This window comes from Urocampus carinirostris, chromosome 3, assembly GCF_059441175.1.
Source record: "Urocampus carinirostris isolate Australia breed hairy pipefish chromosome 3, RoL_Ucar_1.0, whole genome shotgun sequence".
Lineage (NCBI taxonomy): Eukaryota > Metazoa > Chordata > Actinopteri > Syngnathiformes > Syngnathidae > Urocampus > Urocampus carinirostris.
This window is the reverse complement of record NC_142351.1, coordinates 60817237-61065630: the sequence shown is the minus strand read 5'-3', so window position 1 is coordinate 61065630 and position 248394 is coordinate 60817237. Positions and strand designations below refer to the sequence as shown.

The 248394-nt window shown below is 39.8% G+C and overlaps 8 protein-coding genes and 3 pseudogenes across 23 annotated transcripts; 4 read left to right on the top strand and 7 right to left on the bottom strand.

Moving 5' to 3' along the window:
* Positions 1-5794: 5794 nt before the first annotated feature.
* fitm2 (fat storage inducing transmembrane protein 2) lies at positions 5795-13093 on the bottom strand. Its single transcript, XM_088332818.1, has 2 exons — positions 12914-13093; positions 5795-12209 (listed from the first exon to the last, which is right to left on the bottom strand). The coding sequence occupies exons 1-2, from the start codon at positions 13084-13086 to the stop codon at positions 11600-11602; spliced, it is 783 nt and encodes a 260-aa protein (XP_088188944.1). The 5' UTR covers positions 13087-13093; the 3' UTR covers positions 5795-11599.
* A 322-nt stretch (positions 13094-13415) lies between these two features.
* LOC148370318 (rap1 GTPase-activating protein 1-like) lies at positions 13416-130950 on the bottom strand. Of its 9 annotated transcripts, none has more exons than XM_088332808.1 (27): positions 130802-130950; positions 113653-113688; positions 113545-113586; positions 76887-76980; positions 62461-62496; positions 60091-60138; positions 59818-59856; positions 55994-56188; positions 54670-54773; positions 52083-52161; positions 51963-52016; positions 48810-48893; positions 46182-46282; positions 44654-44783; positions 42806-42961; positions 39644-39715; positions 39484-39570; positions 39254-39397; positions 34333-34467; positions 28680-28757; positions 26584-26693; positions 26393-26512; positions 20929-21043; positions 18689-18785; positions 16589-16668; positions 16165-16212; positions 13416-16094 (listed from the first exon to the last, which is right to left on the bottom strand). In XM_088332808.1, the coding sequence occupies exons 1-25, from the start codon at positions 130843-130845 to the stop codon at positions 16589-16591; spliced, it is 2280 nt and encodes a 759-aa protein (XP_088188934.1). In that variant the 5' UTR covers positions 130846-130950; the 3' UTR covers positions 13416-16094; positions 16165-16212. The 9 variants fall into 9 exon arrangements, with proteins under 9 accessions (XP_088188934.1, XP_088188942.1, XP_088188935.1 ...); XM_088332816.1 differs by having other exon boundaries at positions 113545-113569; positions 130802-130917; XM_088332809.1 differs by lacking the exon at positions 62461-62496.
* Positions 130951-132261: 1311 nt separating this feature from the next.
* LOC148370317 (uncharacterized) lies at positions 132262-133740 on the bottom strand. The gene has a single exon (XM_088330097.1). The coding sequence runs from the start codon at positions 133609-133611 to the stop codon at positions 132373-132375; it is 1239 nt and encodes a 412-aa protein (XP_088186223.1). The 5' UTR covers positions 133612-133740; the 3' UTR covers positions 132262-132372.
* A 5998-nt stretch (positions 133741-139738) lies between these two features.
* On the bottom strand, positions 139739-157943 carry nt5dc2 (5'-nucleotidase domain containing 2). Its single transcript, XM_088332807.1, has 14 exons — positions 157537-157943; positions 154073-154257; positions 153932-154006; positions 153808-153863; positions 153273-153366; positions 152860-152988; positions 149179-149239; positions 149009-149111; positions 148836-148937; positions 148690-148771; positions 148523-148609; positions 143679-143819; positions 143528-143592; positions 139739-142655 (listed from the first exon to the last, which is right to left on the bottom strand). Exons 1-14 carry the CDS (start codon positions 157853-157855, stop codon positions 142394-142396), a joined length of 1761 nt encoding a protein of 586 aa, XP_088188933.1. The 5' UTR covers positions 157856-157943; the 3' UTR covers positions 139739-142393.
* Positions 157944-163155: 5212 nt separating this feature from the next.
* LOC148370315 (protein bicaudal D homolog 2) lies at positions 163156-186236 on the bottom strand. 2 transcript variants are annotated; one of them, XM_088332806.1, is made up of 11 exons: positions 186088-186236; positions 184309-184641; positions 182120-182332; positions 181881-182033; positions 179797-180133; positions 179657-179733; positions 176383-177228; positions 174398-174577; positions 173103-173254; positions 171408-171768; positions 163156-167454 (listed from the first exon to the last, which is right to left on the bottom strand). In XM_088332806.1, exons 2-11 carry the CDS (start codon positions 184564-184566, stop codon positions 167449-167451), a joined length of 2583 nt encoding a protein of 860 aa, XP_088188932.1. In that variant the 5' UTR covers positions 184567-184641; positions 186088-186236; the 3' UTR covers positions 163156-167448. The 2 variants fall into 2 exon arrangements, with proteins under 2 accessions (XP_088188932.1, XP_088188931.1); XM_088332805.1 differs by having other exon boundaries at positions 179657-180133.
* Positions 186237-190028: 3792 nt separating this feature from the next.
* Positions 190029-198797, top strand: apex2 (apurinic/apyrimidinic endodeoxyribonuclease 2). 3 transcript variants are annotated; one of them, XM_088330093.1, is made up of 6 exons: positions 190461-190693; positions 190769-190852; positions 192983-193163; positions 193229-193372; positions 193442-193511; positions 197704-198797. In XM_088330093.1, exons 1-6 carry the CDS (start codon positions 190579-190581, stop codon positions 198679-198681), a joined length of 1572 nt encoding a protein of 523 aa, XP_088186219.1. In that variant the 5' UTR covers positions 190461-190578; the 3' UTR covers positions 198682-198797. The 3 variants fall into 3 exon arrangements, with proteins under 3 accessions (XP_088186222.1, XP_088186219.1, XP_088186221.1); XM_088330095.1 differs by having other exon boundaries at positions 190497-190686; XM_088330096.1 differs by lacking the exons at positions 190461-190693; positions 190769-190852 and adding an exon at positions 190029-190322.
* A 3644-nt stretch (positions 198798-202441) lies between these two features.
* Positions 202442-202559, bottom strand: LOC148370313 (U2 spliceosomal RNA; annotated as a pseudogene).
* Positions 202560-207749: 5190 nt separating this feature from the next.
* On the top strand, positions 207750-226097 carry LOC148370312 (sodium-coupled neutral amino acid transporter 3-like). Its single transcript, XM_088332804.1, has 16 exons — positions 207750-207906; positions 210985-211077; positions 212349-212433; positions 212514-212629; positions 216235-216308; positions 218603-218695; positions 218770-218851; positions 218936-219018; positions 219932-219990; positions 220079-220216; positions 220289-220368; positions 222210-222310; positions 222648-222772; positions 223477-223621; positions 223696-223799; positions 223877-226097. The coding sequence occupies exons 2-16, from the start codon at positions 211037-211039 to the stop codon at positions 223979-223981; spliced, it is 1431 nt and encodes a 476-aa protein (XP_088188930.1). The 5' UTR covers positions 207750-207906; positions 210985-211036; the 3' UTR covers positions 223982-226097.
* Positions 226098-226249: 152 nt separating this feature from the next.
* wasb (WASP actin nucleation promoting factor b) lies at positions 226250-238532 on the top strand. Of its 5 annotated transcripts, none has more exons than XM_088332802.1 (10): positions 226250-226403; positions 227305-227445; positions 229049-229138; positions 229219-229315; positions 230562-230597; positions 230677-230851; positions 234494-234672; positions 236217-236719; positions 237762-237873; positions 237936-238532. In XM_088332802.1, the coding sequence occupies exons 1-10, from the start codon at positions 226302-226304 to the stop codon at positions 237992-237994; spliced, it is 1494 nt and encodes a 497-aa protein (XP_088188928.1). In that variant the 5' UTR covers positions 226250-226301; the 3' UTR covers positions 237995-238532. The 5 variants fall into 5 exon arrangements, with proteins under 5 accessions (XP_088188928.1, XP_088188927.1, XP_088188925.1 ...); XM_088332801.1 differs by having other exon boundaries at positions 230668-230851; XM_088332799.1 differs by having other exon boundaries at positions 237762-238532.
* A 343-nt stretch (positions 238533-238875) lies between these two features.
* LOC148370310 (U2 spliceosomal RNA) lies at positions 238876-239002 on the bottom strand (annotated as a pseudogene).
* Positions 239003-241097: 2095 nt separating this feature from the next.
* Positions 241098-241257, top strand: LOC148370309 (U2 spliceosomal RNA; annotated as a pseudogene).
* The last annotated feature ends 7137 nt before the right edge of the window (positions 241258-248394 follow it).

The window sequence follows — 248394 nt, the reverse complement described above, 5'->3', positions numbered from 1 at the left end:
GAGAGCACCGGCATCATTTTTAAGCAGACTTGTTGAGAAACATGGCAACAATTTAAAATATTTACAAGCACTTCATCAACAAACAAGCACTTTTCAATCCTTGAAAACACATCATTAAAGCGCTTGTATGTAATATTTGACCACTAGATGGCACTGTGTTGTCTGGTATGAGCGAGGGCCAGTGATGGCGCTGACCTAAGAGGGGTTTCCAAGGTGTAAAAGACATACAAATGTCTTAACCCATATTTTTAAATAACATTCACATTAGTATGATAGTTTATGTATTTTGCCTAGAATTCAAATCAGTTTTTTAACAGAATGAAAGTTTTTGTACCACTAGTAGGCACTAATTATTACACACTGTTCCTTTAGAATTTAAAAAGGATTCCAAGCACTTGGTCAGACCCTGCAAACAAAATATCTGTGGTTATAGCCAACCGTGTGTAAATGATGGAAATGGTCTGCATTCATATAGCGCTTTTCAAGTCAATAAAGACCTCCCAAAGCACTTTACAATGTACTTCACACTTCACCATTCCACACCGATAGCAACGTCAGCTATGCAAGGCAACTACCTGCTTATAGGGGGCATTAGGGATTCAGTGTCTTGCCCAAGGACACTTCAACATATTACACTGCGACCTCTTGATCCTAAGACGAGCGCTTTACCACCTGAGCTACTGTAATCAAGGTGGAAAATGGTCAAGTATGTCATGGTACATAGATAGTGAACTAAGTAGAAGATTGGTAAATGGAAGGGAAATCCATCATTGCAGTTTGTATAAGTCCTACGCCGAGATCGAATTTTAATTTGAATTACATGGCACGCACATACGGTGACATTTGGCATTAAACAGTATAATGCGTTGTAGTCAGATGGCGCAGAGTTCCCTATGTCATGTGACTTTGGTGCGATGTTACCAGGACACCCATATGTTGCATATACACGCAGTGGATTTAGACTCATTAACTTTATTATTCGAGAGTAAGAGGATTAACTGTGTCATTTTTTTAGAAGAAGTTACTTACTGTGTGGAGTTTGCATGTTCATCCCGTGCTTGTGTGGGTTTCTTCCGGGCACTCCGGTTTTCTCCCACATTCTAAAAACATGCATGTAAGGTTAATTGGCCGGACCAAATTATCCTTAAGTGTAAATGAGCGAGTGAGTGGTCTGTCTCCGTGTACCCTGCGACTGGCTGGCAACCAGTTCACGGTGTCCCCTGCCCACTGCCCAAAGATAGCTGGGATGGGCTCCAACATCCCCGCGACCCTACTGAGGATAAGCGGTGCAGATAATGGATGGATGAATAGGTTCACAGTTCTTGTCAGACGCTGCTCTCGACAATCCCTTGTTAGGGCTCACCTCTAAAAAGCGGGATGATGAGTGGCGCCGGTGTTATGCCAAGAAATGCACCCTTGCCGAAATTTGCATCCCGTAGCGGGAGTTCGCACACGTCACTCTCGCTACTATGACCACTTTTCCTCGTTTTATCTCACTTTTAGATCAATTTTCGGGAATGTAATGGCAAACATATAACCAAAACCTTCATAGCCAGAGATAGATGGGGGGGTGCATTTTCAGGCAACCATGCTGTTGCAACCAGGCTGGTCCCTCCCATCAGCATCATTTACATTTATTAGGTTGACGTTGGATCATTTGTACTAGAAAAAAAATGACACCGTCGCTGTGGCAATGTTAGGCACAGGATGATCTGTTTTTTCAAGTAAAATACAATTATTGACGTGTTACGTCTCGTTTGGCGATGAGAAGAAAACACGTTCGTCTCCCGTTTATCTGTTGATGATTTGACAGTTCATTTTAGCATAATAAGCTTTATCGTAGAGTGCATAACAGTTTCAATACGAGCGATTTGAGTAAAAAAAGGCAAAATAAACATGTTACATGCTCAAAAGTGATTTATATATGGTGTGCATTACCGTTCCATTACATTCACAACAAATGCAAGACAAAGTGGTTTTGGTTATATGTTCGCCATTACATTCCCTAAAAGTGATATAAAAGTGAGATAAAACGAGGTAAAAGTGGTTATAGTAGCTACCAGGTGCAAATCTCGGCAGGGGTGCATTTCTCGGCATAACACCGGTTCCAACAACATGCCGAGTTGATGTTTTCCGGACCCCTGTGGGAGAAGCGCGAGCTGGATAAGTGCAGTTAACTGTTGTTATGGGACTGGGAAAAAGGAAGAGAGATATTTAACACATAAACATTGTCAGAGGACGACACCAAAAAGTTAAAGACATACTACGATATGTACATAGCGTACCTCACTCCCTAGTCAAACCCAATTTACACAAGATATCGTTTTCAAGAGAAGTCACGGGGGCACAGGGAGACTATTGAACATTTTGTGATCGATCTCAAACAACTAGTGAGAGACTGCAGCTACCCAAACCGTGATGAAATGGTCAGAGACCGCATTGTTTTTGCCACAAATTCACCTCGTGTGAAGGAGAAGCTGCTCATCCATAGCACGTTCCTATGAGTTAGCCCAGGCTCAGATGAGAGCGAGGGCTGGACACGGAGCGCCTGGTGTGGAAGCAGTACATGCTGTCACTAAGAGACCTGACAAGAGACAAACTTACCGAATGAATCAAAAAAGAAAGACAAATTCGCTTCACAAGAAAACACTGCCAACAAAGTCTATAGCAGGTGTGGGGGCAACACAGTGCCAATGACTTATGCCACATGACTTACAACCAGCAAAAGGGAAGCAATGGCTAAATTGCAGAAAAATGAAGCATTTTGCTAAAGCATGCAGATCAAAGGCAGTGCCGGTGCCTCACCCAAAAGCCATGCACACTGAAGGCAAGTGGTAATGAACATGAACTCGATATAGATGGTCTCACAGCAAAGACACCGAACAAGCATACGCAGAAATACAGAAAGCCACAATGCCATTCCATCGCCTTTTTAAAGGCACAGCACTGCAGCAAGCTACACAGAGACTCAAAGCCTATGGTGGAGAGCGGTTAAAGGTGAGGGGCACCTGTCGGCTAAAGTTTAGCCACAAAGACCGCTCAGCCTTACTGGAGTTCCACGTCGTCGACACCAAAGCACCACCCATATCAGGCATGAGAGCCAGCATGGACTTGAATTTGATCAAGCTGGTGCAAGCAGTGAACAATGAGGATGATGAAATAATATGCAGACGTCCTTGAAAGAATTGGAGAATTCCTGGGCGAATGTCACCTTCAATTCAAACCCAATGCAACAGCGGAGGCATATCCGCCGCGCCGTGTTCCCATAGCATTGCGGGACAAATTTAAGGAAAGAGACAAAATGGAAAAGATCAGCATAATATGCAAAGTCAACGAGCCCACCGAATGGGAAAATGCGTTGGTAGTAGTAGAGAAGCCACATACTGGCAAGCTGAGTGTGCCTGGAACCTAGAGACCTCAACAAAGCGATCCAGAGGTCACACAAGTTGATGCTTCTAAATGCAGACTGGGAGCAGCCATGTTGCAAGATAAAAAGCCTGTGGTGTACGCATCCAAATCGCTTAAAAGCAACAAAGAAAACCACTTGCAAATAGAAAAAGAGCTATATGCAGTGTTATTCGGATGCAAGCGTTTTCACAAGTACATATACGGCCGCAAAGTAAATGTGGAGTCGAATCACAAGCCGCTGGAAGCCTTATTGCAAAAACCCTTGGCTGCAGCACGTCCTAGGCTTCAAAGAATGATATTACAACTACGATACGACATAAGCATCATTCACCGCCCAGGTAAAGACATATCTGTGGCCGACACGCAGTCACGAAAGTGCATCGAGCACCACGACAAAAGCATCACCAAGGAAGCACAAGTGCACACAATCATAATCAGCGTCCTGGCGAGTGAGCAAAAACTTCAGCTGATCAAAGAGGCAACTGCCCAAGACACACAATTGTGTGTGCTCAGAAACATTACCAAGTCCGGTTGGCCGGACGAGAGGAAGAAGTGCCCACTCAACGTCCAGGAGTACTGGAATCACAGAGATGAGATAGTGGAGATTAATGAAATATTATTTAAAGGTGAAAAAAATAATCATTCCCCAATCATTAAGAGCTGAGCTGATTGCACGCATTCACACTGGACATATTGGAATTGAGGGAAGCAAGAGCGTGCTCGCGACATTCCATTTTGGCCTGGAATGGACAAATGGAAGCCACCTTTAAAATTGCAACATATGGGAAGGAATGTCTCAACTCCAACAAAGAGACACTCCATTCACATAACATACCCAGAAGACGTTGTGGGAACTGTTTGAATGGAATTCAAGATTTCATTATTATTATTGACTATTGCAGCAGATACTTTGAAATGGAGAAACTCACCAGTTGCACGTCGTCATTGCAAAGTGCAAAGAAACATTCGCACGGCATCCCAGACTGAATAGTTCGCAACAATGGCCCGTGCTACAGCTCTACAGAATTTCGCAATTTTGCAGAAGATTGTGACTTTAAGCACATCACCTCAAGTCCACACTACCCACAAAGCAAAGGGCTTGTCGAAAGAACTGTCCAAATAGCAAAAGACATTCTGGACAAATCCAAGGCCGCAGGCAAAGATCATTACCTGTGCCAGCTAGAGCATTAAAACTACCCCAGTAGACAATCTGAGGTCTGTTGCCCAACTCCTATAGAGCCGCCGGCTCCGCTCAGTACCTCCAACGACAGAGAAGCAGCTAAAACCAAGAGCACACCCCAGAAGATCGTCCGCGAGAGGAGAAAGACGTGCCAGCGCAGACAACTACAACAGATCTGCAAGGCCACTCCCCTATCTACCTGTCAGCGTACTTGTCCGTTTCCAGCAAGACGACGGGTCCTGGAGGTCGGCGACGGTGACACATCGAGCAGATGCGCAGAGAAGATACCGCATCCAGACAAGACACAACACACAACATCTATGCGAGGACCAGGGTAGTACACACACGCGCACAAATTACACACAGCAGCAACACTTACCTGACAGTGACACTATGAACGCAAGTCCTAAACTTGTGGACAACTCACTGAGAGACAGCCAGTTAACTGGTTACACGACAAGGTACAGCCGTGTTCATTAAGCCGAGACAGGTCGAAGACCTGTGATGGTGTAAAGTGTGTATGCGGATTGCTGCCCTATAATCTATATATCCATCCATTATCTGCACCGCTTATCCTCAGTAGGGTCGTGGGGGTGCTGGAGCCCATCCCAGCTATCTTCGGGCAGTGTGCAGGGGACACCCTGAACTGGTTGCCAGCCAGTTGTAGGGCACACAGGGACAGACAATTCGCTCGCTCATTCACACCTAGGGACAATTCAGACAAGCCAATTAACCTAACATGCATGTTTTTGGAATGTGGGAGGAAACCGGAGTGCCCGGAGGAAACCCACGCAAGCACGGGGAGAACATACAAACTCCTCACAGGTTTCATCTCATACCCACAGAACTGCGCCGCCATGCTGCCCCATATATATATATATATATATATATATATACATACACATAAATGTGCGTGAAATATTTTGGTAACCAGAAGTTGGTATGTTTACAAAATGCAGTACTTGAAATGCAAACCTGTGATTGAGTGCAATTGTTGCAAAATGAAGATTTTCATGTTTACATGTTGGTCATTGAATGCACATGTTTTCATTTTTTGTTGAGAAAGGGGATGTAGTATTTACGCTCGCCTTAAGTTGCACGGCTTATGGAATGAGAGAGACGCCGTAGTTCTGACGTCACACACTCTCACAAGACCTGGAAGTTACGGGCATAGTGGATGGTGAATAAACACAGGAGTGCGGAAAGTCATGTCAGCTTATTGGTTTTATTAATATACTTCAAGCCAGAGAGCAAAAGTATAACAACTGATCATTGGGGGGAAAAAAAAACAACAAAAAAACAATCATCAGAATAAATGACTATTAGAATATTCTTTTGTCCAGACAGGAGGTCGTATGGTTTTGGTTACGAACATTTTGAGTTTTGGCACATTCTTGTGGCAACTTGGTGCCACGGAAACAATAGGAACATTTTGAGCTGAGTTTGGTAGTGTTACTATCTATTAAAATTGTGAGGTAATGCTGGATCAACAGAAATTTATACATACTAGGCGTGGGCAATAAAAAGATAACAGTAATTATCGTTGTAGAATTTTTGCCACAATAATAAAAACGTTTGATAAAAGTCAATAGTTCAAACTTTAATTGCACAACCCGAAAATTGGAGGAAATGGCAAGTGCAATGAAAACGAACGTTCCAGACAAACATTACGGAGACCAAGTAGCTGACAAGGACCAGCCAATAATGGTGTTGTGCCTAAATCCGACTCCCCTGCAAAAACTCTCACAACTAATATATATATTTTTTTTTAATTTAAAATCTGACTTACCTGCCTATACTGTTTGCAAAGTAAGACACACTTTAAACTCATGTTTTTTGGCTTTGGAATCAAACTACAGAGAATCCACTTTGTGATGTGTTACTGAATAGGTGTTTGACAAATCTAGTGTTTTTATTATTACTATTATTAATATTACTATTATTAATAGTAATATTATGAGTAACGTCTGAAACGCTTCAAAATCACTGTGATGACATATAGGTGTCACAGAAGGTTACCCTAAACGTCACAAGTCTGTATTTCAAACAGGGTCCATTTTAGCAGGGGAGTCAGATTTGGGCAGGTAAATTTTATATCAAGATGTCTTTAAAATTCACTGTTTAGACTTCCAAACGCAATTAAAAAAATTGTGATTTTGTATTCTATGTCATACAAAAGAATTTTAGAGTACACCTGTTTCACATAATACTTTGAATGGTAAGGGGGCGATGCGTGACATATATTCGTCCGCGATGAGTAGTCGAGGCCTAGTTAAGTGATGTACCAGTGATATTATTATCATCACCACCCGTGCTCTACCTAATTAATCATGGACCCCCAACACTTTACCAGCAGATTTTGGATTTTAAACTCGATGGAGTTTATCCAGATCATTCAAACTGGGTGATAAATAATTGTTTCCGCAAGAAGGCGAATAGATTCTGCATTGAAAGTGAGTTTAACATTTTCGTGGCCAAACATTTACCATCCCCCACAATTAACACTATGATTTCAAGTCATACTATAGCGTATAAAATGGATGCATTTTACATTCGTTAGTTAGATATGGAAGACCGTTTGAAATATGTATTGTGACATTGGGCTTTATAAATAAATAGGAATGGTTTCTTCTATGCTATGCAAAAGACATAACAATGCACACACAATTTTTTTGCATGGTTGGATTGGTGATAGTCCGATATATAAACTACCATTTTTTTCCGCAGATGAGGAACTGTACTACGAATGAAATAAAAACCAGTCTACTGCCTGTAAAACTAAAGTGGTCCGTGGTGCCGAACAGGCAAATCATCTTTTCATCGAGTTCCACAGCAGCAACATTGGTGCTCACTTTGGACAGCGCAAAACCAAAAATGCAATTTCGAAATGTTTGTATTGGCCTGGCATGTGTGATGACATCAACACTTGGGTGACTATTATATTATCTCAAATTAAGTCGTACTATAACAGATCATGAGCGAATGTTGTCCACTACAATTTTTGTACATATTTTATATTTACAGTATCAGTGTAGCAACTGAAGAAAATTGTAGCCTACCTTACATGTGTTCTAAATGTACTTTTTTAAACCATTTTTCAAGTAAGAATTAATTAAACTTTTAACATTTTAAATGTTGGTGTTTTATTAAAGGTGACAGTGTGTCACGTGCCAATCAAACAGAAGCTCGATAAAGGCAGACACTGAAATCATTCCAATAATAGTAGGTTTATTTTCTACTATCCTCTTTTTCAACCTTTTGTTTAGTTAAATATGTGTGCATATACATACTGTATGTATATAATGCATCATAAAACCTAGCAATAAAACATTTGTCAATACATTCTAAAAGGTAAAGGAGACTTTTCAACTGGTGGGGATGGACTTAATTGGTAAGCTGTCCCTCACTGACAATGGAAACCAATACATTTGTGTCATGGTTGACTACCTAACCAAGTGCTCTGAAGCCTATGCCATCCCTGCCAAAAGTGCAAAAGACGTCACTGGCTGTCAAAATTTCTGTTAAAATTTGTTGACCAGTTTGAGGCACCAAAGAAAATCCTCACAGACCAGGGGGCGGAGTTTTTGAATGCAGTAAGTTTGATTAAATTTTTGGCATTAACTGTTCCCATGTGTAAAAATGTACATACAAATTACAGCTCAACAAAGAGGTCTCTGAGGTTCTAAACATCAAAAGAAGTCTTTTTGCGCCCTATCACCCCCAAACTAATGGGCTAGTGGAGAAGATGAATGGGACAATCTAAAGGTAGGATCTGCAGGTTTAAATTAGAATGAGTGTTATGAAATCGTGTTTTTTAGTGGAGCTGGGGCGGTGAAGGGTGGCTGGAGTGCCAATTTGTCATTTTGAATGTTATTTTGCTGGAACCTCAGGGCATAATAAAAGACAGTAATCAACGTGATAGACACATATTGAATTAAAGTTGACATGACTTAAAACAAGTACGACAGCATCATGACTGTCTGATAAACAATCATTCTGATTCAGTGTTACCCCCAAATATTGGAAAAAACTAATCTTCAAAATAAAATGAGTGATAGGAGGGTAAAACGTTCAAATATATTGATAATCTGTAATCCATGTCATGTCCTCAGATCACTGTGCAAGCGGGTGGAGCGACAGCCAAAAGAATGGTACAAACACCTGGATGCCGCCATGTTTGGTCTGAGAACAAAAAACAAATGACAACCAAGTTCTCACTACTTCTTCCTGTTTGGAAGAGAGGCACAGTATCCATCACAAATTCCAGAGCATTACAGGGTTAGTCCTGGGTTTGGGGAACTATAATAGTTCAATATTACTCAAAACACAGACACAAACACAATGCAAAGAAAGTATTAATAGTAATAATGATAGTAATTAAATACAGTTAGAGTTTAGAGAAAAACATGTCAAACGTGGATTTAAACTCTGTGACAGAGGGAAGTAGCTCAATATTGAGGGTGTGTTGTAATGTATTGTATGCAAATTGTTTGGAATATCATGGTATCAGGCAAGAACCAACCTGATCTATGTGATTACCTTGTTTCTTTTCAGGAGGGAAAAGTACAATTAAGCCGTTAGTAAGCTTCAAATACTGATGAATTGTCTGAACTTGACACTTAATATCTTTCCAAAAAATGTACTTCAATTTCTAGATTGATGGCAGTGTCGAGGAGAAGATGGAGGGGGAAGAGGTGACTGATGCTCTGAATATCCGTGAGGTGCTTTCAAGAGCAAAGGAAAACATCCAGAGAAAAAAATGACCAAATAACAAATAATTCTTCGCCTATAGAATATCATCTTGGGGACAAGGTGTGGAGGATGAACATCTGGAGCCAGCAAAGAAGGGGGGGAAACTGGATCCAAATTACATAGGGCCCTACACAATTACAGCAATTGACAGGAAAAGTGCAGAGTTGGTGGATGCCAAATGGATTGTTTTGAAAAATACTAACATAGACCACTTAAAGATTTACATTCCAAACTCCCCAACATTACCAAAAAACTTTAAAAAAAAAAAAAGTGAGACACCACCCCACAACCAGAACCTGCACCACCATTGTCTCAGTCCACCGCAACACCGGCACCTGCACAATCCTCCCCAAAGACCAACCGAACACCGGCACCTGCACAATCGTCCTCCACGACGACCCCATCATCGGCAATTACACCATCATCCTTTCCGTCCACCCCAACAGCAGCGCCGCAGGACAAGGAACGCAACCTCCACGTGGTGTCCTGTGGACGGCCACATGGCCGACGAATGCGTCTCCCACCCGCTACACGAACGCTTCGGTACAACTACCCAAAGCTGAACGCACAGACCTCATCCGCTTTCGGAGCGGCCACCATCAGCTGCTTCGACGCTGGCAATTCCTCCTCCGCAAGTCGGCCACCGACATCTGTCGACTTTGTGGGGAGAGCGAGGAATCGGCCGAACACCTATGGGTCGATTGCCCCGCCTTCATCGCGGACCGTCAACGATGGGCAGTTGGATCCGAATTCGCGGAACTCGTAACACAACCGAAGCGTTCCATGTCGTTCCTAAAGATCATCTTTAGACGACTTGAAGCGATCTAACAACAACAGCAGCGCCTGCATCTCCTTCCTCAAAGACAACCCATCACTGAAACATTGTAACAGTCCCATTTTTTTTGTCGTGTTTCAGAGCGTTCATAAGAGCTCAAGGGGTTATCATTTCTCGATGGACATGTAACGCAGTCCCACACCCATGCCAGCCAAATGCCACTTCTTGTGGTCCCTTTGTATTAAAGGTAAGTGCTAGTGAGTATTATAGTGTACATTGATTTATCTACGGTGTTGGTGACATTTGCAACCGCTTTAATGAACGCATTTTGTAGAATACGATCTCGCTTTATTGTTTGAATAAACTCGCTTTGTTTTAATAAACTCATTATATAGAATATGATCGCTTTTGTCGGAAGCGCAGTAGAATGCGCGTTCACGTGAGGGGGCGAAGATTTTGTAGGGGAGTCGGATTTAGGCACAACACCGACTTAGAGTAAAAGCTAAAGCACTTACACCCGGGTCAAAATGAGTGATAAAGAGACCAAACATAACACCCAGCAGCTCAAGGCATGCTGAAAGAGTCATAGATAGGAAAGGCCCCTCCTCTTAAGTTGTTTGGAGGTATTTTAATTACTTACAGACTGAAAAAAAAGAGCAGCGAACTGCACTGTGAGTGCCAACTACGCCGACATGTGCCAACCAAGACGGGCAACACGACAAACTTACTCAACCATTTGTAACAGTATCGCCGGTTTGAATACACTAAAGGATAAATGATTCAGTCCCAACCGAGTGCTAGTGGACGTTCAACGAGCACCGGGCCGGTGAGTGTTGAGCCTAAACAGCTAGCTAGTAAGGCGCCATCTGTGTATCCCTGCAAGCAGGTGGGAACATTGTGACTTGTCACATAGCAGCATTAAAACAGACAGATTAAATTATCTGGCCTGTAACTTTTAAAGCAATGGTTATTTTGTCTGTTTATTCGTGATATTTTCAAAACTGAACATTTTCTTCTGTCCATTTTTTGTTAACACTTTCAGATGCCTTGAGACTCCATGCACAAAAGGATTTAACATGTTGTTTGTGTATTTATGCTTATATACATTTGGGGGATTTCAGGTCAATCTCAGATTATTTGCAATGTTGTTTTGTTTTGATGACCTTATTTTGCTTACTTTTAATTTTGTTTAATGTTTCTCATATTTTTGAAATGAGTCATCATGTGTCTTTGTTCTGACATTAAAGATTGGTTAAAGCAGTATCTGGTTTTGTAAACTTTCAAAATCAAACTTAAAATGGTAAAGAAAAAAAGAGCTTATCGTTAACGATTGATAATACTTGTGATAACAATTTGTCATATCGCCCAGGCCTAGTACATACCATGAATAAAAGCAGAGAAGTTTTAAAAGCATACGTTAAATCCACTTGTCTTCCACCCAAAATAACTTAAACTTGGACATGAGAGGTGGCCACACTAAGCTATTAGGCGTGTTGCTTCTGTTCTTTGTGCTCCCGCTGTGGTGGGAGTCCTGGTGACCACGGTTTTACGTACCAAAGGTGATAAGTCAAGTACCATGCCAGGAGCCCACTGACGGTGCCCAACAACTTATGAGACACGTCATGGAAGTAAACCGAGGTGCAGATGAACATCCAAACCCAGATGATGACTATTAGGTTAAGCGCCACGTATAGAAGATTGAGGACCACCCTCGGGAGTGCTGACATACTCGCCATCTTCAGGGAGGCCATGGGCGCCGTTTCCTCCACGATGAAAAGCGCAGAGTAGGTCAAGATGAAAGAATGGCCCGAGACGTCATAGCCGTGCCAGTGGAAGCCGGCACGGCGACACTCGACTTTGGATGTGAATAAGTCATTCCTGGCGTCCATGGAGTCGTTCTGAAAACATGCGCCTGTAACGTCCTCGATGTAGAAGAAGGTCTCAGTGACAGCGTACCACACGGCTGTGGCCACTGCCAGGGAGAGGAGCCGCCGAGCAAGAAAGACGACGTTCCTGCTGAAGGCCGTGCTGGAGAGAAGGACGAACGGGGTCAACAACAGGAGCGTCCAACCCCATGACACTTTGACAAAATACCTGCAAAGAGGAGGTGAGTATAATCAAAGTATTCCTTGGTAATCATTTAGTCTACCGTGAATATACAAGTATATGTTCAAATTCCAAGTATTGTGATTAGTTTTGGGAATAACACTTTACCAGGGAATGTGTTCCTGGAACACGATTACTTTTCTCAGTAACGAGTACTTTTGACAAAATTAGTAAGTCTTCTGTCCTTACTAAATGGAACACTACTGTGTTAATGATTAAATGCGGATAATGAATAGAAATGTTCTCAGACTGCTGAATCATACTGAATCAAACATATTGCAATATACAACCTGCGATCCACCAGCAACATCCTCAGAAGGGAGAGGCTGTTTATATCAACCTACAATGTACAACAGAATACAGTTCCGGTGGTGCTGTCTTAAACAGAGGTTTTGGACGCTGAATTTCTCCTGTTAGATATTCTCCCTACTGTTTAAAGTTAATAGAGTCCAATAAGCTACTCGTGAATGTTTTGGGTAGCCCTTTGTGATTCTCTATGATTAAGGGCAATGCAAATGCTTGAATTGAGATCAACAAGTGACAACACACAAATTACCATTCAAGAAAAAAAGACAAATATACGACACAAGAAGTAAGCGCGTTGAAATGTTAAAACGAAAATAACGAGCAAATGTGTCCTGACCTCGCCGGGCTAACAACAAGCTAGTCCGCTTAGGCTCTACAGTACTCACACGTTAAGAACATTTCTTCTGCTGCTGAAATAAGTCTGCGGCACGAGCTGAAGCTCTTTGAGAATAGAGCCCACGACGGAAATAACCAAAAACAACCACGGGAATTTGTGTCTGACTGCTGGGATTCTCCACAGAGTCACCAAGTTGCACACGACGACGTCCACCGCCGCCATGTTGACACTTCCGATCGGGAGATACTTCTTCTGCGCTTGAATGGGCAAAAACGATTATTATCAGGCTCATTACTGTAACTTCCTGGTGACAAATGGAATTGCAATAGTTTTCAAATATTGTACAGAGGACCCTCCACATAGCACCTTTCTTCACTTTCTTCATTTCATTTTTTTCCCTTTTCCCTCTCTGCTTTATTATTTCTCTTTCTTCTTTCTCTGCTTTCTTTTTTACTCACAAAATGGGATTTTCAATATTCTGACGATTCTGACTATGGGAAATTTTTGGTCATTGATCCAATATTAAACGTGTCCAAAGAATAGACTCCAAATAAACTCACTTCAGGATTTATTTACAGTAAAAATGACAAACATTTGCTCTATGAACATTATTTGCTTGCGGTAAGGCAACTGAAATAATTCTGACAAAGTACAAATGTTCCCTTTTAAATAACATACATCAATTTTTGAATCAATGATCAATCCAAAAGCACTCAAAAATACCATTACAAAAGGTACAGAACAGCCCAAAAAAACATTGATTTGCTCAAACTTTTTTAATGTTGCACTCCAACTTTAACAATAACAATTACATACAAACCCCACCAAAAAAAAAAAAAAAATTACAAAATCAGTCGCTAAACTTGGCATATTTTCTTACGACCTTCAAAAAAACTGTTTTAAAGTGCTGATTCCATCTTTGAGAATATTTGTAAGACCTAATCAGCAGAACAAATGTCCCTAACTATGTTGGGAGCTGACCGGGGATATTAGAGGTAATGGCCATTCCCAAAGACGTTATGTTTTGAGATGTCGATGAGCTTAGATCAGCCATGTCCAAAGCTCTGCCCCGGGGCCAGTTTCTGTCTTAAAATTAATAATATGTGGCAGACCAGCAATTTTGACCTTTTACCAGATGGCAGTAGCACTTTGGCCACCTTGCTTTTGGCTTTCTGTGAGAATTCTAGCCAACCCGATTTCCAGCGTAGCGACTGTAAATAAAAAAAGGAAATATGACTGTAATGGAGTATTTTATTCACCAAAATCTGAACAACTGTGTCTGCCTAATTTGTCAAGAGACGGTGGCTTTTTTCAAATAATATAATATCAAGAGGCACTGCCAGACTAAACATGCTTACAAAAAGTTAACTGGAACATAACATTTACCCTTGCATTTAAATTTACACTGTAAAAACAACAAAAAATGACTCAGTCAATAAATTAAACAGACAAAGCAGAGAGGACAAATGATGAAGTAGAAAGTGGTGAAAAAGGACAAAGTGCGCAAAACACAATCTTGTGTCGGGATGCTTCCACAAGTTCCCTGTACATCGCGGCCGCACTGGAGTGACTCGAGAGATTTTGTCAGAATCTTTTATCGTTGGACCAATTACTTCATGAATCTATTTCATGCGCGATACATGTCTTATGCAGTCTCTGAAAAGTTAAAGATGCAAAAAGTACACAGTGTCTGATGAGGAAAAAATACTATGGTGCATTTACAAATACCTTTAATTTCATCCGCAGTGATTTCAATCTAAAATCAGCTATTTGCTCCACTAATAATAAATAAGTGTCAGAAAAATAGATATTTATATTAGACTTCATAAAAATAGATAGTAACATAATTAAACCACATATAAATAGGTGAAAATTTTGCAGTGATGTTGTGGGACTAAAGCTTTTTCTTGTGACATACTCCCTGTGAAATATTTCTAGTGAGCCAATTATCCTCCTCAGAGGTTATTGTGAATACCTGTTCTAAAAACTAAATTATGATTGTTCTAAAATGAAATAACCTTTTGAATACAACATGTATTTAATGAATTCCTCCCAAAATTGCATAATTTATTTTAATTACTTTACTAGAAAATGTCATTGGCTCCCTGGAGTGGGTGAATGTGCCCCAATAGGGGACCCTGCTTACATTTGCTCTACTTTTATGGAACAAACATGGCCATGAGGGGACCTTTTAAATTTCACAAAGGTCTTTCCATGCTGATATATTTGCACAAACTAGCAGTTCATGCATTTTTGGCCTGCGTGATTTTTTTTTTTAATGGCCCAGTTGCTTCCTCATTTGAGACACAGGACTTGGGGCAGGTTAGTTGATAGTAAGCAAGGTTTGTAGAACCGTTGCTCTTTGAGAAGTGAGTTTTTGTCCACAAATGGTGCTATTATCAAACATTTGGCCTTGCAGTTAAAACACACCCACCCACACAAAACAAATAGGAGATTGACACCGAAAATATTTATGGTCACCGGTTTGGATGGAAGATAAGCCAATTTGATGTAGTGTAGGTCCATATTTGACCACAAAGGGAGTATGTCACCCCTGCGTAGTGATGTCATAAAGCCACAGTACCGAGAGGTACAAATGTAATGGAAAAGGAGCCTCGAAAAAGTACTTAGTACCCGGGCTAGACAGGGCCAAGAAGGCCATAACCACGTAATGGGAAAAGGGGCTTTAGATCTTAAAATAAATTGGAACCTTTGTGTCTTAAGGCACCACTTTGTCACTTTGGCTTCTGTGATGGAATACCAGTTTTGTTAGTGGGTATTGTATCATATCTTAATCCGATTTTTTTCTCATTTTTTTATTGTAGGACTCCCTGAACTTCAGGCAAAGGGCCTGAGATGAAAAGCGGTTATCTAACCCGATTTCACATTTATAAATATGTCCGTCAACATACAGTGTATCGTTTCAAAAATCCATAATTCACATCAAACGAGTTGGAACGCTAAAGAAGAATAACTCGTTGTGTGTCAAAACATTTCCGGTGGCAGCAATGGTGAGCATGCGTTTGCGACTCGGCGACATGGAAAAGATCGGCAGGAAAGGACATTAGGCCAAAGTTTGCCTCCCATGGCGCTAGTCTTAACCACAACCTCGCAGGGCAGACATTGTTCGGGAAATCGCCGTCTACACTCATCCCACGTTGAGTTTCTCAGTCACGCCTGAAGTCGGCGTTCGGCTAATGTCACGGAGGGAGTGTGACATGTGGGAAGGCCTTCAAATAAAAACAGTCATTAAAAGTTGCATAGACCGTTAGTGAAAGTCTATATGGATGAACAGCATACCTGAAGGTGGAAATCCACGATGCAATCTGGTGGGTCTTATTAACAGTTCTGCAATAGAATCACAAGCCAATGAGAGCAGCTTGACACAACATCGTACTATAAATCCATTTATGCATTACAGTTAGAAATCAATCACATTCGCCAGGCAAACGTTTGAGAAATTGTCATGTAAACAATGTAGCACCATGGCAAAAGTTAATAATATCCTCTTTACTCACACGTTTTGCTGGATGATTTATAGGTAGCTTGCTTTTAAATAAATAAGGGAAACAATATCAATCAATTTTTGCCTGTACCCCCCAACACATTTCAGTATTTTCATGTTCTGTCAACAAGAGGTTTTCTGGCGTCCAATTTTCCCAAACATGATTGCAAGGGTCTCCTGCAAAGCAAAGCAGAAATTAAAAAAAACTGCCAAACTCACTTATGACGACTGATGATTGTGAGGTCGATCAAGTTTGATGCGGATGTCGGCTCCTTTTCTGCTCTCACTCTTATTCGGACCTGAACACAACAAGGATCCTTTCATCTGGATTTTTGAGCTGTACTTTGGATGATTTTCCAAATTTTATATGGCATAAAGCATGGGTCAGTAACCTTTTGGACAGTAAGAGCCACAAAAGTAAAAACATTTTTATTTTTATTTTGAGAGAGCCACACCATATATTTTAAGACAAATTTAAACAAAACCGCAAAACCTGCTCTGCAGACAAAAGCTAATTCGGCAGCAGTTTTTTTCAAGAGTGTGATGTTTCATGATTTTAAAAAACCATGAAATAATAATGCCAAGGCCCGTGTCCCATATAAATATACCACTTAAAATTTGTCTTCCTCCCACAGTTACTTTAGAGTGTTGAAGCCCATTTTGACAGTGATATTTGTCCTAAATAATGGTTTCAAAATAATGTGCGAGCAAAGTTTTTTTTTTGCAAAAATATCACAAAATACTGCAAACGAAGATACACAGTATTTCCCTCTAGTGCAGACCGCCCTGGGCGAGAAGGAGTACGTGCGCCCAGTGTATGGCTCCGCCCATACCGACCACTCACCTAATCAAATTGCCGTAGGTGCTTTGCTAGAGCTTCTGGGTGTTTGAAGTTTGTTATGTGGCTTTTCAGATTCAGATCTACTTTATTGTCATTCTAGTACACGTGTATACAGAACGAAATGTCGATGCATCTGACCCCCACAGTTTCCTTGAATGTACAGATATAAATAATGTTGTATTGTATTTTGGCTACGTGTGTTTCATCATACAATGTCTCAAAAATGAATTTAGATCGTTTAATGACCTTCTATTTGAACAATTACTTTGGTAGCATAATTACTAGCGATCTTGTCCAGCCAGATGGCCACTGTCCTGGTGTCCATATCTTTCTGAGATCTTTGTCAATGTCTATAGTTTGCTCACCACCATTTTGTATGAGTTCTGTTGGGATGTTGTTGATTTCTGGAGACTTTCTGTTCTTCAGTGAGTTAGTTGCTGCCTTGACCTCTTCTCCAAGTCGTCACTTTCCCCTGGGCCGGGATTCTTAAGGACCTCAGGGTCTCCCTAGATTGGGTGGTTGTAGAGTTTGGAGCAGTGTTCTGTCCATCTATTCATATTCTCTTTTCCTTAGCTGCTGACTTGCCCGTTATGTTTGGGTGAGGTCTTTTACAATCTGGAAGGCTCTCTTTGAATTGTTCTTGTTAAGGCAATGCTTTAAATAACTAAAAATGTCAATACAACCAACATGACTTAACTTAAAAAAAAGTGCACATTTCAACTAAGTTGGCTAATGGAAAATGTGGGCACTCCTGTTTTAGAGCCAGATTGACAAAATAATGTTATTGTAAGAGCTCTCTCAATCACAAACACGCACACTTCATTGACAAACAAATGTTATGATAAGAGCTATTATATCAGTCTCCAACTGTTGTGTCTCTCTAAAACAAGTTAACAATACTTTTTACGCAAACTCTTAATCATAAACACGCTTTTCTATTGCAGACAGAGGCATGTCGGGATGAGTTAGCCAAGCTGGCGCGCTAATGTTATTGCTTCTGATTCAGTGGCTCCGCCCCCAGTCACTTATCCAATAAGAAGGTGCTGGGTGGGAAGAGAAGAGGAGGGAAGTAGAGGAGTAGGAGGAAGGATGGAAATCTAGGCTGCTTCCAAGACTTAATAATTGGCCTGTTGAAAAAATAACAATGCCGATACCAATATCCATCAAATTCCAATATATCGGTCCAGATAATCATCCTGCCTGATAATCAGTCGACCTCTACTTTATACAGATTTGATATTGTTATCGGAAGGCTTCTTTACCTGTCCTTGCAAGTTCAAAATCAGTTGACGCCTTCTTGCTTTATTTTGAATGTCTACTAAACTTCATTCTTATTATGTAGGAAGGGGAAAAGGAATAACTGACCAATGTAAAAAAAGGGTATTTTTGTTTTGTCACTCACAATTGTTTTTTATTTTTAATACTTTATTGTAAGCGTAGCATATACAAATTAAAGTTGTGTGTGCATGACAGCTGACCTGGTGAGCCGACGTGGCTGTTGGTGCTGCTGTCATCCAGCCAAGTACTGTACGTGAGCGAGTCCCGTTTTTGCGGCGTCCCGGCTGACAAGCTCTCCTAAACATACAGAAGATTACAAAACTTCACGCTTGTTGGACTGGCAGGTTAAATGGACAAAAATTAAATTTTAAGACTAAATTTGCTCTCGCTTAGCAATGAGTGCATGCCATTTGACCTACACAGGGGTCAGGAACCTTTTCACCCGAACAGCCATAAAAACATTTTTATAAAGCCACACCCGATATTTTAAAACAAAATTCCCGCTCTCCAGACAAAAGATAATTCTTCTGTACGTTTTATTTCACTGTGCAAGCAATGATAAGGCTCATTTTAGTCCAAAATAATGGTTTCAAAACAAGGTGCAAGCAAAGTTATTTTGTAAAAATGTCAAAATACTGCAAACGAGGATACCAATGTAATGCAAAAGGGAGGTGTAGGCAGGCTGTGTATATAGCTCCGCTCATTCCTAATGCTCACCCAATAAACCTCCTGGACTTTTGGGGTGGTTATAGTTTGTTGTGTGGGTTTTCATCATTACATGTCTCAAAAGCGAACATAGATTGTTTAATGAGTTTCCATACAAAGGATTATTTAGAGATGTACAACCAAAACAGAGTATGTTGGTAAGACACCTTGTCTGTAAACTTTCATGAGAACTATGCCCTATTCATACTGGACCAAGCCCACCATGTACTTAGCGATTTCCTGGCTTTGCATAGGCTGGAATCGGCATTAAACGTAACGCATTTTATTTTACCGCGCAAATTCCATAGGTTCCCGACCCCTGCACTAACATTCGTTCTTCAAAGCAAAAATTTAATGTACCACAGTGAGTAAGAAACAAGTCCCCGTACTTGGGATGTTTTCTTTGTTAGCGTATGCTGCTATATCAGATCGTACTTTATCCACAAAGTTTATGTTCTGTTGCTGAACTATGGGGAAAAAAAAAAAAAAAAAAAAAAAGAGTACATTTTCAAGGAATTCATTGTCAGACTAAACATTAAGCAAGGAGAATTATACTTTGTGCAATTTTAACCACCAAATGTATCCTGGTTGTCCTCAGAAAGACTGCATAGCATAGTTCTAACCAATTGTGCAAATTGTCATTCACGGGCTAACTTAAGCTAATAAGGGTTGGGCAGTTGATGACGCGTGTGTCGGAACAGCTATTTGAACACAAATGGTGTATAAACAGGCAGCACGGCGGCGCAGTGGTTAGCGCTTGTGCGGCACAGTTCATGTCATGGGAACCTGTCGTGGGTTCAAATCCAGCTCCAGACTTCCTGTGCGGAGTTTGTATGTTCTCCCCGTGCTTGCGTGGGTTTCCTCCGGGCACTCCGGTTTCCTCCCACGTTCCAAAAACATGCATTTCAGGTGAATTGGCCGGTCCAAATTGTCCCTAGGTGTGAATGAGCGAATGAGTTGTCTGTCCCTGTGTGCCCTGCGATTGGCTGGCAACCAATTCAGGGTGTCCCCTGCCCACTGCCCGGAGATGGCTGGGATGGGCTCCAGCCCCCCCGCGACCCTAATGAGGTCATAAGCGGTACGGCTGATGAGATGAGATGAGGTGTATAAACACACGCACACAATACAACAATAATTAGAGGTATATAGGACTGTAAATCAGTGTGAATATTGTGATACTTTTCTGAAATGCAACTTAAAGAAAAATATGTCATACATTTCAGATGTATTACAAATCAATGTGAGTATAAAGTCTCTTGCTGTAAAAGCTTAAAATTTGGCGTAAAATGTTTTATATTGCTGATAACGGACAAAAATCGAACATACTATTTCAAAATACTGTATTATAAAAATATAAAGTATACTAAGCTGCAAGCCATAAAACACAATTTTAGAATAGTAAAAGACTTTAAATAGTTTAGTTAATATGTAATAAATCCACATTGTATGTCATTTTTTGAATTGCATTATAGACAATAACGAGCTTTCTCACTACTTTCTAATTTTCTGAAAATTCCTGTATAATGTATTCCTCTCGATTTTATGTAGACTGCCCCTAGATGGCCAAAGGACATAAACGAACAGGAAGAAAATCTCACAAGGATGAAGCCAATGATTGAAAAAAAAACCTTACACCCAATTGGAATATACATTTGCTATTTAAAAAAAAAAAAACTTAATATATAATATATAAGAATTCACTTCTCGTGCAACTTTTCCCGACTTTGCATCTCACCGTGCCCATGTCGTAATCCTCTGCCGCTTCGTTTTCCTCCACCACACTGGCGAAACTGCTGCCTGTAGATGAGGAGCGTGAAAGAGCACTGGCCTCTGGGATTGGCGGGGTCCTGCTGAGGAAAATGAATAAATATATACGTAAACTTGCCAATTTAAATATGCCAGTCACTTATTCAGTCCATGTTCAGTTTATCAAAAAAAAACTATTTATTCATGTATAACGCATACTTTTGTAAAACGTCCACTCCTAATCTTTAATTAAAATCTGTATAAGATATTGTTTCACTTTTTTACAGCTCAAACTTTTCTGTTGGATGCAAAGGTAATTGGACCCGGGTTGCGGCAGTGAGAGCAACACATCCTAACTGCTTGACCACCAGTTGTCTAGAGCAGTAGTTCTTAACTGGTGTCACTTCAGGACCCACTATTCTACCCTAATGACAGGGAACCCAAATCATGAAGAAAATACCACTTGTCAAATTAAAATATTGTGCAGTTTAAAGCAGAGATACGATTAAAATGAATGTAAAATGTATAATGTATGAATGTATATGTGTATGTAGATATGTATTTAACTTTTTGTCAAAAAAATTTTTTTTACAGCAAAACGGCCTCAAGTACCGTATATGCTCGTATATAAGCGATCCCCTAAAACTGCTTTTAAATGGCCACATACTAAAAGAAAATTATACCCAAAACATTGATAAAACGTGTACCTAAACGTTAATTATTTTTGAATTATATAGATGAGGATGAATATACTGGGAAAAAGCTGAAAATATAACATTTAAAAACCATTCACTGTACCTGTACAATATTTCTGTATTTTGCAATTGTTTCTTCTTTGACTCAGTTGTTGTTGTCACCGTTTTTCACTTTTCCTTACCCCTATCACTACCCTTCTTCTGACCTATTTTTATGATAAGTAAAGGAACTTAAAACAAATTAAAAAAAAAATCACAATTAAATGAGATGTGTTCCATCTCAAAAACTATCGGGACGGAGCTGAGTGAACAGGAAGAAGAGATCGAGCAGGTCATTATCGCCATCTTCTGTTACAAAATGTAATTGACCATGCCATTATTTCGGCAAGGCGTCGCGACCCTCCAGTTGATAAACACTCATCTAGAGTTGAGAAACACTCATCTAGAAGACATAAAAAAAGGCATTCGATATTATCTTATCATTACACGATTTGTATTTACAGTACCAGACACAAATTAATTTTGTTGTGCATTTCCCATGTTACAACTATAATAAATTCTATTCTATTCTTCGACTGCATTCTATGCAATGTACGTGACAAATGTTGTTGAATGCGGACATGGTTGAAATCATTTATTGAGAACCTAAACAATGAATACAATACCAACATAAAATCTAGAATGTATTTTATTAATGTTCTTCAAAGTCCGATTCAACAGATACACCAAAGAATTGTTTTCCTCGTCATAATCTTTTTGCGTTTATTTATATCTTTCAGGACAACTTTGTCTTCCCCATTCTCTAACATTTGTCTCTGGTACAGTGAATAAAAATAATGTGATAAAATCTAATGCCTTTTATTGTCATCTATATTACTGGTGGTACAGTGGTTAGGATTTAGCGCTCTCGCTGCCGCGACCCAGTTTATATTTATGTTGCAAGATATTTTGAGATTGACTCATCTCATCTCATCAGCCGTACCGCTTATCCTTATTAGGGTCGCGGGGGGGCTGGAGCCCATCCCAGCCATCTCCGGGCAGTGGGCAGGGGACACCCTGAACTGGTTGCCAGCCAATCGCAGGGCATTTTGAGATTGTGGTCAGCGATATTTGTTCACTGATTAATCATTGCACCAATATGGTAAAATCTTGTGTATAACGCTCACCCAAACGGAGTTCTGTTTTAGGTGAGAATAAAAAGAAGCATGTAAATACACGAAAAAGGACTGTATTGCATATATGTTCAAAAAAATATATACACAGTTTATTTTAATGACTGCATTAGGACGATATTAAAATAAAATAAGTTAGAATTTTATGTAAGCCGAGACCTCAAAAGGTTTCATTCATGGGGCGGCAGTAGCTCAGGAGGTAGAGCGCTCGTCTTGGGATCAAGGGATCCCAGTTTGAATCCCGGCTTGTCCGTGTTACATGTCGAAGTGTCCTTGGGTAAGACACTTAACTAATACCCCCAATACAGGGAGTGCGGAATTATTAGGCAAGTTGTATTTTTGAGGATTAATTTTATTATTGAACAACAACCATGTTCTTAATGAACCCAAAAGTCTCATTAATATCAAAGCTGAATATTTTGGAAGTTGGAGTGGGGCTTTTTTAGTTTTAGCTATTTTAGGAGGATATCTGTGTGTGCAGGTGACTATTACTGTGCATAATTATTAGGCAACTTAACAAAAAACAAATGTATACCCATTTCAATTATTTATTTTCATCAGGGAAACCAATATAACAGCTCAACATTCACAAATATACATTTCTGACATTCAAAAACAAAACAAAAACAAATCAGTGACCAATATAGCCACCTTTCTTTGCAAGGACACTCAAAAGCCTGCCATCCATGGATTCTGTCAGTGCTTTGATCTGTTCACGATCAACATTGCGTGCAGCAGCAACCACAGCCTCCCAGACACTGTTCAGAGAGGTGTACTGTTTTCCCTCCTTGTAAATCTCACATTTGATGAGGGACCACAGGTTCTCTATGGGGTTCAGATCAGGTGAACAAGGAGGCCATGTCATTAGTTTTTCTTCTTTTAGACCCTTTCTTGCCAGCCACGCTGTGGAGTACTTGGATGCGTGTGATGGAGCGTTGTCCTGCATGAAAATCAACTTTTTCTTGAAGGATGCGGACTTCTTCCTGTACCACTGCTTGAAGAAGGTGTCTTCCAGAAACTGGCAGTAGGACTGGGAGTTGAGCTTGAGTCCATCCTCAACCCGAAAAGGCCCCACAAGCTCATCTTTGATGATACCAGCCCATACCAGTACCCCACCACCACCTTGCTGGCGTCTGAGGCGGACTGGAGCTCTCTGCCCTTTACCGATCCAGCCACGGGCCCATCCATCCGGCCCATCAAGACTCACTCTCATTTCATCAGTCCATAAAACCTTAGAAAAATCCGTCTTGAGATTTTTCTTGGCCCAGTCTTGACGTTTCAGCTTGTGTGTCTTGTTCAGTGGTGGTCGTTTTTCAGCCTTTTTTACCTTGGCCATGTCTCTGAGTATTGCACACCTTGTGCTTTTGGGCACTCCAGTGATGTTGCAGCTCTGAAATATGGCAAAACTGGTGGCAAGTGGCATCTTGGCAGCTGTACGCTTGACTTTTCTCAGTTCACGGGCAGTTATTTTGCGCCTTGGTTTTTCTACACGCTTCTTGCGACCCTGTTGACTATTTTGAATGAATGCTTGATTGTTCGATGATCACGCTTCAGAAGCTTGGCAATTTTAAGATATCTCACTATTTTTGACTTTTCAGAGCCTGTCAAGTCCCTCTTCTGACCCATTTTGCCAAAGGAAAGGAAGTTGCCTAATAATTATGCACACCTGATATAGGGTGTTGATGTCATTAGACCAGACCCCTTCTCATTACAGAGATTCACATCACCTGATATGCTTAATTGGTAGTAGGCTTTCGAGCCTATACAGCTTGGAGTAAGACAACATGCATAAAGAGGATGATGTGGTCAAAATACTCATTTGCCTAATAATTCTGCACTCCCTGTAAGCAGGTTAGCGTCTTACATGGCTGCAATACAAGGCCGCTTTTGGGAAATGTGAAGCACACTGTAAAGCGCTTTGGGAAGTCATTGACTTGAAAAGCGCTATATAAATGCAGATCATTTCATTTCATCAGTTCATTTCATTTCATTCATTCCCAAACTGCTCATCCTTAACAGGGTCCTAAGCACAGTTGCGACTAAAATGTCACAAAGGAACAAAAATGTCTTTTTTTCAGTAGCGAGTACTGCAAATAGTTATTAACAAAAGTTTAACGCTCCTGTCATTACTACGTGGTGCATTACTGTTTTATTCTTCTACTTAATAAATGCAGATCTTGATTTACAGTGTTCTTTTAATGATATATGCTCCAGCATTACAGACATTGCCACATACAACACCGCGATCCGCCAACAACATTTTTTGAAGGGTAGGCATGTTCATATTTACCTACAAAGCAAAGCTGAGTATAGTTAAGTTGGTGCAGTCTCAAGCCCAATGTAAGAGGGCGCTAAAATGGATATATTCTCCGTATCGTATATACTTGCATCAGAGCCGAAATAAAATCAGGGGGTCGGCTTGGATGCACATAGTTGGTTGTGTGTCACCAATAACGAATGGTAGGCAGCATGTGGGGAAGGGGGCATGCCTTATACAGATTCAACAAACCAACAGGAAATCAATGTGGCAAACGTGAGCACAGATTTTACTGTAAACCTTCACGGAATTTGGTATTTTAATTTTTAAAATTACTTAATTTTGCAGTACACTGTGCCAGGAGAAAAAAATAGAAAACGTATTTGGAAATGGAGATCGCAAAAGACAAAACAGATATGATGTGTCTCGGCTGAGTGTTCATTTGCAAACTCAAGCACAAGCAAAGAAATATGAATGGTTTCTCTGTTTCTACAGGTTTGTGAAAATGTTTTTCTATTTCTCGGCTTTTATGCGAGTAGTGATTTGTAGTAACGTGCTACTCTTCGGTTTTGGTAATCTGGAGACTAACTGAGTTACTTTTTAAATGAAGTAACTTTAAATAATTACCATTTTTCAGTAACATGCGCATTAGTGGTAGTGGCGTGCTGAAGTCCATTCCAGCTGACATTGAGCAGGAGACACCCAGGACCAATCACAGGGCACACATAGACATACGACAAATGGCACATGCACTCAAACCTAGGGATATCTTGGATTCGCCTATCTTTTTGGAAAGTGGGAGGAAACCCAAGTGCCTGGAGAACACCCAAAGGAAGAACATATAATTTTCACAAGGGGAGGCCGGTAGCTGAAAACCGAGAACCTCAGAACTGTGAGGTGGAACTGCTCATCTGTCTTCCACAATTCCTTTGTTCAAGTCTAGGCTTAAAACACACTTATATTCTATATCTTATGAATTACCTATATTTCACGTTGACAATAACTGTGTATATTTTGTTATTGCAACATTCGTTGCAGCCTGGTCGTCCTGGAAGGGGGATTTACCTCATGTGCGGTCCCTTCTCAAGGTTTCTCCATTTTCCTCATGCTGAGGTTTTCAGTTTTTCCTTGCCCTCCTGGAGGTTTTTAGATCAGGAGGGTGGTGTAATAGTCTCTAAGTCTTTGGTCTTTACAGCCCTTTGAAACTTCTTGTGATTAAGGGCTATACAAATAAAGATGACTTGACTTTAATTGTTGTAAAGTTGAAAGTGGTGATAAAAAAAAATCACGAATGAGACAATGCTTTTGCACGCGCTGGTGAAGTCCCACCTGTTCTTGGCAGCGGTGAGCACCTCAGGTGAGCTTTGGTTGGACGAGTTGTCCGATTTCTGGTCCTGAGAGACATGGCCGCTGTCCGGGGTCTTCTGGGTGTTGGGGGAGTTCTCTCTGCTGTCTCGCCAAACACAAGTTAGAAATACTTCTGCCATTTTACTCCAGCCAAGACTTAAATCCAACCTCACCTTTTCTCCTGCACTTCCTGTATGTTTTCTATCCCAATGGCACTACTTCGCCTGGAGCTGAAAGGACCCGACTTTTTCCTAGTGGGGCTTTTCCCCGGGATGATCAAAGACTGCCAGTGAAAGAAAGATAAAAAAAAAAAAAGTCAAATCAACAAATATCACATTGAACCTTTGTTCGCATTAAGGTAATAATATAAAGCCGCTACTCTCATGCAGCTAAATACCCCCCAAAATAAAATCAATAAATAGCATTAGTCGGTGTTAATCACAAAATTGTGTGTCTGTAACTGATGTAGGTGCTGAGCGTTTTACATGAAAATGCGGTGCTGTAGTGTTCCCTTTGCAATTGCTAATATGGTTCACTCAAAAAGTGGCACAGAAGCTGAAATACTTTGGAGGCAAGATTAAGAAAATGTGCCCAATCAGCAACTTCAGCTTATGGCTTGATAAGGCTTTTTATTATAAGTTGCTTCAAAGAGCAAGAGAAGGACTTTTATCGGAGGATATTAAGTCAGGGGATATAATATCATAGCGTTAGAAAAAAAATAATAATAGTCAAAGCCTTCTTTAGTGAAGACGGTGAAAGAAGAAAAATTGATTTAATGTGAAATTTAGTTGAGCAATTGCATTTGAAATACAAAGATTATTAGAGTCCATATGTTAGGTTATGTGTTTTACTGTAGAGTAAATGTGGTTACGTGACAATGCGGCTGTGCCTTGACATACCATTTATCGGACTAATGACGCACTTGGAAGTTAGTATAGAGGTAGCCAATACAACCAACTTCACAAACTTTCAAAAACATTTGGAAAAATCTTCAAGATGATATAGTTATCCAATTGAACACTGGCTGGATATTAAAATTGTTGAGCAGCTGAAAAACTAGAATAAATGGAAAACACAATTTACAGAATAGGATTAACAGTTAATCTTTTAAGAACAAGAAGTAATATTACTGCACCAAAAGCAAGAGCCTTATGTTGATTGAGTTAGAAGTAAAAGGTGACAAAAACTAGATCTTTATTTGAATTCTTGCACAGGGGCATCAAACATATGGCCCTCGAGCCATATCAGGAAAAATGAGACGTCACTATAGGCAGGCACCACTCCCAAAGCAAACCATCCATTGTAGCTCTATTTGATGATTACCGTTTATCAACTACACGAAATTGAGGAGACATTTATCGCGATGTTATTTGACTAAAAAATAAGTGTCATATTCCCTGTTTAAGGCAATGCAATTGCACTCATGTGGGGTTAACCTTAAATGTTACCTGAAATGTAAGAGAATTTGCCAAATTTGGATAAACATTTTCACAAAAACATAAAATATAAAGCTTAGAATTACTTTTAAATCATTAAATCAATCATTGAAATTATTAGCACTTAAATTAGTGTTTGTGTGCTATTTCTTTCACTTTCCAGTATGCACGAGTTTCCCTGGGTTAATTAAACCGTAGTGGAAATGAGTTCAATTGCTCAGTTGATAAACACAAAAGAGGGAGAAAAAACTAATTGTTTTGTAATCGAATCTTAAACCCTTAAATCTTAATTTAAAGTTAATCGTGAGCCTCTGAAAGATCCAACAGTTAGGACACACTTTTTATGCCTTTGATTTACTGGTTCAGCCCCCATGATTGTATTTCTGTGATGTGGCCCCTTAACTAAAATGAGTTTCACATGCCTGTTCTAGCATGTTTAACAATTGTCATATTTTTAGATTTAAAAAAATGTAATAAACAAACATGTTGCATTTGTAATAAGTTTTTTAGGAAACTGGAAGAGAAAATAATGAAATTTCTCCCAAAAAAATCAGCAGAGACAAATGTTTGGCGTTCAGTCACATGAACTAATAAATAGTATCTTGAGGCACTGCTGTGTTTGTGACTTGTTAGAATGAATCATACATTTGACTTAAAGAAACAGCTTCAAATCAACATAAGTGCTCATTCAATCCATCCTTGGTCTTAATTTGAGGCTTGTTCAATTCAATAAAAGGTAGCATGTGAAGGAATTTGCCATGGTGCAGCGGAGACAGACAGACAACAAAACATAACAAATGCTGCTTGAAAAATAGTGAGAAGTAAACATGAACCTCTTCTACTGATCCTATTCCTATGGCACTGCCTCGACGTCCGTATTTACTGGGACTTTTGCCTGGGACAAGCAATGACTGAGTCGGAAGGGAGGAGAGAAAGAAATGGAGTGGGACAAAGAAAGGGTAAGGGGGAGAGTCGGAGACAGTCGACAGGGAGGGTAAGAAAGAGAGACAAAAATGAGATTCCATGCGAGTGGCATGTTCCAAACAAAATAGAAAGTGTGCGTTGTTTTGCTCTCCGCGTGGGCCACAGAGGCGGCTGGATGGGACAAAGAAAAACGTGAGCCTGTGAGGAAGAGAAGATGCAGGAAAAATGAAATGGTGCCGCACAGCACTCAAACTGGCACTAATACACAAAGTAACACGTCCTCGGCTTGTTACTAGGCAAGAGCGTTGTGGTTAGTTTGGCAGCTTGGAACACACACACAAATGAATCTTTTTTTGCAATGCTGAATTCTTTTTTTAATGCCTCAAAACATTTTGTCATCCTATTTCATTAAACTGGGAAGACAAACGTTTTCCTTATTCTATATTATTTCTATTGTAAATCATGCTGTGAATAATATTGAGTGCTTTTGCGGTAAAACAGAAAAAAATAGTAATAATGAAATAAAAATCGATTTCCTTTTCATATTGGATCTTAACTAGTAGGGGCACACTTGTCTAGTGTGCCGCAGGAAGTTTCCCAATATTGTCTTTGCAAAAAAGCATTCCCCTGTTCAATATCTTTCCTTTACCTACAGTGGTCAGCTGAATGAGTAACATTCATGGCAGCAGATTCCTATTAGTGTGTGTTTTTATTAACTAATTACCTGCTCAGTTAAATAACGTGTTTTGTTTGATGTAGCTGTTAAAATGGCACTGCAAAAGAAATAAAAAAAATTAATACTAGTAAAAGTTTTGCTTATAATTTTACTCATTTTGATTAATATTTTATATTTCTTTTAAAGCTGAAAAAAGTTTGTCGTAAAATAATACGTTCTACTGACAGTTCTTTTTGGTCATCTTAAGTATTATTATTTTTTATTTTTCTAGAAAAAGATAAAAATGTACTAAAATTTGAAAGAACAGGTTGAAAACCGTCATGGTTTGTCCATAACGAACACCATGTTCAGACATAAGGGTGTCCATATGTGCACTTGGCACCAGGATACCCTAGGCCGTAGTCCGATGATCAACGTTGTCGTTGTTTCGTCGGACCTGCGGCCGCATGTTCTGGACACTCGGGTGAAGAGAGGGGCGGAGCTGTCAACTGATCACCACCTGGTGGTGAGTTGGCTTCGATGGTGGGGGAAGATGCCGGTCCGACCCGGCAGACCCAAGCGTGTTGTGAGGGTCTGTTGGGAACGGCTGGCAGAATCTCCTGTCAGAAGAAGTTTCAATTCGCACCTCCGGCAGAACTTTTCCCATGTCCCAAGGGAGGCGGGGGACATTGAGTCCGAGTGGACCATGTTCCGCGCCTCCATTGTCGAGGCGGCTGATTGGAGCTGTGGCCTTAAGGTAGTCGGTGCCTTGGGAAGGGGGGGGGGTCTGTGCCATCGACACTGTGTATAGTGCCGATGGGGCGCTGCTGACCTCGACCCGGGACGTTGTGAATCGGTGGGCAGAGTACTTCGAAGACCTCCTCAATCCCACCGACACGTCTTCCTCTGCGGAAGCAGAGCCTGGGCTCTCGCATCTCTGGGGGTGAAGTCACCGAGGTGGTCAAAAAGCTCCTCAGTGGCAGGGCCCAAGGGGTCGATGAGATCCGCCCGGAGTTCATTAAGGCTCTGGATCTTGTGGGCGTGTCATGGTTGACACGCCTCTGCAACATCGCGTGGACATCGGGGACAGTGCCTCTGGAATGGCAGACTGGGGTGGTGGTTTCCCCTCTTTAAGAAGGGGGACCAGAGAGTGTGTTCCAACTACAGCTGAATCACACTTGTCAGCCTCCCTGGTAAGGTCTATTCAGGGGTACTGGAGAGGAGGGTCCGCCAGGAGGTCGAATCTCGGATTCGGGAGGAACAGTGTGGTTTTCAGCTCTACACACTCTGCAGGGTCTTTGAGGGTGCATGGGAGTTTGCCTGTTCGGTCTACATGTGTTTTGTGGACTTGGAGAAGGCATCGACCGTGTTCCTCAGGAGGCCCTGTGGGGGGTGCTTCGGGAGTATGGGGTACCGCACAGTCTTATCCGGTCTGCGCGGTCCCTGTATGCCCGGTGCCAGAGTCTGGTCCGCATTGCCGGCAGTAAGTCGGATTCGTTCCCGGTGAGGGTTGGACCCCGCCAGGGCTGCCCTTTGTCACCGATTCTGTTCATAACTTTTATGGACGGAATTTCTAGGCGCAGTCTGGGTGGGGATGGAGTCTGGTTTGGGGGCCTCAGCATTGCGTCACTGCTTTTTGCAGATGACGTGGTGCTGTTGGCTTCCTCAGGCCGTGATCTTCAGCTGTCGCTGTAGCGATTCGCAGCCGAGTGTGAAGCGGCCGGGATGAGGATCAGCACCTCCAAGTCCGAGACCATGGTACTCAGTCGGAAAAGGGTGGCATGCTCCCTCCGGGTTTGGGAAAAGATCTTGCTCCAAGTGGAGGAGTTCAAGTATCTTGGGGTCTTGTTCACGAGTGAGGGTAGGATGGAACGGGAGATCGACAGACGGGTCGGTGCAGCGTCTGCCGTCATTCACCCTGTACCGGTCCGTCGTGGTGAAGAGGGAGCTGAGCCGAAAAACTAAGCTCTCGATCTACCGGTCGGTTCCTACCCTCACCTATGGTCATGAACTTTGGGTCATGACCGAAAGAACACGATCCCAGATACAAGTGACCCAAATGAGTTTCCTCCGCAGGGTGTCTGGGTTCTCCCTTAGAGATAAGGTGAGAAGCTCAGTCATCCGGGAGGGACTCTGTGTGGAGCCACTGCTCCTCCGCATTGAGAGGAGCCAGTTGAGGTGGCTCGGGCATCTCATAAGGATGTCTCCTGAACGCCTCCCTCGGGAGGTGTTCCGGGCATGTCCCACCGGCAGGAGGTCTCTGGGCGACCCAGGACACGCTGGAGAGACTATGTCTCTCGGCTGGCTTGGGAACGCCTCGGGATCCTGTCGGATGAGCTGGAGGAGGTGGCTGGGGATAGGGACGTCTGGGCTTCCCTTTTAAGGCTGCTGCCCCCGCGACCCGACCTCGGATAAGCGGAAGATAATGGATGGATGGATTGAGGTTGAAAATATAGTTAAATCCAAAATTACAGTTTAAGTATTAACCAAAATAAATAAGCCGTCTTACCTCCAAATCCATGGTGACCACAAAACATTCTGTCAATTTAAGCATCATGACGATTTAGCTTTTAAAATAAAAACATGAAACAGGCGCTTGGAATTTATTTCCAAACCTTTTCAACAGAGAGCGTACCTCTGCAAAAATCACTCCTCCACTTCCCAAATCCCCACAAACAATGTGAAAATTCGTGTTTACTTCGGGCTCGGTCCGTCAAATCAAGTTAATTGGTCAGAATCAGGCTGGGTCAGCCTCCGGCTGGAATTTTTTTGGGCCAGATTTTACTTCTACTCACCAGTGATGGGTCATTGCAATTTTCTATTACATTTAATTTCTAATTGACATAATTTAGTGGTTGAATTAACTTCCAAGAATTACAACCTGGTAATAACATGTTAAAACAAGTTGTAACTTAAGTTATTGTTTGAGAAAAGTTTATCAAAATGTTAGCCCTTCTTGCCAATCAGAAAGAAAGAGTAGCTCTCAGCTTCAAAAAGGTTGGTGACCCCCTGGTTTATATCGTTTTAAGACCATTTAACCTCTTTAAAAATGAGCATTGAAAATGCTTAAAAATAGGCAATCAAAATTTCTCTCAATACGATACTCTGGAGCCTTTTTAAACCTAAGAGCCATAACAGCAAAAACATTTTGATTTTTTGACAGAGCCACAGCATATATTTTAAGACAAAATTCAACGAAACCGCCATACGTAAAATCTATTAAACAATAATAATGCTAGAGCCCCATTTCAATATAAACATACTACTTTGCCTCCCTCCGACAGTTTTTAAGAGGCTCATTTTGACTAATTTTTGTCCTGAAAAATGGTTTTCAAACAAAGTACGAGCAAAGTTATTTGTAAACAAAATATCAAATTACTGCAAAAGATAATACCAACATATTTACCTTCAGTACAGACGGCGCTGGGCGAGGATAAGGAATGGACGCTGTATGTCTAGCTTTGCCCATTCCTACCCCCTACCCCCTATCGAACAGCTCTGTGTGCTTTGCTAGAATCGTTTGGTGTTTTTGGCTATTTCTTTGCTGACTATTATCAAGTCACAGATGCAGCCGCTGGGGGCAGAGCCACTTAAGCAGGAACATTAGAGCAATAGCTCTGCTAACTCCTACTTACATTCTTGTGTTGATGATATAAAAACATGTTTGCGATTAAGAGAGAGAAAATGGGGGGTGTTATCTTGTTTCAGAGAGAATTATTAAGGTATGGACTGATACATTAGCTCTTATTATAACGTTAGTTTGTCAAATCAGGCATGTGTGTGCTTATGCTTGAGAGCAGAAAAAGCACGCCAAAGTGAGAGAGATTAGCTCTCCTACCCTAATATAACTTCGTCAATCCGGTTCTCAAACAAGAGTACTGACACTTTTCCATTTGCCAGCTTTGTTGAAATATCATGCACTTTTTGTTTTAAGTAATGTTGGATGAATTGAAATTTATATTTTATTTGTGAAAAAAAAAAAATCAGGAGGCTGTTTAAGTTTTTTATTTACCATTTTAATTCCCACACGATTCGTATTTGGTTCAAGTAAAAGGTTAGTCATGTTATAGTTGTGTTGACATTCAAATATATGTACTGCAAAGGTTTCAGAGCTATTAAAGTTTTATTAAAATACGTACCATATATTCTTTGTTTCATTTTCATCTTTAGAAAATTGTTACGCCAATTTTTAAGCACTTAGAGCAAACGAATATTGGCTCTAAATATCGGTTACTGGCCTCCTCCTAATACTTAATAATCGGCATGTGTATCGGCTCTAAAAAAAACGGCCGATCCCTAATTTATTATGTGGCTTTTCATCACAAAAGGTCTTAAACATGAACACAGATTGTTTAAAAAAGGATCATTTAGCGATTTACATCCATAACAGGGTCTGTTGGTGTGACACCTTGACTGTAAACTGTAGTCAAGACTGTGCCCTATATATATACTGGAGCAAATCCTATGTACAGTCAATCCTGTCTCGGCTTTTCACGTGCCACGATCAGCTCCATATGTATCAATACAGTAAATAATTGTGCATGTTCCATTTCATCTCCAAGACAGATGTGCTTAGGAAAAGAGCCATATGTGGCTCGCAATCCCTGCCCTACTATAATCCTCTGCGATGAAGGGCAGATTGCTCCATTGTTCAAAGTGCACCAGGAGAATTAGCACGACATCACCTCATGCTGCTGTGACGCTCGTGGCACTGGCAAGTCGGCAATAAAAGCGTAAAGTGTGAGCCAAGCCCCTCGTGGCGTCACAGCAGAGAGGGCACGGCAAGCTTCTGGGTGAGATTTCAGTGCAACAGGCAAGTGAGGAGGGGAAGACGCAAGCCAGCTCCAGGCAAGGAGAGAAGAAAGCTTCCCAAAGATTGGGAAGACGAGGAGGGGGTCTTTACTTACTATCCCAGGGAATTTGGGGCCGTCTGCGGCTGGGCTGGGGCTAAAGCCTCCGCTCAGGCTAGCGGGCAACCCGTGCGGCTTCTTGAAAGTAAGACCCACGGCGTCCATAGACTGGCTCCTGCTGCGGATCACCCGCTACAAAGAGAGATCAGGAGGAGGGAGGACATGCGTTGAGAAGGCCAAAACTCCTCAGCTACGGGCGGGACCCACGGGGCCGGACAGCCCGGTGGAGGGCTAAGATTGCGCGGCCCGATTATGAGCCGTGAGCTGATAATCAGATTAGTGAGAAATATTAGCAGTGATGTTAAAAAAACTGACTGAGTACTTTAGGTTTTGTTGAACATTAAAGGAGAAAATCAGACTGAATCAACATTTTGGAGCATTTAGCCATCTTAAAATAAGAATGTCTCACTAATAACTAAATAAACGTGTTTTGCTCCAATCATTCATTTGTGAGAATTCCAGCACAGTCTTTCACAACAACATGACATACCATTTATCCAACAGCGCAACAAATACCACTTGCTTCACATTAAAAAAAAAAAGGTCAAGATCTCTTATGCTTATCTTTTTAGGTTGACAATATCTGTTTATTATTTGCCCTCATGTAGGTTTTAGATCAGGGGATGGTGTCCTAATAGTCTGTGGTTTGCAATAATCTGTGGTCTGTACAGACTCTTTGTGATTAGGGGCTATACAAATAAACATGACATGACTTATGCTGTTACTTCTGATGAATGATACAAACTCTTAACTGCTGGCTGATAAATACGATTGTACATTAACACCTACATAAAGACTATAACCCTGTAGATAATTAAATAAATCGAAAATAAAACAAAATTTATTGACTAAGATCTTTACTGAACAAGTAATAATATTAGTGCACCAGAAGGGGGAGACCAATGTTCATTGAATTACAAATAGATGACGAAAAAAGACTAGAACTCTCATTATATTCTAGCATCTTTTACAGGTATCCAGAGACGTGCAGTCAAGGGGGCAGGTGAGGCTGTGCCTCCTATGTCATAATAGATATATAACATTTGAAATATATTAAATAGTATCGTACTTTATTCAGTATTAAGGTTCTTTCTCATTTAACTTTACCATTTTTTTGATTTTCTTTCAAAAAATTGTGAATGTTTGCATTATATGAGGAATATTAATAATATAACGAGTATGTAACCTATTACTTTGCCGAGGGTCTTGCCTCATGGCAGAGGGTTTTAGTGAGACCAAGGATTCAAACAAGAGAATTGTTGATAGTATTAGCAAGCTAAGAGCAAGTTAAGCCATCAAGTAATTTTCTTCTAGTTGCTTGGATTTTTTTTCTTGTAAGCTTCGTCGCCTCTTTTTAACTTTAAATAAAGATGCATCACATGAAATTTGGGCAAATTTTACGAATATTTTTATTATAAAAGGCCTGTCAGATAAAGATTAAGTAATCAATGATACACATTTGTGGAAATGTTTCCATATCAACAAACCCCGTTCACTTTTTTTTATTTGTCTGCCAGTTTGTAATTACTGGTAAGGAAGTTTTCAGTATCCATAAATGTGTTCGCCCTCTGGTGGCTTGCTGACTACAAGTTGGAGAAATGGTTGATTCTGACTCAGAGCCCTTATTTTAAATACAATTCTTGCTGACAATCAGGTTCATTCATTGATCCCGATTCCAATTTGATTTTTGTCATAAAAGACAAGGAAGAAAATGTAAGCCCTTGAAGTGGCTCGCTTGATGTATCCTGAGCCTATAGGAAGAACGTGCAAGTTTAGCAAAGCCCCAAAAACCAAATGTTTTCGAGCGCAGATGAGGGTGGAAAAGCAGACACATTTGGAGTTTGAAAAGCACATAGACAGCAAGATAGCATGAAGTTGAAAAAGTGAAAGCATTATGAGCGGGGCCAAGAATCATCCTGAGAATCATTCGAGAATATCTCAGTAGCCAGAGAGGGGGAAAATAAAAAGGACAAAAAGGGGTTTATAGTGTCAACCCGAGTCACAGTGGTCCCAAACATTCAACTGGGCTTTATTGAATGGAAACTAGAAAGTTTATTGTCTAGAAAAATGATTAAAGCAGGGGTCAGCAAACAAGAGGTTCCCTGCCGCGTTTCCCAAAAATGTTTACAGATTGAAAAAGATCTTTTATGTTATGCTCTCTCACTGGTATCGGCTTGTAAAAAAACGCTATACTGGTGGTCGCCTTGAACACAGCAAAGTCATATTGTGACGTGAGGTCGTGGGTTTCTGGATTAAACTCCTCCTCAGCTTGTTTTTCTCTCTTCACTGTCCCGTGTTAGTATAGCTGTATGGTCCAAGCCAAGCTGCTGTTTTTTTAAGTTTGATTTTTATATATGCATGCTGCGTTTTATTGCACTCTCATCATTACCTGGATAGGGGGCACGTTATGCATGTTTCATTTTGTTGTTGTCTACCGAATCCTCAAAATAAAATTTACCTAAAAAAATTTGATTCTTTGTTGCATTTCTTTCATTTTATCAAATGAATTAAACTGTAATTCACAAATATTGGAATGAAGTTAAAATTGATGTGGTATTCTGAAACAGTAGTCACGCGGGGCATCATTCTTCAATGGATGCGCTGCATCAACGTAGTCATTTTGATATTTGGCTAATAATGCTAACATAGATAAAATACAGCATGTGTTACATTCAGTACAAGGGGTATGCAAGTCTCTAAAATTTTTGGTCCAATATGGCTCTTTGAGCATTTTGGGTTGCCGACCCCTGGACGAGACTATTGTTCCGAAATAATTTGACTTTTTCCTTTATGTATATCCTGTATGGTCACCTCTTAATTAGACTGCCCATAAGTGGCCAAAGAATTTACACCAGAAGGAATACCACAATTTCTACTAAATTGAAGTGAAAAAAGCTGCTTTGAGTTTGTTTAAAATGGGAGGAAATTTGCCATTTGTTCTCAGAATGTCTAACTATTGCTGACCGTGCGCCTTATAATACAGTGCGCCTTATATATGGATCATTATTAAGTCGCAAAGTCTTGCAACTAATGAAAGCAGCCGCCGACTAGATTTCCCCCCCGAACGCGAAATAGTCCGCGGTGTATGCTGGGATTTATATACCAGCGTTTCATTGGCTAACCAATGTGTCAATCATCATTTGAATCGATCACTATTGGCTAAAGTTATTCGGAGGTAAAGGGGGCGGATCCTTTTTATCATTTACAGGCTGGCATAGGCTAAAGGGGCAAAATAAAGCCTGCAATTGGCCGAAAAAGATGTGTCAATCATCAGTTGAATCGATCACTATTGGCGAAAGTTATTTGCAGGTAAAGAGGGTGGATCCTTTTTTATCATTTACAGGCTGGCATAGGCTAAAGGGGCAAAACAAAGCCTGCAATTGGCCGAAAAAGATGAATGTGAATAGCATGTTGGGTTGACGGCATAGAGAAAACAGTATTTTACTATTCTGTACTGTCTTTGTAAATATTTTACTCTCCTGGATTTACTACACTCAAGGTAATAAGAGGACCATGGTTGCACATTATTATTGAACGCAACGACTTCGGTGAGCTACTCCGGCTATATATTTTCCCAGTATCTTGTTTCAGAGTGATATCGATGTTTCTGTGATGGGTCTTTTTTAAATTAAACTCAATTCCAAGTGATTATTGTCATATGCACAGTAAAGTTGCTAGCGAAAAAGAAAATAGAAACTAAGGAATGGTTGGCATTTCTTGAATCCCAAGACTTTAACCTTCCGAATGATATTTGGAACGATGCATTTGAGTGACATCGTACGGACAACGCATCCGCACATGTCTACGACACGTATTTGCTTCTTTGGAAGCTTTTGGAACGTTAAGGGGGAAATAAGTTTGACTGAACTATCTGACTGTTTTGTCGACGTTCCCATTGTAGCGCCTTATAATCCGGTACGCCTTATGTATGGAAGATATAGGACCAAAAACTATTTTTTGGGGGTGCGCCCTATAACCCGGTGCGCCCTATAGTGCGGAAAATACGGTACATTGTTGTTACAATGTTATGAAATATTTTTTATATTCCAAAACCACGTTTTTTTTCATTTGGTGGTTAGTCACAGACGGGATATTTTCCATTTTATGGGGTAAATATCAGAAGAAAACAGCTTTAACAGAAAGTTAAAGTTATTGCTGTATGCTAATTATTTGCAGCAAGGTTCCTGCCATGTGAATTATGAGTTTAACTACTGCTTACAGTTAAACTTAACATCTTGCAATTACATGCGACCATGAACTTGTATCTTATGTACTTTATATCCCGAAAACAAATTGGGCCAATGGAAAAGAGTGTGTTCAAGTCTTGGCTAGCATTTCTTGCTGTTTTTTTCTCAACAACATTAGAAATTGGATAATGCCAGAAAAAAATAGTGATTTCAGTGTTCAAGTGTAGCAATTAAAGTCAAAAATGCGCTCATTTTCAATAAACACCACAGCCAGAGAAACAGCCAAGTTACTTTAATTGACTAAACATTTTAGGTGTGGTGCATTAACTTGTATTTGAAGCAAGGGTGTCATTTTGGCACCAATATAGAGCAATCATTGTTTTGTAAGGTAATCACTTAGTGATTCCTTTAAAAAATTTCCAATCCTCCCACCAATGCAAAGATCAAACCTACGCTCTTGAATTAAAGGCAAAATTATGTTTAATTTCATGAGAGCTTTTATGGCGCAAAAATGTTGGGGACCGCTGTTGACCCTGTAAAAAATAGTTAGACATTCTGAGAACAAATGGCAAATTTGCTCCCATTTTAAACAAACTCAAAGCAGATTTCTGAGAATGCTCAACTATTCCTTGCCTCGTGTGTGTGTGTGTGTTTTTGCCAAGAGTGGAAGCACCACTGGGAAGGAAAGCGAGGTTGACGTGGAAAGCCTTTGCTGCTGTCTGGCCTTTTACCTTAAAAGATTCAAAGAAGCCAGTTCCTCCTCCTCCTCCGCCGTTCTCCAGCTTGTCATCATCCACCCCGACGCCCATCATGGCCTGGCTATTGACGTGCAGCTCCTCGTATAGCGTCTCTAACAAGGCTGACCGCGTCCTCTCCTAACAAACATTCAAAAAAACTCAACACTGGTCTGCACAAGTGTCGAAAAGCGAAGGAAAACAAAGACAGTGGAACGAAAGGCCACCTCCAACTTTGCAAACTTCTCAGCTTTGTAGCAAGCGTATTCAGCATTGATGAGTTTGGTGAAAAGGAAATCATGGAACTCCAGGCCCTGCAGGAAGACGTTTCATCCAGAAAAATCTGTAAAAGTGAAATGGTTCCTTCACGGGTCGTCGCTTTCTTACTTTTTTGAAGATGGCAGGATTCGGGAGAGCAGGGCCGAAAAACGGGACATCGTCTCGTGCTGTCACAGACACCTGCAAAAAAAAACAAGTATGGAGATATATTGGCAAACATTTAAAAGTCCACGAAATTTAAGAACTTGAGTTAGGTGTACTCACGGGGAAAAATTGTCTTACATCATTGATAAGAAAATAGTTTGTTTATTCGGACATTTGTTTTTATTCTGTTGCTTACATTGAAGAATGTGGTTCCATTTTGACTGTTAAACACCCAGAAAGAATATTGCTTAGTTTACCAGGACTGGGTTATTTTAACTATGATTGCACATTATTGCTCATTATTTTTGACTAGTATTAAGAGTTTTCGCACTGTTTGCATTATCGTCACTATTTGCCAATCTTGTTACTGTTTTTTTATATCTACACCATTTAGGGTTGATCATTTTGTAACTTGAGACTTTAATGAAAAGGAGAGGTTTTGAGGAAGTTGGTTGGATTTTTACAATCTTGCGGGTTTTGTACCGTCTTCCCTCGTTCTGCTTCTAAGATCAAAATGAATTGATGTATTCCCTCTTTATTTTGAGTATCTGTTAAACTATAAAGTTATCAATCATGCAAATATGTTACTGCTTGTTCCTATGCCTACTGATGTACATGAAATAAATCAGTTTAACAGTGAAAAAAACACATTTCAAAATACAATTTTGCAATTTTATTAGTGTCTTTAAGGTAAAAAGATTGTGTTCAATCACTTGTGATCTGACATAAATACGCTTTATTGTTCATATTTTGTAATTAACTGTAAACAATTTGGCACTATGATAAAGGAAGAAATCAAATGTCCATCACTAAGCTGGCTGCATCATATGAAAAATTAAAATAAGGTCAGAAAAAAAAACAAGTTGTGCTAGAGCAGTGCTTCTCACTTTTCTGTCACCCCCCCCTTGGAACTAGAAAAGCTATCCCCCCTTCAAAAAGCATGCACTACATTATCAAAGAATGACAATACAGTAGAAGCTTTGCACACAGAAGATAATGCTCGTTGTTGGGTCCCCCTTCAAAAAGCATGCACTACATTATCAAAGAATGACAATACAGTAGAAGCTTTACACACAGAAGATAATGCTCGTTGTTGGGTTTGCCAAGGAAGATTTGCTTTCTCGTGCAGAGAAATTTCCCCACCCCCCTCACCCCACTCAAAATCACTGCAGCCCAGGTGTGTGGAGAGGTGAAGAGGCTGTGACCCAGCAAGGCAGCTAGTCCAGATGGAGTATCCTCCCCCGACTGCTGAAGACCTGTGCATTGGAGCCGGGAGACCCTATACAGTGCATCTTCAACCTGAGCCTGGAACAGGGTCCCTCAGCTGTGGAAAACATCCTGCATCAACCCATTCCCAGAGAAACCACGACCTGAGGATCTCAACGACCTCAGGCCAGTCACCGTGACATCACATGTGAAGAAGGCCATGGAGCAGTTGCTGCTACACCACCTGAGGCCACAGGTCCGCCGCGTCGTCGACCCTCTGCAGTTATCCTACCAGGAGAAGGTGGGAGTAGAGGACGCTATAGTCTACATGCTACACCGATCCCTCTCCCACCTGGACAGGGGCGCTGTAAGGATTACTTTTTTGGACTCCTCCAGTGCCTTCAACACCATACAGCCTCTGATACTTAGTTGTAAACTGACAGAGATGGGAGTAGGCTCACACTTTGTAGCATGGATTACCCCAGTAAGTGAGACAGGGGGGTTGTACATCTGACACTGTGGTGAGCAGCACGGGAGCAATGCAGGGGACGTGCTCTCTCCGGTCCTGTTCACCCTGTATACGTTGGACTTTCAGTACAACTTTAAGTCCTGCCATGTGCAGACGTTTGCTGACAACACTGCTATCGTTGAATGTATCAGAAGTGGGCAGAAGGAGTAGTGCAGGAAATTGAGCCAGGGCTTTCTCCAATGGAGTGAGGCTAACCACCTGCACCTGAACACCACCAAGACCAGGGAGATGGTGGTGCACCTTAGGAGGCCTAGACCTCAGCCGGAGCCTGTAACCATCAAAGGAGAATATGTATAGTTTGTCCAGACCTACAAATACCTGGGTGTGCAGCTGGACAATAGACTGGACTGCCAACACAGAAGCTCTGTGTAGGAAAGGACAAAGACGACTGTTCTTCCTCGGAAGGTTGGCGTCCTTAAACAACTGCAAAAAGCTCCTACAGATGTTCTATCAAACTGTTGTGGCAAGCGCCCTCTTCTAAGGCAGCGTGTTAGGGAGGCAGCACTAAGAAGGATGCCTCTCGTCTTAAAAAACTGGTGAGGAAGACAGGCTCTGTTGTGGGCACAGGGCTGGACAGCCTGACAACTGTAGCTGGCACTGAACATGCTGCTGTCAATCATGGACAATTCACTAGATCCACTACACAGCATCATCTCCAGATAGAGGAGCAGCTTCAGCGACAGACTGCTGTCACTGACTTGTTCCACGGACAGACTGAGATCATTTCTCCCTCATGCCATGTGGCTCTTTAACTCCACCCGGAGGAGTATAAGCCCACGTTAGACCCCAACCCCACATTTTATCCTATTTTTATTACAGCGTCTAATTTTTGAACATTATTTAAATGCTCCTTATTTCACACGTTTTATTGGGTATTTTTGTATTCTATATCTTATTGTTTAACACAAAGATACTGCTGGAAATGTAAATTTCCCTGCGTCATGGATAAAGTATCCATCTATCCAAAGGAAAAGTGAATGTTTGAGAGGCAACTGGCATCTTATATACTGACAGCACTTGAGCATATTGGCAACAGAGACTACGAGCAACAATTTTAAGCCACTTTTGAAACTATGGATAAACTGTGTTAATAATAACTCAAAGTAAACAACAATTTAAGTCAAGTCAAGTGTATTTGCTTAGCCCTTAATCACAAGAAGTCACGAATGGCTACACAGACCATAGACTATTGCAAGCTACAGACTATTATTACACCATAAGCAGCTCTTGCCGCTGCTAAAACAGCCTATTTCTCTAGAGTAATTGATGCACATAAAAATAACCCCAAGATCCTGTTTGACACTATAGCATGCCTCACGAGGCAACAGATTATTCAGCTCATGACTTAATGGTCTTTTTTAATAAGAAGATTTAACTCCTTAATTTTTTACCTTGTAGAGTACATTCTCCGAACACGGATTGACCACTTGAACCACAATGTAGGCATGGAGGAAGTTGGAGGCGATCATATCCGGCACAAAGGGAGTGTTTTCCTCTTGGAATATGATAGCCACAATGTCGTTGCCGATGTGCCTTTTTCTCTGCAACTGGAATGAAAAACAATTTTGTAATACAAATATGCAAATTTAATTATTATTTTTTTTAATTTGATACCCGATCTTTAAGCTGGTATCAATATGCATCATAAATTGCATGCTGAAATCTTGGATCCTGAGCATTTTTGTACAGTCTTCTCCTTTTCTCCTCGCAAGTTTAACAATCATTGAGGTCTTCCCTTCTTATTTTGAGTGTCTACAAAACCAGTGTTTCCTAACCTTTTTTGAGCCATGGCACACATTTTCTTCAATAGTAATTGCAGGCCACAACGTCTGTCGAGAATATTTGGAAAATATTTTCTAGTTCCAGTTTCAATGTTTTTTTTAGCTAAAATTATTATAATAATGATGATGATAATGATAATAATGTGACTGTGCATCAGCAAACGATAAGACTGAATAGGTGGTGGGACCAAATAAGCATGTTATCTCCCCTACCTTTTGTTACTTTCTTTGATGTGATTTGTTTTGTAAAGCTCAAAATACAAAAGAAAACTGATTCATATTTTTTATTAATTCTTATTATTATTTCCCTATTGTCTTGTAATATGAACCTATGTAAATATGTATATTCGTGAGGTGTTTATTATCTGGAAATACACAGGCGATCTTGCTGTGAGACACATTTATTAAGAAAGTCAAAGGGGTAGGATTAAATAAGCATATGATTCTTCCTATTCCTTTTCAGACTTGCTACGTTAACATTGTTTTTGACTTGTGGTTTTGTTTTTCTCATGTTTGAAATAAAGTTTCACTCATTCATTCATTTATTCATTCATTCAAATTACAGTATATTTCTTGTCATTTGTGGTCATCGAGGCTCACAAGTTCGTACAGTAATCCCTCGGTTATCGCGGTTAATGGGGACCAAAACCCACCCGCGAAAAGTGAAAGTCCGCGAAGTAGCGACGCCCCTTCAAAAATGCTTAAAAAAAATAAAGCTCTGAACCCGCGAACATGGAAGCGCAAAGTAGCGAGGTCCCACTGTATATCCATTCGAATTAATACTTCGGCAGTAATTTTGGATTTCACTACATTTTAAACCGTTTTTTTTTTTCAGGTCAGGGTTATAAAGTTGTTTTTCTAGAACAACAATAATACTCAATATGAGGAAAAAGTATCTGCTATTTTAACAAAAATAGTTTTTTTCTGATTCTTAATGTTTTCCACTTTTATTTTATTTTAGTAAAATGAGACAATATTAATACAATCAGAAAAAATAGGTTCAACATTTTGACTTTATTTGATATATTTTATTACTTTTCCAGTGAAATCTTAAACAGTATCCTTAAACAGTAATCTGCTGTACCTTCTGATAAGGATGAATGTCAGTTACTCGGTTGATCAGTGGGAGAAAACACTGGCACACTGAGTGACAAACATTGCACTAAAGTATAAACTTATCTTCTTTATTAATTAGTTTACCAAAAAAAGTGTACCAACAAAGTAAGTGTGTTCAAATAGTGACTTGCTTGTAAATCCTTTGCATTGCAATCAAAAAACAGCATCAGTTTGTGCTAGAAAAAAAAACAAGTAAAAAAATTAAAATCTGCAAATGATAGCATTGTATTTCATTTTTCTCACGTACGATTATTTTGTAATATATTTCTCTAGCTGACGCCATCAACTAAAAGCAGAAATATGTGTGCCAGGCAAAGGTGTGTCGGTGTTGTCTTACGATACCTGCTGCGCATCCCCCTCTGTGTAGGGCAGCTTCGTAGACACGTGAAACATGACCTCTTTATTGCCATAGTTACAGTAGATGGATTCAGTGCCGGTCTGTCCGTGAGTCACGTCCAAACCTCCCCGGAATCTAACACACATACGCACGCAATTTGACAATCAGTAGACTATCTATAAAATGTACACTGCAAAAATGTAGTAAATAATCAAGTAAATCTTTTTGCAAGTAGCATTTTTCTTTACTGCTGGCATATCAATTTGATCCTTCTACTTATAAGTTTATTCTGTTTTAACATCGGACACCTGCAAAGAAGGTTGCATAGGATACTAGTTCAATGTTTTTGACTATTACACCTCACTGTTGTTCGTTATTTTGACTATTATGATAGTGACAATGACACTAAACACCAATGGGCCAATCGTGCTGCTGTTCTTTGACCCCACACCCTTTATGCTGGCTCTGCTTTTTGTAACCTAGAAGATTTAATAAAAATGAAAACTTGTGGAGGGGCTTTTCAGAGCAGATTTGAAATTTGGGACTGTGATGGTTTCTTGCACAGTCCTCTCCTGTTTTTGCAAGATCGTAATTCATTACTAATTAGCGCAAAGGTCACCCAGTTTGAGATGAGTTTATAAAATAGCAACTTAGCTTGATTGTATGCTTAATAGCTTAAAGGGTAGCTTAATAGTTGTCAATACATGTAAACAGGTAAAGAACTAAAAAGGGAGCTAGATGGCTAGGTAAAAGAGTAAAAAGCCAACTAAATAGCCAGATAAGAAAAATAAAGGCTAGATAGAAGGATAGAAAAGAGGGCAACATTTAGCTTGATAACTAGCAAAAAAAGGGCAAATGTTAGCTAGAAAGTATGCAAAACATGTAGAAAGCTACCTAGATAGCTTGCTAAATAGCTAAAAAAGCTTGATGGTCAGCTAGAAAGGTCTGATCTCATCTCATCTCATTAGCTACACTACGCTTATCCTCAGTAGGGTCGCGGGGGTGCTGGAGCCCATCACAACAATCATCGGGCAGTGGGCAGGGGACACCCTGAATTGGTTGCCAGCCAATCGCAGGGCACACAGGGACAGACAACTCACTCGCTCATTCACACCTAGGGACAATTCGGACCGGCCAATTCACCTGAAATGCATGATTTTCGAATGTGGGAGGAAACCGGAGTGCCCGGAGGAAACACGGGGAGAACATACAAACTCTGCACAGGAAGTCAGGTAAAAAGCTAAAAGGGAGCTGGATAACTACCTAAAAGAGTCAAACGCCAAATAAATAGCCACCACTTTGGAGACCCCTGTACTAGACTATAAAATGATCACTTATTTTATCAAGAAAAATAATAACTAAAAGGAACAAAATTATTAGTTCTCTTTCATAAGAGATAATTCTGCTCATTTTAAGCATGGTTCATATTTAAAATAAAAACAATACCTTATAAGGAAAATAATAATAAACCTGAGACAAAAAACTTGAAGAATATAGATACAACCAGTTATCATTTGTGTTTCTGAAGTTTACCCTTTAAAGTTGTGGAGCTCAATTTTGTCTCCGAGGAACTCCAGAAATTCCATAAAGGCAGGACTTTCTTGGCTGTTGCCAAATAACTCCTCCTCTGAAGTCTGCGCCCCAAAAAAACATGTTTAGTGGACATAAATCAGTGATGACTGAAAATTGTGTTGCTCTGTGTTCAGAAAATAAAGTAAAAAAAAAAATTGAGACCAACAGCAGAAACCTTTGCTTATTTAAAGCGTATTTTTTCTTACTTTATTGTCATTAACTCCCATTTTTTTTCACATTTTCTACCGTACTTCCTTCTGTAAAACAATAAGAAAAACCTTTAGATGAAATATTTTTTTCATGTTGAAGATAAAACATGTTTTCATTCATTTTTTAAAACTTAATGGGAAACAACAATAAAAAAATTGAAAATAATGCCCGTAGCCATATGAGACAAGAATGGTTATTTATTATCTTATTAAACATGAAAAACAAGTTAAAAACACATTGGGAAAAAAAGTATTTAAAGAGAAAAACATTCTCTGCAAAAGGAGGAAATCTTTTTTTGTGTCTCTGTTTGAAGTGTGAAACAGCAAAACATACAAGTCAATTCCTTGCCAGTTAAAACAAGGACATTGTTTTATTTTGAAAGGCATTTGTGTGTGATTTGTACTAAAGTTTGATGAAAATTCAAATACGTACAGTGATTTGACCACAGATATATCAAATAAAAGACAAAAAAACAGGATTAGTCAGAATCAAGTGCGATCTTGAAGGCAAGTTTGTAACAGGGAACTGAAATCCAATAGGGGAAAAAATAACATAGCGTTCATGAAATAAAACAAAATTAAAAATACATAAAACAAAGCAAAGTATAGAAAACCTAAGACTGCAGATATCACTTCAGGTATCATCTTCCAACAATACAACATGGAACGCTTTATAATACAATTTGATTTTTTAAAAAGATTGCCAGTTCGCAAATAATTTCATCTTTTGTTGTGGAAATCTGCATCTGCAGTGCACTGACTTAATGTCATCATTAAGAAACAAGCGCTGAACATGTCTTGGAGGAAATGGGAAATTTGAATTTGCAAGATGAGCTATGAAATTACGGCATTCGTATAAACGACATGCTTTGCCAACATTGAAATGATAAAGACCTCCTTAAAGGGGCAGTATTGTGAATACTTTGACAGGATTGGGAGGGTGATTTAAAAACGTAATCTGGTACAGTTACAAGTTACCTGTTGTAAAAACTCATCAGTAATGTAATCCAAATACAATGATACTAAAGTAATCTCATGTGATTATTTTAGATTACTTGTAGATTATTCCAATACCAAATATGCTAAAAAAACACAAAATAAGATAGTTTTAAGTTAAATGAACAATAGAAGAAACCACGTTCTGACAATGTTGGAACACACAGAAATAGGTTTTTACTCTCGTCTAAATTTCTTTTTGCAATTGCATGCCTGCAGGTGAGTGTAGCCTGGGCATCTTAGCTGGAAAAAGGTGGGACAATAGCTTTAAGCCATTGGCTTTTGCACATTTTTTCTAAGTGTAGAACTAGGCTTTCCAAAAGTGGACATTTTGAGATGACCAGTTTACGCTCTGCAACTGTGTATTTTACTATAGTCAATTTCTTAGACAATTTGAAAAAGTTGTAAATGTTTAACTTCTTATTCCAGAAGTCAATCAATGGTGCGTAAAAGTGATTCACAAGTGGATACTAGGCAAAAATACATGAACTATCATACCATTGTTAATTTTCATTTTAAAATAGGGTGAGAAATGTGCATTTCTTTTACGTTCTCTGTGTAAAGTTGGCTTAAACGCATTTGCTCAAAAGGTGTGTATTTCTATCAGTTTTATAGCCCTTTTGGCGTCTTAGTCTTCCTGTCTTTATAAATATATATATTTTTTTTTTTTTCAAAAGTGCTGGTACTTTTCCAGGGGGGCGGTCTTTTCTCTTTGTCACAGTACTGTTACACCCTTGTGACTTCAATAAAAACACAGAGGCAGAAGTGGGGAGGGTCAGAGGGAGTTTCGACTATCAAGCAAAGAAAGCGGGTAAATTCCTCGCTCCTCTGAGCTCCCCCTCCAACTGCAGTTGTAAAGAAAACTCAACAAGTCTCATGCCTGGGGTATTTTCTAGCGTTAGCCAACTTTTATAGCTCTCCCACACGTAAGTGGTCGTATTTAGACTCCACACTCTTACCCAATGGAATCTTCACGTAGGTGGCGCCATGTTTGTCTGCGTTAGGGTTAGCCACCAGTTAACACAGTACCATCTAGTGGTCAAATATTACACATTGGGGCTTTAAATGTTCAATTCAAATATTTAGTTTATAAAATGCAAGGTTTTTAACATGATGTGACTGAACTGAACATTTTGTGCATATTGCTAGCTTTTCCAAACATACCTTTGACAGGTTTTTTTTCCCCACACTGACAGCCATCACTCGTTTGCACACTCAAATTTCACTAGACAAGCTTTGCAAGATTTTATTTCACAAAGAACCAATTAAAAAAAGTCAACTTGACTAATGTCAGGTGACAGAAAAGGCTTTGATTTCTGTAAATAAATTCAAACAACCACAGCAACCACAATGTATGTATGTAAATTGAGTCTAAATATCTAACCTGGCCGAATCTCTGATAGACGACCCCAAACTTGAAGTTGTTGCTTATGACGTGCTCATCAAAGGTCACAATAAGTCGCGAGGCCTGCAGAAGAAAACAGGAAAAGATGCAGATGATAATTGATGTAATTGAGGACTGACTAAGTCAGATCTTGTTGCAGGGGAGTTGCTGAATTTGAAGAATGGGAGAGAAGTGAGAGTCAAGGTGATCAGAGGTATGGGGAGAATACCCGTGTTGGGTGATTTAAATATAAAGCCTGTGGAAACATGGGAAGCGCAAGAGGCAGTGAAAAAATTGAAAGGGGGGAAGGCGCCTGGGTGGGATGGTTGTACTGCTGAATTCTTAAAGAAAGGTGGTACGGCTATGATTGACTGGTTAGTATGCTTGTTGAATGTATGCTCTTTAAGTGGTGTGGTTCCTGTCGATTGGTGTAGTGCATGTGTGGTGCCATTGTATAAGGGTAAAGGTGATACGTATGAATGTAGCAATTCGAGAGTTATCAGTTTGTTGTCATCGCCGGGTAAGCATAATGGAAAAGTCTTGATTAAGAGAGGGAGAGGAAGAACAGATGAGGTGGTGATGGAGGAGAGAGTGGTTTCAGGAAAGAAAAGAGGATGTGTGGATCAGGTGTTTGCAGTACAACAGGTGTGTGAGAAATATTTTGCAAAAGGTAAGGATGTTTATTTGGCTTTCATGGACAAGAGGCGTATGACAGAGTTGATACAGAGGCATTGTGGCAAGTGATGGTAATGTATGGAGTGGGTGGAAAGTTGTTGGAAGCATTGAAGAGTTTTTATGTGAACAGCAGAGTATGTGTAAGAGTAGGGAGTGAGACAAATGAGTAGTTCCTGGTGCTGACTGGTGTGAAACAAGGGTGTGTGATGTCGCCATGGCTGTTTGATGTGTACGTGGATGGTGTTGTGAGAGAGGTGAATGCAAGAGTATCTGGCAGAGGTGTAGAGGTGTTGGATAACAGTGGAACTGTGTGGCAGGTAAGTCAGTTGTTCTTTGCAGATGACGCAGCGCTTGTGGCTGATTCTGAGGAAAAAGTGCGAAGGTTGGTAATGGAGTTTGGAAGCGTGTGTGATAGACGTATGTGTGAATGTTGGGAAGAGTAAGGTGATGAAGTGCTCACGTGATGGATTGGGCATGGCGTTGGAAATAAGGTTGAATGGACATGTGCTGAAAGAAGTTGAAAGCTTTAGGTACTTGGGTTGTGATATGGCTGCAGTTGGTGGAATGGAGTGCGAGGTATTGCACAGAGTGATCAAAGAAGCAAGGTTTTGGGTGCTCTGAGGAGAGTGATAACAAGAGTATGGATATTTAGAGAGGACCGAATGATTGTGCCGACTGTGCTGTATGGTGCAGAGAATGGGGCCCTGAATGCAGATTTGAGAAGGAAATTAAATGTTTTTGAGATGAAGTGTTTGAGGAGTATGTTAGGAGTGATAACTTTGGATAGATTGAGAAATGAAATCGTGAGAGACAGAAATGATGTAGTAATGGAACTAAGCAAGCGTGTGGACAAGAAAGTACTTGGTTGGTTTGGACACATGGAGAGGATGGATGAGGAGCAAACCTTGAGGATCTACATAGCATAAGTAAATGGAAGGAGACCAAGAAGAAGGCCGCGATTGACGTGGATGGATGGTGTTAAGAGTGCACTGCAGGGAAGAGGTCTAAATATAGTGGAAGCTAGAGCTCTTGTTGGTGATAGGAATGAGTAGAGAGGTGTTTTGAAAAAATAGTGGGATGTTTGGACGCGATCTCAGGGATGGGCAGGGCACATGTATGATGCAGCAGGGGTAAACCAGTGAAAGCTGTCGTTCCCTGCTGTTGAACAGAAGAGTGTGTTGTGTCACCCTGACCCATGTGACATGGCTGCTTTCTTGTGTCCCATTTCATCTGGAGGGACAAAAGCATGACGAACTTGGGTTCTGAGGTGCTTAACTTGTTTGGGTGTTTAGGCATTTTGGTTGGCCATTGTCAAATGTGTTGTTCTTCGCTACTTTTTCCTTTTTTTTCCCTTTCTTTTTTTGTGTATGCGTTTGTCTTGCTGTCAGTCACCTCTCTCAGGGTATATGACCAGGGTAGATAGGTGGAATAGAAAACTGTCGGAAGTGAATGTGTTCTGTGCATTTTAAGATCTGGAAAAGTATCTATTAAAATGAAACGTGTAATATTTGGCCAGTTGATGTTGACATATTGATTGCAACCCAAAAAATGAATGCTACAAAGCTCAAGGAAGAATACAAACTACTGAGTGGAAAAACCGAACCATTTTCTTTAAATTTTTGGTCCCTCTGGAAAAAAATTGTTTCAGCTCCCTGTGGGTGAGCCTCAATTAATGTTAAAAAAAATAGAAAATTATGAGTATTTTTAAACATGCATATAAGATAGTTCATGTATTTTTGCTTATTATTCATTCATTAAAAAATAGTATTGATTTGATTTTTTACCACTAGGAGGCACTAAATACACAATATCCATAAAAAAAATCAAGTGCTTTAGTTGACTGAAACCGCATGATTGTCATTCGGAGAAAGAAAGAAGAGGATAAGATAATTTAATCCAGCGTGTGAGTTGCGTTTGGTGGTCTGTTAGAGTCCGTCATTTTAGATTTAATTACCCGCATATTCAGTGGTAATATGCATGACTTCTAGTGCCTCGTCGTTGTGCCATGCCACTTTGGCTACTTGGAAGTGATTTTGCAGCCACATTTGAAATCCATATTTAATCTTACTTTACAGTGATTTGAATTATTCACGTACTGATGACCATTGTTGGGTACGTTACTTTAAAAAAGTAATTAGTTGAAGTTACTCAGTACTTTTTTTTTTAAAGTAACTGAATTACACTATAATAAAAGTAACCCGGGAAAGTAAATATTTCGATTAATTCGAAAATAAGTTAAACACACACAAAAATGTACGGAAACACACACAAAAATGTACGGAAACACAAAATGTATGTAAATACACACAAAAGTGTAAGTATACACGCACGAAAGCGTACACAGTGCACCGCTTTTGACCAGCAGTTACGGTAATGGCATTGTAACTGCGGCTAACAATTAGTTGGGTTACCCCGTTACTGAAAAAAAAAATGCTATTATTTATAACGGAATTATTCCCAATAGTGCTGATGACTTACTTTGGGATAAAGCACAGGGAAGAAGCGGTCCACATTGACATCTTCACAGACGAGCTAATGGTAAAAAAGCACGTTGTGTAAAACATTCTGGTATGACCAGCATCTGTAAATCAGTCTCACCTTGGCCATCTGGACCACATTTGGAAACTCTGTCAAGCAGGAGATAGGGATGACATCGTGGTAAGTTTTCTGCTTGGTCCTGGGCAAGTCATAAAATACATCTCATATACCAATTGAAAAGTAACGTGAGGTTTCTCGGAATCAATCAGATGGGCTGGATCCGGTACAGGCCATTATCCAACTTCCTCTCACTTGATCCACACCCACTCCCTGGCCTAAATAGTCCATCTGTTGCCCTACTGTGGAAAGGACACCCGTGTTGACGCCGTCTCGTGTTTTATGACTTATGTGATAACACTGCCTGGGTGCACTTTTGAAGCTCAGTCGAACATTTTAGATCTGTATTTTTCAACCTTTCTTGAGCCAAAGCACCCTTTTTATTAATGAGGTACCTAATCAGTCTTAAATGTTTAAACTTCAATTCTCATCATCAGCTCGAGTTTTGTTTTTTTAAGGCTTTAATTCTTATGTTTTCTCAATTGACCATATAAGGTTTTTTATCACTTGTGGTAAACATGGCATGGGGGTAATACAGGTTATTCATTTGAATTCTACATTTGTAACCTTTTACCATGTACTTTTCATCTTAATTTTCTGGGGGAAAAAAAGAAGCAAATAATGAGCAATAATTATCAGCCGGTGAAAAATAAATAAGTTTTAACTTTTTTGTTTCCTTTTTATAAATCTAAGAAAATAATCGTAACGAGTAAAATTATGTGCAATGTTTTACTATATTTCAAATGTGTAAAACTCGCTGTCCTGATTTATCTTATATACATGTGACTAAATGTAATTGGGGGCAGGACAGATCTGAGGTCATGAGATTGAACCTCCTTTTTGGAGTTTGCTTGTTCTCCCCCGTGCTTGCGTGGGTTTCCTCCAGGCACTTCGGTTTCCTCCCACATTCCATGTCAGGTTAATTGGCCGGTCCAAATTGTCCCAAGGAGTGAATGAGCGAGTCAGTTGTCTGTCTCTGTATGCCCTGCGACTGTCTGGCAACCAGTTCAGGGTGTACCCTGTCCACTGCCTGAAGATAGGTGGGATGGGCTCCAGCATCCCCGCGACCCCAATGAGGATAAGCAGTGCAGATAATGGATGGGTGGATAAATGTAATTAGTATAAAAAATAAATAAACCAACTCTGAATTGATCAAATATTTAAGTCAAAAACATAGTTGCATTGAAAAATGTCACTACACATTTATATGTTATAAAATAAATACAGCGGTACCTCTACATTCGAGCGGCTCAAACTATGAGAAATTCAAAATATGAGATGTCTTTCGAGCAAATACTTGCAAGAGAAAATACAAGTAACAAGTATTTCCAGAGGAAAAGGAACACGACTTAAATTGTATAATTTTTCTATTCATCTTATTAATGTATCGTGATATTAATTTATTATTTGAATGTGTTTTAACGATCAGAGATATGTTTTACAACTATTTAAGGTTAACTTCGATGCTTTTAAGAAGCGGTACAAATGTATTTGTTTTTAGTTATTTTGAATCGGCAACATTTGCTCAAGACACAAGCACAATCAAGGAATGAATTAATGTCATATCTACTGTAGCGGTATCATGTATAACAAAATCTTGAACATTTTTACATTCTTTAGCTTATGACTGACCTATATTTCATGTTGAAAATATCTGTTAATGATACATCCATTGCAAGCTAGTCTTTACATTGTACTTTAATTATTTTATTCTTATTTTCCATCGTTTTTTTTAATGCAACATCTATTGCAGCCTTGTCAGCTTGGAAGGTGGATTACCTCATGTGCGGTCCCCTTCTCAAGGTTTCTTCATTTTCCTCATATTGAGCTTTTTGAGTTTTTCCTTGCCCTCATGTAGGTTTTATATCAAGGGATGGAGTAATAATAGTCTGTAGTTTGCAACAGTCTGTGCAGCCCTTTGAGACTCCTTGTGATTAAGGGCTATATAAATAAACATGACTTGACCTGACTTGACTTGACCTTAGATCACTAATTCTCGATTGCACTGGGACACAACCTATGAAAAATGCCCTCACAACTGAAATTGACACAGGTGAGGAATATTATCATAAAGCCAATACAGAAATTATTTAAAAAAAAAACATGATTTTATTTTTCACACTTATATTTGTAAAAGAGGTCAATCAAACATGACTGGGGATATAGCATTTTACTGTACTTGTACTACAATCAGAGTAATTGATTTAAATTTAATTTAGCCCCCATACAGATCACTGTGTCCTATGGTGACCGTCAGTTAAAGAAACAAGAAAATATTTTGAAAAATAGTATAAGCCCATTTTTACACAAAATACACCATTCCATATCACTAGGACTCTTGGCACCGAGTATCAGGAATGACCCTGATGCCATCTACTGATATGGATGATCGGTACAGTTCCTGTACTTAGCTGGTCACTGGAAGAAAGATACTGAACAACGGCATGCTTTTTGCTAAGATAACATTGGGCAATTTCTATTGGCACACTAGACAAGGTAGCACGGCACACTAGTGTGCCCCGACACACTGGTTCAAAAACACTGTTTAAGATGATTGGCTTTATTTGATGCTAAGATTGCCTAAACTTACCTAAGCATGAGTCGTAGATGCTCCTGATCACCGATTACTTCGTACTTTAGGGAGAACACCAGATGTCCAAGGGCGCAGTCCACTGAATAGTAATTAAAGTGTTCCTGAGGGCAGAGTGTAAAGGTGCAGCCATTTTGAGACTTGAATACACACATCGTGTGAAAGTTGTGTCAAAAGTATCGATAGTAGTCGATTATTACACATAAAATATTGTACTGTGAAAGGCCTTACACCAGATCATGGATGCTATTTGTGTTAGCCTGCCTATGGTGTTTCCAATTATTTTTTTAGCATTATGCTACCATATTTTCAAAAGTATACAGGGTTGGGGGATTACTTTAAAAAATGTAATCCGATACAGTTACAAGTTACATGTTGAAAAATGTAATCGGTAACATAATCAGAATACTATCATTTTGAAATACGCTAACAAAAGAAAAAAACTATATAAATAAAATCAATTAATTGTGCTTAACATAAATGAAATATGTAACATTGAAAAAGAATTAGAGGAAAACAAGTTTAGGTAATTGCTTGTAGTACCACAAAAAAGTGCTCAAATTTTAAGCACGTAGTATAGTTTATTAAGCAAAAATACAACTTTCTCTTTCACATTGCAGACAATATATGCTCTGTTTGAGTTTACATTAGAAGGATATTAAGAACCCAGTATTGTTTTAAATACTTTAATTGTTCACTTTTTATATTTTTAACAAAATAGTTTACTTGTTTGAAGTCGGGATGCCAAACCTCTTGAAAGTACAGTACTCAGATTTACTATGCTAAATTAATTATTCTGACAACGTAATACAGCAAAATACAAAAAGAATATAATCAAATTTACTAAATGTCCCTGAATGAATCATTACCGAGGAACTTTGCTGCCTAGTGCCCACTACGCACACACATTAGCAGCCTCAGAAAACTGCAGGGTCACGCCAATTTAACAAAATGAAAGCTACATTAAAGGAGAAAATACAAAAAGTTCTTTCACCTGCAACACACCGTCAATCTTGCAGTGGTCTGTACAATCAGCGCAACAGATATGGCTCGTGAACGTCGTGTGTAAACCTAATCTCTCCCCGTCTATCCCGTGTCACTGATTTAAATAATGACACAATTCGTCTATCGACACATTACGCATACAAAATATAGTTTTAAATGAAATTGTAATCCTGCAAAGTAATCCTTATTACTACTAAATGTACTTATAATTTGTATATTTATTGTAATTAGAAACAAATGCAATTACTTTTTTTGGAACTCTCATTACATAATGCCGTTACATGCATGCCATTACTCCCCAACCCTACTATCTGAATACCTTTGTTAGAAAATGTTTGCGGTAGACAGTAGCTGTCGTGTTCCGTTCAAGCTTGGTGCGAGTGTCTGGAGACAATGTTTGCAGCGGCTCAGACGAGTCCGGATGGTGACTCAGCTCGTGATTTGTTCCCTCGATCCAGAAACCGCCAAACTGTGGCAGAAGAATGAGAGGAAAGGGGCTTTTCCTTCCCAAAACCTGTCAGGACAGACGTTAAAAAGCCTGTTAATGGACAAAAAATAAATATCTGACACATAACACAAAAGATTAAAAGGTTTACAAAATAATGCTACAAATGCATGAAAGAAAGTGTGCTTTGCAGTTATTATACTTGGACAACGTAACCTTCACTTTTCAATCAAATAGGGTTCTGTACAAAGCATCGTCAGCTTCAGGCTGAAAAATATGCTGCTTTTTTTATAACATTATTCTTAAAGAGACAGTGTTTTATTTGACCGCTAGGTGTCACAGTATGGTGTAGTGCAGGGGTCTCACGGCCCGGGCGCCAATTGCAGGCCATGGTATGACAGTTTGAGGCCCCGCCTTAATAAGTTTAAATGAAATGAAATGATCTGCATTTATATAGCGCTTTTCAAGTCAATGACTTCCCAAAGCGCTTTACAATGTGCTCCACATTTCCCAATAGCAGCCTTGCAGCCATGTAAGGCGCTAACCTGCTTATTGGGGGTATTAGAGGTTCAGTGTCTTACCCAAAGACCCTTCGACATGTAACACAGACGAGCCGGGATTCGAACTGGGATCCCTTGATCCCAAGACGAGCGCTCTACCTCCTGAGCTACTGATTTTGTACAACTTACAACCCTATTTTGAGGAACCCTTCCTCTGTTCCTAAAGCTTAACTCTTGGGATTCCAGACATGATGACCATTTATATACTCATCCAAGAAATATCAGTCTGAAACAAGATCCCCTTAAACTATAAAAAGGCCTAAAAGCATTCCTGCATTGTTTGACAATCTTTGTTGTAATCCATCTGTTCCATCCATCACTCCTCTTTAAAAATAAACAGATTTGTCAGACTACACACAACACTTTTGTTTGTCTCCAACTTTTTGATTGACACCACTTTGGCCAATTGCAAGCTTCCTTTCATGTTCCTTAGGGGCCAGTCACTCAGCCGTTTGCGGCTGAATCACGGCTAAAATTTTGCGTTTTTTTTTTGCCCGTGGTTGCCCGCGATGGAAAATGTGCAAAATTGGCCAACCCGCTGTTCATCGGTGGTATGCCCGCAAAAAAGACGCCGGCGACTGTTCCGCTTCCTCATCGCGTCATTTCCGCGTCATTTTCTCGTGTGGACCACGGTTATAAAAGCTCCCGAGCCGGTGTTGTGCCCAAATTCGACTCCTACGCAACCCCCCCCTCGCGTGAACGCGCATTCTGCTGCGATCGCTTTTGTTGGAAGCGTGCATTGACGTTGGTGACTTTTTCATCCGCGTTAACAAACGCATTTTGTAGAATACGATCGCACTTTATTGTTTAAATAAACGCGTTATATAGACTAGGATCTCCCAATTGTTATAATTGGCTCGCTTTATTGTTTTAATAAGCGTTTTATATAGAATACGATCGCTTTTGTTGGAAGCGCAGCAGAATGCCCGTTCACGCGAGGGGGGGAGGATTTTATATACGGTGTGCATTACCGTTCGATTACGTTCACAACAAAAACAAAGACGGAATGGTTTAAGTTGTATTACATTCCCAACAAATGCAAGACGAATTGGTTTTGGTTATATGTTCGCCATTACATTCCCTAAAAGTGATATAAAAGTGAGATAAAACGAGGTAAAAGTGGTTGTAGTAGCGAGGGGATGCAAATCTCGGCAGGGATGTATTTCTCGGCATAACACCGGGCTGTAGAAATCATAACCGCTCAAGACACAGTCACGTGAAGATCATGATTTCAAGCTATGGCACCGAAGAAGCCAATATGTTATTATTCTAATAGTTTTTCATTTTGATTTTATTATCTTGTTATGAAATGAAAAGAAATGTCAAGAAATAAAAATGGATTAAGACGAGGTCACTATGCTGACGGGGATCCATGTTCACCCCCTTGACGTCTCGAGCACAACTGACGTGTGCTCGGCAAATCGCGCTGTATATACGCGGAGAAAGGCGTTTGACCGTCACACGCGTAACACGCTCATTTCACGTAATAACACCGCGATACAGGCGCAGAACATGCTATTACCATGCTCCACCCACGATTACCTGCTGAAATTTCCCGTCCTACCCATGTGTAACCACGCCCTGGCCGCGGCCAGAGCACGTCGTTCCGCGTCATTTCCGCGTCATTACCTCGTGTGCCGCCCGCGGTTAACAGGTGCTCAAAGTTTTGAGCAGCTCAAAACTTTTTCGCGCGGCCAACCGCGTGTGAATTTCCGACCGCGAGTAAAGCACTGCTGTATCTCGTCTATATGGCGGTCTCAAAGCGTCCAACAGCGCCCAACAGCGTCTGCTTCACGGCCAGAAATTTCTGGTCGTAGATTAGCCTCGATACACCCGTGAAAGGCTGTGTACCTGCGCTCTAAAGAATTGAGCAGCGCAAAACATTTACGCGCTGCCACCCGCGCGCGAATTTCCAACCGCGTGTTAAGCACTGCTGCATCTCGTCTGTATGGCGATCTCAAAGCGTCCAATAGCGTCCGCCTCACAGGCAGAAATTTCTGGCCGTGATTCAGCCGCAAACGGCTGTGTGACCGGCCCCTTAGCCTTTGACAACCCGTGAGGGCCTGTATTGGGGAAAAAAAAAAAACCTTCATGACCAATTCGGCTTCTAAAATATTTAGCCAAGAGTGACTGATTCAAATGTGGTACGCAAAGTCAATCGTGATTCATTTTTAGGCAAACATTATTATGCGCAAGTGTGCACATTGATTGACTTATGAAAAGAGGAATTAAACATCTACAACAATTTCACTATGTCTAAAAATTGGCCCAGGCAAAATACCGTACACAAATGCAAAGTTTTTAGGGCAGTGAAAGAACACTTGGAGACAATTTTTCAGATTGTGATCAAATCTGATAAGATTCCAGGTAAGGCTTCAAGCTGTTGTCCCTCCTGTTTTCCAGCTAAGATGCCCAAGATACACTCTTTTGCAGGCATTTGATTGCAGAAAAAAAATCAGGCGAGAATAAGAACCTCTTTCTGTGTGTTTCAACTCTGATTACTGTACACATTTTTAGTAGCACTTGAGAGTGATTATTTTAGTTTTTGACAAAACTTCGAGACCAATTTACTTTGGGTATGTTTTGGAGTAAGATATTTGGCAAATTTCACAGCGGTTAATCACATATAAATATTGGAACAACACTTGACGATGCAATAAATGTGTTATTTGCTGGATTTTAGAAAAAAAATGAAAAATGATGTCTTACGGTGCCACTGAGGGATTTAAAAGCTGTGTTGTGAGGGTATTTGTCATTTGTTTTAATTTAACTGAACAGACAAGACAAAGTATATATGCTTTATATTAAAAAAAAGGGATTCTATTCCTTGTTTTTAACGTGTTCATGTTTTTTCCTATTGCACGTTTCAATTACACTTACAACATGGGCAAGTCCCGAAGGACTACCTCGTAAGTATTTTGGCCCTAATTTCTGACCATTCTTTTTATCTTTTTTCATTTAAATCTTTATTGGGTGTTTATTCTGGTTTACTGTGTCTAATGTTGTTGGAAACAGTTTTCATTACCTTGTTATCCATTGATGACAAGAAAGACAATTCTAATTCTAAAAGCAAAAACAATTGTTTCCAGCAATCCCACAAATGACTTTGCATTGTCTTAAACAATTTGTCTGCAGTACCTCATGGACACTTGGATAGGGAATATAATCCTCCTCCGTCTGGAAGAAGAAGACAGAAAATACATGTTTTCTCCCTTATTCTGGGAAGTGGTCATAAAAAGCTTGTGAAAAACTGCAGGTTTATTACAGTAACACTGGGGTTTCAATAGACCAGAAACTGATCAATACAGGCAACATCCTGATTTACGAGACTACAAACGTCTTACACAACTCAAAGGATGAGCTTTTTCTAAGGTGTGACGGATATGCCGCCGTTTCCAGGACAGTCCGTACCTTGAGCGGGGGTGGAAAGGTGCATCTCTGCTCATCCATCCTGTTCCCCTAACAGATGGATTAAAAAAACAGGTAGGTAATACATTCATCAATCTCAACTCAAACATTAAAGTCACCCAAGGAATTTGTCTTTGAAAATGCATAGCAGGAAGCAAAGGGAAAACAAGATAGGAAGGGACCGAAGGAGGCATACAGACAGGAGGAGAGTGGTCAGGAATGGTAAAGAGTCTGCATTTAGCACGTAGCACAAGTGAAGCGAGAGGTAAAGAAGTGCCACCTCTGCATCGGAGCATTCGTTAGACGCGGAAAAAGAAAAGGCGGAAATGCTGCGTACAAGTGAAAATAATCAAACAAAACATTGACTGAAACATTTAAGGTAGTTTAATGCATCTTTGCTTTCTTCAAATAAACAGCAAAGTAATTATAACATTCATCTATATTAGTAGGTGGCAGCAGATTACAATACTTACTATCAGGGTTGGGTAGGGTTACTTTAACTTGATTACTTTCAATAACTTTTGGATTACTCCAATACCAAATATGCTAATAAAAGACAAAAGAAACTAAATATGAATAAAATTATGACTCACAACACGTGGTAAGCTTTCTCTCCTGGCTTTGATCTCTTTGATTTCCGGCAAAACTAACATCAAATGCGACAGAAACAAAATAAAAATAAATCCAAACAGCTTGCCAACATCATTTTTGCCGTTCCATATATTCCGTTACTCCCCAAGCCTACACAAAATTTAGTAATTTTATTGATATATAGTTTATTTTGTCTTTTATTAGCATATTTGGTATTGGAGTAATCCAAAAGTAATTGAAAGTAATCAAGTTAAAGTAACCCTACCGAACCCTGCTTACTATATACTAATTATCTGCTCATGAGTAAGTATAGGGAATGCATATTTAATCATTTGCTTTGTTTGATACGCTGTATAATATTGCATGGCAAACAAAATAATACCTCAAATAGTTTTTCACATCATTTAACTGAATTTAACAATCATTGTTTTGTTTTACATGAAAAAAGAACAAAGTTAGAATGTAGTAAAAAAGACAACTTTTGCTTATTTTTAACTTTTTTTTTTTCAGAAAAAAAAGAAACAAAAGATAAACATGGTCAAGCTTAAAATACAAGTTAAAATCACCGGAAAAGTACTAACCAAAATGAATAACATAACCTGTTCTGGTACGTCTCCTTTCACCAGGATGTGCCAACCAGGTTTGGAACTATGCACAGGTGTTTCCAATCACCACACTCCTGTCACTAATTATCCTGGCCTTTTAAAACGACATTTTGGTCAGCAATTAGAGGTCATTTCCATTGCCGCTCCTACCTCTGATTTGGTTTGTTTTCTGCTCCTCTTTCTGGTTTGAACTTTTTTGTAGTGATTTAGCACCCCCCCCCCCTTTTTTTTTTTTTTTTTTTTTTTAAAATAAAACTTTGGTCATTGTATTTCCACTGCCAAGTCAGGTTTGTTTTCTTTTGCTTCTGGTTTCTTGTTTTGCTATTTTCTTAGTAGTTGTGTTTCTTTCTTCTGTGCATTTTCCATTTCCAGTTTTGGTCTTTGTTTCTGGTTTGGACTTTGGCAGGTTTGATTTTGTTTGGACACGTCATTTGTTATTTGCCCTCTTGTTTGTTCATTTCTTTGTTAGAAAAAAAACTCTACTGTACTGTTAAGTTAGGCTAATTGATTAACAAGTTTTAGGGAAATGAAACCGCTGTAATTTTTAAACATTTGATGGATGGCATGGCATAACTTTTCTTAAGTGTTCCTTGGCTTAAGACGTGTTGAGAATCACAGCTGTAATCTAAATCGGGGCAAATTAATATATGATTTAATGTGGTATTAATCATTTTACACTGCTCTGAAGGTTGGGTAAGCAAATTAAAGTAGGAGAGAACTGCATTGGGGGAAAAAAATGCTAAAACAGTCCATTAAAGTAAAAACAATTGTTCTTTCAAAATGTCATTACACTTATTAATATAGAAGTCCAATTATGAATGCATTCAGTCGTGCTGGAAATGAAGATAGCCTCACAAAGACTTTATTTCCAATCTATTAACAAAGTGATACCTTTTAGAAAGGGATCAAGGACGGATGCACAGGACTAAAGTTTTGTTCCTTTTTCAAAAGGTTTATTTGCCATCAGCCCTATTGTCTACTGAACCAGGTGCGGCATAAAAGCCTTCAGAGACCAGGGTGGGTTCAAATGCTCAATGTGCAACAAACAATGTTAAGAAAGCAACGTCATCCTGCTCAGCATTAAGCGAAATTCAAGCCGCATGAGCGAAAAGGAGCGCAAAGCGTTGTTAGTTGTCGAATCTGTCAACAAAGTGCAGTGGCATGCGTGCTGCCTTACCTGCATCTTTTCAATCATTGCAAAAAACTCTGTTGTCTGGAGAGATGAGAGAAAATGTTTTGAGATTTCTTATTGCTGCTCTTAATGACGCGCTACCAACCAGTGAAATTTGTTCTGAAAAACACAATTGACCCTTACTGCACATACGTTATTTTTTTCTTTTAGTATGAAAAAGTTGCACAATGCTAACTCAATCATATTTGAAGAACTGCAACTAATTGGATCAAATCAAATTGATTTTATCTAATTAGTCTCAGAGGTGCCACAAAGACATCACTCAAACGGGGGTTTCAAGGACCTTTGTCTCGCATGTCATATATTGCTCTTTTTATGAGTGCATGTGACCCAGAGATAAAATACCTGTATAAATGCCTAATGTATTATTACATGCAGAGCTAATTGTCACATGTACAAAGTAGAGACACTACTGACTGCCAAAGGGTATGGTCCAGTGTATACATAGAACATTATTTCAACTACAGTTTAGAGTAAAGGTGTCACACCAATAGACAGTTTTGGCCTTAAATCGTTAAATAATCCTTTGTATGGAAGCTCATTAAGCAATCTACATTGTTGAGTCACTTTATTTAAAAAAAAGCCACAGAACAAACTTAATACCTAAAAGCTCGAGCAAAAAACCTTTGATTGGGTGAGCAGTAGGAATTGGCTGAGCTTTAGACAGGGCACACCCACTCCTTTTTCTCCTCGCCCAGCACCGCAGGTAAATACATTGGTTTGTTTGTTTACAGTATTTTGTGGCCTTCTTACAAAAGAACTTTGCTCCAACCTTCTTTTGAAACCATTTTTCAGGACAAAGATAAGAGTCAAAATTAATCTCAACATTCTTAAGTAACTGCGGAAGGGGGGAACAGTTACGATGGTCAAACAAACCATTGACTGAAACAACATTAAAGGAAGTGTAATGCAGTGTTTTTTAAGCAGTGTGCCGTGGCACACTAGAATATCATAAATATAGCAATATATTTATATTGATATGGGACACATGCTGTGACATTATTTTTTTCATGGATATGATCTAATCAAAAATCACACAGCGAAATAAAATGTGCCAAATAATTAGCTTTTGTCCGTAGAGTGGGTTTGGCGATTTTCTTAAATTTTGTGTGAGAATATATGCTGTGACTCAAAGAGGTTCCCAACTCATGCACTAGTATTCTCTCAATTTAATCAAAACATGAAAGAAAATTTTAAATGTTGTTTTCCAAAATCAATCAGTCTCAGTCGCTGCGGCATTTTGTACCAGCTGCAGGCTCTTGATTTTAGACTTCGGGAGTCCAGAGAGTAGTGCATTACAGTAATCGAGTCGGGAAGTAACAAACGCATGATCTTTAATCTTCGCATCTGACTGAGACAGCATAGGACGAATTTGAGCAATGTTGCGAAGATGGAAGAAAGCGGTTCTAGAAATATTCGTCACATGTGTTTGAAGGAACAGATCAGGGTCAAACATGACACCTACATTTTTGACTGAGTCACTCTGGGTGATATTACATTTGTCAATGTTCAGAGCAGTTTTTGAGAACAAGTCACTGCATTTAGATGGACCAATAACTAACATTTCGGTCTTTTCAGAGTTAAGGCGCCAGTAGTTGAGTGACATCCATTCTTTTATCTCAGTGAGGCAGGCCTCCAAATTCCCACAGTTGAATGTGGCAGATTCCTCCATCGGAAGATATAGTTGAGTGTCATCTGAGTAGCAATGGAAACAGATATCATACTTGCGAATAATATCACCGAATGGAAGTATGTAAATGCTGAAAAGAAGGGGGCCAAGTACTGAACCCTGCGGAACACCACAGGTAACACTAAAGGGCTCAGATGTCATTTCACCATATTCAACACAGTGCGTCCTATCTGAGAGGTAGGATCCGAACCATAAGAGGATGGTTCCTGAGAGACCAATCAATTTTTCCAACCGTTCTTGTAAGATATCGTCCACAGTGTCACAGGCAGCACTAAGGTCCAGCAGCAGCAAGAGTGATGAAGCGCCGGAGTCCATTGCCAGTAGAAGATCATTGTTACCTTATTCGGGGCTGTCTCATTAGAGTGGTTAGCCCTGAATCATGATTGCATTGATTCAAAAAGATTGTTCTCGGATATAAAATCATTCAGCTGGTGTGCCACAACATTTTCAAGTACTTTAGAAGGAAACGGTAGGTTTGACACAGGTCTATAACTACATAAGCTTTCTGGATCAAGGTTGGGTCGTTTCAGGCTAGGTTTAATAACAGCGGACTTAAAAGCCGCTGGAACTACCCCTGAGGAGAGTGATATGTTTGTAATATTTAGAACTGAAGGTCCAAGGACCCTAAAACATAGATAACAAAGATAACAAAGCATCAACGATATGGGTGAATTTCCAGGAAAAGCTCAGGTTTTTGTGGGGGTGTCCATGATTCGCCAGGCGCTATTGACCCTTTGCACGTGACTTCATGTTACCTTTCTTGGCAGAAGTAGAGCCATGACAGAGGCAAGAAGCATTTGAACCGGCATTTGAGTTGAAAAAAATACCAATAACCACCACAGAAGAATAGAACTACCACTTTTACGACGGTGATTTAGTGCTGTGCCAGCAGGCAAGTTTCTTAGCCCGATTCGGAATTTGATCATATCCGTTTTGATGAACACAGAAGACTGCGGTGGTCAACTGCAAATCACACGGAGGGACTCGCAGCCCACAAATTATTCCAGAATTTTTAGCAATGATTTTTTACCAGGTATTTTTGATGCATTTCCGATCAATTTTATGTTAAGCAGGCACAAGTGTTATGGCTAACTTTCACTCCCCAGGAGAAGTAACCCACACAGGACAAATGTCACGATCTTATTCTGTATAATGAAAATATCCTGAAAATATTCTACGAGACAGTAGTGGCAAGCGCCCTCTTCTATGCGGCAGCGTGTTGGGGAGGCAGCGTCAAGAAGAAGGATGCCTCTCGTCTCAATAAACTGGCTAGGAAAGCGAGCTCTGTTGTAGGCAAAGAGCTGGACAGCCTAACAACAGTAGCTGAGAGACAAGCACCGAAAAAGCTGAGGTCAATCATGGACAATAATTCGCATCCACTACACAGCATTATCTCCAGACAGAAGAGCAGTTTCAGCGACAGACTGCTGTCACTGTCTTGTACTACGGACAGACTAAAGAGATCTTTTCTTCCTCATGCCATGAGGCTCTTTAACTCCACCTACATTGGATATTACCGAATCTTACTGCAATATGTATTCTGTGTAGCACTATTTAGTTACTCTATATAACACGCTACAGTGGGCATTTGCACGTCACACTGGGTATTTGTATATTGTATTCTTTTGGCTTTATTATTGTACTGTTCTCAGCTCAGGGATGCTGCTGGAAATGTGAATTTCCCTTCGGGGATGAATAAAGTATCTATCTATCTATCTATCTATCTATCTAATGTGTTTATTAAACCATATTGAGCGGGGTGATTAAAACAACACAAAAAAAATCAAGTGTACGTTTGCATGAAGGGGGGTGAGATTTTGCAGGGAATCGGAAAAGAGCCACAACACCTCACGCCAATCACACCAATTTCCAGCAACCAACACTTCATTGCTTTATTAGTATATTGATTTGGAGAATTGTATTAGAAGGCTAATGGCTGATTAAAAAACCTTGTGCAATGATGTTAGCACATCTAAAAACAGTAAAGCTGGTTAGAGAAGCTCTAAAACTGACCTTCCTCTTAGCTAGTAATGCATGTGGAGCATCACATTTGTGGGTGCGATTAAACTTTCAGAATGGCCAGAAAAAGATGCAAAACTTGAAAGTCTATTCTTGTTCTCAGAAATTCAAGCTATTTCCTGAAAGAAAATGTCTATAAAATGGAGATATCCCAAAGAACAGCACAAACAGGCTCTACTCAGAGTAGTAGTGTCGGCATCTACAGTGAAGAGGCGACTCCCAAGATGCTGGCCTTCAAGGCAGAGTGGCAAAGAAAAAGCCATATCTTTGACTGCCCAACAAAAGGAACTGATTCAGATTAGTGGTGGAGCTTAATGCTTATCAACAATGCTGTGTCTGAATGTATTTGACTTTTTCACTGCAACCAACATTACAAAGCACACAACAATACCCACATTCTTCAACCATAGGTGAAAGATGCCGTACTTAGCTGTGTAACAACATTTTCACAGACAAAATCTCCAAATTGAGTTTTTTAGTTGAAAAAGTCAGGCTGACACGCTTGCAGGCCGGATGAACAGCAGCAGTGCGATCCATGTGGTGTAAAGGCAGGTCAATTCAGTCATTAAAACTGTTTGTGTACAGAGCAATTGTTTGCTCGCTTTCAGTTTGCGTACTCCCAAAGTCCTCCACCAGTTCAAATAATCGTCAGCTCAAACCCTCAAAGTCAACAAAAACTGACTTCCACAATGTTAACTAGAAATTAAATTTACAGCAAATATAACTCATTTGTGTGTAGGGCAAAAAGATCACTATCCACGCAGCAGATTTTGAACCTAACACATCACATCAGCTTCCTGTCAAATGATTTTCTATTGCAAAATCCCTCCTGTGGATCTCTGTAATTGAGTTTGGCCATTCAAACACTTACATGTTTGGGTTTGTTCCAGTGAGCCCGAGTCACCGAAGAGGACATGATCCTCGGATCGTTTGCCATCGTTCCTCAAGCAATAGAAGATGCGTACAAGATGTCACAGATTTTTCCACGAGACCAAGACGCTTCCTGGCTCACTGTATGCGTGACCACGTGCATCCCAACACTCAGAACCGCCCTCGGCATGACGGCGTCTCATTGTCCCAACGGCTTCGAGACACACCCCTCTCAACTGGCGTCGCACACTCGCACCCTCTTCCCTAAAGATTGAGATATTGTCATCGTACAACTTTGGAAATAAACACCTGCTCCGCTCAAAAATCAACAGCATTTGTTTGCATATCACTGCGTTTATCTAAAGTAAATACCACAGGTCAGAGCTAATGCGTCAGTTTCAACTATTTACTGAACAGATAAGGCATTAATTGCACCGTTCAGTTTTTTGCAATCTAGAAATTGGAGTGCTGCAAAAAGTGATGTTTTAGTACTTAAGAGCAGGTCACCTGAACCATTTTTCTTATTTAGCGGTTGAACCTTCGGCCATGGTCACCGTGCAAACTGATTACGCTTCACTACCACTATGGCGATTGTATCATCTGAAATTCTTTTTCAGAAAAGAATCATGTGCGTCTGCATGGTCCTGTTTGTCTGGTTGCGGATTTGCCGTACAAGCACCCTTTGTTAAATCTCAAGACATTTCTGATCAATTTCTCTGGGTTTCCATTGTTTTTATCTATCACATTTGTTTTGCTAGGCAGCAACCAAATGACAGCTCGCTACTGCTGTCTACAGGGAAAAAGTGGAACAGCTACAACATTTTTGTTTCAGTTCTTATGCTTGACCAAAAAGTGTTTAACTCATTCAATGCCAGATGTTTTTTTGCAAATTGGAATAGCTGGTGCCAGCAGATTTTTGCTATTTTGAAGGCCTACAGAAAGTACAGTTCTGTAAGCTATATAGGCATAGGACAAATAAAAAGAAGAAGTTTACCATTGTTTAGTAAACAACAGTTGAAAATTGGTAAGTTCCTTTAAATGACTCGTTTCCAAGAAAACAGGATGTTTTTTAAGCAGAACTTTCACTTTGGTGCTTTTTTTGTTGTTGTTGCATTTGTCATACCTCCAATTTCTAAACAATGCTATCCATCAACACATGGGAACTATGCTTGCAAAATAACACTGAACGAATGCATGAACTATGCATGATCGATGTGTGACCTTTGCAAAAACTTTTTCAGTGCCTGGTGTTTGATCACACGTTCTCTCTCACCATGCATATCGTATTCACTCGAGCGACTGCGTTCCTGCGGACATGCACAAAAGGTCATCCATCATTCTCTGACCAGATAATGAAGATGGCACTTCACTCTCTTTTTTTTAAAAAAAAAAAGAATAAGCCCTGATGAAGAGTTAACTGCTTATTACTGTTTGTCCATATATTGTGATTCTCATCACACTGCTTCACTATGCCTACGTACCATATTGTGCCACCTACACACACTCATTCGCCGGATACAGGAAGCAACACCAGGAACGTTTATGAAGTACATTGATTTTATTTATCGTTTGGAAGGTTCTTTGTACTGTAATACAAATTTTCCTACCTCATTTTTGTTTTCCTACAATGTCCACATAATCTCAACAAAATATTGAAGTAAAGTAGATTATGTCCTGAAGTAATGTCCATTGCTTTTCTGAATCAGGACTGCCATACAGCAGCAAGATTATTTCTAAAATTCTAATTTGATAGTACAGAGGTTATTTGTAAAAAGAAAAAAAAAGAAAAATAATAATCCAAACTACTTAATAAATCCTGGTTTGAATACATTTTCCGGACATTTTCAACATCTTACCTAGTGCTTACTATTCTGTGTACAATAATGCTACTTGTGATTCACTCTGGTCAATCCTGGAAGGGGGATTACCAAAAGTGAGGTCCTTCCTCAAGGTTTCTCTTTTTTCCTCACACTGAGGTTTTTGAGTTGTTCCTTGCCCGCATGCTGGTTTAAGATCAGGTAATTGTGCAATTGTGTAATTGTAATCCTGTGCAGTCCTTTGAGACATTTTTGTGATTAAGGGCTATATAAATAAATGGGACTTGACTTGTTTGTGTGTAAGTGTGTGTGTGCGTGCGTGTGTGTGTTTGTGTGTAGCTAGGTTTCATGTCAAGGAATCATCAACGGATACCAACAAGATCGATAAACATCTGAGTTGGTGTTGTCTTCTTTTGTGAGGTCTCTAAATGCCTTCTGGCAGCCAAATGGGGTACTCCAGCTACTGACCACCAACCACTCCAAGCAGCCAAATCCAAACCTTTAGTGACCCAGCAAATAAATAAATAAATACATAAAGGTTTACACTATCATTTTTGGAACACATCCCTCGCGAAAAAATAGGAATTGCATTCAAGTGGCTTTTTGGTGTCGGAGTGTGAAGCGCAGCCTACTGTCGAACGTCATATAAATTGTGAGAAGCTCTTTTAGTTGGCGCTCATGTCGCACGCGACTTCAACAAGCTCCTTTTCCATCGTTGTTTCCAAGAGCAACTGCAGATACAATTCTTTTTTGTCATCACACTAATTGCAGCTTTTGGATCCATTTACATCTGCATGGCTTCGATGGTAATTAGAGCACGTCCTTTTTAACAAGTTTATCACCAGGAAATGTGTACAACGAGGACCTCGAGGCAATAATATCCGTTAACCAAGCCGCAACCATAAGACACATTGGGGTTAATTGCAGATTGACCCGCTTTGCTGAAGGCCGTGATTAAAGCGGTTACAATCGTAACTGTTTGCATGCTATCCTTGTGGATCTTCATCGCTTTAGTATCGGGTAATTGTACAATTATGTATGAGGCAGTTCAAATGGTTACTGTAACAATCTCTTAACAGCAGGGGTTAAGTTCACCTATAGCTACTTTTGGTGAAACTTTATTAGGACAGGGGGCAGTGGCATTCTCAGAGGCAGAGTGTTTTGTTTAGGTGAGTATAAACATTGACTGTGAAGTATAGACACAATGTAGCAGACCTCAAGACTCCATGAAAAAAAACATTTGACACAGATGCGAAGACAGGCAAAGAGAGACGGGGTAATCCGTCAAACAGAAGCCTCCTCTCGTAGCACTTCACTGTGACCTTGGAAGGAGGCGAACAAAAACCGGTGTGCGTGCTGTGTTAAAAATGTCGGCAGCAGACAGCATGAAGCCAAATAATTTGATCTGTTACTTAAAGACATTGTTACCATCAATATCAATCGATCTTTGTTTTGTCCATAACAATATTATGAGATCACTTTAAACAAAAGATCAATCTTGAAAGGAGGGCGCGAAAGGGTTTCTTGTTCTGAGGGGGTCATGACAGATAAGAATTGAGAAGCACTCTGCTACAGTAAGAAGCAGTAGTGCCTTTATTGAGTTTGGACAATGTTGTTCCGAAAATAAAATTCTCTTTAGAGTGTATAATTTGACCGTTAGATGTTGCTTTGTAGTGAAGAGCTATGGCTGAAAAGCACAAGGAGGAATGCAAAATACCCAGCCTTTCATGAGGTTTTCTGTACCCACAGCAGCAAGATGGCGGACAATTATGTCAGCTCCCTCTTGGTGAGGCGCACGTTATGATAAATAAATACAATTTCTCAACCTACTTAAAATTTTTAAAAATGCACCTTTTTCAGATTCAGATTCAGATATACTTTATTGTCATTTTAATACAAGTGTATACAGAACGAAATGTCGATACATCTGACCCGCACAGTTTCCTTGAATGTACTGATATAAATAAAATGTTGTATTGATTTGGAGTATTGAAGTACTAATAATATACTAAATAATTATGGCTATGTATAGTATTTTACAGTAGTGCAAAGAGTGCCAGAGAAGCAGCTAACCAGATGTGCAAAATGGGCAGTCAGGTAAACAAGTCACTATACAGTAGTTTATGATTGCGCATGTATTTCTACAAAGTATTTAAATCGATAGATTATTTTTAATGAATGAAGTTTATTTTACCACTCAAAGACACTAAATAATACACTCTCCCTTTTCTAATACCTGGAATTTTTCATATTTAAAATAATACTTATTTTACCATTTATTTTCAACTATTTGAATATACTCACGTGGTTAGTGGTGGTTTTTTTTCCAAGATGCGGTGCATGTTGTTACTGACATAGTAACCCATTTATAATGTGTCTATTTTCTTTATGAAAATGGGGCAGATGCCAGGAGCTCCAGAAGTGTCTATATGTCTAGATCAGGGGTCGGGAACCTATGGCTCGCGAGCCATATATGGCTCTTTCTATGAGTATCTGTGGCTCAGAGACCAATTTGATTGCATGCAAAATTTCTCCATCTTGTTCAAAACCGGAGTTGTCTATCCTATCCAAGTACACGTAAAGCCAAACCAAAGCTATACACGAGGGTAACACTTCGCAGTATATATAGGGCACGTTTTTCACTACAATTTACAGTCAAGGTGTCACACAAAAAAAGGGGGAAAAAAACTCGTTTTGGCTGTACAACGCTAAAGAATCCTTTATTCAAAAGTTCACTATATAATCTGTGTTCAGTGTTCAGATACTTTATGATGAATCCACAGAACTGTAAATACGCCAAAACACCGGAAGAGAACTTAGTCATTTGATTGGGTGAGTGGGAGGGATGGGTGGAGCTATGCAAAAAGTACAAGCATTCCCTCCCATCTCTCGCCAAAGGTAAGCACATAAGTCTCCCAATTCTCAGAATGTTGTGACGTTTTAACAAAATAAATGCTTGCATCTGGTTTTGAAACCAATATGTATGAAAAAAGGGTCAAAAGGAGTTTAACCGATCTTGAGTAATTGCAAGAAAGAGACAAGTTTAAAGTGGTATGTTTGTTGAATTTGGGACAGGGGCTCTGGCATTATTCTCTTTTCATAATTTTTATCAAATCATCAAAAATAAATGTGCTGAAGACTAAGCTTTTGTCTGGGGCGCCGGTTTAGCAATTTAGTAAATTTGTCTCATAATATATGGTGTGGCTCTTTCCCAAAATAAAATTAATATTTTTTGCTAATATGGCTCTTTGAGTCAAAAAGGTTCCCTACCCTTGGTCTAGATGTTTGTAGGATTTAAAAAATATTTATATTTTGTTTGGTCAAAAATACTAAATTTATAAATTTATAATAAAAATTAAAATTATAAACATTTTATGGCGAAAAAATAAATACAGTATATCTTGTTCATGTATAGGAAAAGAGCATTAATATCTTATTTCCTGGGTTCATACACCTTTTGTTATGGCCAAATTCATGCACTTTTTAAGGACTTTCAAATCCAACTTTTCAATTTCTCCATTGTCATTTAAAAAGAAAATCGATGAGAATCATGTATTTTGTAGATCCACAATATACCCGCAATTTGCTTATGCGATTTTTAATGTTGCGTGTGCATTTAACGAGACATATAAGATTTTAAAATCTTGAGTAAATTGCAAATACAATGTATTTTTGGATCTGAACAATATATGTGTAAATATTTTCGGGACACATCTCGCCCCATAAAGGTGCTGGGTAAAATGAAAGTAATATGTTGCTTACTTTTTCAGTTGCAGGAAGTTCTACCCATTACAATTTAATACTGGGAAACGCTGCCCTAATTTTTTTGCATAGCCCATAATAAATGTCCATAAGTGAGAATTAATCCTTGTAGACCTGGCCTCTTGGGTGCGATCTGTAGGGGGGATGGTGCCTTATAGGAAAATGCCGTACAAACTAATATTAGGTGCCGTTAGACACAAAGCAAGAAGCAATGCGATGGCAAAGTGATGCCACCAAAGAGCAGTGTCAGCATCATTTTTAAGCAGACGTAATAGAAAACATGGCAACAATTTTAAGCATGTACAAGCACTTCACCCAAAACATAACCACTTTTCAGTTTAAAAAAACAAAAAACATTAAAATGCGAGCATTTTCAAGGATTTCAAGCACCTGTACAAACCCTGTGTATTTCAACTTATTTTGAAAGAGGTGAAAAATATATATGCGACTTATCTAGGCAATTTTTGTTGCTGCTAAATCTTATTGCACTACTTTTTTTTTTTGCACGATTGTCACGATGCACTATTTTTTCTGTCACTTTCCAACTTGGGCCAGTCTCCAAGAACTACCTTGTAAATAATTTGCTTTTTCATCCTAACATTGTTATTTTCTTTTGTAATTTTGTTACATATTTTATCCTGGAGTCCACGAGCTAATCTCAATGTTAAATACGTTACCTATGATGTTACCAATAATAATAAGGACTATTTTACTTTGAGTTCTAATAATCTTCCAATTTGGGGTTTCTAGCTTCATTTGAGGGCAACTTGAGGTACCTGAAATGAGTTATGTTCATAGAAAAGACAGATCCACATGCCTCTAGTTTCAAATAGAATAGAAACTTAAGTCTATTATTTGGAAATAAAGGCCAGATAACAGATAACTGCAAGCAGCCTATGGAGAAACTAAAATTTCCCAAATATCTCCCTTTCGTCAGATTAAGTGACAGTGGAGTTTTCAGATGGCAGCAAGTCCGTCACCATTAACCGGACTGTGGAACAAGCGGATTTAAACTCTTATTTAATCTTTCACTATCCTCCCAACACTCTTCACGGATCATGTCAGTCGCGTGAGCCACTTTCTCAAAGTTACAGGGACCTTACGAAAGCAATCCAAAGCCAGCGAGATTGTATCCTCTTTTAATCACCGCTGAGCTCGGCTCTTTTCTCTCCCGACCTTCCTAAAATATCCTCGGCCGTTTTCCCATGCCAGTCACTGCTTATTAATGAGAAGATTTACGAGCTGGCAGCATGAAAAGGATCTGATATGGAGTATGACGCTCGAGATAATAAATGCAAGGACCAGCCAACGTTATATTTGAACTGTTTCATTATCACTTCATTTATTCCCAATTAAAAATGTGAAACGTGATTAACATCCTCCTGCTGATGCTAAAATGAATTAGCTTGTTGATCGGAAGAGTGTTCTAATAAAAATAGACATTGCCGACTAACGCTATCGCTTTACGCTTCCAATGTTACATTTTTTTCTAACAGCATTTTGAAATTTAAATAACCCTAAAAAAATCTTCACTTGAGACCATGGGGGTAACCAGCTGTTTTTGGGTGCTCAAACACCCCCAAATTCAAAACAAGCACGCCCGTAAATTGTAGCATTTTTAAAACTCTCTTTTCCGAAATAAGACAGGATAGGCTTAAATATAATGAAAAATGTTAGCTTAAATATTGAAAAAGTATAACAAAATAAAAATGTGGACAAAGCTGAGAGAGAAATACTCCACTTCCTTGAAATGGTTCAGTCCATTTGATTCCTAGCACCGCTCTCGCCCCCTCATCCTCCTTTCCCTTTTGCTCGGTTCGTGTCACTGGCAGTCTGTGGAGGCTCCTGTGTATTGATTATATTTATTATACAGGAGACGGATTGTGTTTTGCACGTAAAAATAGAGTGCATGATAAAATCAACCGCTTAAATTTAAAAGTTTGGAATGTATGATGGACCAAAAAACTGATTTGTAATACACGTATGTCATTTTGACACCGTTGATATCAATTTTAACTCGAGTTAAAGCAGTGCTTCTCAATTATTTACTGTAATGCCCCCCCAAGGAAGAAGAAAACCTCAAGCAAACCAACCCTCCCAAGACCCCCCATTGATGATATATATATATATATATATATATATATATATATATATATATATATAGATAGATATGTAGATAGGATATCTTATTTATCACCGTAGGGAAATTCATATCCTTGTGTTGAAAATAAAATAATAATAAAATAAAATAAATAGAATACAGAAATACCCAATATAACGTGTTGATATAGAGTATTTAAATTGTGCTACATGAAATACACACTGTAATAAAAATAGGGTAATAGTATAATGGTATAGTTTCTAAAATTGTTTCATGTACCTCTCTGCATAACACAATCCCTATTACTCTACAAGGTGAATAAAAAAAGAGAAATATGGATTCAGCAACTTACAACAAACACTAGCGTTATTAACAGTGGCACAAAAATTAAACTGCATCTGAAATTCAAAAAAACAAAATCCTTGTAAAAGGCTTGGCACAACAAGGAGAAGAAAATTTGTTACTTTGAGTCTCTGTAGTTTGTATTCTTCCTTGTGCTTTGTCGCACCCGTTTTCGGTTGAACTACACAGTACAGCAACATCGAATAGTCAACCATTACAAAGAGTCCCTTAAAAGGTTTACATTTGGTTGCTTTACTTGAGATACAAGTTTAATTAATATGAAAATACTCTTGTCAAATTATCTTTATTTTGAAATGAATTTAATAGAAATTGCAAAAATGTAGTTCAGTGGATTTTACAAATTTGTGACTATTTGCAAATATATCAATGAAATTTAAAAAAATATCTTGTTATCAGTGTGTGTCCAATGGGATCAACGCATTGCAATGGAACACTTTACTAGAACGCAATTACTTTTCTCAGTAACAAGGTTTGTAAAGTGTAATCAATAATAATTCGTAACTCATGGATCGTTACCCTAGACCTGTAAATGACAATGAGTGGGCATATTTCCTACAAAGAAGAACTCAAAACAGTTATTGTGGATCTGTCCCAAGTACAGAGTCAAAGACGCTGGATTTCTCCTCATGCAGATATTCTCCCTGCAACATATTCTTACAAAATTTACAACTACAAAATAAAATAACCAAATCAGGGGGTAAGAATTTATATGCATCTATGGTTGTGTGCCACTAGTAGTAAATGGTAGGCAGTGCGTGGGAAGGGGGGCATTGCTTATACTGAAACAAAAAAACTGTCACAGACCAGAAACGGAAGCAGGACCCAATAGCGCTCGTTTTCTCAGTTTTTATTTGAAAAGAGAGGGAAAGTAATGCTTGCTTGCTTGATCCCAGGGCTGACGAACAACAGGAGCGAGCGAGGCGGGAGTGACACTTCCGTGTCGGACGGAGACAGGCGGGAATAGTAAGTCGTTGGCCGGGACTGGAGATTAAAGGCGATTTAGAGTTCGTAATCTAGGTCGGTAACAGGGGCAGGCAGAACGGGGCGTAAACAGGTCCAGAAACAGGTCAGTAACGAAGATCAGACAGGAAAAGGCTCAGCAAAAACGAAGTCGGACGAGAAGGCTAACTGGGCAGAAGGCAACAGTTCGCAACCATCTGACAGCCACCAAGAGGAAGCCGGGGGTTTAAAAAGGGAGTGTCCGCCAATCAGCTGTCCGGGCTGTTGGCGCTAAACAAGCCGCCGCAGGTGCTCCAAATTGGCAATCACGACAAAAACAACTCAATCAATGGGACAAATATGAACACAGAATTTATGGTAATGTATGCCTAGTTTTGGTCTTTATATTTGTGAATTCATTTTTGCAATAAACCATGCCGAGAGAAATAAATGTCTTAGACAGTACCCAGAAATGGAGAAGGAGTTTTTCGAGTGGTTTGAAACCCAGAGACAAAATTGATACAGAGTGCCCGGCAAAGCGTTTGTTTGCAAACTCTCAAAATTGCACAAGACAAGAAATATGAAGGCTTTACTTCTTCCACAGGTTAGTGTTTATGTTTTCTTCCATTTATTTTATTACGTAGGTATTTTAAAGCATTCTTACGGGGTTGAATTCCGTACGAGTAATCAGTATACTGTCATTTGTAAATAGAAAATACTTTCAGAGTAACACGCAACTTTTTGGTGTCAGTAATCTTGGGGATAACTGAGGGCCATTTAAAATAAAGTTACCAGTACTAATTATAGTTTTTCAGGAACACGCCAAACACGACGTACAACATGGGCCTACCTTTTGGCTTGTAATGTCACTCTGCGTTATCGTTGGTGGCAACAGTTGAGCTTTTAGTCTGCCACAAACTCTGGACTCAGTTTCATCGTGTCTCCTGAAAGGACAATTTAAAATCAGCAAACAGCAAAAACAATTGCGTCAGGGATCCTCAGCGCTCGCCTAAAGAGCAACAGTTTGTCATGATCAATGAGCAAACTTATGTTTTTGTTTGGTTGTCGCAAAAGCCAAAAATGAATAATTCAAAATAGTTGAAACCGATGCGTTTTTTTTTAAAATGTATTTTACTTATATCCACATATAAACCTTGCTTACAGTCTAGAAATCAGTGAATAGACTTGGAGACACTGTATTACTTTTACGGAAAATAGCAATGAAAATCTTCAAGACATTACATTTTCACAATATAATTCATCCCAAAAATATCACAAGAAATGTACTAAGCAAAAAAAGAACATAATTCACGACAAATAACTACAGAAACTAGACTTTAAAATGTACGCTCCAGCCTGTCGCTGATTGTGGCGCTCAGGATGATAGTTTGAGGTCCCCACCTTATTTTGAAAGTGAGAGGGACAGTGTATGTGATTTGACCACTGCATTCTGTCGTGCAACCGAAAAATCACAAGGAAGAATGCAAACTCAAAATGACTTAACCACACTATTGTTCCTTTGAATTTTTTTATCCCAGCCTTTTGCCAGGTTTTTGTTTACGGGCTACCCGTAGCAGTAAGATGGCAGACCATTGTGTCATCTCCCTCTATGTGAGATTCATTCAATTTAAAATAGAAATGTCTTGACCTACGAGTATTCAAAAACAGATGCACATTTATAATGAGATTATTTCAATCAATATTCTTTTTTTCTAAAGATGAACATTTTTTTTACCACTGGGAGGCACTGAAGACCACAAAGTAAGTGCAGCCCTATTCCTGATTGATTTGTTTCCATATGAATTCTTAAAGTTTAGGGAATTAGATAAACAATATTAGAGAACATTGGAATGTTTTTAGCTGAATCTTTTGGGGGGTTTGTCATTTAGGCCAAATCTCACCCAGACCCTGGCTCTGTTGGCCCACACATAAATTGAGCTTAAGGTCTTGCTTAAAAAGGGTTTTATGTATTAAACATAGAAGGTAAAACATTTAAGACTTATTTTCTTTGCTCCTCATTAAATTACCCCCAAGAAATCTTTTTTATGTTAAGGAAATACAACCATATTGCTCATCCATGTATGCATGTAATTTATGGACATCCATGCACCTTCTTTACATTCAATCATGCAAAGCAAAAAAAATATTAATGACAAAATCAAATGAGAAGTGAACCAAAAACATCCCTTCATGAATAAAATCCATATTGCATGTCTTCACTTGAGCGTGTTGAATTGCTTCATGTATGACTCATCCTTTGCTTCCTCAGTCCAAATAAACACAATCTCCAATTGACAAGGACACAAATGCCTCGTGAAATCTTACAATGCTCCTTTCCAAGCCTTGTAGAGATGACATTTTTCTCCACATTTTACATTCTCTCCATCTCATACCAGACAGGAACCCACATTCGCACCAACCACAAGAGTTTGCTTGGCGGCTGTCGATCAGTTTGATTGATTTGGTCCTTTCCAACACGCCCAGTCAGCACGAACTTGGAATATCTCATAGTTAATCTAGGACACTGTAGATATTGTAATTACTGCAGATGTGGATCAGAGTAGCCAATAATAAAGCCCACCAGCAACTCCACTCCCTTAGAGTGCCCAGGAAAAACAGCCTGGAACAGAAGCTGCTTGTGTATTTCTTTACAGCCACAGTGGAGAGCATACTGGCATACGGTGTGATGGTGTGCTATCCTGGGAGCATGGCAGCAAACAGAAAAAAAAACATATAGTCATAAACACAACCGAGGAAAATCATTGGCTGCTCTTTGCCATGTTTGCAGGACATTGATGGCTTGTAATACCAGAGTAGAACCAACAACATAATAAAGCACTGGCCACCACCTCTTTTGAACTGCTAAAACAACGATTAACAGGATTAAGGCACAGTTTTATCCCCACACTCATCACCACCAAGAGCAAGCACAAAAGACTGAAAAAATATATATTTCGCCTAACTATAGAAAGCTGGGTATTCATATCTTGTTTCTAGACTTATTTTGGAATTATGTCGCTGGTAAATGTCATTGCACTATTTATTCATTTTTTCTATAGTTCTGATGCACTTACAACTTAGGCCCCTTTCCTCTTCACTACCATTTAAATATTTTTGCATATTTATCCTAACCTTCTTTTTATTTTACTCTTCTCTTTTAAGTGTTTATTATGTGTTTATCCTGGAGTGCCACGTCTTATCTTATCGTAAATAATGTTCTCTACATTGTGATCACTAACAATAAAGAATATTCTAATTCCAATTCTAATTCCGAATACAGCCCTGAAAAGCACTCTTGGCCACCTTCAAACAGTCAATAATTCATGATGGACATACCTGCTAACAAATCATGTGCCGTCCAGAGGATAACGAACTTCTGCTTATTTCAAAGTCAACGAGGATCTGCTAAAGATGTGCGTTGAAAAACGACTGGGAACAGGAAGTTTGGCCAATTTTATAAGAACTCAGACCTGATCCAAGTAATAATAATAACAATAAATTTTTTTCAAAGCGCTTTTTTGCCCCTTAAAGAGACTCCCAGTTGGAGCAATCTCCGAAAGAAATGTCATAATTAAGTAATTGCCACAACATTGCAACTATTAAGCCCGAACCAAACGCAGTTTAACAACACTTCACTTTGTTTTGGCGGGGCAGGAACAGTCCAAAAAAAGATTAGGCTTACCCAAAGTAACCAAACTGGAAGGGTAAAAAAGGCGGTAAAAAACAAAAAACAATTGCAATGAGCTCCAAAAACGGATCAGGTCTTAAAAACATGAGGCCGAGTTCAAGAGGGGGAAAGAAGTGAAGGTGTGCCCAAAGACTGGTGAGATGCAGGAAAGTTTCCATTACATCATAATCCCCTGCACCCCCACAATTGATTATAAAAAAAATGTTTCTTTCTGGAACACCCTGTGGGCTCAAAATGACTGAGTTATCCCTTTTCAGACCTATACAAATTTATTGTATCTTTAAAATGCATTTTTCCACACAAAAAAATATTTAGACACAATTGTATCCAGAAGTTAATGCAAATGTAATCTAACATACAATTATTTGTCTAACTTAAATGATAATTATTGTATTTCATCAAACGTACTTATATTGGCCAATGGCCAATGGCCATTGTCTGTTTGGCCAACTAAATTGTGTGAGATTTTACATGTGTATGCATTAGTTAGTTTCCATGATTACTAGGGCTGAACTTGGACATAGTAAATAATCAGTAACCAAAAGGAGAAACAATTGTAAATCTTCGTTTCACCAAACTGGAAAGTGTGTTGAGCAATGGAGCGATAAGTACAAAATCGTAATCAATTCATAAAAATGAGAGGAATTATAAAAACGCCTTGCAGTCCGTAGTAAGAATATGGCAATTGTACAGCATATTGTGCTCATGGACGGAAGGACATTCTATTTTATTCTACTCTGTTCTATGCTATTCTAATGGAACCAAAGAAAGGTCTTCAACATGCCGTTCGCAACGATAGGACATGCGGAGTTTCAACATCCTCAATGTTGTTGTAAATATGTTTATGTTTATCTATTACAATCCCGACAGAAAATGAAGTCTAATTTTGGGGGATGAAATCTGACTCTTAAGCTCGCGCTGTGCGCAGTTTACTCACTCAAGGTTGACAGACATTCATTTTTGACTCTGGTAAATGGGCAAAACAATAAAAGAGGACCCAACTCATATTAGAAACAGCAGTAATTGCCACGAACAAAAGAAAAAGAAAGACATCTCAACATACTTTTTCCATCAGACTTTGGACACAGAAATCACATCCAAAATACTGGACCTAAAGTCCACTTTTGCACACACAAACACATCACCCGCACACTACTGGGTACGTACTGTGCAACCTCGCTCAGCATGCAGCACTAAGCCACAGCCCGTTTCCGTACTCACAACAAATTACATAACGCAATCAAGCTAGTTCAGCAGAGAGCTGGCGTCCTCAGTGTGCACTTGTGCATGCGCCGCAGAGCAGGCAAACGAACTTATTGAGGCATTGAAGAAACCCAGGAAGTGTAGATGATGGGCTGATGACTCACTGTCAGTCGCTTGGTATAACGCCGCCACGGCACTCTGGTCCGTCACACCGGCACTTGTTTTTCCTTCCTGCGGTTGTCGCGTGCCTCGTACCTTGGGATGACTTCCTTCGCCACCTGCCGGGCTTGCACGGCTCTGGAGTTCTCCCGTCACGCAAATGTTAGTTGCAGCTTTCTGGTGCTTCTCCTCCTCTTTCTCATCCATCCCCATCTCTCTCTCTCTCTCCCTCTCTCCGCCCTCCCACTCAATCTCCTGCAAGCACATATGCGCTCTGGGCATGCCACCGCCTCCCACTTTGTACAAGCCAGAAGACATCCCTTGAGAAGCAGGCGAACTTCCCCGGGAAGGGAACCGCCCCATAGTCTGAAAAGTGTGCAGGATTCTGACAAGGCTAGCCGCTGATCATTGGGCTGTGGCCATGGCAACCACAAAAGCATCAGCTGGATAAAAGGGGGCGTGGGCGGAATTATAAAACATCCTGTATGTGTTGTTTTACATGGGTCTAGAACAAGCAAAAATACAGCCCACATATGTATTAATTGTTTATTGATTTCAAACCAGTATGACACTTAAGGCAGGAATTTTTTTCATAGCTCCTTTTTGAATTTGAATAGCGTGGTGAGTTAGTTCAGGCTTTAAACAAATCCTCCTGTTTTGTCCCTGTTATGAATTATATTAAATCAAATCAAATGGAATTTGTAAAAAAAAATTCAGGCAAAATAAAAATCCACTCAGGGTGTTGTACAAAAAGATTCAGAGTACAATAAGACAATAAAATCCCATCCTTTATCCCTACCAAACAACCCGAAACATGTACTGTAATACACATCCATACACCATGTTAAAATACAATTAAAACAAAATAGTAATAAATTTTTTTAAAAAGAACTTGATTACGGCAAGGCACAGACTAACCATTGACAGCCACTGAACAACAGAGTGCTCCGAATGAGCAAAAACTGAAATAATAAAAATCCAAATAAAAAATAAGTCGCGAAAAAATATATAAACAGTGCTTTCAAACACACGTTAAGAATATTACTAGAACAGCTTTTTTCCATCTTCGCAACATTTCTAAAATTCGCCCAATGCTGTCTGGGTCGTATGTGGAGATTATAATTTATGCATTTGTTACCTCCAGTCTCGATTACTGTAATAAACTCTCCGGTCTCCCGATGTCCAAAATCAAGAGCCTTTAGCTGGTACAAAATGCTGAAGCGAAGCTTTTAACTAAGACAAGAAAGTTTGATCACATTACCCCAATTTTAGCTAACCTGCATTGGCTCCTTGTTAGCTTAAGGTGCGAGTTTAAGATTTTGTTGGTATTATACAAAATCAACTTGCTCCCTCATATATTTCAGAATTAATTTCCCTCTATGTTCCTGTCTAGAGCCTTAGCTCTGAAAATGCTGCACTACTAGTGATCCCAAGAGCCAAGAAGAGATCCGCAGGTTTGAAAGTGTTCTCCATTCGGGCCCTGGTGCTGTGGGATTTGATCTGCAAACTCAGTGAAAATGTTTAAATCTAAGCTTAAAACACACTTCTATTCTATAGCATATAAATAACCTATCTTTTATGACAATATCTTTGTATTATTTGTTATTGCAACATCCATTGCAGCCTGGTCATCCTGGAAGGGGGATAACCTCATGTGCGGTCCCTTTCAAGGTTTCTTCATTTTCCTCATGTTCAGGGTTTTTTTTTTTTTTTTTTAACTTTTTATTTCTTACATACAATTTGACAGAGGGTTGGGTCACCCATCATACAGCAACACGAACCACAAAATATATACAATTGACAATCCCATTAAAAAAAAAAATGTTAATGAAAAATAAAATAAAAGGTGAGGTGTTTAAACGGCGAGTAAAAATTGTGTGATAAGCTTCCATCTTTTCTAGAATTTATTTAGTTTCAGTTGAAGACTTGGACTGATTTTTTCCATAATGTAAATTTACTTTAATTTTTCTCTCCATTTTTTTGTCAGGAGGTTGTGGTTTCAGCCAGGAAGCTGTGATCATTTTCTTTGCTACCAGAAGCATAACCTTTAGTACATATTTATGTTGACCAGTCAATAATTCTCCTGGCAAAATTCCTAATACATAGGTCACTGGGTCCAACCAATAATTAACTTTATTTCTGTCTGAATACTTCTTCAGAACCTCCTGTGTGGGTTCAAATCCAGCTACCGGACTTCCTGTGCGGAGTTTGTACGTTCTCCTCGTAGTCGCGCGAGTTTCCTCCGGGCACTCCGGTTTCCTCCCACATTCCAAAGACATGCATTTCAGGTGGATTGGCCGGTCCAAATTGTCCCTAGGTGTGAATGAGCGAGCGAGTTGTGTGCCCTGCAATCGTCTGGCAACCAGTTCAGGGTGTCCCCTGCCCACTGCCCGATGATTGCTGGGATGGACACCAGCACCCCCGCGATCCTACTGAGGATAAGCCGTGCAGCTAATGAGATGAGGGGGCAATTCCAGAAAATATGCGTGAAATCTCCAACCCTCGCACAGTTACGCCAACATAGATTGGATGTATTTTTATATTTTGAAGTGATAGAGGGTGTATAGAAGTATCGATTTTTTTACTTTCCATTCAAACTCCCTCCATGGTTATTTTGTGTCCCTCTTTCAAAGTTTTCTCCCAGTGGTCGTCTTTTATCGCTACATTAGCTTCTCTTTCCCATTTTTCCTTAACCACCATGTCATCATTACTGAGATCCATTCTCAGAGGTTTATATAGTTTTGATATAGCCCCCTTTATTAATTGTCCCTTTGAATATGATATCAATATTTCCTCAACTTTAGTTGGCACCTTACATACTTTTCCCCGTTCATCATGTTTCTGGAGGTAATGCCTGAGTTGCAGATATTTGTAAAAATCATTTCTAGGTAGGTCAAATTCTTGTTGGAGTTGTTCGAATGATGTCATTGCCTGTCCTTCGAATACTTGGGTAATCAACATCAATCCTTTTTGAGCCCATTTTTCAAATCTTACATCCATAACTCCAAGTTTAAAATCTGGGTTTTTCACTATTTTTGTAGCCCTATTCACAGACCTTGATATTTTTTAATTCTTTTGTATTGTTGACCATGTTTTAATAGTTCTCTTAATCTATTAATTCTGGAGTTTTAACCTCCTTCACATGACTACTGATATGAATGGTAATGATTCCACAGGCACATTTGGACAAGACCGCTGCTCCATGTCCACCCATATTGTATCTTTGTCTCTAGTACTCCAATGAATAAGAGGTTTACTTTGAGCTGCCCAATAATATCTAATATTGGGTAGGTCCAGTCCCCCTTTTTCTTTGGAAGCTAAACGGGTTTTGTATTTAATTCTAGGTTTCTTATTTTCCCAAAGGAATTTTGATATCAATTTATTTATCACTTTAAATGTGGATGCCGGGATCAGAATAGGAAGAGACTGAAACAGAAATAATAGAATGAACATGTTACCAAGACTAATTGTTTCTACCCTTCCGATAAGGCTTAAGGGCAAAACTTCCCATCTTTCCAAATCCTCCTTTATTTCTTTCATCAACTTTCCATAATTTGCATCAACCAGCTGTGTGGGATGTGGTGTAATAGTCACCCCAAAATATTTAAACCCTTTATTTGTCCATTTAAAATCAAATCTATCGATCACCTCTGTTGGACATTTTCCTGATATCATCATTGCTACTGATTTGCTCTCATTATTTAAATACCCAGCTACTTTTCCATACATTTTAAGGTTCTCCAGCAGTGGTGGTATTGATAAAGCGGGCTCTTTCAGCATTACCAACAAGTCATCTGCAAACGGTGATATTTTATGCTCTTCTCCTCCGACATCTAATATTCCCCTTATTTGCTCATTTTGTCTTATCGCTTCCGCGAGTGGTTCTATGCATACTGCAAACAAGAGTGAACTTAAACAGTCCCCTTGCCGGACTCCTCTTTTAAGATCAAGGAAGTCTGAACAGTGACCTTTGACTCTAAGCCTAGATTTAGGATTTTTATAGATTATTTTCACCTACTCAACAATTTTTTGCAGGAAGCCAAAAGCTATAAGTGTTTGATGTAAAAAGAGTGAGTTTTTCCTTGCCCTTATGTAGGTTTTACATCATGGGATGGTGTCATAATAGTCTGTGGTTTGCAATAATATGTGGTCTGTGCAGCCCTTTGAGACTCTTTGTGATTAAGGGCTTTACAAATAAACATGACTTGACATGAATATATATATATATATATATATATATATATGTTGATAAAAACATGGACAAATTACTCTCAAAAGGCATCATAAATGTTTCCCGACGTCACCACGGTGTTTTGTATTTAGCGCACATGCATTGTGTAAAAGAGCACCTCGCTGTTTTCCTTGGTGCTGCAATGAAAAATGAAAATAGAACCCACTGTATTTAAAGGCACAGTGTTTAACCTTTCAACATTCCGACTGCAGGCCGTTGGACTGTTGATTAACGAATACATGTCTGTACAATGTCACAATCACTGAAATACGCGTCATTAGAAAGCTTAAACCTTTTGGAATTCAAGATATGATATTATATAACGATATGACCATTTCAAAATGTACTCATGACAGAAAAATCATCATCAGTCTGAAACAAGATATCCGCAAACTTTGAAGCCATTAAAGCTCACCGATAACGTTCTCTGATAGCCAGCTGATGAAACGATTCTTCGTAAATATGGTCTCGCTCCATTCACGAGTCGAGTGAAGCCAATGGAGTAAAATATTAACTCCAAAACACACGACAATGCAGAAAGATAAAAGAAATCCGTCTAAAAGCTTTTCTGCATTGTTAGACAGTCTTTGTTGTAATCCGTTTGTTTTGCCAAATAATTTTCGTTTACAATTATACAGACTCATAGAATTATACCCAATATGGCCGTCAGCCTCTGACTTTTTGATTGACACCACCCTCAGCCAATAGCAGACTTATTTTTTACAGCCCGTGTTAGCCTATATTAGCCTGTTTGCAAAAAAAGGATATTGCCTCTTTTGGCTCCGAATATCTTTAGCCAGTAGTAAACGATTCATGATTCATGATTGACATGTTGGTTAGCCAATTCAATTCTCAGAAGAATGATACGCAAATGTTTGGAGGGTATTTAAATTAGACCCCAAAATAAACGTGCGTAACGCCACTTGTTATTGGCTATTACACACCATTATTACACACAAGTGTGCACAATCATTGATTGACTTCTGGAAAGGGAAGTTAAACATTTACAACTCTTTCAAAATGTCCAAAAAAATTGGCCAAAGTAAAATACACAAATACTGAGGTTTTATAACTGGAAACTTGTCGTCTCTAAATGGCTACTTTTGGAAATGCCTTGACCAACCCTTAGAAAAATGCAAAATACAATGTTGAATATTTCAGATTGTCATCAAATTTGACAAAGTGCCAGGTAAGACTTCAAGCTATTGTCTCAGCTTAGCTGCCCATGGTACACTCATCTGCTGGCATTTGATTGAAAATTAAAAAAAAATCAGGTGAGAATAAAAACCTTTTAATTCGGTGATTTCAAACTCAGATTACTCAAAGTTAGTTGTCCTTGCTGGAAATATTTTAGTTTTGGACCAAGTGTTACCTTTCAAAAGAGACCAAAACAGTCCATATTCTCCCAATGGTTCAAGAACAGCATTCAATTTACTTTGGGTAGGTCTTGGATTGGGATTTTAGGCCAATTTTACAGGAACGGTAAGGGGTTAAAATGCAGCAAAAAAGAGTAGCTGTTTGTCCGGCATTTACAATACTGTATATAGATTCAGATTCCGAATATTTGTTGTCATTGTCAAAAAGCAACGAAACTTCAGTCATTCATTCCTAGTTAATAGAAAATGCAATGATCCACGAAAAAAATAAATATCAATATAACCCAATACCCATAAATAACCCAATACAACATTAAAGGGCAGACATGGTTCTATGAAAACTCAAAAGCACCACATGTAAATAAGTCAATGTTAAAGATCAATCGTGCCTGTCTTTCATCATCCGCCACTCGGAAAGTATGATGGCAAAAGTGGCAAGTAATGATTGTATACTGCAGTAGTACAAGCAGTTCAGTTATTGTTGTGGTGGGTGTGATTGATTTGTATGTTGGGGGGCAAAATAATGTACAAACAAAAAACACGTTTTTTTTCTCATGACAGTTACAACATTTTACCTCTATTCCAGCAAAGCACACGCATAAAATGTGCAACATAAACAAAGATGGGCTTGTCAATTAATTATGAGCATCCAAATCTATCAGTCATCATAGACCGGAGGCCTGGTCACACTTCCAATCTCACCATCTGTCAATATTTCATACCAAAACATCCTTGTCAATTCGTCACTCATTCCCCAGAGTAATAGACGGCTGCCAATATGTTCTTCTTTCTTGTTTCAAGATGTCCAAATGAGAGTACTTGAAGAGTCTGAACTAGAGTGGAGATTACAAAATCAAATGAAAACAACACAATAATCTACTCTGGGGCAAACACTTTTACAGCAGGAATCAAAGTTCAACAGCAACATTAGCCACAATCTGTTTTGCTGTTTAGATTTTGGATTAGGCTGAGTGAGGCAAAGTCACGTTTTGCAAAATAATCCCGTGTCCATAAACATTCGTAGTGAGATTTTAAATTTGACAAAAAGCTCCCAGGCCAAAAGCTGACGAATGCCCACACGTTTCTGTATACAATTGAGTGCTTGCACGTTTTTCTATTGTTGCTATATTGAAATGTGTCACTCCGTAGACGATTTCTTTATTATAGCCTCTTTAGCATTTAAATGTTTTTTAACGTCTTTATCATACTTAATGAACTTCATTGTTTCAGTCTTACTTGTTGGGCTTCACTATTGTTTGAGTTGTGATTTATTTTGTAGACGGACGTGACTTGGATCGCCATTTTAGGTTCTGTTAGAAGCGGTTCGGGAAAAAAAAAAAAAACTCTTCCCAGGCTCTTAGTTTTGCTTTCCATTGGTTTTGGACTTTGAGACTGACCACCCAGGAAAAAAAGTCATCTTCAGGCAATTTGACTCCTCAGCTTTAAATCCTAGATGGTCCTTTGTGCACAAAATATTCTGTGATAATAAAACTTTGAAGAAACTGCTCATCTCAGCTCTAGTGCTTGTTTTACCCGTCTCACGGCACTGATGTAAATGAACAAGCTCAGGGAGAAAAAGGCCTTCCTTCTACACCATCTAATCAGAACTCGGGCCTGATGGAAAAAGGATCAAGAGAAAGCTGTTGCATAAATTTGTCCCGGTCAGAACTCGGCAGAGATATGAGGGCAGGAATTAAGAGCATTCTCACTCGGTAAATCCCCTCCAGCTGGCCCCCGTGGCGCAAATTCCACAGTGCCTCTGACATCCTCGTCACAGGCTGGGTAAGGGTGGGGGTGCCCGCGTGCATGCCCACCCCAGGGCTGTTATATTCTCCTCCCACAAGACAAATGGCAGTCTATTATTTGGAGTAACTCTGAAGCAGGGGTCAAGGAACTATGGCTCTTTTTAGTACATCTGGCTCAGAGATCAAATCTGGCTCATGTGTTCTTGTCTAATTTAAATACAAAAATAGGCAAAGTCAAAGCACCACTAGAATAACCACTACAAATAAATATTTAGTCAAGCACAAATTGTACTACGTGAAAATATTATAGAGGCCTGTAATCATCAACATCGGTAAAACCATTAGAAACAGAATGTGAAAAAAAAAAAAACGGAAAATCACATTGTTTGATTTTTAGAGAATTTATGGTATTTGGTCAATACCAAAAGTTAATTTCAATACTTTGTTATGTACTTTTTGTTGGCAATAACAGAGGCCAAACAGTTTCTGTAACTCTTCACAAACGTTTAACACACTGTTGCTGGTATATTGGCCCAATTCTACATGCAGATCTTTTCTGAAGCATTGATGTTTTGAGGCAACACAGACTTTAAGCGGGTTAGGCCACTCCGGGCTTTGATATGTTTCTAACGAAGCCACTTCTTTGTTTTCCTGGCTGTGGGTTTGGCATCATTGTCAAGCTGAAAAGAACCAGCCATGTCTAATCTTCAATGCCCTTGCTGATGGATGAAGATTTTCACTCAAAATCTCTCAATGCATGGCCTCATTCATTATTTTCCTTTACGCAGATAAATGCCCCAAATTATGATGTTTTCACCCCCTTGCTTTAGAGTGGGTATGGGGTTATTCGGAAGCAATTCAGTATTGTTTCTCCTCCAAACACTAGAACCTAAATTTATGCCAAATTTTGTTTAGGTTTCATCTTATCCCAGTCCTCCTCTTGATCATCCTAATTCTCTGAAGCAAACCGCAGAAGGGCCAGGATGTGTACAGGCTTCGGGAAGGACAGTGCTGGATTTGAGTATATATGCATGCATACATGCATATCATATATATATATACATATGTATATATATATATTATATATATATTAGGGCTGGGAAAAATGTCGCGTTAACGATTTGCATTATAATTTTAAATTTAATGCGTGAAAAAATATTAACGTAACGATTAAAATTCCTCCTGCGCACGCCCCCGAGTGTAAAGCCGCGCAGCTCCAACAAACGAAGAAGAGTCACAAGAGATGCGGTGGTACAGAGACAGCGGACCTTGTCAAACAACTTTGGATCAGTTTGGTGCAAGAGATGGGTGTTCTACAATGTACATCAGGAACTTGAATATTTTGTTTATGGAAGATTTGTCTTTGACACCACAAACTTTATGCACTTTTCCTTTTTGGTGAGCATTTTTTGTTAAGATATATACGACAGCTTTACAGAAAATTTACAGTTCAACAGTGTTGACATAAAGTACTTGAATATCTTTGTATGAGAGCTATCTTTGGCATTACAGTCTGTATGAAGGTAGGCCTTTACCATTTGGCATAATACATGTAATCTTATTTTTGTATGAATATTTTTTTCATATTTACTGCCATTTGTAACATCTGGATTCTATAAATAAATCGTGATCAATTTATTTCAAAACTGAGATTAATTAGTTAATTTATTTTAATCAACTCCCAGCCCTGATATATACATACACAGATACATATACACATACACATACATACACACACACATATACACGTACACACACACACACATATATACAGTCGTATGCAAAAGTTTGAGCACCCCTGATCATTTTCAAGATTTTCCTTTATAAATCATTGGTTGTTCAGATCAGCAATTTCAGTTAAATATATCAAATAGAAGACAAACACAGTGATATCTGAGAAGTGAAATGGAGTTCATAGGAGCTACAGAAAGTTTGCAATAATTGCTTGAACAAAAGTAGACAGGGGCATAAATTTGGGCACCCCAACAAAAAAATACCATCAATATTTAGTAGATTTTCCTTTTGCAGAAATAAATACCCTCTAAACGCTTCCAATGACGGTCCGAATTCTGGTTGAAGGTTTTTTTGACCATTTTTCTTGACAAAACATCTCGGCTTCACTCAGGTTTGATGGTTTCCGAACATGGACACCCGGCTTTAAATCACACCATAGATTTTCAATAATATTCAGGTCTGGGGACTGAGCTGACCATTCCAGAACATCATAGTTGTTCCTCTGCGTTAATGCCTTAGTAGAATTTGAGCAGTGTTTGGGATTGTTGTCTTGTTGAAGTATCCAGCTCTGCGCAACTTCAGCTTTGTCACTGGTTCTAAAACATTGTTTGCAAGAATCTGCTGATACTGACTGGAATCCATGCGACCTTCAACTGTAACAAGCTTGCCAGAACCTGCACTGGCCACACAGCCCCACAGCATGATGGAACCACTACCAAATTTCACTGTGGGTAGCAAGTGTTTGTCTTGGAATGCTGTGTTCTTCTTCCACCATGCATACCGCCCCTTGTTATGTCCAAATAACTCAATTTTAGTTTCATCAGTCCACAGCACCTTATTCCAAAATGAAACTGGCTTGTCCAAATGTGCTTTAGCATACCTCAAACTACTATGTCTTTGGCATGTGCGCTGAAAAGGCTTTCCCTGTGCATAGTGGGCTGAATAGTTGAACGATGCGCAGTGACAACATCTGCAGCAAGATCATGTTGTAGGTCTTTGGAGCTGGTCTGTGGGTTGAGTTTGACTGTTCTCACCATCCTTCGCCTCTGCTTATCTGAGATTTTTCTTGGCCTGCCACACCTTAACTAGAACCGTGCCTGTGTGCTTCCATTTACCTACTATGTTCCTCATAGTGGAATCTGACAGCTGAAATCCATGAGCTAGCTTTTTGTATCCTTCCCCTAAACCATGATGTTGAGCAATCTTTGTTTTCAGGTCATTTGACAGTTGTTCCTAGGCTCCCATGTTACAACTTGAAACTGGCCGCCTTAAATACCCTTCCTCATGATTGGCTTCACCTGTGTATGTAGGTCAAGGGTCAATGAGCTTACCAAACAAATTTTGTGTTCCAAAAATTAGTGCTACAGTTATTCAAATCAATAAAACAACAAGGGTGCCCAAATGTATGCACCTGCCTACTTTTGTTTAAGTAATTATTGGACACTTTCTGTAAATCCTATGAACTTCATTTCACTTCTCTGTCTGCTATAGGATTTATTTAACTGAAATTGCTGATCGGAACAACCAATGATTTATAAAGGAAAATCTTGTAAATGATCATTGGTGCCTAAACTTTTGAATATGACTGTATATAAACATTATATATATTGCTTTTATGGTTCTTTGGGTGAAAATGGTTCCCGACCCCTGCTCAAGTGACAATATACTGTAAAGTATGTTGTTGTGAATTTCCCTGCGGGGATGAATAAAGTATCTATTTATCTATCTTTCTTGTTTAACAACTGCCAAATTTGAATAAGATTAAAACACCACGATCACAAACTGATCAATGATCAATGTTACAAAAACAACATTCTTGCTCCCGAAGAATGACGAAGACTTCTCCCAAAGTCTAGAATCAAGTCTCTTCAGCTGGTACAAAATGCCGCAGCGAGGCTTTTAACTAGGACAAAAAAGTACGATCACATAACACCGATTTTGGCTAACCTGCATTGGCTCCCAGTTAGCCATAGATGTGATTTCAAGGTTCTCTTAGTATTGTACAAAATCATACATGGACTTGCTCCCTCTTATCTTTCAGATCTGATTTGCCCCTATGTCCCGGTCCGAAGCCTACGATCTGAGAGTGCCGGTCTTCTGGTGATCCCAAGAGCAAAGAAGTGTTCTGCTGGTTCGAGAGCGTTCTCCATCCGGGCACCAGTGCTGTGGAATGCTCTTCCCCCTGAGATCCGATCTGCAACCTCAGTGGAAATGTTTAAATCTAAACTTAAAACTCACTTCTACTCCATAGCATATGAATAACCTACTCTTCTCGTCGGCTGAAAAATAGTCTGTGTAATATAGTGTAATAATCTGTGAAGCCTTTTGAGACTCTTCGTGATTTAGGGCTATACAAATAAAAAAGACTTGACTTGACTTGACTTGCTGCTCAACGAAGGAGGATGATAAGCTTTTCTTCCTCCGCATGGGTCACACAAACACTGGAATAGAGCAGTTTTGTTGAAGTATTAATAACAATTAAATATATTTTTTTTAAATACAACTATTTAAGCTAGTGAGTTCAGAGAAAAGTCGTGATAGTTTCACAAGTGCACTTTCAAAATGGCTTATTATTATTTATACAGTATATAAGAAGGTGGATCACAGTGGCCAATGACAAAAACAAACATAAGTCAGTGGAAAATTCCCCAAAATCCCATTTTGACACAGGTCCTTTGTCCAGACATAATAGGTGGTTTGACTTAGAGCAAGATTCAAGGGCTCCCTCCCAACAGTAAATCAGAACACCACTACGATCAATGTAGTGTAGTGACTAAATGAGATGTCATGTGAATAAAACAAGAAGTAAATACCTCCATTCCACTATATGGACAATCATAAGGTGCGTTAATTACCATTAAATGAAATAAACTCATACAACTAATATATATTACTACAAATTAAATGCCATATGTATGACACTGGTAAAATATTATTGTGCGCTCACTTGTGGCTGACAAGAGGCATTTTAAATTTAAAAAGTTTTTGTCAACTTAGAATTCTTTTTCTTATTCGCTTTTAATGAGTTACCTGAATAATAACGTTTTTTTTTTTTGCAAAACTGTTTTTATTATTTTTAAAAACTTTTTTAAAATATATAGATTTTCACATTCAACAGGGAAAAAACCCTTGCAAAATGTCAAATTATACTTTCTTCTTTTACAAAATAGTTCGAATTCAACTTATAAAAGGGATTGCTTATTTGCTGACTTCCTATTTAGCAGACATTTTTATTTTGATGGGATGTGAAAAAAGATTTCAAGCCTTTCCCAAAGAACAAAATAAAAGTGGCATCAAATAAAAATAATTTCTGTGAATAAGATTCTCAATTGTATGTTGGATTCATGAAAACCAAAACTCTCAGGCAAAGCAATCATTCATGTTCTGCTCTGGACGAGGAAAGCAGGGGAAAGTGGTCTCGCAGCAATAGGGAGCAGAAAGATCAAGATAAAAGGGACAAAAGACACTAAAATGGGTCCCCTTTCAGTTCCTTCCCTGAAACTTGTGAACCTGGGGAATGGGACAGGGGATCAGCAACTTTGAATCTCACTGTAACCACGCAACCAATTTGTTCAAAAACCAAACGCATATTCGGAACTTTTAACTACTTTAGGTAAAATCTCTGGCGTCTAAATGTTCGTTCACAATTTTTTATCTCGATTCTTGAATCCTGATTCCAAATTTGACATCTTTCAGTCATCTTTTATATTGTAAAAGTGTCACAGAAATGTCTCACAGGAGCTGGGCCGTGCTGAAGTCACTGGCATCAGCTGCCGTGTGTGCTAAGGGACTCAAAGAGCTCACAAATGTCCACGCAGGATTTGACCTTTTACTCAGCCTTTTGAACGCATCAGCTCAAAGCCCTCAAGCACAAAGGAGACAACCATAATTGCCTTTGGTATCACACTGCTAGTGATCATCTTGTCCCAGACAAAGGGGTCAGAAATAATCTATTTTTGGGTGGCAGATATAATTTTTTATTGCTGCCATTATTTTATTAAAAAAAAGTCCCATAAAGTAAAAAAAAATGTCTTGCTGGTAAAGGTGGTTCCAACAACCGTGACAGAGGAAGGCGACATAACAACTGCTACGTCAGGGGTCAGAAACCTATGGCGAGCAAGCCAGATATGGCTCTTTTAGTGAATGCATCTGGCTCAGAAATAAAATTAACTTGTCGCCATTCTACTGTATCATCCTTAGTGTAAACTGTATAATGACAACTGTAGACCATCAAAGCCAAAGCGACATTGTTATTGCTGAGGGTTTGGTCCAGTATATATAGGGCACAATTTTAACAACAATTAACAATCACTGTGTCATAGCTAACATACTCCATTATGGCTGTTGATTGCTTAAGAATCCTATATATGGAAGCTTATTAACCCCTTAACGTTCCTGTAAAGTTTGTCTAAAATCCCAATCCAAGACATACCCAAAATAAATTGAATGCTGTTCTTGAACCATTTAAAGAATATGGACCGTCTTTTTTATCTTTATTTGAAAGGATGAAACTCAAACTGAATAATCACTGCAAGTGGTACTCACGTTGAATAATCTGAGTTGGGACACACAGAAATAGAATGTTTTATTCTCACCTGGATTGTTTTATAATCAAATACCTGCTGATGAGTGTAGCATGGTTATCTTAGCTGGAAAACAGGTGAGACAAAAGCTTGAAGCCTTACCTGGTACCTTGACGATTTGATCACAATCTAATAACGAAACATTTTATTTTACACGTTTTTCTAATGGTAGGTTTAGGCATTTCCAAAAGTTGGCCATTTTCTTTGGCCCCTTTTTAGACACTCTGAAAGAGTTGTAAATGTTTGACTTCTCTATCCAGAAGCCAATCAAAGATTGTGCACACCAGCGCGTAATAGTGGTGCGTAAAAATGAATCACAATTGGCCTTATCATGTTTTGTTCTGGCTCTGATTTGAATACACACCGTAAATGTGTACATGTTAATGTTGGGAATTTCATTGGGTAACCAATGTGTCAATCATCACTTCATTTGGGTACTACTGGCTAGATATATTTGAAGCTAAAAAAGACAATCCTGTTTTTATCAATACAGGCTAATGTGAAAGACTGCCCGCTATTGGCCATGAATGGTGTCAATCAAAAGGACAGAGGCAAACAGCCATTTTGGAAATATTTTTACAAGTCTGTTTATTTGTGAACAAAAGTTAGGTGGCGAGACGAACGGATTACAACAAGAAATGTCTTACGATGAGAATGCTTTTAGGCAGATTTTTTTTTTAATTTGACGGCATTATTGTGTGTATCTACAGGAAAAAAATTGCACAAAAAAAAAACGCGGCCAAAAAATCCATCAGGCCAGAATTAAATGTTTGGAGTGGGAGAGCAAGGCACAACCCACAGGTCCTGGACCTGGTAAGACACAGGAGGAGCCCGGACAGGAGGCAACCCACAGATCCAAGTCCCTCCACGTGCTAAAGTCCCCCAACCCCAGCAGAGTAGTTCCACGGAAGCGGATTAAATAGCCTCCAGCGAACAAGGAGAGCAAGTGGCGGCAGTTTGATGAGGACATGTCCAAAATTATCCAAGCCACAGCCAAAGGAGACGCTGACAGCAGACTCCAAGCAATGTCCACCATAATCGCCAGCTATGGCTCAGAGAGATTCGGGTGGACTGAAGAGGGCAACACCAAGACCACCCCTTACACCATGAACCGCAGAGCCACAAAGATGCATCAACTGCGCCAGGAGCTCCGAACCCTCAGTTCAAGAGAGGGGGACGGAAATGGATAAGCTCAGGTTTTCGATCTCTGGAACTGAGATCCCAACCATTTCGCAACAACCAGTTAAAAGCCTGGGGAAACTCTTTGACTCAACTCTAAAGGCTCTGCTGCCATCCATGAGTCGGTTAAACCACTGGCAATGTGGCTCTCCAAGGTGGACAAGTCTGGCCTGCCTGGTAGATTTACAGCCTGGATCTACCAGCACTCTATTCTTTCCAGAGTCTTGTGGCCTCTCTTGGTCTATGCGATTCCGGAATAAACTGTGGAGATCCTCAAAAGGAAGATCAGTGGCTTTCTCCGGAAGTGGCTGGGACTTCCCCGCAGCCTTACCAGCACTGCTTTATATGGGACAAGCAATACCGTCTAGCTCTTCTCCAGTGGGCTCATTGAGGAGTTCATGGTGGCACGTACTAGAGAGGCTCTTCAATATAGGGAATCCAAGGATAGCAAGGTGTCATCAGCTGGGGTTAAAGTGAAAACCGGGAGGAAGTGGAGAGCTCAGAAGGAAGTGGAGGTGGCAGAGTCATGACTGAGGCAGAAGACACTGGTTGGGGTCCTGGCATTGGCGAGAGCAGGTCTGGGCTTCTTTCCAAAGACCAAAGTGAGTCAAGCCCAAGGGAAGGAGAGACACCATCTTCTCCAGGAGGAGGTCCGAGCAGGTGTGGAGGAAGAGCGGGTGAGCAGGGCAGTCGGACTCCAGAAGCAGGGAGCATGGACAAGCTGGGAAAATACATTACAGCGCAAAGTGACCTGGTCAAGCATCATGCAAGCAGACTTCCACCGTGTCTGGTTCCTTGTACAGGCAGTTTACGATGTCCTACCAAGCCCAGTAAACCTTCATGTGTGGGGAAAGAGCGAGACACCCTCCTGCCCCCTTTGCTCTGGAAGAGGCTCCTTGGAGATCCTCCTCAGCAGCCCAAAGGCCCTGGCTGATGGTCGCTATCGCTGGCGCCATGAGCAGGTTTTGAAAGCAGTTGCTGAGTGCATTGCCCTAGCAATCAACAGTGGCAAACACCATCAAGCCCCAAGCAAGGCACTAAATTTCATCAAGGCAGGAGAGAAACCCAAACAACTAAGGTTCCCCCAGCACATATCAGCAACATCGCTCCGACCAGACATGATAATCACCCCTGAGACTTCAAAACACCTGATCATGCTGGAACTCACATTCGCTTGGGAAGAGCGCATTGAGGAAGCCAATGAAAGGAAACGCGCAAAGTACCAGGAGCTGGTGGAGGAGTGCAGGGACAGGGGCTGGAAAGTTTTCTTTGAGCCAATAGAGGTCGGCTGCAGGGGGTTTTCTGGACGATCCTACTGCAAAGTCCTAGGACGGTTGGGTGTGAGAGGGGTAGCCAAGAAGAAAGCCATTAAATACGCTAGTGAAGCTCCAGAAAAAGCCACCAGGTGGCTTTGGCTCAACAAGGGCAGATCCGTGGACTGCTACTGGGACGCAAGTTGAGGCCTGATCAACCTCGGCTGGGTCACCTGGGCGAGAGTGTCTGATGTTGCGAGACCCGAAACACTCAATGAACTCAGGATACATCACTGATGATGCGTCCCAGTTGCATCCAGGAGAAGTTTCTTTCAAGTGTGTTGGAGTAAATATTCTAGACTGTTGGATTCCCTGGACGATCCGGGAAGGAGACGTGATTTGTGACCTACACCAGCTTAATGTATTTTAATGACTGGGGACATCGTACAGACACGTATTTGTTTATCAATAATCTGAAAGCCCGGCAAGATATGTTCACTCTTTGGACACCCGACCACCACCTCCTTGACCTGCTGCCTTCCAGCAAGCGCTACAGGTCAAACAAAGCAAAAACAAACAAACTCAGAGACAGTTTCTTCCCCACAGCCATTACCACCCTAGACAGACACCGCACAAAAAACTGAAAAACTCTTGCAAAAACACTACCTCAAACGAATGTAAAACGGTACTCACGTCTATGTTCTTGCACATGTTGACTGCACTATGTCTGTTTACTGCTCAAAACAGACACCGCACAAAAAAAACTGAAAAACACTACCTCACACAAATGTAAAATGGTACTCATGTCTATGTTCTTGCACATGTTGACTGTACTATGTTTACTGCTCACCTTGCACAATGTGGACCATTTTCTTCTGCACTATGATGACTACGATGACTTTTGCACCAAATGCAAAATTGCACAACCCTACGATACCAACGAGTTTTGTAGCATTTTTACAAAAGAACTTTGCTTGCACCTTGTTTTGAAACCATTATTTAAGACAAAAGTCACAACGAGCCTCAACACTCTTAAGTAACTGCAGGAGGGAGACGAATTTTAGGTGGTGTATTTTTATTGATATGGGACACACATCATTTCATGAATTTGATAAAATCATCAAACGTCACACAGTCAAATGAGATGCACTGAAGAATCAACTTTTGTCTGGAAACCGAGATTGGCAGTTTTATTGAATTTTGTCTTAAAATATATGGTGTGACTCTCTCCAAAAAAAAAAATATATATATATATATATATATATATACGTACTAGAGAGGCTCTTCGATATAGGGAATCCAAGGACAGCAAGGTGTCATCAGTTGGGGTTAAAGCTGGGTATATATGGGACACTGTGGTTAGCAGCACAGGATCTCCGCAGGGGACCGTGCTCTCTCCGTTCCTATTCACTCTGTATACATCGAACTTTCAGTACAACTCTGAGTCCTGCCATGTGCAAAAGTTTGCTGATGACACTGCGATCGTGGGGTGTATCAGATGTGGGCAGGAGGAAGAGTACAGGAAATTGATTCAGGACTTTGTCCAATGGAGCGACGCAAACCACCTGCACCTGAACACCACCAAGACCAGGGAGATGGTGGTGGACTTCAGGAGAACTAAAACTCACCCGCTTCCTGTAACCATCAAAGGAGAATGTGTAGAATTTGTCCAGACCTACAAATACCTGGGTGTGCAGCTGGACAACAAACTGGACTGGACTGCCAACACAGAAGCTCTATGTAGGAAAGGTCAAAGCCGAGTTTACTTCCTCAGAAGGCTGGCCTCCTTCAACATCTGCAAAAAGCTCCTGAAAATATTCTATGAGACAGTTGTGGCAAGCGCCCTCTTCTAAGCGGCAGCGTGTTGGGGAGGCAGCGTCATGAAGAAGGATGCCTCTCATCCTAAGACTTAAAAAGTGGTCGGCGGCGCCCTCTGTTGGCTGCGGCTGCATCGGCTCGCTACAACGGGTCAGGTGCAATCGACATTTCGTTCTGTGTACATTGTTACACAGAATGACAATACAAGGAAATTATTATTATTATTATTATTATCTCAATAAACTGGCGAGGAAAGCGAGCTCGGTTGTGGGCACAGAGCTCGACAGCCTGACAACAGTAGCAGAGAGACGGGCACTGAAAAAGCTGCTGTCAATCATGGACAATTCATCACATCCACTACACAGCATTATATCCAGACAGAAGAGCAGCTTCAGCGACAGACTGCTGTCACTGTCTTGTACCACGGACAGACTGAAGAGATCTTTTCTTCCTCATGCCATGAGGCTCTTTAACTCCACCCGGTGGAGTAAAGGCCCACATTAAACCACACCCCCTACATTGCATATTACCGTACTTTTATTGCAGTGTGTATTTTATGTAGCACTATTTAAATACTCTATACAACACGCTACAGTGGGTATTAGCACGTCACATTGGGTATTTGTATATTGTATTCCTTTTGCTTTATTATTGTATTGTTCTCAGTGAAGGGATGCTGCTGGAAATGTGAATTTCCCTGCGGGGATGAATAAAGTATCTATCTATCTATATATTTTACTTTTATGGTCTTTTGGGTCAAAACGGTTCCTGACCCCTGTGCTACAAGTATAAGGAAGGTCAAGCAGAAAATGATGTCAAAATCTGGCACACCAACATCACCTACAGGGCAGCAACAGGCAAATGGACCAGCCCACACACCAATTGCATATTACCCGCACCTGTTAATCGGTGTGTAAGGACTGTGCTGACATCGGAGGCTGTAAGGTCATTTAAATATTTCTTGACCATTTGCATATTCATGTCAGGTTCCTTTTAGCTTTTTTTTTTTTTTTTTTTTTTTACTTTGTTCCTAATTTCTTTACCATCCTAGTGTACATCCACAAATCATGACAGTGCAATAATAGATCACCGCTGTGAAGTTGAATAATGGAAAAACATTTGACTTCACCATCCCACCAAAAACGATGATGATGAAAATAGTAAGCCCAATTACATTTCTCCGGGTTGATGAATGAAATGTTATGACATGAATCAAACATAACAGCTGCACAAAGATCAAAAACTCCAAAAATCTCATCATGCCACTGGCCACAACTTAGACCTGTTTTCTCCTGTTCTAAAGCCCTTCCAGAAATGCTGAAATAAACTTGCCCTTGATTGACCTTTTTCTTAAGTGTGTTGCCTAGACAGGGTTCCTTCAGCTTAAGGTAAGTTAAATTCAATACTTTTAAATACTTTTTAGTGCCTTTTGAATTCAAATTTTAGACAGAGTCGACAAAAAAAGTCAATTCAAACAACAAAAACATCTATCCATCAATTTTAATCAGCTTAGCCGAGTTAGAGTCGCGGGGCACCCGTCTCAGCAGGGAAGCCCAGACCACCATATCCACTGTCACTTCGTATAGTTATCCGGAGAGATCCAGAGGCGTTCCCAGGCCAGCCTGGGGGTAAAGTCTCGCCAGCGTCTCCTGGGTCGTCCTGGGACCTCCTGCCAGTGGGACATGCCCGGAACACCATCCTTATCAGATGCCGAGCCAACCTCAACTGGCTTGTCTCATTTCAGAGAAGCAGCAGCTCTATATAAAAATTAACTGTGTTGAATAATTACCCCAAGCACAACTTTTGAAAGATCTTATGTCAACAGGATTAGTCAGAAAATGCCAGTGTGCATTTCAAGAGGACTAAATGATTAAAATGATCTATTTATATTGCAACGCATCAATGAAATCTCTGTTTTCCATCAAAAGTTTGTTCAAAGAGGGTTCAGTAAATATTTTTTATTGACGTGTTTATGGGCATGTTTATTCTCGTATGTGGCCCACAGGATTAGCCCACTCATCCATGGCTAACAAAGAATATATCCTCATTTCCTTGGAAACAAATCCTCCAGTGATCTCCTCGGCACTCTGGGGAAATCAAACACGTCTCGCGAACAGCAGACGCAAGGTCGCTGAGGGATCACTCGATGCTCTTTTGTCTTTTGTTTTCAAATATGGCAAAAAGAGCATGTGGATAATGGCAGACAGCCAGCAGCAAAGACACATGTTACACCCGTACCCGTTGACTTTCAAGCAAATAGGAACACATAAGATAGAGCATTATGCGATAATTGGAAAAAAAAAAAAACGGATGAATAAAAATAAACTAGACCCACTGTTTTATTCAGCTGCATAGTTTCGTTTGTTTCAAAAGACACATCGTTTATCATCAAATTTAGCAATTGATAAGACTATGTCACCTTTGAAGCAAATGTTGTTGAATTTCTTTTTGAATAATAGTTAGATTCAGATTATTCTCATCCAGAGGTAAGTGACACAGTTGTAAAAAGGCATTTTGCGCAAAACGCACAGTGCGTTCAAAGACCAGGCAGGCAGTCAGAACTTTCAAATATTCACATAAAATTCTGAATGTTCAGTTTTCCAATTATGTTCTAGATATTTGATGTACGTCTTTAAAATTCTGTTTTTCAAATGAGCATCAATTGATAAATGCTAATTGTATCGCTGCAAGTATGATTTAGAAAACGAACCTGCAGTCATGGGAATCCACGACTGTACATAACCTGTCGTTTTCACAAAATAGAGTGAAAAGTCTTGTGAAATTCCCCCAGATGGGTGATCGGAGCAAAATACCAAATTGACTGGGTTTTAAATAAATTCTTATTTTTAAATAGCAATAAGCTCCATTTAGTTGATTAAGTCAGATATGTACGACTTAAGAATTACATTCTTATTTTACTTGATTTTTTTATAAGGAAACTGGATAATACAGCGGCGCAGTGGTTAGCGCGTGTGCGGCACAGTTCTGTGGTCATGGGAACCTCCTGCGTGGGTTCAAATCCAGCTACCGGCCTTCCTGTGCGGAGTTTGTCTGTTCTCCCCGTGCTTGCGCGGGTTTCCTCCGGGCACTCCGGTTTCCTCCCACATTCCAAAGACATGCATTTCAGGTAAATTGGCCAGTCCAAATTGTCCCTAGGTGTGGATGAGCGAGAGAGTTGTCTGTCCCCGTGTGCCCTGCGAATGGCTGGCAACCAGTTCAGCGTGTCCCCTGCCCACTCCCCGATGATTGCTGGGATGGGCTCCAGCACCCCCGCGACCCTACTGAGGATAAACGGTGCAGCTAATGAGATGAGATGACAACTGGATAATATTTCAGCACTTGATGCCGCGATTTTGTGTCATGCAACCAAAAATGAGTGTTTATTTGCAGAATACAATTTACGAGGTCTTAAACCAACAAAATCACACAATATTTCTTCTCAACTTTTGCCCATCCTTACCATTTTGATTATTTTGTAATAAAAATGCACCATTACATAATAGTTTATATATTTCTGCCTATAATTCAAACTAATATTTTTTTTTAATTTTTCAATTAATTTAGTGTAACACGTGTACTCTTGTTTATCGCGCGCACCCCTAATGGATCGCGGCAGGGAATGCACCAAGTCCTACCAAATGGACTGCCGGTGATGGGAATGACACATGAAAGGCATCTCATCATCACACCATTCTTATTCACAGTACCAGAGACAAATGGCACCGTGAAAAAAATCGTGTAATAATGGGATGAAGTCTGATGCCTTGTTATTGTTAATCTGTATTACTGGTGGACCACTGGTTGGAATTCCGCACTTTCATTGCTGTGACCTAGGTCGAATTCTCGTTGCAACCAGCAATTTTTTGGACTGATTAATCATTGCACAAATAAAGTACAACCTTGTGTGTAATGCGCAACTAAACTTTTTGGGTAAAAAAAAAAAGCACTTTATACACAAATATAGAAAATAATCATGTCTTTTTCACACAAGAAGGCGCTAAATAATACACAATGTCACTTTAACATTTTTGTCTATCAAAAGTGTCCAGTTAAATATTGAGAAAAGGTGAAACACAAAAAAAAAAAAAAAAATGCACGGCAACTCAAATAAAATTGCATTTATAACTCATTCAATGCCAGGTGTTTCTCCCAAATGGGAAGAGCGTTTGCATTTATTATTCATTTTTGAAATTGTCGTTTACCTAGATACAGATTAACGTTTCACTTGACAGTTGACAAGCAACGGCAGGAGGGGGAAACAGCCTAGTGGTCTGCTAAAAATAACCAAGACATATTTCCTGACTGCGTCATCCTTCCAACAGGGTGCTGTCATGAGGACTTTGAGATGCTTTAAATGTCTCACCTTGTGCAGTCAGATCTTACGTGGATTTGGGTTCAATGAGTCACGTCAGAATTGAAAGCAGGCAGGAGATTCTGCCAACACATTGGGTGCAGCATCCTTGACATTTTGCGCACTTTTTGACAGGCAAAAATGAGCGTGCGCACCCTAGCTAGCCCCAAAGACGACTTGTCGACACACGAGTGCATGAGAGGACAGAGAAGGAAAGATAGTCGTTAGCGAGTGATGCCGAGTGACGTCTATGGCGGTTTTGAGGTCATCGGATATGTTCGAAGACAACCGGGCGATGCTGCTGAGGGGGCAGCGGGTGGCAGACGGGCACCTGCTGAGCTTCAACACTTGCAAGAGGAAATGTGACGAGATGCCTGATGGTTCAAGTTTTAATTAAAGGTTGAAAACTGTAGATGGAGATTAAAGCAATGTCAAACTTATTACAGTTTTTTTAAGACAATGATTTTATATACCAGTCGTTCTTCATCAGTTTTAAAGGAGACATATCCAAATGAATTAACTTTTCATCATTTTAAAATGCGGACAACAGAGCGCACTTGATTGAAAGCCGCAAGCTCAAATTGAAAAACAATCTTTATTTGGTCTTTGACCAAGCCGCACCAGATTTTAAGCGACAGGTTAACCAGCCATATAAATGAACGGATTTACGTCCATCTCTTACATTTGAAGCCCAGCCCACACATAGCACCCGCTGTGTGGGGAATTTGGCTGCAGAAAGGCGACAGCACCATGCTCCCGCACACTTGACGCAGTTTTCAGGTGTGTCATTTTCAGTTAGTCCCTTTTCTGTTTACGTCGCGTGCTCTCAAATTGTGTGACAATTTAAGAAGGGGATGACAAAGACAAGCACATATTGGTGCGTGAGTGTGTGTGTGAATGGGTAAGTGTGAAACACATTGTAAACCGCTTTGGGAGGTTTTCATTGACTTGAAAAGCGCTTTATAAATGCAGACAATTTACCATTTGCCATTTATATAACTACTACTGCGCCAAAAGAAAAAGTAAATGAGGGCTAAGTCGTGTAAAATGTGAACCGTATAATTCTAGATTAAAATTCCAGGGTAATAATACTGTTGAAGAGGGGTTTCAGAACCTTTTTTAAGATGCAGGGAACTTTTTGTTACTAATTCACACAGTGGGCACCCAGTTTGATATGCAGATCTAAAATACCAACTTATTGTTATTATGTTGTTACTATGTTATTCCATGTTAATCCTTGAAGTAGGATTAACTGAATTCAGTCAAACACCCCAAAAAAATGTTTACAAGAAAATCACAATGACCCAGGCCGCAGGCACCCCAGCTGACCTAGCACCCAAGTGGCCGCAGGCACCATGTTCAATAATCCTGCTGTGGAGAATAATGCCAGGTTGCAATACAGACATGTCCTTTTGTGTTGTTGTCATTTGTGATCGCTGAGGTTATGGACCCAATTACGTTTGTTTATGATCATTCCTCAAAGAATTAAGGAAATTTCAGAAACCATTGACACCTCGTATACGAAAAGAGAAGTGTAGCGTTTAAGATGGATCAATTCCTTTGCTGTTCATCTTGTTTTTTTTGTGAGATTCTCCACCAAAATAACTTTACACCAAAATTCCAGTTTTTAAGGAGCATCACTATTGTGTCAGAGGTAACAATATACATATATATATATATATATATATACATACACATAAACACACACACACACCAGAGCCATATCCCCCTAGTGGGAAGTGGCTAGAGTCAAGAACACATTCACATTTCTGACTCTTTCTGGGAGATTGATACAGAGGAGGGGGATTCCCTGCGTCCTCGCTCAACCAAACTGATGTGTTGGGAGTCAATTCCAACCCCTAATGCCGAGCGCCAAGCAGGGAGGCAATGAGTACCAATGTTGTAAGTCTTAGGTATGACGCGGCCGAGGCTTGAACCAGCAACCTCCCAGTCTCGGGGCGGGCGCCCAACCCCCAAGGCCACAGAGCTGGTGAAAGGTAAGAAATATTTGTATAAATACCTACAATTTAGTAGAAAAGAGCTAAAAAAAAAGAGAATATTTCCCCTTTAAGGAATCGATGTAATGCACTACAGTATGTTTGCTGTCATGTGAAGTCAAGTCAAGTCATTTTTATTTGTATAGCCCTTAATCACAAATAGTCTCAAAGGGCTTCACAAGTTATTGCATATAAGAAGTTTAGGTTATTCGTATGCTATAGAGTAGAAGTGAGAGAGTGAAATTGAAATTGAGTGAAAGTCATCAAGAGTGAAAAACTAAAGAAAAGCTGATTCATCAACACCACATCTGCGAGGGATTTGTTATTTGTGAAAGACTGCTGAAGCACATTGAAATTAATTTTTTTAATCGATTAGATCCAGACATCCTTCAATTTTCACGTTTAATGGGGACCAGAACCACCCACGAAAAGTGAAAATCCGCCAAGTAATGTCCCACCTTTTTTTTGGGTGGCCTTCATTAGAGCGGACTTGGCAGGGTAGGGGGAGAGGGAGAGAGAGGGAGAAAGATAAAGAGATAGAGAGAGAGAAGGACAGAGAGAAAGAGAGAGAGAGACAGACAGAAAAATGCACGGATTAGGATGGAGATTAGAAAACAAATTGAAACCCAGTACGAACTTTAAATGATTTGACTTTTTTTGGGGGTGGGGGTGAGATTTTATTAACAGTCTTCAGAAAAGAGAGATGAAGAGGGAGAGAGAGAGAGAGAGAGACCAAGAAAAAGAGAAAGAGAGAGACAGAAAAATGCACCCATTAGGATAGAGACTAGAAAACAAATTGAAATCCAGTACGAACTTTAAATTATTTGATTTTTTTATCCAAGTCAGCTGAATAGAGAACCACAGACAAGTAGTTGTATTATAAAACCTTGTAATATTTATTGCACTTCGCCAGCAACAGATTTATCCTACACTTGAAGTGCAACAAAAATGAACAGTAAAAAGTGTATTAAAATAACAATGAGCAGTAAACAACATAAAGTGAGTTCAAGAAATTAAATGTAACTCTAACAACCTGTGCCAACTGGTCAAACTGACTTCCTGTACTTTAAGTACTTTGTCAATTTTAAAACATTGTCGTAAAACAATTGACCTGTATCCGATCTGTTAAAGTGAGTCTGCACAGCACATATCCGCTTTTTTCACACCAGGCCCAGGCCAATTTCACATGATCTGATCTTTCGGAATGCGACGAATTTATGCGCCCTACACCTCATCGACCGGCAGGATGAAGCAGTAACCATGTAGGACTAAAACAACTGTTCAGCCTCCGGTAGCACAATAACTGCTGGATATACTCCGCAGTTAGCATCCATTGATTAATTCCACGAACACTGAAAACATTGCGTGCAACGTCACATGCCCTCTCGTGCGCATGCGGGACACATGTGGTGTTCACACAGGAGACGCATCGAAGTCATGGGAGAAAGCATACAAGTCGCATTTAGTTGGAAATGTGAACGATCACTTATTCATAGTAACCCACTGCTTCTGAACATCAGTAATAGTAACTGTGTTATATAAGCAGAAAAAATAATCAGTTAGTTTACCCCATTACTGAAATAATAACCCTGTTACGTAACTCTGTATAAGTAACTGTTTAAAGAATTTGCTGCTCTTTCAATGGTCAAGTTGTCATTTTCTGAACTTGCATTGTTATCGATTTCACAGCTGAAAATATCAATCAGGTCTGATATTTTTTGTCCCTAGGAAGGAAATCTAGTGACTTCTTAAGATCTTTACAGATTAGAAGTGTGACTATAAATAAAACTGTCATTCATGGTTGTGATCCCTTTTGGTTAATCCTTCTTCTACAGGCAAATCTCCACAATAATTTATTTTATCAGAAAATTCTGAAGCTTTTGTCCTTCGGACAGAACTATGACACTAAAACCACCTTTTTTGTACCATAGACTGGCTAAGCGTCTGACTATATTCTCGCGGCATGGCTCAATAATAACATCCATCCATCCGTTCTTTATCTGCACCACTTTTCCTCAGTAGGGTTGCGGGGGTGCTGGAGCCCACCCCAGCTATCTACGGGCAGTGGGCAGGGGACACCCTGAACTGGTTAACAGCCAGTCGCAGGGCACGCAGAAACCGACAACTCACTCGCACAATCACATCTAGGGACAATTTAGACCGGCCAATAAACCTGACCTCAGAACTGTGCTATGGACATGCTAACCACTCAGCTGCTGTGCCGCCCCAATAATAACATTGTCAATCTATAATCTGCACCGCTTATCCTCAGTAGGGTCGCAGCGGTGCTGGAGCCCATCCCAACTATCTTTGGGCAGTGGGCAGGAGACACCCTGAATAGGTTGATAATAACATTAGTACCGTATTTTCCGCACTATAAGGCGCACCTAAAAGTCTTAATTTTTTTTAAAAGCTGACCATGCGCCTTATAACACAGTGCGCCTTATATATGGCTCAATATTAAATTCGCAAGGTCTCGCAACTTACTCAACAGCCGCCGACTCGATTTTACCCCGAACGTGGAGTAGTCTGCGGTGTATGCTGGGATTTATATACCGGCGTTTCATTGGCTAACCAATGTGTCAATCATCATTTGAATCGATCACTATTGGCTGAAGTTATTCGGAGCCTCGGATTGGCTAGATGGCCAAAACAAACCCTGCAATCGGCCGAGTTTAGCAATGGCGTAGCAAGTCCGCGGTGTATGCTGGGATTTATATACCGGCGTTTCATTGGCTAACCAATGTGTCAATCATCCGTTAAATCAATCGCTATTGGCTGAAGTTATTCGGAGCCTCGGATTGGCTAGAGGGCCAAAACAAACCCTGCAATCGGCCGAAAAAGATGTGTCAATCATCCGTTAAATCGATCGCTATTGGCTGAAGTTATTCGGAGCCTCGGATTGGCTAAATGGCCAAAACAAACCCTGCAATCGGCCGAGTTTAGCAATGGCGTAGCAAGCTTGCTAAAGTACGCCATAAAGAAACATGTTTCATTAGTCTGTATTTGTAAATATTCTACTCTCCTGGATTTACTTCACTCACGGTAGTAAGAAGACCATGATTGCGTATCATTATTGAACGTGAGAACTTAGGTGAGTTATGCGGCTTTATATTTTCCCGGTATCCTGTTTTAAAACGATCTTGATGTTGCTGTGATGAGTTGAGTGAATTAAACTCAATTCCAAGTGTTTATTGTCATATGCACAGTAAAGTTGTGAGCGAAAAAGAAAATAGAAACATAGAAATGTTTTCTTGAATCCCAAGACTTCAACCTTCCGAATGATGTTTGAAATGACGCATTTAAGTGACATCGTACGGACACCGCATCCGCACGTGTCTACGACACGTATTTGCTTCTTTGCAAGCTTTGGCAATTTTAAGGGGGTAATCAGTTGGACTGAATCATCTGACTGTTTTGTCGACGTTCCCATTGTAGCGCCTTATAATCCGGTGCACCTTATCTATGGAAGATATAGGACCAAAAACTATTTTTTCAGGGTGCGCCCTATAACCCGGTGCGCCCTATAGTGCGGAAAATACGGTAATAATAAAAATAATAATAACAATGAGAATAGGAAGAAAAAGAAGCCCAAATGCACTCTGTACTCACTAGACCACTAGGGATCTAGCGGACACTGAAAAAAGGCATTAGATTGTAACTCATTATCACGCTATGTAAAATCACAGTGCCACGCTGAACATTGGTTTGTCTGAACTCTGAGTAAAATAGTGTGATGATGAGATAAAATGAAGTGCCTTTTCCTTAGTCATCTACAATCATGTGGCCTGTAGGTTAGGATTAGGTGATCTGACAGCAACTATCTTGGATTGATTCTAGTAGCATCAAATGCTGAGCAAATGTGGTCAGCGTTATTTGTTGACTTATCAATTGTTGCTCAATTATAGTGTTATGCTACCGATAAACTTCCTGATAACGCACTCCTAAACTTAGAGTATTTTTGGAGGGTAAAAAAACACCAATAAATACAGTATACACAGTTGTGTAGTTCATTACAAATCAAGCTACGCCTCTGTACTGGTCCGAGACCCGGTGGATGGCAACAATTGGTTGAAACAGCTGGTTCATATTGGGAAATTCATTAATTGAAACTTCAAATTGTGGCCTTGCAAATCCCATGATGCGAGCTGCCTGCACAATAAACAGCTGTCGATACAATTGTTCATTTTTCTTTCCTGATGAACTCTATGAGCGCATGATCCTTGAAGGCCCCACTGATAAGAGCGCCTGCCCAACATGAATGTCACCAGTGGTCTCCTTTGAAAGAACCAGCAAAGACTTACACAATGAACAGCCAGACACAATGATGTGCCGTTCAAAGGGTATGCAATTTGTGTATTTGTTAAGAACAGCATAAATGGGGGTCTTATAAAACATCTCATCCATGTGAAGCATTTTCTTTTCCGACATCTCATGCGGAGAGTTGTGTTCGGCGGGATTACGAGCAATTAGGACCATCTATCGAGCGCTACGGATCATTTGTTTGTGTACAACCACTATCTAATATTTTAATTAAGCACATATGTCGAAAGCAGAGCTCTTCATGACATTAAACACCGATTAGGTCAGATCAGAGCCTCTGAGCTCATATAAACTGATTATGAGGAGGGGAAACCATCAAGAGTATATCAAGGCTCAGCAATGAATGCTCAAAAGACAAAGTTAATTATGATCAGATTCTACTAACCTTCTAAAAATGATGACTGGCAACAAACAAGAAGTGCACTATCCATTGTCTATTGTATCACTCGAGAGACCATCTTAGAAATTTCCCATTTCACTTAACTGACTTCAGCACATATTTAAGCAGTAAACAAACTAAAGGCTAAATCTCAATATATCATGCAAACAATATCACTGCTCCATTGAATCAGTCACTTCTCAAAGTGAAGCAAGGTACACCAGAGTCAATTGAACATGCGAGGCCAAAAGATTTTTATTCGCTAAAAAGCAGATAATAAGGGACTGAAAAGCCATAAACATGCGTGGGTTGATTCACTTTAGCAAAATTAATGATATCCAAATGTTCTCCATGTTATACAAGCTACAGCCTAAGCATTAATTGTTCTCCATTGTGCATTGTTTTGATTTTTTCAACTGTTCTTTCAAATGGGTCACACTGTGGCACTTGTATCCAGATGATGTCATAATCATTTTCTCAGTCATCAGGCTGCCAAGCACTTTGGTCGATTGGCTGCATATCCGGGCAAGTCTGACGACTGGCAGTGCTGATATAGCCGTTGTTTGAAATGGTACTTTGTCTCCATCTTGCGGTGGGAGGTTTTTAGGATTTAATTTTCTTAATTTTTTTTCTTAAGGGGAAAACCGTAGTTTCTGTGATGGCACCGTATCACCGTAGTGGGTTAAAGAAAACCGTACTCATTACGGCAAAACCATAGTACTTGGCAGGTATGCTAATGGCTAGATTGATGGCCAAATTGATCGCTAGATTGCTAGGCAAGCACGCTGGATCAAATGCTAGCTAGATCGTTAGCCAGGTCGCTATTGAGAATGCTAGCTAGATTGCTATTTAGATTGATCTGCCAATCAATCGATAGAATGCAAGATTTGTTCAATTATGTTTTCCGTAAAAACAAATACAACTTAATTCAATCAAGCAACATTTCCTGATATGACAGACATAATCATCGAATATACTTCTTTGAAAAAAAAGAAAATCTCAACATAAATCTTAACGAACTGGAAAAAATATATATATAATGAGGAAAAGTACATTCCAAAATAATTTTACAGTTAATCCTAGAAGAGAAAAATAGGAGTATTTGCAAACAACAAGCAGGTCAATCACTTTTAAAATGTTGGCACAAAACAAATTGACAGGATGGAGCCATGCGAGACTTTTAATCGTGTGGTCATCGTTGTTCATAGGATGAATCCATTGCTGCAATAGCCTAACCTTTGCCCACAAAAGAGAAAGCCTCATTTGAACTGGGCGACAAAACCAAATTAAAACCTCGCCCTAGAACCCAAACTCTTACCATGGGCATAACCAACCCCTTGTTTGAAGGTGCTTAAGCAAATCCAAATTCAACCGAAGCGCCTCCAAAAAGGATACAATTTCTCGCTTGAATAAACTCCTCAATTTTTATCATTAGGGGTTAAAAGTAAGATAAAGGCAGATGGGCGCAATGAAAAATAAAGCATAAGGGCTCTTTGAACTCAGTTGGGCATTGTTAGCATAACGGACAAGGCAGCCGACGATTACATAGAGAAAATATTCAACTTTCATTTTTTTAAGGACACCTCAACTACGCACTCCACCTTAAATTGTTGCATGTGTAATGAATGAGTAAAAACTGGGCATGGCAAAGTACTAGTGTTTCTGCTAACCACAAAGTGTAAGGTGATGTTCACAAATAGAAAGTGACACTCTTGAACAGTGTTACATTATTCTAAATCACTATGAGTGAAATGAAAAATAAAAAAAGTAACCAGCCGGACACTCTGGGTGCTTAGCAACCCCAAAGTTTTAACCCTCAAAACGCCCCCGAATCTTACTTTAGAAACCTTAATTCGAAAATCCTTCCAATCGATGCAATTTCAGAGGTTTTATTGTGAAAGTCTTCGGTTTCTTTATACTGTACCTTGAAACCCTCATATTAATTTCAAGCCATCGATTGGAATTGTTATCCTCTAGCTTAAAACGCTAACACATGTTTAAAATCATGAAACTGCCACAAAACCATCATTTAAACCCTAATCCATACTTAATTATTTACCTTGGCCTCAAACCACTTAAATTTAACATTCTTGTTTTGAACCCTAAGCCAGACTAATAAACGCTAGCATTACCGTAAATTCCGGACTATAAGCCGCTACTTTTTTCCCCAAACGTTCAACCCTGCGGCTTATTCAGTGATGCGGCCAATTTATGTAATTTTTCTAACGGCCGCCAGCGGCGCTCAAGTACAAAAGGTAAGATTTAGACCGGTGGAATATATGCGCCGAGGAAGACTGCAACTTCTTAGCCTGTGCACAAATTAAATTAGCGTAGACATATCGTCATCATGCAAATTGCAAAAAGAAAGGCACATGACGCAGCTTTCAAGCTAAACGCAATCGAGCAGTCCGATAAAGAAGGAAACAAAACTACTGCACGTAAACTTTACTTTGCAAGCGTGTTGCTAGCGTGTTTTTGAATAAGGGAGCGTGGGACGACGTCTATATGACAAAGTCTCTTTCCCATACTGAAGGAAGACTACTTTGATGACGTCAGTTATAAGGAGTAAGATGTGGACGGTTTACCGTGATTTCTACATGTATGGTATGTTTTTTTTTGATAGACCCGTTTACTATGTTGCGAGCGTGTTGCTAGTAGCGTTTTGCTACCCTTCACAGGCACGGTTTGGGATGAAAGTTATAATATTATTATTAAAGCTTTGAAAACTCTCTCGGTGTACCGTCTTTCTTTGTAAATATGTGTAACCATGTATAATATGTATTTGCAACTGTATATTTTTTTAATGTATTTATTTTAGAGACTTATTCTGCTATGTTTTCCACAGGCGAATCAAAAAGAAGGGGCGAAAACAACGGGGGCTCACGGGAAGTGGAGTAAAGGTGAGACGTGTTTGTGGACGCAGCGGACAATAGTGGATATATATTTTTCCCACCCTTACCTTTGGAAGTATACATTTTTTTTCCTTGGATTATTTTCAACAGGACCCGGACTCTGCAGGTCTGCATCAAACCTTAAGTACCGGTATCGTTTTCCGTTCATTTTGCCGGCTGTGGTTTTTGGACTGTGTACTTTATATTCAGTTACAATCGCGGGACTCAAAGTCGGTTTTGAGTTAATTTTGTGATTGTGTTACATGTTTTAATGTGGGCGTATGCGGCTTATATACAGGTGCGGCTTGTGTAAGTACAAAGCGGTTATCCTCTTAAAATGTGGTGGGTGCGGTTTATAATCAGGTGCGCTCTATAGTCCGGAATTTACAGTAGTTTGTAACTCTGACCCAACATTAGAATAAAACTTGAAACCACATTCAAGCCTACTCTATACACCGCTTTCATTCATTTTCCTCACAATCATCTTAACAACCGCATTCAAACGTTACAACGTCTGACAACTTCATAAATAAAACCTGGAAATAATAACAGACAGGATCCAGTGAGATCACAGTTTCAAGTATTATTGATTACTTACAGAAGCGTCTGGGCCCGACTCAAATCTGAGAAGCAACCAAAACTAAGAAATCAATCAACATTTGATGAACAAAAGGGAATTCAAATAAATAATTAAATTAAAACGTACCATGTGCTCCTTGTCTTGGAGATGGTCTTGTCCACTCTGAAAAAAAACACACACCAGATCTGTAAGGTTAAGAGTTGTACACGCAAAAACAGCTATATTTTTCTTTCAGGGTGCTCAGGCCACTTTCACATTTTTAAATGCATTTTCCTTTTAACACAATAAAACTAACCCAATTGTCTAGTTTTATTATTCATGCATTAATTTTCTAACTGCCTGTCATAACTTGGGCTGTGGTAGTCTGGAGCCCATCCCAGTTGTCTTCAGGCAGTGGTCAGGGGACACACCTTGGACTGTTTGCCAGCCAATCATAGGGCACACATTGACATTAGAGGTAAACTTGGGCCCAAAAAAAAAAATAATTAAAAAAAAAAAAAAATCAGCCCGACCAGACCCACCCAATAAACTTTGTTCGAAGGAACGAGCCCCAAGTAAACCCGAAGCTTTTTTTTTTTAATGCTGTATTGAACAAACGCATACACATTACCATAAAAAAATCTCAAATTGTTGCGTAAACAGTTCACTCAAACTGTTCAACCAACCAAAAGAGCCCAAAGCCTTACTTAAACACCATGCGTACTTCGGCATCGGAGTGTGAGTATCAGCTGACGTATGCAGCCTGGAATTGAACCCAGGACTTCTTTATTGTGAGGTGGACAGGCTTACCAGTTATTCACTGTGCTGCTGTTAGTATACAATAAAGATTGAAAAAAATGAAGCAACGCCACAATTGCATGTGGAATTGTAAATCAGTTCCCAGAAAAATATAAGAATAAATAAATAAACAAGAATATAAATCAATTTCAGAGTTATTGGTGAACTACTGTGGGACTTAAAATAATATGTTGATCAACGTTATCATTTACAGTAATCCCTCAAATATCGGGGTTAATAGAGACCAGAAACCCACACGAAAAGTGAAGATACGCAGAGTCGTTTCGCCTCGATATAAAAGGCTCCAAGGGTCAAACTTATCTCAAGATTCTGTCCTTACTGACAGAGTATATGACTAAGAAAATAAAAACTATAGCTCTACAAATGGAAACACAGAACACAGAATAGCAGTTGAATAAATTATCTTAATAGTCATTAGGCAAAGGTACAATGAAATTGGAGGGCTTCTCAAAGCGATGTTGAGAGTGACTGTTAGGCTGGACCTGCATCCTCAATATTGCCTTCTCTCCGGTAATCACCTCAGTCTTCGTAACCTAGCCTCAGTAGGACCGAGCCTCAGCCCTGATATTGATATCTCTCCCGCTGTTGCCTCAGTCACTGCCAGGTCCCGATAACAATCCACGGAGCACCTGCTTGTGACCACCATCTTTTTGTGGTCGTCTGACTTTCCTCAGAGTCTGATTTCAATGTTGAATTTCTTTATTAGGTAATGAGCCGCTAAAAGGTAGCTGTTGCCAATCTCTGCGGTTTGTTTGGGTGGTCACATTGACTTGTGCGTCTGCCCAGCTGTTTGGCTGACAGCATGCACCAACCTGTCACAGTCGTGCACACAAAGAGTCAGACACACACACACACAGTATGTCCTGTCATAACATTTGCTCTATGCTGTCTGCTGAACACAATGCATAATATGTTGATAAAAATGACAATAAAAACAAATTAATTCAATTCAAAATTCACGAAGCAGTGAAATAGAGAGGAATTACTGTATTCCTACTTTTTAAGTTGATAATGTAAAGGCTTGAGCCTTTCAGCTGTTTACCAGATGAAAATCAATAACGTCGTAACGTTTTTCAAAACCTTGCCTGTTTATTGATCGACACCTTAGCTGTCTCGGGCTGCAAAGCCATGGAACACAGAGTGTCAAGAATGTCAGGAATCGCATCACATCGCGTAAAATATTCCCAATGGCATTGGGGTTGTTTTGCCGGCCAGCATGATGACGCTGACTCATGACTGCATTCCCTTGTGTAAGTCAGCCACATCTCAAAATCGCGTGTTTACTTTTTTATCCCATGTCAGATTAATACCAATATGAGCACACAACACTTGATATCAAGTTCAGATACTGAGGGGTTTCAGATAAGCACAGCAGCAAAATGTCCCACGACAAGAACTCTGAGAATGTGTGAAAACCAAACCGACGCATCATGTAGACGGAAACAGCTCCACACTTGGCAGATAATGAAATCTAAGATGATGATTTAAATTCCAGAAGGAAGAGCATGGAGATACTTTAAATTCCACACAAAATGTCTTCCAATCCATACAAAATAAGTTTCTGCTTTGTTTTGTTGGCACTGATACTGAATAAAAAAAATAATTTCAGGCAAAACGCAAACACAGTTTTGTATTTAAATATGAAACATGCTTACTTCCTGAAAAGCATTTTTAAAGCTACAGTCAGTCACTATAGCACTAAGGATACCTTGGATGCAGTGATGTGCGGTCAGAGGAGACAAGTGGCTGTGCCTCACCTGTCCACATGGAAATAAAGTTAAACATATAATAAATGGTTGTATTTATTCAGTGTCAAAGTTCTCATTTTACTTGACTGTTTGGGATTTTCTTTTTCAAAATAGCTGAATTTTCACATTATTAATTTTATTAATACTATTAGTATGTAACGTATCTTCAGGTGCAGAGTGAGGCAGGCAATTATCATGCCTCATGGCAGACGGCAATACTAAGAGCAAGGACTCTGATTTGGTGCACACTTCAACCCCAAACAATAGAATTAGTGATCGCATTAGCAGGCTAACCGTAAGTCAAGCCCTTGAGGTTTTTTCTTTTACATCGTTGAATCCCCACTTAGGTCTCTGCCATGTTTGTCTGGCAGAATGCGGCCACACTTTGCTCTGAGGCACTGGCCCTCTCTCGCACCAGACAACACAGTGTCATCGAGTAATCAAAAGTTACACATTTGGGCTTTAAGGGTAAACCAATAAAATTTAAAAAAATCTAATTCTACATTTTTTTATATATTGCTTTCTACCTATACCAATCAAATGATGAACAATATGTTGGTTCATTTATTTATTAATCAGACTGTGCCTCAACAAACACAAATTTCACTGCATGTCACTGCTTGGATTTAATTAAAAGAAAATAATCACCAGGGGTTGTTTTTGTTCAAAATCTAATAAGATGGCCGTTTGTTGCAACATTCGCAATGTGGAAACATCTTTAAAACGAGGTCCAATATCCAATTTCAAATACAACTGAACTGTGCCTGATAAATTTGAAGTGCTGGATTAAAAAGTAAGTACCAACACCAATTAAACTTTATATTTTTGTATTTATTACACCACTAGAGGGAGACAGACTTAATAAATCACTGCTCTTTGTAACACTAGAAGCCTCAGAGCGCTTCCAAAACACACACACATACACTAGCGACTGTTTCTCTGGTTGCCAGGACACTCTCAGTGTAAAGAAGGGAGGCTTGTCCTCAACTTTTTCTGGAGGTAAAGATCAAGATCTCATCTGGCGTTCATCAGCATTTCTAACAACTCACTCAGTCAGGGCGCGTCAACTTCAGGTCATTTTTATTTGAACGAGGCCTTTGGTCAAACACTCCATGCACACAAGACTTCCTGTCCCAACAGGGAGAAGGACGAGGCTAACCAGTCACAAGGTCAGAAAGAATCGGATTGTTTCTCGCACTGAAACCATAGGGTTTGTTACATGAGCTAAACAAGATCATTCCTCACACTGTTTGTACTAAAAAGACAACTATTTGTATTATTTTTAGTAACCACAAGACACTCAAGAGTCAATCACTGCATAGCTTCTCAGTACAGAAACAAATAATTTACAGGTTATACAACAATCACTTTTTAAAGTTGAAATTTGTATCAACCAAGTTGGAGGACCACTTCCCACGCAAAAAAAGCAATATCCTAATTCAATTAAACTGGCAACATCATCACAAAACATATTGATTGTGTCGCTGTTTTTGTCATTTCATAGTTTAGAATGCCAAAGGCTAAAAAGTATTTGGGAAGAACAGATTACATCTAACAGCGTTACATAATTAGGATACAAAAAAAAAAAAAAAAACTTTTTTGTCCGTATTTTATTTCTCCTTAAATGAAGCACTCATTTTGTTAAATTGCCGTGAGCCTGCAGTTTCGTGAGGCGCCTTGAGCACTAGGCAGCGAAGTTGCTGGCTAGTGATGCTTCAAGGACATCGAATACATTTGATTATCTTATTTTTGTATTTTTCAGTTAATGGTTGTTCAAAATTCACTATTTGATCCCTGTATTGTTAGGTTGTGAGAATAATAAACTTAGGCTAGTAAATATGAATACTTTACTTTCAAGAGGTTTGGCATCCTTGTTTGGCATGTTGTTGAAAATTTAGAAAGTAACAGTTAGTCTGTTCAAAACAAAATTGGGTTTTGAATGTCTTCATAATGAAAACCAAAACAGAGCAAATAATATTTTTGCTCAATAAAATTAACATTTGGGCAGCACGGTGGAGCAGTGGTTAGCGCTTTCGCGACACAGTTCTGAGGTCATGAGATCGAACCTTCCTGTGTGAAGTTTGCATTTTTTCCCCGTGCTTGCGTGGGTTTCCTTTCGGGCACTCTGGTTTCCTCCCACATTCCAAAAACATGCATGTCAGGTTAATTAGCCGGTCCAAATTGTCCATAGGTGTGAATGAGCGAGTGAGTTGTCAGTCTCTGTGTGCCCTGCAACTGACTGGCAACCAGTTCAGTTCAGTTCCCCTGCCCACAGCCCGAAGATAGCTGGGATGGGCTCCAGCACCCCCGCGACCCTGCTGAGGATAAGCGGTGAAAGTAATGGATGGTTGAAAAACGTGATAAAATTATGGTGGTTGGTTGGATCTCTTAAAGAATAAGGTCGTGGGGGCACCGTTTCCTGTGGTGCGTCTTGGGCAGGTACAGCCTGGTGGCGCCCATCCCTATCCAGGCATGTTTCCACCTGGTCTCGAACTACAGAGCTTTACAAAAATATAAAAATCGGTTCATTCTTTTAGCAAATATATATTTTTTATTTTTAAAAATACTTTTCCTATTTAAAACAAATCATTTTGAAATGGGGCAGCACGGCGGCTGGGTGGTTAGCGGTTTAAGTCCATCTATCGCAGCCTCCCTGTGTGGAGTTTGCCTGTTCTCCCGGTGCCTGCATGGGTTTCCTTCGGAAAATGCCCACTGCCCGAAGACGACTGGGATGGGCTCCAGCACCCCCGCGATCCTTATGAGAATAAATTGTGCATATAACGGATGGATGGATGATTTTGTGGCTTATACACTACTGAGAGCGTTTTTGTAGTGCAGTGGTCCGAGAGCGGGTGGAAACATTTGTTGGCCTGGAGAGGGTTGGGCGCCACCGGGCTGTACTTGCCCTAGACACACCACAGGAAATGGTGCCCCTACGACCCTACTTGTTAAGGGATCCACACCCACAGCCACAACCCACACTACTGACAATGTTTATTTAAGCCTGGTGAATTATACTTTACTCTTGTGAAAAAAGACAAATGTATCTACAGAGAAGCATAAAATTGATATCATATGATCACTGCCTACTTCAACTATATCAAATACCTTAGCAAAACTGTTGGCCTTTAAAAAAAAATGTCTGTTTTACAAGACCTTTGTAGTAGTTTGCCGTTTTTTCAGTGACTTTTGATCCTTAATTGTGCAACAACAAAATGCAATCACAACTTTTAGAAGTAAGCAACCAAAAAAAAGGTCCCAACTATTTGTTTTGAATCGTTTCCATTATTTGCGCTTATTTCTGCACACTGTCAGTCACACCCCAACAAAGATAAGTCTGTCCGATACGTTGCAAAGGACAAAAGTAAGTTCCAACAAATGCGCACGTGGTTGATTCGTTGTATTTGCAGAGCACAAACAGTACATGTGTGTTGCCCGTTTTTGGCCTTAGAGAAAAAAGAAGATCAACTTGATGAACTGGTTTATTTGTACAAAAGGGGGAACAAATACAGTACTGCTTACCACTCTCTCTGCTTTGATTTCCATAGAAACATAAAAATGGTCCAGAGTATGTCCTTTTAGCTTACTACTAGCAAATAATGTTTTGCAAATACAAAAATGTCTGATCGCGTAATAATGTAATATCACACACTTTAATACATTCATGTTATAGCAGTGCTTCTAAATTATTTTCTGTCATGTCCCCCCAGGAAGAAGACCACAAGTGTTTCCCCCTACACTTTCACTTTGTTCCAGGACAGTTTAAAAAAAAACACTTACAGAGGTCAAACACACCTCCCTTGACCGAGCCTCTGCCTCCCCAGGGGAGAACAAGTAACCAGTGTTACAGTAAGCTTGGCATGAAGGTTCTGTTTCATGCCCTAAATTTGCATTATGGCGAGCTGCTTACATGATCAAGTTGGCTTCAATCACAACTAGGTCATTGGACCCACAGATGAATCCAGCATTAAGCTAACAAGTTTGTTGTTGGGTTCAATATCGGCTGAGCCTATTTGGGCAGGGGCGTAACAATCGACACTCTGCTCGAAAAACTCAAGAAGATGTACAAACGCAAATCAAAACGCATTTGCACATTCCTTGCAATTTTGACAGTTTGCAGAAACGTCAAGCACTCAGACCAACAAACATTTTTTTCTTCAATTGGTGGCTTTATTCAAATACATGCTTTCAAATAGTCTATCTGGACAATCAGCGTAGTGCAACATTAGAGTGCCCCATCGTTCAACACAGTAAGAATCTTTCCGGTCCTTACATAATTTAGGTTGAGCCATTTCCACCACCAGCTATCGTAATTTCCAGACTACGAGTAGCTACATTAGCTACTTTTTAAATACGGTGCTGCTTATTCTGTGTTTTTGTGGCGGCACAAAAGGAAAACAGCAAGTGGCTCTTTTCTACTACACATTCGCTCCAAATACAAATCACCACAGTAACGTCTGGAAAAATTCAAGACACCCTTTTAGAGTAGAAGTAAGGGTGAGGGTCAAACAGAGTTGCTGGATACAACCGGAATGTTTGATGTTTGATCTTACATTACACATAGTCCAGTGTTTTTCCGAATTGCTCAGTCCTCATTTGAATGGATTTGGGAGTACAGTCCATAAACATGCCCGATTAAAGTCGACGATAAAGCTCCGTTGGGGTGTGCAAGCTGCTGTTTATTGATAGCAGCGGGCAGGAGATTTAGCGCTATGCTAACGTTAGCATCCGGTGAAACGGTTAGCGGTGGAAAGTAAACAGCAAACACAAAGACCACAGTTAACTCTTCCGGTACATAGAAGGGTCTGCACGATACTGATAGAAACTCCATATTGAGTGAGCAGTGTGTGTCAATGGTTCGGCTGTTATTGTAGCGCGTAGTCTCCAACCCCTGTTTTTACCGGAGTCTTCGTCTCGTTCGAGCCGGTGATGTAATGCGGCGTCGGGAAAGCCAAGACTCCGTGATGACAAAAAAAAAATACTCCAATTCCGGACATTGTTGGTGGCGATCCGCTGCTCAAATTCACTCATTGTGGACGATGGATCTGGCGTTGGTTGAACATGCTTGAGAGCGCTGGTCTGTGTGGTCGCCTTCTTAGCTCAGACCGACTGTCAGCCTTTTCCTTTGGCTCCGTCGTTGTCGGCAGGCAGGCAGATCTTCTACGGAGATCCGGTGGTCTCTGTATATCCCTCGGGATGTAGTGGATATTATTGTATATGCGAAGGGAGTCGAAGGGAAATATGAGGGATCGGGGGACACTGAAAAACAAAAGACGAACTGGAGCCCGAGCCGCAGCGTCTGCACAACGCGCCGCCATCTTGACTTTTTAATCATCAATGAATGATTAAAAAGCTAATGCAGTTTGGTCCGGTACAGTGACAGCCACATATGACACCACAATGACAACTTTCACATCCGTGTTACTATCTAGCACTATTCTCCACTTTATGGTTCCCCTGGCACTGTTGTCAAGAAACATAGGGCTTACAGAACACGTATTTAGGGTCAGGTACGCCTCCCACCACCAGAGGGCCCCAACCAGGTTTGAATTGGGCACAGGTGTGTCCAATCACCACACACCTCTGCCCTATTATCCCGAAACCCTTGGGAGGAAATTTTAAATGTCACACGGGGTCGGTTCATTCTCCATTTTTCATCAATTTCACTCCATACAGCCATCAAAAAAAAAAAATTGAGAAGGGCTTGACCAATGTCAAGGTCTAAAAGGTTAGGTTGCCTGTGACACATTAGAAAAGAAAGAACTAAAGCCAACCAAAAATAGTTTACTATTTGTGACTGACATGAAAATAGACAAGAGTGCAGGCACGCACACTAAAACGCTCAAGTGTCAAAGCAGCATCCACCAGCAGAACCACCGACAACAATGTAATTATGGAGCCATTCTAGGGGCAAGTATGAGATGTGAAGGTCAAAATCAATACGCTGTGTTAACCCTTCAATAAGTATTTTAACTGCTGGCATCACAGTCAAAAACAACCCACGTGTATTTAAATCGATAAAGTGGTTTTTTTTTTGTGAAAATGTTCTGATTCAATTAGAGGGAAGTAGTTGTTGCAAATTGTCAAGACTTTAATATTGTTCTTTTGTACATCTAGATGGATTTATCAACCTATACTATTTTAAGAGTTTTATCCCAACAAACATTAAAAAAAGGTTGATTTAAAAAAAAAAAGCATCTTAGTGGAATAAAGTTCAGACAACAAAACTGAGCTATTCATAGTTTCTGCCTGACCATGATTAAGTAATTAGTATGCATTGTAAATTAATCTTTAATATACCTCCATCTGGCATTTTGCCACTTTTCGGAAAAAAATGATCTGCAACAGCTGAGAGTACATAAAATTAAAACCCTTCGATTCCCTTTCTCAATTTAAATGACAAGCGAATGCAATTCACCTCTGAAACCACCAATAAAAACAGCCCAAAAACAACATCTGGGTTGCAATCTTCCACTATTCTCCTCTGTATGGTTGACCGGGCGCTGTCGTCTAAAAACATAGGCATAGTATTTTACCCAACACAGCCCTTGTTCGTTTTTTTTTCTGAGCAGTAGTAGGTATGTGTTCGGCTTCGTGATCGCCATCTTGAATGGTCACATAATCGGAACACATGTGATCTAGTCAAATCAGGGGTAAGACAGGAAAACGTTGCAGCCGCAAACAGCATCAGAAATATAAGGGGACCGCGCTGTTGTCATTCTGCAGACGTTAATGCCTAGTTCCCCACGAGTTGGCGCCAGGTGTGCGTCAGGCTTAAAATGCAAGAAATGGGTGTGAATTACATGATTTTTATGGCCCCTTGAGCCGGCTTAAAATTCCGTGCGGCTTGTAAGAGGACAAAATTGAGTTTTGTTCTTAAATTTGAGCATGTGTCTTTTAATCAGGTGCACTCGTCTGTCACGGTTGTGAAGGTGGATCCAAACGCTGGAAAGACGGAATGGAGGCAGGTATTCTCAACAAAGATTCGTATTTATTGACAAAACCTAGGAACAACAAAAAAATCAGACCTGACATGGTGACAGAAGACAAGATGGGAGTGGCATAAAAACAGCAAAGACCCGACCCCCAAAGGACCCAACGGGAAGTGTCCATCTCCTCTGTCACATTTTTGGCATCAAAGAATCTTCTTCTGTCTTCTGCACCTGTTCCCTGTCCCAGCGGTGAGGAGACGTTACCCTTGCCGCTTCCGTTTCCTGTCCTGGCGTATGGGAGGTCCCTCGGCCGAGTCTGTTTCCTGTCCCGGCAGTGAGGAGAAGTTACCTGGGTTGTCTTCTGTTTCCTGTCGTAGCAGAAAGGAGGTCCCTCTGCCGCTACTGGTCCCTGTCCTAGTGAATAGAAGGTCACTCGGCCACTTCTGACCCTGTTTTGGTGGGGACGGACAGGGACCTTGAGCCGTCCCAATTCCGGCTTCACTGCATTTGTGCCCACCTCCACAATTGTGAAACACTCTGTAGTCCAAAATTTACATTATATATAATATTCTAATGAAGCCATTTGAAGCCATTTTGAGTTTACCGACAATCTTTCAGCAAACGTGACGCTAAAGCCATCGTGGCAAAAGCAAATCATCTCATCCTTTCTCATGGCCTGCACATAACACAAAGGATGAGCGTTTAATCCCAAGCCAGCTAATTAGCGTCGTCAAAAGAAAACTGTGAATCTACCCCGCCGACAGATGGCCACGTATGGCCATGAGTGGCCAAATGCATGAAGGCTCAAGGGCTTTCGGCTCGACCTCTGTCTCCTGTTTGTTTTACCTGGAAATGCACTCGAAAAGCCACCCGGCCTCAAATGCAGCACTTCGCTGTCCAATCAGGTTTTGATGTGAGAAGAAAAAGCCCCTCCCACACTTGTTTTCACGCATCCATTCTCGGTACAACAAATTGTCAGGCATAAGGACATGAAGTCTCTCCTGGCAACCATGATAAGACACCTCCACCAACCAATACCACACTATCCTGTTATTTACAAGGCTACACAAAAACAGTGAAGTCAAAAACTAAGCAAAGTGGGTCAAATAATAACACAATTACATTCCTAAACATTCCAGGAATTATTTGATCCAAATTAATTTAAAAGCACACACATGCATGCAGATACACACAAACACTCACCATGTGTTATGTATTAATTAAAAATTATATCTTCTATTTAACCCAAAATAATGGGGATCAGTTTAAAATAACAATAAAATATGGCTATTTTGTTTAAAAACCACTACATCTGGTTATGTATTTATAAGGACCCAAAAAATTTAAGTTGTGGCAGAGTAACACACCAATCTTCACTCAATTTGTTTGAAACACCTCAACGAATTGGGTTATTTAATACAAATCTAACCACAATCTTCACCGCTTATCCTCGGTAGGGTCGCGAGGGTGCTGGAGCCCATCCCAGCTGTCTTTGGTCTGTGGGCAAGGGACACCATGAACTGGTTGCCAGCCAGAGAACTCACTCACTCATTCACACGTAGGGACAATTTGGACCGGCCAATTAACCTGAAACGCATGTTTTTGGAATGTGGGGGGAAACCGGCGTGCCCGGAGGAAACCCACGCGAGCGGTTCGATCTTATGACCTCAGAACTGTGTCGCACACGCGCTAACCACTGCGCCGCCGTGCTGCCCTTCATACAAATCAAATAATAATAAAAAAATCCAACTGTTCTATCCTATGGGTTGGTCCATTTATTTATTCATTCAATCCTTAAGGTGGAAAAGAACAGTGCAATGCACCTCAAATTCAGTCTTTTATCTCTTTTGTATTTTGAAAATGACCATGAAGAAATGCAGATGAGTGTTACTTGTTTTTCATCAAATATAAAAATCGGAAAAGGAATTATCGTAGACTTCAGGGAATACGACACGAATCCATTCTGAGATGGGTATCAAAGGTGAATTTTTCGTATGTTGGGGGTTTAAAAAACTAAATTAAAACTGATTTTTTTAAAATCCCCTTGTAAGGATAGTCATGCCCTTAGAAGACTTGGTTGCTCTAATTGCCTCCTTATCCCTAATAATTGTCCCGATTGTCAAGTGAAAAGGAATATGGCCGTGACGAAAGGTACGTGTGCCTTCCTCAGACTTATTTAAAATTTCAAGCTTTCTTTCCATTGTTATCATCTTCTTGCCTCTCCCTTTACTATCCCTGCAAGTCTTGGGACCCATAGCTAAGCAGATTAAAGTGTGTTACACAAGATTCTGAACTGATGAAAGAGAGAAAGGGAGCATTGTGGGTGTGGGTTCAGTCAATAGCATATGCCATGACACAAACCAACATCAGACAAGCATTTTATCTGATGTTGAACATTAGCAGATGAGCATCTTAGAGACGTTTAAGGCACTTGAATTTCAGTCATACACACATTCACTGCAAAGTTCAGATTTCTCACATTTTGGGGACACTAAAAAATTATTTTTTTTATGTCGTATGGCGTGGAAAATGCCATAATCAGGAGCAGAAAAAACATTTCACGCTAATCCCTCGGTTATCACAGAAAATGGGGGGGAACCCTCCGTGAAACACGAAAAACTGCTAAGTAGAAACCTTTATTTATTTATTTATTCATTACCCAAGAACAAACCAAATTTACTTGGTCAAGTATTTGTGAAAGAAACAAAAGTACTGTACTTTATGAACTTCTTTATTTTTTACATAACTTCTTTTTTGTGAAATTATTATTCATAAAGCTGTGTGTTTTACTGCACAGTCTTATGAATTAAAGACCCGATCTTCTTCACTTTACATGACACTTTGTCACCATCATGTGGCCACATTGGAACACTGCATTTACCATCCAGTTCTGTCCAAGAAATGTTAGCTTCCAGTTTTTTCCTAGGGAAATCCAACATTCTTTAACAGGCGCCAAGGAGCCACTACGAAGTGACAAAGAGCCACATGTCGCTCTTGAGCAGGTTTGGCGGGTGGAGCAGTCCAACTTTGTTGGCGATAGAAAGCAATTTCCTGGCTTTAGGCAATCAGAATGCAGAATACAATGTACGGTAAAAATCTGCAAAGTAGTGAACCAGCAATAACCGAAGCGCAAAGTGTCTCTGTATTCATATCGAAATGTCATAATAAGTAAACTAGGGACAACTTAACCCAGAAGTCCACTGTACAGTTCAACTTTGGGCTCATCATTGAAAAATTTAGCATGAGGATGAGGTTCGATTTAATTTATTGTTACGTGTTTATCATTAAGTTTTATTTCTAATATATTTGTAAACAATGTTCACTGCGTTGTTATCAATGACAAAGAGACAATTGTAATTCTAATATAATGGTTCCCAGCCATATAAAAAGCTAATACAATTGAGGTATAAACTGTTACATCTGAAATGTTTTGTGCTAGAATAAAGCAAACCAAATTCATTCAAACCTTTTTTTTGTGATGGCATCCACTGCTAAAGTTTCCCCCAAGGAATCTCAGCACATTAAGAACACGAGCAGCAGCAAACCTCAGAAGAAAGAAGCCAAAAATCATGAGATGACTATAAAATCGGATTAGAACTCACCGAATAAAAACAGTTTCACTCTAATTGGACGAGAGCTGCAAATTCAAATCAACCGCATGAGGACAAAAATACAATGGTAAGTGGTAAATGAACTGGATTTATGTAGTTTATTTCCAGTCCCTGAGGACCACGCCACGCACACGCGCGTGCGAGGCATCAGGGGTTCCGTGTATTGCCCGAGGACAATATTTAAAAAGAAAAAAAAGGAATGAAAAATTGAATGCCATCCTCAGGTCATCGAAGCAATTCGGTTTGCAAAATGAGGGCTGAGCCATGAAAATCCTGGGATGCAAATCAGCCCCAGTTTGGAACCCAAATTCACCTGTTCACTCTTTACAGAGAAAAATGACCTCCAGTAGAGAACTGTCAGATTAACAAATAAATGAAGCTAAATATGATTCGTAATTTGATCAGGAGAGCAAACACGCAATCGCTATAAACTTTAACATAGAAAAAACATTTTATTGTCTAACCTTAACTCATAAATTACATCTTCGCGCTGCTTGTTTAGAAAAAAAACATCGATAGGTAATCATCTATTGTAAGGAAAAGTCCATGCAAGGAGAAAAAAAATGACTGGATAGCTTGACTTGCTGATAGCTTGCTAATACTATGAGTAATTATAATTGTTTGGGGCTGTGATGTGTGCCAAATCAAGTTCTTGATCTCACTATCACCCTCTGCAATGAGGAAAGAGTATTGCGTGCCTGAACCTGCATCTGCTCAGCACAATAATACTGTACAAATCAATCGTATCAATAATATTATTTATATCAGTGGTGGGATGGCATGGCAAAATATCTGAATTATGCGGGATAGTTATATTTTGTCCATGAAAACATAATAAATAATTACAAATTGTCAGTCAATTTCATTTGATTGCTTTTGAATCTAAATGGTCGTGCTTCTTTCAGATGTGTGCTTTCATGTTTCAAACATTACTTGTTGCCAGGGTCAGAAATCTACCCCAAGGCTTTAAGATTGACATTTGCAGGCTTTGAAGCATAACATCAGTTTTCGATAAAGCTATTTATTTAGCCAATCAGATTTTGAATTGTCAAAGTGAGGGCCTTCTGGAAGGCCACGGGAAATGCCAGCAATGGGGTGGTGATGCATCAAAGTCTGAAATTTCTTTTTTTACTCAATTTTTGTACCATTTCTTTTTTCACGTGAACTCTTAACTCAATTAAACTTCGAACTTTACTTTTCAGTGCAACAACAAATAAACTATAACATTCAAGAAGCGTTTTTACATTTACTATGCAAAACAGATTACCCATGAAAAACACAGAAAACATTTATTATCTGCACCGCTTATCCTCAGTAGGAACATGGAGGTGCTGGAGCCCATCCCAGCTATCTTCGGGCAGTTAGCAGGGAACACTCTGAACTGGTTGCCAGCCAGTCGCAGGACACACAGAGACAGACAACTCACTCTCTCATTCACACCGAGGGTCAATTTGGACGGGGTAATTAACCTGACATGCATGTTTTTGGAATGTTGGAGGAAACCAGAGTGCCCGGAGGAAACCCACGCAAGAACGGGGAGAACATGCTAACTCCACACAGGAAGGTTTGATCCTGAGACCTCAGAACTGTGGCACACACGCGCTAACCAATGTGCTGCTCAAAGAAAACTATTGTACACAAATTATAAAATACAAAACAATACAGACATTTATATACTCAAAAAAATGAAAGTCAACAGCACAGAATCCCCAAAATCAAATATGCATATTTACGAAACACAAAAGAAAATTACAAACGACCTGAAGGGAACTGGCTATTGATTGGTGGTGAACCGGCTCCTATCTTTCACTTCCAAGAGCCAGTTCATTCGCAAACGACACATCAACAAAGGCCAAGGTATGAAATGCACAGCCCGCCATTGCAATGAAAATATTAAGTGATTTTGAAAAAGGAAATCCCCAAATGGTGAAGTTCAATGAAAAAGGACTCAAAGACCGGATCAATACAACAATTTAATATACATGTAATTTTATATTTCCATGATAACAGGTGAGGCCTTGCCTCACCTGACTGCACATCACAGGTGCGTCCATCAGAAGAGGAAACGATTTCATCACGAAACTGGTAAACATTACACACATAAAATAGTCACCAGAGGATATCAACTTCACACATGAAGGCACGATGATGCTGATACTTCCAAAGCTGGGGTGATTTTAAGTTCAGAGTTTTGGCCTGGGCCCGCCAGACAAAAATGGTCAAAACATAAAGAAGATATACATTTTATAAATAATAGTAAATCTAGTACGAGTAACAAAACCCTTTTTGTGTGTGCCAACTTTGTCCCATTGTGTGCCTGCAACAAAAATACTAGAAATTACTACCGAACTAGATATGAAATTAAGTGCTTAAAACAGGGACTAACGTATTATTGCATACCTGTCAACGTGTATGTTTTTGCCGTACAAAGTATGTTTATTATGCATTTTAAGACGTGTACGACGTACAAGAAAATCCGTACGGAAAAACGCAAATTTGTCAATTATGGGTACCATCCGGTATACACCGACTATCACGAAACGGCAAATCAATCAAGTCAAACGAGTTCGCCGCGGTAGCCTCCATCTCTGTATCGTTTTTTTTTGTTGCAAACGAAGCGAGCGGTTTGATGCTACTGTGCGTATGCGTCTGCCGCCTGGGGATTTCCCATCATGCATCATTCCGTGGTAGTTGTGTAGTGGAAGGAAGTCCGTCTCTTTTTAGAGAACCGACTTTTTCGGCTCAACTCGTTAAAGAGAGCCGGCTACCAAACGGCTCACTTGCTTTGATGCATTATATTACGAATTATTATGTTGTATACAGAAGTTGAGAAAAAAAATGAAGTATAAAAGGAGAAAATAAAAAAGACAGGTTTGTAGTTATCCCTTTAAGCAGTATATTACCTCATCTCATCTCTCATTAGCCGTACCGCTTATCCTCACTAGGGTCGCGGGGGGCTGGAGCCCATCCCAGCAATCATCGGGCAGTGGGCAGGGGACACCCTGAACTGGTTGCCAGCCAATCGCAGGGCACACAGGGACAGACAACTCATTCGCTCATTCACACCTAGGGACAATTTGGACCGGCCAATTCACCTGAGATGCATGTCTTTGGAATGTGGGAGGAAACCGGAGTGCCCGGAGGAAACCCACGCAAGCACGGGGAGAACATACAAACTCCGCACAGAAAGTCTGGAGCTGGATTTGAACCCACGACAGGTTCCCATGACATGAACTGTGCCGCACAAGCGCTAACCACTGCGCCGCCGTGCTGCCCCAGTATATTACCTACAATAGTTTAATGCAGAAAATGAATTAATAATTTGAATAAGAAAATTCTACTTAATTATATTTGCATATATTTTTTCCTTCTACGGTGAACATCCAAGCTACATAATTTTTGAACTTTTTTTATAATAAATCTCATTCATGTCGAGCAACTCAGTATCTCACAACAAAATGTTAATTAACAATATATGTGATATAACAAAACACATGTATACATGTATAACATGTTAAACTACATAAACACGTTTGAAAAAAATATGGTGTAAGATTATTTTGTATTTTGTAAGGGAAAATACGACAGTTTGTAAGGGCATGGACCCGTGGAGGTTGACAGGTATGGAAAACGAATACTATAAAAATACTACAAAAACACAACTCCAGTAATAATACAGATATAGTACAAAAAAAATCTACTATAGAAAATACTACTGCAGAAATACTACGATGCGGCGCTAGGAATCAAATGGACTCAAACACTTGAAGGCAATGGAGTATGACCAAGGCATTTTTGTTTATTTTTACTTTTCTAAAGATTCTTACCTGGCGTTTTTAATCCTATTTTAGCCTATCATGTCCTTTATTGAGGAAAATAGAATTTAAAAAAATGCTATAATTTTTAGGGGTGCCCTGCTTGAATTTGAGGGGGTGCTTGAGCACCCTCTAAAACGGGCTGGTTACGCCCATAATTCTGATGCTTCCAACCATCGCTTCATTTGAAAGTTAGCATCACCAAAAGTCAGTGAGCAACACGCCAATTGGTAAGCGCACGCGCACACCAGCACGAGAATGTGCAGAGTCATCAAACACGCACACCGCCAACCCAAACACTTGCTATCCTCGGCCACGGTCACGCGTATGCGAGGAACAGGGCCAACTGGGAAAAGATGGTCTCGTCTTACCCTCCGTAGGCTCCAAATGTGAAACTCCTTTTCCTCTGCGGCATCCCTGCAGCTGCTGCGGGCGGCTGCTGCTACTGCTGCTCTTGGCACAGTGACAGTGTGTCAAGCGAATGGGCTGAACGCGTGCTCAGCCGCGTGCTCGCGTATGTTTATGTCCCTCCTCCACAGACAACACTGGATGGCCATTGGCTCTTCTTTGTGGACTGACGTGCCTTTTTCGCAAACAGCAGGGAGGAAAAGAGATGAAGGGGCGGAGCTGTAGGGAAGGGGGGGGGGGGGTAATGGGAGCTGACTGCCAGTCTTCAGGCTACCCACTCTAATATTCTTCCGGATATTTTGAATAATAACACTTTTTGTATGTGAATGGGAAAGTGGTTAGGGTTAGGGTTAGGGTTAGGGTTAGGTTTTTGAAACAATATTGCTTTCCCAAGGTCCCCCAAAAAAAATTCTTCTGGGGGTCCTTGGGAAACCAATTTTTTAGCACTCGCCATACAGGAAAATATAGCGTTTTTTTGTGTGTCTTACCTGCGTTCGTTTAGTCCGTTAGGGTTAGGGGTTAGGGGTTAGGGGTTAGGGTTTAGAGGGTTAGGGTTAGAGGGTTAGGGTTAGAGGGTTAGGGTTAGAGGGTTAGGGTTAGAGGGTTAGGGTTAGAGGGTTAGGGTTAGAGTTAGAGGGTTAGGGTTAGGGTTAGAGGGTTAGGGTTAGGGTTAGGGTTAGAGTTAGAGGGTTAGGGTTAGGGTTAGAGGGTTAGGGTTAGGTTTTTGAAACAATATTGCTTTCCCAAGGTCCCCCAAAAAAAAATTTTTTCTGGGGGTCCCCGGGAAACCAATTTTTTAGCACTCGCCATACAGGAAAATATAGTGTTTTTTTGTGTGTCTTACCTGCGTTCGTTTAGTCCATTAGGAAAGAGAGTGTTTAGTTTTTTTATCCAGTCTTTTTCTGCTAAGCGTCTTTCTTTTTGTGTCCAATTGCTATTTGTTTGAAGGCCCGATATTTCTAAAGCTTGTATCCCATTAGGGTTAGGGTTAGGGTTAGGGTTAGGGTTAGGTTTTTGAAACAATAGGGTTAGGGTTAGGGTTAGGGTTAGGGTTAGGGTTAGGTTTTTGAAACAATATTGCTTTCCCAAGGTCCCCCAAAAAAAATTTTCTGGGGGTCCTTGGGAAACCAATTTTTTAGCACTCGCCATACAGGAAAATATAGCGTTTTTTTGTGTGTCTTACCTGCGTTCGTTTAGTCCATTAGGGTTAAGGGTTAGGGGTTAGGGTTAGAGGGTTAGGGTTAGAGGGTTAGGGTTAGAGGGTTAGGGTTAGAGGGTTAGGGTTAGAGGGTTAGGGTTAGAGGGTTAGGGTTAGAGGGTTAGGGTTAGAGTTAGAGGGTTAGGGTTAGGGTTAGAGGGTTAGGGTTAGAGTTAGAGGGTTAGGGTTAGGGTTAGAAAGTTAGGGTTAGGGTTAGGTTTTTGAAACAATATTGCTTTCCCAAGGTCCCCCAAAAAAATTTTTTTCTGGGGGTCCCCGGGAAACCAATTTTTTAGCACTCGCCATACAGGAAAATATAGTGTTTTTTTGTGTGTCTTACCTGCGTTCGTTTAGTCCATTAGGAAAGAGAGTGTTTAGTTTTTTTATCCAGTCTTTTTCTGCTAAGCGTCTTTCTTTTTGTGTCCAATTGCTATTTGTTTGAAGGCCCGATATTTCTAAAGCTTGTATCCCATGATGAATGAAGTGTGCAACAAGATGTGTATTAATTTGTCTAAGGTTCCTAATGTTGTAAATGTGTTGTGCTAGTCTACATCTGATAGAATTTCCTGTCTCTCCTACATATTTAATGTCACAGTGTTTACATTTTATGACATAAATACAGTTTTCTGTGGTAGGAGTGATTCTTTGTTTAATCAGGTAGTTTGTTTTTGTAATGGTGTTCCTAACTGTGGTGGCTTGTTTGTAAAATGTGGGCGCCTGTGTTTGTATTGTGTTAATTTCAGGTAGTTTGCTTTTTACTAAGTAATCTTTGAGGTTTTTGTTCCTTTTAAAGGCTGGGATGATTTTGTAATCTTGAATTATGCCTGTGTTCTGTAGTGTCTGATTGATATTTTGTCTAATTTTTCTATTAGCAATTTGGCTAAATTCTGAGTACGTGGTAATTAGCGGAATGATTTTCTGCGTGTCTCGTAGCCCTGTGGTTAAAAATGTTTTACGGACTTGTCTGAGGAAGGACCTTGAGTATCCTCTTGGTCGCAGTGCCTTGAAAAGGGTTTGGGTGGCCTTTTCAAAGTCCGTACGTTGCGAGCAGATTCTGTGGAATCTGAGCAACTGTGATTTTATTAAGCCTCTGTAGGTGTGCTTTGGATGAAGGCTGTTTTTGTGTAAGAGTGCATGTGTGTCTGTGTCTTTAAAGAAGACCTTTGTGTCTAAAGTTTGTGTTTGAGTGAATGAGGGTCCCTTATAAGTAGTTGTGTCTAGAAAATCTATCTGGTGGTCATTTGTGGAGTGTTTGACCGTAATTGTACTATGGTGTGTGTTGAGCATTTCTATGAATTTTTGAAATTCTTCTTTGCTATGTGTCCACGTTCCCCAAATGTCATCTAAGTACCTAAAATAATTGGTGGGTAGTTTGTCGCATTTTTCAAAAGCTGTTTCCTCCCAATGCGCCATGTAAATGTCAGCATAGGCAGGTGCAAACTTTTTACCCATGGCTGTGCCACTGATCTGTAAGTAGAATTCCTTGTTGAATTCAAAGTCGTTCCTAGTGAGGTTAATTTCTAGGAGTTGTATTAGTACTGTGTCTGGGCGTTTGTCGTCCGGGTATTTTTCCATCCAGCGCTTTACTGCTGTTAACCCTGCGACCGTGTTTATGTTTGTGTAGAGGCTATCTATGTCTATGGTAAATAAGATTGTTTCCTGCGTTATTTTAATCTGTTTTATTTTGTTTACGAAATCATATGTATCTTTAATGTAGCTATTATGTTTTGTGGCTAGTGGAGTGAGAAAGTGGTCTATGTATTCCGCGATCCTGTAGGATTCGCTGCCACAGTCTGAGACGATAGGTCTTCCTGTCGGCACTTCATACGGAATAGTCCACGTTAGTGGTGATTTGTGTATTTTAGGTAGCAGGTAAAATCTACGGGGTCTGGCTTCCTCTTCCCCTATTAGGTAGCGTTTTTGTTTTTTAGTTATATATTCATTTTCTAGAAGTGTTTGTAGGATATCTTCTATTTTCTGGGCTGTTTCTGGGTATATTGGTTTTGTTAATTTCTTATAATGTGACGTATTGTTTAATTGTCTGTGTGCTTCATATATATATTGTGTTCTGTCTAGGATAACTATTGCACTACCCTTGTCCGCTGGTTTAATAACTATCTGTTTGTTGTTAGCTAATTGAAAGAGGGCTTCACATTCTCCTCTGCTAAGGTTATCCTTGTCTCTGTGGGACTGCGGGTTAAGTGTGTCAATTAGGTTTTGATTATCGTTAATTATTTGTGTTATTATGTTAGGGATTTGATTGTTGCTCGGTTCCCAATTAGACTTTGGTATGAAATGTTTTTGTTCTAAGTCTTCTGACCTGTTGAAAAAGGCTGCTAATTTAAGCTTTCGGTGGAATTCGTGTAGTTCCCCTCTCAAAATCTCCTTTTGTCTCTTTCGGACGTCCACAGTGGGGACGAACGATAAGCCCTTCTCGAGTACACTAATCTGGTTTTCTGTAGGTGTGAAATTCTGAGCTAGTAGAATGATGTTCTTATACCCCTCCCTATTTGGGTTCGTGGGGATGTCTAGTTTAAATTGTGAAACCAGTGTTCCAACATCTTGTCCGCTGTCTCACCTGTCCAGTGGATCCCGTCTTCGGTGGTGTGGAAGTCGCGCTCCGGGAGTTTTGGGAGGAATGGCATGTTTCTCGAGATGTGGTCATTGATTTCCTCCAGGTTGTGTTTATGGAGGTCTTCTAGTCGCTGTGAGTAGTTGATCAGCGGTATCCAGATTTCAGCTGCTGGGAAGGTGGCTTTGGTATTTTTCACCATCATTTGGAGTTGTTTGACAGCTGTCTTCTTGGGCTGTTGTTCCCTGTTGTTTACTCCAACGGACAAGATGACCCTTTGTACCTTGTAATTCCGTGGAGTTTTCTCTAGAAGATGTGCCATGTGGTAAAAAGTTGCCCCGGGATAGCTGTCAACTTGGATGTCCTCTCTGGAGTAGGATTCGATTCTCGAGAGATTGGAGTCTCCCAAAATTAGATTTGGTTTCACAGCTGTGAGTGTCCATTCTTGAATCTTCCGAGGTGTTCTTGGATGTCTGTTTGGGTGAAAGGGTTAGGGTTAGGGTTAGGGTTAGGGTTGGGGTTAGGGTTAGGGTTAGGGTTATGTAATATGTCGTGTTCCTCCCTGGAAAATTACATTCAATGTAAGTTTTATGTTTTATTTTCTCAAATCCATACCATACCTTCTCAAATCCAATAACGGGCCCAGACTATATTCTGTTTTACTTTTTTTTTCACTTTGTAATAAAAATCCTTAACTGAACTGCTCTCTTCTGCCTCATTTTTCTTAGTCAAAATACTCGGTCTGGAAGTTGAACACGCAGCGAGACGCAGAATGTCTACGCCTACAAATGGTAAAACAGGTACAATCCGAGTAGGAGAACATTCCAGTTTTTTAGTCTTTATGCATGCATCACATTATATTTTATGTTTCAGTGAAAGTTTGCCGGGCAGCACAACGGCGCAGTGGTTAGCGCTTTCGCGGCACAGTTCTGAGGTCATGGGATTGAACCTTCCTGTGTGGATTTTGCATGTTCTCCCTGTGCTTGTGTGGGTTTCCTCCCACATTCCAAAAAACAGGTTAAAAGTCAGGTTAATTGGCCGGTTCAAATTGTCCCTAGATGTGAATGAGCGAGCGAATTGTTTTTCCCTGTTTGCCCTGCGACTGGCTGGCAACCAGTTCAGGGTGTCCCCTTCCCACTGCCCGAAGATAGCTGGGATGGGCACCCCCGCAACCCTACTGAGGATAAGCAGTGCAGCTAATGGATGGATGAAAGTTTTCCAATTGAACAAGCACATGATGTTTTGAATGTTCTAGAGCACATATGTCAAAGTCAAGGCCCGCGGGCCACATCAGGCCCGCGAGAGGGTTTTACCTGGCCCGCGTGACGATATCAATATATTATTAGATCCGGCCCGCAGGCCGCTGCAAGCCAGCAGCCCGCAGTACGCATGAATACATTTCCCACAATGCAACGGGGACGCGCCGAGCGGGAGCAAAGCGGGGGGCGGTTTGATTTATTCAACAGTGGATCAGCAGCAGTCATTAGCAAACAGCAAAAATCAAAAATGGCTAAACGGAAGGTGGACAATGAAAACCGGGGCTTTCAAACAAGGTGGGAGTTGGAGTACATGTTCACGGAGGTAGCTGGAAAACCTGTGTGTCTGCTATGTGGAGAAAGTGTGGCGGTGATGAAAGAGTATAATATTAGACGGCATCATGAAACAAAACACACGGAGAAAACCAAGATTCTGGACATAGAACAAAGGCTACAGAGGGTCGAGGAATTTAAACGAGGTCTCAAATCTCGACAGGGTCTGTTCAGAAAAGCCCAATCACAAAGCGAGGCTGCTGTCAAGGCCAGTTTTATTTTAGCAGAGGAGATCGCCAAATCAGCCCGGCCATTTACCGAGGGGGATTTCATCAAAAACTGTATGCTTAAAGTCTGACGAACTTTGCCCAGGCAAAAGACAACTTTTTTCAAACACCAGCCTGAGCAGAAATACCATTGCTGATCGCGTAGACCTGAGGCGTGTTCAGGAGAGTGAGCGATTGCTATCGCTAGCTATCGCTAGCTTCTGAACGGCCAATGATTATTGAGCGCTCGCGTGCCCGAGTAATCACGGGAGAAAGACCGCTTACTTTGATTTCCAACATGGCGTCGACAGTGCAGAAGATGGAGGATCTCACCCTGACGAGTGCTGTTGGCGATGTAATATATCGTCTTACATTGCCTGGTAATGTTTGTGAACAATGCAAGACAGGTATGACCCTTCCACTGCGTTTAGGATAACCTTAACTGTGTCAATATGCGAACTGTCGCTCATATAAGCCAACTCGCTCAAAGCAAGCTGTAGAACGAAATCCATTGTACTGTCTTCGGCCATTTTGGATCAGTAAGGCAATCACAGTGAGCGATTACAAAACGTTCAGCAGTGCGCGGCAAGCGATTAACAAGCGACTACATGCCTGATTACTCTCCTGAACACGCCTCTGTTGTCTAACAATCTAAAAGAGCAACTTGTGCAAAAGATGAAGCACTGCCAAGTATCAGCGTCAGCCTCAAACAAGTAATGTAGAGTTGTAGTAATACAGTACTGTATATAAATGTATGTAAATACAGTAATAATACAGTAATGTTTCCTGTGTTATTACACATTTGAAGTTTTTACTCCGTTCAAGTTTAAAAGTTAAATAGGCACATAAAGAAGGTCTTGTTTTTTGTTGTTCCCCTCGGGAATTTTAAAGCTTTATTGTCTATGTTGACTATGTTGTTTTTGTTTGCCGACTCTGTCCTGGGAGTGTTTCTTGTTTTTCGGCTTTTCATGGAAAATAGATCTTGATGTGGACAACAGTCTTTTGATCAAATTGTCTCCTATTTAGCAGAGAAAATGACTTTTGATTGTTATTATTTGTTAATCAGTAATTCCTTTTTTTCACACTAACCCAGAGAAAGCCCAGAAAGGAAAGTCAATGTACATTTGAGCAGGACAGATGAGGTCCAGTGTGTTGATTGCTATTGGTTTTAAGTAACAAGAGATTTTTGCACTTTATTTTATTGTATTTCGAGGCAATACTTCTTTTTAATAATTTCAGATGATTGAATGATAGAAAATGGTTATGAGTTGTTGTTATGAGATATGTTATAAGTTTTTTATATAAAGGACATTTGTATTTTGTGCCTGCTGAAATTAAAAATGACTGACAGAGTCATAAGAAAATATTGCTTTATTTATCCAATCATATTGTAATATATTTGTTGTGTTTTCAGTAGGTTAAATCTTGGTTTCAGTAAAGATTGGACAGTCCGGCCCTCGGCTTGTAGCCAAATGTTTTATTTGGCCCTCCGTCCATTTGACTTTGACACCTCTGTTCTAGAGACTGATTGTGTTTTTGTGGATGAAAAAGAGTGGGCGATAACATCTACCGCTCTTTCATGTCAAAAGTTTGGCATGTGTGTTGTAAATCGAGTGATATCCGTGACAAAAGAAACGTAACTTATAAAATGTTCAAAAACTTCTTTCGTGTTTACTGTGAACCTTTTCCCCCCGGAAAATCAAACTTCCTTTCATATTATAAATCAATATAATGCGCCCATGAATGTACATATAAAAAAGTGCCACTAATTGATAGATTTGCCTGTTGTACAGGTGATCAATCTTCTTCTTGACATTCTACCTCTTAAAATGTAAGCAGTAGTAAGCAAAATAATGCAGTGCTGTGTAACGGTTGTCAGTGGAATTGCAAAAATTAAACAAACCAGAGAAAAACTGAGTGTAATTGCGAGGGGGGAAAAAAAACATTCTCTCTAGAAATAAAAAGCTGCCTATTTTAATTAAGTGCTATTTGTTCTGTTGTGTGTGGGTGTAAGACATAAATTACCGCTCTTGGTTTCACACAATTATGATGCCTCAAACCAGCCCTTGTATGATTTCCCTATCGCTTTGAAAACTGTATAGTAACACATTTTCCTTCAAATATTTGTGTGTTGGCAACACGGCGGCTGAGTGGTTAGCGCTTTCGTGGCACAGTTCTGAGATCATAGGATTGAACCTTCCTGTGTGGATTTTGCATGTTCTCCCTGTGCTTGTGTGGGTTTCCTCCCACATTCCCAAGACATACAATTCAGGTTAATTGGCCGGTTCAAATTGTTTCTAAGTGTGAATGAGCGAGTGAGTTGTTTGTCTCTGTGTGCCTTACGACTGGCTGGCAAACAGTTCAGGGTGTCCCCTGCCCACTGCCCGATGATTGCTGGGATGGGCTCCAGCACCCCCGCGACCCTACTGAGGAAAGGCAATGAAGATAATGGATGGATGGACGGGTGGATGGACATTTGTTTGTTGTTCCTCGTGTCTATGACAAACTTTCAACTACTTTACTTTTTAAAATGTACATTATAAGTATCCTTTCTGACTTTTTTTGTCTGATGAATAACCCCCAAAGTTCCAGTGTGTAATATTCGACTACTAGATGGCACTGTTGTCTAATGCGATGAAAACCAGTGCCACAGCAAGCAACAAAATCTCAGACAAACATGGCGGTGACTTAAGCGGGGAAACCACCATGGAAAAAGAAATGTAAATTTGACTTTTCATATAAACTAACATTGGTATCATAGTTAATGTATTTTTGCCAAGTAATCAGATGTATAGTGTTTCTGTAGTGCAATGATAACCATATTCACCTAAAGTGTAACGGGTCACTGTTTCCAGAGTGGGAGGAAATGTTTGGTGGCCTAAAAAGAGATGTATGTCACCGGGCTGTACTTGCCCAAGACACACCACAGAAAACGGTGCCCCTATGGCCTTGGTGGTAAAGACAATTCCCCCATTCTAAAAAGTATTATTTATTTATTTTTACTGAATTTAGGTAGCACTAAAAATTACACGCTGTCCCTTTAAAAAATAAGTCAAAGTTCTCCACTCAATACGTTAAGCAATATCATGAATATTGCGTATATCGCAAATGTCTCAGGTAGCAATATCTACACACATCATTTAATTTTAGCCAGCGCACAGCGGGCATTTTGCTGCAGTGTGTATTATTCGACAACGAGATGTTGCTCCGTTGTGTAGTGCAACTGAAAACAAGAAGAAAAAGCACAAGGAAGAATCCAAACTTCAGAGACTCAGAGTGACCAGAACACCGCACCATTTTTTGAAGTACTGATATAAGTAATAAGGAATAATAAATCACAGTATTTCCACTTTAATTGTGTTTCAGCTAAGACATTTTAATGAAACATTCACAAGGTTTATTACCTTTGAATCCAAGCATAGTTTCTCAGTCGGAAAATCATGTACACAGGATGTAAACGTGATTGGTTAAGCACAGGATAGTGATGATTTGCCACAATTTCAAAAGAGGTTTGGAGTCAGCAAAATTCTCTGTGTTTTATCTATTTTTTGTTAGTTACATTGCTTTTACCAATTCCTGACTGAAGCAATGCCAATGTTCCAAGACAAAAAAGTTTTTTTTTGACAAATGCAACCTAGCTGCCCCACCACAGAAATGTTCATATATATGTACAAATTTAATAAAAGCTCACAAAGAAACCTTAGGACACATTCGAAACCTTGTAACAATGGGTAAAAAGCTATATCAACACATGAGCCCGTAACATGTAAATTGATTTTGTTCTGCAACCCAGTTTATGTCTCAAACCATTATTCATAATTGCAATGAAAAGCCTTTTGTTAAACAGGAAAGTTTTACAACAATTGTTCTCAGAGGATTACAAAAATAAAAAACAAAACATGGTTTATATTGTGTCCTGCCTTGTTCGGTGTGGTTTCAGCTCATTGTTGAATTTGCAAAATAAGTGATTAAGGAATTCTGGATGACTGTGTGATGTTGTTAGAAATCAAAACAAAATCTCACCGCTGCTTTGAAATTCCTTTTCAATTTGGTCATGAAATTCCTTGTAATGTGGTTTACTACATAAAAAAAAAACAGGGTTCCCCCAGGATTTTTAAATTCAAGTCAAAGACTTTTAAGACGTTTTCAGGACCACATCCAATGAAATACAAGCCTAATCTTGCACCCATTCTGGCAAACAGATGCGGCAGGCTGGCATCGGGCTATGATGGACCTCAGCGCCCAGCGCCAACTGGCCGCGACGGCAGGCACTCTAAAGCTCCGCGCTGGCAGCTAAAGTTTGGTTTAGCACCGAGGGGGGACTGGCACCCAATCCGTCTGTGGCCAGGCCTGGTTTAAGGGGGGGAATAAGGCGGCCGCGAGGAAGACTGTGCGGTGGTCGGGGTCAAGAACAAGTACAGATCGACCTGGGCGCCGGAGTGACTCACAAGCCGCCACTGTCGAGTCGACGGGAACGAGTACTAGACATGCTACGGCGTTAGCATCTTCGAGCACTTCCACTAACAATGCATTGCGTGAGACATCACGTGTACTCTACCGTGCAAGCGAGTTATAATGGCAATCAAACAAGAGTTGCTTTGAAGTCATAGGAGACGCATGGAAGTCGCATTTAGTTTGAAAGCAGAACAATCACACAAAAATGTGGGATTTCCTCCAAATATATTGTAAGCCTTGACTTGGCCAAGGCTCAAATGTGTGAACTCAGATTTTTGTGAGCCTACCTAAGGCTACCAAGATGGTCTACGTCTGCCAATTTACATAGGGCGCGCCGCTCGATATGAAGAAAATCTGAGACTTTTATGTACGCCTTATGGTCATGGAAATATGGTACTCACATGCCTGAATATTCTGCCCGGCACGTTGGATTTATCGGTCATTTATTTGATATATCACGCAGAAAAGAAGGGAAAAATTAAGACATGCTTCAGTTAAATTTAAGATCCTTTCAATGCTTTTATTAAATCAAATTTAAGACCTGGAGGGAACCCTGAAAACTGACAAGAAAAACAAGACGTAAAAGCGTGCATGACGTGAAAAAGTGAAGTGCACACGCACTCAGTTACTCATAGCCCCAAATAACAAAAAACAAGCTAAGTCAAGGAGCTGACGATTGCGGCGCTGACCACCACTGATTTCATGCCAAACTACCTTTAAGGCCGTAGCAGTTCCTAAAAATCGAGTGTGTTTGGAAAACGTGACCTAACACAAAGCCTGATGTGACATCGACATTCGTTTGTGTGGCTAAAGTTCCGGCCAGGCTCACTTTGTGCGTGTTTCAGATGTTATTTTACTGCCTAAGCAGCTTACTTTTCAAATCTATTTCTTTGGATAAACTGGTCACTATGTACAATATTTTGCTGACTTTCAACACTCGTGACATTTCGGTGTCATAAAAAGCAATAGGGCAAGGTTCACTAGATGTACTCAAACATGTTCAAGGTCAGTGGTCAGCAACCACCGGGTTGGGGACCGGTCCTGGGCCGCACAAAAGGGAAAAAAAAGTTTCATTATTTTTTAATAATTGTTGTTTTACTGACACTTCTATGTTTCAAACTTAACTTCAACTGGGGCTTTGAGGTGGTATGTTTGAATTAAAATCAGTGTGGAGCACACAGGCCAGCAAAGTTGGGCAACTGTCACATTGAAAACAAGTATTCCAGTGAGGGAAGCATCACACCAAACTTTTGAGCTTAAAGCTAATCAGCATAGAGAATGGTCAACTACATCATGCTAGAATGATTGTAAACACACTCGCCGCTATGGAAAAACAAAGTTGGAGGATACATGGATGAAAATATTGTCAGACAACAAACCGGTCTGTCCTACAGAAAAGGTTGCCGACCACTGTTTTGTGACTGTGATGTCAATGTGGTGACCGTTTAAAGCTGGGGTGGCAGTGAGACATAAGAAAATGCTAGCCAAAGACCAGAAATGGTAACCTTTGCAATAAAGTGTCAAAACCTCCCAACTCATCGAATTTGAGCCATCTCCTCCAAGAAAGGCGTTTTCATGCAGCCGGTGCAGAGCTGGTCCATCCAAAGTGGCGCCTCGTGCTGCAGGGGCGTGCGGCGGGGGTAAAAGGTGTGCGAGAGGTCGTAGTTGAGGAGGCAGCTGGGGGAGGCCATGTACAGGTCAGAGAAACGAGACAGACGGCGGGAGAAGTAGGTGGGGTTGTGGCACGTTCGGAAGATGCTGCCGAACTGAGGGTTGAACAAGTTCTTCGTCATCACCCTGGGGACCAAAACGGCACTCGTCAACAGAATGGCCCTCAAATGGCATTTTTTGCACTCTTCTATTCGTCTATTTGCTATGATAGCTGCTTTTAGAGCTGCAACTAACGATTATTTAAAAAAATAATAATAATATTAATAATAATTCGATATTGTTTTTTTGATAATGGTTTGGAAAAAAATGGTCCTGGTTATAGCGTTTTAAATAGCCCTCTTCTAGTTTGACATCGAGTGAAAAATGTTTGCTGACAAAAATATTTCTATTCAATTTTTGTGGTCAAAACAGACATAAATTTAGAACGGCCTATGGAAAACAAATTTGTTTAAACTCGTGACAAATAAAGCCATCACATATTTTGCTGTAAAGCATCCATGGACTGTAAAGCATCCATGGATAACTAAGGATTTATATAATGCAGAAGTCAATAATTACAAAAGTTTAGCCCCTTTTTATCCTCCAAAAACGTGCAATAAGAACCATACTCGCTGTCCAACTATTCACTTGTTCAAATTTAAATACAAAAAAACATTCTTGGCGGAATACAGAAATGAAGAAAATGCGGTATGAGTGGTGCGGGAGATTGGGAATAGTGGGTCTAGTTAACTTTGTGTTATTGTTGCTATTCTTATAACTTAATATTAATATCATTACAATTATTGCTATATCATTGGTATCTTTGGTGGGGAAGATGAAGGGGTAGGTAATATAAGCATTTGCTTCTTACTACCGCTTTTCGAATATATTATGTAACGTTATTTTGTTGTTCTGTTTTTATTTTGATGTTCGAATAAAGTTTTCATCCATTCATATTTTGACAGTGCCTTGGCAAGTGTGACAATTGGTACTAAGGGTGCCAAAGCAGAGTAACTCACCTAAGTTCCTCTCGCTCCTTCTGCCATTCAGCAAACACCTGTTTGGAGTCGGCGTCACGATGATCCTGCAGAAAGAAGTCTAAAACCGTCAGTCACGTCCGAAAACGAGCACCCGTGTTGGAGCACGAGCCTTCCAGGTTAAGGGGCCCACCTGCAGTCGCTCCATCAGGCCGGTGAGGGCCTGCAGCCAAGTCAGGCTGACGGCGTATCGCTCCGTGCTGACCACTTTGGTCTCCTGCTCCAGTTCGGGTACGATGGCGCCCGTACGCCAGCCGTGACGCAGCGTCAGGTCCTGGTGAGAAATGGAATTTCCTCAGTGCTCGGCCTCACGGCAAGAGCACAAGATAAAAACAGAAAACAATCTTTAAACCTAATCTGCTATATGAATTAACTAAATATATTTTAATGTGTAGTGCAAACTCAATTTGGCTCTGGGACTCAGTAAAAGAATGTCAACTGAAATATTTTAGCTTACTGTAGTTTTTCAGTACTATGCTGTATCATTGAGCCTACTTTAGTAGCCTACCATACAGATTATAACCATGAATGACAGGGATTTGTTTGTAAGCATAACACATTTAATCACAAACAATAGAAAAAGAAACATTTTGATGTTTGGCATTGAATGCCTTAAGTGGTTTATTTTAACCGTGAGTTGAATGCGCCAACTCACCCAATATACAAAGTCAAGCGGAAGCTATGAAATAATATAATCTTTGAATTAATTGTCATACTGTCATACTTTTAGAAAGTGGGGCAGATTTGGTAAGCTGAAAATGTGTGAGGGACGACTATTCAGCCTGGCATTCTTTGAAATAGCTTTTTAAAAAAAAATCACTCTTCGTGAAATGTTTGCAGCGCTTGTTGCTCGCCTTCCTAGCATTTTCATTTGTCTCACAGGGTCTCGTACAGAAGTGCTGCTGTGCTGTTAAAACAGTTTCCAGTTCCTTCACTTTGTCACAGCACTTGTTTCTAGTTAGCTTTTTGTAGTCAGCATGCTTTGTCTGGCAGTGCTTCTTGATACTACATTCTATGAAAACAGCCTCAACTACTTGGCAAATTAGATGGACGCAGTTGTTTCGGATTTTGGTAAAAAAATACTCCAATTTCCGCTTGACCATGAAACTGCAGCCCTCACTTTCCCTTTTTTAATTTACAGCCTTACAGAGAGTCAAGGGAAAGGTGGCCAAAGGCCTACTGTCATCATCTGGTACTAAAAAACTTTCATTAATTAAAAACATTTTTAATTATTAGGCAAAAAACATAATGATGATGTGTTAATTTCTCAAAAAGAAAAAACAAATCATGGGTCAAGAAATGTGTATTTCTTTTTCACCGTGGAATACCAGACAACACAGTACCATTTAGTGGTCAAATATTACACAATGAGGCTTTAAAACAAAACCATGAAAATGGTGCAGGGAATTAATTTTTCAATTTTATTTGTACACTTTTTTTTTCATAAAAACCGTGTGCCTAGGCTTAAATAAAAGTGTGGCTGCTTGAAAGCTGCAAAAAAAGTTAAATCTGCTTCAAAGTTAAATCTAATTCTACCAAACTGAAAGTTATTGCGCTACCGAAGGCTGAACAGAGTTGTCCCCCCAAACAATAATTAAATTAATCCATTGAATGATCTTTGTGTTTTTGTCGGTCGTGGTGTTTGATTTTTCCGCTTCATCATGTCTATTGGTGACATGCAGGTCGCACGAATGAGTCCCATTCAAAAAGATCAGATATGTATCCTATTTAGGACCACATATGAAAGTGACTTGGGTGTGGTGTGAAAAAAGCGGATATGTGCCATTCATTCTTGGGCTACGCAATTTTGGGGGAAAAAAAAACCTTATTGCGATTTTTCACACCAGTATTGCAATTTTGATGCAATTTTCAATTTTAAAAGGAAAGTGCATTTTCTGTGCTACTTTGATTTTTTCATTACTTAACCCTTGGATGCATAACCTACCAGTTCATACACTCTTCCATGAGTGTGGTCGTAATTAGTGGAGAATAAATCAAAAAATACTAACGCATCATGTCATAGACATGTCTTATGAGGAATACCTGCAATATGACAATATTACAACTTTTTATTTTTAAATATTATGAAGAACAACCCAGGGGGTCGTTTTTAAGCCCACTTAAGCATCCAAGGGTTAATACTAGTGACATGCTTTAGCCTGCTTGCGAGCCGTCAGACTGTTGAAATGCACAAAGATGTCTGTTTAATGTCACCAGTCGCTGTTTTTGGGAGTCTCCAAATGGCCACCCTTTTGGAAACGCCGAGACATACCCTCAGAAAAATGTGCTAAAAACTAATGTTAGGTTTTTCGGATTGTGATCAAATTTGACCTGGGACCAGGTAAGACTTAATGCTACTGTCCCAGCTGTTTTCCAGCTAAGGTCCCAATCCCACACTCGTCTTGCATGTTATTGCAATTCAGGCGAGAATCAAGTCAGGTCAAGTCATTTTTATTTGTATAGCCCTTAATCACAAAGAGTCTAGAAGGGCTGCACAGGTTATTGCACAGACTATTATTTCAGACTATTATTACACCATTCCCTGATATGAAACCAACATGAGGGCAAGGAAAAACTCAAAAACCTCAACATGAGGAAAATGAAGAAACCTTGAGAAGGGACCGCACATGTGGTAATCCCCCTTTCAGGATGACCCGGCTGCAATGGATGTTGCAAGTAGAAATAGTACAGCGATATTGTCAACAAAAAAAATCAAAACTTACTTTTTTGTGTGTTCCAACTTAGATTGCTTATGTTGGTAGCCCTTGCAGTGATTACTTTAGTAGGGGATAAAACTTAAGAGTGATCCCTTTAAAAGAGACCAAAACCGTTCAACAACAGTATTCCATCTACTTTAGATTGAGATTTTAGGTGAATTTTACGGAATTATTAAGGGGTTAAATTTAAGTAAACAGAACCCTCTTCTGGGGAGTTTTGTTAGGGTTTGCTGTCTATAAGTCCTTGAAAAAAACTCAGTGTTATGCGATTACACAATCGCGCACAACAATCACATCGCAATGTCGATTACATTTCGGTTAATCGTGTAGGTCGCGTCCATGCAAAAAAAATGTCATTGTTTTACGATATTGTTTAACAATTGATTTTTGTTATGAACAAAATACTTGAAGTACAGCAGGCTATGTCTACTTGACCAGTTTTCTCAGGTTGTGAGTTAGATCTATTAAACCGACTTTATCTTTTTACTGCAGATTTAACTTTATTATATTGTCAACTGTTTATTTTTGTTGCACTTCAAGTGTAGGATAAATCTATTGCTGGCCAGGTGCAATAAACATCACAAGCTTCTATGACACAACTACCTTTGGGTGTCAGTAATCCGGGGCTGGGGGTAATGGAATTATTTTTTAAATTAAGTAACTAGTAACGGTAAATAATTACTTTTCTTTTGTAACACACCAAACCTTGGTTATAAGTTCAATAAAACTATTGTCAACTGGGCGTCTGTAATTTTGCTAGAATTAGATGCATGGGCAAACTGTAGTGCCTGGTCCAATGCAGCAAGAAATGAACAATAGAAACATGCATTCCAACGCAATACTACATACACCAGGGGTCGGCAACCTATGGCACGCATGCCAGCAGTGGCACAGGAGGGGTTAACCAGTGGCACGCAAGCGCACGGCCAAATAATAATGATTTTTTTTTAAAAGCGCATTTACCTGAAATTTAGACATCTTCAGTTGCGCGCCATGTTATGTAAAGGATTTACGTTAGGCTTTACGTGGGTTTTTCAGTGTGAGTTTGCCCAGCGCCTCGCAGAGATACAAACACAGACCCTAAAAACCTTTGTCGCTGCTAAAAACACCACCAATGAAGCTATCTAACAAATTGTTCACTGAATAGCAAAGCACGGAAAACCATTTACTGGTGGCAAATATTTTAAAGAAGCATGTGTGTGGGCGCGCGTGTGTGTGTGCGTGTGCCTTCTGCATTGCTGCTGTTATTTCAAGTTTTGATATTTTCTGGAACAAGTTATCATTGATGAATGGTATAATAGCTGACCATATTACTTGTTTTTTGAATGTAGTTTAGAGTTGATGAAGAATGGTTGATTCTGGTTCATTCTTGTGGTAAAAAGTTGAAGTCAGAATGGCTACAGGCCTTTCCACATGTTGTTCACATTCATATTTTAGTTAATTGATGAACAAGAATAGTAGAAGATAAATAGGTCACCTATACCAGTGTGCCGCAGGAATTTTATCTTTCCAAAAATGTAGGCAATTATTCAGTATTTTTGCACTCTTCAGACGAGGAACTGTAATAGTCATCCATATCCCCAGATGGCAGTAGATTTTTATATACTTTTTATGTACTAATTATCTGCTCTTGAGTTAGCACAGTACATTTAATTACTTATTTTGTTTAACAAAGCGGTTTAAGATTGTACTGTAAAAAATAAAAACATAAAATCATTCACATCACATCATTCTTTTTTATATTAAGTAATATTTTCTTCTTATTATATACTAATTATCTGCTTATGAGGTAGTACAGTGAAATATTTGACATAACTTCATTTTCAAACATTTTCAACGGACGGTGTGCCACTGAACTTTTTTATAAGTAAAAGTGTACCTTGGTTCGAAAAAAGGATTGAAAAACACTGAGTTATATGATTAAAATGTCTATCCATGTTGTATATTTGGACTGGTGTAACATGACAGCTCTGTTGGATATTAAAAAAATGTAGTGCGAGTCATGGATCTTGGTGTGGCACACTGATTTACAAGGGAATTTGAAAGTGGCACTCCGCACCGAAAAGGTTACTGACCCCTGACCTACACTATGTACCGAAAACGTCTCACTGACATATATAGTCTTTAAGCAACACGTGACATAACTGTGCCAAACAAAACAATTAGGGAACGAGGGACTTACTTTTTGGAGGAGGTAGTGAGTAACTATAACTAATTACTTTTTTAAAGTAGTGTGCCCAACACTGCTCGTCACACTCACAGCCAAGTCGCTGTAGAGATGATCTCCAAAGTACAGCACCTTGGACCCTCGCCAGCCCGTCAGCCGGAGAAAGTCAAAGAGATTTCCCTACCAAACAAAACAAAGTGATGTGGCTACCAGGAATCCATGCTCTTCTCCCACCTGATGAGTGTCTATCAAGTGCTTACCTGCTTGTAAATGTCACCCTTGTCTAAACTGTTTATCTTTTCCCAGCGAAGGTCCCCATTTCCATCCAAACGGCGAAATGGTCTGCAATGCGCATTTAGAATTGTAACGCAGCCAATCAATCTTTTTTTATTTAAATGTAACTTACTTAATGCAGTCCGTAAAGAAGTGTGGCTTGTCTGCTTGCACAATGATGACATCGAAGAAGTCTCTCCAGTCTTTGCCCACCATGTGCGTCATGCCTTTATCCCTGCATGAAAAAAGTGAAAATAAAAACTCCAAAATACTTGTCATACTTTGACCGGAGCCAGTGGCGCTTACACAAAGCTGAAGGGACTGTTGGTCATGAGAAAAAGTTTCTTGCCATGACTGACCAGTCGGTGCAAAACAGCCTCAGTCTCGTCCCCTCTCAGAATGTACTTGTCTGGACCCAAAAAAAAAAAAATTAACTCCCTTTGGCAGTGATACCGCATTGTGCTGGACATTCTTACCAAGGTCTTGCATAATCCACTTGTACATGAAGCCTTTAATGTGGACCATGCCAATCGCTTCCTAAAAGCCACATTAATAGAATTCTATTTAGGTGAAGTAATAGTTTTAAAGAACTGTTACGTCCATTTTGCACGTTTAAAATGTCAAATATTAAAGAACAGCGCTAGAAGCATAGGTTACAGCCACACTTAGGTTTTTCTCTCAATGTGTGTGGTGTTCTCTGAGAATTTAAACCTGGGTTAAGATTTAATTTGTTCCACTATTGATGCCAAAACAAACCTGGCACCAAAAACAAAGACCATCAGGCACACAACAGGTAAATCGGAAGCCTGCCATTTCAGACCAGTTTTAGAAAAGCCAATGTTTCAATTAACGCCGATATTATCTTTCCTTTTTTTAAATCATCTTGCACAATGTGCTTCCTTGCAGACATGAGTAAGAGCAGCCTCTTTGAACCTAATTGCTATTAATCAATTTTTTTGGGAAGGTGGGGGTCAAATGCATTTAAGAAAAAGCACAGCCTTACTTCACAGTTTTCTTAAAAAAAGAAAAATAATAATAATTTTTAAAATAAAACATAAAAAAACGAAAATAAAGTAAAACTGGGATTTCGTCTAAAATAGCTAGCCAGTAATGGGACACTTGCTGAGTCTGACATATTTGAAAATTTTCAACTTCTGTTTTTTAAACATTAAGTAGCTTTTTAAGTAACACATACTGTAATAGCACGCAAAAATAAAGCTACTTTAACTTGAAATGAGAGCAATAAGGCAGCTTAACAGCCTTACGCTTGGACAGTGTTCATTCTTTTTGAATGAAACAGATTAGGAGGAGTGAGCAGATAACTGTAATTGTGCAGGTAAAAGGGCTGTAATTCTAATATCATAGGAGTTTGAAAGACACGCTGAATATGACCGACCTTTTGTGCATAAGAAATTGCGTAGGGTAAAATTGTTTACTCAGCCCTCCTTTGTTTCCAACCAATAAACTCCTTTGGTTGACTAGGACAGTGCATGTCTGCTTTTCCGATACTATTTTAAACTGTTGGGCCACCCTATTTTGGACTTGACACATACACTTTAACTGCAAAATACTCCAAATGTCTTAAACATGTGCATCGCTGCAAGTGGAAAACTTTGTTAGTCAAGGCAAGCAGGTTTTTTTTTCTGTGGCCACTTGTGTTGTTTTGCTCAGATTTTTAGGCTTCCAGCTGGGGAATTTCGAAACCGTGTTGGAGGCCTGCAAACATGAAGTGGAGCCGGCCTGAGCCTTGACTGAGACAATGAACAGAAGCTAAAACAACAAGCATTGAGAAAATAAAAACTGCTGCCTTCACAAAGTGTCCTAACCTGTTCCCCACTTAAAAATTCTTGAGAGAATTTGTAATCACTCTTCCCAAAATAATAGGAAAATATACCAGTAATTGTTGTTTTCCTTTAGTTTATTTCGCATTTGTCTCATCATATTTGTAGCCAGAAGGCCTTTACTACCATCAATTCTATTCACTTACACGCCTAGTGAATTCAGTATCACGAGAGACATGGCCTTATCTCTTAGAAAATGGTTGCTTTAGATGAGCACACTATATTTGTCATTGTTTTCAGTTCCTCTTTAACATTATTTTTTAAGAGGAAACAGGCATCATATTACATGTTTTCTAAAATATCACACATTTTATCTGCATTTCTTCGTAAGATTTGTACTGTGCTTTGTGTTCATCAAGGGTGGGTGACAGTACACAGACCAACGCAATGTTGATATTTAAAACATTTCTAGAACACGGGCACCGGTGCTGTGGAATGCTCTTCCCCCTGAGATCCGATCTGCAACCTCAGTGGAAATGTTCAAATCTAAGCTTAAAACTCACTTCTACTCTATAGCATACGAGTAACCTAATCTTATATGTAATAACTTGTGAAGCCCTTAGAGACTAATTGTGATTAAGGGCTATACAAATAAAAATGACTTGATATGACTTGACTTAACACTGTATTTTGTGGGATTATTTCAGATCCTACAATAAATACAGATACTCATCGCACTCTCTTCAATGAAGCATATTTCCCAGTTTAAATATTATTGCTAAGAAAAAAGAGCCAACCTTAGGAAACGGAACGTGACAATGCACTGACATAATCATTGATATGACCTTTCACCTCATCTGCCGCGGGGTCAGATAAACATCCAGCTCAATGGCAGTTATATTTAGCACAGATTACTAAAGGACCTAAAAACACATATCCACTTATCTTTTAACTACCACATTTTCCGGACCATAAGTTTCTCTGGAGTACAAGTCACACCAGCAAAAATATGCATAACATAAAATTCCGACTGTAAGGTGCACCTAGTACACTTTCAAAGGAAAAAAACATATTGTACTTACATAAGCCGCACCTGACTATAAGCTGCATAATGAAACATGAGACATTTACAAAGTCTATACACAAAAAGAGTTTTGATAATATTTGGTACCTAAACCCCTTAACATTCCAATGGCCCGCCGGTGGGCCGCTGGACTTTTGATAAACAATATGTGTCTGTACGATGTCACCAGTCACTGAAAGCTTAAACTCTTGGGGTTCAAGATATGATATACAAATAAACACAATAGTAAAATTATTCCCAATACTTGAGTTAGCGTTCTCCTTTCGATTGTCACCTTTCCATGATGAGGGTTTGTCAATGCTAGTTTTATTCATGCACAAAGCACGAAGTACATAAAACTTGCCTCTTCCTCGACATTACGCCACCTGTTTTACTCTTACCTTTACTGCTTAGGCTGTTTGAAAAATGCTTAATTTGGCTGCATCATAGCATAAGCCGCAGGGTTGAAAGCTTGGTATAAGTCACGGCTTATAGTCCTAATTTTACAGTAATTAATAAGGAAAATACATGTATAAGTCTCATTTGGAGTACAAGTCGCATTTCAGAGGGACATTTATGCAATAAAAATCAAACACTAAAGACATACATGTCATCTGAAAGGCAGTTTAAAATACAAATAAAATAGAGACCACGGTATACTAGCGTCACAGGGAAGTGCATATCTGATACATGCTGGTCATTAATGACGTAACATATCAAGAGTTATTCAGATAACTCTAGGTTAAAGAACGTGCTTTCACTCCATATCACTCAATCCAATGAGATTTTCATCCCCTATGTCACCTTCATTATGAAAAATCTGCCGCATCTTCTGCTTTGATGTCGCTTACGTCAGACTCATTGTCAACTCTGCCTTTCGCCAGTCTCTTACAAGTCTCTTGCTAACTCCAAACATTCTTTCTGCTATTCAGCTGTATATTTTACTGTTTGCGACTTGTAATCTGCAGAATATGATTTTCTTTTCAGTGCCATTTTGTTCAGTCTTCCAGTCAAGTCAAATTATCTGTTGTGGCGTATAATAGATAGATAGATAGATATAGATAGATACTTTGTTCATCCCGAAGGGAAATTCACATTTCCAGCAGCATCCCTGAGCTGAGAACAAACAATGTTCCCTACTGTGAAATGCACCGGAGTGAGGACAAGTTACACCTCTGGCCAAACTATGAAAAAAAACTGCTACTTATAGTAAGGAAAATACAGTAAAGTTGGTAGAAAATAAGAGGTTTTGATATAAATAAGACCACATCTGATTTATTCTACAGCATCAAAAGTGATGGCGTTTAATTTACCGAGACATCTTTGGAGAGGTGAACTGGATCATACTCAATGTTGTTGGAGATGAAGAAATCGTTTGCCACAGCCAACAGGGTCATCTCAGGGATGGAGAAAATGTCCATGAACTGTTTCACTTTTGGGCCCTGTGTTGCAAAGTAACACATTCAAGAAAAGCTTTAAACGTGGGATTGTATCTTTCTACTACATTTTATGTCTGGCGGGCTATTATTATTTTAGTAAGGTGTTTAGCAAACAAAATTGTTAAAAGGTAGTAAATGGCTTGAAGCCTTGTTTTTTCCCCCTTAAACTGTTGATTGTTGTTAAATGAGTTTTTTTTAGTTATGCTAAAGCAAAAATAAGTAATCCAAACGATGTCTCCTACCTCAAAAAATAAGCAACTATGTGTTATCAGAAAGCATTGACTCACTTTTCCATAGAAACCGCTATCCTGCTGCAAAGGGATGTGGAGAGTTCCCCCATAGAGCTGAAGAACCTCCTCGTCTGGCACTGGCCTCAGACCCCTAATTGCAAATTTTAAAAAGTTACATTTATCGTGGTACAATTCATAAGTACTATTTTCAACATGATCCCATTAGCATTTGAAAATAGGGACTTTTGAGCTGTGCTCTTGAAGCATCTCACTCCTTTTCCATTGGCCTACCAATTGAAACTGGCCAGGCATTGCAAAAGTAAAGATTTATTTGGCAGAGTGACGACCTAAATTTAGTCCCAACTGTTACACATTGGTGGAAAAAGTTGCTAGAAAATGGGAATTGTTTCACACAGGATGAAATTTTATCCACATTTGCCAGAAAAAAGGTTCATACCCAATTATTTGTTTGTTAGTCTTGAAAACTAGTCAAAGTTCGCATTCTGAGTTTAACCAGTGGAAGTTACTTACAAAACAAAATGCGATAAAATGAAGTATACAATGATTTTTGATCCAATAACTTAGCAATCACCTGTATACTGTTCCTGACTGAATGTAATGGAAAGCATCTATCTTCATCAGGAGACCCTAAAAAAGGGAGAAGCAGTTTCAACTCAAGTGCTCGCCTCAAGGAACCGTGACCTTATTGAATGCACCTTTTGAATGTCGTAGTGAAGCCCCCGCACCGCAAAGTTAGGAATGTAGTCGTATTTCAGGATTCCCTCAGGGTACTAAACAAAAAAAGGACACTTGCCTGAGATGGCTCCCCATATGTATCCCTGCAAAGTGGCACAAACCTTAAAGTGCTGAATAAGAAAGTCCCTGGCCGTGTTGTAAATGATGGTGTTGAGTGCGTTGGAATACAGGGCCAGCGTGTAGTCGTAGTCAAAGCCGTAGATGTCCACTTCCGCCAAGCTGACTTCGTTGTTGGCATAAATGGCTGACGAGTTTAATGACTTGCACGCTCCGGGTGGAATCAGCTCTGACCGGGAGTAAAAAAAACACAACAAGGTTGTTTTCTAATTTGATTCATAACCTACTTTGTTACTTTATTAAAAGGCAACTTCTTTGAGACAGGTAATGTGTTGTTCTTTTCTTATGTATTTTTCTCCTTTTATACATGTATGAAAATAAATAGTTTGAAATAACCTTCAAACCCAATGTTGTCCCAACTGGACCCAGGGAACAAACTATCACGTGCATCTGTTCTTAAAATTCCTGATGAAAACCAAGTGTTTTTCTTTTAGATTCAATGTTGCAAAAACAGTGTTGCTGTTGAAAAGGAAATAGATCATTGGATATTTCATTTACAAACACACACACAAGAAAATTGATAGTAAGTATATGAAATACAGAACTGTAGAAAATGCTACCTTCTAATTCAAACAAAGCACTGCAAGCCAAGTTGAACATTATTGACGTGTAAAATGCATTCCACAATAACTGTGCAATTTATCAAATGATTTCTTACAACATTAAAGGGACACTGCGTAATATTGGACCACTAAATGTTGCTGTATTTTGTAGTAGAACCAAAAACTAGCGCTACAAAGCATGAGTAAGAATACAAACTACGGAGACTCTAAGTGACCAATGCGCACCATCTTTCTTCTATTTTATTTTTGCGCAGCCTTTAACAAGATTTTTTATATAAGTATTTGGGGATACCCAGAGCAAAACAAGATGGTAAACAATCATGTCTGCTTCTTCTAGGTGAGCCTCATTTTATGTGAAATAAATACAATTTTCTAAACGTATGAGTACCTAATAAAGTGCACATTTATGATACTTCATGGGCAGCACGGCAGCACAGTGGTTAACACGTGTGTGGCACATTTCTGAGTTCTGACGTCACAAGATCGAACCTCCTGTGTGAAGTTTGCATGTTCTCCCTATGCTTGCGTGGGTTTCCTCCAGGCAGTCCGGTTTCCTTCCACATTCCAAAGACATGGGTGTTAGGTTCATTTGCTGGTCCACATTGTCCCTAGGTGTGAATGAGCGAGTGAGTTGTCTGTCTATGTGGGCCCTGCGACAGGCTGGCCACCGGTTCACGGTGTCCCCTGCCGACTGCCCGAAGATAGCTGGGATGGGCTCCAGCGCCCGCACGACCCTACTGAGGATAAACTGTGCAGATAATGGATGGATCATAATTCATGTTTATTGGCTTATAATTAAAATCAATATCGTTTTCTAATGAATTAGGGTTTTTTTTTCACTACTAGGAGAGGCTAAAAAATATACAATGTCCCTTTAAAATGAAAATTTGTCATTTTCAGATTTGTTAATGTTTTAAGACAAGCTTGAACAGTAACAAGGGGAAAAATCTTCACTTCACAAAAACAAAACAGAAAAGAAAAATTTTAGCAAATTCTGCTGAAAGCAATGAAGGAAGTAGGAAACAAACAACGCGCAGCAAAGGAGGTCCTGACGGGCTCCAAGTCGGACAGATTTGCAAAACGTCAGGAAGTTACGCAATGTGCACTTCTCAACTTATTTATTCAGTGGCATGTTCACCCAAACAAGATCTCATCAACACCGACTAAATTTCACTTGACCGTGCAGACGGGGCCCCAGCACGACAGCCTCCAGATCGGCAATCATCATTTGCATGCTCCCGTTTGCACATGAAAGCTGATAACGTGAAGAGTTGACAAAGTGTGCCTTAATGATATGATGGTTGGAGCGCAACGGGGCGTTTGGTGGAATCAGCTGGACATGTACCCACCATGTCACTCTAGGTCAAAAAGCTACCAAAAAGCAGATAATTTATCAGCAGAAGTAGTTTCAAAATGTTGTTGACATTCTAGAGTATGAGACGCCGTCACCGTTACTGACAGTCAAAAGTGGCGCATTACTTAGGCTGCAGAACTCCAACGGCAGTGTGCCCAGCAAACCTAAAGCTTTCAGCAGGGCGGTTTTCCACTCTCCTCCGTGTTGTGTACGTCGCGTTTTTTCTGATGATGTCACCATTTAAAATACAGGCTACTATAGAGAATATACTATGGAGGCAAAAGAAAAGGCAAACTGGGGCTGAGTGAGACAGCACCTGACTTATGTCATCTGCAAGTAGCTGGTTTCTTGGAAGAGAACAAAGGGAACCAGGCTCCTCACCAATCAACAGTTAAAAAAATTAAAATTATTATGCATTTTATCTTTTTTTGTAGATTTATCAATAATTCAATTATATTTTGTGTTTTTCTGTGGTAATGTGTTTATATAAAATGTCAAGTTGATTCTTTTTTTTCTTCTACTTTTCCATTTGTTATTGTATTTTTCCTTTGTTTCTTAATTCCATTTCCCCCCTTTTTAAGTCATTCCATGCATACTGTTACTTAATAATTTCTTGTGTAAATACCATGTAAATTATAACTATAGCCTTATCCCCCTTGTTTTATAACCTTATCTTCTCTGTTCCTTTTTCTTCTTGGCTCATACCTCACTGTGAATGTGTAAAACTGGAGTGTCATGCCCAATTTCCTTGTCACAATGTTAACCCATTTTGTAACAATGACAATAAAGGTATATTCTATTCTATTAAATGTAGGGATTAAAGCTACAAAAACAACCTGAGGAGCCGTTTGGGACCCGAAAGTTTCTGTGAGCCGTGCGGAAGTAGTTGGAAATGCCATCCCTACAAATAAGCTCCGATCAAAGACCTCACAGCGGTGTTTCATATTTGAACCGGAAATGATTAATTTTTTGACATATAATGGTCTACATTTATATAGAGCTTTTCAAGTCAACGAAGACCTTCCAAAGCGCTTTACAATGTGCTTCACATTTACCCATACACTCACACAACGATAGTGGTGCCAGCCGTACAAGGCTCCTACAATACAACAACTTATATCCAAAGTAACGGAAATAGTTACTTTCCTTTGACCAGTTACTTTTACTATAGAGTAACAGGGTTTCTAATTCTGTTAGATTTTGGAAGAAGTAGTGAGTAACTATATCTACTAGTAATCACTTTTTAAAGTAACGTGCCCAGGACTGCTCAGCACCCCCAAATCTACGAATCTAAAATCGCCCTTGGTTGAAAGTTATACAGTTACTGTAGTTCTACTGGAGAAGCTTTTTTTTCCCTCCAGAGTGAGGACCATCAGCTGCAGTCATATTGAAGCCCTTAAAACTGCTCTTGTTTTGCCAGAGCTCGTGTTTTGGGAACGGAACGTCCTGGCGCTTCTGCTGCTAGTATTCGTTTTCACCGAGTAGCAAAAGATTATTTCCAGCCAAGTTACTAGTCTATCGTAGTACAGACCGTGGACGAGTCGTTTGAGGTCACCGTAGCGAGCCCACATGTATGTTTTCTGGTCGACACGCGGGGCGGCCGTGGAAGTGGACGCCCGCCTTTTGGCGCCGCTCGCACCCGCTGGCTCCTCGGGGCGCTGTTGTCTGGCAGGCGCTGCGGCGTGGGACGGCTCGCTGGCCGCCTGCGTCTCGCAGCCGCCGCCGGAGCCACAAGCACTTCGCTCCTTTGTTCCGTCGTGAGGGCGTAGGGTGATGCAGCAGGGGCGGGGTACTCGGTTTCTGTTCCAGAGGCTGCGGGTGAGTGGCAAACTTGCCATTTTCAGCGACATTGCAGCCTTAAAAACACTTGAAGCTGACTGAGCAAAGAGTCTCCGGAAAATGATCCTTCAAAACAACAAGAGCAGCAGTACGTCGGCGTCTTAAGCCCCGCCTCCTACCAGCCTTCACCCATTGCATCCAGTAGCTATGTAAAACAGGGCGGGGTTTAGGTGGAGCAGCCAATCAGCAACGCACAAGTACACTACTATTGGAACTTGCTGCCTTGCCAGTTGTTGACTCAGGTAATGGTGTTACAGTTATTACTGTAAAATTCGGACTATAAGCCGCGACTTTCCCCCCAATCTTTCAACCCTGCGGCCTATACAACAATTTTTCCAATTGCTGCCAGGTGCACCTGAGCAGTAAAGGTTATAGTGAGACACGTGGAACATATGTATCGAGGAAGACGCAAGTTAAATGTAACTTTGCGCTTTGTGCATGAAGAAAACTAGCATGAACAGACCCTCCTCATGGAGAAGGTGTCAATCGAAAGGGAGGGCTAACTACCATATTAGGAAGAATTTTACGAGTGCGATATTTGTAAACGGAAACAATGTGACGAAACGAACAGATAACAAGAGGCAGAAATGTTTAAGGCGGATTCCGACTTATCTGTCGGCATTATCGTGTGTTTTTGAATAAATATTTTACACTGTTGGATTCTAATGATTGTCCTTGATGTAAGCGAAGCCATTTTCACCGACGTTCAATGAAGTTGAAGATGGCCAGCGGACGTAATGGAGAGTTCCCCTGCCCTCAGTTTCCAGGTATCTGTCAGACTGATAAAGATGTTTCTCTGGTGAGTATATCTTGAATTTCAAGAGTTTAAACTTTCCAATGATACGTGGCATGACATATTTCAATGACTGGTGACATTGTAGAGACACATATTTGTTTATCGAAAATCCCGCGGCCCACCAGCGGGCCAGCGCAACGTTAATATTTAAAAATTAAGAGAGGGCGGTTGAAAAGTAAATTATACTTGCTCTCGCATTTAACATCATACTCTCACAAATGCTCAATTATATTCTCATCAATGGTATTTATTAGGGTATGGTTGGGGTCAGGAACCTTTTTGACCCAAAGTGCCATTCAAGCAAAATATTTTGATTTACTTATTCATTTATTTTTTTAGAGAGAGCCACACAATATATTTTAGGACAACATTCAACAAAACCGCCAACATTTTTTACACATTTTATTTCACAGTGTGACGTTAGATAATTAGATAACATTTAATAAATAATAAAAATGCCAGACCCTGTGTCCCATATCAAAAAATCTACCACTTTAAAGTTGTCTACCTCCCGCAGTTACGTAAGATCATTGAGGCCCATTTTGACCTTCAGGTTTCAGAACAAGCAGTTATTTTGTAAAAATGTCACAAATCACTGCAAAAGAAAAGTTCCTGGCTGTACAGTGTTTCTCTTCAGCGCAATGGACACATGCAAGAGGGACGGAAGCGTGCTGTATTTACAGCGGTCCGCCCACCTCTACTACTTACCCAATCCAATCCGTCCACTCCTACTGCTCACCCAATCAAATTGCCATGTATACTTGGCTGGCGTTTTGGGGACTTTACAGTTTGTTCTATGGGTTTTCATCATAGAGTGTCTCAAGAGTGAACACAAATTACTTTATGAGCTTCAATATAAAAGATATTTTGGCAACATATAGCCAAAATGGAGTCTGTTGGTGTGACACTTGGACTGTAAACTGTAGTTGAAACTATGCCCTTTATATACTGGACCGAACCTAGTTGGGCCGTCTCAACTACAGTTTACAGTCCAAGTGTTACACCAACAGACTCAGTTTTGGCTGTAACTTTGTGCTATGGAGATTCTACACCATCAGCATTGTTTCAATGTGCTTATCTCATCAATCATAATTGAAACACCGCAAATTATATTTACATACGCAATTTTTTTAATTCAAGCCAATACATGGCTCGCGAGCCGTATGTTCTCGAACCCTGCACTCCATCCAGTAGATATGTAAAACAGGGCGGGGCTTTAGGGGCAGCAGCCAATAAGCAATGCACATGTAAACTACCCTAACCCTAACCATAATGAAAAATACAAAAATGATTTGAGGCCGTAGGAAAAGTAAATCATACCTGCTCTTGCATTTAATATCATACTCTTACACATGCACAACTATATTCTCATACAGTAGTATTTGAGTGTAGTAGTATGTGTGGGAAACTAGAGTAGTGTATATGATACCATGGCGGGCCATGCATTTTACACCTAGGCCTTTAGTAATAGCCTTCAGTAATGTGTCTTTCCTGAACAAACCAGCTAATCGAGCTGTAGTTTGTATTCATCCTTGTGCTTTTGGCACTCGCATCGTGTTGGACAACACAATCAACTGACATAAAAGAACCCTGGCCTCTTTCAAAGCCCAACGTGTAATATTTGATGGATGGCAGTGTTGTCTGGACCAGGGGCCAGTGATACACTGCACACTGTGGCGGTAGGATGCCAGATAAACATGGAGCCAATTTGATTGGGGATTAAACGGTGTAAAATAAATACAAATTTCTCTACCTATGATTTTTAAAAATAACATTAGTATGATAGGTCATGTATTTTTGCCCAATATTGGCATAAATTGTTTTTCTTTACTGGATAAAGGTTTTTGGTACCATTAGGATGCACTAAATATTACACACTGTCCCTTTAAAAAAATAAACATTGACCACGTCGAGCTGTCGGCGACTATGTGTCAGAAAAAAAAAAACCCAAAGTGTTCAAATAAAAGGAATAGTGATTTACATATGTGTCATGTTTCATGATATGGAATTATTTTATTGTGCGTCCGCATAAAATTTTGCCTATTATCGACAATTATAATTATTGTAATAATTATAATCACCCTACTGGAGACTCAAATTTTGAAAAGTATCAACAGGAACTCACCAGTCACAGGACCCGCCTCCGGTGACCGTGACATCATAACTTTAAAAGGAGAAGCGCAAACAACAGCATTCTTCCTCACTTTCACCAGCACTCTCCTCTACCAGTGCATGTTCTGCCTAAAAGACCCCCTGTCAGGGGAAAGGTCACATGGGCTGGGACTAAAATGGCTGACCGAGGTCTCCAGGTCTGGGGCCTTGGCACCACAGAGCCACGAGGCTTGGAGATCGAGCGGATCTTTCAATCCCTGTCATCTGGATGAGAACAGCCTCAAGATCCACCAAAAAGGATGAGAACTTGGTGTTCTTCAGCTTCATGTGAGGCCTTTCACACACCCCTTCCCTGAGGGACCCCCTTGGTTTTCAGACGTACGCAAAAGATAATCCAACAACCTGTCTTTGATGTTTTGGGGCAGATATTTCAAAATGACCCACTATGGAATCATTTGAATGAGTTGAATATCTTAATATCTGGTTCATTGAACAGTCCTGTTAGGATGCTACAGATTAAACAGGTGGTGAATGCGGCCAAACCGACAACTTGCCTGTTCGACCCGCTTCCAGGTTCACTTATTAAAGGTCTTTTTGGGGTCCTTGGATCTTCAGTTCTAAATAGTATAAACATATCACTCTCCTCAGTTGTAGTTCCAGCGGCTTTTATGTCCGCTGTTATTAAACCTACACTGAAACGACCCAAACTTGATCCAGAAAGCTTATGTAATTATAGACCTTTGTCAAACCTACTGTTTCTTTCTAAAGTACTTGAAAAAGTGGTGGCACAGCAGCTGAATAATTTCATATCCGAGAACAATCTTTTTGAATCAATGCAATCAGGATTCAGGGCTAACCACTCTACTGAGACAGCTCTGATTAAGGTAACCAATCATCTCCTACTGGCAATGGACTCTGGCGCTTCATCACTTTTGCTGCTGCTGGACCTTAGTGCTGCTTTTAAATCAGTGGACCATAATATCCTACTAGAACGGCTGGAAAAATGGATTGGTCTCTCAGGAACTGTCCTCTCATGGTTCAGATCCTACCTCTCAGATAGGACGCACTGTGTTAAATATGGCGAAATGACATCTGAGCGTGCTAGTGTTACCTGTGGTTTTCCACAGGGTTCAGTGCTTGGCCCCCTTCTTTTCAGCATCTACATGCTTCCATTAGGTGATATTATTCACAAGTATAATATCAATTTCCACTGCTACGCAGATGACACTCAAATATATCTTCCGTTGGAGGAATCTGCCACACTAAACTGTGGAAATTTGGAGGCCTGCCTCATTGAGATAAAAGAGTGGATGTCACTCAATTTCTTGCGTCTTAACTCTGAAAAGACCGAAATGTTAGTTATTGGTCCATCTAAATGCCGTGACTTGTTCTCAAAAACTGCTCTGAACATTGACAAATGTAATATCACCCAGAGTGACTCAGTTAAAAATTTAGGTGTCATATTTGACCACAATCTGTCCTTTTCACATGTGAAGAAAATTACTAGAACCGCTTTCTTCCATCTTCGAAACATTGCTAAAATTCGTCCTATACTGTCTCAGTCGGATGTGGAAATTATAATTCACACGTTTGCTACCTCCCGTCTCAATTACTGTAATGCACTACTCTCCGGTCTCCCGAAGTCCAGAATCAAGAGTCTTCAGCTGAAACAAAATGCTGCAGCGAGGCTTTTAACTAGGACAAAAAAGTCTGATCACATCACGCCGATTTTGGCTAACCTGCATTGGCTCCCTGTTAGCCTAAGATGTGATTTCAAGAATCTTTTAGTATTATACAAAATCATACATGGACTTGCTCCCTCATATCTGATTCCCCCCTATGTTCCGGTTCAAAGCCTTCGTTCTGAGAGCGCCGGTCTTCTGGTGATCCCAAGAGCCAAGAAGTGTTCTGCTGGTTCGAGAGCATTCTCCATCCGGGCTCCGGTGCTGTGGAATGCTCTTCCCTCTGAGATCTGTTCTGCAACCTCAGTGGAAATGTTTAAATCTAAGCTTAAAACACACCTCTTCTCTATAGCATATGAATAACCTATACTTTTCTTGGACAATATCTCTGTATTATTTGTGATTGTAACATCCTTTGCTGTCTGGTAATCCTGAAAGGGGGATGCCACATGTACAGTCCCTTCTCAAGGTTTCTTCATTTTCCTCATGTTGAGGTTTTTGAGTTTTTCCTTGCCCTCATGTTGGTTCCAGATCAGGGGATGGTGTAATAATAGTCTGAGTAATAACCTGTGAAGCCCTTTGACACTCTTTGTGATTAAAGGCCATACAAATAAAAATGACTTGACTTTTTCTTTTGGGATTGGTAAAGAATTTTATCGTTAGTTGATTTTACCATAGGTATGAAAAACATCTAGCATATTCACCACCTTCAGTCTCTGAACAGTGTCGATTTGCTTTATTGTGGTTTGCAGGAGAATGAACGGAAAGAGTTTACAGATCAAAACGTCTGCAGGAGTGTGTGCATGACATAACTGAACAATTTATACAGAGAGCCGAGCACATGCAGTTAAAACAATTGGAATTAAATTACACTGATTAAATAGATGTAAAAATTCATAAATTACCTAAATTAAGGACCTCCTTATCAAATATGTTCACCTTTTAGCTACGTTTTGCACAAACTGATACAATCGCGTCACTCTCGGAAAAAAATATTTTCTTACATTGTACCTACAATGCTCCGCATGTATTTCCTTCCTAATCCAGTGCAAACACAATGGATTCAAAATGGATGAATAGAGACCGTTCATTTCAGCAGTCATTGCCTCGTCAGCAAACACCAACCCAAAGCAAAGTGGTGATAAGTGAAAAGATTCAAATTTACCGTTTTTCAGTGCTGTTTTGACATCTTGGGGCGGAATCCAATTTAGGTTTTGAAAGGTTGACTAAAAGGTGCTATGCTTAACATTGAAGTGCAACAACAACCCGATTGGTGGTTCTGGCAAAACCGCTTCTCTGGACCAAATTAATAATCACCTCTGCAAGTGGGTGTTAACCGAGCTACAATTGAAGGTTTACATTGGTGTTTGAGTAACAATTTAGAATTATTATCAGCGTTTACTGTAGCTAATCTCCCAAATCACAATACAGCTTACTTCCCAAACAATTATGGTCAGGTGCAATGATAGCATTACAGTAGTTCGCTGAGGTGGATCCTGAAGGTAAAAATTATTTGCACGCCAACACTCATTGCAATTATTTTAAACCTGAAGTAGAAAAAGAGTTGTATATTTCACAGGCGAAAATACAACACGTTTGCTCAAGTAACACGCTGACAAGAGAAAAAAACAAACATTTCAAATAAAAGACAATCAAAACAAAAAAGGCACAAAAAAAACATTTGAAGACACATTAACAGAGGTTGGACTCTGCTCAATTCCACTGATTTTTAGTTTGGGGTCATTTCAAAAGTGTCAGGTGAGTGTTTGCGACATGTCAACATGTACACAATTTACAGTGCTTGCTCGAGTTATGCTGCATGCCGAGAACCGACAGTCAGCCAACAAATATCTGTTTTTCTTCTTGTACTTACTATAAAAGTCATACAGCTGAGCATTGATGTATTAGACAAAACATACCTACACACTGTGCACTTTGCTGCTGGTACCTCCCTTTTGGAAAAAAATCCACTAAAGATTAAGACATCTTGCTCTCAATCCATGTTTAAAACAGTTTAAAAAAAAAAAAAAAAACTAGCTCTACTCCTTAACTCATCATTGTTTGTGTGATTATCTTGCTCCACTGCAATTATCGACACGTATGTAATCTACTTATTCACATTACTCATGCTCTTACATTAATCAAATTATTTTTGACGTACTCCATTTTTCAATTACTTAAGTCTGTTGTTTAGTTAGACCTTTTTGCTTTACTTTTACAGCACCTTCTGAACATCAACGGTTGTTTTTAAAATGCTGTTATTGGAAGGGTGTAGTTTTGGCTTGGACCGAGGGAACGTGTCCCCACCAATATTTAGGAGTCATTGTTTTGCCCCCACCAATATTCAGGGTACGTATAACGGTTTTCATGGCCGAATTCAAGTACTTTTTAAATACGTTTAAGCCTAATTTTCAATTGCTCCGGTAGTATTAAAAGAAGAAATCTGGCGTGACTATCGTATTTTGCACATCCACAAATATATCTGCATGTGTATTTATCAAAACATCTGATTCTTAGCTCTTGAGTAAATCACAAATATATACGTATTTGTGGATCTGATTACGTTTGTAAATATTTGAGAAATCTTTCCCCATATAGGTGTTGGGTAAAATGACAGCAATATGTAACTTACATTTTCAGTTGCACCAAGTTCTTCTTATTACGATTTACCAATGGGAACCGCTACCTTATTTTTTTGTATGGTCCTTAATGAATGTTCAATATTGACACTTAATCCTTGCACTAAAACACGTTTCATAGTGCCCTGTTTAGGTGTAGCATGAACCCGTTCAATAGAGGGCGATGACGCTCCATAGGACAATGGCAAACAAACTAATGCCAGCTGCCATTCATGACAAGGAAAGACTAAATGCATACAAATCCTGATTATTATGTGCTTACTTAAAAAATGTGCTGTCTCAAACAATGCCACGACCAAGCCAACACCCTTGCAATATTGTATTAATAAAATTATTTTGAGGGAAAATATCTCATGCCATAGGTTAGCAAGCGGATTAGTCAAATGGAAAGATTGAAATGTCTAGTTAATTTAAGCCTAAAAAGTCGAATGCAGACATAGCCTTAAAAATACCTTCCTAAAATTACTTTTTTTAGGTTGCGTGGCATCAAATTTACTTTGAATGCACGGAGGGAGGATATGGCAGATGTAGGAAAGCAGTAAAATATAGGCATACAGATGACTAACATTTTGTTGATGGACCCTAGTAAAAAAAAGAAGAAACCTGGGCAGGCAGCTCTTCACAAGAATCCTCCCTAAAGCAGATTTTCCTTATCCTGCATCAGTTTTTCCCAAACTTTTTAGAGCCAAGGCACTTTTTCTCATTAAAAAATCTCAAGGGACACGTCCTTAGAAAATATTTAAAAAAATAATCGCCGGCACTACTTTTATGTTGTTGTTCTTTTTAATTAAATTATCGTATTGGTTAAATTGACAGTATAGGTTTGGGGTGGCAAACACGCGGCTCTAGAGCACATGCGGCTCTTTGCCTCATCATATTTTCTATAGAGTGTGGCTCTTTGCCTCGTTTAATATTTAGTTTTTTTTTCCCCTTCTTAAAACACACTTGAAGCCATCAGAGTTGATAACAGATAATAAATAATATTTCGAAATTAATTTAGCAGATTTGTTGTTTTTATGCTGCTCCGGACACATAACTGACTGCCAATCATCTGCGTAGGTTACGTCTAATACCGGTCAGTGCGTGGTGTGGCTCTTTAACTCTCAGTTAAAAACTTCGGCTCTTTGTGTTAAATTTGTTCGCCACCCCTGGTATAGTTATTTTATCTTTTGTGGTCACTGTGGCTGCTCATGAGGTAATACAAGTTAGCATTCATTTTATGTATAATTTTGCTGACACGTTACAATTTTTGTTTTTACAAAAAACAAAACAAAAATAATACTTAAAATGAACAAAACTTATCAGCCAGAGTATTTTTTCCTACTATCTACCTTTTTTTCTTGTATTAAATAAGGATAAAATTAAATGAGCGAAATCACATTGAAGATTTCTACATTATTTTATGAATTTGTATTTTTCCGTGAAAACTTATTTAAGAAATGGTCTCCGTGGAAGGCTTCTGAAAAGGTTGGACTTCCCTATTTGAAGGTTTCTCTCCCTGTTCTCCTTGCAAGTTCATTCATTGATTTCTTCTAGGTTTATTTTTCGTTTCTACTTAAGTTTGAACTTATAATTTTTAGTCCGAATACAACAAGTTACAAAATATGTTTCCCATTACTACCCCAAGAGCATATTAATATAAAAAATGAATGGAAAAAAATAGCAATCTCCTCCCACCTACTGATATGTATGAATGTTACAGCTACTTGGCTGATGACTGTATGAAATTAAACAATGGCATGCTTTCTTGCAAAGATAGTCAATTTCTCGCAGCACACTAGACATGGTCTCAGTGCAGACTAGTTTGGTAATAAGTTTGGTGCCTTGGCTACTCTCGCATCTCGTGACCTAACACATGATTGTGAAGGAGCGTTAAGACAAATACCAGCAAACTCATGACTTGTAGAAAGGATAGCAACAATGTAAGTAAGGCGCCATTGTTGTGTAACATACGTGAACTTTGGGCGGACGGGTCACGATGGATGAGCTAAAGGCAAGGTTGCAGACATAAGTCTGGAGATTTTGGCTTAAATGAAAGGACAGTAAACACAGATTAATGGAAGAAATATTGCCAAAAGGTAAATCCCAATACAGCCTCAACAAAAAAGACCGCATTGAAGTTGAGACCACAAAGAACAAGACACAGCCTATGACTTCACATAATAAAAAGCAGCACACATTTCTCGTCATTCTTCCACAGGCTGCATGCAAGAGTGGGATGAGCGTTGTGTTATACTTTCAAATCTTGGTGGGGAATGCAGCAGCACATCGGGGATGAACAGGATGTCTTGAGGCAGGAAGGGAAGAAGGAACCAGGGAATCAACATGAAGACGGGTCCTGGATACGAAGACAGGGTTTGGAGTAATGGAGTGTTTCAGCGCTAGAGACAAGATGAAACACAGAACAAACAAACAAAACACACAAACACAAAAAAGAAGGTTAGGTATATGCCTTGTACAGGGTTCATATACCCTATTTCACGGACAAATAGGCACTCTTAATGCCAATTCTCCATTTTTCCCAGGAACATCAAAAGAGAAACTCCGGTGTGAATCAAGTTTTTGCAGGTCCACAACTATATCGGCAATTTACATTTGCGATTTTTTTAATCTTGCGAGTGCATTTATCAAGAAGTAGTATCTTTAGATCTTGAGTAAATTGCAACTACATTTGTGCATCTTAACAATAAATGTGTAAATATTTTTGAGACAAATCTCTCCCCATATAGGTGTCAGGTAAAAATGATGGTAATATCTAGCTTGCATTTTTAATTACATTGTTTTTTCCATTACAATTTACCACTGGGAACCGCTACCTCATTTTTTTCATGGCCCTTAAAGAATGTCCATATTTGTTACATAATCCTTCCAGTAATACACGTTTTACAGTGCGCCGTTTAGGTGTAGCATCTAGCAAACCGTTAATAAAATTAAATTAAATCAGAGTTAAGCTAATCATCTACGTGAGATAGCTTTCATATGACTGGAAAGCGCTTCCTCTCCCCCATAGTGAAGAAGTGTATCTTTTTGCACACTTATATGCCCCTGTCCTTATTCACCTGTAGGGGGCAATGACGCTTCACATGACAACGCCTTGCAAGCGAAGCTTCCGTGTTGTTCCAATTTTATTATCTTATTATTTCTATTTTTCTTCGTTTAATAAGTGATCGGTCAAGTCAGACAGCCAAGAAACATGGCAAGAATGTTGAGCATTTTCAAGCACTTCACCCAAATTTCAATCATTTTCCTGACCTTAAAAACACAACATTAAAATTCAAGCATTTTCCCAGATTTCAAGCACCCGTTTCAACCCTGCTTATGATAAAATACTCATCCGATGAACCGAGATGAACAGATGGAGTAGATGTGTTTTTATCTAGCTGCACTTTCGACGGCCAACATTTTATTTATTTATTATTTCTTTTTATAATATTGTGTTGTACTCAAATATAGTTATGATTTTGTCCTTCACAGCCGTGGACATTGGTATTCGTCAACCGGAATCAAACTTTTGACCTAAATGGAAAAACATAATTGTAAATTATTTTTGGAAACTGTTGCCCAGAAAAAGCAAATTAACGGGGAAAAATGCCTTTATGAGTACAACAAAAAATAAATATTTTCAAAAGCCTATTATGTTTTCAGGAGGTGTGCAAACTAATTGAGTGGATCGATTGCACATTCGCGATGAGTCGCAGAGTTGAAAAATTGGCCAAAATAAACTAGCGTAAAATTATCTATACCAATGTTTTTTAACCTTTTTCAGCCGGGGCACAGATTTTTTATTAAAAAAGTTCAAGGCACACAGTCTGTCGAAGATGTTAAAAATAATTCATGTTTTTCAAAACCTAAAAATATGTTGCCTAAATTGACAGTAAAAAGCTTTTGTTATTATTTGTGTTCACGTGGCTTAGGACGTTTAAGATTATTAATTTTGTTTTGTAATTTAGCTGAAATTTGAGATTTTTCTTAATTTTTGACCACTTTTAAAAGTTTTACAATATTTTTTATCTTGTTTTCGATAAATATAATAAAAATTGTCATTTAGTGGAGTTTTTTTTACTGTGTTTAAACTATTATGGGGGAAATAAGAAAATAATTCAAACTAAAGGTGAGATTTTTACATTACACGATTCACTTGATATTTTTTTGTAGTAAAATCTTAAACGGCTTCATCAGACAAAATAGGTAATTAAATACATTTCTTATCCAGCAAATTATTAACACATTATTCTGTCATACAATTTTTATTACCGTTACTGTACATCACTTCACGTGTTATTTTTACACTAAACCGCAAGCGGGCGTACTAGGCCTGTGTTGATCATTTCAACCTTGCCCTGCAATGGGAGGGACATTTTTCGAACCGGAAAAAGGAAGCAGCTTATCGTCCTGATTTGTAGGAATTGTTTACCAGTCAAAGTGACACAGATTTGATTGGATTTAGTCATTTGGAGTGAAGATGATATCTTGGTAACCACGTTTTTTTTATGCTAGAGTTACCTCAATACCTCTAAATATGTTACGTCTAAGATATGCATGTACAAGTATCATTAATATACAGTGTTCTCTAATATTTATATTCCCTTTCAAGTTGACATTTGTTTTTCGTGTTGGATTTTATCAAATAAATTTACTCCCAAAATGCGACTCATGCTCGGAGTGCTACTAATTATTTTAAGCATTTTTTGGCTGGTGGAACTTATACTCCTGAGAGACTTATAGTCCCGAAAATACGGTATTTATAAATATTTGTTACAGCCAAAAATCTTAAATGGCAATCTCGTCTACGGTTCAGGGATACCTTGACCACCTCGGTCTTAGAGTACCATTTCCTGTGGTGTGTCCTGGGCAAGTACAGCCTGGTGGCACCCAGTCCAACAAATGTTTCCACCCGGTCTCAAACCAGGGACATTTTAAGTGTTAGGCAAATGTGCTATGTGGCAATACACAAGATAAATTCTTTGTGTATTGGGTCCATCAACTGTCTTGCCCTATTGTAACAGCCCTTACAGATCGACAAAGATTATTTCTATCTCCGGAGTAAAAGTCGCACCAGCCCAAAAAATCCAAAATATATATGTCGCACTGCAGTATAAGTCGCATTTTTGGGGCAATTCATTTGATAAAACCCAAAACTATAAACGTACACGTCATCTTAAAAAACAACTTAAAATAATGGAACAATGGGCTGCATAAGTTTGTTCGGTATACTAATGTTACTTGATTGACATGCCTGTTAATTTCAGTAATGACGTCATTAAGAGTTATTCAGATAACTAGCAGAAATAACATGCTTACTCAACTTCGATTTTTACTCCAAATAGCTAAATCCAATGACATTTTCATTCTCTGTGTCACTGTCACGGTAAACAATCCGCCGCTATGGTCTTCCGGTTCTACGTCGCTTATGTCAAAATTATCGTCACCTCTGCTTTCTGCTTTACACTATTTTAAGCTTGTAATCTGCAGAATATGATTTTGTTTTTAGGGCGAATTTTGTTCGGTGGTTTTCATAAAGACATACCCGGTAATAATGTGACAATTATTTCACAGATAAGTCTCACCGGACAATAGTTGCACCTCTGGCCAAACTATATTAAAAAAAAAAAACGGACTTTTAGTCCGGAAAATACGGAACTCACTTAAGTCAGCGCCTGCGAACTGACCGCGACTGCGAGCTGTGCGCCCTTTCGCGGAGCGGCGCTTCATTTTTGCCACCCGAGCACCGGCTGGCATTTGCTCGCAAGTCTGACGAGCGCCTGGAATCGCCACGGACAGCAGAAATCCTACTCCTGCCGATTGCATCGTCAGCACGTACCTGTGCGTTTGTGTGCGTTTCAGGATATTTAGCGTTTAAATGAGCCAAGAGGAAGTCTGACTGAGACGCTCCTGGCTGGTGCACAGATTTTGACCTGTTCGTCGACGGTTGCTTTCTACGTACGGAACGATCAAAACCGGGCTTTTCGCTAGCCTCACTCCATGCTTCGAGCGTGTTAGGATTAGTTTGGAAAGGTTTAGTCGGAGTAAGATTCTCGACAGCAAACAACAATGGGCGGGGCCTGGAGGAGGACGCGGAGACGACACGAGTTGCGACGAATGTGTCCTGGCGAGCTGGCGCAGACGCTCTACGACCCCACGATCTATTTTTGGAGTTGCTTTGAATGGCAGACTCGCTGCTCTCAGAGCTGACAGAGCTCTTGCTCGTGAGGCAGGAAGTGTAACTTAGCTCCGACGCACAAACATCGCTGACGCTCTGACTGCGAATGAAGGTGGCGTCTCGCGGCGGAGGTGCTTTGCCTTTCTGGCTGCGAGTATCGAGCGTGGTCCTTACAGGGCTGGTGTGGAGGCTACGCGTGAGCGCTCGCAGATGGTGTGTAGCCAAGGCAGGAACGCTGCTCCCCAGAACTGGACTAGCGCGGGGGCTGCTCCTGACAGTTGCGCGTGCCGGACTGTTCCTGGGGCTGCGCGGTGCTCGTCCTGATTTGTTGGCCAGCTCTTTGGCTCTAGATCGCCGAGGGCTGCTGTTCAAGCTGTGAGGAGACAGCGGCGTCTCCAGATCCTCCAAGCGCTGAGTGAGGGCCAGTTTCTGCTGGATGGCCATGCGCAGCAGGGAGTTCAGGGTCTTTTTCTCGTCCTCGGCAGCCGCTAACTGCCTTTGCATTTCATCCAGCTGCGTGACGTACTGGTCACACCTGAGAGATGCGCACACCATGAAAAGATGCAACATGCACAACTGGCAAAAAGTAGTTCAACTGTTAAAGTTTTAAGCACAAGACTGTAAGGCATGCACTGCATGCTATAGCTTTTGAAATAAGCCATGAATCTTGCAGTTAGAAATCAGTTTAAATCAGAGGTTTACCATCCTTTTCAAACTCAGATGAATTTGTTCATCACTGAGTGTCAGACTAAAAATTTCACATACGCACAAACATTACTTAGATAACATTTACCCAATTTACTTTTAATTACGTGTTGTAATTTTAATAAAAAAATCTTTGACTTTTTAATGCAAGTAAAAGTATGATAGAAACTGGTTGCCAGCCAGTTGCAGGGCACACAGGGACAGACAATTTGCTCATTCATTCACACCTAGGGGACAATTTGGACCAGCCAATTAACCTGAAAGGCATGTTTTTGGAGAGAAATACAGTGTAATTAAATAAAATACCTATTGTAATTAAATAAAATACCTATTTTTAAAAATGTTTTAGTGTTAATTACAAAAGAACAAGTCATGGTTTTATGCGTCAATTAGTATGCAGATTATGTGCTCATACTGATCAATAGTGGTTTCCAACAACATTTTTAAGCATGTTCTTATTTCAATCTCTACCACTTAATGGAGGCTTGTGTTTACTAGACACAGATTTAGAAACAGATTCGCTATATGCTTGATAGATGATAAACGTGTATTTACTATTGATCGTAGTGCTTAAGGTACCTAATACAGTTCAGGTTTAACTAAGTAATAGCAATGAGGCTACTCATTCACAAGAGGGCGCCAAAAATAACTGCTATTTTTTTTATGTATCCCGAGACTGTGCTGAAATATTCCATTTAAAGTGTAATCCGAGTCACACGCATACAAAAATCCAGGGAAATTAAGCAAAAACTTTACTGAGACACACAAATAGGGCCGAACAAAAAATTATTAGATGATTTGAAAATTACTATATTTAGCTTTTACCAAAACGTTGGTGTTAATTCAAGTCTTAAATGTTGTACCCTTATTGTGGTATCAACACTGTGCCCGTCACATGAGCCAGTCTTTGCTAAGGTGACCTGGCTCAGCGGTACAAAGCTGCACACAGCACAACATGTGCTTTGTAATCTTCACGTGAACTTGCAGCTTGACCACACACGAACGTAATAAGTATTGTAAGCTTATTACACAAGTGAGGGAAAAAACTCTTCAGCAAAAACAGCATTATAACAAGGCAAATAAATACAAGTGAAATAATTTACTTTTATTATTCAAGCCTAAAAGTAAATAAATGACAAAAAAAAAAAAAAAAAAGATTCTTACCGACTGGCAAACATGACTCGGAGAGAAGAAAAGGTGGCGGCATCCTCTTTCAGTGCCTTGAGCTCATTGCGTAGGTTCATCATGGTTTCAGACACCATGCTCTTCTCAGTCTCATATTTGCTTTTTAAATTAGACAAAGCTAACTCAGCAGTCTAAAAATACAACCCAAGACAGTCACGTTAGTATTGTAGTGTTTAGCACTGTGGTAGTTACAGATGGACTCGGGAACTTGGCAAAGGCCTCACCCAAAAAAAATAAATATAACCTTTTACAAGCAATATTTAAGTGATAATAAACGACCAGTCGAAGTTATTTAGATACATTCTGCAGAAAAGTATTTCATGCGAAAAGTAACGGAGTAAACCGTACATTGAGCTATTATAGGTAATATTACAACAACATGCTTTTGGTGTTGTGAAAATGAAATCAATTTTGGTTCGAACTTTGGTTTGTGTCCTACAGCATATATTCAAAATTTAATTTGCACCTAAAAATGTGCTACGGTCCTTTCTTTTATTTAGAATAAATACAAAATAAATTAGAAAGAACCTAGAACTTTTGCAGAATTCTAGATTAACGTAACCTAGAAAAAAAGATAGTAGACCCCCAGTGTGTAATATTTGACCACTAGATGCAGTGTGGTATATATGAAGGCGTACTTAGGTACGATTCCACTATTTAAAATACTATTTTTTTTTTTTAAATAAAAATTAACATTGGTATGGTAGATGGTAGTTCATGCATGTCCCCCTAGTATTCAAATCAATTATTTGTTTATTTTACTGAATGAAGTTTTTTCGTACCACTAGATAACACTAAATATTGCCCTTTAAGGTTTCTGTGTTCAAACAAAGCAAAATGTGTGGATTTTTGTGTACTGGGAAATATAGTTTTAAAAAGAATCACTGGGGCCCTTGTAGTATTCTATTTTTGTCATGTGGTCCTCAGTTTTTCATGTGTGCTGTCCTCGCTATTACTTTAGGGTTTCCCAGTAACTGCCCATTCAAAATGCCACTGTTCCGACACTTTTCCATAACTTCTTCATCAACACAGCTGATGCAATTGACAGGATCATTATCTGGCTTCTACAAAGCTTGCTGGCAAGTTGATCATTGTTTCACTTTTGCCAGGGGAGGAAGACACCAAAAACAGACAAAAAGGCCGTCTTAGATTAGGGTTCTCCCCTCCTGGTCAAGCGTCTATTTACTAGCATGAATATAAATTTGATCAATTATCAAATTGTTTTGGACTTTGATGGGCATATGAACTCTGGCTAATCATTAGAGATTATTCACCTGTTTGTTGGCCTTTAGCACAGTCCTGAGAGTAGCTATCTGTTCTCTCTTGGTGCTAAGAAGAGACTTGAGTTTCAGTACTTCCTCCAGCAAGCTTTCAGCATCCCTCTCCATCTCCACGCTGGCACTCAGGCCTGAGTAAGGCATAGCACCCCGCTGACGGCAAAGGTCCACTGCCACCTTTAGGAAGAAGGCCAGGGTCACATCAATGATTGTGATTAGAGGGCATTTTTGAGCAGTCTTAAACAGCACTCCTACCGAACCCATCAATTTTTATTTGATTTATCAAAGTTATGGAACCACAAACTAAAAGGCTTATGTTTAATTCTGTGGAATTGTGTTCCTAAATGTTTTCTGCAGCATCGTTCAATATCCAGTCTTAAGCGCATAAACGATTAAACCGAGTAATCCATTCCATTCAAACCCACACAGAGCCACGTGTCAACAAATATTGGATTTGCGGGGACTCGAGCTACTCAGCTCCCTTTAACAGTCTGAGCCGAGCATTAGCGAGACCACTTTCGCTCACAACAAAAGCCGAGCATGCATTTCAACACGCCAGTGTGAACAAAGCAATACGAGACCACTAGAAATACTCTGTGTAGTAATGCTGGAGAGTTATGGTTAAGGAGTTCACAATTCAATATGATTTAATTATGTTATCATTTGAATTGATATTGACGTAAAAGAGTGTCAATAGCAAATATTTAGAGGTTTTAGCAGTCTTGCATGTAAGAAAAAATATTAGCAAAGACCTGCTCTTACTTTGGAAGAAAAATGATCCAAGCCATTCAGCCCTATACCACAACTGTGTTTTTTAAACTGTTTTTGTTGAAAAAAAAAAGGTACTGTTTTTGGAATCTTAATACAAGGCTCGAAACGGCTGTAAGTGGTTCATTAAGAAGTGTCCTACCTAGACATTTATAGTTTATCTGAGCTTTTAGTTGAAAAACATAGTGAAATACTACTATAATACAAATACTTTCTCTGGAAAATACTACTTCCGGCTTTCCGTGTCACCTCCTCTTCTTTGATCTGGTTGTCATCAGTAATTTCACACAATAACTAACAGTACGAGTTCATATTCCAATCCATTTCCATCCATGTTGAATAATTACCAAGGCAATGGCATAAGTTTCTCAAAGTATTTATATATATATATATATATATATATATATATACCAGCTCGGTGGCCTTGGGGGTATGGCGCCCGCCCCGAGACTGGGAGGTTGTGGTTCAAGCCTCGGCCGAGTCATACCTAAGACTTAAACATTGGTACCCGTTGCCTCCCTGCTTGGGAGGTTAACTGGTTAACTTATAGAATCAATACTTACTGATTCTATTAGTATTTATAGACCCTTTTATTAGTTCTTACACATTGTGACGTATCTGGTGGGCAGTGCTTTGCCGGGCGGCAAAACAAAGGACGAGAGAATATGTCAACAAGCATACGCGCAACACAAGTTTAGCTTTCCCAATTTCTTAATTGGTAGTTTAGCTCGGTGTCAAATCGATGAGACTACAAAAACATTACCTTTAATAAAAAATGAATCCTAAACATTTTTTGGTGTATTTTTTATATTGTTTCTTTTTAGTAATGCTTTGTTTTTTGAAAGCAATATTTTTACATCGTTGAATCACTAATCTAAACAATAATAGACAGATTTGATATTTTTGGAACATTGGAACACAATATTTGCATTTTTCAGATTTGTTGATATTCATTAATAGTTCAATTAAGACAATTTAAAATAAGCTTGAAAATTTAAGACCAACTATGTTAGATACACTAATGGATCAAAGTTGTAATTCTTCTTGTATTGTGTACCCTAGCCAATGTATTGAACACTAACATCGAATAGAAAGTAAGATTTAAAAAAAAAAAAATGTCGAAAGAGACCGGGCCTGAACATATTTCTAATTATTGTTACACAGTAAACATTACCCGTCTCTATAAACCTCTGTTGTGACAAGGGCTAGCTTACCCGGAGATGCTTGACCTGACATCTGATAACCGCAACCAAGTTGCTGACATTGGTGGGGTCCCTAAAATCCAAATTAGGGGAACCGGGGCAGCTTGGGGATTCCGCAGAAGACCCTGAACTGTCCACCTCCCCCATGAATTGCAAAGCCGTAGCTTTGGAAATGAAGGCTTCAGTAGCTCGGGGCTTCTTCCGGGAAATTGGCGGGGTGGAAATGTTGAGTGACCTTCTTGCACCCGAGCCGCCGCGATAATAGTCCAGTGTGACCCGTTTGGGCGTCAGATTATTGCACACGCAGATGTGGTGATAGAGGTTAGACAGCTCCTCAGAAAAAGCGAGCAGCTCTTCCTGAGCCACGCTCAGATGACCTTCGGAATCGCTTGCCACTTTACGTGTGGCTCCAATCTCCACCTCCAATTCGCTGATTCGTTCCTGGTCCTGTCTGCTGGACTTTATACACTGCCGAATCTTGTCGGCTAGTTCCTGGGCCTCTGATCGCCACCGGTCCTTCTCCTGCTTGTATCGTTGCTCCAGGGCGTTATAGCGACTGCCCGCCTGAGAGAGTTCATCCCGCAGCTTGAGAAGCTCCTCGCTGGCTGAGCGCATACGAGCTTCCAGCACTTCTTTGCTCTTGGTGTCCACCTCGTAGTCAAAGACGACGTCTAGAGCGTTCTTTGGCTCCTCCTCGTTTGCCTCATGATTTTGGTGTTGGCTGCTTTGCACAGCCTCCAGCTGCTGGGTGAGAGATCCAACTTTGTCTTCATGCTGACTTAGTGCCTGCTTGGACATTACCAGCTGCATCTGTAATTCTTCCACCTTACTGATGAGACTTGACTTCTCTCTTTCACTCTGCATACACCAACACAAAATGGGCAGGTTCATAGGCAAGTTATATATGCATACTTATTTATTACCTTCATCTTATTCATTTTGACATCATGAATTTGTACGGATCTAGCTAATTTCAACTAATTTAATGAGCACACTCCAAAGTATTTGTAAGGTATTTGACAAACTGGATATAATCGGGGACAAGTAGTGGAACCAAGAGCTCATAACAAACATGACCTTAGAATTTAGCTGTTATGCTGCAAGCAAATTAAATAGGACATTTAAAATAAGTTTTGGGAATAGGAAAATTGGAAAGACTGTATCCGGGCACGAGAATTGCCACCGGCTAGCAGAACGGCTACTGTGGATATTAAACTATATTCTGAAGGAATTTTTGGGTTGACTTAAACATTGTCGCCTAATCATTTGTAAATACTTCAGGTTTGTACTTTCAATTTTGTGCAAGACATTAAATAACATTGTTTATGGAGCTCAAAAAAATAAAGAAGGTTGTATACTTAGCAATTGATTTAAATGATCAGTTCAGATCAGAAACCAGAATTGTTCCCTAATCATTTTCAACAGAACAAAAGATGATGATGGGATGTTACACACATCGACATTACCCCAACCACCTTTACACTTGCATGCATTTTTTATGTGGCTGACCTCATTTGTCTCCTCTTCATTCTAACATCTGCTAGTTTTGCAGTTTGTTGACCCTCCCCCAATTTGAGTGCTTCATTAATGATAGATATACGTCAAGCCAAAATGCATGCCAACTCAAGATAGTGTAAGGTATTTTTCCTCTCATTTTATTTGGTTAAATAAATTTGAATTACGTCAAATATAGTAATTGTCAGCCGAGATAGACACTACTACAATGTACTGTATATGGTGTCAAATGACATTTCCAAACAGTGTCTCTTGTGCTACTTTACCGTAATGTGTAGCGGATATGGTCTAAAACAGGAAATACAATAGTGTCACTCTAATGTGAATGTTCAGAAAGACTGCCTTTTACATTTCTAAAAATAAAACTTCAGTTTCAGATGATCCATCCATTTTCGAAACTGCTTATTCTCCATATTGACAATATACACAACAACAAAACATTACAGTATGCTGGCAGTCATCCGGGTGTCGCTACCATACAGATCCTTTGATATGATAACATTTGATTGAGTACAACCTTCTCCTTTAAATATTGATGACATAATGAACAATATAAACAGGCAAATTGTTTTTTTTGCATATTATCACATTGTAAGAATAAAAAGTTGACTGACACAAGTGTCCAACAAAAAAAGACAGTACAAGATAATGCTGAATATTTGTAGCTGCTTTAACTGGAAATAGAGAAAAAAGAATCGTATTCCTTTTCTTTTTTAATGACAGCAAAACAAACCTTGGCGGTTGACCAAATCCAGCACGCTGTTTAAATCAATATTCTAGAGAATTATCAGTGAACAAACCTGCTCACTGCCGCTTATGCGCTTAAGCGTCTTTCACTGAAATGCAGTGACTGCTTGGTTCTTAATGAAGTCTCTACTTTTAATTTAGGTCAGATTAGATTCAATAATAAATACATTTCACAAAGTTTGTCACAACACTTCTAAAGTGCTTAAAGACCTGGATAGAAAACTAACGTTGACAGGGCAATGTGCGAGGAGTTAGAAGTTGAAAATATCGGAGTACAGTTGTTGCTATATAGATGGAAATAAAAAGCAATCTTTTGTTACATTTTGGCATTAAAAAAAAAAAACAAACACAATTATTCATGTATAATATGTACTCATGTATTCAAGCACCCTTCTAATTTCTGATTGAAAATCTGTACAAAACTTGTTTTATTTTTTCTCAGCTCAAACTATGCATTGTTGCTGAATATGTGCAACTTTGATTACCAATTTTTATTGAAAACATAAACTATTAACACAATCCAACATGAGTTAACACCATGAGTTGTTTCCCTTGTGCTTGTTTGTATTTATTTGTATCTTTGAGGACGACTTTGTTTTCTCCATTCGTTTCTGTTCCATGAAAAAAATAGTGTGATAACGAGATAACATTTAATGCCTTAACACCAATGTCATCTACATCACTGGTTGTCTAGCAGTGAGGATTTAGTGCACGTACTGCAACAACTAGGCTTCGATTCCCGTTGCGTCCCATGTTTGGAGATTGTGGTCAGCAATAGCTTTCGAGGGTTCAATCGTTGCACAAATAAGGTAATATACTACCGTAAAACCTTGTGTATAATGCACACGCAAACTTTGAGTACAAAATAAAAAAAAACAAGGTATAGGCGTGTACACGAATAAATATGAATATGAATAATGAAGATGACAAAAAACAAAACTAGGTGTCTACCTAAAAACTAAAATGCTTCCTCATTTTACAAAAAATATTTTTTGCCTAGCATATTTATGTAAATATTTCTTACCTGAAGTAGCTGCTGTTTAAGTTTCTGGCTGTCTGAAAAGTGAAGCTCACTCAGGAGATCAGAAACAAGACCAGAAGCTGGAGCACGCAGAAATATGTCAGTATTGCGTGGAGTAGAGTAACGTTGCGTGACGCCATTACTTTTATGAGCTGAATTTTCAGTGTTGTTAACGCTGCCATCCTGGTTGTTCCCTTGAACGACTGCCTCTCCTGTCCGGCCTTCCTCCTGGCTGTTGTCCAGATGGTCTAAGTGTAGCTCCAGGTTGCCCACGGAATCAAATGGGTTCAGGGTCAAGGCAGAGAGTTCTCGGCGAAGACTATTTTTCTGCTCGCGCTCCTCCTTCAAGGACTCCAGGACCTCATCCAGCTGGTGCTCTGCAATCGCCCGGAGCCTCGCGGCCTCCTCCATTTGTGCCCGCAGCTCCTCTTGCTCCTCATTTTTTTGGTTCAGCTCCAACTTCAACGATTCAAACTCCACCTCAAATCAAAACGGTAGGGTTACAGTTAACAATTATTTCAAAAATCAATGATGTGCATCTTTCAGTATTTTTGAACTTGCAGCCCATGAGTCACAAAAAATAAAATATTTCCGACAAAGAAAAAACAGAAATATTGATCATTGTTTTCCAAATAAAGACAAATACTTGAAAAAGTCTCATTTGATTAACAGTGTTAGTACACCCTTTTTCATGGCCAAATTCAAGCACTTTTTAAGGACTTTCAAGCCAATTTTCCAATTTCTCTAGTACCATTGAAATGAATAATAGGGTATGAATCGTGTATTTTCCAAAGACACAAATATATCTGATTTTTAGTCTAACGTGTGCATTGATAAAGACATGTGAATCAATCGTGAATATATTTGTTTTGGGACAAATCTCTCACCATAGAGGTGTTTGGTAAAAATGTAGCTTACATTTTCAGCTTACGTTTTCAGTTGCAGGAAGTGCTTCCCTATACAATTCACCACTAGAAAACGCTAGATTATTTTTTTTGCAATGCCTGTAACAGATATGTTATCCTCGCACAAATACATATTTCATAGTGTATTGTTTATATGTAGCATGGACATTTCGTTTTGAGCGCCACCCATAGGGGGAGATGACACATTATAGTACAATGCCATACAAACTAATGCCAACTGAAGTTAATCACAAGTAAAGAAATGCAATGGCAAAGCAAAACCACCAGTGAGCAGTGGCAGCGTTATTTTAAGCAGAAACATGGTAACACTTTCAAGCATTTACAAGCTCTTCACCCAAAATTCAAGCAGTTTTCAATTCTTGAAATCACAACAATAGAACTCAAGCAACTTCAAGGATTTCAAAAACCTCGACAAACCCTGGAATAAACAAATCAATAGTTGCTCTGACTTCTAAAATATTTGTACTATCTTAAGTGAAATAATGTCTCTAAGTCAGAAAAAAAACGTTGATCAAAAAATATGAACATGGCCTACATTAACTGTTGCATCACTACTACAAGGCGTTTTTTCAGCATACCAAAAAGTATTAAATATCCTTAAAACAGATGAAGGCTGGGTACGAAGCCGCGATTTTTGACACAGAGTCATGTTACAGCCTTACCGGTTTAGTTGAGTTTTCTTTTTAAGTAATTTTGAATACAACAATTACATCGTAGTTGCTGCTGAACAGACTTGGCACTGTATTAATTATGCAGTCCTCTAGTTATTGTCTCGAAGTAATTTGCCACCAATAACTGGTCTGCCTGGTATCCATAACGCAAGACTTGACCTGGTTGTGAGGTTGTGTTGACAAACAACGCGTTGCAGCAAATACAAGTTTAATATAATCGGATTAAAAATTTTTTTTAAATAAAAACATAGTCCTCGCTGTATTGTCTGTCTGTTTGTGTTACTTCAGCGTTTTTGAATTATGTATTTGTTATGTGAAGGTATGTAAATTCTATGTTAATTTTCCAATAACACCTTAATAAGATTTTAAATAAATTTGGTAACTTATCATTCGTACTGATGGGGTTTCTGTCAAAATAATTAACCATCTGTGTAATTCTTTACAGTAAACTAACCTGGGAGTACGTAAACATCTTAGAAGCTTGTTGCATGCATCATCATGGAGAATTATGAGGACTTATAAAAGGGTTTCAGTACATTATTCAAATCATTTTTACAAGAATATTTTTACAATGACAAATAGTTTGAATTTGATTTCATAATTCATAATTATTTTTCAGTGTTAACTTACCTGGTTTTCCTTAAGCACGGAAACTTGCTTTTGGAGAGAAGTGTTCTCTTCCTCCAGCTCACTGTTGTCCTGCAACTGACGCATCTCACGCACTTTAAATTCCTTCATCTCATCCCTCAGGTGTCCTTTCTCTTCCTCCAAACCCTCACAGTCCTGTGCCACAATAGCTACGCTCAAAACACTTCCAAGAACAACAAAGGAGGACAATAAGTGTATGATCTCCTTTTTTTAAACCATACCTTCTTTAGCTGAGTGGAGACCACCCCGAGTCTGTCGATCTCCGCATGGGCATTGCCAAAAGCGAGTCGTGCTTGCTTGAGTTCTCCCTGGACCTCTTCCAAACGGGTTGCCATGGCTGCCTCCTTAGATGCATTTTCCTGAAGAAGGTTCTCCTCTCGACATTCTCCGTCAGCGACTGCACGCTTTTGGCTACAGACAGAATCTGCAAATGCCTTTAAAAATACAATAACCATTTTTAGATGCATTTTGAAAGACTCAATTAAACCAAGTAAGTCAAAATGTAAGATCTGAAATTAGCTTGCAACAGTTGAGGTTGTAAACTACTACTGGTATGAGGCAGCTGTCATGGGCTCCAGTGAACCTTTTTGATTTTACTAATAAAATCAAATAAAGTTGATTTTAATAATAGACAAATGGAACTTAAATTGAAGGCTGTCTTTATTTTTGTGAAAGAAGTTTTCTCCAAAGCCATGACCTCATCCTAGAGACGAAGGGGTTTCACGACCGTTATCTGGAAGCCTTGATATTATTTCACAATATTGATGCCTTTTCAAATTTGTTGGAGGCCTATATAAAGGTTGTATGCATATATTATATATTTAAAAAAAAAACATGACTACTCAAAAAGTTCAGTGGCATCAGACCTATCAATAAATATCCAGTTTTAATTCATTTATTTATTTTGGATGCCCTCTATGGTCCAAAATATACTACTATACCCAATCCTTGAGTTTGGGCTTTAAAATACAAACATTATTCTATGAATTACAATAAAACTCAAGCAATTTCAAGGATTTCAATTTAGGAATTTCCCTTTGTTTAATGAGATTTTTTGGGAACCAATAATTAAGGTGCTTTAATACTGTAATTAAGCCCTTCAATGGGTTATCAAAATGCTTTTTAAGAATGTGCAGATACCCTGAGGACTATCTCTTAATACCACCAGGTGTTTGATGACGACACATTACATCAAATGGTGTATCAATTTCACTATGCTAATTTGTTTTAAGTAATGAAACACAATATGTGTATCAGTTCCTGAGGCAGAAAAGAACTATGAGCATGAACTAAATTCTTTAGCGTGCTCGACTGAACAAGAAATATTGTTATAACAAAATGCTAATTGACTACATATAAACTTTTGCTAGTATATTAAGCCTTACACGAGCCCATAGACTAGGGTAAGATCATGTTAAATTATATATAAATAATATTTCAGCACTAAATATACTGTAGACTAGAGATGTCAAACCAATTTTCACCAAGGGCCACATCAGCGTAATGGCCATCCTCAAAGGGATATAACTTATAAATGTAAATTAATGTAATTAGTATGTAAAAAGTAACTATTACTTCGTGTAATGTAACGCTGAATTAAATAAATATTAAAGTCACAAACATTGGTTACATTAAAAAATAAGCCACTATGCAACATACGTTATAAATTAAATAGAGTGATACCTCTTTTGCATACATGCTATGAGAAATTTGAGATATGAGAAAAATTTTGGTCGACATGTGAGGGAAATTCCAAGTTACGAGAACTTCTACTTTTCAGTCAATACTACGACATATTGGGCATATAGTCGTTTTACTTTCATCTTGTGAATCTAATTTTATGTTTAACTTTGAATGTGTTAGTAATATAATGAATGATGATGTGTTTTATAGCTGTTTAGGGTTAACTTGGAAGTATTTGGGAGGCTGCGAACAAATTGGTTACTTTGTATCAGAAAAGTTTACTCAAAATATGGGCATTTCTAGATACTACCACGATTTGGGAACGAATAAAGGTCATATGTAGAGGGATCACGGTATAACAAAATCTTCTTGGACATTTTCAGAAGCATTTAAGACTCAGATTCACTCATTAATATGTATGTCCTGGCGTGAAGTGGCGCGGAGGAGTTGGCAATGGGAAAAAAGTAAAAGGTCAAAGCACTCTTTTGACTTTAGTGTTTAGATGTTCAACATTTGAAGCTCTCGCTGGCCACATTTGGCCCGCAGGACATGAGTTTGACATGTGCTGTAGACCTTTGCAGTCATAATGGGATTTATACAACTCATGCTGGGTCAAACATTTATCTAGTTATTAGATAAAGCAAGCATTATATTGAATAATGGTGTTTGAAAACAAATCAAGTTTTGGGGATTTGAAAATATAGCAAGAGGCCTCGGGCACTCAAACCTCTTTGAGCTGCTGCAGTTCCACTTTGAGGGCTTCATGCTCTTCCTCCAGTTGTTGATTTTTTATCTTGAGAGCAGAACTTTCCTCCAGCACCACCAGGCCATAGCGAGCAGCCTGTAGCTTCTCCTCGGTTGCCTCTTGGAGCTCGAGAGTCAGGCGCACCACCTCAGACTTCAGGTCCTCGCTCCCTGTACCGGGATCATTATCCGCTGCCAGAGCCGTGCCTGCCACGTCCGCATCTGCTTCGGCCTCAAGCATGATCGGCTTGTTTCCTGCTCCTTTCCCAGCCTGCTACTGTGCCCTACTTTGCTCCTTCACTCTCATTACGCCACCCTAGTAAAGAGAAAAGCAAAAAACTCATTGACAATGATGAAAAATTGAGGTTGCTGAGATACAGTAGATCTACTATCATGTTAGTTAGATAAATACACAATACTATTAAGAATGCCCTGGAGAGGGGTGGGTGCCATCAGGCTGTACTTGCCCAAGACACACCACAGGAAATGGTGCCCTTACCACCCTAGTGGGTAAGAGATCCAACAAACCAACTGTTAAGTAATAATGGGTGGGAAATAAATATTGATATGGACAACAGTGCCTTTATTTTTAACCTCAAATGACATTTATATTCCAACAATATCCGGAGGGTCTCCTGACTTTGAAACAATGACTCAACATATCAACTTGAAGCTTCCCTTCAGTTCAAGTAAAACAATCCAGTTTGAAATGATTAGAGTACCGCAATGTAACACACAAAAGGTAAATGGAATTTCATGTACATAGCTTGTTTTTTACTTTGCAATGTCTACAAGGTCACAGTCATGCTGGAGGCCAGAAGTGATTGTAGCAAGTGAAATAAATAGATAAACGAACCACAATGATTATAATACATATCAGTCTGTGATACAGAACGAACCTAAAGAAATTGGCTTAAATTAGGCAGTGCTCCCAACTGTATTACATTAAAACCAACAATTTCATGTACCAAGTGTAATCATAAGGGTCATGAGTAACTTTTTCCCGACAGACAATGCTGTTTACTCAAAACCTACTATCCAATTACTGACATTTGCAGTAGTTAAAAAAGAAAACTTCACGTAAAATAATTTTTAAAAGTACAAAAATACAGAGATGCCATGTATACATTGCTTCTATTGCACATTGTAAATAACAGACAACTAACACAGAGGGGTCATTGACCAGCCCAGTTTACTAGTCTCCCATTTCATCACATTTAAAATAAATCAGTGTGTCCATAGGGTGCGGCATGCAAGACGGCCCCATTTGCTCACATCTTCTCCAATTCACCCGGCAGGGAACCACCAACTGGCCGCTGCATCGGGTAGCATCTTCCTTCATCTTCTGCAACCATAAACACGCTTCTGAATGGCAGCTGCAGCCACGAGAAGATATTATGACATGCTGGCTTTTTTAAAAACACACGTTTAATAAAGCTGTCTTAACTATTCAAAGAACGCTGGTCGGACAGCTAGCAAGTCCATGTTAGCCATTACGCTGCAAGAACGAATTATGGAAGCTTCTCGCGTGGATGCAAATGCATAGTGCAGGCGCCATTGCTGGGAAAACGCCGACTCGGTGAAGGAGTCATCTTGACGTCATCGCCTTCCGACAAGCTCATTTTAGCAAGAAGACATCGGCCACATGAATGTTACAAACACTACCCAAGCGCGTTCTCGTACCAGAATGAGACTCGCTCTAGCTTGGAACTACCCGTCCCCCTATCCTAGGCGGAGGGCCGTCGCAACCCTAGGCGCTTACCTCGCTCGTTGTGCCGGGCGATAGCCCCGGAGTGTCCCTGCGAGGTCGAGCCAAGTGTCGATTGTCGAGGAGTGCGCTCACGGAGTCAGTGTGCTCGGCGCGATGTGTCCGCCCTCCCACCCAGTTAATGCGCGCCCAAACGACAAAGCTTAACAGCGTCCTCTATCAAGCAGAAAGTGAATTGCACTTCCAAATCATTGTACTTGCGTATAGCAGTATTTTTCAACCTTTTTTGAGCGAAGGCCAGTGGCGATTTTAGGTTCAGAGTTTTGGGCGGTGCTGAGCACCCAGAGTTTCTGGCTTGTTATGATTATCCATCCATCCATTATCCGCTTATCCTCAGTAGGGTCCCAGCTATCTTCGGGCAGTGGGCAGGGGACACCCTGAATTAGTTGCCCAGGAAGAGACAATTCGACTGCTCATTCACACCAAGGGACAATTTGGACCGGCCAATTAACCTGACAAGCATGTTTTTTTTTGGTGTGGGAGGAAACCGGAGTGCCTGGAGGAAACCCACGCAAGCACAGGGAGAACATGCAAACTCCACACAGGGGGTTTGACCTCACAATCTCAAAACTGTGCCGCACACGCGCTAACCACTGCGCCGCCGTGCTGACCATGATCATGATTATTTTATTTTCATTTGACTTAAAGTGATATAGGATCATTCAATGCTGAGTGTCACTTCCTATTTGTGAACTTCATTAGAATTTGTGGTGAGCAGAAACTCTATTACTACGCCATGCCCAGTTTTTACTCATTTATTTCTTACAGAGTACATACAATCATATAGCAGTGTTAGGAATCAAATAGACAAAACGATTTCAAGGCAGTGGAATATTTCCGAGGCTGCGTTGTTCTAGTGCTTTTCATCCCACATCCTATCCTTTATTAAGGATATTCATTCATTCATTCATTCATTATCTGCACCGCTCATCCTCAATAGGGTGGCGGGGGTGCTGGAGCCCATCCCAGCTATCTTCAGGCAATGGGCATCAGACACCCTGAACTGGTTGCCAGCCAATCGCAGGGCACACAGAGACAGACAACTCACTCGCTCATTCACACCTATGGACAATTTGGACCGGCTAATTAACCTGACATGCATGTCTTGGAATGTGTGAGGAAAACTGAGTGCCCGAAGGAAACCCACGCAAGCACGGGGAGAACATGCAAACTCCACACAGGAAGGTTTGATCTCATGACTTCAGAACTGTGCCGCACACGCGCTAACCACTGCACGCCGTGCTGCTTTAGTAAGGATAAGTTTTAAAGTTTTAAAAATCCAATAAAGTTTGGGGGTGCTTTGGTTGAATTTGGATGTGCTTGAGCAACCCCAAAAAAGCTGTCTAGACCATGGCTAAGGCACATTTCTTTCATTGAAAATAATCCCGCGGGACACCACTAACAGAAAATTTGAAAAAAGCGTATATTAACTCTGTAAGTGTTTTTTGCAAATGAAAAATGGCGTTATATTATCATGTCCTGAATAGGAATAAAATAAACACAAACAATAAAGCTTTTTGGCAACTACAAGAGAGTCGGTGCTCTTGCATCACTACTAAAAGTAAATCCAAATGAAAAATAGCTTTTGTTGTAATGCCTCCCACCAGAAACTTTGCTGGACGTCTTTGCTTTCTTTTGAGTTCCACTCACACTAAAGCTTTCTTCTTGGTCCCGGTTTTGCCCTGGGTCCATTTTCTCTTTTCAAAAACGTATCAATCACTTTTACCGTCATCCTGCTATTGACCTGTCGCTGCATCAATACGTCTCTAATTCGCCTGTCTCAGAGCACAAGGCAATTAAGTGGATGCTGCTGCTCGAAGAGTACCGCATGATTACTCTGCCGGGCGCTAGACCGCACAGGCACACAAATTGGATAACTTCCCACGGTACACCTGACTATATCTTGGCAGTGTGCCACACCACAGTGGTTAAAAAACACGGGCATAAAGATTACGGCAGGGGTTGGTAACCTATTTGACTCAAAGGGCAATAAAAGGCAAAACATTCTAATCTTTTTGAGAGAGCCACGCGATACATTTTAAGACAAAATTCAATAAAACCGCGAAAGCCGCTCTCCAGACAAAAGCTTATTCTTCAATTCATATTTTTCACTGTGTGTCGTTTGATGATTTGATAAAATATATGAAATAACAATAATACCAGAGCCTGTGTCTCATATAAATATACGACTCCAAACTCGTCTTCTTACCACAGTTATTTAAAGTGTTGAGGCTCATTTGTAACCTTCATTCATCCGTCATAGGTAATGGTTTTAAGGTGCGAGCAAAATCTTTTTGCAAAAAATTCACAAAGTTCTGCAAACGAGGATACCAATGTATCAACCTTTAGCGCAGACAAGGCTCGGCGAGAAAGAGAAGGGAGTGCTTGCTCTCTGTGCAAAGCTTTGTCCACCCCTACCGCTCACCCAATCAAATGTCTCCGAGCACTTTGTTGGCATTTATGGGTATGGGTGTTTACAGTTTGTTCTGTGGGTTTTCATTAAGTGTTTCAACAGTGAACATAGATTTATTTGATGAAATTCCATATGAAGGATTCCTTAGCGATGTACAGCCAAAACGGGGGTTGTTTGGTGTGACACCTTGACTGTAAACTGTAGTTAAAAATGTGACCGATATATACTGGACTGTAGCATCAGGAATTTCAGTGTTGTTTTGGCTTGGCGTACACCACAATAAGCTCCGATCATGCTACAAACGAAATGACATGAAAAAATTTGCATGGTCTTAATTCTGTCTCTGAGCCAGATGTACTCATGAAAAGAGCCATATATGGCTCGCGAGCTATAGGTCCTTGAGCCCTGAATTTCGGACAAGTCCTGCATTCATTCCCTAGCAGCTGTAGCTCTTACAATCGTAGATTTGTAATCTTATACACAGTTGGTATTTAAAATATTTGCAGCGGTATTTTGGAAACTAAGTCACCTATTTTTAATTAAAATAAATCAAGCTTGCAGTTACAGATGTCTGTAATAATCTTACCAGGGCTTCTCAACTGGTGGGTCTGGACCCAAAAGAGGGCCGCGGACCTGTCTTCAGTGAGTTTCGGGCCTCTGACCTGGCATTATAATGCTGAGAAAAGAAAAAACAAATTAGGGTCAATGACACTTCTAACAATTGATTAGCATAATGCTGTGAAGATGCGAGTTGACGCTCTTGCCATTTCACACTACAGAAAAAGACCAGAGAAGTAGGTTTAAACATGTTGGGCATGGCCAAAAGCGAATCTAGCACAGATTATACACTGTATGAGATATAGATTTTGTTATATTGAAGACAAAGCTAATTAATAGAAGTGTTTTGAATTTAGTTTAAAATGTATATGTTTAGAATTTGACCACTAGATGTCGCTGCTTTTAGAAGTGCAACTGAAACAGGTGTTAAAAAACACAGGTAACAAGAAGAAGAAAAAAAGAAGGAATTGAAAAGAAACACATTACATCCTGTGGTTAGCAGAGAGACTATTACTACCCCATGCCCAGTTTTTACTCATATGTATTTCTAATAGAGTTCACATACACATACAGAAGAAGTATGGAATTCATTAGACAGTGATGCAATCTATTAAACACTGTTTAATTCAGAAAGAGGAGCGGGTAGGGTGGCGAGAGCTGTGCTAGGAATCAAATGGACTGAACCATTTAAAGGCAGTAGCATATTTCCAACACTGTGTTATTCACATTTTTGGTTAATTTGACTTTTTTATCTCTTTTATCTATCGTTTTCATCATTATTTAGCTTATCCTGTTCTCTGTTAAAGAAAATAGGGTTTTCAAAGTGCTATAATTTTAGGGGTTGAATTTGGGGGTGATTGAGCACCACCCAAAACTGGCTGGTTACGCCCATGCGTGTAATTATTTGGATTAAAACCGAGGGAGCCAAAGTGGCACGGCGGATGAGTGGTTTGCCACCATCCTTCCTGTGCCAAGTTTGCATGTTACCCCCGTGCTTGCGTGGGTTTCGTCCTGGCACTCCAGTTTCCTCCCACATTCCACAAACATGCATGTCAGGTTGGTCCAAAATTGTCCCTAGGTGTGAATGAGCGAGTGAGTTGTCGGTCTCTGTGTGCCCTGTGACTGGTTGGCAACCAGTTCAGTGTGTCCCCTGCCCAATGCCAGCACCCCCGCAGATAATGAACATAATGGACGAGGGAATCGACGCACGATTCCCCATGTAATATGGCGGTCCGTCTGCGTAGGTTCTGGCCAAAGAGTAGGTATATTTTGTTTCTATAGCTACTTGTGAGTAGTGGGTTTGTGTGTTTTTGAATTTGTTGCTTTTCTTTCTGTACACGTGGGGTTACATAATTATTCTTTTTAAAAAATTCTTATTAAGAAATACACTTCCGCCTGGTTCGTCTCCCTTCCTCGGTACTTCCGGGTGCGCGCAAAAACACTCCATGCCTTCACTATTACCAAAATTGTTGAGCTGTTTGCGTATTATTGGTGCATGCTGATATATAGGCACGATGAAGGTAGTAACGTGGAATATAAACGGCATACGGACGTTTGGAAATGGAATAAAAAATACGCTTGATACACTGGACGCGGACATTATATGCGTGCAAGAGACCAAGGTGACTAGTAAGTGGAGAACTCGCAAGAAAAGCGTTGAAAGAGAAAATGCAATTCTGTTTTATTAATTGTAATCCTTCGTAGGAGATCTGCTCGACGAAAGGACTGCCATTGTTGATGACTATAACTCATATTTCAGCTTCAGTCGAGGACGCAGTGGCTATTCTGGTGTGTTTTCCTAAGGGGACAGTATGTAACATTTAGTGCCTCCTAATGGTACAAAAACATTGATTTGAATATCAGGCAAAAACACATGAAGTATCATACCAAGGTTAATTTTTACTAAATAATCTTACATCGAGAAACTTGCATTCCTTTTAGATAGTGAAATCCATATCTTAAGTCGGCATTGTGTCTGTCTGTTGTCTTGCTGCTTTTTTTTTTTGGTTTGAACAAATTTATTGACACTAAAAACAGAAAACAATCATGACAATCTCAACAGCAATTAAGCACATTCACAATATTATATTCCAATATTACGTTTTTAACAGCAAACACAAAGTGAGGTTTGAACAAACCTTCTCGAAAATCAAACATATTCACAATTTCATTATATAACATCTTTGTTAGTGTCAATAGATCCGTCCAGGCCAAAGTCGATTGTCCTCGGTCTGAACAAATCCACCGACACCAACAGCAGCAAAACACAGCCATCAAGCATATTCACAATTTTTTTATATCTGACAATATGACGTGACGATATGCTGTGGTTTTCGTTCACATTCAACAACAGTGCCATCTAGTGGTCAAATATTAAACTGGGGCTTTAAGCTTGCCCCTGATTTGTTTTGATGACGTTTTTCAATCTATTGTCTGGCTTCAACTGGTATCTACCTAATAGCTCAAAAGACTCATGAGATCATTTTCCCCCCAACATTTTTTTGAGACAAGGCACATTGTTTTTTTTCACTGAAAAATGTCAAGGCACACTGAACGTTGAAAATGTTTAAAAAAAATCTCAATGACAGTTGCATGTTTGTTTCCTTTTTTTTAAAGTTAGATTATCGTATTGTCTAAATTTACAGTATCAAGTTTTTATTAGCATTTATATTCACTTTGGCTCAGGAAAGCTATTAATATTTATTTTGGTTACTACGGTAGTTTCATTTTGTTTTAGTAAAAAAAAAAACAATAGTGATTAAAATGAACAAAAAATATCTGCCGGTAGATTTTTCTTCACTGCTTTCTAACTTTTGAGGTCTTTTTTTTAAATTAAGAAAATACTAATTAAAATCAGTAAAATTGTGTACAATATATTTAATTTATCTCATTTTATCAATTTTTGACAGTTCAATATTAAATATCATCAAAACAATTCTTTAATATATTTCCCAATACTACAACAGCTCGGTGGCTTTGGGGTAGGGCGCCCGCCCTGAGACTGGGAGGTTGCTGGTTCAAGCATCGGCCGGGTCATACCTTAGACTATAACATTGCTATTCATTGCCTCCCTGCTTGGCGCTCGGCATTAAGGCTTGGAATTGGGGGGTTTGGTCACCTAATGACTCCCAACACATCAGTTGGGTTGAGCGAGGGGGCTGGGAATCCCCTCCTCTGTATCAAAACTCCCGGAAAGAGTCAGAAATGTGAATGTGTTCTTGACTCTAGCCACCTCCTCCTAGGGGGATAAGGCTCCGATATATATATATATATATATATATATATATATATATATATTACATGAGCAGATACGTATATATACATTATAAAAAGCCAAGCCACATTTATTTATAGTACACTTAATCACAAAGAACATTGAAGGGCTGCACAGACCACCATTACACCTCCTCATCTGAAACCTACATAAAGGCAAGGGTAAGCCAAAAAAATCAGCATGATATAAATAAATGTAAGTGCCGGGGGCGGCAGTAGCTCAGGAGGCAGAGCGATCGTCTTAGGATTAAGGGATCCCAGTTCGAATCCCGGCTTGTCCGTGTTATATGTCGAAGTGGGTAAGACATTGAACCCCCAATTACCCCCAATAAGCAGGTTAGCGCCTTACATGGCTGCACAGATCACGGCCGCTATTGGGAAATGTGAAGCACAATGTAAAGTGCTATATAAATGCAGATCATTTCATGATCTGCTGCCCCTAACTGATATGGATGAATGTTGGTTACTTGTACGTTAGTTGGTTAGAAAACTAAGATACTGAGCAAAGGCATGTTTTTTTGCAATTTCCTGCAGCACACTAAAGTCTTATGGCACACTAGTGTGCCCCCGGCACATCGGTTAAAAACATTGTATTCGATGAGCAACCCCATGTTTTTTTTTTTGTTTTTTTTTGGGGGGAAATAGGTGTAGCCACTTATTGTAAGGACAGTGCTACGCCATTTGCTGCTGAGGAAGGTCTCACCGGTCTCTTAACCAATCACGAGGGCGCTGTTGGTTGTTACGGCAACTATTCTCAGTTCACAGATGAGGAATTGCAACTTTTGGATAACGAAGGGCGAGCTGTCATCACACAACACAGAATACAGTAAGAATGTAAACTCTTGAAAATGCACTTCACTTTATATTCAGAGTTGTTGTCTTTCCTGGCAGGTGTGTGAACAAAATCCAAACTGTGTCTGTGATAAATGTTTACTGTCCGAGAGCCGACCCAGAAAAGCCAGAGCGAAAAGAGTTCAAAATGCGGTTCTACAGGCTGCTTCAGGCTCGAGCTGAGGCTTTACTGAAAAGCGGGAGGTTAGTGGGCTTCTTGCTTTCATTGACCTCACTTTTCTACATATCTAATTTCAGTGTTTTGTTTTCTAGCTCTGTAATCGTTTTAGGGGATGTAAATACTTCTCATCGACCAATAGACCACTGTGACCCAAATGTTATTGTAAGTATGTAGTTGAAAAGAGAGTGAATATCCATTAAGTCAAAGCCTGTAAAATCTGGGAATAGAGAAAAATAAATCACAACACTCAACAAAGGGAGGCTTCATGAAGGTGGGCGCGTTTCACATTGGGGAGCTTTATTTTTTTTTTTACTTACCCAGAATCAAGTGTAATTGTACCTCAACTACACTAAGTAGCAGTGGCGCTGTCATTGTTAGTGTTTTGTTTACTTTTAACCTCTACGCCGTGCATATATCACAGAGTATAGGCATTTAGTATGAAGTGAAAAAAATATTTAACAAGGATGAGGAGACAGGCTAAGAGAGACTGGGTAAAGAGACAAAAGTCTCCTCCTGAAAGCTAAGACGAGGAAGTTTGAAGCGTCTGTAGCACTTTGCTGCGACCACGCAGGGAGACGAGAAAAGACCAGTCGCTTGCTTTGTTAATAATGTTGGCAGCTGACAGCAAGAAGCCAAACAAATCAAGCTGTCACTTCAAGGCATTACAACCCAATCCGATAATGAGGCGTAGACTTTGCATGAATCAATATCGAGCAATTGTTTTTTGTCCCCGCCAATATTATGTGATCACTTTAAAAACCGATGGTTCGGGGGGCGCGAGAGGATTTCTTCTTGGATGGCGTCGTGACAGAAAATAATTGAGGACCATTCTAATCCCTCACTACCTTGCACTTCGTGGCCACAGTGCATAGCAGGTTGAAATATATTCCGTGATCCATTATCTTTGATTGCTCCATTATCTCCGATTGCTGCGGGCAGGGGTTGGTTGAACACATTTTTGTCTGGCAAGGCAGCTCTTTTTTGCCATTCTATCCACAAAAATTAAACCGCACTTGTGCGGCTGAAATTTATTATCCCCAACAGAAGAAACTTTTGTCAGGTATAGCGGCTCTTTTTTTCGCCGTTACTGTATTTCGACTGAAACTATCTGCACTCATACAGTGTTCATTTTACCTCTGAAAAGTGATGGGGACTCGCATGCTCAAGAATCTATGGGTCCCCAAAATATAGTGTGCTCCATGCCCTTACAAACTGTCGTATTTTCCCTAACAAAATACAAAAAAATCATTTTCTTTTCAAACATGTTTATTTATGTAGTTTAACATGTTATATTGTACATGTGTTTCCTTATATCAAATATATATATTGTTAATGAACATTTTGTTGTGAGACACTGAGTTGCTCGACATGAATCAGGGTTATTATAAAAAAAGTTAAAAAATGAAGTCGCTTGGATGTTCACTGTAGAAGGAAAAAATACATGCAAATGTAATTAAGTAGAATAATACATTTTCTTATTCAAATTATTAATTCATTTTCTGCATTAAATTATTGTTCGTAATAGACTGATTAAAAGGGATCACTACAAACCTGTCTTTTTTCATTTTCTCCTTTTATACTTTTTTCTTAACTTATTTATACAACATAATCATTCGTAATATAATGCATCAAAGCAAGTGAGCCGTTTGAGAGCCGGCTCTCTTAAATGAGTTGAGCCGAAAAAGCCGGTTCTCTAAAAAGAAACTGACTTTCACTACACAATTGCAACTGGAGATCGGCGTGCAGATGAAAACTCGGACTGCGAGATCAAAAAAACAATGGCGGATCTGCCTCATGAAAAGATTGGAGTGCGGTAAATCTTTGTTAAAAAATTATAATGACAATTTCGTCTCAAAAAAGTTGCATCCCGGGGACGCACGTTGATTTGACACGATGCACCCCCAGCGAAAATAATGCGTCTAGGACGTAGGGACGCGGGCAAACGAGAACACTGCTCATATGGCCTCGATCCATTATACCCAATCGCATCTTGCTGCAAGCTCGAACCGGCAGAAGGCACTTTTCGAGAAGCATGCAGTTCTGGCTTGCCTAAATGGAAATGCACGGTTGTGGTCACAATCCATTATCCCCGGTCGATTAATTCTGAGAGCAGGAGCCAGTAGAGGGCATTTTCTTAACAGTTTAGGCCGCTGAAGTGAAGTCATTGTGGCCTGCCAAAAATAAAAACTGCAGTGTTATGACTGATCCGTTACTCCCAGTTGGCCATTGCTCAGAGAGCGTATTTGTGTCATGTGTGGCAGATCTTTTTTCGTTCTGTGGCCGCAGTTCATTATCCCCGGATGACTATTGCTGCAAGCAGGGCTGGCAGAGCACATATAAAACATGTGTGGGGGTTATCGGGGGCCACTTGGCAGATTTTGGCACATGGCAGGTGGTCCTGGTTCCCATTAAACGCGATAAACAAAGGATTACGGTACTGCCATTTCACGGGACGGTTCTCCCTGTGACTTTCAGTTTTTGTGTTAATTACAATGCACACCATTTGCTGTATAATATCGTCACAGAAGCACAGAGTTTTACACTCATTGTCGTAGAATCAGTAAACTGTACATGCAAGTATTGTTATACATTTTGTCAACATTTGTTGGTGAACTGATAAAATAACTTTTGAGCCTCACATGGCTTGTATTTATTAACATGTCCATAAACATTTGCATTGTTAAATAGGTACACGCTCAATGGATCTTGATTAGGTTAAGCTACTTGTTATTTGTAATTTTCCTTTATTTAAAATTCAACAGCAAACTTCTACCACTCTTAACAAACCAGCCAGAGCTTTTTTCTTTTCTTTTCATTTGTTTAATTTTTGTCAAAGAATTGTTTGCTGTAAAGCTAGGTGTGTTGTGTTCACACTGTTTCTCTCCTTTGTATTTTTGTTGCTGCTCCTGTTGGTGCGCTATTTAATGATGCTTTGTTTTATTTTTTCATTGCACTATTATTATAACTTGGGTCAGTCCAAGCAATACATTGTAAATATTGCTGTCTATTTTTATGACAGTGATTTCTTTTTTTTCTGTAAAGTCTTTATTACATGTTTACTGTTGGGGTCTATTCCACCCTCTTCCTCTTCCACCATCATCCATTTTACATTATCAATACAGCTATCACCTTTTCCCAGACTCATCCTTGTTTCTGAAGTTTGGTTTTTATTTTCTGGTTTTGATGGTTTAGTTGATCATTGACCAATTGTTAGTTACTTTGTTGATTATTTTATAATCAAATACCATCGTTTTTGAGGAACTTGCCCTGCTTCCTGCGTTTGGGTCAACACAAAATAACAACATGATGTCCTGACAATGAGCTGTGTCCAAAATGTCCTTATGAAGGATTGGGGTAATTAGGGAAAGGCGTGTGGTGATTGGACACACCTGTCCCAATTCCAAAGCCATTAGGCAACCTCTGGTGGAAGAGGCCACAACATTTACCCTGGAGTGCCATGTCCTATATTGATACGTACAACCACACTTGAACACACCTGAAAAGTCTTACATTTTATATCCTCAAACTACGGCCTTAAAATTTTGTTTACAAGTTTTGAATATAACTCAAATGTCTTATTTTTTCCCTGTCTTATCTGTGTGATAGAGCTAATAACTATAATAGAATAGAATAGACTGCGATTGGCTGGCAACCAGTTCAGGGTGTCCCCTGCCCACTGCCTGTTGATTGCTGGGATGGGCTCCAGCACCCCTGCGACACTACTGAGGATAAGCGGTGTAGCTAATGAGATGAGAATAGAATAGAATATACCTTTATTGTCATTGTTACAAAATGGGTTAACATATTGTGACAACGAAATTGGGCATGACACTCCAGTTTTACACATTCACAGTGAGGTAAAAAACCCAAGAAGATAAAGGAACAGAGAAGATAAGGTTATGAAACAAGGAGGATTAGGTTATAGTTATAATTTACACAAGAAATGTAGGATGTTACATACAGTTGGTATCGTAAGGGTTTGTGCAATATGCATTTGTTGCAAAAATAGTCATAGTGCAAGAATAGTCAACTAACTAATTAACAAACATATGTAACGTTGTGTCATTAAATTATTTTTCATTTTTCTTAAAGTACAGTCAGTCTCGAACCAGCCTTTGTCGCTGAAGCAATTTTGTGTTGGGAATTGTTACTTGGCCTGGTTTTATGCAGTCATTCTTAATTATTCTGACAGATCCTTTGGTATTGTTTCCAAAATGTATGCCAGAATAAGTGTGAGATACGAGCGGTCTTAAATTTCATTGGATATTGTCTTAAAAATGTTTTTAAAATGTCTTGAATTTTAATGGAAAAATCCTGTATCAATGACAGTAATGACTGTTCTTTCTACCCCCAGGAGGACTTCGAGGACAACCCAGGCAGGAAATGGCTAGATTACTTTTTGCGGGATGACCACGCGCCGGCGTCAGGAGAAAGTTCCCGCAGTGGCAAATTTGTCGACACATTTCGTTATTTCCACCCGGTTCGCACCGGTGCCTTCACATGCTGGTCCACTCTAACGGGGGCTCGCCGCACCAACTACGGCACGCGCATCGATTACATCTTTGCCGACGAGCAGCTGGTGACAGAGCAGTTCACAGCGTCCAACATAATGGCGGAGATGGAGGGCTCGGATCACTGTCCTGTATGGGGGACGCTGCGCTGCACTTTGCTGCCCAACTCTAAACCACCAGCCATTGCAACCTGCCACCTGCCTGAATTTGCCGGCAAGCAGCAGAAACTTTCACGATTTCTGGTCAAGCTGGACCAGATGTCACATCGAGCAGCGTCCAAGGTAGCGCTGCCTGGATCTCAGGAAGAAGCGGAAAGGAGGGAAAATATAAACATTTCGAGCACAAAGAGAACCATCAGGACAGAATCTGTAAAGCAGACCAGCAAAAAGGGCAAAATGGGTTCTACCATAAAACCACAAGGCAACCTTCTTGCCTTTTTTAAACCTAAAAACGAAACCGCACTCGGGTCCTCAAACAATTCCATCAACTCTCCAAAACGGAACGATCTCAAGCCAAATGTCGGGACTGAGCTTCGTGAGACCACGTGGGACGAGGTGACGCAAAGTGAACGTTTAAGCACACCGACACGTGAATCAAGTGGTGAGAAAGTGTCTTTTCCGGAATTTTGGAAGTCAGTTCTCTGTGGACCGCCTCCTCCACCCCCCTGCAGGGGTCACGGCGAACCTTGCGTTCTCCGCACTGTCAAGAAGGACGGGCCCAACGCCGGCCGACAGTTTTTTGTGTGCGCTCGCCCTCAAGGGCATGCCGCAAACCCTGAAGCTCGCTGTAATTTCTTTGCGTGGGTTGAGAGGGGCAAGTGACCCCCAGTCCATCGGATAACATGACGGCACTTTCCTAATATTTCGTTACGCTCTTACCTTGATTTCTATTAATTAGATTTGAATAAAACTATTACTTTTGTATGACAAAAGTCTCATACGCTTGATGAGTCTAATTATAGACATTTGATAGAATGAGGTTATAAATACTCCAAGGCAGTGTTTCTCAACCTTTTTGGATCCATTAATAAATCACGCGGCACACCGTCATTAGAAAATGTTTGTAAATTATTCATATTTATGTTCTTTTCTTCAATATCTATCTATCTTATTGCTAAATTGAAGGATTTTTAATATACAATTTGTGGTCACTGTGGTACAATTCTGGAATTGACTATTTTTAACCTAAAAATGGCGCAGTTTAATGCGACGCACTAGACAAGGTCTCTTGGCACACTAGTTGAGAAACACTGCTCTAGGGTAGGTGTCAAACTAATGGCCTGCGGAGCAAATGTGGCACGCAACATTATTTTATGCGACCTGTGAGACAATGCTCAGAATGCGAATCAATGCATAGCACAAGAGATGAATAACTTGGATTTTTAAATATGCCCATTTTATGTCGCCAGAGCTAGGCACCACTAGCTAAATACCCACGGTAGTGGTATTTGATGACTACTATTTATTAACCTCAGAACATTAAGGAAGTCCATATCAATGTATCTTTGCGTACAGGTGGGGTGCGTGGTTTGAGGTGTCCTTAAAAAGTTGATGGTAGAATTTTTTTTTCTCTATTATATGTTAATGCCCAACTGAGTTCAAATAGCTTTTGTAAAAAAAAAAAAAAATCCAGCTCACCTATCTGCTTTTCTTTTACCCTCTGTGTACTGACCACAGAGCGTCTTATGCTGGAGAAGAGGAGGTAAAGGAAAGAGGAGAATGATTTTACGTGTGTGCTCAGGGCCATTACTAGCTATTTGGGTGCTCTAAGCACAAACGCTTTATGGTGCCCACCAGGGGTCATCAGTAATTGATTTTTGGAAAAAAAAAAAAAAAATTAAGTGCGAAAAAATTAATGTTAATTTTTTCGCGGCAAAGCCAATTAATGGGTATTTATTGGATTTCTAGCCATTAATTGGTAATTTAATTGCTCCAACCGGTGTTGCGCCGTTGGATGCGCTCGGCGCCACATGAGCAGCGCCATTTGCCGTTGACGACATCAATCTGCGTGAAGTACTCTCTAACCATTTTTTCCTTCGGTCCCATAACCGTGCGAAGATTACAATCAATACAGCGTAGTAGTAGTGGTGTACAACGTGTGCGTATGTGCATCCACGACGTACGTGCTTGAGGCAAAACGTGAGCCAATCAACAAGCCCGATTTTGTCCCGACCAATAAAAAGCTGCTTTGCAACCACACTACGTACGTACAGCTACCGTGTTTCCCCGAATATAAGGCCGGCCTTACTTCAAAATCATCGTCAAAAATTGAGGTTTTGAAATAAAAATATGTGCAAAAGTAATAAATTTTCGCTAAAAATTTCTTAGAAAAGCATTGCCGTTGTTAAATAACGTTGATATCTACGGTTTTCATAGGTAATATGAGCCTCTTATTTGCAGGAAGGTTGAATTTCATTTCTCATAAAAAGCTGGGCCTTATATTCAGGGTGGGTCTTATAATGGGGGAAACACGGTAGCTTACGCGTATGCATGCACTGTCCCGATTGTGCGTGTATGTGACCTTGACCGCATAGGAAATGCTCGCGCGGCGTGAAAATTTGCACGTTCGTTGACGCAATCGAATAACAAAAAACCCAAATATTTTCGCAATTAATGGGTCGCAATAATTGATCATTATTTAAATTTTGCAATAAATGGATTTATGAGTTAAAGCAACCATTCCATTAATTGTTCGCAATTAATGGCATTAATTTTTCACCAATCATTTATTGCTGACCCCTGGTGCCCACCCCATCACAACAAAAAAGATAAAATGAATTTCTCAGTGAAATATGTTTATTTACATAAAACTATCAAAAAACACAATAATTAAATTATTAGTTTTATTTAGTTCATTTTGGATTAATAAGGTGAGGAAGTTTGAATTTGTTGTCTTTGTACGCTATTGTTTTAACAAGCCTTATATGATATTTGTTTAGTTTTGTGCTGTTAAAATAATATTTTAAATTGACAACAAATTAATTCGTAATCCCTCATATCTTTCAGATTTAATTTCCCCCTATGTTCCGGTCCGGAGCCTTTGTTCTGAAAACGCTGGTCTACTAGTGATCCCAAGAGCCAAGAAGAGTTCCGCAGGTTCGAGAGTGTTCTCCATCCGGGCACCGGTGCTGTGGAATGCTCTTCCCCCTGAGATTGGATCTGCAACCTCAGTGGAAATGTTTAAATCTAAGCTTAAAACACACTTCTACTCTATAGCATATGAATAACCTATATTTTTTGTTGACAATATCTGTGTATTATTTGTTATTGCAACATCCATTGAGCCTGGTCATCCTGGAAAGGGGGATTACCACATGTGCGGTCCCTTCTCAAGGTTTCTTCATTTTCCTCATGTTGAGGTTTTTGAGTTTTTCCTTGCCCTCATGTAGGTTTTTGATCAGGGGGTGGTGTGATAATAGTCTGTAATAGTCTGTGGTTTGCAATGACCTGTGCAGCCCTTTTAAACTCTTTGTGAGTAAGCGCTATACAAATAAAAATTACTTGACTTGACACTTTATCGATCCAAAACTTAACCTGACAGTGAAAGCACGCCCCCAAGTGACACTTTTCACTATCTGCCTAACATTATCATCCACTATCTGAAGTTTTAGGGCTTTTTTTAAGATGTAATAACCAAATTGTTTTATTTTTTAATTTTTTTTTTACAATTTTGTTGTATTCTGGTGTTTTACTTTGTGATAAATACTTGGTTAAACCACAATCAAACTCAGTTTCGTTCCCTGTGCTTTTTTTTTTTTTTTTTTTTAAATGCGCACACTTCTTTTGGTATTAAAGGCGGCCGCCTGGACTCGCATCTAATAGGCAAGTGAACCGGAGCGGTCACATATGAGCCGACAAAAAATAATTTGAACCAAGGAGAGTGCGCCTTTTAAATCAAACAGCCTGCCAAATGGGTGTGGAAACACAGTACAATAATGAGTTTTTTTTTTAACATTGCGTGACCCTCATCTTGTTTCTTGTTTATGTTTTCTTCCCTTTCTCCGCTCCAGACTCTTGTTGCAGTTTGATGCCATGTTCGCACAGGGGAGAGGGGCACTATGAGACTGTAGATAGGCCGGAGCACAAAGCAGATACACCAATTTTCTCGGGAAATTTCGTTTTTGCTGCTTTTGTATTGTTTAACCACATTAGTGCATATTAATTACATTCAACACAACACTTTTTTCCACGACCCTGAGTTCTTTTGGTGCCCTCCAGGGCACTTGATGCCCTACACAATGCGCGTTATGTGCGTTTGCGGGCCTACGGACCTGCGCATGCTACAGTGGTTATCTTTTATTCTAAGTCGAACACAGTAGAAAAGGACTGGTTCAAATACAGTCCAAATGCTAAACAAGAGATACAAAAAATGAGTTTATTCGATCGTGTTTAAGAATGTCACGTACGTGCATGCACAAAAAAAGGGGGTTTTGGAGTTTTTAAGGGTTATTGTTCTATCTTCGTTATTCATTATCCGTTATCAGTCAGTTCATAATACGCTACAAAGCCAAGGAGCCGGTACTCTTACTCCCAGCCAAAAGGCCAAGCTAAGGTCCTAGCCCTAAAGCCTTGCTGCGATCATTGCGAATGCACCGTTCCCGGAGGTACTGCAATACCGGGCCGATGCGTGGAGTGGACAGAGCAAGCTCTTATTCCATCTCCAGATTGCAAAAATCTGTGCTCATTACAAGTACAGTAATCGGTCAAAGCCGTACTCCTTAAAGACTTAGCATCAAAGCCTTGCTACAAACAATGTGAGGTTTGAACAACCACCCACACTTTTTTTTTTTGGTTTGAACAAATTTATTGACACTAAAAACAGAAAACAATCATGACAATCTCAACAGCAATTAAGCACATTCACAATATTATATTCCAATATTACGTTTTTAACAGCAAACACAAAGAGGCTGCAATAATGATTTTAGCCAGAAGACGGCGTCATCAAATATAATATTTTGTAGTCACCGACTCCACCTTTACAATAAAGGTCACGGACGCGCTGTTTTAGGCAATACGAAAACATACAACGTTTTAAAACAATAGGCTCATGGTGTCTTTGCAGAATTTTAAAGAAGCTTTATCTTCTTTTTGTCATATATATGCAATCTAACAGCTAAGTTCCCATACTCAGGTTTACATTTTCATTTGTAAAAAAACGCAGACTTTTAAATCATTTTATCAATCATACCAATTTGTGTTTGCTATTTTGTAACTTTCCAGCCTGCATAAGTTTACCCTACAAGCCATGCAAATAAACATGACTAAACTTGACTTGACAGGCATGGTTTGGTTCATTTTTTAATGTGCCTAATTCAAAATATCTTAATCTTTGATTGGCTGGTTGCTGATGAGTTAATCATATAAATCATGTATTTGGGAGGAAGGAAATATACAAATAACGTTGAGTAGGTGTCCTAGATTAGTGTTTCTTTACCTTTTTTGAGGCACTGCACACTTTATTAAAAAATCTCGAAGGTTTGAAAATTCTTTCACAAGACCATTTTGAAGGGAAGATGTTTAATATTCAGTGCCTCTTAGTGGTACAAAAATAATTCAGTAAAAAGTCAAAACATTGATTTGAATACTAGGCAAAGATACATTAACTATCATACCGATGTGGGAGAACATGCAAACTGCATGGGGAGGCAGTGTTAGCTGGAATTGAACCCTGGACCTCCGCCTTGTGAGGCTGCACGGTAACCACTCATCCGTCATGCCAAACCTAGATGAGTGCAAAGAGGTCTTAATGGCCACAATTTGGGATCATTTCAATGTTTATGAAATAAACAAAAGTGCGCTGTGCAGACTGCTAAGGAAAAACAAACGTGTATAGCTGCAACAAAGCAATTTTTTTAATTTTCACCAGCACAGGTCTAATGTGCAGCACTATTAATTATAACCCTGAAAACCCTGAAACATTTCTGACAATGCTTGTATGTTCTGTTTACCTAAAACCCTCTAGGCCTCATCTCACATTTTCCAAACAATAGACAAATTTGTGCAGTGTCATGCCATGTAAGTGTTTTTAAAGAACTCTGGTATAGAAAAATACAAGTTATCCGATTACATGAAAATGTTGATTTAACCATTTTGCAGTAATTTAGCAATTACCCCTCTCACAGTATTGGAGCAAACATCTGGCACTTTATTGTGATTTTCATCATTAAATAATTTCTGATGTTTTATTTGTATATATATATATATATATATATATATATATATATATATATATATATATATATATATATATATATATATATATATATATATATATATATATATATATATACCTATATCCACCCTGGTCATATCCCTCGAGAAGGGTGACCGACAGCAAGACAAACACATACAAAAACAAAGAAAATTTAAAAAGGAAAAAAGTAGCAAAAAACACGCACAAAATGTTTTGGGACCATGGCCAACCCAAATGCCCAAACACCCAAAGAAGTTAAGCACCTCAGCACCCAAGTTGGTCATGCTTTCGTCCCCCCAGATGAAACAGGACACAAGAAAGCGGACATGTCACTCGGGTCAGGGTGACACAACACACTCTTCTGTTCAACAGCAAGGCCTGACAGCTTTCACTGGTTTACCCTGGCCGCATCATACAGGTGGCCTGCCCATCCCTTACAACACATCTAAACATCCCACTATCCTTTAACAAGACCTCTCCACTCATTCCTATCACCAACAAGAGCTCTAGCTTCCACTACATTTAGACCTCTTTTCCTGCAGTGCACTCTTAACACCATCCATCCACGCTGTTTGGATTTATTTTCGTTTTGTTTCTGTTGCCTTTTATGTTAGCTTTGCCGGACGTTGCATGTTGTGCTAAAATGCTAATTCCCCTCATAGAGATCAAAGCCAGCAGAGAAGCTTACCACGTGTTGTGTTGTGACTCATTCATCTGCAGGTAAATTGTACACGTTCTTTGTACTCATTATTATTATTTCTATTTTCCCATATATAAAAAAAGGATGATGTTGGTTAAAATTCAGTTTAAAGAAAAATACGTTGAATTCATTGTATACGTTAAAAAAACACTATACGATCTCTTGTTAATAGTATCTTGTTAAAATGGATGTAAAAATGTATTGTGATGGTTGATATTCTAAAATGTATTTTATGTAAACTGAAAAGAAAGCTCTTTAATATCTTTTGGGGAGTCTAACAGCGCACTGTCAACAAGATCAAAGCCAACAGAGAAGCTTACCACGTGTTGTGTTGTGACTCATTCATTTGCAGCAACTGTAATAAAAACCTCATCATCCAGTCCAGCGTGAATGTGGATCTTTGGTGGGACAGGTACACGGCGGTTACACATATATATATCTCATCTCATCTCATTAGCCGTACCGCTTATCCTCATTAGGGTCGCGGGGGGGCTGGAGCCCATCCCAGCCCTCTCGGGGCAGTGGGCAGGGGACACCCTGAACTGGTTGCCAGCCAATCGCAGGGCACACAGGGACAGACAACTCATTCGCTCATTCACATATATATATATATATATATAATAATAATAATAATAATAATAATTTCCTTTGTATTGTCATTCTTTGTAACAATGTACACAGAACGAAATGTCGATACACCTGACCCGTTGTAGCGAGTCGATGCAGCCGCAGCCAACAGAGGGCGCCGCCATTATACCAATTAGGTATGTCTCGGCCGAGGCGCGAACCAGCGACCTCCCATATATATATATATATATATATATATGTATGTATGTATAAAAAAAATGTTCAGAGGCATCAGACCTATCATAAGAATCTTTTTTGGGAATACAAATTTTTTTTACAATGGCACTTTCAACAATTTTATCCATCTCGAATTATTAGAGCCAAGATCTGTCCCCCTAATAAAAGTGTAAAAATTAAATAATTTCGCAATATCTTTTCACGTACGACGATTAAAATATTCAGTGGCATCAGAACTATCCATACATAAACATAAATTTGTTTCGTTCACATTTAGGAACTTGATTCATTCATTCATGATTATATGAGGGGTCACGTGGGTGTTTTAATTGACTTATTGTGGAGGCATAAGTCCAAGTAACGGCTTAGAGGCATTCTGAGGTAAAGGAAGTGGGCGTTTCCTGGGTGTGCAAACAAAACTCCCTTGTCACTATCGTGATCAGTCAACTGAAAACTTCCTTTCATGTTCTCACGGTTTGCAAATACAAAAGTGTTTTCTCAGGAATACTGAGAAATTGCACAGAACATCAACCTTCAAATTAAAACTATATATACTGAAATAATGAATGCCAGGTTTTGGTGATCATAATGCCAAACCCTTACCCAAAAATAAAAAGCTTGGAGAGGAATGTGTTATACCCCGCTGTTATCGAAGACAAACCACAGAAAGTAGCGCCCCGACGATCTAGGTGGTTAACGCATCCGTGAACCATGAATGCCTACAGGAGGACAGTCATAAAAGAGGAGCATTTCAAGTCCCTACATTGCAGTGCTTCTTGAACATTTTCTCTCAGCAATCTTTTCACCTTCCCCAAGATCTGTCTTTTTTTTTTTTTTGGTGACCACATAATATTTGTGGGGACAAAACAATGATTGCTTGATATTGGTGGTAACACGTTCCCTCTGTCCATGCCAAATCTACACATTTAAGCACATTTGCTATGATAACAAACTGAAGCATGTTATCAGCATGAGTAGGTTGTAATGTCTTCGTGTGATAGCTTGATTTATTTAGCTTTGTGCTGTCCGCTGCCAAAATATTTAACATAGCGAGCACACTCGTCTTTTCTCTTCTCCCTCCGTGTTTGCAGTGAGCACTTTTCTTTGTCTTTTTACCCTCTCTATTTGACTGTCTCTTTCGACTGTGTTAAATATTTTTTATGGGGTTGCTTGAGGTTCTGTCCACCCCACTTTGTGTCTATGCTTCTAGTCATAGCCTGTACTCTGTTCTTAATAAAGTGCATGGAGGCTAATTGTAAATAAAACACCCTGCCAATGAGAACACCACTGCGGCCTAGTGGATTGTAGGTTGCAATTGCACTTTATTCTGGGAAAGTTAGGAAAAAAGTTCAAAATTCAAACGCACCCACAGCCTCCTTGACTTTTCACAGCCATTACTTTTATATTTCTTTTTGAATTGGTTGATGTTTATAAATAATATTTATCAATTAATCAATATCTAATAGCTTTAAAATTTTAACTAGACGTACCAAAAAAGTAAATCGCTTCAAATTATAAAAGTATAAAATTCTCTTAAACAATTGCCTCCCTTTCTCTCTTAAAATGTATTTTGTATACTACCTTGCCATTGAACATGGTTTTATATGCGTGCACTCAAGGCTGACAATCAGGCACTCCAAAGTGGCCACACAAACTCCAAGACTTTCAATCTCCTCAATCGTCATTAAAAGTAGCAAAGGTTTAAATCTATGATCCATATCAATTTGGTTACTCTCCCTTCGTGTCTGGCAAGCGACGTCCATGGTGACCCGCACGTTGTTTCCACTCTTAAGCGCCATCACATGCTGGCGGCCATAAGACAGCACTTATCTACCTTATCTACTTAACCAATATAGAATTGCTGCAACTTCCAGCTGGCTCCATGAGGATTCACTCATGCAGCAACAAAGCCCATCTAATTTGACACTAACTTTGCGAATCATCTGTGTTTTCGTTGAGGCGGCAGCAACGTTATTATAGAAACGTGTCTGCACTTTGGCGTTTGACGTACTCAGAGTTCAGCTCACTGCTTTTCGGCCTAGCCACTAAAAATTCGTGCCTACATTTTTATAGGACCAATACATGTGATTGTTGAGCAAAGGGTTAAGTGCGGGTGTTCCCCTTCGCTCTAGCTCCCTCCCCCTCCACTAATCGGCCTCACTCTCTCCTCCCACCACTACTGAGGAGCTCTTGTGAGACTTAAGTGTAGTAATTACATAGCTTCCAAAAGTGTGGATGAGTAGCCGGGTCCTGTTCGGTGCTTCATCAGGACAGCATTTTTAGTTATTTCGTCCCTTTTGATCGTTCTTTGGTTGAAAGAAGACCGGCTGTGCTGTTTCACACCTGGGTGAGTTTCTTGTTGCTGGGGAAGACTGTGTGCGAGTGTGTGTGTACTTTTTGATGAAGGGAGTGGAGGTAGTAACTGTCATAGTAAGCCACTCTTGCATCAGACGCGCCATGTGCTTAATACATAGAACTTGTTACAATGTTCACAAATATGGTTGTTTACCAAATCTGTTTGAAAACCTTTAATATACAGTTAATGTATTTTATATGAACAAAAAACATGATTGAAAGTCTATAACATTTCTATTGTTGTCCATAGTCAGTTGAAATGTTGACCTCAGTTTTGTTTTGGGTTAAAAAATATTAACATATTGCACGTTTCTGTAGTTTTTTTTTGGATGGAGGGGGCGGGGGATATTGAGCTTACTGCAATATACACTCTAAACAAGTATTGTTCAATATTGTTTTTTTCATAGTGTGAGAAACTTAAAACTCACACTTCAGTTGACCGGTAGATTTTTTGTGATGTTTCGTAAGTCCGTAAAATTAAATTCAATGTATTTCATTTTTTATTGCTGCCTAATTTGTCTTAAATGTTGAAGGGGTTTGGAATTTGATTTAAACAATAAGCCAAAGTACATGAAGTATCATGTAAACATGCTTTTTAAAAACACTTTCAGGTCGAGAAAGTTGCATTTATTTTGTCTCGTAAGAGGTCATATCTTTATCTATCTTGCTGCTACGGGTACCCCCAACCTTGTAAAAGGATTGGCAACAAAAAATGAAAGAAAAATGTTACAATTTGGTCATTTTTAGTTTCCATGGTTTGTATTCCTTCTTGTCCTGTTTAGCACTCGTTTTCAGTTGCACTAAACAATTCAGAGACATCTAATGGTCAAATTATACACACTGTCCCTTCAAAAGTCTACCTAGATGAGAGTGTCTACAAGCCAATTTTTGTGGGTTTCACAGGAGACATTGTGGATGTGTCTGGACCACATCAAAGTTTCAAAAAAAGAAAAGAAATGCAAGAATAAAACTTAAACAGCAAATCGTCCTTGGGCCAAAAGTTTGAAAGCCTTGTTTGAAAACACTCAGCCTACAAAGAGTAACCCTAACCCTTGGTAAAGAACAAAAGACAAAAGACTTTTAATGACGAACACATTTTTTGGATGACATTTATTCTAAGAGAAGTTGGTTTACAAATTTGAGGTTAAAGCAGTGTGCAAAATTAGATCAAATCGAACCAGAGTTCCCAAACTCTATTCCTCAAACCTTACAACTATCCACTCTTTGGTACATGTTTAAACATTGTGTAATAGCGTAAAAGACTAGGCAATAATACAACAAATGGTCTAAAATGGCTGATTCGTAGAAGAAGCCTTTGACTTGATAAGAGCAGAAAGACTGCGGAATGTCTCACAACTTTGTGGCGCTGAACGTCTTTTGGGGTCACATGCCAGAAACCCGAGGACCCGTGGAAAGGCGCAGCCGGTCATGAGATGGCGTGCTCCCACGACGTCTTTCTTCTCACAACGTTTGTCATTTGAGCCGGCGGCGCAGGCAGCTCATTGACAACATGCATGTCTCGGGACCGCTCAATTCTAGTCTGTTCACATTGTTCGGCTTGTTTCCGATGTGTATAACCTGACATTCGTTCTGGTGCAACCACTTTGCCTTTTACAATATAGAAGAAAAGTTTACACACCCTTGTTTCAATTCAGATAATCAATTTGCCAACTTTTTTTGGTGTGTGTGCTCGTGAGGGACTCTTTCTTAGGCACCTCTCATGAATTTTTGAATCTTTTAGTCTGCTTTTCTTGACTTTTCCACCCTCGCTCTTGCGGAAAGGAATTCACCATAGTAGGGAACCATGGTTGGGCTTCCGGTCGAAAAATATCAAAAGACACCAGGAATAAAATGACTAAAACTTATAGTCAAGGGCAGGTAGAAAACAAAAAGAAATATTGTCAATAAAACCAACTATTGAACTACTAAGTTTTCTTAGGCATACTTTACATCGGGGTACCCAAACTTTTTCCTGTGAGGGCCATATAACCTTCTAAGTCAGTTTGTTACAGAAAAAAAGTGCCTAAATGTAAAAAAAATATTGTTTTGCTGATGGCTACAATCATATAACCCATCCATCCATCCATCCATCCATCCATCCATCCATCCATCCATCCATCCATCCATCTGCACCTCTTATCCCCAGCAGGGTCGCGGGGGGTGCTGGAGCCCATCCCAGCCATCTTCAGGTAGTGGGCAGGGGACACCCCGAACTGCTTGCTAGCCAGTTGCAGCGCACGCAGAGACAGACAACTCACTCTCTTATTCACACCTAGGGACAATTTGGACCGTCCAATTAACCTCAAATAATAATTAAAAACAAAAACATCCAAATAACACTTTGTGGGTTCTTCTCAGATCTAAAGTCAATAGGACAGAAACTTTTGTTGTGCCGTGCACAGTTATCACAGATACAAGATCAGCTTGGTTGGACCACCATAGATATAAATGACTTGCAAAAAAGCAGTAGATTTTATCTCATTATCACACTTAGTCACGGTACCAGAGACGGATATTAATTTTGTTGTACATTTCACATGTTACAATGGCAGTAAATTCTATTCTATTCTTATATACTAAGGATTGAAAGTGACAATTTTTTTTGGTCATTGTAACATGTGAAACGCACAACAGAATTAACGTTTTTCTCTGGTACCATGAAAACAGGTCGTGTGCTGATGAGATAAAAGGCAATGAACTTTCATTTGTCATCTATATTGTCCATTGGTAAGATGTCAGATCTCTTTACAACCAAAAATGCACATCTATACCTTGAAATATTTTTGGGGTAAAAAATGTGCGCCTAAATTCCCTCTGGTATTGTTCAGCGGTCGGGACAAAATGAAAAGGCAGGCTGTATCCGGCCCACGGGCAGTAATTTGGGGACCACTGCTTTACATCGTAAGCACTTAAGCAATGCTATGCAGAATATTACATGCTGGCGAGCTCTGTGTTTTATGTGTGTATGTGCATAGGTGTGTGTTCAAAAACATCTTTTGAACATGCATGTATATAACATCACAAGAAGAGTCCTCAGTTAAATCATGATTATTTTTGATCCCACAAACAGCTTGAAGGAAAGTTATTCATCCCAGAAAAAACGTCTTTCACTCATTATTGGAATGGAGCTCCAGAAAATGAACGGACACAGTCGAGAAGATGGGTGAGATTTTTTAATAAATATTTAACTTCGGTGAGCCATTGGATCAGGCAGTTTTAAGCTAATGCTGCAACAACAACAAAACAGGGGCAGGGTTATTTTTTAGTTATTAGCTCTTCTTTTGTTTAATGGTGGAAATATGTGCATATCCATTTTAAATAGTTTTAATATACTACACTAAACTAAAAAACAAACAGGAATGAACAGTTTCGTGCCTCGACCAAAATACCACAAAGGTCTGGTCATCAAGACTTATGCAGTGTTTATAGTATAATGCTGCATACTTCTTTGACAATCCAATACAACGATGAAAAATGCTAATGCATTTACAGTGAAAAAGACACTTAGAATTTCTACCTGAAAAATGTTACCGACAGCTATTTCACTGAAAGTAAACATTCCGAAATCGGGTCTTGTTTCATTTTATTCCCAAATGAGCTTAGTGTTGAGCATCAGCTGGACTATTTTATATAAATAGCACCAAATATCAAGTCATCCTCTATTTTTTTTAATGAAAACACTCACAAGGTTTTGAAATGAATGAAACTGGTTCAAACATGCTGATCAGCAAAGTTAACAGGTTAAGTTAGCCAGTAAAAATAACTAGTTGAGTTCGTAAAGCAGCGAGCAAAATTAACCTACTTAGCAAAAATATGCAGTATTAGCTGACAAAGCTATCTAAGCTAACGTTATCGTTTGAGTAGATAAAATGTGTGCATTGATGACGTAAGAGTTTCACATTAATTCATTTGGAAATGAAAAGTGAATTTTGACAGTTTATGTTGAGTTTTGAATGTTAAAAAAATATTGTGGCGCTTATGTGTCACACAAGGGTAACAGATCAATTTAACAATTTCAAACTGAATAAAGTTTTATGAATAGAATAGAATAAAATAGAATAGAAATAATTATTAGAACACATGTACAATAATAATAGTTCATTTTTGTGACAACAGTTCCACATTTACTTAGAAAAGGTTTGTTTTCTACTTCACAACTGTATTAAAATTTAGCTGATAGATGCTTGATCATTGATTAACTCTATACTGCCAGAATATTTATTAATAAGATATTATAACTATTGTCTCTTATATTTTATATGACATACTGATACACAAATGTATGCCATTAAGCTGTCCAAGTTGTACATCCCATTTTATCGTCCATTTGACAAAAATGACCACTTTACATAAATGTTTTGACCTCATTCGCTCAGAAACATTTCATTGAATCATCATGGTTAATGAATAACATGTAATTTATTTGTGTTTTAGCTTTGATGGGCTGGATGCCATGGCTGAACATGAAGAATTTCTCCCACATAAATCAGGCACAAAAAAAGAAACCCATTTCACAGACGTAAGGTTTTTATCTTTTTCCCCGCAACTCTTGTTGATTCTCCTGACCTTACATGTCGCTCATCGTTCCTTTTGGTGCAGTTTGAAGGGAAGACTTCCTTTGGGATGTCCATTTTCAACCTCAGTAACGCCATCATGGGCAGCGGAATTCTGGGATTGGCCTTTGCCATGTCCAACACCGGAATTCTTCTTTTTATGTGAGTTTTGGAATTTTTTCAAATTCATTTTTCTTTCTCAAAATATTTCCAATGCTTATGAATAATACCATTCGCCAGTCTTTGTGTGGTTGTGTGTTTTTGTATTTAATGTTTCCTGTGTTACCCACGGTCGCTGATGGACCGTTATGCATGTTATGCTCCCCATAAGCCTGCTTTACAATGTTTTTGACAGATGACTGCCGTTAAGTGTAATACTAACACATCATATAAATAACTACAAGTTTGCGGTTCGTTTACACCACTAGCTTAAAGGTGGGGTGCGACGTTTGAGGTGTTCTTAAAACCATGCAATCAGAATATTTTCACTATTAATTGTGAGTTAACAATACCAAAATGAGTTCAAAGAGCCATTATGTTTTATTTTTTCCAAAGCACCAATTGGCTTTTATCTTACCCTTAGATAGCTGTTCGGGACGTGCAACACATTAGGTTGAAGGAAAGGGGACCAAGGGGGGAGGTTGGAGAGTGACCTCATGCGCGTCAACGCAGTTTTTGGTTATTGTAGCATGAAACTGGTAAAAGTAAGAAAAGGCCCGTTTCAAATACAGTCCAAACCCCAACCCAAAAAGATTTTTTTTATTTATTCGAGCATGTCTAAGAAATGCACTTACTTGCAAGTACAACATGAATTAGTTTAGTCTGCGATCATGACTTTAAGCCAGGAGATGTCTGCAGAGAATAACAAAGTTTCAAATTCCATACAGCCCTTTAAAGCCTGTACTCAATATGAAACCTGAGTGACAATATATATTCCCTGCCAAATATTTTTCCGTATCCGTCAGGTTTTTTGTTAAAAAAAAAAGCCATTTTCTTGTACTAGTGAAGTCTCGTTTTATCATGGTGGTTGGGTTCCAAATAGAACTTGTGATCGGCGAAATCTCAAAAGTAAGAACCTTTATTATTTTTTCAACTTTTTTAAATTGTATGCAATTAAATAACCAATTAACCAATTAAAATGCAGAACTTAATGCAGGGTGCATTGATGAGTGAGATCATAAAAAAAAAAACACACGTTGCAGCGAGGATTCAATGTATTAATTTTAAGTGAACTACACTAACAGCCAAATTGCACACAGCGGGAAGTTACTTATTTTTTTTGCTTTTTTTGTTGCTATTATCTGTTTATACCTTTTGAGGTTTGTCATTTTTCCTAATGCTGTTTAAAAAAAGCGCTTGCCCCCCATTTAAACTGTTGGCTTGTGAGACCTTTGAGACACCTCTGTGATTTTGGAATAGATAAGACGCCAAACCTAAAGGTGTTTCTATTTCCGTAGTGGGTGCAGGTTCAACCTGTACAGGTTTTGCAGGATGTCGCTTCATCCTCCAAGCTGAGCATTTGAAGAATTGCACTGAGCAATGAACTATACATGCACACACAGCCCGCTTAAATCAGATTTAGGAAGTTAAATATAGAAGGCTGTGATCAGATTCGAGACACGGCAGCCTGGATCAGTCATGCTGGAACCCGTGGTGATAAGTGAGGAATTGAAAGCTTTTACGTATCTTTTGAAATTATGTTTTAAGGTTCTTAAATGGGATTTGAGAGGGTGATCATTGTGTAATTTGACCAGGTTACAAACACTTAGTCTCATTTTAGAACAGAATATAATAGAATAATCCTTTTTGTCATTAATAATAACGTAGTGAACATTATTTGCAACTAGATAAGACATGGCACTCCAGGTGAAATAACATGAACATGTCATTTTTTATTTTTTTATTTTTTATTTTCCTGGAGGTCAGTGTATTCGATCTGAGATCATACATTACAGCATCGTGACTCCCATTTGTTTTACGTGCACGTGTGTGTGTATTTGCGCTCTTCAGTATAACTCTTCATAATACTCTGGCCATTCTTTGACTCCCTGCTAGTTCAAGCAAACACGAAACCCACAGAGGTGAATAATAGTTGAATCATTGTGATACTTCCTCATCAACTCAGCATTCTGAAACAGAATGCGCAAAATAATCTGGGGGGATGTGGTCTGAGATGATGGGTCTGGCAAGCACAGCGTCTTGCATGCGATTTTAGGGTGGTGATAGCACTGGGGAAGAAACTGTCTCTGAGCTTGTTTGTCTTTATTTTAAGGGACCTGTAGTGCCTACCCGAGGGTACCAGGTCATAGAGGTGATGGCCTGGATAAGAGAATTCCTTTATGATGTTTCTTGCGGTGTCGCTAGCTGGCATGGTCCACTAAAATGGGTAGAGAGCAGCTAATTTTTTTCTGGGCTGTGTTTACCTAAATGTTGCATGCAATGGTAAGAACTAATTAAAGCCCTAATGTGCAATATTTGACCACTAGAGGGCACTGTATTGTCTAGTAGGAGCGAGGGCTAGTGATACACGGCATAGAGTGGTGGCAGCATGTCGGACAAAAATGACGCCGACTTAATTTCCAAGGTGTAAAAGTAACACACATTTTTTGACATATAATTTTTTTTTATAAAAGTTAACATTGGTAAGTACATGTATTTTGACTTAGCATTCAAAACAATGTTTTTGTACCACTGGGACGCACTAAATATAACTCACTGTCTCTTTAACTACATTGATACCTCGCTATTCGATGTTTCAACACAGAATTATTTGAGTACAAAAACATTTTTTCACATACGAACAATTTATGTTAAATTGTTCCTACGAATTCCAAAATGCCCAACATGTTAATTAAACATGTACCTAAACAATGATCTCATCTCATCTCATTAGCTGCACCGCTTATCCTCAGTTGGGTCGCGGGGGTGCTGGAGCCCATCCCAGCAATCATCGGGCAGTCGGCAGGGGACACCCTGAACTGGTTGCCAGCCAATCGCAGGGCACACAGGGACAGACAACTCGCTCGCTCATTCACACCTAGGGACAATTTGGACCGGCCAGTCCACCTAAAATGCATGTCTTTGGAATGTGTGAGGAAACCGGAGTGCCCAGAGGAAACCCACGCAAGCACAGGGAGAACATACAAACTCCTCACAGGTAGGCTGGTCGCTGGATTTGAACCCACACAGGAGTTTCCCAAGACCTTAGAACCGTGCCGCACACGCACCGCCGTGCTGCCCTAAACAATGATAATTATTCAAATTTATAGATAAAAAAGATACATCATAATAAAGATAAAAATATAAAACAATTTTAAACCATCTACTGCCCCTTTGGCCGACACTGGTACACCTTTTTGTATTTTGCAAATGTTTTCTTTCTCCAACGTGTTAGTTGTCATCACTGTTTTAGTTTTTCTCTCCCCTTACCACTAATGTTCTTAAGGCCCATTAATATTGGCAAAAAATAGGCAATAAAACACACAAACTCAAAATACATTTTTAACATGCATTTTCAGACTGACAGTATTTCTCGAAATGATACTAACCGACCGTGATATAATTAGCCAATATGGCCGCTCATCCCACTCGGCCACACGTTTGTGCCATTTAGGAAACATTAGGTGTTCAGGTGTGTCCAAATTTTTATTATTCATTCAAATATAAAAGCAATAATTACTGCAATTTCTTGGTCAAATAGCTATTTGTTTAATTACAAATTTGTTCGAGTAGTCAGTTATCACGGTATTTGCTTTTATGTGTTACAGAGTTCTGTTGGTGTTTATTGCAATTTTGTCTGCATATTCAATTCACCTACTACTCAGATCTGCAGGAGTTGTGGGTAAGAACACAGATTATTTTAGTTTACTTAACCTTTATTTTTCTTAAACTTGAGGGTTAAAAATGTTAGCTTTTAAAGAAGTTAAATGTTTCCTGTAGTCTTTCACCATGTTTGCACACACTGCAGGAGGAATAATGGCCCACTCCTCCACACAGATCCTCTCTAGATCAGTCAGGTTTCTCGGCTGTCGCTGAAAAACACGGAGTTTGAGCTCCCTCCAAAGATTTTTGATTGGTTTCAGGTCTAGAGGCTGGCTGGGCCATCCTAAAACTTTGATTTGCTTCTTACGGAGCCACTCCTTGATTTTCCAGCTGTGTGCTTTGGGTCGTTGTCGCGTTGGAAGACCCAGCCACGAAACATCTTCAATGGTCTGACTGAGGGAAGGAGGTTGTTCCCCAAAATCTCACAATACACGGCCCCAGTCTTCCTCTCTTTAATGCAGTGCATTCGTCCTGTTCTATGTGCAGAGAAACAACCCCAAAGTATGATGCTACCACTACCATGCTTCAGAGTAGGGATGGTGTTCTTCGAATTATACTCTTCATTCTTCTTCCTCCAAACACGCTTAGTGGAATTATGACCAAAAAGTTCTATTTTGGTCTCATCTGACCACTAAACATTCTCCCATGACTCCTCTGTATCATCCAAATTGTCATATGCAAACTTGAGACGGGCCTTGACATGTGCTGATTTAAGCAAGGGAACCTTTCGTGCCATGCATAATTTCCAACCATGACGTCTTAGTGTATTACCTACAGCAGGGGTCGGGAACCTTTTTGACTCAAAGAGCCATAAAAGCAAAAAATATTAATTTTATTTTGGGAAAGAGCCACGCCATATATTATGAGACAAATTTACTAAATTGCTAAACCCGCGCCCCAGACAAAAGCTTAGTCTTCAGCACATTTATTTTTGATGATTTGATAAAAATTATGAAAAGAGAATAATGCCAGAGCCCCTGTCCCAAAATCAACAAACATACCACTTTAAACTTGTCTCTTTCTTGCAATTACTCAACATCGGTTAAACTCATTTTGACCCTTTTTTTCATACATATTGGTTTCAAAACCAGATGCAAGCAGTTATTGTGTAAAAACGTCACAACATTCTGCAAATAGGGAGCCTGATGAGCTCACTTTTTGCGCAGACGGCATCGGGCGAGAGATGGGTAAGAGTGCTTGCACTTTTTGCATAGCTCCTCCCATCCCTCCCACTCACCCAATCAAATGACTAAGTTCTCTTCCGGTGTTTTGGCATATTTACAGTTCTGTGGATTCATCATAAGGTACCTGAACACTGAACACAGATTATATGGTGAACTTTTATATAAGGGATTCTTTAGCGTTGTACAGCCAAAACGAGTTTTTTTTCCCCCTTTTTTTTGTGTGACACCTTGACTGTAAATTGTGGTAATAAACGTGCCCTATATATACTGCAAAGTAATACAATGTAATTTAGCTTTGGTTTGGCTTTGCGTGTACCTGAATAGGATGGATAATTCAAGTTTTGAACAGGGTGGAGAAATTTTGCATGCAATCAAATTTGTCTGTGAGCCACAGATACTCATAGAAAGAGCCATATATGGCTCGCGAGCCGTAGGTTCCCGACCCCTGACCTACAGTAACCTTGGAAACTGTGGTCCCAGCTCTTTTTAGGTCATCAACCAACTCCTGCTGTGTAGTTCTAGGCTGATCCCTCGCCTTTCTTAGAATAGTTGAGACCCCACGAGGTGAAATCCTGCTTGGGGCTCCACTTCGATTGAGATTGACCGTCATGCTTAGCTTCTTCCATTTCCTAACGATTGCTCTATCAGTGGACCTTTTTTCACCAAGCTGCTTGGCAATTGCTCCGTAGCCCTTTCCAGCCTTGTGGAGGTGTACAATTTTGTCTCTGGTGTCTTTGGACAACTCTTTGGTGTTCGCCATGTTACAAGTTACAAGTCTTACTGATTGTATGGGGTGGACAGGTGTCTTTATGCAGCTAACAACTTCAAACAGGTGCATCTGATTCATGCAGGTATATTATATATATATATATATATATATATATATATATATATATATATATATATATATATATATATATATATATATATATATATATATATATATATTATATGTTTGGAAATACCCCAATTTATTGAATGCTGTGACAATTTTCTAACATAAAGAAAATAGAAAAGTATTTAAATATTTATAATTGTGCTTTTTGTTGTTCTTAAAAGAAAAACCCTGCTATACAACAAAATTATTTTTAGTTTTTTTCGTATTGCTAAAATGTTTTGATCCTTGCAGGAATACGAGCATACGAGCAGCTTGGCAACAGAGCTTTTGGGCCACCGGGGAAAATTGTAGCTGCCATCATTATCACAGTACACAACATTGGAGGTAGAATGTCATTATTTGCAGCCTTTAAAACAACAACAGAAATGGATTCCACTCAGCTTTGTTTATCTCCTCAGCCATGTCCAGCTATCTCTTCATTGTTAAGTCCGAGCTTCCGCTGGTTATTCAGGCTTTTCTTGGCAAGCACGCAAACACTGGGTGAGTGTCAAACATCATCATTGAACCTCATCCACATTTGCTCGATTAGCACACTGATTTTTTCGGGGACTTGTATGCTCTCAGAGAATGGTTCTTGAATGGAAACTACTTGATCATCATCGTTAGCGCTGCCATCATCCTTCCTCTTGCACTTATGAAACAACTCGGTAAGATTTCTCATTCTGTCGTTACATTTCCTCAATGTTCTTTTTTCATTTGTGGTCACAAACATTGTGAAGAATTGTTGAGATGCATCATTGTAGAAACGGAGGTATAAATCATTAAAAATTTACTACAAATTAATAAATGAACACATAAAGAAATTACGTAATTCCTAAATATATTCCTAAATTTAATTCCTAATTTCTAAACTAAATATAAATATGAATACAACTTATTCATTTATTTATGCAATTTATCACTTATTTGATAATTTATTTATTTAGGTTTTTACTTTGTCAATTATTATGTTGTGTATTTTCTCCAGTTTTTTGGGGGGGTGTTTTATGTATTTTTTTGTGTTTTGCTGCATATTTAGTCAAAACAAAATAATATTCAAATGAGGAGGCCGGTCAAATTGGCTGAGCTTTTCACCGATTGGTTGATCGTGATGAATGGTCATGCAGTTTGACCCGCCTCCTCATTTGAATACGACTTTGTTGAGACAAAACACCTGAGAAAATACATGACAAAAGAAATAACAAAATGCACGAAAAAACACAACAAACTACATGACAAATACGTACATGAATAAATACATTGCAAATATGTCATATATTTAAGTATTACGTGATTTATGTGTTTATATATATCTATCTATCTATCTATCTATATATATATATATATATATATATATATATATATATATATATATATATATAGATAGATAGATAGATAGATAGATAGATAGATAGATAGATAGATAGATAGATAGATAGATAGATAGATAGATAGATAGATAGATAGATAGATAGATATAGTATCTATTTGTAGGTATTTATTTATACATTTCTTTCGACATCTGGGAGGATCAGTCCTCCATCCATCATCTTATTTGGTCATTTTCATGTTTTCTTCTAGGTTATCTGGGATTCACCAGCGGCTTTTCTCTTTCCTGCATGGTGTTTTTCCTCATTTCGGTGAGTTGATTGGAAAGCAGCCTCGCCTCGCTTCTTGAGCCGAAAGGGATGCACTTAAAAAGGAGTATGCGCTGAATTCTGCTTGCAGGTTATCTACAAGAAATTCAACATCGATTGTCCGCTAGAGGACATTTCGGGCAACGCAAGCCTCATTGCTGACAACAACACAATCACAGAATATCCTGAAGACTTTTGTGATGCCAAAATGTTCACCATTAACTCACAGGTGACCTCAAAATTGGTTAGCCATCTTGTAATTTGCATTTAAACTAATTTTTGGTATGATGTGGACCTGTAGACGGCGTACACTATCCCAATTTTGGCTTTTGCGTTTGTCTGCCACCCCGAGGTGCTCCCCATCTACACAGAGCTACGAGAGTAAGTCATGCACTGTACAATAGAACCTAGTATTTTGCCACGTCCCTGTTTGTGCTGATTTTATCCGTTTTTGGTCATTTACTCCTTTTTTTAACATCAAACCCTTCCCGACACTGGTAGTTTCGATTACTTTACTGCTGATATAATATATCAAAACCCCCAGATGGAGTTTTGGAGCTGTGGATAAAAATAAAATCAGTGGTGTCAAAGGCAAACGGATGGAACAGCCAAATAAAAAAATTAAGCTGCAAGCCAATGGTTGGACTAATCAAATGTTGAAAATCTTTAAAATGACGCATATTGTCTACAAAACCTAACTGAACCCACTGAAATACTAACAAATATAATCGGACATAAGGGGCGGCACGGTGCAGAGGTTCAGGGTTCAAGTCCAGCTACCGCAGCCTCCCCGTGTGGAGTTTGCATCCTCTCCCCGTGCCTGCGTGGTTTTCCTTGGGCACTCCAGTTTCTTCCCATATTCCAAAATCATGCATTCCAGGTTAATTGGCCGGTCCAAATTGCCCCTATTTGTGAATGAGCGAGTGAATGATTGCCTGTCTCTGTGTTCCCTGCAACTGGCTGGCAACCAGTTCAGGGTGTCCCCTGCCGGAGATAGCTGAGACCCTACTGAAGATAAGCGGTGTAGATAATGGATGGATGGATGGATGATCAGATAAATAAAGCAATCAGTAATCTTTATTTCACAGCAGGCACAAAAGACAATTTTCCTTCATATAAAAATCCCCATTACATGACTATTAAATGAAACACCATCCGCCTTCTTTTTATATTTTTGCAAAAGTGGACTAAAATCATATAAAATAGGAAAAAATGATAACAATTTATGGTTTCTATCATCTGCCATGTCAGATAACGTTTTTTCGTGTGATATATGCACACATATTTACATATACACTGAGTATTTTCCGGACTATAAGTCGCCTTTTTTTTCCAATAGTTTGTCCGTGGTACGACTTATCCTCAGGTGAGACTTATCTAAGAAATTATTGACACAATATTACCAGGTATATCATTTCCCGTGTTATTTTCACTACAAAATTTGGCGTTGACATGGCGGAGGACCGATTGATAAGAGCCTCAAATGCCTTATAAGAGGCACAGGGAGTAAATTATAGTATATTGTCAGAAATAAGTGCAACACCGGCGCCCTTTCTCAAAGGGGGCTCTACATGAAAGCTCTCTAATTATGGGGAGAGGCCTCATTTAGTGGTAAAAATCTTTCGAAGCAAGATATGTAAAAAAAAAGATAATTTCCCAAGAGCCAGGAAGAAATTCGAAAGCATTCTCCATTCGGGCCCCGGTCCTGTGGAATGCTCTGCCCTCTTAGATTCCTTCTGCAATGTTTGTGTAATTGTTTAAAACTAGGCTCAAAACAATCCTATATTGTATAGCTTATGAATGACCTATGTTTCATTTTGATTATGCCTGTTTATTGTTTGTTGATGCCTTTACAACAACAATTGCAGTCTGGTCATTCTAAAAGGGGGACTACCTCATGTGCGGCCCTTTCTCAAGGTTTCTTACTTTCCTCATGCTGAGGTTTTGAGTATTCCTTGCCCTCGTGTAGATCAGGGGATGGTGTAATAAAAGCACTGCAAGGAGTCTGTACAGCCCTGTGAGACTTCTCATGATTAAGGGCTATACAAATAAACATTACGAAAATCTAAAAATTTACCCCAGTGCAAAATCAGTAGCTAACGAATGGTGTTGACTGTTCTCTGAATGCTGTCATGTCACATTTTCATAACACTATTCCTGAGTCAAAAGTCACTACAACCCGATACTTTTGACGTAATTAATCCCAAGCTTCTCTCCTTTAGTGCCACCAAGAAGCGTATGCAGAACGTCGCCAATATTTCCATACTGGCAATGTTCATCATGTACCTGTTGACAGCGCTTTTTGGCTACCTCACTTTCTACGGTAAGAAGTTCTTGAGTGACAGGCATTCAGTGTGAACGAGATGCTTGTTGTTTTTCTCCAAAGTTCGTGTGTGATGCGTCTTTTTGGTCACATAATCCAAAAGACGAGACGTAAACAACTTAAAGGAGAGCGGAAAACTGCTCCATCATTTGCACCGCTTTTGACCATCAGTAATGCAAAAACGACATTGTAACAGCAGAAAAAATTATTTGTTGGATTACCCAGTCACTGAAAAAAATAACACGCTGTAACGGCCTTATTCATGATGGCGATATTCCCAACACTGGAGATGAACAAAGTGCGAGACGTCCGAGCTTGTTTTCTTTTCTCTGGCTAGGTGCTGTGGAGTCGGAACTTTTGCACACCTACATCCGTGTGGACGCGCTTGATGTATTGATCCTTTGTGTGCGTCTTGCCGTGTTGGTGGCCGTCACACTCACCGTGCCTGTGGTTCTCTTCCCGGTGAGCGTTTCATCACATATTTTTTTTATATATATACATTGAACAGTACATTTAAAGCTTAGTTTGAGCTGTATGCTAACCAAATCTGTGCATATAATCTGACTCCCTTATTTCAGTATTTTATTTCATAGTTATAAATTGTACGAGAGTGTATAAGGTAGGGAGAACATCTACAGTACATGAGAAAAAATTCAGCACCCTCGTTCTCTGGGATTAAGATGGCGCCACCATAACTGTATTCAGTTGTATTTTGTAGATAAATGCAAACACCGTTCAGTTAGTATTGCTGGTTCTAGGGATGTATGTGTGTTGAATTATCAGAGGACACTTATCTGCATTTAGAAAGTAGTCGTAATGCAGCAAGTAGTAACGAGTGACAGTCGAACATTTTATGAATAACGCGTTAAAGTACTCATTACCAAAAAAGTACAGCGTTTTACACACTGGACTATATGAGGCACCCCCAAAATAGTATTTTATGATATCTTTTCCATGTATTAGGCAAATGGAATTACAACTGCAGTGAGAGCTCGGGTTGCATTTTAAAAAAACAACAACATTTTGGTAAAATAATTTATTTCATACAACACAAAATGCCGTTATGACATAGTCCAGAAAATTCTGTAATTGCGTTTCCGGAACGCGTCCATCTGAAATGCTTTAATCCCAACACTGGCCATGATCAACTTTCCTGCTGTTTCTAGATCCGCCGAGCCATCCTCCAGATCGTGTGCCCCGACAAGCCATTCCTTTGGGCCCGCCACATAGCTATCGCCATTTTCCTCCTAATTCTGGTCAACCTTCTGGTCATTTTCGTACCATCCATCCGTGACATTTTCGGCCTCATCGGTACGTGCCAGCTCACTTTTTTCATCCCTGCCCTCAAACAATCTAGCCAAATGATTTTTCTGGTTCTTCTGCAGGAGCTACGTCGGCCCCCAGCCTCATCTTCATTCTGCCAGGAATCTTCTACATACGAATCGTTCCTGTGGAGCAAGAACCTTTAACGTCCAGGCCGAAAATCCAGGTAGTGCCAATGGTCTTGGCAAACAAACCTTGTTTTGCAAACATGCTCATTTCACGCCACATCCTTTAAACCCACAGGCTGCCTGCTTTGCTGCGGTGGGTTTAATCTTCATGGTGGTCAGCCTATCCTTTATCTGCATCGACTGGGCGAGCGGAGAGAAACATAGCAGCGGTGGCCACTAGCTGCTCACAGCAGTCCCCCAAATGTGAACAAAAGCCCTTTCCCTGCCAATTAGCGAGCCTTCTCCTCACATTCTGGTCTCTGAAGAAAGAAAAAATGACACCTAAAAAGATCTGAGATATAGGAGATCTAAGGCGAAGTCGTGACAAGGTTCACCTTTGAAACGGCCTGAACTAAACTACCTATTCCTGAAACAGGATTTTAAAAAGAATAGCAAACGTTTTACTCCCGTGCGTCTTATCGGGAGCATCAATGCGCAACTTCTGCAGAAAAGCAGCATGTCACTGCCAAAGTTTTATTTATCGACTTCTCTTCTGGTCTTTGCAATGTACGGAAGCGCCTTGAGTTATGAGTCAGTTGACTTCCATGTCATGGCGGGCCACACACTAATAAAGAAAGACCAAACGCTAGCATACACCATTGATATGCTTAAGATTAGCTCACATCGTTCGAGCAACATGTATTTGAATATATGGTAGACTAAGGGTGTCATACTAATTTTCACTGAAGGCCACAACAGCGTAAAGGCCTGATTTAACTATAAAAGTATGGTATGTAAAATAAATGTAACTACTGTTTAATGTAAAATACCTCATTACACACATTACATTTGCATTGAAAATATCTTACTACACGTATTTAATGTATTAAAAACTAAATATATCAAAATAACAAAATCTCAGACATCTTTAGGATTATTTATTATTGACATTGGGAATCACTGCTGTGTAGTGGTGCTGGGCCTTCACTTTGCAGGTTTCGTAGTCGACCGGCATTTCTGGTAAATGTAATTATTGGTCAAAGCACTCTTGACTAATTTATTTATAGATGCTCAGTTTTAATTTCTCACATAAAATGGCCCTTAACACATTTGGTGTTGACAGATAATATTACATTACTACAAAATTTCAATCCTCAGTGAAAAAACAACATTACAGCTTCTTATCGTGTCACTTCAATGAGTCTTTTTTCAAACGCCAAATCAGATGAATGACATTTTACTTTCATTTTCATAGAGGAATAGAAACTACAGCCTGATTGCAAAATCTCTTTGGCTCTTACCTCAAGGCACTACCGTAACGTCGGCAGTGGGGAGAATCCTTTCTTTGTTCTCCCAACAAAATATGAAGTTTGACACCACAATTAAAAGACGGTGACCTTGAGTGGTTTTTAACAAACATTTGAAATGTAGGTTCTGTGAATGTAAATGCAACTTTTTTTCTGACAGTTTGTGGAGGTGAGGAGATTGTATTGGAAAAAAATGATGTAACCAAAAATGATGCAATTTGTGGGCTTTTGCTGCTACCAAAGTTGCAAACCAAAGAATGAACACACTTTAACATACAGCGAGTATGTCACACTCAATAATGTTCAGGGAATTATTTTAAGATTGTTTATGTAGGATCCAATAAGCCATACATCTTGACCTGACTTGACACTATTATAAAGTTTCTCCATTGTTTTGGTGAGAATTGTTCTACAATGGAAACATCTGCTGCTGATTATCATGGGGAATCAATGGTACACCCAATTAGTTAAGAAGTTATGTGACGGTTCAACACTTGAGAAACGGCTATCTGAGCAAAAGGATGAAAACATTTTTGATGCTTTTTGACACGACAGTACGTCTGTAGTGCAACATGAGAGGTGCTCAATGGTAAAACGGCTTGAAAATAAATACAGAGCATCCGCAAATAGAAAATATGTATTGTGCTAACTTTCATGGAAACTTTATTTCCAATGTATGAATCCAAATACTTTTTGGGCATAATTCTGAAAAAAAACTACAGCAGTAATTTTTTTTTTCTTAAAAAAATAATTCTGGCCTTATCAATGTTTTGTCAAAGACAATTCAGTGAAGCATGCAGTAAATTATGCAAAAGTCCCCACCATCACCCATGAACTGGATTGAACCAGTTTGGTCCGTTTGACAGCCCCACCACACAGATTGAAAACTCGACCTAGAGTGTGTGTGTGTTTGTTGTTTATACTCGAAAGCGTTCCTTTTGATGCTTTGTGAAATTTAATGATGTATTTTACTGTCTGTAAATGTTGAAATTATTTGTTCTGTCTGTACAGTTTTAAATTAATTTTCAATAAAGTATGTTTCATTTTTAACCTTTTGTGGCCTGTGAGAAGAGAAAGAGTGAGGGAGATGAAAGGCCTTTTGTAAAAGCAACCAAGTGTCGATTGCTTGCTCATTTGCACGTTTCCTGCTTTGAGTCCAAATGAGAAAGACATGAGTCAACTTCCCCCTTTGCGCAGTCAGAAGAGGCTGCAGCAGACATAGCCTGGCCAGCCTGTGTCAGTTCCAGCGGCACCATGAGCCGAAAGACCAGAACCAAGACAGAAAATGCCTGCGGCTCCCTGCTAAGCCTCCAAGAAAACCAATCCTTGGATGGTCTGCTGGGCAGGAGGTGTGCTGTAAGTTTTTGTGCATGTATGTTTGTCTGTTGTTGTTGAGCACTTGTAATTCTTCTAGAAGTACTGACTTTGTTTTAGAAAATCTACTTTGGAATCCTAAAGTGGGCTTTTAAAATCTTTGAAACCCTATCCGAGGGGCACTCACACTTTTTAGCATCCAATCTACTTACAAAGTGATCTATTCACCCGTGGCTTTTAAAAATGATCCCAATTAATGTACCTAAATACTCACAATAAAGAGTTTATTCTAACGGTTCTAAGAATTTCCCATACTGCAATTTCAGCCAGAAAATGGCCGAATATTGAGATTACATACGCCACCTTTCATGAATGAGGTTTTGTTACCACTAGGCGGTGATAAATTATACACATTGTCCCTTCAACTTGAAACTCATAGCACTGTTTTCAAGCTTGAAGGCACGAAAGTCCTGATCTGAAAGTCTAACTCCACTTTGAACTTTACTCATTGACCTTAGAAAACTTGATTGAAACTCCAACTTAGTTCCAAAAATGTAATGTTATGATAAATCCAAACAGAAAACTTAAAACCCTCCCCTGCCCAAAAACCTAAACCCTAGCCAAAAACTCGATCTGTAAATGTAGTATATCCAAACCAAAACGTAAAACCATCTCTTGCCTCCAAGCTCTAATCATAGCCTAAAACCTTTATCCCTTATTTCCACGCCACTTGTAAAGTCACATGTTTCATCTCAAACAAGAAGTCAACAAAAAGGAGGAAATAGCGTCTTGTGCATTTTTCTTCCTCCACGGTCCAAGTTTGATGCTGCTGCATTTTGTTCGCTCTTGCAAGACTTATGAACATATCTGCAGAGAAAGGCAGAACTCAAAATGAAAACATAAGTGCAGAATTTTAAGAATGTTTGTTTATGCGTTTGGATAGTCCATGGCCACGGCGGTGGCGCAATTGTTCATGGCGCTGCCGGAGGACCCATCCACGTGGAACCTGCAACACACAGGCGTTGTCTGCCTCATCAAGGACAACCCCAAACGCTCTTACTTCTTACGCATGTACGACATTAAGGTAATACAAGTGCAATCCTTGAAATCGGCAAGGTAGCTGCCAACAATGTTTGGCTATGTTGTTATATTTACTTAAAGGATCTGTACGGAATGTGGAACTTTTTTACTTGCTGCCGCCATCTCCTCCATTCTGATACTGACCAGGCCCAACCCTGCTTTAGCTTCCTGAGATCGGGCGTTCTTAGGCTCGGATGGCCGTAAGCAGGTTGTCGTTAACAAAATTTTCCCATGAGAAATACTGTAAATGAAAACCAGGTAATTGGTTTCCGGCCTCCCGAAACTATCCAAGTTAACGCCACATAGCTATAAAACAGCTCTTCCTGATCACTAAAACACATTTGAATGGTAACGGGACATTAAAATACAATAGTAAGATAAATACGAATATAATAACTAAACTACTCGTGAGTTTATTATGAGCACAAACTGTGGAGGAAGTCGGCAGTTGCTAATGAAGATTTATGCATGGTGGTGGAGGAGTGAGGGAGCACAAGAAGCACAAAAAAAGCACAGAACATAAGTGCGCAGGGTCTGGTATGTATGGCAGGAAACAAACGTGCTAACTGATGCTGTGAGTGGTCTTGAGCAATCTGACCGTGAGAGGTAGTATCTTAAAATTCTCGAAACTTTGATGTTCTCTCGTATGTCGGAAAAGATTTTTGCTCTAAAGACATCTCGCATCCCGAATTTCTCGAAACTATAGGAGCTCGTATGTAGAAGACCCACATATTGTAATATAAACAAAAAATGAATACAATTTCCCTTCAACTTGATATTTTCAACATTTATTCTTTTACAAATGTAAACTTTTCTTTGATTACTTCTCAAAAGAGCTATTTTTTGAGAGGGCGGAGAGGCAAATGCTCTTGTACCATATCGACTATCTGCACACCTCTCAATCACCTGTTCCTAAGGAAAAGCATGGAAGTACCAGTATTTTTTTCCTAATTTTAGTAACTATTGTTCTTATTGTCTTATTTATTTTTTTACTTGGCCTTGTGAAATAACAATACGAACTGCATGGAAGATGGCAAATCATTTTGGTCATTTTCAGGATTATTTTTGAGAACAATAAGACAATAACATATTCCAAAGAGCGCGGCACGACGGCTGAGTGTGCATCCACGGCAGAGTTATAAGGTCATGGGATGTAATCCAGTTACCAACCAGCCTTCCTGTGCGGAGTTTGCCTGTTCTCTCCGTGCTTGCGTGGGTTTCCTCAGGGCACTCCAGTTTCCTCCCACATCCCAAAAACGTTCATGTCAGGTTAATTGGACCAGTCCAAATTGTCCCTAGGTGTTAATGAGCAAGTGAGTTGTCTGTCTCTGTGCCCTGAGACTGGCTGGCAACCAGAAGATAGCTGAGATGGGTTCCAGCACCCCGCAACCCTACTAAGGATAAGCGGTGCAGATGCTTAGTAAGCTGAAAAGTCATTTGAATGTAAATGTACTTTAATTATACAGAACTTTACGACAGTCGGTATACCAAAGTGCTTTACAGTCGATAATAAATAAAGAGAAGCAAAAAGTAAAAGCCAAGTAAAAATTAAAAACCATAATGTACAATTAAGACACTGGCGCTTACTTGTGCCCTCCCCTCACCAGGCCGGAAAACAGCTCTGGGAACAAGAACTCTACAACCAAATAGTTTACTCGGCAAGCCCTCAGTTGTACTTCCACACATTTGCTGCTGATGTAAGTGTGCTTGTCTCTGCAGATTGTGGCATCAAAAACAATGACAGGTCGGATTAAAGTTTGTAATCTGGCGTCAGCAGGACTGCCAAGTGGGGCTGAATTTTGCACAGCAGCAGGAAGCAGAATCCTTCAGAAATGCGGTGGTGGAGAAAATCAACCAAAGAAACAACCGGCAAGGTACCACAATAACCAATTAAAAGTGATGCTTTTTATTTTTAATTGTATGTTGTTGAACGGTTTTCTTCTTCCGCATGTTTGTTAGATTGCAGTAGCAAGGAGATAGGTATCCAAGATAAAGTCTAAAAAAAGGATGAGAGGTTGCTTCAAAGGTTTTATTTAAGGAATATTCTGGGAACAAATGAGCTACAGGCAATCTCTGTAGGAATTTCACAAATGCGAGGGCAGAGGTGGTTTACGATCACTCAATTAAGGGTAGGATATAGGAGGATTATGAGTCTATTAAAGTTAAACACTGTAAGTGGTTGAATAGGGCACTGTTCAACTGTTAATAACCTCTTCATACGTGGGAAAACCTTGCTCAAAACCAATCGAGGCAAAATCAATTGTATTTTGTTAACAGAAACAAAAGTCTGACTTCAATTAATGTAATCATTCGTTATGCAATGGCGTTATTTATATTGGCGTTATTTTAGTACGCCGTATTCCTAACAGTGCCTGTCTATAATTGTGTATTTCACTTAAATAATTGATGTGATAGAACTAACATTGGCACTTAAGGCCCCTTCTGACCATGAAATAAAAACAACTACGGTTAAAAACATCTCATCTCATCTCATCAGCTACACCGCTTATCCTCAGTAGGGTCGCGGGGTGCTGGAGCCCATCCCAGCAATCATCGGGCAGTGGGCAGGGGACACCCTGAACTGGTTGCCAGCCAATCGCAGGGCACACGGGGGCAGACAACTCACTCGCTCATTCACACCTAGGGACAATTTGGACCGGCCAATTCACCTGAAATGCATGTTTTTGGAATGTGGGAGGAAACCGGAGTGTCCGGAGGAAACCCCCGCAAGCACGGGGAGAACATACAAACTCCGCATAGGAAGTCTGGAGCTGGATTTGAACCCATGCAGGAGGTTCCCAAGACATGAACTGTGCCGCACATGCGCTAACCACTGCGCCGCCGTGCTGCCCTGGTTAAAAACATAATTATGGCTAATTAAATTAAGTTATGATTAAAGAAATTATACAGGTATGACTAAAATAAGAACAACAACATAATTCAATATTGAAACAATTCTCAATACAAAAATTACATTGTATACTTGACCTTAAAATAATTTTCATTCTTGTAGAGTTTGTGAGAGCAACTGAACTATATTTCAGTTAACATAAGAACAGAGTTTGATTTTGTCTTATCAAAGTGATGTGTTACATTTACCTAATGTCTGTTTTTGTGTAGCGAGAAGCTCCCTTCCTCCTGTGCCACAAGAGAAAAGTATGGAACTACCTCTTTGTCGATCAGTGGTGACGTACAGCCGTGAAATTTTCTGTGTTTACCCGCAAAGCGCTCCCAGGTGGCCACGGTTCCGTCCACAAACCTGCAGCGCATGCCCCTGCCCCAGAGGTCTCGACACGTTACCGGGTCGTGCCCTCCCCGTCCTCGCTACGCACTGGCAAGGCCAAAAAGGACAAGAAAAGCAAGAAGAAGGCCCTCTCTAAAGCAGACATTGGCTCACCCAGTGGATTTAAGTGAGTCCACTTACCTTAATATAAGCAGAGAAAATATGTATATTTTTCATTGAGTAGCAAAACAAATCTTCAAATCAAATCTTATATCTTATCAAATATTTTCACAAAAGAGTCTTCCAATAACCTGATATTAAGATAATAGAGACCCCTTCATCAAGCATATCTTAGCTCTTTTCTTAAACTGAGCTGTGAATGGTAGCTACCTGAATCCTGTAGAACTAGCATGTCATCTCCAAAAGAAACTACCCTTTTCGATGGTCGAGACAGGTAGCTTTTTCTATGTAGATCATATTGCACAAATATTATTACTGTAATCCCTCGTTTATTCTGGTTAGTGAGGACCTCGATTCACAAAAATCAGCAAAGTACAAGTAACATGTGCGCTGCCGACCCCCGTTCACAGCAATAGTCCACCAGGGTTATTGAATCATGGCCACATGAGTGTAGTTCATTTTAGGCGTAGAAAAAATGACACAACTTTGTTACCTTGGGGCCAGTACTAACCAATAGTTAACCTAGGATAATGTATCAGAGCCACAACCGTGTATTTTATTTTAGGCAAGCCAGACCCGCATGCCTCTTGACAATGGCCCATGCTTAGAGTAATATGGGATTGGGATAATCGATTGTGGCCACATTTTATATCGGTCGAATCACAGTAATGGCAAAATAAAATTTGCTAGACATGAAAAAAGGGCCTTCTGCAAGTCCCCGCTTGCTGCAATATGTGTTACGGGATAAAGCAGGGGTGGGCAATTAATTTTTATCAGGGGCCGCATGAGAAACCTGAATTGTGTCAGAGGGCCACACACTTTCTTTCATTGTAAAATGCTCAAATTAAATATTTTGAATAGCTGATGCTGATAATCAGAAGAATATAGCACTCTGTAAATATTTATATTAGGCTATGTGAAATTGTCGTGTATTGGTTAAATAAGAAAAACAATCATTGAACCAGTGCAATTTATTTTTAACTTGTTAATTTCCACAAACAATAACTTTTAATGTTCTTCACCTCATGTCACCTCTTCAGTGAGAATAATCCAGTCTGTTCTGGGCTTGAACAAGAGCATTGAAATCCGGCGGAATGTCTGAAGTGGCTATGTGAAGGACAGCTGAGAGGTGGTCATCAGTCATGGAGGATCTATGTGTGGATTTATTAAACTTCATAACTGAGAATGTCTGTTCACAACGATAGGTAGATCCAAAGAGGACTAGGATTCTCTGAGCATGCTTCCTCAGGTGTGGAAAGTTCTCCTCTTTGAGGGAGGAGTAAAAATCCAGCAGTGAGACTGACTTGAAGTGATCTGCCAGAAGTGTGTCAGACTGCAGATCTATGAGTTCCATCTGAACTTCACTTGGCGCATCATCCACACTGCATTTGAAGGGAGAAGAGACCATGTGCATTTCACTCTCAAGAGTTTTGAAATCTTGAAATCGCCTTGAAAACTCTGCATGCAATGTTTCTAACATGGTTGAGTACTTTTGGAGGTGATCGCCTGATCTTTTGGCTTCCTTAAGTGTTGGCAAGAAGGTCAGAATGTTGTCCTTCACTTGGCTTGAGAGAAGCTGCAGTTTTCTCATAAAAGCCTTCACTGCACTGTACATCTCATGCACAAAAAGGCCCTTGCTCTGCAGTTTGACATTAAGTTCGTTCATTAGTGCAGTCACATCCACAGTGAATCCGAGGTCTGCCAACCAGTCTTCATCTGAAAGTTCTGAGACGTCATGACCTTTCTGAACACAGAACTCCTGAATCTGGTCTCTCAGGTCCCAGACACTTTTCAGAATTTTGCCAAGGCTGAGCCACCTAACAGTGCAGTAATAGCTTATGTCACCATGTTCAGCCTCATTTTCCTCCAACAAAGCAACAAACTGTCTGTGATTTAAAGCTCTCGCTCTGATGAAGTTAACTATTTTAGTGACAGAATCAACAACATGTTTCATTTTTAACACTGTCTTACACAACACTTCCTGATGTATGATACAATGCAAAAATGTCAATTTCTGATCAGGGTTCATTTCTGTCACTTTATCCTGCATTCTCTTTAAAAGTCCAATATTTTTCCCGACAAGATTTGGACAACCATCTGTTGTCACACCTGCAAGCTTGTCCCATTTCAGTCCTAACATGTCCATACATGCATTTACCTCTCTGAACAAGTCATTACCTGTGGTTGTCCCTTTTATTGACTGCATGGCTGCCAACTCCTCCGTGATTTGAAAGTCTGCGGTTATCCCACGTAAGAAGATGAGCAGCTGGGCGGTGTCACGTATATCGCAGCTCTCATCCAAAGCCAGAGAAAAAAAGTCAAAGTCGGCCGCTCTTTTCTTCAACTGAAGCTCTAAATTTCCCGCGATGTCCTCAATCCGCCTCGTTACAGTGCGTCGGGAGAGTGAAACGTTCTCAAACGCGCCCTTTTTTTCTGGGCATATCAGCTCAGCAGAGTCCAATAAACACTCCTTAATGAACTCTCCGTCGGAAAATGCCTTACTTTTTCTGGCGATTTTATGAGAAATTACATAACTTGTCCTGACGGCTGCATCTCTGGAAGTGTGAAGTTTAGTGAAAAAACCTTGTTGGGTTTGTAGTTTTGCTAGCAATGCATCAGACTTTCTTGCACGCTCTTCACCAGACAGGTTTCTGTATTCATCTTCATGCTTGGTCGTGTAGTGGCGACTCAAATTATATTCTTTAAACACAGCAACCTGTGTACCACAGACTAAGCACACTGCTTTACCTTTAATTTCTGTAAAGAAATATTTGGCAGTCCATGTCTTGTTGAAAACACGGCATTCGTTATCAACTTTTCTTTTCTTGGGGTGTGCCGACATCTTGAAGGGTACCCTGGCGAACAGTATCACCTTCACTCACTCAAGTGTATACGCGCGTGAAGGCGCTACGTCTATGACGTGTATATGTAGTCAAAATAAAATTTCAAAATAAAAGTTTATTTTTTTTTTTATGGTGTATAATTGGTCCTACGCGGGCCGGACAGGGACGTACAAAGGGCCGGATGTGGCCCGCGGGCCGTAATTTGCCCAGGTCTGGGATAAAGGATTGCAGCCACACAAGTGCATTTCATTTTAGGCAAAAATAAGGTCAAAAAGAGCTGCCAGGCCTGACCAAAATTTGCTCTGCTGGTCCTCGCCCTCAGCATTATTTGAGCAATCAGGAATAATGGATTGAACGTAAAACGGGAATATTTTTGAAGTACGAAGCACAAAGTAACAAGGGATGACAGTACAATCAAATTTGGACCAATGTGCAGTCATAAAACATGTTACGATGATTAACATTCCTTACAGGATGTCTTATTTCTACTATAACGCCGCATAGCAGTTAAGGGATGTCAGAGCATTGCGTGCCATTCATAAACTAAAATTAAGACTGAACTCAACATTCAGGGGAAACCAGAGCAACTTCTAAATAAAAAAAAGAAAAACATGAATCCAAATTGTCTCTAAATACATTTCTAAAAACCAAGATTTCTAAATGATTACTGAGGAAACTAAATACTGAGAACAAATCGATTGATTCATAGATCCATCCATCCATCCATCCATCCAACCATCCAACATTTTCCCAAGTCAGGTCAGGTCAAGATGTGTAAAGAGTGATCCCTCGTTTCCTCCTCTCAGGCACGTGAGCCATGTTGGTTTTGACCCCAACAATTTGGACCCTGACCTGTGGAATGTCCTCTCCCAAGCGGGCATTGGCATGGATGAGATGCGGGACGAGCAGATGTCGCAGATGGTCTACAACATCATCGAGAGCTCCGGCGGGATGGAGGCCGTCAAACGGGAGGCCAAGAGAGGAGGTAATTCGTCAAACTTGCTCATTATTATCGATAACCATTTTGTATTCTTCTTTCTTATTGCTCTCTTTAAATGTTCAGTGGAATTAGCCCAGTTATTGAAGGGCGCAGTTATCTTTGAATTTATGTGGAACATACTTTTCTTTCCGTCACTTGAATCCCTGAAAGACTCTTTGTAGCATCACATATCCAGCTGGATCAACTTTTATTTGCACTTTTTGCCAATCTAAAATGCTAATTCCTTAAAAAAACGCAGACAGGATAGTATTAGCCTCCAATCACTCCGTATGAGAAAATTTCAGCCCATTTTTGCGATCAAACCAGCGTAAACTGTCATCTCGTGTAAACAGATGTTCAAGCTTTTGTATGTACAGTACATCAGTGGTGGATTCATCTAATAGGCTTAAATCACTAAATAATTGTCCTATATATCATCGTTGTGAGCAAGGAGTTCACTAGTTCACTACGGCAGAAGACCTAGGATTGGATATTGTCGTGAAAGCGACAAACTTTACTGAAAAATTAACAATGTAGCAAAAAAAACTGGGTGTGGGAATGGCTGAGTTACTGACTCGTGAGGCTGACAGTTATACCAAGAAACAACCTCAAAAAAATTTAACAGCACCAAGTACAAAAAGAAGCAAAAAAAAATTGCAGGTAACATCTGACTCGCAACCAGTCACAAATCCATGACAATGGTGCCATCTGCTGCTGACACGGTATCTAGTTACTAGTGCTAGATTGCTGTGTTGGCCAGCTGTCGTACGTGTTGCCGGGCTGCTATGCGCTGCAGTGTCGGGCATTGAATAAGAAAAATCTGCCTCTGATGTAAAAAATAGAATCTACTGGAAAAAAACTTGCATCTGAAGGTTAATTAGAGGTTAAGGTTAATTGAGCTTGTTCTAAATTGGATTCTACCTGTGCATTATTAGCTGACCAGCACCTGGACGTGAAGCATGTCTTCACATGCATCGACCGGCTGGCAGAGATGGGAAGCTGCGTCGTCGCTGTCTTTGAGAATTTTACATATTATGTATGTTTATAGTTGAGATCGACTTGTTTTGTGTTTTGTTACCCAATTCAACATCTATTGCAGCCCAGCCATCCTTGAATGGGGCTCCCCTCTTGTGTGGCCCGTTCTCAAGGTTTCCTAATTTACTCATACTGAGGTTTTTATGTTGCCCGTATGCTGGTTTCAGACCAGGGAATGGTGCAGTCCTTCGACTTATTTTGTGATTATGGGCTATACTAATAAATGTGACTCGATTGAGTAGAAAAGTTTCACAAAGGTAGGAAAAATCCGCAGATCACCTAAAAACTAATCATAAATTGAGGATACAACCAGACCCGCAAACAGACCAGTACATGTGGCTATGCAGAGCCTAGATAATGGACAAACATTAAAAACAGAGCGGCTATATTGACAAAATAAGAGGAAAGACTAAACGACAAAATCTAACACTTTTTTTCAAACTAAATCCACTCATAAGCTAACTGACTAGATGGGAACTAAATTGCCTTGAAATGTTTTCAATTTCGTGTTGTAGCCACAGAGCTCTCAGTACCACACCCGGGCAGGAAGGGTCCTCTACCTCCTGTTCCTGACTTGGCCCTAACGCCACCACCCCCGAGGGGGCGCTTGGGCCCCCTGCCTCCAGTCCCGGCGCAGATTCAGCGGTCGCCTCGGGGGCCTGTCCCTCCGCCACCACCTCGCCCGGCTCAAGGCCCTCCGCCACCAACCTCCAGGTCACCTCACGCAGGCTACACTCAGGGGGTCCTACCATCGGTGCCACCCACACAACACCCGCACACCTCTGCTTTACCACCCCTGGCTGCCCCGCCTCTGCCCACCAGGGGGGGTTGCAGGGATGCGCCGATGCCTCCTCCGCCTCCGCCATTGCTGCCCCTTCTTCAGTCTTCAGAACCTGATGGCCCTCCCCCTCTGTCTCTGTCGTTGGGAAGCTCGCCTCCCATTGCCTCAAGCGGGAAAGGAGGAGACAACAGAGGCGCTCTGCTGGATCAAATACGACTGGGAAAGAAGCTGCGAAATGTAAAGATCCTTTTTTATTTATCACTTAATCACATATCGATGATGATTCCATCAAAGTAGACCACGAAACCTCCGCTTCAAAAGAACGACCCTAGCCCTAATTTGAAGCTGTACATCAAAGTCTATTCAGTTTCCTGAATACCATAATCCTTGTTTTGAAACCAAATTATACTTAATTTACTGAATCATAATAACATACGGCCCGCAGGCAGGGTCTGGCCCATTGGATAAGTTCATCTGACCTGCCATAATTTTCTAAAAAAAGTCAAAAAAATTAGTGAGTGTTCAGGTCAATTCAAAGGGTATGTTTTAAAAAAAAATGCAAACCGCATGCTCTCTCCAAATGCTAGTCTAGTTTGTGTATCGCGGTGAGGTGGTTTAGGTGTAAAACTGCATGCAATCAAGTGTTAAAATAACCCATTTTACACATTCAATATCAAACATGAAAATCTTTTTTTGTCACTGATTTTGAATTAATGTTTGTATCCCAACATATTCACATTTTAAAGGGGTAAATTTTGTCACACACTCAATTTTTGTGTGTCTTCAGAATAATGAAAATGTGTTTGTTTAAACCTCCGGGTTTGGTTGTCATTTAAATTTGAAAAAGAGGTTGATTGTAGACTAAGAAATACCAGATTATTAGGTGCACCTTCAAAAAATAATAATATAATAATCATATTCATATATTCAATAGGGCGTGCTGTACTATAAGGCGCATCAAATTAAAACTACTGTAAGAGCTAGGAGTTGCATAAAAAAACATAACAAAAAAATAAAAACGTTTCATAGAACATAGACTGTCATCATGAGATTTGGTTTAACCACTGAAACGATTTTTAATGCAACTCCTGTGTTTGTGACTTTAATAATTAATAAATTGAGTTACATTCATTAGTGACATCAGGCCATTTGAGGAAGTCCACTACGCTGATGTTGCCCTCTGTGAAAATGAGTTTAACAAACCTACTCTCTTTGAAACCCTATGCCTGATTTTAACCCCATCTTGAACAACCGTAGTCACTCATTCTTTTGGCTGCAGGTAAGCGAGTGCCTGGACCCGAGCTCATGCCAGCCAGCTGAGTCAGGCGAGGGCATTGTGGGTGCGCTCATGATGGTCATGCAGAAACGTAGCAAAGTTATCCACTCGTCAGGTAGACGCGTCACAGGCCCGATGGGATACGAAAAACGCCCAAAAACTATCGTTCTCTTGCAGACGAAAGCGAAGACGAAGGCGGAGACAATGAAGACGATGACGATGAATGGGACGACTGACGTCTGGCCTTGCATGTTATGGCATGTGTTGCCTGAGGGTAGCACTGTCTTTGTTTTACTTTTGTATTTCAGTTATCAAGGATTGCGTTTCTTGCCCTAATAATACCACGCCATTGATGGAACTACTACTCCACTACCTGGGTCATCCCATCTGCCACCTCACTTTCTGGTTCTGTCCATCATCACCACGTGTTGCAATTAGCTGTTGCTGATTAGTATAAATTCACCCTGTTTTTGCCGCTGACTCTTTTCCATCTTATACATGCAGATAGTGATGGCAAAAAGATGCAGCATATAGCAGTAAAGCCCTGCAGGGAAATGCTTCACACACACATAGGGGTTTCAAGGTGATTCACTATCTCGACTCTGCCATCATGTGGACAGAACAATGCAATACATTAGTGGGGTGTAAATTATTCTCTGAATTCAAAGAATGTTTTTATAGGAATTGTTCTCCTTGGTGTATATTTGAGCTTATGCAAAAAGTGAAAATGAGAAATAAGAAGGTAAAATAAAGTTATTATTCATCCTTATTCAACTCAATGTCAGATGCTTTTTTTCTCAAGTTTTTTTGGAGTCCGGCAAAGTTTAAGGGGAACCATAGTGTTTCTTTAAAGCTTTTATTTTAGACTACACTCTAACTTGTCAAATCGTTTTCTGAATCGCGGGGCTTCAAACGTCGATTACAATTTCAACACACGCAGCGACTTGCGTTTCATGAGGGGGTTTTTTTAAGGGTTATTGTTCTATCTTCGTTATTCATTATCCATTATCCGTTATCGGTCAGTTCATAATACGCTACAAAGCCAAGGAGCCGGGACTCTTACTCTCAGCCAAAAGGCCAAGCTAAGGTCCTAGCCCTAAAGCCTTGTTGCGATCATTGCGAATGCACCGTTCCCGGAGGTACTGCAATACCGGGCCGATGCATGGAGTGGACAGAGCAGGTTCTTATTCCATCTCCAGATTGCAAAAATCAAAGCATAAAGGCAAAGCTACAGAGCAAGCTATTCAGAACCACAATTCAGTTATCTTTATTTGCACAAGCTTCAGGGAATCAACCCGAGAAGCACATCACTACATACAGATCACTAAAATCCTTCGCATTGGTATTTTTGGTAGAAGGGCCGAATCCAGGGGCAAGTAGGACAAAGGCCTCTTTACATTCTACATGTAGGGTTTATTTTTGTTAAATACACCAGATTAGAAGGGGTATGCTACCCTTGTACGTTATTGGGAAGAGTAGTTAGTGACTTAGGGACTTGCTGCAATTGCAGCTTTTGGGGGTAAAAGGATGTTTGTTTGGCAAATTAACAAATTTTCTTCTCAGCTGTTTTATTCAGTTTTTTTTCTTTGGCATACTTCCATCAGTCACTTGACTTGGTCCTGAGTTCTTTGGTTCTGTTTATGTTCTGATATCCTATTTTTGATTGTTATTAAACACATCTATCCCTTTGTTACCTCTTTACCTTGTGTTTAGTCATTCATTTCTGTCTCCAGCGCACCCAGGCTTTTTTCTGGGTTAAGTTTTTTCTGTTACATGTTATTTCATACCCGGGTAAATCTAGGCTTACGAGCTTTAACAGTGGGGGTTCGTCCGGTAGACTTGTGTGTCCTGGAGCAAAAACAAGTATTCCTTGTATCTTATTTGTAAGTGTGATAAACGTATTAGTAGGGATTGGACTTTTGTTCTGCTGTGAGGAGTCCCCTGAGGATGGCTTTCGCTGTTTTGGATTTGGAGGATTTCTTTCGGGACGCCTCTGTAGCCTGCCTGCAGGTCTGCTGTAAGGCAGACTTGATAGCTATTGCGGAATATTATGATGTTTCCAATCATTCTACCATGGCTGAGGTCCGTCAGCCTTTGCTGTCTGCTTTGCTGGAGCTGGGGTTGTTGGTTTAGCTTGAGGCTCAGACAGGTCTGGGTCTGGAGGTTGGTGTAGTTCCTGCCCCACCTAGTAAAGCGAAACAGATGGAGAACCACGCCGCTGGCTGAAGCAGCCAGTGCCATGCTACATGGTTCGCCATCGCATTGCTGGTTCTGGATCCTTGTCTGACGCCAAATTGAAGTTGCTATGCTTACAAGCTGTAACAGTGCGGATTGACTTCACATTCATGTGTAAATTAGGAGGTCCTCGATTTACAAACACATTCCCATGCAGGTGATAAAACCCACATTTGTGCAATGCTAGCTACCGAGCTGACATCTAAACTCACATCTAAACAAATCGTCCATTCTGCCTGACTTCAGTCCACACAATCTACTATATTGTATAGTATTCCCATACACCGGTACCGATCTAAAAGTTTGGATGCTTTCCAGTTCTTTGTAGCTAGTACGCGTTACTGTGCTTCATTTTGCCAACAAACGTTTATAAAACGGCTTCATATCTACATTTTTGGGGAGTGTAATAGAACAGTAAAGCATGTGGCATTTGCATTTTGTATAGAAAGCACTTCTGTGCATGTTAAAAATATTTACTTCTGCATTTTTATTTTGACATTTTCTCTTTTCAAGTTTCGGCTCTCATTTAATCTGTTGATAAGTTGGCAGTTCATTTCGGCGTAATAAGCTTTAAGGTAGAGCACATAACAGTTTTCAATAAATGTGAAATTCGGAAGATTACTGTTTGAATCCCTGGTTAATCACAATGAAAGCAGCTCATTTACATTGTAAGAAAAGGCAACACTAAGACAATAACATAACTAGTTAGCACCAGCGTACTTATTATATTGAGTGTCTTTGACGTGACTCATACCTACTTAACAAAAAACGTTCCTAGTAAAAAATATTTGCTGCAAATCCTGGAATACTTTAGGGCTGCCAGCCTGCTATTGTTGTCCGTCCATTCGACTGCAGATAAACATCGTCGTCTTATGTCTCAAGGGATAAAATTCCGAATCGGGGTTAGAAGCTTGCCCACCGCACAGGAATTAATCACCGTGGTAAAAAGTGGTGGTTGTATTCTTCTGTTGTGGTAATCCTTATTTGTTTAAACTTGCCTATTCAACGGCCGTGCGCTCAAGTACTTCCTGCCCTCCATCTATTGTCTAGTGCAATAGTTGAGGCCGCTTTGATGCCAAGTCCTTAGCTTGGCCTTGATGCTAGGTCCTTAGCTTGGCCTTCTTGGCCTTGCTTGGCCTTTTGATGCTAGGTCCTTAGCTTGGCTTCTTTGATTTTTGCATTTTGGAGATGGAATATGAGCTTGCTCTGTCCACTCCACGCATCGGCCCGGTATTGCAGTACCTCCGGGAACGGTGCATTCGCAATGATCGCAGCAAGGCTTTAGGGCTAGGACCTTAGCTTGGCCTTTTGGCTGAGAGTAAGTGTCCCGGCTCCTAGGCTTTGTAGCGTATTATGAACTGACCGATAACGGATAATGGATAATGAATAACGAAGATAGATCAATAACCCTTAAAAACCCCAAAACCCCCCCTCCGTCATGCTTTCATTCTGCCAGAGAAGGCGACGTGACGTCCCGTGCAACAGGGTCAATACGAACTCAAGTGGGAGCTATGAAATAAAAAATGAATAAAGAAATACAAAGGTTTTAGGAGTGCATGGGAAATAAGAGTAGACTAAAAACAGAAAGTCTTTCACCGAAATACTATACGAGCTCCTTTACGTACGTATGCATATTACACTGAGAGGTTAATAGTGGAGAAACCGTAACATATCAGAAAATGCAAAGCAAATCGCTGTTTATGGCACCCTGCGTAAAAGTAGTGTGCTAATGAGATAAGCCCTAATGCCGTTTAGTTTGCCAAGTGTACCACTGGTAGTCACCGTTGGACGCATCAGGTTCGACTTTGGCCTGGACGGATCTATTGACACTAACAAAGATGTTATACAATGAAATTGTGAATATGTTTGATTTTCGAGAAGGTTTGTTCAAACCTCACTTTGTGTTTGCTGTTAAAAACGTAATATTGGATTATAATATTGTGAATGTGCTTAATTGCTGTTGAGATTGTCATGATTGTTTTCTGTTTTTAGTGTCAATAAATTTGTTCAAACCAAAAAAAGCACTTTGTGTTTGCTGTTAAAAACGTAATATTGGAATATAATATTGTGAATGTGCTTAAATGCTGTTGAGATTGTCATGATTGTTTTCTGTTTTTAGTGTCAATAAATTTGTTCAAACCAAAAAAGCACTGCTCGTTCTATGCTATTATACTCTCATTGTCGTCGGTTTTGAGTGTGTTGTTATCTAGTAATTTTACAATTCGAACTATTTTGACATAGCTTGAAGAAAAGCAGCCGAGTCCTGCCATGGTAATATACCGGCGGGCGGAGACATAACTGCGTACGATTCTTGCTCAAAGATGTTGTGGCAAATTCGGAGGGAATGTCAAGGCTGGATTTTATTAACAAGTTTATTGAAAAGCTTCTGAAGTTTAAAAAAGAGGAGATACATGCTGTCATAAAAATGCCTTCTGGCAAGGGCTTTGATGTAAGTTTTGTAACGGCGGCTCTTTATCAAGAGTTTTGGAATCGCTTTGAGGGAGTGAGGCCCCAGTTTTCTGGATTTACAGTGGAGAAGCTGACTGATAATGCTAACAAGATTGTCATTTTCAGTATGTTTAGTGAGGTGGTGAGTGCTGATGACGTCTGTTATTGGTTGAGTAGATACTGCTCGGTAAAAGGCCAGGCTATGAAGGTGAGGGATGAGAAAGGCTAAGACATAGGGCAACCTTGACGTACACCGCAGTTGATCTCGATTGCTTGCAGGCTGGTGCCTGGAGGGTACCCATCCAACAATGGCAAGATCCTCAGGGCTTTCAGGGACTGAAACACCTCCCGTCGACTATATTCCTGGGGAAAAAACCGTGGCTTTATCCACTATCAAGGACAACCGAAACTCTGTCGCAAATGTGGTGAGCATGGGCATCTGGCTGAGGTATGTGATCGAATTTTTGTGGAAAGTGCAGGACAATTGGACATTCCTTTGAGGAATGTACCAATAGCAGAAAATGCAACCTCTGTGGAGAAACGAACCCCCTCTATAAAAACTGCCTGATGTCAGGGAAGACCAGAACAGAGCAGGAGACCCCAGAGCGTTCGTACAAATCTTTATTTGGGGAAGCGTAAGGGTTAGCGGGAGACGTGATGACCGTCGAACGTCAGCAGCAGCAACAACGTGAAGACAACTTCGGAAGACGTAACCAATCGTAGCGTGGGACGGAGGCAGGTCGAGTTTACCAGGGCTGGAGAGAAGATCGTAGCGTGGGACGGAAGCAGGTCGAGTTTACCGGGACTGAAGAGAAGATCGTAGCGTGGGACGGAAGCAGGTCGGATCGGAGGCAGGCAGGCAGAATCAGGTAAACAAGAAGGCACATGTAATCGGGAGAGTCTTACGGGGTACAGAAGTAATCCTCAGACAAACAGGTCTCGGCGTAGCGAGCTTAAAAAGGGAACATAAACCAATCAGGGAGCGCATTCCCGCGCGTCAGATGATTACCCCAGGTGGCTCCACTTGGGTAATCATGACACCTGAAATCGTTTGCTAACAAATTGAAAGCTAGGAAGGCAGTTAACAAAGACAACAAAGACAATTAAAGGATGTCAGACAACATAGATAATGAAATGAATAAATGTAACAAAGACAATGAAATGAATAAAGATAACAAAGACAATTAAATGAATAAAGTTACGGAAATACCAAATGAAAATGAACAAGAAATGAATAAAGTTATGGAAATACCCAATGAAGATGAAAGGAAATTAATAAAGTTATGGAAATACGCAATGAAAATGATCAAGAAATGCACAAAGAAAATGGACAAGACAAACAAATTGAAAATACAGATGTCCCTACCAAAACCCCTGGAGGAGAGACCAAAGAATCAAATTTGAATCAGGAAGGACCTGGAAATTCTAATTTGATTTTTCATACAATACCTGAATTTGGACAAGACAAACAAATAAAAAAGGCAACTGCCACTCCAAAAACACATATCAATCAGGAAGGGCCTGGAAGAGAGTCCAAATTAGCAAATTTGTTTGCTACGCCACTGTCGGGATTTGGAGAAGACAAACAAATCGAAAAGGCGAACGACTCTCCAAAAACCCATACGGGCACTGGAAAGAGGGGTAAAAGTAAGACAAAATTGGAGGTGGTGAAAACACCGGAAACAAAGAGAAGAGATTTAGAACAAAGCCGATTGCCGATGAAAAAGCCCACAAGGGAACTGTATGAAGTTGAGCCGGAGGAAGTCGGGGAGGGAAAAAATCTGACCCTTTGTGGGCAGGGAAGTAAGAGACCCCTCGATAGGTTCTCTGGCTCACCCCCTAACCCAGAAAAAAGGGGAAGACCTGGAACCACAGACAGAGAGTCAGAGGATTCCAGAGTTTTCCCCGGTGAGTCTCCAAATGAGGTACTGCTCTTAAGTGATGTGTCTGACACAGGTGACACTCTCGATGATCACCAAAGAATGGACTCGGATCCCCCGGTTTTGTCTAAGTAGTTTAAATACTTTAACAACAATTATGAACATTACATTCTCTATATCAATGAGAGAAGTGTGAGATCAAAGGTTAAGGCTCACAGCATTTTATCGTTCTTAAAAACTATCAGAACGGATGTGTTTTTACTACAAGAATGCTGCATCCACTTTCTAAAAAATTATAAACAGTGGGAAGAGATTTGGCCATATCAGTCATTATGGAGTGGCTCAAATGAAAACCGTAACAATGGGGTAGCCATTTTAATAAACAACCCTCAACTAATCATAAAGGGGAGTACTGTGATGAGAGACGGACGCGCAATCTTAGCAAGACTTTCTTATATAGGGAATGATTTTAACCTCATTAACATATACGGCCATATCGACGTACAACTCTGGTACGAACTCTTAGAGGACATCCGGTCGCATATGCTAGGCCATCAACCACTAATCGTGGGAGGAGATTTTAATTGCATCCTAAGTAGGAAGGATAGAAAGAGGACCGATGAGGAGTTTAAAGTAGATAAAACATCAACTTTATTACAAGACATGTGCCGGACATTTAAACTGGAGGACTGTTTCAAATCCATACATCCAAGAGAGGAGGGCTTCACCTGGTTCAGTAGTGACAATGCCAGAGCCTCTCGAATAGACTACATATTTACAAGGGGTTTAGCACTGAGTGATGCAAGATTAATTCCTGTTTTTTTTTTCCGATCACTTGCTACTGTTCTGCTCTCTCTCATTTCCTTCAGGTATGACTGTTGGGAAGGGTCTGTGGAAGTTAAACTGCTGGAGGATGAGGCTCTTGTCGCACAATACAGGGAGCTGTACGAAGATTGGCAGACCCTTTAAGACTCGTATGATTCACGAGCACAATGGTGGGAAATGACAAAGAAACGAACACAGACCTTTTTTAAAAATGCAGGGAAAAACAAGAAACTTAAAGAGATGAAACACATGTCGGGACTACAAAGAAGACTCCAACGCTATTTCATCCTAACAGAAAAGGGGATGGACTTCAATGATGAAATCAAAGAGACCAAACAAGAACTAAATGCTTTGGTGGAAATAAAGAGCAAAGGCATCATAATAAGAAGCAGAGAAAGAGAAATAGAAGAAGGGGGAAAATGTACACGCTACTTTTAAAAAAAAATTATGAGCAAAAGTGAGGGGCTTTGTAAACTTCAAAACGAAAATGGGCAAATAACAAAGGAAAGTAGTGAAATAACCAAATTACATGAGAATGAAATGGGGCATGTATTGGATCATATTTCAAGATCAGTGCGTCAAGACCCCTTTTTAAATCGGACTTTACCCAAGACCAACTAGATGATTGCATAAAGACTATGAAAAAAGGCAAATCACCCGGGGAGGATGGGCTCAACCTCGAATTTTACCAGACTTTTTGGGATGTTTTAGCACCAGATCTGATTACTGTTTTTAATGAATTTTCTAGTCGAGACAACATGCCAGACAGTTTCAGAATAGGGATAGTTACTCTTTTGCACAAAAAAGGAGACAAAATTGACTTAAAAAACTGGCGACCCATAACGCTTTTAAACGTGGACTGTAAAATTTTCAGCAAGCTTCTAGCAACACGAATGTCTGTAGTCTTGGGAGACTTGGTTGATCCGGACCAAACCTGTGCCATCGTGGGAAGGAAGATCAGCGACAGTCTCATGCTGATCCGTGACACCATTTGTTATGCGAGAGACAGAAACATGCGACTAGCGGTCCTAAACCTAGACTTTGAAAAAGCCTTTGACCGAGTCTCGAACCAATACCTCTTCAGGGCATTGCAAAGATGTCGTTTTCCCCAAAAATATATCAAGTGGGTGGGACTGCTATACCGAGACATCTACAGCAAATTTATGATTAACGGGAATTTATCGGAAGCAATCAAGATCAACTGCGGTGTACGTCAAGGTTGCCCTATGTCTCCCCTTCTCTATGTTCTTTGCATTGAACCTTTGGCACAAATGTTAAGAAAAGAGATTTGTCGAAGGGATCAATATCCCAGGAAGTGGGGGACAAATTACCAAGTGTGTTTTGTACATGGATGATTTTAATATTTTATGTACTGACCGCGCATCTGTTGGAAGAGCCCTTGACTTGACTGACCTGTTTGGGAGGGCGTCTGGGTCAAGGCTAAATAGAGAAAAATCACAAGTGAAGTTTTATGGAACGTGGAAAGAGACAGAAAAGGCAGGACTCCCACTGACGGTGTTAAAGACAGACCAGAAAATCCTAGGGATAAAATTCAATGCGGATGGAGGAGGCGAGACCAACTGGGATGACGTGACAAGGAAAGTTAAGCAAAGACTTGTTTTTTGGTCACTAAGAAAACTGACAATAGAGGGGAAGGTCCTAATCATCAAAGCGATCATCCTCCCACTGCTTTTGTCAATCAGTTTAGTTTTTACGCCCAAAAGAAACGTGCTGTTACAACTGGACCGAGCCATCTTTCGCTTTGTCTGGGGCTCAAAGTGGGAACGGATAAAAAGAGATACAATGAAAAAGAAAAAGGAAAAAGGGGGGAAAGGAGTGCCTGACCTCCAGCTTTTCCTGGTAAGCAAATATGTCTCTCTCCACTTCCAAAATGCTGTGGGCCCACCGAACAACCCGAAAAGTCAAGCGATGACCCGGTTCTGGATGGGCTCATATTTGCGGAAGCTAAAGCTTGAACCAAACAATCGTTTGATTCCAGTTTCATTTAACTTGCCACCAACACATCTCTTTATTCGGGATTTTTTAAAGAAGTTTGATTTAGAAACACAAGAATGTCACACTTTACAAAACCACAGGGCCCTTATTGCTATTGTGCAAGGGCGAGCAACAGTAAGTCCTGTGCGGGGGCTTGCGTTTGGCGAACCTACAACGGTTTGGAGCAACGTAAATCATCCTGCCCTCCCAAACAGACTACGAGACTTGTCATGGATGGTGGCTCATGAGGTTCTCCCAGTCAGAGCCGTAATGCACCACCGAGGAATGTCAGCGACTTCGACATGCCCAGGAGTCGGTGAGGCACCTTTTTTGTGAGTGCAGCGCTGCCGAGGACTTAACTAGGAAAGTTCCCGGACTTGCCAGCAGGGGAGGTCCCTGATGCACAGTACGTGCTTTACGGGGTGAGTCAGTCGAGGAGGTCTCGGAACGACTTTGCCAGGGACTGGGTCACTCTCGCCGCCATCAAGGACGCCATCTGGACCTCCAGAAACCTGCTGGTATGGAGGTGCAGGCAGATCCCCCCCGTGGGGGTGCTCCAAATGGCTGCAGACACCATACAATCTGCGAGCGGCGGGCATAGGACGCAGCCATAAAGAAGAATCGTCTGCACCCACCCGGAGGGGGGTACCGGAGCTACACTGTGGGGGTCCTGGCAGCAACGGCCTGGGTTGTGGAAAGTAGAAGTAAGAAGGGAGAGGACCCACACAGAGGACTGGAGGATGCTGCTTGGGAGGGTGGGATGGCAGAGCTATGCCCTTGCACAATAGTATTGCCCTTTACACGTTGGTTAACTACTGTTAAAAGATAATAAGATGATAACTCTGAAATTGTTTGGTTGATGTTGAAAATGTCAGGAAAAAATGTTAAAACGTCATATCGTCACGTCATATTGTCAGATATAACAAAATTGTGAATATGCTTGATGGCTGTTGAGATTGTCCTGTTTGTTTTGCTGCTGTTGTTCAGACCAAAAACAATCGACTTTGGCCTGGACGGATCTATTGACACTAACAAAGATGTTATATAACGAAATTGTGAATTTGCTTGATTGCTATTAAGATTTTCGAGAGGGGTTGTTCAAACCTCACATTGTGTTTGCTGTTAAACGTCATCTCATCTCATCTCATTAGCCGTACCGCTTATCCTCATTAGGGTCGCAGGAGGCTGGAGCCCATCCCAGCCATCTCCAGGCAGTGGGCAGGGGACACCCTGAACTGGTTGCTAGCCAATCA

What these genes read in the sequence shown, in the direction of transcription:
- fitm2 (XM_088332818.1), bottom strand. Translation starts at nt 13,086, where the DNA reads ATGGCGGCGGTGGACGTCGTCGTGTGCAACTTGGTGACTCTGTGGAGA. An exon ending in AGAAGAAATGTTCTTAACGT is followed by an intron (nt 12,210 to 12,913) that starts GTGAGTACTGTA and finishes TCCTCTTTGCAG; the next exon opens with GTATTTTGTCAAAGTGTCAT.
- LOC148370318 (XM_088332808.1), bottom strand. Translation starts at nt 130,845, where the DNA reads ATGCCGCAGAGGAAAAGGAGTTTCACATTTGGAGCCTACGGAGG. An exon ending in CAGAGGGGGATGCGCAGCAG is followed by an intron (nt 42,962 to 44,653) that starts GTATCGTAAGAC and finishes TTTTCATTCCAG; the next exon opens with TTGCAGAGAAAAAGGCACAT. An exon ending in AGGATTACGACATGGGCACG is followed by an intron (nt 18,786 to 20,928) that starts GTGAGATGCAAA and finishes CTGTATGTTTAG; the next exon opens with GAGAGCTTGTCAGCCGGGAC.
- LOC148370317 (XM_088330097.1), bottom strand. Translation starts at nt 133,611, where the DNA reads ATGGAAAAATACCCGGACGACAAACGCCCAGACACAGTACTAATACAA.
- nt5dc2 (XM_088332807.1), bottom strand. Translation starts at nt 157,855, where the DNA reads ATGTCGCTGAAAATGGCAAGTTTGCCACTCACCCGCAGCCTCTGGAAC. An exon ending in TTCTTATTCAGCACTTTAAG is followed by an intron (nt 154,007 to 154,072) that starts GTTTGTGCCACT and finishes TTTTTTGTTTAG; the next exon opens with TACCCTGAGGGAATCCTGAA. An exon ending in GCCTGATGGAGCGACTGCAG is followed by an intron (nt 143,593 to 143,678) that starts GTGGGCCCCTTA and finishes TTCTTTCTGCAG; the next exon opens with GATCATCGTGACGCCGACTC.
- LOC148370315 (XM_088332805.1), bottom strand. Translation starts at nt 184,566, where the DNA reads ATGCTTGAGGCCGAAGCAGATGCGGACGTGGCAGGCACGGCTCTGGCA. An exon ending in AACTGCAGCAGCTCAAAGAG is followed by an intron (nt 182,333 to 184,308) that starts GTTTGAGTGCCC and finishes GTATTTTTAAAG; the next exon opens with GCATTTGCAGATTCTGTCTG. An exon ending in CCGTGCTTAAGGAAAACCAG is followed by an intron (nt 180,134 to 181,880) that starts GTAAGTTAACAC and finishes TTTTGATTTGAG; the next exon opens with GTGGAGTTTGAATCGTTGAA.
- apex2 (XM_088330093.1), top strand. Translation starts at nt 190,579, where the DNA reads ATGAAGGTAGTAACGTGGAATATAAACGGCATACGGACGTTTGGAAAT. An exon ending in AGGACGCAGTGGCTATTCTG is followed by an intron (nt 190,853 to 192,982) that starts GTGTGTTTTCCT and finishes GGGGGGAAATAG; the next exon opens with GTGTAGCCACTTATTGTAAG. An exon ending in GCTTTACTGAAAAGCGGGAG is followed by an intron (nt 193,373 to 193,441) that starts GTTAGTGGGCTT and finishes TTTGTTTTCTAG; the next exon opens with CTCTGTAATCGTTTTAGGGG.
- LOC148370312 (XM_088332804.1), top strand. Translation starts at nt 211,037, where the DNA reads ATGGAGCTCCAGAAAATGAACGGACACAGTCGAGAAGATGG. An exon ending in ACCGGAATTCTTCTTTTTAT is followed by an intron (nt 212,630 to 216,234) that starts GTGAGTTTTGGA and finishes TATGTGTTACAG; the next exon opens with AGTTCTGTTGGTGTTTATTG. An exon ending in TGGTGTTTTTCCTCATTTCG is followed by an intron (nt 219,991 to 220,078) that starts GTGAGTTGATTG and finishes TTCTGCTTGCAG; the next exon opens with GTTATCTACAAGAAATTCAA.
- wasb (XM_088332798.1), top strand. Translation starts at nt 226,302, where the DNA reads ATGAGCCGAAAGACCAGAACCAAGACAGAAAATGCCTGCGGCTCCCTG. An exon ending in TGCTGGGCAGGAGGTGTGCT is followed by an intron (nt 226,404 to 227,304) that starts GTAAGTTTTTGT and finishes GCGTTTGGATAG; the next exon opens with TCCATGGCCACGGCGGTGGC. An exon ending in GGCTCACCCAGTGGATTTAA is followed by an intron (nt 230,852 to 234,493) that starts GTGAGTCCACTT and finishes TCCTCCTCTCAG; the next exon opens with GCACGTGAGCCATGTTGGTT.